Genomic DNA, 275,810 nt, shown 5'->3' with positions numbered 1-275,810 from the left:
CACTACAATCATCAAAACACCAAACGAAGGAATATCTTTTGGAAGAATGGTGTTCAATTCCTCCAGTAGAGTTCAAAAATCTGAAGGATTCTCAATCCTGCCTCTTAAAATTATTTTTGTCTACTTTGTCTACTATGTCACAACCAGGCTCAAGACGGAAGAAGTAACAAATCAAAATAGGTTTATATGACTTAACTAAAAGAAGAAATGAACTAAAGACAAACAAAATACAAAGAAACCAAAGAAGGGGACGCCAATGAAAAAATATCAGTTAACTGCCCCAAATTATACATAATCCAACCTTTTTTCTGAGTTCCGGCAGGGTCCTTTGTTAAGAATTTATTTATTTAATTCATTTCATCTTCTTTTGTTAGAAATGCCCCAATGGGCAGAATTTAACAGGATGTCTGTCTGCCTGTTACAATCCTGTTAGCTACAATATTACTATTTATTTATTATATTTATTTTATATATATTATTATATTTATTTTATAATATCTTTAAAAAACACACACATATATATATATATATATATATATATATATATATATATATTTCTTCACTTCAGCTGAAACCCTTTTTATGCTGAAGTCATTTTTAGCAACATTTACTTTTCTAATTCAGTTGAAAAGCCATTCAATTTTAGAACCATCTTGCCACATTGTCATAGGTAATGTGTCTCTTTCATGGCTGCTCCCACATCCATAGAGAGCAGCTTCCTGATCCGCTGCAGGTTAATCGCTGTCGAGTGGAAGAGCACCATCAAAATGATTCTCTCCATTACACCATCATTAACGATGTATGGAACTAGAATTACATGATGAACCTGTTTGTCCCAGTGCATAATATTAATCACTTCCCAATGCAAACATATGCACAATTATACACATTTTACACACACGCACACACACACACACACACACACACACACACACACACACACACACACACACACACACGTGCATAGACACATACTAGTATTTCTATCTTTGTGAGGACACTCATTGACACAATGCATTCTCTAACCCCTCACCCTAACCTTAACCCAAACCTGATTCTAACCTGAACCCTAAAACCATTCTTAACATTAATTCTTAATTTGACCAAAATGTCCTCACTTTCCCAAATCTTCCTCACTCCATAAGGCATATAACTGGTTTTCAAAAAGATAGACGTACAAGTGCACACACACACACACACACAGAGACACACACAGACACACACGCACATGCACACAAAGATACACGTTTTCATGTTGACTGTAATTTGTCTGTAGGTGTACATAACACACACACGCACACATACAAAGGGCAGCAATGACTCAGTATAATAGCCATTTGTGAGAACAACCTTAGGGGATGACGTGGCCACACATCAACCACACATGACCTCACAGTCTGACAAAGACTTGCATAGATGCCTCTATAAACCTAACAACAGCACAACAACACGTCAGCACTCAGCTCTACATTGGTGCTGTGTATGGAACAGAATCCTTCATGAGGTATTTTCTGTTTTAATTCTAATTTAATGATGAAAACTCTTAATTTTATACTCTAATTTATTTTAATTAAGTACTGAAATGCTGAAACAATTTGTTCATTAATCCTTGAATTGATCATTATTCATCATTTATTAACCATAAATGTCAAACACTCTGGCTGGAGTTTTTTTCAGTTTTATACAAGTGTACACTGAATATTTGAAGATGTCACCTTGGGCTCTTTGTTCTACATGTCTCCTTTCTTTCGATACATTTTCTGCTGAGTTATCCTCCTATGAAAAACCGAAAAATTTGGAACAATACTTAGCAGAATGCGAAACCGAGGCACAGCAGCTTGGGGATGACATTGAGAATTTGAGAAACGATTAAATCAGGCTATTTTTTCTTTCTTCTGTTGTCTGACAACAGGAAGAAAATTATGTAAATGAGATCAACTACTGTATATCATGAGGCTGGCTGTGTTAAAAACACATTATAGGGGACCAGAGAGGGCAGGAGGCAGGAGGGACAGAGCAGAATTAATAATGTTATTAATGGTTGAACATCATATCTCACCTACAGCAGCTCCACCTTCATTTGCATCTTAACAGAAAGCGGAACTACAGTAAAACGTAAAATGTCATATATTAAGTTTGCCTATGGCAGCTTATAATTCAAGTTCAGCATCACACATTGACTATATTTTCTACTAATTTGTGATCAAAATGAAACAGGATGATTGTGGCTTTTTACGGTTTGGAATGTTGAAATGATCAGTTTAATAAAGCAGCATGTGATCCACAAGTGTTCTGAACCAGAGTTAGAATTACGGAGGGGGGGGGCTGTTTTGGGGATTTGTTCCCCCAAAACAGCCCTCAACTCCCCAGGAAAAAAGAAAATTAAAAAAAAAAAAAAAAAGGTAAATAACCTTTAAGATCTACAATGCTGCAGAATTGCTGATTCTGTAGTGCACCTTGTGCCAGTGAATTCAGTTCAGCAGCGTCTCTGTCATCATTTCTGCCAAGCATTAAAGCCGGGTATGCCCTCCATCAGCACAGAGTGAAGACTGAGAAAAAGGGGGTTCTTGTTTTGCAGTGCTGGGTGACAAAAGACTGGCTACAGGTGTGAAGGCACGTCTCTTCTGGAGGTCGGATGCACACTGGCAGTTTCCCCAACAGTATCAAGTATTTCCCTGACATTTTAGTCAGATTACAGCTATGACACATATCTAGGACATTTAAAACTAAGCAATCATTTCATAGCCTTGACTTTGCATCAATCAGAGTAATGAAACAGCACAGTAGAGCGCTGACAGCACAGTCATATACAGTAATGCACACAATCAAAGCAACTGACTGTCAGTAAACATAAACAGGGTTTACTTTTTACATGTAGCCTGGAAATTGTATTGGCTTGTGGCTTTTCTTCTGTGGTAAACTGCTCATTGTATCACAACAGCCATCAAACTCTGCGTGACTGTGGGAAGGTTAGGTGGCCATGTGCACACATTGTAGAAAGAAAGAATTTTAAAAACACAGAATCATTTAATATCAACTGGGAACAAGATCAAGTGCCTGCTGTAGCAGCTGACAACACCACTGAAAAAATCCACTAATTTGACAGGAGCAGATTAGGCAGGATGAGATTAACTGGGTACAATTGCAAAGTAAATGAGGCTTCAGCCCTAAATAACATCTGGGATCTCAGACCAATGAAATCTACAAGTCTATAAGAATCCAAACTTGCAAGAATATAAGATCATTTTATGCCTTTGGGTTTTCTGTCATTAGTCTGCTTAAAGGAATATGCAGGTTAGAAAATTAGTGAATGAGTGAATAATGCTGCATTTTACAGGGACTGATATTACACATACTGTATAAATACTGTAGGTTTTGCTGTATGTTTTTTGTTTTGTTTTGTTTTGTTTTAAGTTTAGCAACCAGATCTTGTGAGTCACACTGAACATGTGTAGCATTTTGAAATGTGAAAAAGGTGTTTTTGAAATATTCAGAATAATTGTTAAAACTGTATCAGCTATCAGCAGTGTCCTCACAAAAGGATTTATATTAAAACACACCTTACAAAGCTCATTTAGTGAGTCCAAAAGCTAAAGAAAGAGTTTGAGGAAAATGAATGGTGGAATCAGCAGACTGTGTGTTTGTGTGTGTGTGTGTTTGTGTGTGTGTGTGTGTGTGTGTGTGTGTGTGTGTGTGTGTGTGTGTGTGTGTGTGTGTGTGTGTGTGTGTGTGTGTGTGTGTATGTTGTGAGAGTGTGAGATTCAAAATTTGCCTTCACACCATTACACATGAAAACACTCATAGCAGTATGAAAGAGCCTATGAGAACAAAACTGTGTTGAGCGAACAGACACTCTGGTTAAATTCCTTCTTAAACTATTTCAGGCAACGAAATCAGATTTCACAGGTTGTGTTCCTGGGGTTTTTCAACACTCCTGCCTGTTTTTGGTTGGGGATGAATCACTGTTCACAGACAGACGATGGAGGAAGCCTGTCACACACAATCAGCTCATAAACGGGCTGAGAATCAGATTTTGACTGCACTTTTTTAGAAGCCATGCACACACACACACACACACACACACACACACACACACACACACACACACACACACACACACACACATTCAGAAACTCATTTGTCTCACACTTTCTAAATGTATTTCCTAACCCTTTCCCTTAACTTTTGCAACTACATGCTGTGTTTCCCACAGGGTGCGAATTTACTAGTGGTGGTGGGAGGCGCGACCGATGTGCATGCAGAGACTCATGCAGTTTAGAGGGGGAGAGTGTAATTTTCTGTAGCTACAATTTACAGATGTCCCCTAACGTGTCACATGCAGGCTTTCAGTTGACGCTAGTTAGGCAGCTGCGCACAGAAGAGGCTTCTAGTCCCCCATCAGTTACTGCAGCTCACGCAGCTCAGACAGGTGTGTGGCTAAAAATGAGCTAGTTTGAAAAGAATGAAATAAGGCATTCTAATTTTAGATTTTCCTTTAGTGGAAACCAAGTGATTTCATCTACCTTAATCCACCTGGGCCGGCCGCCCAAGTAGAGCCTATCTATGGGAGAACATAGGCTCAGTACCTCTGGCTTTAATTGTAATTTGTCCACCATCTCTATCAGAAATATTTCACTCACAGACTTCATTGTTAAGACTGGGAATGTGATGACTCTCAGGGAGCTTCTTGCAGTGGAGTCCATTAGGTGATGCAATCAGACATGTCCCCACTTAGCCACATTTTTGTAGGAGAAGTGGAATTGAATTAAATTATTACCCAAACTGTCACAAAGCACCTGCTGATTAAAATGAAAAAAATAAATAAATAAAATTCAAAAGATGCTGAAGGTGTGTTGAGCTTATTTATTATTTATTTATTTTATTTTCAAACTAGTGTTTTAGGTATACTGTAGGCATACCTAAAGTCTGCTGTTGGGCTTTTTCTGCAGTTATAAAGCTGTGGTTAGCAGTGTCATCACCTCCAGAATTTAGAGAGTATACTATCATGGCTGATTTTCTGTAAAGGAAGGCCAAAACCACAAAAAATAAGAGATTTAATATTAAAGCAGTACTTCAGCAATTTAGATATTTAGTGCTGCATGTCAGCAAAGATGGAGGACTCAGAAGAGTTTTACTAGTTTGACATAAAAGTTCTGATTTTTCATTTTGTTAAAAAAATCCCATGAAAAACCAAATGTTTTATACTATCTCTTAATAGTTTCCCCCTCCCCGACTTTTATTTTTAAAGGAGTATTCCACTGGTTTAGTATCGAGACTGCCCTCCCCAGAAGAACCACAGCATTGGTTGTTTCAGGGATTTGTAACAGTTTTGGAAGGCAGAGACAAATAATGTCCTGTCAAAAAAACAGAAAAAAAAAAGAAAGTCAGAACTGAGGCACCAGAGGCTAAGATATCCTGACTTCCAGTTCCTAGTATGGGTCAAGCTCCAAAAATGCTGCAGTCTACACTTTCCATGATGTAGCTCCACAGAATCTCTTTATTACACCCTCCTGCCTTGCAATTGCCCAAGTCTTCAAACCACACACTCCCACTTTTTCTAGACTCCAAGCTGAAGCTAACTGGGTTTACAGATAACAGATAGCAGATAACTCTGATAATACTGTGAGCTAAGAAACATAAAACAGTGATTGCTAACTGAAACTTCATCTGAAAATTATGCAGTGCGTCTCAAATTTAGGTGATCAAAAAGTTAGTAATGAATTATTAAAACTTCTAAAGCTCCAAAGATTTCAGGTGTGGAAGGAAAACCTTATACTCTCAATCATAAAGCCAGTATAATGGCACACACACACACACACACACACACACACACACACACACACACACACACACACACACACACACACACACACACACACACACACACACACACACACACACACACACACACACGTGTCTGTTCCCTTTGTGAGGTGGACCTATTTCTATGCACCTCAGATCTACAGTGAATATTGTGAAGTATCTGTGTGTGTGTGTGTGAGCACAGACAGGAACAACACTAACCTCTTCGCTCAAGCACAGCAATGAGGACTCATTCAGGATATTACTGTAAGGCCAAAGACAAAAACCCAAACAAACAGGAGTCTGTGCAGTGGAGCTTTAGAAAAGAGCTCCATTGATCATCAAAGACGTGGTTGTGAGACTTAAGACACCCTGGCAAAGCCTGCTGCTGAGGCTCAAACCAGATCCTATACCACTGAAAAAACAAACTAAAGGAGCAAAGCTGGATAAAAAGGACTTTTTATTAAACTAGAAAAAACTGTGAAGCTTTACATGGGCAACACAAGTATGGTAACATATGGAAATACGCGTTAATGGAACGTTTAGCTTTTTTTCTTTGTGGCTGTCAATTTAGTTGGCAGCATTGTTTTCATTAGTAGTAGTAGTCTGGAAAACAAGCAATCTGCTGCACAAAGCCCTCAAAAAAAATGCCTTTATTGCTTCCAGTATGCATTGCACATGACACTCTCCTATACTTACACAGCATAACAATGTGGATATTGCTGCTCCAACTACAGTATGTTCACCATCTGCCCAGAACTACAAGTTACAGTGTAGGGGGAAAGATCTAAGTCAGCCTTTTCTGCACGCCAGATCAGAGAGATGCAACACTTTACATGTAAGATTTTGCAACATTGTTGTAAAAGGGAAGGCTGCACAGTGTTCTACGTGAACCTGAGGGTCACGATATGATGTTTTTCACCTGCTGTTCACATATGCAGCACATGGAGTCATGTGAAACCTGGAGGAATAAAAAGTTTATTGACTAAAAGCACATCAGTGCCACCTTATCCCTGGTCAACCCTACAATATTTTCACTGAGGCAGTCTGATTTTGCACAACGTAAAAATAACTAAACAATCAATAAGATTATTACATTGTTAATGCCAAAATCATGTCAGAAATAGCAACCGTGGCAAGAATTTCTGTTACTTCCTCCACAAAACTTTCTGGAACTACCACTTGATATTCAGAGTGTGCTGACCCTATTTCACATTCTGACCAACTGCCACCACTGGTGAATGGTTATTGTTACCTTTTGACGACGTGTGCAACAAACGCAGGCTAAGCAAGGTAGCCACCGTGTGCACACATACATACTAAAATCCAATTACGTTAGCATCCTGAGTGGCGTCCTCAATGATGAATGATGAACCGGTTGATTAAGGCTGCCTACCCATTATCAGCAGCTTGAGTCACTGCATAAGATAAGACAAGATAAGATAAGATAAGATAAGATCAGCCATTATTGACCTACAGTGTGTGACACTGCAAATATCCCAAGGATTTTAACTGAATGAGACTATTGTTTTACATAAAAGCTGTAGCCCACCAATTTTCAATTTTATTGTTATTTTTTGGAAATTTTCACCAATTTTGTGGGAATTCGGTAACAATGCACAATGGCGATGACTCAGATGAGTCAGTGAATTAAATATGGCTTAGTTAGGTTGAAAATCAATGCCAAACTTATGTTTTTACTTCACCCTCAATATCATAACGTTATTAAACTGTAACTGATTTTACTGATCAAATGCTCATTCTTCTGACAGGAAAAACAGCACGATTTCAAACGTTTGTTTTCCATCACACAAAGTTTAACTTTGGCCCGCAAGAATCCACAGAAACACAAGTGTCTAACTACCTGCTTGGTTTCATATGCAAGTGTTGTCGTATGTATTCATATGTTGGACTTACTGTCAGTGCAGCGCCCGTTGTCAAGGGGGCGCCTTGGGGTCCAATGGGCGCCCATGGTGCATCACATGCCCCCCATTACACACCACCCCTCCACCTCCCAAAATGAATTTCCAGGATAAAAAAAGTTATTAACATGAATGTGTCCACTGCATTATGGGATGCAATGTGTCAGATGTCATTGAGAGTAATGAGGAAAGACTTCACTGACCACTATTGACTGATGCATTGAGCTTGTAAAAAACGAGCCCATCGTCTGAGCAAGCAGCTTATTATGACCCATAGTTGTGTTTTATTGTTAGGCAACCAATATCTGCCATAGTTATTATGACAGCAGCAAAGGAGGAAGTCAGGTTATTTAGTATGTAGAGCCACAAAGTCCTTTTAGGAGGAGGGTTTGGAGATGGATGGATGGTTCCACAAAACACACGACTTTCTCAGAGGAGAACGCTTATCGTTTCCCATATGAAACTGATAATCAACTTTGTATCTTTTTACCTATGACCGTTTATTATTATTTTATCATTGTAACCATGACGACGAAGGTCCTCTAATTTCTTATTTTAATGCAAACCACAATCTTTCCCTCAACCTAACCAAACTGTGATTGTTCTACAAACTTTAAAATGTGTTTATTATCATTACCATGACTATGACACTTGAATGGGAAAGTATATATACACATAAACACACACACACACACACACACACACACACACACACACAAAAACACACACACACACACAAATATATATATATATATATATATTCTTCAAGCGAATATATATGTATATATGTACTGTATATATACACACCATTTGGCCAAAACCTTAAAACCACTAACTGGTTTTAATGTTGTGGTTGATCGGTGTATGGTTTTGTCATGAAGGCTCTGCTGCCAGCATAGTTACCTTGATTTCTTTTTAATTAGGGTGTCTTTATACTGTACTGTTTTGCTGACATAACATCATGTGGTGCTAACGAGATGTGACTGCAAATTGCTTTAGCAAGAAAATCACATCAAAAACTATTGTGAAGGGTCATGACACAGCAGCCTCTCACAAAATTTAAATAAAAAATTCATCAATTAATCCCTGAAATCCAACAACACTGTTGAAATAAAATATAAATATTAACAATGCTTCCATTATTTCCCAATATTGTTTTCAATGATTAATGAACAGAAAAAAAAAAAAATAGGGGAGGTTGGGTCGTCTCTCTATGGGACTGTGTATATTTCAGGTTCAAAATTATCTCTGAGTTGAAAATATTTCTTTCAATCAGGAGGTTTGATAAGGAGCTGCAATGGAGCCTGAGTCTGGGAATAAAGAGAGAAGCGAGAGAGGCAGTACAGTCCTGCACTGTCCTGTGTGCATCACTCAGCTGGTATGTATGTGTGTGACTGTGTGTGTGGATGTTTCCCAGGGTTGAAGGGCTCTATTGAGACAGGCTCTCCTCCTTTCCTCTCATTGCCATGCAAAGGGGACCAGCTGCCTACACTCGGCCATGACGGCTGAAATATTTACCACTCTGTTTACCAGGGACGTCCTGACTGACAGCCCCCTACCCCATCCCCCCGCCCCTCCGAGCGCCTCCTTCTCTTTCCCTAAAACTTCATCTCTCCCTTTCTCCTCCTCCCATCTTCCCTCCGTCTAAGGCTTCCCATCAGCGCTGGCTCTGAGCATCTTACACTGGTTTTGTTGATAATAGACGCTTTGAGTGACAGATTTTAATCCTGTCCCATTCTAATGATATTTGCTCTCCCCCAAGTGTGTCACCCACTATCAAAATGTCACAGGCAAATTTACAAGTGCTTGAGCTGCCAAACAAAGCTTATTTTAGTCTGGGGCTTTAGGGTGGGGGAAAAAAAATCCATATATACTACAAATCAATGTGGGGAAATTTATGGCCGGCACCTGTGGACTCAAGATTGCAAATGGCTCACATACGCACAAAAGAATAAATGACTTCGATGGATTTGATGTTGTGAGTGTGTGTGTGTGTGTGTGTGTGTGTGTGTGTGTGTGTGGTTGTACATTGTCCTCTTCATTCTATCTTTGTAAATTGTCATATGTACAAAAAAAAGAGGACCGGGATGTCATCTCACTGCTAAAGCCTGACAGTATCGTGATTAACTGGCATGAAAACTGAGTAGAGTAAAGAAAGTTCTCTCTCCGTATGGTCATGTAGCATCTTCAGTTGTGTTTTAATTTGAGCTGATAATTTATCTCAGTGCCATGTTATTGAAGGGTGTCTGCATCTTTTTTTTTTTTTTGACAAACTCAATGCAACCACACAGTGTGATTGCAGTTTATTTACATACATTTTAGATACAGTCCATAAGTTTAATACATTATTTTTAAAAAAGTACAAATAAAAATGTGGAATAAACTTCTAAATTATTATTGTACTAACAAATATATTTAGAAAATTGACTGTAAGCTTTATAATTCCATCTTGAAAGGATGAGGTTTGTGTTTGACAAATCCCATGAAAAGACCCAAATTGATAGAATGTATTCTATTAACAAATATTGAGCTCTATAGACGCAATGCCCCCGCTGGGGTAGATGCAGTTTTTATCTAATTTTCCTTACGTGCAAGTCTATTTTTTGGCTGCGTCTGCCCCATTTGCTAACTTCCAGGCATCAAATGAACATGTTTGCGCAGATGGGGGAGGAAAGGCGCTGCTGAGGCTGTGTTTATGCTGATTAGACAGCACAGTGCAGTTCTAGTGCTCTTTTTGGCACAAAATCGAATCTGAGTTAAAACCTGCTCAGACCTTTTATCACAGATGTTTTTGCGTTCTGTTTTTGTGGTTCTACTTGGCACGCACACAGACCTATGTCTTAAATTCAAGTCAAGTGTGGCCTCTTTCCGTTTGCTACGCTTTTTTTCGATCTATTGCAGGTTGGGAAATATCACCAACAATATCATCCACATGAGTGTAATCCGGTGACCCGGAGTTCTGCAGAAACGTCAATTCTGCTGGTCTATGTGATGCGTGAGCTGCCCACCACGACTTGTAGAAGGTCGGATCTTTCCTGTGTGAGCACCTGTATTCATCACACAGCAGCAGAAACGAGACTTGTGTTTCATCTACAGTCTCTGATTTGAGAGAGGGGCTGTGTGTAATTTTACACACAGATGGCACAGCAGCATGACTTCCTTGATGATTTAAATCTCTGGACAGGATCAGCCAGGATCCAACAGTAAATATTGTTCAGTGTTTTTCTTAACATCATACTGGAAAGCTTCTACAGACAGATTCCAAGTTTCACAGTAAAATCATCAGGACTAACGCAGTTGTCCTCAGGATGAGTCCTGAGCTCCATCACATCTGGCACGACATTTTAAAAAAAAGAAAAAGTCTGAATATTTTTTTTCTATCCTGTGAAAAGGATTATTACAGTGAGTTTTCCATTTTTCTACTTCCAGACATCTTTAAATTCTTGCAGCTGCATCTTATACATGTAGAAACATATAATCAGTAACACCTACTGTATACGCCTCAAACAAATAAAAGATGCAAGTTTTTATCTCTGGAGCAGAACCTTGCCTGGGTGCAGTTTTCAAACTAGAACCTGAACCAATCTGTTACCTGCAATTCATAATTCCAGACCCGACTCGACCCGTCAATGTAAGATCTGACCCATAATTAAATACGGGTGCAGAGTGGCTGCTGGACAGTGAAGTGGGGGTGCACAATGGCAGAAGGTAATACACCAATCAGCCACAACATTAAGACCAGCTACCGGCTTTAATGCTGTGGCTGAATGGTGTAAATAAAAAGGCACTGATAGTGAATGCGAAGCCAGAACCACTCACTGATTTCAGTGGATTATGTCGCTTGTTTTTCCTTCTGCTCAGATCCAGATCCAGCTCCATGGAACACAGGCACACTTAAACCTCTCCAAAATACTGCTCACTTTACACACTGCTGGCACAGCTTGGATACCTTCATTAATTATTCACGCCTTTTGAGACACAGGGAGTTAATGTAAAATGACCTTGTGCATTTTTTTTTTGTGCATCTCCAAACCCTATCATGTATTTGCTTGTTTAAAGGGCTAAGGGCTGTTTCTTTTTAATTTTTTGTTCCATTGGATAAATAAGGACTGATATTTTGCAGATACAATTTGCCTGTAACTTAATTAACCAGCATATTTGGGGTGATGTATATTCATTTTTGTGTTGTGTGTTTCTTTGGAACTTCAGGCCATTCATGTATATGAATTTTTTCTCTGTCTTTCTCCATTCCTTGCTGCTTCTAAAGGGCATGAGAGGAGCTCATGTGATTGATCGTTACTGAAGCTAACCCCGGGTCCACCTGCTGACTCTGTATCTGGCCCACTAATAAAGTACTCTATATGACAGTATCAACATTTTCATCAACCCAGAGCTCCCCACATCTGGATTATGACAGATTGACAGTCACTGCTCACAGATGTATTAGCAGTTAAACTGAGACTGCAAAGCTATAAAAGGGGCTAGCGTTTCGAAAAGCATGGGGGACATGTCACTCTGTCCTCTGGGGAAATGACACCCTCTGACTATGTTTCCACATTTCATAATGCCAAAAACCAGACATCAGCGCTTAAAAATTCCAACAAGTCCTACTTGTAATTGCCACTAGGAGGCTGAAGTGAAGGCTTCTTTTCAGTTTGCTGGTAACTTTCACTGTAAATCTGACATGACACATTATTCTCAAAATCTCTTTATTTTCTCTATTTGTTATTACTTTCTCTCATCCCTCTATCTATCTCCCCACAGTTGCAGTCTATTCTGTACTTATTTTAAACGCCTGTGGGGTGTTGGTCTGATTCCTCAGTGCGAAAGTGAAAAAAACATGAAATGCCTTTAGGGCACAATTACCCAATGCCAGCCACTATTACTATGGTTTTCTCTACAATCATTCCCTGAGGGAAGGGGCCGCAGAGCACACAGCACCTCGCTACCCCCTGAGTAATGGATTTATGATATCCCACTCTCCATATGGAGCCATCAGCCACATACACATAAACAACTCATACATACCCTGTGAGCATTTCACTTCACTAAAGCCATATGCTCATAAGTCTCTCCTACGTATTCAACCAAATCTGTCCTAGAGCATAAATGCATTTTTCTATATGCGGCCACGCACACAGTTTTTACAACTTAGCAAGTAAGGATTAAGACTGACAGAGAGAGTGTAAAAAATCATCTATACGGTGGCCTACCAAGAAAAAGTCCACCCTTAGTTTTCATGCATTCCAGGATTTATTTTGTGGTGTACCAATAGCGGCCACGTTTACCCCATTAACAGTTTCCTAAATTTCCCATATAGCATTTTTTTTTCTTCCATTCTCACAGAACTCCCCTGGCTCTTTTGACTCATTACACTGTAAACCTAAGTGTGAAAGTTCACTCATGACCTTTAAAATAGTAGTAAAAAATCTGGAGTTAGCTGAGTTGTCATGGAGATGGCTCAGTTGTCATCTACATTAGTTGATGACAACTAATGTTATGACAACTGAGCCAAGCGCTCTTATTTAGCGAGGCATCGTGAGCATGAGCTTGAACATGAGCGATAGTTACAGATTATTACATGAACACAGCTTTCCTTGTTCCTTTTACCAGAAAAAACAAAAAACTGTGAAATGATGGGACCTCAAGCTGCAACTAATGATCATTTACAAGTTGACCAATCTGTCAAGCCCATTAAAAGTTCAGAGAGGCTAAGATAAAATACAACATACATATAACTCAAAACAATTTAAAGACTTTGCTTTTGGTGTCTGGTCGAAATTTTCAGAGAATTTAGTGGCTGTGGAGGGGAGTTGGGGGTGGGACTTGGATCTCAGTATTTCTAAACCTCTGGCTGCAGCCCTGGTACCGTTGTGTGTGTTGGTTGATGATGGGGTGGTAATGACTGTGCACACTCATAAGCAACATAGACACTACAGTGCTGTATATCTTTAGTGAATTATTGGATCATGAGTGAGAAATGAAGGGGGCTTATGAGTGTTATTTTGAGAAATAGAATGAGTGTGTGTCCCCGGTGGCTGGCCACATTGTACATGGCTGATTACACACACTGACTGGCCTGCTTCCTCACTTCAAACTGCACCTATGTCAGCTACCTGCTCCCCTCCTGTAGTCACAAAAAAACGTTCAACACTTTCAGCATGTAAGATTCATATATATTGCCTCTCCCAAACTTTCTGTTTTGCACTTTAACAAAACAGATACTTTTGTCCACATTCTATTTCCACTGTGTAGCTCTACATTAAAGTAATGGACTGTGGCATTTTCATTTAAATTAATGTCTTTTGCTGCACTCATATTGATGGAAATAAAAGTTTAGCTAGTTCATAAAAGTTTAACATTTGGTGTTCTGAAAACAGTTCTTGTGAGGTCTTTACTAAGAAAAATCACTGGGTGCACAGCAAGTGAGGCATGTTGTGTTTCCCATTTCTTTGGCAGAAATAGAAGACTTGGGTAGTTAGCATGAGTAAGGGCTGAGCAGAAATTGAAAACAGTGCCAGCTGCAGAAATTCAAACTTCATCAACCTCAGAAAAATCTAATCTGTTCTACCAGCACAGACAGAGATAAAGCTTTCAGAGGTTCCAGGGAGGGCAGTGGTGCGGAGAGTGAACTGAAAGGCCAACAACAAAAATCACTTTCAACATGTTTAGCTTCTTCATTACCCCTCTTAAACCTACATAGAAAAAGAAACGCCTGAACATAGCTTTATATTTTAGCCAAGTCTGAGCTTATTCTATCTGTCAGTATCAACTGTTATATTTCATGATTCAGGGCAACCTACCCATTCTTTCTGGTGCAATTTTAAGTCACCATCATGTACTACCTTTGCGTGAGCATGCCATGTTTAACATAAAAAAGCCTTTCTGGTGCTCAGCAGGTAACATAGAGTGGAGTGTTTAGTGCTTTTTGAAGCAGAAAAGGAGTAAGAGGCATCCAAGGGGAACAAATGTCCAAACACAAAGTAACAATAACAGGCTCAAACAGCTTCTATCTGCAGTACCTGCAATAATAAGAATATGTGCGAGCATAGATTTAATTCTACGCTTTGTTCAGGAGGCTTACACACCAGGGATGGGGGAAGGTGGGACATGAGACACTTGATTTGGTATTTGCCTGTTGTCGGTTTTTGCCCACAGCTCTCTCTTTGACTCTGAGCCAGAGCAAAACAATCGCTCTGTATCAAACAGACTCCCGATTGGCGGCTTGATATTCTGCAGAGTATCTTAGACAGTCAAAGTATATAAACTTCTGTTTCTCTGCTGCCCGGGGAACCGACAGACCTGACGTTAGCTGAGGTTAACAGCTTGCTGACACTGTCTGTGTCAACATAACCTTCTAAACCTTTACAGTGCCGCTCAAAAGAGAAGGATTCTTTCAACAAACCCATTAGCAGTTTCCACCTGTAAACACAAAATGCCTGTTTATCTGGACACATAGAAATTGGCTATTGACACAGACTTATGAGCCATATAGTGGTCATGCCAACAAGACTGGCAATTTTACCACATTTGCTAATGGAAATCAGCAAATGTGGTAAAAACTCAGCAGGGCATGGTTTATGTTGACACTCATAATGAAAAACCCACAGGGAACTATTCTTGAAGTCTCCTTAATATCTGCTGAGCATTTGAGCTCATTGTTTTGGTTTTCTGGCACGCTCTCAGAAACCTTGTTTCTAGCCGCAGCAGGCAGCTGTTTTCAGAGAAAAGCCTAAATAACAAACCCACTGCCCACTACCTGTTCAGCACCAAGCACCAGACAGACAAAATTAGAGACTAGCTTTTAAACATAGTGGAGCATTTAGCAGCTAAAGAGCCCCTTCCCTCAGGGAATATTTCCCTCAGGAGTTGGAGGAGACTAAAAATATCTACAAGAGGACTGAACTTACATTCATCAGGTGGACACAAACACGACTCCCAATTATTGCCAATGATGCTCTGTGTCTGCAGGAAAGAAACACACAACTGTTTGCAAACACCTTTCCCATATGAACTTTACAAGGAGATAATATGTTAGTTTTGCGGTTACCCGTCTGCTGCCGCCAAGTCGCCAAAAAATCAAAAACAAAAAACAATGAAATTGTTTCTGTGACTTTCTGTGCCAAACTAAAGTTGATTTTAATCAATTCATATATATCTTCATCAAAATTAGAGCAAATCAGTTATCAATTATATTTTCAACAATTTTGTAGTACATTTAATCATTTTTCAGTGTCACCCCACTTACCCTGCTGGCTTGCAAACATCTAGCTTCACCCAAGCTAGAGGCAGGATGCTGAGGCAAAGTCAGTGTGACCTTTTCGCTCCATTACTAACAGTGACAGTACTTTGAAATTAGTCACATACTGTGGTTTACGTGCATTAAACCAACATCTGGATAAAAATACAAAATTAGACAGAAATTTCAAAAATTTCTTATGCTATCCTGAGGTGGAATAGTTAGTATACTGATAAAAGCAAAATGCAACAAAGTGTGATGACAACAGACTTAGTGAATAAATCATGACTTGAACGTGTACTGAAGCTTCCACTCCACTGAAGAGAAGACACACTCCAGCAAACGAAAACATCAGATCTGTTTGGAGGAGACTTTAATATTCCTTAAATTAATGCATGAAACAAACATAAGTAACATATTTCTGTCACGTGTTCAACATTTTTTTGCACCATTCAAGGTTTGACTGGAGCTCTTTTAATTACATCATCATCCTGTTCTTCTACAATGGTTTAATGGCACTAACCTGAGAATTAGCTCCACCAACTTTTTTTTAATTTGCTTTTCTTTTCTCGATTAACTTTTCAGAGTTTTTAATCCTGTCTCTTACACCTGTGCCATGTTCAAGCCTTTAAACTCATGGACATATTAATCAAACTGGATTTTCTCGATTGTATTTCACCCTCTCAACATTACCTGTATCAACACACCAAACCCAATACAAACTCCTTGCCCACATGGAGTAGTTCTTGTTTTTATATACATATATATATATATATATATATATATATATATATATATATATATATATATATATATACACACACACGAGAGAATAAGTGTAGTGAAAAAAGTATTATAGCAAGCAGCTTTTAAGAGTCCAGCTCCATAACCACTGGCTGTACCCTTCATCAGTATCAAGACTCCTGTTGTTTCTGGGTTGGAGAGAGCCAGTAACAAAACACTCTTCTCTCACTTCTCCTGCAAACCTGAGTCAATGACCTGAGAGGACTGCTAATAAAGTTGGGGAGGGGGAGAGAGATAACACTAACAGCCACAGACTCTGAACAGTGACAGAGGCTATCACTGTCAGAGGCTGCACACTGACCCACACCATCCATCACTTAGAGGACAAGAGAGGAGAGAAGAGGAGGAAACCGGAGAGGACAGGAGAGGAGAGGTTGGTTTTCGAAATCCCTTATTAAACCATAACGAGGAGAAACCTGATCATAGTCACATCATCACCCAAGGGCAAAAAGGGAAAAGCATTCGAAAAATATAACAACACCTGTCAACCAAAATGTGTTTCTCTGATCAGTTACAGAGCAAACCCCCCAACAGCCCCAGTAGAACCAGCACAAGCTTCATTGCTCTGAGCCTGGTTCCTGCGTGTCAGCCAGATGGCCAACTTGTCATAACCAGATAAAAAGTTCACCAATGTATATGCAGTCTTCTTCTAAGCACAATATTTAGCTTAATAAATAAACCAAAAGAAAAATCCTCACCAAGACCCTATAAGCACCTTTTTAAAAGCTCAAACAGTGCCAAGAGCCGAGGACAGTGAAGAAACACATGTACTAGGGTCACAGTCTGAGAACAGAAACTACACTTCTCCCCCAGCTCTGGGTCCAGGTGCGCTCTGTATCTACTTGTAGCTATTGACCCATGTACAACCCTCCACTGGAGGTCTGCTGTCCGTTTTTCAATGGGCAGCTTGTACAGGGACCACCAGCTGCCATTTAGGGAAACGTTAGGGACCATAAAATCAGTCCGCCTCAACTTCTTCACCCCTACCAAAGCAAATTCAGAACCTTAACACAGATTTGGTAGACTGATTTTATTCCTCACAGCCTGAAACTTGTACAGGTGGGGGGTTGCGAACGACAGCACCTGACCTGGTCACAGAGTACGGTTTTCTGCAAATGCTCTCAGGGATTGTGGCAGGGCAGCACAGACTTCCTTCACCACTCTGTTAATCAGCTTGATGTAGTTGAAGTTGCTCTTCCTTCCAAGGGCATCTACAGATGTTGCCATCACCTTCATCAGACGACCAAGTTTGGTGCAGCCAGCCTCTCTGAGAATGATTCGCAGACTGGCAGATTGCAGTGTTTATCTGCAGTACAGAGCTGTAAAAAGATGTTAGTCCAGTAAGGTCTACAGGCTCCAGGTGTAAAAAGAAAAGCCATTTATCATATCCCCATCGCCAAGGCCTTCTCAGCAGCAGCTGGTGTCAGAGCAGTGAGTCTGTGCCAAAGAGTCGAGGCGATCAAGTTACTGGCAACCAGAACTCTTCCCCTATATGACAACTGGGGTAGCAACCATTTCCATTTAGACAACCAAGCACACATTTCCTCCTTGGTCCCTTCCCAGCTCTTTCTTTGAAAGCCCTCAGTGCCCAAAGATACTCCCAGCATTTTTCAGCCCCTCCTTCCCCCACTCAAGTCCTCCGGGCAGACTGGCTGATTCCTCCACTGTCCCACCAACAAAGATTCACTCTTAACCCAGTTCATCCGTGCAGATGAGGCCTTTTCATACAGAGACAGGGTATCCTGCAAACACTGAACATCCCCCTGACTGGAGACAAACATTTATAAATGTCATCTGCATAAGCAGAAACATTGTTAAGATTATCAAAATCAGACCCAGGCAGTGGGAGACCACTGAGCCAACCTCTAAACCTGCACATCAAGGGCTCAAGCTAAGCTATATAGTTCACCTGAGATAGGACAACCCTATCTTATCCCTCGATGTACAGGGATTGGCCTACTCAGCCCTGTCCCCAACCTCACCATACATTGAGTACCGTTATACAATAAACCAACACAAGCCAGAAAAACATCACCAATATCAAAAGTCCTAAGTGCAGATAACAAATAACAGTGATCCAACCTGTCAAAAGCTTTTGTCCAAAGAGACGATACCAAAATTAACATTATAACTAGACACATTAATAACATTTTAAAATTAGGAAAATGTTATCCATGATTGTCCTGCAAGGTACACAATAAGTTTGATCTGTGTGTACAATTTTTTCCAGGATGTCCTTGTCTGTTTGATAAGGCTCTGGAAAGCACCTTATAGTCTGTACAGAGGAGGGCAACTGGCCTCCAGGTCTTCAGTAAGGCCAGGTCTCCTTTCTTGGGTAGCAGGGAAAGTACTGCTCGCTGACAGGAGACAAGAAGAGATCCTGTTCTGAAACACTCCAGCAAAACACCATGTAAACCCGGTCAAATGATATTCCAGAAATGCTTATAAAAGTCACTGGAGAGACTATCAATCCATGGTACCTGTTCTGATGCCATTTGGTTAGGAGCTGGTTAGCTCATAATCCAAAGCAGCTTTCTCTTCTTGGCTTAGCTGAGGAAGCCTTTCCAGGAGTTCCCCACAGCACTCCATGCTGCATTGTTCTGCACCAAAGAGGGCTAGAAATCTGTTGCGTGGTTCGTCATCTCGCCCGGACTGGTGGTCACTCTAACTCCTGGAAGCCTAAGGCACGTCACCTGCTTCACCTGTTCCACAGATTTCTCCAGATTGAAAAAGAAAGTGCCTGACAAGACAAACAAGACCAGACAAGAGCTCCCTTCACTCCCATCTGCAGGATGGAGCTCAACTCCAACCTCTTCTCCTGCAGCAGCTGACCCGTAGTGGGATCTGAGTCTCTATTCAACCTCTCTCCAGTGTTCCTAATATTGGCTTCAAGTTCCTGAACTGCTGCCTTAATCCTAGTACAGGAATGGGAGGTGTACTGCTGGCAAAAAAAATGAATATGTGCCTTACCAATCTCCCACCACGGCTTCAATGAACTTGAGGTTTTTAAATTTCCACTACTGCCAAAAGCACTCAAAGCACTGGCAGAGAGCACTGTCTTGCAGAAGATTATTGTTAAAAATCCAGTAGGATTTAACCCTTTCAAGTGGCGAAATGCTCAAGTCTGTGCTGACAAAGTGATGGTCAGTGAACTGGATTTATGTTACTGTAAACAAGTCTGGAACTACGACTTTGGGAAATGTAGATCCTGTCCAATCTGTCTGCACACACCCTGTTATTTCTGACTCTCAACCATGTGTATTGTCTGGATTTTGAACGTTTGACCATCCATGTGTCTAACAGATCCAGTTGTGTGATGATACTGTTTAGGCTCTGAGGTGACTGTGGGTGGGGTTCCTCACGTGTCCTGTCCACAGTAAAGTCTACACTGCAGTTGAAATCCCCATCAATGATGACTTGATCCTGATGGTAATTCCTTAGCTCATTTTTTAGCATGTGGAAAAAAGGCTAACACAATCATGTGAGACAGGACATGTTTTTAGCAGTTTAACTTTTTGCTTCTTTTCGCAGAGTAGTGATATGCTTTTTGAGGCGGAAACGTTTCCTTTCATCAAATTTGTCAGTGTCTCTGAGGTAATCAATCACTCTAATACTTTCCAAATATTTCATTAAGAAACTGATTTATTTCTTCTATAGAGCAGAGATTTGTGTTCCTGTTAGAATTTTTACCAATAGATACCGTATCTGATTCAGAGTCATACTCTGAGAAGTAATTTCTTCTCCTTCACATGATACCTGGCTATTTAACACACCCTGTCCTGCTGCTGACTATGATTGTACCTCAGTGCCTGCAGACTTAGAGCTGCTCAGGTTCTCTGCAGTCCCCGAAGCCTGTTCCTTCTCAGGCTGACTCTGAGTATGAATTAGTGGCACCTGCTGCCGCGTCCGCAGTGATCCATCACTGCACTCCCGGCCGCGGGCCCACCCGCCCCCTTTGGGGTGAGCGGACTAGTCCGCCACCGCCTCAGCGCGAGTGGTGCCGCCCGCCACATCCACCTGCTGTTTATTTGGATCTCCACACTCGAAACATTTCAAGTGTCCTGAGCTGGCATAAACTACATAATAGCCATCCCCATGCTTTACTTTGCAAGACACTTCCAGTGTTTGTGTAGGCGAGTCCAGGAACATGAACGCCTACCACCTCAGAGACTGTACATGCTTCAGTTTGAGATCCTTACATCCCAAACTCCCCGTTTTAAATCCACTGGAAAATTAACTGCACCTACAGAGCTCGTTCTTTAACAACTCGTAAGGTATAAACGGTGGAACACCAGATATGGTACTCAATAAAACTGTTAAAAAAGCTTACCTGATCATGCACATGGGACAGATGAAGAGTGCAGTGGAAAATCCAAAAACAGGGACAGAACACAATTCAAAACTCCGCTGCGTTGAACATGCAGGAAATGGGATGGGAGGAGAGGAGAGGAGAGGAGAGGAGAGGAGAGGAGAGGAGAGGATAGTTGGAAGATGATGAAAGGGGCAGGAGAGGATTGGAGAGTAGAGTTAAAACGGAGAGGAAAAGAGCACAAAAGATGAAATTTAAGCAGAGATCATGAGAAGATGAGGGGAGAGATGATGAAAGTGAGGGTTAGCTGGGTCGAGTAGAATAGATCTGAGAGGTAAGGAAGAAGGAGAGGGAATGATGGAGAAGACAGTAGAAGTGAGACAAAGGAAAATACAGATTTAAGATGACAGGAGAGGAGAGGAGAGGAGGGGAGGAGAGAGGAAGGAAGATGAGATATTTGTGAGGTGAGATTTAAAAAAGAGTGCGGAAGTCGATGTAGAAGAAAATATATGAGGAAAAAGTAGAATATCTGAAAGTAAATTACAAAAATGAAATATGAGTGGTCAGTATTTGGTAGAGGAGAGGAAAAATTAAGATCTTTCAAATCCCACTTGCTTGTTTTCTTAATGTTCTTTCTTTGTCCACAATTAGCTCCACATGAAAGAGCATAACAGCAAATTAACGAGTGCTCAAGCAGACAAAATATGCTGAGCTCTGTATCCAGCTGCAATGTCTTCTGAGTGGAGAAAACAACATTGTAGATGTAATGAGGCGGAACATGGAGGGGTCACAAATAAATGCTTCACTTCAGCAGAGCTGTTGTATGACACAGCTGAACACGGCAGATTGGAAAGTCAGCGTTTTAGGCCCACATGGTTTCTTTTTGGAGACACAAAAAGTTTACGAAGACGCTTATCTAATGGAAGACAAATTGCCAGCAGATGGGTTGTGGATTTATGGACCTCTGATAAGGAGAAATTCTGAGCTTTTTATGACACTGACAGTGAGAGCTAGGCTCTGGTGAACATCTGTTTTGGGAGAGACTGACTGCAAGAGAAGCACAATGAACATGGCCTACTTTAGATATTACAGTAGATCAGCACTACTGGTCATACTTCAAGCGTCACAAAGTTGTAATTTTATCACTCCACCATGTGTCTTGAGCTGTGATTCATATATTTCAACAGATGACATCTAGATGAAGCTTCACCAATATACAGCTATCGTATGGAGTTTTCTGAATTAGAGCTGTAGATTTGAGACTTGGACTCAAGTTGCAAAAATGAGGACCTAACATTTAAAGTGAAACACATTGAGAGGCTCCAAACTTGACTTTTAACATACTTAAGACTTAACTTCAAACTGAAACTTGATACTCTGATGAACTTGAGAATTGACTTGAATTTTTCTCTGACTTGAGACTTACATTAAGCTTTGACAGACTTAAGACCTGACTTCAGACAACCAACAGATCCGAGACCTTACTTTAACTTACCCTCACAGACTTGAGAATTGAATGGACCTCTCCCCCAAACCCAAATTGAGATGAGTTTTTGCCCTCCAAGCGATGTAAAAAAAAAAATGGCAGCAGCTTATTCTCTTCTCTGCTTTAGAACACATAAGGAGGGCCAGCAGCTCCTAAAGGCAGGGTGAGACAGGCTTTACTGCAGGTAAAATTACACCTTTATGTTTAATAAAATTCCAGTATCAGCTCCATGCATCAGCAAACAGATATATATCAATATAGTGTGCAAATCAACATGAAGAACAAAGAGGTGGTGAAGCCGAGCCCTCATCTGGAGTAGTGTTCCGTTCAGTGGGGAGAGTGGTAATAACCCTGATTAGTTCCAGTGTTGATGGCTGCTTATGGAGCTTCCAGGGGAGAGCTGAATAGAGATGGAAATCAGGGCTCAGCTACGGATGATTATCTAGCCACTCCAGATCAAAGATTTCCCTCGGTCTCATCACAGAGCATAAAGAAAAGATCATTTCAACCTGCACTATGAAACTACCAATGTCTGTTTAATGAGTTGTTCTGAAAAGAGCTACAGAGTTGTCTGAATTTAAACAAACAGGCATCATACAGAAGCAGCATGCATCTGCATATATGCAGAGTAATGCAAACACAGTTATCATTTCACATGTGGCTTGGCAAACTCAACTGCAGAGATGATTTATGAAACAAAATGCTTCTGAAATTTAAGTTAGACTATGCATGGAGCTATAATTATTTAATGAAATAACTAATCAAGTGCCAGCAGTTTAAAAAGTGCAAAAAAAAAAAAAAAAAAAAAAAAAAATTACAGCATGATGTGTTAATAAGAACTCATATTTTCAGCCAAAAGGAGGGTCATGACACCACTGAGAAAGCTGTGGAGGAAGCAGAGGGAACCATCTGTGATTTCTCAAGCAAGGTGTCTTTGTACAGTATGAGCGTGGGGGGGAAATGCCGTGAACATGCCTACGTGCATATGACTAATTTCTGTGGCATTTCTTCAACTCGCAGCATGTCAGAGCTGGTGTGGTTGTGGCGAAGTTGGGCTTCACTTAAGATTTTAGTCTTTGCCTTTGAACCCAGTATATCTCTCCTATTAAGAGAGGAAATCCTATAGATTTTGTTATTTTCAATTGCATGATCGAACTATTCTTTGTTTAGGGACTGAGCATGGTAAAGAACAAAAAAGGACACCAGACATTTAAAGACTAGTTGCATTTGAATCCAACACTAACTGTCAGGGGAAACTGGAGACATAACCAAGTTGAACTGACTTTTGTAAGTACAAATATCCAGAAAAAGAACAACAGAGACTGACATTTAAATAAAAGGCCCAAAATTTCAATTATTTGTACAATTTTCAGCGCTACAAGTCTGTGATTATTTTCAATCACTAGCAGTAAAGAGATGCTGCGTTGTGTAATTTGCCACAAATGCCACAATGCCAAGAAACACTGCATCTGCTGTAAACCACTACTGGTCTGACTTTCAGGGGCTGTTACGTTATGCTTCGAGGTTTTCTTTACCCTGAGCCAGTGGTTACAGGTTCATGCTACACCAGCCATTTACATGAAGCTTTTATTAGTTCATATTAAAGGAATATTTTACACATGTAAAAAATTTATGCACACATATATTTGTACACATCCACAAACCTCAATACATGTGTACAGACTGATATAATTTCAAAACTCATCACACGAATTTGCAAAGTAACACAGCTACAAAACTGGACCCAAACAAACAATACACAAGTCAGACATTCCTTTTTATTCCCTTATTTCCTTAAAAGATTGCATATTTCTTTATGTGGTGAAAAATGTTTTGACTCTGGGGGAACACAGGACCATAGAAAAGCCTTTTGTTACTAATTTGAAAGATTGAGATTTGAGATTTTGGACAGATTCTGTTTAATGTAATAATAACAAATACAGATGTTACTATAATGTCATAAGGACAGAGTCATCATAGTATGGAATAAGTGATCTGGAAGTAAAGCTCATCTTGTGAAAATTCATCTATGACATGCAATGACTTCAGCAGACAAATCTGTCACTGAAGGTGATTCTTTGATCTTTGCTCTGTCATATTTGGCATTATACTGGATGTATGTATGCATAAACAGACACCGTTCACGTGGTTTAATCCATTGGCTGCAGGGTCTTTTGTCATAAGAGGCTTCCAGAGGAGTAGAATGAGGTGTGATGGTGTTTCCACTGCTCCTCTCACACACTTGCAAACGTGAAGATAAAAATAGAGAACAGACAAGAGAATACTGCTAATTGAAGACTTGACTCATAGCAGCAATGCAGCTCAGATCCTAACATACTGCAACTAATCAAGGGTTCCACCAGTACGGGCTTCCAAAGCTAGGTACTTTTACACATATTTTTTCCATTAATAACAGCAGCATGAACATCATGTATTTTGGGCCAAAGACACTGAAAGTCAACTGAGGGCTCCACCTTTGCCTGAGAGTGACTTTATTTTCAGAACTAGTTAGATATTTAAAGAGTAAGGCTTAAAACCAAAAAAGATTCAACTCAGATTCCAAATCTCTTTTAGAGGTGAGACCTATCCTAGACAGCAACATGAGCAAGTAGGGCAGAACACTACAATACACAGCTTCACACAATAATTTTAAGCGAGATAAAATAAGATAGAGTTGAAAGTCTATTTTTCACATTCCAAACAGAGTGCTATCGTTGAATTTATCCTGAGTTATTCTGTTCTTTTTGTGTTTATTCCAGGCAGCAGCATACCTGGATGCTGTCAAATCTCAGTTCGAACGAAGAGACAGAAGAGTATTTGACCTCAAATCATAGTGATGCCCAGAGACTGGAGACATAAAGACTCATAAGTACGACAGAGGCAACCTTAGGATGGCCCCAAATAAATGTCAGCGGACTGTGAACTGAACTCTGCATATAAGGAGATGACCATCCAACCAAACCATACAAATCTCAGTGGTGTGTCCTAAATTTCATGTTTGAAATACTGAAGTATTTAACAAAGGAAGCAACCTCAACGGATTTGCCTTGAGATGTTACAATCTGCAAGTTATGCAGGAGCCTGTTCCCATTTCCTGAGATCAGCATTTACTTTCTTTTGTCAGAATTCAAGGACAGCTTAAGTTTACTCAGCTCAGACTGAACTCGTTCGAAATCTAACTGTAGCTGCCAGGCAGCTGCCTGTAATTACAGAGGCTGAGCAGTTCATGATGGTGTCATCTGAATCATGATCAATGGTATTAATATCCAAAATAAATTGAAGGAGGCAAGTACAGATCCCAGCGGTATACCTCCAGCACAGTATCCCTAGACATTACATCCATAACGATGATTCTGCACATCACAATTTACATCCAATTCTGACATCCAGTGCCAGTGTAACAAGTCTTTAAGCAGAGAGGTGGAAAGTAAGGACATTTGGAGGTCAAGACCTGCAATTAACATTCTCATTTTAATTAACCATAACATGATCCTTCCCTAACTTTAACCGAGCAGTTATTCTTTTCAACACGATGGCAAAGTTTTCCTGAACTTAAGAAAGCAGTTTTTAACCAACCAAACCAAACCCACAATCTTTCCCTTATCTTAAAGCAGCAATAAATTGATGTTTTTGGCCACTTGGAGGCAGCAGAACAAAGAAAAACATCAGTTGTTGTGGTGAACTTGCTAGAAAGCAGTTGCCTACTTATACTGTACATCCAGCAGACACAGAGCAACATTATCATTTGTTTGGACTTGTGTTTGTGTACCCTGATGAATTTAAGTCTAAAATTTACACTCTTTTAGCTCTTTTTTTGGTCTCTACTGACCCCTGTGTTTGGTGGGCAGGTAGTGTACAGAGGGTTTACAAAGCTTATTCTCTGAAACAGCTGCCTGAAGCTGCTGGAAAGAAGGTTGTTGAGAGCGTCAAGAGCGAACCAATCACTTGAGTTGCAGGCTGTAAAACATTTTAGCTAAAAGATGCTAAAACACTCAATAGAGCACTGGGTAACAGTAGGCAGTAATTTTCAGTTCATCACTTTGAGCAGCACATTGTCTTTCACAAAAAAATACTGATTAGTGCAGTTTTAAGAAATTATTGAAACTCAAACCACATTTCTGAAAATGTTTGTATGAATAATTTTTACAACAGCTATGTGTAATGACTCTGGTTGGCACTGATAACATTATCCTGCCATCAGCAGCATCAGGCGAAAAATTGCGGATGCGGGTCTTTTCTATCTGCAGTTAGAACTGACGTACTTTGTTGTTTATTTTTGAGGACTTGTTGACTAAAGTTGCGTTTATGCCTGGTCTCTTTATAAGAACTATGCATTCACTTTTACTAAACTGCTGACAAGAGAGTGACGGAAAACGTTTGGAGAGAGAGGGCAACCTTATGCAAGAAATGTCCTAAATGGACTGGAACCATGAAAGATGGGGACATTTACTATAGGGGAGCAGTGTAGACCATTTAAAGACCAAGACACCCCAGAAACCCCAGAAATAATTTTTCTCAGAAAATTGTGTGATTGGGCATAAATGTTGCTGTTGCAGCTGTCAAATTTGGTAATGTTATGGATAACAACAAGCACTGTCATGCAGAGTGATTGGATAGTTTGTTGCCAGGGTGAAAGTTGCCACTTTCCAGGACGTGAGAAAAAATGAATCCTAAAAAGTTCAAGTTATTAATTTTACCTCTGTTTATTTCTCTGCTCAGGCATAAATGAAATGGCAGCAGTCTTGTGAGAGCCAGCAGTGTGGAAGGACCTGTGTGATCACTTAATCATTCCAGTTGCTAAGCTATAAAGGCAAGGCAAGGTGCTACATGGTGCCGTTTGTCTGGAGACAACTCTAGAGAGAACAGCCAAGCATAAACTGTGCTTAATGCTACCTGGTTGACAATGGTATTTATAAGCATTAAAACACAAATTATGTGTAGATTGAATACTCTAGATCAGACTTACCATCTATCCACCAGCATCAAAAAAAAAATCCAAAACTATTATCTTTCACAAACACACAAGAATCGATTCACCTCCTGAGACAATGGAGGACCTATTACTAAACTCCTTGTACTGACCAAAATGTGGAGTCCCAGTGAGTTAGCTGATAGTGAGAAGGAAACAGCATAGTTCGGTTACCACAGATTTAATGTTGGTGAGTAGTATAATAATAAAACCATGTTATGTCATACCGGTTATATACTTATCTGAAGCATTTGATACTGTTGATCATTCTAAACCGAAAACGATTCAAAGTATTGGGTCAACTGAACAAGCAGCAAGACGTTTTGACTGCAACATTGCTGGTAGATCTCGACGTTGTCGAAACCGATTAAGGTAACCTGAAGGGTCAACCCTATTGTCAGACAAGACCATGAATATTGGACAATTCGGCATAACCCAGAATTTTTTCTTTTTGAATCTAATGTCAGTTTTTTTTTTTTTTTTTAATTTGTTTAAATTTTGCTTTCTACTAGATATACGCATTGCAAATAGGTTATGGTTAAGTTAAGGGAAAAATTTGTATTTTGGTAAATACACTATGATTAACGTTAGGCAGCTAAATTTGACGTTAAGAAATTATCATTTCCATGTTTAAAAGAATCCTAAATTGACTGTTGCTAGGAAACCCCAAACCAACAACTGTTTCCTGTGTCAGAATTGCACACTTTATTTACCCATCCACCTACACCAAACTTCCTCCTGAGAAAGTTTTGAGGTTATATACAGTACATCATGCTACTTGGCATTTGTCTTCACAGTCAAAAGTTAAACTGTACACAGCTGCTGAAGACATGACTAAATACAACAAAGTGAGAGAACATTCACATTTTAGAACGAAGGCAAAAAAAGAAAACAGATTGAAACTGGAAACTTTGTCAGGACTGGTTATTTGTTGGGGAAGTCATCACTGATTAATTAAACTTAAATTTATCTTTTAAAGTAGAAATGACCTCTGCTAGCTCGATGACTAGCCTAGCAATTTCGTGCTACATTTTGTCATAGGTACTTTGCTGTACCTATGACAAAATGTGCAACATCTTTGTCAGATCATATTGTTATCAGGTACAAGTTAGATCCTTGACATGAATAATCATTCAATACAATTCTGGCTGAAGAGTGAATCAAAACTGAGCACAAGGGCTGTGTTTGAATGTAGCCATTGAGACTCTTTGTGGTAAAGCTCTGTGGCTGTTACATGATTGTCAGCCTACGTTCCTGTCTAACTCCGCACATTGGCCAAGCCTCATTAAGCACCCTATCCAAGCTCCCCATTTAGTCGCTAATTAGGGGAGCCAACGGTTTTGCAGGATCTGGTCAACCTCCAAGGTACTCCAAGCATAGATATTTTCCTGACAGCACTGTTGAGAACCCATTAGGAACTTTCAGGACATTGGATATTGGCATGTTCATCTTTAAAGTGACTGTGTTTCAAAATTATTTGTGTGTGTGTATGTGTGTGAGACTAGCCTGTCTGTGCTGACTGATTGCTGTGTATTTACTCCAAAGCATGGTGGTTGTCACACATGAAGCGATCTGTGCAGCCCAGAGGCAGCAGAATAGCACTGTCTGTTTATGTCACACAACCCTATGTCTACAGTCCCTCTCTACCTCGCCTTTAATCCATTTTCTGTCGTACCGCTGACTGTCTCCTCGTTACCCATCTATTCATCACCCCTCTTTCAATGACTGCCTCTGTTTCAAACCCTCACTGTCTCCTCTTCATCCCTCTGATGTCACAAATTCAGATATGAGGTTCTCTGATAGCACACGGCCTTGGACACTGCAGCCTTGTTTGGAGGGGAGTGATCAGAGGATGAGAAGATGGAAGGAAGGGGAGTGAGTCAACGGTACGGGTATTTTCCGAAGCAGCGGGAGGATGTAAGATGCAGAAACAAAGAAGGACATCTAGGTTAAAAAAAACATGCATGAATGCCTCTGAAAAGGCCTGTGTTGTGTTGCTGGCTTGTCTCATCCCTGTGACTCTGAGCCAGCCGTGCCTGTCAGGGTACTACTGTTGAGTGTGTTTCTGACAGTTGACTGCTAATATCCTTACCTGGGGGTGAGTGGGGCTTCTGAGACCCTGAACCTGCCACTATCCCAGAAATGCATGTGCTGTCATAAATTGTGACAAGAATGTACTTTTCCTACAACAAAACACCATAAAAAATGATTTTTTTTGTGGTTTCATGTGTTTAGTATAATGCACAGGAGGTTGATGTGGGACTAATCATCTGCAGGGCCTCGATTTGAACATTTTACTATTTATGAGAGGTCAAAAATGAGTTCAAATCAGTTGACTACAACCGCGACTCTTTAGGGAAGGCAAACAATCTTTTTTTAACGGCAACACAAGCCTTAGTGACATGGGTCAAAGGGAGTCCAGCAGAGTTTTTATACGATGGATGTGTCGTCAAGAAAAAAGGTCACTGATGGAGAGGGAGTTAGATATCTCTACTTGGAAGATGTATCAGTAAAGGAGAGATAAGGGTTGAGTTTAACAGAACAATGCACAGAGTGACGATACGTATCAATGAGGAAAGGGTGCTTTGAATATATTTGACCTTTAAATGCCTAATGTAGCCCTTCTTCTGAATAAATATGCAGTGTTGGACTGCTTTAGAGAGCTGCTAGCCCAAAAAAATTGTATTAATCTCGGTTCCAGGAGAGTTTTATTGCTTTGTAATCATTTTTGTTTCTAGGGATTTTAAACCATTTTTACTTCAACTATTGATCTGAGTGTGGAAATATTGGAAATGTCCTTTAAAATTATATAACAGTCAAATCTGATATCTCAAGTTTGCTTCTCCTACATGGGCGGTAAACAGATAGGTGAACATTCCTATATTAAACTGTACATGCATAAAAACAGTACCGATGATACAAGCTTCAAGACTCTCAGATGTCAATCGTTTACTTTGCCTACAACAGTTTACTTTTTTAACAGATTTTCAATGACTAATCCTTACCTGTTGAGATTCATAATTTTTCATGAAAATATGCAGTATGACCCAGCATTTTTAGCTCCGTCCTCCAGGAGGAAAGCCAACAATTTATGATCAACACTGATCAGTTTAGCGCGGAAGCGAATGAACATTTAAATCTAACCCAAGGGATGGGGTTATGTGTTTTAATAGCGCCCCCACTAGTATGAACTGGGAACTTAAAAAAACGTCTGAGCTTGGAGGAAATTATTAGACAGTGGACAGCCAGACCATGGAAATACATTTCTCTCTAAGCCAAACTCTATACGGCTGGCGTTCCAATAAAAACAGTTTTGAAAGTTTTTCAAAAACAGCAGCCTACCTCGTCTGTCTCTTTTTCATCATTTGGTGTGTGCACATGCAGCACGCCACAGATTGAACATTACTGAGTCTTACTAGGACTAGGAGGCGAGCTGAGGGAGGCTCCATGCGCCAGAAGGGGACAGTGAACGACAACCCAGTTTGTGGCGGATAAGACTGTTGGCCATCAATGAGTGATAGCACGCTGACTGAAAGTGCGCCACAGCAATAGGCTCAGAGCGTTCATCTACCTACTCCACTGCAAAGGAATCAGCTATGTGACTCTGGTTTCTCCCTCAAGTGTCACTGGGCATCATTTCACCCTGCCTTTATCACCATGTATTACCAAGACATGACTTGAGCACATTCTTTGTGCATTTCAGCAGGTAAAAAATGCATGCAGAATTCCTTTTAAGATGATTAATCATTACATCAAGCTTTAAAGTTTGCATAAGGGTAACAATTAAAGGCTGTGGCATCAAAGCGGAGACAGTATTTTTTTTAACTTCATCTTTGTCTTTCTTCACACTTTAAAACCATTACCTCAGACTAAAATATTAATAAGTTTTTGAAAATTATCTAGACTTTAGTTCTTCAAGTTATGACATACTCCAATAGGTCATGCACCAGGTTTGCCCGGATACGCGCCGCTTTTTCTTGGATGTCGAGCCCACACACTCTACTGAAAATCGGGCATTTAATGTAGCCTGGCGTACTGGCAAAGCTATATACTGCCTTGAAAAAGCAATTCTACGAGTTGCTTATCAGCTGGAATTTTCTAAAACCGCACCAAAAATATAACATTTAGACTGAATTGACGGCTTCAGAAACGGGTGTGTAGAACCAATTAAAAAGTTAAAATGCATGAGCTATATTTACTGAAACAAATTCTGTTGGGTGTGTTTAATATATGCCGATTTAAAGAGTTGTGCTTACTCATTCTCAAAATGTCTTAAAAGATGTCCTAGTTGGCATTAAACCATTGCGAATTAGCAAAAACTCATTCAATTACAGGATTACTGAAGGAAGTTAGGCGACAGTGTATCCCCTGAGAAACGTGCCTCGTGCCATCCTCACTGGCCGACTCACTGGTGCAGGCGGCGACTGTCCACCAGCGGTGCAACTCCCCGAGCACAAATCAGCTGGGTGTGCGAGACTTGAAAACGCTACTCCCCACCCGGACTAAAAGCAGACCACTTTATTAATGAGGGACACAACGAGCAGAATGAATGTAGATCATGTCCTAACTGGATATTTTTTTGTTTAGGTTTTTTGTTTTTTGTTTTTTGTTTTTTAGGCGAACTGTGCCCCAAACCACCAAAAGCAGTGACAAAATCGACAGGTACAGAACAAGCTGTGTTGATGACATGTGTGCACAGTCAACTTTGAGGGTGAGCAGCGGTGTGAGGAAAGGGTAAATAAGAGCGACTATAATTCTTTTTTTTTTTTTAAAAATGACAATTTACCTTGAGTGAGTTACCAGTCCCTCTGGAGCATAGTGTCAGTGGTCAAAACTCGGTGCGTTCACAGGGGAATTCGCCAATTCCAGCAGCTTTGGGATTAGGCCCAGGATGAGCCCACGAAACGCATCATTATAAACGGAAACTTCGACTTTTATACTAAGCTAAATGCACGGCATGAAGAAGAAGGGAGAACTCAGAGAGGAGTTCGGAAGGTCCGTTAGTTCCGAGTGTGATTCCAGTGCGTAAAATAGGTTCAGAAAATCCCGAATGTGTTCACTGACTGTTTTCTTACAGTGCTCCAAAATGAAACGCTCTCAGCTCCTCTTTAATTTGAAAGAAAAAAAAAAATCCCTTTTAAAATGATTGTTGTTTGTTATTCCAGAAATGTTGTGTTATGTCTCAAAAAGTTCTTCTCCAAACCTAAAATCCCCCCCCCTCGTCTTCAGGCAACGCAGTCCTCCAGGTGACTGTGGAGGTTTAACGGAGCGCCAAATCAAAGACGGCTCGCGCGAGTCCCTGGGACCGTCGTCTCCGGCTCGCGGCTCTGGTGCGTCCTTGTCTGTCTCTGTGTCCGCGCGCAGCAACAGCCGGATTCCTTATTTGGAAGCCCGGGGCTCGTGCTACTGTCAAGAGAATCAAATTATACCAAAATGACTTCCAGCCATAACTTTCAAAATAAAAAACCCTAATTGGGGAGAGCGCTACAACGTTTATGTCAAGAACCTCTAGGTTAAAGCAGCACTGTAGAGAGATTTTAAATGAAGAATAAATTCCATTTCAGTGTAAATTAATCTCTGAAAATGTATAGTGTGGTGTGTATAAGTGAAGACAAAGATTGTTGCCAAAAATACATTTATATGTACGTATCTTTTTGCAGTAAACCTACCGCCAGTATCTATTTATAAGCACTAAAACATGCATAAGTTACACGTAGGCATACTGCAGCCAGGTCCTACTCTGAGCTACGGTGGGTTCAAATTCAAAAATGCCACATCTGCTCTTCAAATAAAATTTCAGTTAGCACTGTAGGAAATTTGCAAATAAAATTACTATCTTTGGTACAGCATTTGTTTCTGTGGTAACCTACATGACAGCAGTACTCAAAAAAAATATATATAACAACATGCAATACATAGAGGCTACCTCTCTGGGATGGATTTTATTTTGAAGGCTAAATCGTCTAATTTCCTGTCAGGTTTTGCCTTTGTGTTCAAAGCTGAGGGGTTTCCTCTGAAAGGAAACTCACCCATCAGCCCCCTCTTCTGGAGTCAAACAGTGTCAATTGGATGTTGTGTCGGTCCCTGTAAACACCTACATTTGCCACACAAAGAGTAAATGTTAAGAATAAATGGCTGCAGCAGAGGATACAGATTAAAAGGAAGCATTCAAGGCGTGTAGCTAATTCGGTGATGCAACAGTTTATGTGGGAGAGGGAATACCAGCCAGTTTCTCCAACATGTCAAATTCATAACTCATCCACAAGGACAGAAAGGGACGGGCAGGACCCTAGCTACCTGAGGTCATGTCCTCAGTACTGAGTCTGAGTATTAGGGGGTTATAAACACCCCCAAATTACATCAATTTACATCTGGCGGGTTTTGAATGCTCATTCTTAAACTTTTAGGCCAAATAAAATTCATGACCTCATTATCCCTAAAATCCTCGCTACGGCACCAGCAAAGGGGGCTCCTGGGCTAATGTAAGTCTGGGTGCCTATCGGCTCCCTGGTTCCTCCGACGTTCTGTGCATTCTGTATGCATCCAGTTGGCTTTAAGCGCCAAAAGCACCCAGCTGTTATATGGCAGTTTCTAAATATTTAGCCCATTAGTGAAATGACAGCTTCAGCAATGGATGTGTGGAACAAATTAAAAAAGTTAGAATGTATAACCGAGCAAAAGCTCATTAAGTTACTTGATTTTTGAATGAAGTTAATTGACAGTGTATCCCCTGAGAAATGTGTCTCCTTCCATCCTCGCGGGCTGACTCAGTAGTCCAGGCGGCGACTGTCCACCAGCAGGACGACTACCTGAGCAAAAACCAGCTGGGTGTGCGAGACTTGAAAATGCTACTCCCTACCCGGACTAAAAGTAGACCACTTTATTATGGGGAACACAACGAGCAAAATAGACCTCCAGATAATTCACTGACCTAAAATCACTCTCTTTATTGCTAATTGTGCGCCAAACCACCGAAAAACCATGACAAATTTGACAGGCACAAAACAAGCTGTGTTGAAAACTGCAATTTATCAAATTACCACAAAGTAATGGACCTCGGGCGCCCCTTTTGGTCTGGGGCCACAGGGCAGATGTCCACTTTGCGCAGTTGGTAATCCAGCTTTATGGAAATGTAAATATCAAAATATATATATATGTAAATATCAAACATAAATGCCATAATAATGACTTTCATTATTACTTTAGTATTACAATTACAAAAGTATCTTTGTTATATACGCTACCAAAGTAAGATTTACATAATGAGGGACATTAATCATGAATTCATATTTTGATATGTCGATATCGATACAATACGATAGCTATTCCCATAAGAGTTAGGGGTAGGGTCACCGGTGTATAAACTTAAGAGTAACTACGATAAAATCACAGAAAGAAAGAAATTGTCATTAAAACCACATGTAAACATGCAGCTCATTTCTGTTTTCCTTTAAATAATAGTGCATGCATCCATTGCTATACCCACTTAACCTATTCAGGGTATCAAAAAAGAAGTGAACAGACATCTTCAAATGTTTGCTTTGTTCATTCAGGCCCCCAGTAGAGGTGGCCTGACTCATTTTGAAAGTGTTTATTTTGGCTTGTGACAGCAGGAAAAATGCGGGTGTAATTGATAAAACTAAAAATGACTGCATTCCATTTTGGTGTCCTGGTGTTGTTCACTGTCAAGGCTCACTGGTACACATGATGGAACTGAACTGTCACTAAGGAAATATGTTTCATCTTTGCTTTCCCTGCTATTACAAGTCAAAATGTCTGCTGTGAAAAGGTTATTCATCAGACTTCACATGGAGAAACAAAGGTTCTATACAACTTTTTTGTTCACATATACCGGCCTATGCCCCAACATTTGCGAAAAGACTTTGAGGTCTTAAATCTGCGTACTTTCCCTTTAATACTCCCAGTCTTGGAGTTTTTACACGACACTCCACAATAGTTTAAAAGGAAATATTGTCTTAACAGTTATTTCCACAATTTTTACATTTACATTAGTACTCCATTGAAAAAATTGCTTGATTTCTCTCAAATTTGACTTTCTCCTTGAAAGTCTACTTAAAATATTGGCTTAATATTTTGTGAAATATTTATTTCAGATTTCTGTAATAGAAATTGATTTTTAATGTCCTCTTTTTTACAGTTTGTTTTTCTTTAAGGACATGCTTGCCATCTTATCTTTCTCCCCCTCTCACTTATTTGAACTTCTCTTGTTGATAAAAAATATTTGTGTAACAGTTTAACATTGCCCATCTAGGTTTTTCTGTTTTTATTTTTTTATTATCTTCTGTGTACCTCAAGATATACTGTTTGTCCCATTTTAGGGTTGTTCATTGATGGTGTAATTGTCTCAGGTTTTTGTGATTTGACTTTCTTTTCATTTGGTTGTTGCATCCTGTGGCTGTAGTTTAAAGATGTTGTTTCATTTGTGAATGTGATGCCTGAAAAATGTCCATGACTGAAATGTTGCATTTCTGAGAAACTCAGTGCTGACATTGTGCATGATGCGCATGGTTTCTACAGTGTACAACATTTAGTTTGAATATTGTCCTTTTAAAAGGATATAAATGTATGAATAAAATAAAGACCAAGACTTGTAATACTTCATGGTAATCCTTTTAGCAATGCAGACCTGTTTGCACTGACTTCTATCAGTAATAGCAACTTGCTCATGCCCATTTTCCCCGCTGGTGTGAAGTTTTTTTAATGTCTGGTTAGTGTCATTTGGCAACACACTGAAGCCATTACACCATATTTGAATAGACTGAGGATAAATAATGTGGAGAGATTTTCATCTCACCTTCACCAGAAGTGCAATTGCTGTCATAAGAGACAGTCATTAGTATTACATCATGCACTGCAAAGTGGCCAATAGGTGTAAATAGAAGTACCACATCCGTCTGCTGTGCTCTTTAGAGGAAAAAGTCTTGCTCACTGTACCCTAGGACACTTCGGCACAGGTGGTAAGATGAGTATATTCGGTGGTTCAAAGACATGTTTTGTTTTGTCAGAGTGAAGAAACAAAGATCATCGTTGCAAATCAGAAGCCATTTCCTTTAAGATCCCACTCACCGGGCATGGTCACACTGGTTCAGGTTACAGTTCAGGTTTAATGTCATTTCCACACAAATGCTTGGCATACATACAGGGAAATTAAATTTAATTCCTCATTGACCTCAGGTCAGTATAGACCAGACATCTTACAACCTGAGCATTCTTACTATAGCAGCAACAACTGGAAGATAACCAGGGACCAGTGAATTTTCTGCTCTTGCAGCAAACTTGACATATTGGTGGAATTTGAAATGATGAAACATGCATCATGGTGTGCTGTTTGTTGATAAGGCTATAAGGCTCTTACAGGTAGACTGCTACAACAACAACACCCATGGACTCTCTCAACAGGTAGTATGGCGACAATTGTAAACTCCACCAGTGGGGAACAGTCTTTTTGGACATGAACCACAGCATTTGTGCACTTTTCCTTGTGGATATAAACACACAGTCCCTCCCACCAGTCAGTGATGATTCCCTGTTGTTTCAGTAGAGTGTTAGCCCATCCAACTCAAAAGCCGTGTCCCGAATGTTGCTGTTTAGCCATGTTTCAATGAAAACAAAAATGCAGCAGTTCTTCATTTCATGTTGGATAGTCCATCGTACTCACTCTGAAATATTTGGTTCACAAGAGGCCATGCCAACCATGACTGGCTCTTCTACTAGACCTTTTTCACAGCAGACATTTTGACCTATAGCAGGAAAAGCACAGGTTGAACTACTTACATTAATGATGGCTCTGTTGTATTAAGTATCCCAGAAAGCCTGTCCAATGAGCCAGCATGTACAATATCAATCCCTGGGACTACCTCAACTAAATGCAAAACAACCTTCATTAATGCTATGAGACGACATGCTCTGACGTGTCAAAATGACTGCCGTGAAAAATATTTATTTAAATGGTTTGAATATGCTGCGGGGGACTTTCTGCTTCAGTTTGTATAGACTGCCGTGATTGAAAGGGAGCTATAAGTAATGAAGACAGCCAATCAAGATCAAGTCCCGGCAGATTTTTGAAAGTGCAATATTTTAAAATGATTTCCACAAGATCATTGTTTTACATGATATCAGCAGTACCATTGGTAATAGGTGGTGATTGCTGTTGTACTTTCAGCTGTCACGTAATCGACTCTTCTGGTCGCTTTGAATGTTTTAGTCCTAAACATTAAATTATGTGTAGTATACCCTAAGGGTTTAGAGTTACCTTCCATGATGCCACTGTTTTCATGTAATTTCACTCCATGTGAGTATCAATTTGAGGACCCAACTGCAGTTAAAGTCATGAGACTGCTGATACACTTGGCAGATTAAAGAAATAAAGACAAAAAGAAAGGAAACATACACTATAGCTAATCTAGCCCAAATGCCTCTCTACAGCGCCGAAAGCAACAACCAGCAACCAGGAAATACTAACGAAGTATACACATACACATATCCTAGGCAATGAGTGAAGTTAATGATTAGGCATGGCAAATGACTGGCTGGAACTTTCCGCCTGTGGTAACCATCCAACTGGTGTGGACAGGAGAGAACAGCCAGAACAGCCCCGAAATGGCAGACAACCACAGCATCAGGACCATGGATAGCTCCACAGTGTGCCGTCCTGAGTCATGGGATTTGCTTTGCTTTTCTCGTGCAATTTTCTCAACTCATCTAGCTCCTGTAAATGCCACACCAAGGACAATTTTCCAGAACATTTGTACAGAATCTTAAAACAGCACATATTGAAATAAGTAACTAAGTATATCCTTGAAGAAATTATGAGATTTACTACCAACCAAAAACATAAAGAAATACATTGTAGAGTAAGTAAAAATATCCACACAATTTCATTTTCATTCATTCAATCTTTGAACACTTCTTTCCCCCTATTTTTTAAAGTTATAATCTTTTAGGCCCAAATTTGAAATACATATAAAATAATAAACCAAAATGGGGATGTTATACATTATCAGAAGTCGCACTTTTCTGCTCCAATTTTCAACTGAATTAAGCATCATTAAGTCATTAAGTTGATTCTTGACCTTGGAAATAGTACTCTAACAAATCAGTCTCAGCTTCACTTACTAACCTTGCCCAGAGCTTTGAACCATATATCACTGTCTTCATCACCAGATGGAGTCTGCTTAGTTGTCATTGTATACAGTATATTGCCATTGTCTTATTGGTTGTCATTGTTTTGTCCAACTACTGTTTCCAAGATTAAGACTGAATATAAGTTTTCAGATAACAAGTGACACAATATCAGCCTGTTCTTATTTCTTTTTGCATGTCTACTTTTGTGCTTGTCCAACACTAACTCGCCTGTCTGTTCAAATACAGCCACTCCCATCTGTCCTGCAGTCCCCCCCGTGTTTCCACCATTCCTCACACTGACTCCTACACCCACCTGCACACCTGTTCCTCATTCTCTCTTCAGCCCAGCAAAATTTATACCTGCCCATTTCCCCTCATTCTCAGGTCCACATCATCTAGTGAGCATTAACAGCCATAATTTCTGAGTAGTTTTTCCCCCTGTATGCTCGTTTATGCCCATTATGGACCTCAGCTTGCTTATTAGACTTCTGCTCATCTGCCTGCCTTTGACCTCAGGCAAACTTCAACTTGTATCTGACTGCTCTCTGCCTGTGAGTCTTGCTTATGGGTCCACACCTTGTTTAGTGAGCCATAACAGCATAGACAAGAAATAAAACTCAGACGACAACTGTTCAAACTCCATCCAATGATAAAAACCATAGAAAGCACTTGAAAGCTCAAGAAAAGGCCAAAGTGCCAAATACCCTATGAATTTATGAATTTATTTTATTGTAAATCTTGTGATGAAATAGATTTTTCTTTTGTTGGAAAAAACTAAAAGACCTGCTTTAATTCCTTACTATTAAGATGATATTCTTAAGGCCTATCAAATCCATAGTATACCCACACAGGTATTTTCACTTATGGTACGTGATTAGACCTCTTCTCAGGACTGACTGGCTGTGTATATATTGATCTTGATTGACATTTCATAGCACCTGTTAGGACGGGACAAGTTATACCTTTAGCAAATGTAACTTGGTTACCTCACATAATTCCCACCGGGCTCCCACCCAACTTGAACCTGAGCGGAGGTATAATGAGACAGGATAAATGAAAACAGTGTGTGTGCAGGTCCTCAATTTTCCAAGGCAAGTGCCATTATTATTTATCAGTATCACATCGTTCCCTAAATAGTTTGGCGGCCAAAACTGTAAAACTATGGCTGAGTTTAGAACAACTTTGAATAGTAATATTATGGTTTATCAATATTATTCTAAATGTCAAGGTTCTGCAAGTTTTTTTTTTTAGAACATTTTAAAATGAACTGAGACCAGTGGTAGCCTGGAAGTTGTGAAATCAATAGCCCATTAAAAAATGTGATCAATTAACTAGGTGGTGTAACAACGTTTACCAACATTAGGGTGCATCCTGTGGGGAAACTGAATATCCACAGCTCATTTCATTAAATGTGGCCCTCGGTTTTAGTCATGTTAGAAGTGGGGCTATAGGGAAGCAATACTGGCTAGTCAGTTGTTTGGTCATTTGTAATTTTGGAAATTCATGTTCCCCTGAGAGGGAATTCTAATGACTTTGATCACGGGCAAAATTTCCACATGTCCCCTTCACTTTTCAAAATCCTATTCTAATCTGATTTTAATCCTATTCCTTCTAATCTCCTCTCAGGTTACACATAGGCTACCTTACCTTGAAAGTTGTTGAAAAAAATACCTGCAGATACTACTCAGGGCTGAAAAAAGGTATTGACAATGTTGTTTTTCTGCTAATATTTTTATTTGCAGTTTTCCTTAAACAAACACTTGAACTAAACATCAGTTGCATATAAGATAGTAAAGCACAGTGCTATTATATATGCAAATAAAACATTATCAGAAAGTAACAGAAACTGTAGGGTTAGTAAATTAACAATACAATCACCCACCTCTGAAACAAACACACATTCTTGAATTTTATCACTCCAAACAGCAGTACTACACAGTAACTATAGTTAGTCCTATAACAATGGAGAGATTGTCAGGAAATTTGATACAGAAATTCATGTTCCTCAGAGTATGAATTGTAGTCACTTTGCACACCAAATACCTGAAAAACCTGTAACATACCCGTCAGTCCCAGCCAACTTTGTGTTTAGTGCTAATTAGCAAATTTCAACATGCTGCCATTCTAAACTAAGATGGTGAAAATGAGAAACATCATACCTGTTAAACATCATCATGATAGCATTATCATTGTGAGCATGTTGGCTTGAAGATGATAGCATTAAGCCTCAATGTATCACTTTGCCAAAGTGTGCCCCCCCGGAGTCACTATCATGGCTGCAAAGGACAAACAGCAATGATATTCAGGATGCATCCGTCCTCAGTCTCACGCTCTCTCTCTTCAAGCTTCACATGATATATTCAGGCATTGCCCTTCATTTACACACACGCGCACTTACATACACACTTTTAGCTTTGCCATTTGGCACGGCCACGCAGCTGGGAAACCCTTCTGATGTGAAACCCAGAGAGATCTGAGAGGCTTCTAGAGGCAAGCGCACAAACAAATACATCTTTCCTCCTTCACTGTCATTGTCTCCACTTCAATCAAATCCAAAGAGGCATGTACAAGTACACACAAGGGGACACACACACCCACACCCACACCCACCCACACCCATATACAGAAGTCCATCTCAAGACCACTTAGCAAACAGTGTTGTCAGAGGTACATATGAGCAAGCTGTTTAACATATGAATATTTCATGTTGGAATACTGAAGCATTAATTTTTCCGAACCTTTTCTTTAGTATTGTGATGTCTGATTGTATTTGCAAACATATTTTAGGTAATCTTCTCTCCACGCTTCAGAATATATCACTGTGTATCCTGAAATGCTTGCCAACATCTCCTCTTTTTGCTGCACCCATGAAGCAATCAAATTCCTGGCACAATCAAAGTCTCATGCAGCCTCGTCATGAATTGCATTTACAGGAGGCTGAGAGTGCATTTTCTGAGGCCCTTTGTGTTGGAATTATGTTCAGCTAGAGTCGAAGAGCACAGGGAGAGCATGGGGATGAGTATGAGGGGAAAGCAGCTGTGTTAGCAGCTGAACTAATAAAAGAGCATTTAAAAAGAAACACTTGGTCTCCTATTGCCTGAAAATGACACGGAGGAATTAACGATTGCTACGTTTCCAGGAATTCATTCATGCATTGCATGAATGAATATGGCTATTCAACATCATTAATATAGTACAAAAGCCATTTTTTTTGCAGAGAATATCAAGCTGTAATTTTGGGCACAATGGCTGTAATGGCCGACATGCTTCATGTTGTGACATGATTTTATGACCTCATTGTGGTGATGTGATAATGTTTTTTTTACCTCTGTGCATAAATGTGGTCCCTATGTTCACACTTTTAAAGATGTCTCACTTTTTAATATGTTTTGTCCTGTGTTTTTGAATCCCTGTGAACAAGACTGAGTTACCACCCAGGCACCCCCAACTCCAGTGTCTCATAATATCCAGATTGTGTGTAATTGCAAATTACAAATCAAATTTCTTTTGCAATTTGGCCTACTTAAGTGCAATGTCGACTGAGATAAAACATAAAACCAATGGCTTGTGTTTGGGGGGAGGGTCAGTAGGAGAACAATTGTGCTGAGGCCCTATCTCAGGTTAGTCTGGCCATGCCTATGAGCAGCTGAAAGCTCTGTGAAGGTGCATCTTTTTTTACAAGTTCACATCATAACCTTATGATCAGAACTGAGCATAAAAAGCTGAAGTATAATTGTAAACAGAGAGTAGTGAATTCTGGCACATCTTCACCTGCTTCCCAGGTGCATGGAGAAGGGAAAAAAAAACACTACGCTTTTTGGCTTGTGGCTTGTGGCCTTCATCAGGGTCATCAGAAAGTACGTTACAAAGAACATTTAAATAAGACGAATCATAAATACAGTATAATAGTAAATCTCTATAGATCACAAGGGCTTAATGAATTGTTTGGATATGAAAATGATCATATGCTATCAAATTCACAGTCACCAAAGCTGTGATCAATGGACATTTTGGAGCGACATGTCAAACGGAGCTCTCTACCACCAACTCCTGAGATTTATTATGTTATATGTTGTTTGTTGCATATGTATAGAAATAGAAATTTAAAAAACTGGGACATTGTGGTTTTAGGATCAGTTTTGGTTGCACTTCCTACAAGCAGCATGTCAAAGCTCCAGTCTTGACAGCAACCATCACCAGACAGAACTTGTTGCACAATTCTTTATAGACCTTGGATACATTCAGTGACAACGCTTTTGAACATTCAGTGCCAGTGTTTTAAAAAATATTATTTTTACAATAACAAATACATCCTCAGTTTATGGATAGTGACATGCTTTCCTGTTGTACTGGTAATAAGACATTTATGGTCCTTTCAGACAGTCACAGTGTGGGTACCTGTGGTGTAGCTGTAGCCGCTTGAAGGCTGCATTTATTGTTCTGTGTTAAGGGTTCAGCAAAGCTGGTGCATGTAGCTGTCGCAGACGTGTAGTGTATTCAGTTGAATTGGGCTTCCCCAAAAATGTAACTACAGTCCTGGTTGAAATTATTGGCACTTCTGAATTTTAATTACAGAATTTAGAATATCTTCACAAATAAATGCAAATAAACCAATTTTGTATAATCAGATTATTTTAATAAAATGTCCAAAGTTACTGAACAACAAATACAAAAGTAAAATGTAAGCTTGACACAATTATTGGATCCCTTTTCATGAATTTAAATTAGTTCCTCAAACAAAATAAAAAACAAGTAAGACTCACCTGTGTTTAATTGTGTGGTCACGTGAACTGAATTAACCAAGGAATAATGGTTTAACTGCATAAAAAGGGGATGATTGTTTCCAGTTTCTTTTTCACTACGGCAAAGACAAGAGAGCTGTCTGAGAGCATCAGAAATGTTATTATCAAAAACATAACAATTCCAAAGACTACAAAGCAATCGCCAAAGACCTTGAAATCTCTGTTTCAACAGTTTGTAATGTTATCAAGAAGTTTCACAGTCTTCAAACTGTTCCACGCGTTCCAGGATGTATTGCTAAGAAGAAACTCAAAGAGAGAAGTCTGCAAATATTGCAAAAACTTTCATAGATAAGCCACAATCTTTCTGGGATAATATTCTATGGACAGATGAAATGTTGATTAATGTGCATTGTCCTTGTAAAAATAAATAAAGACATTATCAGTTATTGGGGTGAAGATAATTAAAGCATCACATCGCCTGTTCATGTATGATACAGGCAATAAATAAAAACGTACGCTATCTGCTGTACATGGACTCAAGTCTCCTGTATCAAAGTTGGAATTGGGACTGTATCCACACTAAAAGGAAATCCGTCGACTCTACCCGTAGAGCCAAAGGGAAGGACAACGTATGGCCTGCACTGATACTGAACATTTGAAATGTAAATTGTTCACTGTGGAATAGTCCAACATGAACATAAATACTAATGGCACTGCGCTGCTTGTTATGGGACAAAACTCTCTGATGGACTGATGACTATCTTTCTCGCTAACAAGATATCGTTATGTAACTAAGACAGCTTTTGAGTCATCTCGAAGCTGTTGTGCAGACTCCAACAGGCTAAATACATCCTGGAGCTATCTCTGTACTGGACGCACAGAGAAATTGATATTGATTTTCTTTTTTGACCAAGTTTTACAACAAACATCAAAGCCTATGTTGATCAGCCACAACATTAATACCCATAACTGGTTTTAATGTTGTGGCTGATTGGTGTATGTCCTTTAAATGCAGCTAAAATCACACCTCAGGCTTTAATGTTCAATTCTGCCCGTTTTCTATTACAGAAATGACCACACTGAACTTCTCTTTTCTATTTGCTAATGTGGACAAGCAGGTTGTGCTGCTGAGCTCTGGATACCGTAGAGCCCTGTCATCTGCACTGCACACCATTACCACACATGACTAATTCAGCACGTGGCCAAAAGACTCTAAATGTGTAATTAAATATTTAATAAGGCCACAGACCTCACACTAGCCATTTCTGTGCAGCATTTATGAGGAGAGGCATTGAAAGCTCGGGCCCTCTACCTTACCTGAACACACTGTAGCTCTCAGGACTTGCTCTTGTTATCTTTGAGATGTGCCCCTGGTCAAATCTGACAAGTGTATTCTTGGATTTAATTTATGCATGTGAACTTTATATAGAGAAATGCCACTATGTGAACCCTAGCGGCCCATCATCCTTTGTGTGCACATACATTCTTCTAGTTTTTTCTTTTGCTGTTTTGCTTAAATTGTTTATTTTGTGTGAACTGTAGTTACTATCTAATCTCTGGATGCAGCCCCATGTCATTTGGATTTGTACAGCTCATGCTGGATAACACTGTCAGGGATATTAAGCCCTAATTTGAGTGTGACCTTTTTAGCTGTTTTTATCTAAAAGACTCTGGGAAAAGCGGCCTCCCTCGTTGTGAGGATTTCTTCATGGGTCTGCTCAGTAGCTATTCATAAATTAGCTTTTGTCCCTGCCTAATATACACCAACTTGTCTAAACCTTACACACTCTTAATAACCTTTTAAATCTGGATGCAGCTACATACCCTGTGTCTTTAATCACACATCACACAGAGCTATTTTCAAAAAGTAGACTTTTGTGCAAGGCTTATTTTAAGTGATACATTGATCCTCTGTGCCTGGATACATTCAGGCCTTGTCGAGCCCAGCATGCTGAGCTGGGATATGGCCCCCGTCCAGTTCCACTGTGGCTGATGTGTTAACTGTGCGTGGGAGGCTGGGACCATCCAAGCCAGAGAAATCATTGCTGCTAACATCACATCGCCCAGCCATGTTTCTGCTGAGAGAGGAAGAGAGAGAAGTGCCAGATATGTGAATATGTGTCAGTTTATAGAGCATAGAGTGAATAATCTAATCGTAACAGTGTACTGTATGTGTGAGAAAAAACTGTCCTGAATGACGACGGGCCTATTCATAGATATAACTGCAAGGATTTGTTGGCTGCTCCCTATTCGTGCTAGCATTCCTTCAATGAACAGAAAGTGGGGTTTCATAGGTGACTTTAAAGGTTAATAATTCCATCAACATGATAGCATCAACCAAGATGAAAGCAGATATTTGCCATGTTATTTCAAAGTTTGTGTATGTGCTACTTCTAGACTAAATGTCCATGGTATATATTGCATTACCCAGTGTATTACAAAGCTAAAAGTCTAAAGCCCAAGTGGTTACTCTAGATGCTGCAATGTTCATTTTCATCCCAATGTCCTCATCAAATTTCATGGCGTTCTGCATGTTATAGTTAGTTATGACATATGAGTACAGCATTAAAGTTTCATCCTGAAAGTGGCACAAAATAAAAACAACCTCAGGGATCATGAAATTGTTTAGTGATCACTTATTTATTTAGTGACTAATATAAAATAGTAACAATAATAGATACACAGTAAGTGAATAAAAAATATAAAAATCCAAATATGAAAAAAGTAATGTGTAAGGTAGAATCACAGTTTGGACATGCAAAAATGGAAACATGCAAAGTAGATTAACAATCATTTAACAGTAAATTAACTCTGATGTGCAAAAGTAAACTGAATGAAAAGTCTAAAGTGGATCAACAGTAAATTAACAGTAGTTTAACAGCAGAGTACTGATGGACATGTGCAGAAAGAGGAGGAATGTGTTACTGGATTACCACAGGAAGGAAGGAACCCTTCTGTGGCGTTCAGTGGAGCACTTAGTCATTCTGAGTCTCTGGCTGAACGTACTCCTCTGGCTAACCAGAGCAGTGTGTAGAGGCTGGGAGACATTGTCCATGAGGGAGAGGAGTTTTGACAACATTGTCCTCTCCACAACTACATGCAGATGGTTTAGTTTGTTGAGTCTGGTGGTGTCAGCCACCCTCAGGCTTCTACCCCAGCAGACCACAGCATAGAAAATGCCGCTGGCCACCACAGACTCATAAAACATCCACAGCATGGTGCCACAGATGTTGAAGGGCCAGAGCCTTTGCAGGAAAAAGAGTTGACACTGGCCCTTCCTGTGGAGAGCCGCCGAGTTCCTGGTCCAGTCCAGTTTGCTGTCTAAGTGGACACCCAACGATTTTGTACTCCTGTACCATCTCCACCGTCTCTCCCCTAATGGAAAGAGGACTAGCAAGAGTCTTCGATCTTCTGAATGAGGTCAGCACTACCAGCCTGTAGCCGCTGGTGGCACTGATATGGGCCTTCTTTTGTACAGGAACCCGGCCGGATGTCTTCCATAACACAGGGACCTTCTCCATACGTAAATTGAGGATAAAAAGGTCCTGGAGTATGACACGCAGCTGGGAGGCGTGGACCTTGGGGGCCCTTGGGCTGATACTATCTGGACCAGCAGCCTGTGCCAGGCAGAGTCTACTCAGCACGCTCCTCAACTGGTCAGCACAGATGGTCAGAGGGATGGAGGTTTTGTTGTTGCTAGGTGTTTTATGATCAAAGTGGTCATGCAAGTCTGCATGTAGAATCTATTGGAGAAAGAGTTCAGCCTGTTGGCTCTGTCAATGTTCCTATCTACTGTTTGACTGCTGGTCTTGTAACTAGTGATGGTCCTCATGCCTTTCCAGACCTCAGTGGTGTCATTCTGCCACAGCCTCAGCTACAGCTGCCTCCTATATACCTCCTTTCCTTCTCTGATATTCACTGACAACTGCTTCTGGTCCCTCTTTCCTGCCTCCCTGTCCCCTGCCCTAAACACCATCTTCTTCTCTTCCAGTAGTGTTTTGATGTCCCTGGTAACCAAAGGCTTGTTGGGGGAACAGCGGACAGTTTTGACTGAAACAGAGGTGTCCACACAGATGTTGATGTACTAGGTCAAACAGTCTATCAGTCCATCTATGTCCTCACCATTTGGCATGAAAAAAAATATCCCAGTTGGTGCATTATAATGATTAGTGAAGGGTAAAATTTGTCCTAATAGTGGTGTTAGATGAAAGGTCATGGCTCACTTAAATCAATGGTAATGCTTGGAGACATGGTCTGCAAGGGGGGTTGTGGGGCAAAAAGTAGTTGCTAGGCCTCTATTAACCACCCATTACTCGCACTGTCTGTTAAATGTGTACAGAATTCCTATGTTGGAATATTCCTTGGCCTTGGGGTTTACCCTGTGGTAATTTTATTAAAAAAAATAATTTAAGGAATATGCTCCATATAAGGACAATATTAGTTAAAATAATGAATGTCTTGAATGTTTTGACACAGGACCCCTCTTTAAGGCAGGGCCTCAGGATTAGGTAATAAAGCATGCTTTAGGACAGGATTATGTTATTCCATATATTTTTTCTTAATTTTCTCACAGAAACACAACATTATATTAGTCCATATCTCAATATTATCTAATATTTTATGACTTCCCTACCCTATAAGTGGCAATTGGCCCCAAGCCCATTTGTTCTAATGAGGATGTAAATCTTAAAAGAAAACACCTCAAAAATATGTAGTTTAATTTTTTTTTTTTTAAAGTTTCAGTAATTTACAAAAATAGCTTGCCAATGTAGTTTTAAGCAACATTACTCAAACAGGAAGAACCTGTGCATTCTGGGGACTATTTTCAGCAGTGGATCAATAAACATTTGGCATTAGTATTTCCAGCAGCAGGACAGTGTAAGTGGGACTAAGCCAAAACAAAATACAGTGTTTGTGTTCATGATACTGAAGGGACAAGTCACCCAGTGCAACAGTGTGACTCAATGAGGAGTTTTTAATAGTTTTTGGACAACAATGGAGCTGTATGACACAGAGGAATAAGCTATATCAAGCTGTCGGTACACTCACAATACTTGTTAGTATTAAATTAAATTAAATTAAATTTTATTTATATAGCGCCAAATCATAACAGAGGTTATCACAGGGCACTTTTCATGTAGAGCAGGTCTAGACCGTACTCTTTATAGATATATTTACAGAGACTCAACGTTCATTGTTGGTTTGGGTCTGCACATTCAATTTTGTGACAATACGAAATTGATTATCACTAGCCTATGCTCCTATTTTTTCCAAAACAAAGTTACAGTTAATCAAGTTACCGCAAACCAGTTGCCTCAGAGTGAAGCTGGGACTTTTGGAGGCCCCTTCAAGATCTCGGGCCTAAAAAAAGGTTTTGAGAATAGAAATTCTCTAATGAGTACTATAATGTTGAAAAAAAGGAAAAAAGAAGATGTGTTGGCCTGCTTCAATATTGTAAATATAGCAAAGTCAGAATAAAAGGTAAGTAACCTAGAGTTGTACTTAAGTTGCTACAGTGATTGTTTTATGAAATCTGTACCTAAATACACACTGTATATCTCTGATACCTGTTTTCAATGCTGTCTTTTTGAACTGCTCTTGAGACCATCAAATCTCACCAAGGGGATAGATCTCGGCCAATTCCTGAACTCTGCTTTACATCGCAATGCCTGCTGGGTCACATTAGGGAGGCTGTTTATGTTCTTGACAGCTTTGCCTATTCTGATTATTACTGCTACATTTTTTTGATCAATGTCTGCTCCCAGTCTGGATACTGTAACGCCATTTTGAATAGATGATCCTTTTCCAAGGTGCTTTGAAGGTCTCCTGGGGTGGGGGAAATTCACTCTCATTTCAAGGATGCTTGCTCCATGGTCCTCTATGGTGCCTTGGTCCTGCTTGTGCATGTTTCTATTCAGCTCCTACATAATTAATTGCACACTTACTATGCATGTTACAGAAGGTTTATCGACACAAAACATAAAGACTGACAAATTAAAGACATGTTGGGATGCTCCTATTCACCTTTGATTTATGACGTGCAATGGGTCACTAAGAGTAATCTACTACCGACGTTAGGGCTGTTCAATTCTGGTCAAAATGAGAATCATGATTTTTTTTCCCACTCAGAACTGAGCTCACAGTGTTCTGCCACAATTCATAGGAAACCCACATTTTAATTAAAAAAAAAATGAATTAATTAATTGCAATCCATATTGTCTTCATATAGAAAGAATAAACAAGATGATTATTACTCAGAAGTCTGTATATTGTTGTAGATAAACAGCAACAGCTAATCAACTGCATTTACATGAAAGCTAAATTTAAGTCAATTGTCTCTCATTTAAAAAAAGTAATGAAATAGAGGAGAAATGCCCTGATATGATTACTCACATATTCAGTTTATATCTAAAAGTAAGGTAATCAGTACAATCAGTAGATAGACTGTATATATGATGTGTTTACGTAGCTAATATGTTGCAATCTAGACTCAATATGCTGTGGATGCGGGGCACATTACAAAAAGACAAAAATGTAGGCCACTTACGTGAGTTTAAGTGGCCTACATTAGCTTAACAAGCGGTCTCGTCTGTGATGTGTCAAACGTCACTAGGGCTGACCAAACCGTTGAACCAGCAGTTGGGTTACACAAAAACTTCTCAACTCAAAAGACATAACCCAGAACAATGGTCCATGTGTCATAACCCATTTTTTTTGTGTGTTACGTCAATGTTCTGCCCCCATCATCTTTCTTTGTACTGTTTGTCACGTACAATAACACACACTTGGTTTGATGCAATAGATCTCTCTACTAACGGAGCAGAATTGATGTCACAAAAAATGTCATATAAGGTATGAACCATGACCATGATTTCAATGCGATTAATTTTGCAGCCCCGATGGATACAATGCAGGTTCTTTCAGATTGTGAATATGTATTCATCATCATCATCATTTTTTATCAGAAATCTGAGCAGATCAATAAATCATAAATTAATTAAATAAATTAATCTGATTTTCCTCTCGGATTAAAATGAAAGGACCTTTTCATCAAGGGTTTTTGTCTCCTCACAAGAATGAAATTCTTAGAAAAAATTTGGCATGAAAAAGGGTCACCTTTTATAAGATATAGGCACGAAAAAAACATCCAAAACAGTCCAAAATATCAGCACTAGCATTAAACTAAAAAAAACAAAAAACAAAAAAAAAATCGTTGGTCCACCGTTAACTGCTCTTTTGGCTTAAAAAGTCAGAGCTAAAGTGAAAAAGGATTTCAGATTCTGAAGTACTTGCAAATACTTGCTAAAGCTTCAAGTACTTGCTGCTTTTCAGTGCTCAATTTCACTAGAAAGCAGCTGAAGGTCATGCCCAAAACCAGGATGCCAGGATGGTCAGGATGCCTGGAGGTAGGCTCACTCAGAGATAACATGCCAGAAAAATGACCCACATTCATGTGTAACTATCCTTTACCATAATCAGCACTCCCTTGGTTTCTTGAGTGGCCATAGGGGTAATCACTTCATTGGGGTCATCAGGTGGGCAGCCTCCTTCACTGGTGTTTCATTGATAAGCCCACAACAACTCCAGAGAGCTTAAGGGTGATATCTGGCATCCCAGGTGTGACCCCATCCACTTTTACCGCTTCCAATAGGTCAACTTATTGCCCAGGTCAGGTCCTTTCTCTTCAGCCTAAGCCTGTTGCTGCTACGTTCAGCGGTCTCGAACAGTGACCTGGTGGCTTGACATAGGGCCCGATCTCAAACTCCCAACTATTTCAGGAGCCCAGTGGTTGATTTGACCACAACACCTCTGCAACCCACTTCCAATGGTAGCATGTGTGCTTCCAGCCCAGTGCTCTGCTTCAGCTGCAAAGTGTGCACATTTCAGCCTTTTCCATTTGTATGCTTCACCCACTGTAGCCTCCCAAAGCACAGTTAGCTCCATTATGCATAGGGACCTCTGTGAGGTAGAACAAAAGACCAGGTCCAGTCTGAGATTCGTTGTCATGATCTCTGGCGGAATGATGAGCTTTTGGTCTAGATCCATTTGCATCTTCCCATCATGGGTTGTGCCCAGCAGGCTTTATTCCCTCCTTGTAGTTGGAAGCTTTGGGAGTTTTCCTGCTGGTACGAAGGCAGTGGTGTTAGAGAAGCCAATTGTTCGGGAGATAAAGCTTTGGCAACAGTTCTCCTTTGCTCCAGGATATTTGCCTGAACTTGATTGTGTCTCCAGGTATAGAAGCCTTGGGAAAGACTGGTTTTTCAGCCGGTAAGGATGTGCCTTGGAGTTGCTGATTGTTTGCAGAGCATACATGATGGATCTTCTCCACTCCACTGGTTTAAAGTTATTGGGAGTGGGAAGCACATCGTTGATGGCTTTGATTATGAAGCTAATTCTGCTTTCTTCCATCTCCCATAGATCCTTCCATGTGAGTTTGTGGTGCTCCAGGTTTTCCCATGTTGTCCATTGGCCTTGTTTGGCCTGTGAGACTCCCATTGCACTTCACATTGCTTCCTCTTGCTGGCGGACCTCAGCAACTACCAGCTTTCTCCACTGGGCTGATGTTGCTATGTGCAAAGTGGGAAGTATTTTCGCAAGACCAACAACACCTCTCCCATGCTGCACCTGATCTACAATGTCTCCGTGTCTGAGAGCAGCTTTTGCCTGTTCTACAGTCTCAGGCGGGGTCAACGTCTACCTGTTGTCAGCCTAGGAACAGTTGCTCATATGCTACCATCTTGAGACTCAGTCAGGGTCATGTCTAGCCTCACCTTGGTGTACTTGTATTCTTCAGTAAGGCTAGAAACAGGCAGTTCCATTGAAACATTCCCATGCAAGCTATTTGTTTACATACCGAGTGTCAACCTAATTCGTCAGTGCAAAGCCAGTTTAATAGGCTCCCCAGGATGTTTAAAACACACAATCATGATTTGGCACTAGATTCAAGCCACAAAAAAGGAAGAAAGATATCTGCGCATCTTATTCCTCGACCTAGCCAATGCTTTTGGATCCATCCCACACTCCCCTCTCTAAACAGCCTTTGATTTCTTCCTTGTGCCAAAGACCATGACGAAGACCGGTCAGAAACTACTTCCAAGATCTGCAGTTCTGTCCCACAACAGAGTAAACTACAGCATGGCAGCCTTTGGAAGTAGGAATAGTGGCTAGCTACACCATCTCCCCTCTTGCCTTCACCATATGGGTTGTAGGAGAAGAATGCCTGAAGTCTGGATGGCGACTACCTACCATTCATGCTCAAATGGAGGACTTGACCACCTTTACCCCAATTGTCGCATGTACAAAGTGACTGCTTGAAAAGCTTATGTCAAACATAAAGTGGGCACAAATGAAATTTAAACCCATCAAATCCAGGAGCATATCCAATGTTAAAGGGAAACTTACAGACCAGAGATTCCACATCATGAACACAGCCATTCCAAATGTGTCAGACTTGTCTGTCAAGAGCTCGGGGCGGGCGTACAATGCAAGCCTCAGAGACACAGACCAGTGTGTCCCAATTAGGCAAGAAACCATTAAATGTCTGGTCAGCATAGACAAAACGTTACTCCCTGGCAGGCTGAAACTTTGGACTGCTTCAACAGAGTCCCAACCGTAGGATCTGAGGTGAATGTTCTCTCCAGCTTCTCAACAGTGATGATGGATGATAAATATTTGCTGATAAATATTAGCTCTTGTACACACAAACGCACATGCACACACACACACACACACACACACACACACACACACACACACACACACATACACACACACACACGTACACACACACACATACACACACACAAACACACATTAACATCACAAATATGCATACCCAAACAGCATATGTGCTCTCTGACCGTTAGATACTGCTCCCCTTCAGCTACAGTATGTAGAAAACATTTGATTCCAGCTGTTATGTTACTGAGCACACAGTCTGATGTTTTGGTAAATGAACTTATTTGCCATCAGACCTTTATTAATAATATCAAGCTATTCAGTTAGCGAGCTGAAGTGACACTGTGATGGACTGAGATTACAAAACTGACTAAAAAAAGTGAATAACTTTTATACATTTATTACATTTTTCTAAGCATTAGATGAGACCGATACCACTTTCATTTCTATACAGTAACATGAGTAGGGAATTAGCTTAGCTTAGCAGGTTGGAAACAGAGGGGAAACAGCTAGCCTGGGTCTGTCCAAAGTTGTTAAAAAGTCTACTTACCAGCACCTCGAAATTTTACTTTGTTTTCAGTGTCTGTATTTCAGTATTTCAGTTTGTGTACAAATAAAATAAAACTTAACTTTAGACTTTGGAAACAGCAGCTGCAAAAACAGTCTCACCACAAGGTCCATTTAGAATCTGTTCTTTAGCTTCGCAATTCAGCAATTCAGCAATTGTAAGGTCAAGCATGAAATTGCAATCTCAGTTTTTAAGCCTACCTACCTAAAGATATGACAGAGCCTAGATAGTTGAATTATCTATACAGACTCCAGGGAGAAAGATTATGGTAGATATTAGCAGAAGAAGAAAAATTATACAATTAAGTCAATATGAGAAAACTGCTAAGGCATACATCTCCTGTTCAGCTAATCATGCTCATTTGAGAAGCTCTCAAACATCCACTTGTAGAAGGTGTTGCATCAAAGCTGCCTCCTCAGCCCCCCCCCCCCTGCACTTAGTCTCTTTGGCCTCTCCAGCTACCCATCAGCTCATGTTTCTCTTCTTCTGCTGCACCTCCTGGTGTGACAGTTTCTTCTGGCATGGCTGTGTCCATTACTATCATCTCATGGTCTACCTACCGGACTCACTAGTCAAACTGGACTAGCCATGATGGAGGCTCTCATTGGCCTTTACTCTCTGGGCTTCTGGTTCTCTCATTCTCCTCTGCTCTCTAATCCACATGTGCAGTGCTGGTGACCAGGAACTGCTGGGGGAGAATGGAGCTCTAAATAAACACAACTACTGTAGATTTTTTTTCTTAGTATAAGCCTTGACTGAACATTCAAAAAATACAAGACTTTGACACAGGAGACCGCTGTTTGTTTCCTGTTTCCTACTGACAGTTAGTTTTCTTTTAACCATGTCTATGATCGTTACCTGACTTTAATGAAATAGTCATTTTGACCCAAACCATCATTTTTCCCTTAACTGTAAGCAAGTGATCTTTTGCCTCAATCTAACTAAGCCTTAATCAAAGCATTGTCACATATAAAAGAGGTTTATTTCTCAAAGGTGATGTGTTACGGTTTTGGGCAGCACAGAAAAATCACGTCATCCTGCTCATAGTAGTTTCATATTCAGCATATACATGATTGTTTTAAGTTCAGTTTTAACTCTCTCATAGCTCTGTTTTTGTCTTTATTTGCTAAATGCTCCACTATTTTCACCAGCTACTCTCTAACTGTGTCTGTCTACTTTTTAATGCTGAGCAGGTAGTAGAAAATCGGTTTTTAGATCTTTTTCTCAGAAAATGATAAACAACGAGCTGAAACTCATTGTTTATCGGTCGTTTAAGCTCCATAAAGCGGAGGGGAGCTTCCCATTCAGGAGATAATTCTGTATAGATTTATCACTATGAGCGACCCCTTTCCCATTGCCTCATTGTTATGACATTGTCATTTGATAGATTGTTATCATAAAAATATCAGAGACTTTTAAGGAAATGTGTCAATGTCATGAGTAGGTCTGACATATGCTATGCAGTATCTTTAGAGGTTTGTGGAAACTTTACATCCATATGTAATTGTTAAACATCTCCTATCAAAACCATAGAAATTAATGTACTGATATAACAGCTTCCACTTTTCTGCTTTCAGGCTTTCCACCAGATGTTGAAGCTGGCTGTAGGGATTTGCTCTCATTCAGTCTCCAGAGCGGTAGTGAGGTCCAACAGTTATGATGGGTGATAAGGCCTGGCTTGCAGTTGTTGTTCCAGTTCTTCCAAGCCAGGTGACTTTGCAGACCAGTCACATTACTCCAGAGTCTAATGGTGTTGAGCTTACACAACTCCATCCAACGCCTGGCATTATGCATGGTGATCTTAGGTTTGTGTGCAACTGCTCGGCCTGGAAAACCCATATCACAAAATTCCAAATGAAGAGCTGTTGTGATGACCTTGCTTCCTGTGGCAGGCTGAAGCTTGCTAGTGAGTGCTGAAACTAAACTTTTTACACACTGCCCACTTTAGCACATGGCAGTCTTTTTCTGTGAGCTTATATGGGCTATTGCTTTAAAGCTGAATTGTTGTTCCTCGTGGACATTTTCACCTTAAAATAACAGCATTGCCATATTGGAAGTCACTGACCTCTTCAGTATGACCCATTCTGATTTTAATATTGATCAGTGGAGACTGTATGGCCATATGCTTGATTTTATTCACCTGTTAGAAATGAGTGTCTCTGATGCTGCATTCATGTAATATCAGAGTTATTTTATTACACTATTGTACACTATTTACAAGTTGTTTCTAACTTGTAGTAGTGTCCACATCAACATCCAAGTCAGGAAAAGACTGGGAAAGTCAGATTTTTCTGAGATCTTTAATATATCCAACCTGGCACTTCATAATATGTGCATAAGTGTCTGAAAACCGCGCAAAGATGGACGCCTCACGTCAGCCAGGTTGCCTTGTTCAATATAATTAACCCAGATTTAATAGACATAGTGTTACATTGTTAAATCACACTGTTTTAACTCTCATATGACCAACTCTACAGTCTACAGTCATGCAGCTGGTCTGAGTTGTCCTATGATGTGAGCACTCACGAGTCCTAACCGCAGGAATTTTTCCATTCCTTCCGCCTACATGTGAACATGGTGTGAGGCAGCTGAACCTACTCATTTGAAGGGGTGTCCAAATACCTGTGAATATGTACTGTAACCATACCAAGCTGACTTTTACTACTACACTGTACGTCTGACCAGAAGGACTCAGAATAACAGTGAAATGTTGCTGCAGAAATTATAAAACCAAAGCAGTAGATGTCTAATCCCATTGCATCTGTCTTGCCTGGAAATCCTGGCAGGGTGGAGAATTTCTTTTTCGGCTGGAGATCAGTGAGCACATTTGGACACTAATCGTTCAACCCTACCCTGCTTAGGTAAATACTCCTGACTGTTGGAACTGTCATGTTAATGTCTTTACTGTACCTGCTAGCTTTATTTGAACTAAGGTTCTAATCAGAGTAAGCATTAACCTGGTCCACTGTGCCACCAAGAGTCATGTAAACAGCTGAGTCAGATTTTCAGTTATTAAAACAGATTGTTTAGCAGTTGCTTCTGTTTGTTTCACTGTTATGTGGTCATTTATGCACATATTCTCACATTGCTGTCATAGCAGATAATGCTATGGCTGGATTAACAAGTACATTAAATGCCTTAGATCTCTGTCTTTGATTTCTAGTACAGTTTAGGGTGGTCTTCAGCTTAAAAAAACATCACAGAGTGCACACACAGTCAGGTGCGATGTGGCGGTATAATAAATGCAGGTTCATTGAAATAAGCGGAACTCTAACAAGTCCTCTCCTATATGTATTTTTTATTTTCATTGCCTTTCTCAGGGTCATCCATGATGTTGTTTCCGGTTTCAGTAAATAAAAAAGGGGAAACCTTGTCATTTGACTTCTCGTTGTTATATTTAATTCAACACTCAAGAAATTTAAACCCACACGTGCAAACCGACATTAATTACATGTGCATTGGCCGTTCACATGTATTTAATGAAAATGTTCACATGTATTTAAAGAAAATTGTGTTGGAATAATGTAATTTCTTGCATATTTTTGGACCTTGAGGAGAACATCCCTAACAAATTCAAATTCAGTATGGATGCAAGTAGTTCATGTTGTCATATTATCAATAGTATATATTTTTTTTATAAGGTACAGCAGTTCTATTGGAATAATTATAATCAGTTAGTAGAGATCAATTAATCTAATCAGTAAAATAAATAACAAGTGAAAACTAAAGGAAAAAATGAATGAGTGAAGAAACCAAACAAATACAAACTCTTCAATTGAGGTGGGGGCTTTTTCCAGGTGTTGCTTGGGTCCACATGTGACTTTGTATTGGTTTGTAGGAGCACTGCAAACCAATACAAAATTATTCCTGAGTGATCACCTTTATCCTATATTGATGGGAGTGGTTTTCTTCCAGGCTTACAAGACCCCATCCACAGGTCACAGGGCTCACTGAATGGTTTGATGAGTGTGTGAATCACAGTGTATGGCCCTTGCAATCACCAGATTCTAACCCAAATGAAAACCTACAGGGAAATTTGGTGTGTGTGTGTGTGTGTGTGTGTGTGTGTGTGTGTGCGTGTGTGTGTGTGTGTGTGTGTGTGTGATATTTTTTGGACCTTGGTATTTCTAAAACCCTGCGTACTCTATCTGTGTCACTACAAGGCTAATGGCCAAGAGCTTATTTAAAATCAACCATGTTGGTATCGGAGCTAAGGGTAGGTGGTTTTTGATGGTGCTAGAGAAGGTGTGGATGAGGGGCCCAATTTAAAAATCCCCCTGTCAATAATTCCTAATGGCTGGGCTGCAGCAAGATTGCATATTGCATATGCTAATATATTGCAAAAGCCCAGTGTCCCAGTGATTTTCATCGGTTCATATGTGGTGATGAGGGGTTTCATTTGACTGATAATTAAATTGACCTAATATATGATGTGATGGCCTTTGCATAGTTTGTACACTTAATATATATAAATTCATGTTTGTGGCCTTGTCCAGGATTTGGCACCTTTGCTCGTGGTGATGCAAAACCTTACTTAGACCCTTTATGTTGGGTTTTCCCTCAATTTGTTAAATGCTTACAAAAGCAGACTGAAGGAGGAGGCCAGTGCTGTTGGCTTGTGGGATTGTAGTGATACCAGGGTCTGTTAATTTTCACAAATGTGAACCTGTTTAAGTGCATTTGTACGATCCTCATGACTGAATAAAACATTATGTAATCAATACTTTTTAATAGTTACCGATATCAGATAAGTAGAGTATTGAGTGGTGTATCAAAGTATGGATTACTGAGGTATTGATCCGGGCCTGAAGAGATGCAGCTCTAACACAAGGAAAACCCTCTTCTCTCCTCTCTTGGGTTTTGAAGATCTCTCCTTTTTTCTGAACCAATGTGTTCTAAAGTGTTTTTCTTCCTTCTTCTGTTCCAGTCCTCTTCATTTTTATGCACTCCCACTAATCTACAGGATTCATTTATTCTGCATCTACCTGTATTCTTGGATTATTGGTGAAAGCCTGAGCGCAGAAAACTGCTTGGGATTATCTCTCAGTGGAGTGTTTGATGTTCCCCTCTTAATGAGGCTGGCAGCAGAGAGCCGACGCACTTAAAACATAACCCTTTTATGTTGATGTAATGTTGTAGCCATCTTAAAAGCAGTTATTAGAGAGCCATCGCATTCATTCAGGCATGTCCACCCATGTGTCAATTTAGGGTCACACCCAGGTCAAATGGTGTTTATGCTCAACATCATCGCAAATTGTTTTGATAGCTTAAGGCAGTGCTGAATATCAGGGAGGCATTTCAATACAAGATAACACATCCACACATACACTGCCACAGAACATATCAGAAATGCTTAGTGGATGTTACACGGAGCTTAGTTCATTGACTAGGAATATGTGTGTGTTGTGTGTGTTTAAAAGACAAAAATTACAATATCAAGGGACCCAACAACTACAGTATAAACCTTTCACTAATTTGTAATTTTTGTTGAGACATGAATAGTCCATTCTGGTAGAAGTTACAGTAAATCAGAAAGCCGCTGCCAAACCTGCCTGTCAGACTGTACATTTTGAAGTAGTTCAAATTGGAGTTTTATTTCTCGGAATCAGACAATCAACAATCAATGGGGAAATTAAGTTGTTTTTTCTTAAAAAAAATGAAACTGCAGGACACCTCCAGTGTTTCTCATTTATTGCAATGCAAACACAGCACAAGAATTTTCTGCAACAACATAACCCAAGGGATTTAGCCATTGGGACACTAGTTTCAAAGCCTGATAGGAGCTGTATTTCTTAGACGCTAAAAAGTCAATCTGTTTTTCCTTTTTTAAAATGACGTGTTCAGATTTGACCATGTAATAGCACTGTCTATTAGTGATTAATTGACAATCAAATTATTTCATGTTTTCCAGCTGTTGCCCACAACTTTATTGTCTCAGTGCTCTGGTTTACCGTGTTTCCAGAGCGGGCATCTGTTTTTAGCGGAAATACTCATCACTATATGCTACCTGTCCAACATCAAACAGCAGACAGGCAAGTCAGGAGCTGCTGAAAACCAAACCAGGAGAGAGATTAATGAATATAGGACCTACATTCGGTAGGAGGCCAGAAACACTACTCCAAATTAATGGTAATGTTGCTCTCGGTCTGCTGGATGTGGAAATGGAAAACTGTTTGTTGTGCAAGATAAGACATGATGGTTTGAATGAACTGAGTTAAAGAATAAAATGATGAATGCCACATTAATTAAAGGCTAAATCTGAGAATTATGCTGTGTCTCATATCTTGCACTTCTATCTTTTGTACTTCTTGTGCCTCCTTGTTAAAAAAATCTGGTAAAATAATCTAGGCATTGCTTTAGAAGAAGATACAAGGTAATGTAAAGTATATGCAAGACAATATATTTCTAATTTACCAGTAATAAAATCAAATAGGCTAATTTTAAAGTGTGAGGATGCATAAGATCTTGAAAGATTCCCCAAATGATCCTAGATGCAAAGAAGGAACATTTCTGGACCTATGTTAGCAGTTTGAAAATCCATGTCTGTATCTTCTAAATGCCATGCCTGATCTTGTAGAGATAAAAGCAATTGCAGGGTTCTGTCAGTGTACTGTACAGGTGGTGTTCTTCCTGCTTTACCATCTTTGCCTGCCACACCTTCGCTGGTGCACACTAGGTCAACTGCACGGTTGTCAACTGGAGCCACCTTTCACTGATGTTTCATCTGCTACACAATACATCTCCCAGTGGGGGGCCAGTGGACAGGTGGGGACATCTATCACCACCCCCTGCAGCTGCCCTTATCGGGGTACTGAGCCCCAGGAACTGTTCTCCTCCGTAGCCAAAACCAGTGGCTTGACTTCCCAGCCTCCTCTGCCAGTTCTATGATGGACCTGTGTAGGCTCGCCCTGGTCATACCATCAGCACGGAGAAGCTGGATTGCTGATTTGCCCAGAAAGCCCCTGCATCCGACTTCCACTGGGTGGATGGTAGCAGTCCAAGTCAGCCTCATTGCACTCTGATGCCAGTTCAGAGTAATTGAGCCACTTGAACTCATGCTGCTGGTGTCTCCTCCTCCCAAGGGATAGTAAGTTCAAGGAGGAGGACCTCCGTGGCAGCTGTGGACCACATCACGACTTCTGGTCTGAGAGTTGTTTGTGTGATCTCAGGTGGGAAAACTAGCTGCTTGCCCAAGTCAATTTTGATTGGTGATATAATGATACTAATTGTGATTAATTACTTTGAAGAGAAATGTATTTTGTTATCATGGAAGGAAAATGCTCCTGTAGCATTTAAATTATACCTCGATCAATTATTACAGTTTAGATCATTAGAGAAAATAAGTCTAGAGAGGCAAAATTGTGAGTTCATTTTTGTAGGATTTTAGGCCCCCTTTTTTTATATTTGGGACCTTAACTATGGATTTTTTTTCCCTTTATCTCTGATGATTGTTATTGTTACTATTGTTACTAATTTTAACTAATTCAATTGCCATGTCAACTTCATAATGTAATAATATGTCAGATGATGTGTTTACACCTGTTGTGCTTCCCCCAAGTTGCCAAATAAAGACCAAATGAGCATTTGTAAGATGTTATTTTTATTTTTTGAAATGATTCTTGAGAACACTTTACCCTGTAAGCCAGAGGCTATTTTTTGGAACTTGCACCTGAAAAAACATACCCAAATTCAATCAGTAATTGCTCCACAGCTGTAAGGCCAAAATCAACAACCGTGGGCTCTGTGGATGAAGGACACTTAATCTATTCAATAATACAAAATGAAATACAATAAGTCTTCCTATTCCTATCATCAGGCCAGGGTGAGAAATTTTTACTTCAACCCAAACAAACTTCTTAGTTAGAGAATGAATAACACCCTTATAACAAAGAGTCAGCTGAAACTGATGCTATTGAACCTGTTGTAAAAAATTCTAAAGTGCAACTCTACCAAATTTGATACAATAGAAATTAAGCACAACAATGCTACATCCATTTTAGTCAGAACAATACTAGGCGGCCTCGCCCTTTCAGCCATTTCGAGAGCCAAGTGGGCCAAATAGCTATTCTGCCTCCTGACATTTAAATCTAACTGTAAAATCTCTTCATTTACATCACTAATGGCTCTCTGCACACATTACACTAATCAGACATTCACCTTTTACCTCCAAATGGACTATTTTTATTGCATAACAGCCATGGAAACAGACAACATGACCACTACGCCAAAATCTTAAGCACTTGAGGTAAACAAGCAGCACAGACTTCTGCATTGCACATGCTGGTAAATCAGCAATGATTGGAGTTACTGCTCTTTAGAAACGGCTTTCCTGTGAGCTATCACAAGGTTTGAACTTAATTTGGGTAAGTACACTAGTATAACTAGCAGAGGGCACAAAACTCTGTGTGTTTTCACCATCAACTCACAAATGAATCTCCTCTCATCACTTGATGTGGATTTATGTATCTACGTGTATCTACGGGCTGGAGCAATATATAGAGAGGATTTACTATAACGAACACTTTTGATTACGTAGAAATCTGTTTTTGATGAAAAAGCACAGAAATTTAGATTTTTGTCTGTGTAGCTGTAAAACATGGAGTTTGATTTCTGATTTTACTGTGGGCTATAGCAGCTGTGTTTTGTCAGACCAGTTCATCATGTTGTGATTTTTTTTTGCATGGCTAGAAAGGCAAGGCAGTTAGTTTCATATGATACTTGGGTCTTTTGGCAATGGTGAAAAATTTTACAGTCACATTTCAAATGTGAATGCTCCTTACATTTAAAATTTAATATTTTAGGACACTAAAATTCAAACCACCGCTACTCAGGTATACTTTACAGTACACGTGTTTTGCTTACACATTCTGATGCACCAACTTCTGACCTTTTCAAAATGGCAGAACATGCTCAGTGACCTTATCAAAATGGCTGCTGGTTGTGTCTTTAACAGATATGCCCCAATCCTCGTACCCGGACCACTTGAGTGGAAAGGGTTAATAGACTGTACAATCTATAGATAATTAAAACTTAAAATGAAACAGCTAAGGAACAGTGGCAATGGATGTTACAAATACTAAGCTCTTTAATCCAAGCATTGCCCCCAGGTCCCCGACCAAGTACACAATAATTTTGATGAGAGTACAGCTTGCAGGCCAAAAAAGACGCTAAAATCCCCTGTCCTAGAGCTAGATGATCCTAGAGCTGTGAACAACTACAGAGAGGCAATCATCAAAGGTGATAATATTCTAAAGGGTTCACCACTATGAGCAACATTTTTCACATCAAACATAGTCATTTGAATCTTTGTTAAGTATTTTTTTTCTTTTTTCAAAAGAAATATTAAATTCTATTCTCACTAAAACCTTAATTTTAATTTTTTTGTTTTATCTTTTACTGTTTAATTTTTCTGTTCTGTGGTCACTGCCTAATGAGAGTCAATGAGGGGGGTGTGTAGGAAAAATTTACAGGGTATATTGATGAGAAAATGGTACCTTTAAATGATCTGTGATGATCATTACTGTAAATATGTTTTAAAATGATGTCGGTGGCAGAAAACTAGCAGCTCCAGATCATCAGAGCACCTGATCGCTTCCTCCACCCTGAAAAACCACTCCAAAGAAGCCCAGCTGCTCTGAAGGCACCAATAAGTCATGGTTCACTAACTGACCCTCCCAAGGACCAGTCATGCAAGGCTGAGTGTGCGAAATTAGTTGGCCGGAAGAATAGCGTACATGCAAGTGGAGATCAATCTCACGTTCTCGTCCTGCACAGTTTATGCTTCATTTCCCCCTCTGTTTTCTTTACACAAACATGAAATAAAGCTTGAATATGAAATATTGTTTTATGACTTAGAAAATGAAAAATTGTTCTGGTGGAACCATATTGATCCAGGGCAGCACTCTCTTTTTTATTCCATTCCAGAAACTTTTTTCTATAAATGCTTCTCTCATCAGATTCTAATGCCAAGTTAAGCACTTATGACTTTGATTACTTAAATGAGAATAAATTATGGCAGCAAGATTCTTCTAGTCGATTCATATGTCTGGAAGTGATACAGCTGGCTATCCTTGTAAAACAATTCCCCCAAAACAGTTGAAGACAAAACAAAAGAAGTAAACTGAAGGCAGAGCCCCCCTCATGGGCTATGTCTTATTGCGGAACTGTGATTGATTCTGTCATGTCTGTGTCGACAGCTGATAAAAGTGTCTGGCAATTTATCACCTTTGCGATGCTGAAAATCAAAACCCATGTTGTGAGAAGAAAAAAAAAGTGGCTCAGGCCTCTTCATAAAGCCCAGGAGCGACAGGAAATCAATTTCTGTCGCATGCAATTACCAGTATGCTGATTCGGGGAAAACACTCCTGTTTTATATTTCATCAAGGCCATAGAGGAGCTGAGATGGCGCTCAATACTGGCCTCCAGAAGAGCACACACACACACACACACACACACACACACACACACACACACACACACACACACACACACACACACACACACACATTATAGATAACTACTAAATGTACGGTCACATGTAGCTGTGCAAAGCTCAAAATTAGAACACTCATGTCTCCTATTTTTATAAAGGTGCCAACCAAAAACCACATATGAACAAAGCAATGCATGTCCTATAAATCTATCTAATCACAACCCCCCGATTCACACACACACACACACACACACACACACACACACACACACACACACACACACAAGCGTGCTGTCAATCAGAAGCTGAGAGCGCTCAGACCCTCTCCCTGCAATGAGCACAGAACTCCTCCAATCCCCCCACACAGTCCTAAACTTCTCCAGGTTAGCAGCCACTTCATAGTCAGACAACAGCCTCTTCATGCTTAGGACAACATCTGCCTACCGCTGCTCCAGCACATGACTCTGCTCCAAATAGCTAGTTTAGCAACTCCACAAATAAAAATTGATTAAAAGATGAACAGATCTTTTTCTGGCTTTAAATTTCAAAGATGAACCAAAGAACAGAGAACACCTCTCCCAAAACCTGGCACCCGCCCTGTACAACTCGTACAACCATCTCCTCTGACCTGATACAGTAACCAAATAAATAGCACAGACAGCCCTCCCTTTTGCTTGGATCCAAATGTACTCTGTGTCTGTTTTGTAGCTATCAACCCATACACAAACCTCAGCTGCAGGTCAGCCACTCATTTCTCATTGGGTAGCTTGTACAGAGACCGCCAGCTTCCTTTAGGAGAAAGGTCTGGACTACAAACCACAATCCACCTCCACTCGACTGTTTCTTTCCTGCGGAGCTGAAGTGGCCCAGCTCATGTGATCTAAAGGAAAGTAGATACTCCTCCTCCTGCTACCACCCCAGCAAGAGTGACATTCAGAGAGGAGAAAACATACTTACAGTCAACATCCCATAGGTCAGCCAGACCAAAATTCTCAGCAAACTCTCTCAGTGGTGTAGACAAGGACCCACAGACCTGGTCTACAAACCTGAACAGCAGCCTGGGGGATCTGATGTTGGTGATGTCTCCCTGCCTTTTGACTGGGGACCAGATACTGTAAGGGGATGGGATCTCCTGAAAACCCCGGTTTGATGTCAGGTGGTCGTGTGGGCTTCAGTCTGCCATGCCTGAATAACAGACTTATAGGAAGGTGTAATTCCAGTCAGGTCTGCTCCCTGCAAAGAGAAGAGAAGACAGGATGAGAAGAAAAGAGAAGTTAGGAAAAGAAACAAGAAGTGAATTGAAGAGAATGAAAGAGAAAAAATTATGAAAAATGCAAAGAGAAGATGTATAATTTGTCCTGTGCTTTTCAACAGACATTAATTTTTTTGTCTTTTTTTGTCTGTTTTTTATTATGGATCAGCCTCAGTGGTGGAATATGTGAATACTTTGGGTTTCACAGTCTTTTATGTATTTGAGGCCACCTGCTTTCTTCAATTTAGTGTGTGGGTCATGACATTTGATCTGTTCATGAGGAAAGTATATCTTTATTCACTGCTGGAATTGGAATAAGATCTTTCATCTGTTTTCATGTGTTTTCATGTGGATTGCTTTTTTCCTCTTAAATTAAATACTTATGTTTTTATGCTTTTATAATCAAGAGAAGCTGTTTCGTCATTGGCTTATGTTTGTTTGTTTTTGTGTTGGAAAAACCGCTGAAGCAGTTTGCATAAGCAAATGCCTGGCTATTTTCCTGAACAGTTTTATTTCCAAAAGGAATGCATGCTCTTGAAAAATAAGCTTGATGTTCAATTTTGTGCTTTAAAGGGCTCATTCCATGTGGTCCAATAGACTAACCAAGTTCAGTGCAAATGGTAACATTTTTGGACCAGTCCCACAAGCAGCTCTATCCAGTCAGACAGTCAATCAGTCGGTCACAATGCTATTTGATTAAACACAGCTTAATTTAGGAATACACACTATATAAACTAATATAAAGTCTTAAAAGCAGATCTTGGCACATTAGCCTCTCTAAAAGAAAGAGCCATAAGATTGTGCCCCCCCCCCCTTCCTGTACTTTACTGGTGCAAAATTTGCAATTACTTCAAGCAGCTAAAATGGATATATCTATGCATCTATAATAAAAACAAGGTATCAGATGAAATGGAAAGCTATGCAACATGAAAGGCTTGGCTTTTTCTGACAAACCTACACAGAATCATCTACTGAATCTGCAGCTCCATTTGGCTTTACAGAGCTTTATAGTGAGTTTCAGTTCATTGTTTGTTTGTCCACTACCAGCTGGCCCACAACTGTACTGTTCTGGTTCACTCTCAACGCCCTCATAGTGTTATGTTCAGCCACAGCAGACAGCTGTTCAATGGGAAAGAGCTCTAAAACCCCACTGTACACTACCTGTCCAGCACCGAACAGCAGATAGGCACAGTTAGAGCCATACTGGTGAACACTGGAGCATTTAGCAGTTAAAAAGCAAAAAGACCATTCCAGGAATGGTGGAGTCCCAAAACAGATCTAAACGGGAGTGAATATTGGGCAGAAACAAACTCGACACAAAATGAATGATGCTGTTGCTCTGTAAATGCTGGATGTGTAAATAAGCAAATATTTGCTCAAAAAATTCATCAAATTAACTTAAAAGATGACACTTTGTTATGCATGTCATGTTCACAGAGTGTTTTCACTGCTGCCAGGTGGCCAAAAAAAAAAAAAATTTAAAAAAAGTCAGTTTCTGCAGGTTTAAATGATCCACAACCATTTAGCATTACAGACTCCTGGGGCCCCCGGACAGTTATTCACTTTAACAAATTGGTAGTGCTACTAAAGAGCACACCCAGTAGCCAGTGTGTCATGTTACTCATGTAATATCAGGTTTATGAGTAGTATTTATTTACCATGTTGTCCATACAGTAATATAATGAGGATAGAGTGATAATTGGGTACATTCTGTTCAAATGTACAATCTACAATGTGTCGTTTCAGCATTATTATACATTAATATATATATATCAGTATATATCATCCATTTAACTTCAGTGAAAGTTGTATATGTTTACAAAAGCTTGATTAGCTTGTAAGAAATTACTGTTCTTTCATATGGATTTTTAATGATTGATTGACACAGTATGAATCTTTTGTGGTGCTGAAGTGTTGAGTTCTCCTGTACGCTCTCCTCCAAGCATTTGATCAGCATCCTATATTGCCTGTCTAACCTGCTAAAGTATTGTCAGATAGTATTAGAGCTCACTGTATGTGCCGGTTTGACAGTTATTTTGAGGTGAAACATTTTCCTCTGTTGTGTCATCCAACAACAGACTCCCCAGCTTCACAAATCACAGTTTTTAACCCGTGCAACCTGTGCTATTAGGAAATGACTCTCAGAGGGTGATATGGTTGCAGAAGCCATTAATTGGCAACTGTGTGACTGTAGCTCATCCATTCTAGCTCCAGGCTGCTTTGATGCATCTATCATCTTTAAGATAGAATCTCAAGATCTGGCTAGTGCATGAATTATAGTCTTTCAATACTAGTGACTTATAAGAGCATTATTTTTAGTCTTCATATCAGAATGAGCAACAGACTAGCCCGACTGCCATTCTTTTGTGGTAGCAATTTTCACCACATCTTGACAAAAAGTAAACAAGCCTAAGGCTAGGTTTTTTGCACACCAGGAGCATCTAAACTAAATTTCTGTGTTCTTTGAAGGAACTTGGAAGATGATAGAAACAGATTTTTCATTGCATTGTTATGTCTGAACAACATTCATGTTCAACAGACCTATAAATCACTGCAAAATGAGAGCAACAGTGGCTGGCTAAAAATAAGAGGCCTGCTAATTGATTTATGTCACTCGCATGTATGTGCAGTCTAGTATTAATTTCATTAACGAAAATTATGACTAAATATTTTTCTCATTTACCTTTTTTTCCATGACTACGATGAGACGATGACGAGATGGCACAGATGTCATCGAACGTCAACTGTATCTATATCAACATGCAATATCATTGATGAAAAAAGACGAGATTAGAATGTGGTATAAAAAAATAAAAACTTGACCGAAATCCCTCTATGTTTTCAATGACGAAAAAAGAGTAGACGAAATTACATAAGGTGTAATTTTCCAACAATGACATCATCTAAATGTCCTTCTTTGAACGGCTGCGCTGCACGTTTCTCTTCCTGCGCGCTCGAATCATGTTTGTGACGATTCTGCTCACCAGCAACTCAGCAGCGCTGGACCGAGCTACGATCAGATAAGACGCAGTGAAGGGAAAAGAACATGACGGCAACAAAACGGGTTGACATCTGGACCTATGTCAAACATAACGCCGCAGAGAGAAAGGAGTGAGTGTGTAGTTCTGTCAGGAGACAAAAATCACTGGGAAGAAAACCAAAAAACCTGAAGAGACACCTTCAGGAGCAACACGCAGAAATTGAGGTAACCTAAGGTTATGATGTGAAATAACGTTACTTTACTTAGAAAGCCATATGAAGACAACCACTAAGGCAGTGGTGTAACAGTATCTGCATCTCACAGTAACATTGCTCGCAGCCCAGTCAGGGATAACTTTCTTTGTTTTGGTGTTTTAAACATGTTATCCATGTTAAAGCACACACAGCATTTGAATGGGTCTGTGATAGTTAAATTAATATATTTGCAATATGTAATGGTAATTAGAATACACAGCATATAATGTAGAAGATTGATCCGGGCTTGAATAAAGTCTGTTGGGCAGCAGTTAGCTGTGTAACACTTAGCTTGCTTTGTGTTCAAATAGGTTCCAAATGTTTTCTTCACAAATTTGTTGAAATGGTTGTGTTCAACCTATTAAAAAACACTGACTGTATAACACAGTCTAGTGCAAAACTACCACCTAGGCCTAAAAAATTACCGGATAAAATCAACATCTTTCTGGCACAGTCCTGACAATACAGAAAATAATAAGGTTAGGTTATAGTGCAGGGCTGTTGTACAACGTTCTTTATGATTTCATAAAGTTTTCTTTTCCTGGTTTCTTTCTGATTGATTCAATTTGTAAGAGTTAGATTGCATTGGAATAGCTAATGTTGTTGCATCTTTCCATAATTAATTGTTAAAATAATTTGGATTAAATCTTATTTGTGAGCAGTTTGCTGAAGTTTGACTAAAATGCTCATTCTTGATCTTGACTAAAACTAGGATAAAATGTCAAGTGTTTCGTCGACTAAAAACTGAGTAACTTAATACGACTAAAACTAACATGGGCTTTGTTTAATCTGAGGACTAAGACGAAGACTAAATCTAAAAATAGCTGACAAAATTAACACCAGTGCAGCCAAGTATTGAACTGGAGCCAGGAGGTGATTAGCCTTGCTTAGTTTAGCATTAAGGTTGAAAGCAGGGGAAGCTAGCGTGGCTCTGTCCCAAGTTCAGAAATGCTTCTACCAGCCCATCTAACTCTCACCAGTCAACATGTTATACCTTGTTTGCTGTATCTGAACACAAAAAGAAATAATGTTTTGTTTTGCAGGGAGTCATGTCCTGGACAAAATTGGTGAACTGCACTCAGGTGCAGTGCATCTTCCATGCTTGAGACATTTCTACTCATTTTTCTGTCACTATCAATGTGGGCTGATTAAGTCTGCACTATATCCGAAATCACTCCCTATTTAATATATAGGGCAATACCTTTACTGTCTGCCATTTTATTTGAGTGCCCAAATTCTGAATGAGTAAGTCTATCTAATATGCAGTTCTCTAAAAATTCCTCGGTAGAACACAGTACTGCCCCTGGCATATACACTATTTATTGCTAACAGTTCCATAAGTCATAACGCAATGCTTCACATTTCAGGGATAAGAGAATCATCCATGTTTGACTGTACACCTGATCAATGATGAGGCAAAATGATAATCACTAGTAAGTGTTCAAAATTTCAATTAAGTATTTATTATATTCGGTGGAGTGAATGAGCCACTGACCCACAATACAATTGTAAGGCAGCACATGATACTGGCGTCTCACTGACAACAGACCTGCCTGGATTTGAGTCGAGAACAAAGTACTCAAACACAGTAATTATCTAACTGTAACAATAAATAAAGTCTGACAAACATTTGACACGTCATCGTAGTGGATGCACAAGAGTAGCTGAACATAATCTTACAAACGGCTGCATTCCATTCAGTTCCAGGGCCCTGGTATTGTGCATCCTGATGGCTGTCTCGGCCTGCTGGGACACTTGAATGGATGGCACTATTATTAATGTAATTAATAACACCTGTTCTTTCCTGCTATGACAGGCCAAAACGTCTTCTGTGAAAAAGGTTTATTGAAGCAGTATAGACCAACCTGTATTTGACATGAATTAGCCGCAGCTCTGTTTCCCTGTTTTGACATGATAAGGGTCTGTTGGAAGTACACTGAAGAGGAACTGTAGTGACACCATTTGTCAGTCAGTAAGCAGAGTTAGCATAGGTAATCAGGGTTCAGACAGACCAACAAGGTGAAACCATCAGGTGCCATCGACCACACTCAGCTACTTGTGATCTGTCATCTAGTGTAAATGCAGTTTGCTGTGTCCATGATTAAATTCAGTTTTATTTCAACAGTCAAATCATGGCCTGCGATTAATACAGAATATTGATTCCACCTCTCCCAAGCCAGTGGTGGAATCTGTAGGTCCATCATTTTGGTTTCGAAGTATCTCTATTTCTGGATGAATTTCCATGAAATTTGGTATAGACATACATGGTTACCAGATGATAAATCCTAATGATTTGATGCTCTCCTGCCACCTCACCACCATTTTTGGTTCAGATTGAAATGTCTCCACAGCTACTGGGTATATTACCATGAAATTTGTTCAGACATGCCCCCCTCCAGATCAATTGTAATAACTTTGGTTTGAATTTAATTTATTATCAATGAATCAATAATCAGCAAATGTTAGCATGCTAACACACTAAATTAAAGTGGTATTTGTGGTTATCTGCAAAACATCGGCATGTTACCGTTTTCATTTAGCGCATTGAAATACACGCGTGAGAGAGGACATAATGACATGACTTAACTAAGTTTCAGTAAAACCTCAACTATGGAAAACCATGAAAAAAACATGAAATAATTATAGCATCTACTGTATCTTTGTTTTATTTTACAGATGGTTTCAGTCTCCTTATCACTCCGTACAGATGTGATGTTTTCATCTTTTCAGTGAAACTTACGTGGACATTTAAGTCACATGCTTCATATACATGGTGATTTACTTGCTAAGTCTGATGCTCTTAGTCATATTTAGTTTTTATCGATACATTAAATCTTCCACCATTCCAATGTTTCCACTCAGGCTGATGGAAACACACTTATTGGGAGGATGTAGGCATAGTGACATCAACATTTAGCCCAAGGACAGCCAACAGAGGTGCTAGCATGGCTGTAGACTCTCAGAATTGGTAAACAACTAAACCTAACTCTGAAACTTAAACTTTCTTTGAGTTAGGGAAAGATATCTCTCATGTTAAATATTTTTGAAAAAAGCGCACCATTAATTATCCATCTGAGACATGACACGGAAACCAGTTTACACACTCTAGCAACCTCTCCACCTTTATTTTTTACATTCCATAAATGCAATCTCTTGCAGTGGAACTGAATGTTGGCAACTGAACATAAATTGTGTCCTGCAGGATCATCAGATTAACATATTCCTCAGGGAGACTGGGCTAGTAATTTCCAATTTTCCTAAATAAGGCTAACAACACAAAAAAAACTAGAAGGAAGAACATTAGATGACATTAATTAAAGAATTTCGACAACAGTGACATGGTGATTTACCTGAATGTACAGTTTAAGGGTTCCCTTGTGTATATGTTTGTGTGTGAAATAACCAACACTTAGGAGTCTGGCCATCCTGTTGAGATAGTTTGGAGCAGACAGAGCCAGGATAACAGTATTACTAGATAGGATTCTGTTCCTATAGGTGTCTGACAATAGATGAGGTCCAAGGAAAGGAGAAGATGGAATATCCTGCTAGAACACAGGGTTTCATGGGAAAACAAACAAATGAAACAAACAAACAAACAAACAAAACAACAAAAAAGTGTGTGTGTTCATGTATGTCTGTGTGTCATAGGCTACTTTTGGGGACAAATTTCAGACTAAAGATCAGTAAATTGGGGACAGCTTGGGGACAAAAGCCATGTCCCCAATTGGGAAAAAGCTGATTTTTGGGTCAGTGGTTATGGTTAGGGTCAGTCTCCAGGAAATGAATGCAAGTCTATGTCATTTCCCCAAAAGTGACCAAGGTCAACATGTGTGTTTGTGTGTTTGTGTGTGTGCACGTGTGTTGGGTGGGTAAAATATGCTTGTGGGAGATGTGTACATGCATGTGTGTATAACTGCATTTGTCCCTGTGTTTTACTTTGGAGTTGTGGTGCTTTGAATTGTTTTAAATAGGAAACTCTGCCTTAATTAATATTTAACAAGTTCCTTCTTTTCCAACTTTTGTTAAATGTACAAAAATAAAAACTTTATGAGCGTTTCACGCATGAAAGGTTGCTAATAATGAATAAGTTAAATGTGAACGTCATGTTGCCTGCTGTTTTACTGCTGTCTAACAGAAGAAACTTCGGAGTCAAACATTAAGATTCAAACATTAAGAGGATGAAGTAAGGCGGACTCTTGTCATTCTTTACCTCTTTTCTCTTTTAATGTGTTCCACAGTAATGACTCTGGGATTTTTTAAATGGTGTGGGCAAGGGGTGGTTTTAGGGGGGGAATGCATGAGGATGGAAACCATGGTTGGTTTACACATTGTTTTCAAATCTAAATTTAGTTTGTTTATTTATTGTTTCATTGTATGTGTTTGCTCCAGTCTTACTGTTCTCATCAAACTTTTTTTCAAACTTTATAAACCCACTGTCCACTACCTGCCCAGCACCAGAGAGCAAACAGACAAAGTTAGCGACTAACTGGTGAACACAGTGGAGCATTTAGCAGCTAAGGAGTCAGATATTTTTTCCTCAGGAGTTGGTAGAGACTGAAACAGAGCTGAAAGAGAATGAATATCAGACTTACATTCATCAGGTGGACACAAACATGCTCCAAAATGCTACTGTTGCGCTGTGGCTGTTGGATGTGTCCAAAGACAGCTGTTTGCAAAAACTTTATAAGATGATACCCTGTTAATGATACTGTTTACAGCTTGTTTTGCTGCCTCAAGTGGCCAAAAACACATCAATTAATAAGCTTTAAGGCTCTTTTCAATCTGAGCGGAGCAACTTTTAAAGCATTTTTTCAAATGCAGGGCAATACATGTTTTTTAAAACAAGACATTACCTACAATGCACTGGCATGTGTATGTTTGAAATTGTTTTTATTCATTTGAATCCATATGAATCCCAGTCCATTGTATTTACAGGGCTTGTATCACAGAAATAAAACTAGCCATTACTATTTCCTTGTGAAATTAATAGAGGCCAATATTTAACATAATGCTGTGTTGCTTAGATCAAATTTTTTACTTATGTGCACTACTCAATTCTCTGAAAAGAGATGTTGCTGTAGAAATATTTTAAATGTGATTTTGTAGTGCTGTGAGCACCAAAAACTGAATTCCATCCACCTTTATTGAACATATTTGATTACAGACATACACACTAACAAACACCCAAACCCACACACACACACACACATACACATTCACGATGGAGCCCATAATTAGGAAAGTGGAGCCAGCTTTGAGCAAAAATTTCTAATATGGCAGCATGAGCCCAGTATAATTCAAACAGCTGTATTTGACATGGTTTTTCACACAGATGATCTGCATGGCTCAGTTTAGTCCCTCAGCCTCACCATAACTCCAGAACCGCATGTAGGTCAAAGATGAAAACAAAGTGTAAGGCTTTCTTTTACAGAGCCCACTTTATCAATTTCAAGGAGACCACTGGAGGCTGTCCTATCAAGCAATCAACAGCTGTTTCAACAAACAGCCAAAACTGACTTGTGTTTACATTGCAGTCATGGATGTATTAAGAAGTGGATACTGCATGCAAAGATGGCACACATGTCAAAAAAGCCTCCGTGGGCTTCATCATGTTTCTACTTTTTATGCTGGTAGAACACATTTACTAGAGTCCTGCATGTGTGGCCAAGACTTCCACTGGATGAACTGCAGTCTGCAGTGGAGGTTGGGGTGGATGGATGGGTCTCTCTCACTCTCTCTCTCTCTCTGTTTCTATATATATATATATATATAGAATAATAAAAGCTAATAAACACAGAAGGTCAACATGGATTCTAGTGATTTTGAAATGGAATTTAAAATGTGTACTAATAGTGGTATTTCATTTTAAGTTGGATGTACAGAAACAATCTGTACATGGAAACTACCTGTTAAGCCTTTAAAGAAGTCTGCATTGTGCCAAATTTTAATTTATCCCTTTGCATTAACGGAAAAGGAATCTTCTACAAATGGCTGTTTTAACAAAGATGAAAAGAGTAGAATGTTTTCTGAATCTTTTCTACCTCTAATGAGTTCCATGGTGTTTTGCTCTTTGCTAATGGATTTCCTCCCACACTCCTATAGTACTTAACATTCCTTGTGGCTGTAATACAATTAGGAAACCTTTGAGATCAGTCTGTTGACAAGATTTTGAAAACAGAGGTAAGTGAAAAATGCTAGTACAAATATCAATATTTACTCAATTAATTACTGCTGTAGACCAGAATGTCTCCCATCAGATGGAGACACCTGGTGGGTTATCTTCAAGACAGAAATTTTGGCACATTCCAAACCCATCTAAAAAATGTATGCCGTTTTCTTAATATTTCCTTGTTTAGTTCAAAGTTTAGTTCAAAGCTGTCATTGCGTTGTAATAGTCATCCAGCAGAGACCGAGCACCTTCTCTCCTTCTCTGTTCTCCTGTTTAAATGCCACTTGCACATGCTTTGCAGGGTGACTTAAAATCCATTCCCCACTTCACGTCCTTGTTCGCAGTTCATTCGTCTTGCCAGGATTCCAGTGTTTTGTGTATCGATTTGCTACTGCCTGCTGTCATGCACCAGACCAGAAAAGACTGCGAGAGGAGGGGAGGCCAGTAATGGAGTGGTCTCCCTCTCGTTATCCCTGGTGTTGAAGCAGCCACAAATCTGACCAGAGGGAGCCACAAATCTGACCTTACCCTCCATCCCCAAAACAAGAGATGACAGGCCATGCGGTTGGCCCAGTGTATGGCAGGCATTTCAAAAAGTGGACATGTACCTTGCTCTCCGTGCATCTCTACCTGTCATTCTCTACTGACAACTGTGATAAAAGAAAATGTCATGAGAATAAAACGAAATGACCAAAATAATTCATTTTTCACGGCAGAATCATATTTTCATTTGATAATTCAGTCATGATATGAATATATGGAAGGATGGCAAAAGATAACAATGCATAGTCACCCAGACCTGATCTAAAGTAATTTAAGTGAGAAGTAACTGTGTCCTAAGAAGACTAGTTGATCCCTCCCTACCCGGGTAGAGAGCGTCTCTGCTATCTCGCAAAGAAATGGAATTTGTGTTACAAGACTCATAGACTCAAGTCTGACTCAAGTAATGAGTCTGATGACTATGGACATGACAACTTAAATTTTACTATACTTGGACTTGTGGCTTTTATCCTTCAAAAGAGAACTCAACTGATTTGGGACTGAACTCCTATAACACTGTCAACCTCATGATGGACTGTGTAAAAAATAATCAAAATTGAAGCAGAAGAAAGAAAGACACTATCTATTTTTATTCTTCTCATTCTTCTTCCTTGTCAAAACCTGGTGCCTACATTACTCACAATACAACTCAACCATCAAAACTCTGGTCAGAGATTTGGGCGTGTTATGTTTGTAGTGGCTAATGTAGCCTCAGGTCACTAGCCTCAATCAGAGAAGAGAAGCGAGCCACAGTCTGGTAAGCTCACTTCTTTTTATCTCAACAACCCCAGATTTTTTTTTAATTTTTAAACTTGCTGTTTTCTGCCCCAACAGACACTGACTCAAGTGACATCACTTGAGGACATTTATCAGACTTCACACAGCTCCCTCTGGAGACACAAAAGGTTTTATATAATTCTATCTACATACAGTTTTCAGTAGAAGCCCTACAATCTCTCATCTGGTTTATTTACTGAGAAAAGTTCAGTTTGACGACAATATTAAGTCAAGCTGTCACTTTTTCCGATAAGGTTTTAGAAACAAATTTTTAGTTTGGAAACAATGGAAACTGGGAGAAAAAGAAAGTAAACATTGGTTTTATTTTAATCATATTCAGAGAACAAGCAAAAATAGAGAGTGAGTGAAAATGGAGGAAGGAACTCCAGACTCTTTGCAAGTATTTTTATTTGTTTGCAGACCTTGAAACACACTTTGATGTACAAAATCAGTGGAGTTCCACTTGTATGATTTAATAGCCTTCCCAAGACCAGAGTTGAGAATGTTATGTTATAAAAATGTATGTAGCAAGTAAACTTTTAATTTTACATGTAATATATGTACTTTGATTTAATGATTCAATAAAATTTATAAATGGCGTTATATTTCTACAAGAGCACATAATGATTTATGATTCAAAATGAAAGGCATTGTCTTTGAACTTGACATGGGATTTCATAACTAAGACTTTGGGACTTACTGTACATATGACTTGCTAAACAACAACTGTGTCCCAGCCTGGCTATTGAGTTGCATTATGGGAGGAAGACTGTTTTTGGAGCTTTTCACATACCAGAGACTACAAATCTGTATCTTGGCCATTGCTATTTGGCTGTGATGCTTCATTGTTGACCATTTTCAATATCTGTGTGTTGTGAGTCCCCCAGCTTTAAGGAAGTGCAATACTAAATTGCTGGATTAACTGTCCTGTCTAAGAGGATAGATGTATTCTGTTAAGAGTCAATACAGATCGATTGACCACTTGCAAATGCAACTTTGCAAATGTTCCACAAAATATAAAGAATTAATTGTAGGGAAGACTAGCAATTCGTTCCATAGCTGTTGACATTACCGAACGTTTAGGAAATGTATTCAGTCTCTTTGCTCATTCATTCTTCATTCATTCAATATTTCCCATCCATTCAACCTATCCTGTTCCAATGTAATCCTCAGAGTTATCAATAATTTTGAGCTAAATGAGTGTTTGGTAGTCACCACTATGAAAGATTTTGTCACAGCAGAAAGGCCTCACACACCTCGCTGAACGAACAAGTTTCCAAGTGAACGTAGAAGTCATTGATGGGGCATGCATCAGCAGAGCAGGAGAACTCAGGCAGACAGCCTGGACAAACTGGCAGGTCCATTTGGGAGGAGGGCCTGAAGGCCGGGCAGACTGGTGGAGTCACTAGGGAAAATAGCCTGGAGGCCAGACAGACTAGCGGAACAGTTTGGTAGGCGCTTGCGAAGACTAGACCGCTCTGGTAGATGGTGGCAAATGCAATACTACTCTTGCAGGCAGAGGTGAAGGCAGGATCCCTCTTGAGGTCAAGTAGAAGGCCGACGGCAAAGATGGGATCCCTCTGAAGGCAGACCAGGAGGCAGCAGTGAAGGTAGGACCTCTCTGGAGGAAGAACAGGAGGTCGCTGGTGAGCAGAGCAGAAGGAGCAACTGGAGGTCTGTCTGTGTGTCAGCGGAGACTACCAACTGGAGTTATGGCTGTGGGTCAGCAGGGGCTCTTGCTGGAGATCAGGAGCAGGTGATAACTGGAGATCAGGAGCAGGTGTTGGCTGGGCTACTGACTGGGAACCTTGAGCAGATTGATATCGGCCAACTCAGGAACAGGGTTAACATTGGTCGACTTAGGCATAGCCTGGGGAACAGGCGGGACGTTGGCCAGGAGGGCCAACTCAGGAACAGCCTTGGGAACTGACGAGGTGTCGGCCAGGAAGGCAGACTCAGAAACGGGCTCAGGAACTGATGAGGCATTCGTCGGGACAGCCGACTCAGCAAAAAGACTCAGGAGCAAGCGACACATCGGCAGGGACAGCCAACTCAGGAACAGACAGGACGTTGGCCGAGACCCCTTACGCAGGGTCAGAATTAGGAACAGGGAGGATGTCGGCAGGTAAGCAGGCAGGCAGGCTGGCAGGCACACAGGCAAGTAATGATCTTGGAGCACGGGAAAGAGAGACAGCAATTAACTTGGTGCACAACACGAGGAAACAATTCATTAAAAAACTCCAGAACTCCTAGAGAGGCCTGAAGCGTTAACTACCACGGTAGCTGAAACAACAATCTGGTGAAGAATGGTTGGAGAGCTTGGGTAGATATACTGCGGGTTATGAACTGATGGAGGACAGGTGTGCGGGTGCTCAGGAGAGGGGAGCCATGGCCTAGCCAGCATACAGATACAGGGAGACAAACAGAGGTACACTGAAACACGGGGAAGTACTAAATGCTAGAAACACAGGGAAAGAGAAAAAACACAAGGATAAACAAAGAAACAACTGGAGGTATGGCCACAGCCTAACAGCCAGAGCCAGTGGTTTTTCAAGTGACACGTTATATAGTCTGTTCACTGTCGCACGGAGCAAGTTAGGACATCTTCATTGGGAAACACTGAAATAATCTGATGATCGCTTGCTCACTTGTCTGTATTGCGTCCAGTTAGGAATCACTCTGGAGCTTATACAGTTCAGTGATTTATTAACTGAAAGAGAGACAAAGGCTTACGGGATGGTGAGGCAGGCAAAGGGCAAAACCAGACTGTGTAATTTCAAAATATAACAGGAAGTACTATGCGGAATCCAAATTTTCTATAAAGCCTCCCTAAGTATGCCAGTTTGGTCAAATGATTCTCTACTTTACTTGAGGACAAAAAATGTTACATAATTGAGCAAGTAATAATGAAGTTATTATGTATTTATAGTAACTATTCAGTATAATGCACCCCTCTATTTTACACAGAAACACAAATGAGTAACTTATGATTTGTTATTTATTTTGTGCCATTTAGCAGCTGATCAAGAGTTAATCAGGAAGAGTTTACTCAGTAAGCACTCAGTATCCAAATTTACAGATATGTGAATCTATGTACTAGCTGTTCATTAATTAGCAGTTAGTTCTTGACAACCCACTGATCTGCCATGACTCCCAAAAAGTCAGCCTCCCCTGGCAAAAAAACAATCTGAGTGAAAAGTGAAGACCTAAGATGTTTAGACACTGCAGAAAGGCTATGACAGCATAGACAGAGGTGTTATCAAATAATAGATGGACAGACGGCTGCAGTGAGGAACTAACAAGGCTCTACACACAGTTTAGAGCCCAGGAGGCCCCTGAGACACATCTGAATTCCATCCACCTGCAGGGAGAAAGCGTCTACTTCCATTTATACACATTTTGTACAGTGAGACGAGTTACCTTTCAACTTGCCGTACGTATGCTGCACATTGGCAAGTTAGAGAGTGTCACCATAAGATGAAACATTGCATGTTGTCTGGCCTATCTCAGTGTGGAAGGATGTTGCCTGACAGCCAGAAAACTCAACATCTGTTACTCTTTTTTTTGTGTAAATTCCTGAATATACTGTATTTATACTAGCATTTTATATTCATAGTACTTATTGTAGTACTATTGGACAACCAAGGACAAATCATGTTAAAAAATATGTAATTGAATTTTCAACCAGTCCATTCTTGATTTTTGCCAATCTATGCAATACCAATCTTATTCTTCTAATGTTTGTAATAAAAATCTTAGGCATATGAGAGAAAACATGAAATGCTCTTGAAAACTGCTAAAAAGCTAGTAAGCGGACTTTGAGTTTCATCACACATCACACTTCCATGTTCAAATTTATTTATTTTTCTGGTTGTCTGTCCCTGAATGCCTGCTTTAATTTTGCTACAAATAAAAAGATTTGTCAAGATGTCAAGGTGTAGAACCCGGGTTACGTTCTATATGTAACAGATAATACTCGACAAGTTGTACATTCGATGACAGTAATGGATGACGTGGGGGATAAGAACCATCTGCAAAATAAATTACAATCCCGGAATATACAACCATAACCAGTTGCCAACAAAATGCCATATATTATATAATATTGTGTATATTAATATATATATATATATATATAGATAGATAGATAGAAAGATAGATAGATACATAGATAAACAGTCAATGGAATATTTTTGGTAAACCCTTTGAATTAAAGCTGTAAGTCTAAACTTCAATCACATCTGTATGGCTTACTTATAATTAATTGTATGTATATGTATATATATTACTAAAAATATCTCTTGCTGATTTACATAGACATGGAATTTTGATCTAGTTTTCCTATTAAAACATTAAATATAGTTCTGAGTCTCAAAATTTCTGTTGTTTGTGTTGCTATGCAACAGCCTGTTAAACAGGAAGGGGTCTGCAAAACTCAGCCAGGAGTTTTATAACGTTAATCTTAAATTTTAAAACCAGGAAAGAGTAATTTAATTGATGTATGTCAATCGCAAGAACATGGAATAGTGATGCATTCTGATACACAATATTATCTCATATCATGTTACACAGGCTGCCTATCGTTCCCCCTTATGTCACAGACACATTGCTCCCTTGCTGTCTCTCCCTCACCCCCCCACTCTTACCTATAACTTCACATCTCATCTCTATTTTCTGTGTAGTTTTGGTCATATATCCTCTCTGGTCTTCTCTGCTTTCCCCCTGCAGATGCCCCTCACAATCAAGCTACCAACTTCACCGTGACGAACGTTATTTAGCTCCTCTATTAAGTCCAATTTCCTCTCCCTAGCTTTAGCAGATTTGGACTTCTAGATTCATGCAAAGATGATGCACATTTAAAGTTAACTGTGTGGTTCTCACTGAGAAGCTGTTTATCCTTTCTTCCATTGTTGTTGTTGGTTACACAAATAACTCTAGCTCCAAGCTCTTTAGCTGAGGTTCAGTTGTTGCTATCTTTACCTACAGGTTAATACTGTTGCATTTATTTAAAACTGCACACAGGCACTTACAAGTTAAATTGTCCGATTCAGTTAATACACAAATTACAATCATCTTGGTATCTTGGTACTCATTTTCCCTGGAAAATTGACAGCATGGATACTACATACAGTCGACTTTTGAGTGACGAGCTGTTGATGTATACTACTTTCTCACAATGAAATGGAGGAGCTGCTCACAGCTAAAAAAAACAAAATAATAACCTGCCGATGTTGGCAAAACATCTCTAGGGAGATCTTGGGAAAAAAAAAAATTAAATCTTGAGGAAGATACTTTGCTTTCTGTTCTGAAGTTTTACTGGCAGCTACATTCCAAAGATTCGGTTTGATGGACGTCTGATGTTACACATGCTGCATAAGGTCCTGTTGGTATAAAGCTTAATACTTAAAGGTCAAGTTGTTTATGTTGATTCCTTGTATACTAACTGCTTAAACAGTATATGATGATTAGATGATTAGTATCTACAATAGTGTATACTGTATAGAATTATTATGTATTTTGCATTTTTCAAGTAGGTAGCAAATGTCTCATGGACTGCATAATCTATATGTCAACCCACAACAAATGTCTACATAGGACTAAAATGTAGTTATTATAAGATCTGTGACTCAACTGGAAAGCCTCTACCTGTTTCATTTAGCTGGAGACCTTCTGGGGTCTGTGGTCGTGCCTTGGGACACATGTTCACAGTGTAATCAGGGCACAGTTTATATTCCACTGTGTTAGGTCATACAGTCACACGTGTGGTGTTAAGTTGGGACTTCAGGTAGTTCCTCCGTACCAAGTTACTGGCAGAGAGCTACTCGCAGAAACACTGGGAGACAACCATATCGAGAAATGTTTCTTTTTTGAGGAGATACATTTTAGCTGAATTAAATATGAACCATACATGTGCTCACATAAGGAGACAGTCATTTTAATGATGGATACAGATTGACTGTGTCTGTATTCATATCAATTTTTTGTGCAGCACTGTATTGACAGCTATCATTAAATAGAGTAGAAAATGTGTTAGGTCCATCAAATAACATTTCTGTGGTTTGATGCAGTTCCATAACCAAAACTGGAACCTTTTTTATGTTATAGCCTCCCCTCTGTAGAGGGGGAGGGACGAGTGCACCCTTCATTCACAAGCTAATTTGGGTCTTTATTAGGCTGATTGAGTGGTTCACTTAGCACTTGGTTTACATTTCCCATCTTCGCTCTTGCTCTGGTTCTCCAGGTGTCTCCAGGATGATTACCGTGTGAGTGATTTCTCCACTTGCTACCATCTGGGTGGGAGGACCGGAGCACACAGCCATCTCACTGCCAGGCCGTCTGCAGCGTGCAGAATCATACAGCAAGCCATGCGTGAGCTGCTATAACACAGACATAAAAAACAGCTAAGAGCCACACACTCTAAATAACAAGGAGCATGTTAAATACAGAGGGTTGGCATGCTATCAGCCTTTACAAGACACAATCGTGGGTATTTATTCGGTTTTTCTGCTTTTTTCTTCAAAGCATGTCTACATTTTAGGACAGTCTGCAGGATGCATGTTACCTTAAATTCCCTTTTTTATTTCATATTGCATAACATTTAATTTTCAAATGGGGGAGAACAGGTTTAGTTGTAACATCTCAATTTGCTCTTCTTTTCTTAATTTTAAAGACCAAAGAGTGTGTTTTTGTGAATAGCTTTCTGTCTTTATCTGGCATTATGAAAATGATTTTTATTATGGCTGACACTGTGGAATCAATGTATGTTACCAACAACAGAAAAAGAAAAGAAAAGAAAAAAGGAAAAAAAGTTCAGTTCATTATCAGTTGTGTCCACCTAATAGAAGCCCTACGGGTTGGACCTGGGTCCTTTTACAGTCAGTCAGTGAAATTGTTGAATCATTAACCAGATTATGGGTTAGCTGTTTCTGTAATTTACCCTCATTGATATCAGTGGGGTCGGAGCCGAAGTGTTACCACAAGGTTTTAAGAGTCAGGGAATTTATCAAGATCTGGAATGGTTATTCCAAATGACAATTCTAGACCTGCCTTACAAGTCCTAATGAGTCTATTAAAGCCTAATGAGTTAATGAAGTTTTGATTCTGAGACTCTACGAGTAGATGGGCGTCCAAACTTTTGTACATTTTGTGTACATACAAGTTCATCAGGAAAAACAACAGTGCATTAATATTTGAAGAAAGGATTTTTTAATGTGTGTTTGCAGCAGGGGTTGTACTTACGTCCATTCACCTACAAAAAAACAAAAAAATATGTATTTACCCAGGGGTGCCCAAACTTTTGCAAAACAACTGTAGAATTGTTGGTTGTACCAGGTTGTACACACCAATTAGCCACAACATAAAAAACGAGTTACCAGTTTTAATATTGGGGCTTAGCGCTGTATATGTATAGATAACATTATCTACTACCCTTCTCGTGTGTATTCTGCTGTTGTTTTTATTCATTTCTTTTCTTTTGCATAGCCAACATTATACATTCATATAGGGATAGATTCATTCAATCAGCCCAGGAGATGAACCAGCAACCTTCAAGTGACAAAACTATCTCTCTTTCACTGGTAAAACAAAAAAAAGAATGCATGCAATATCGGCAAATGGCAGCTTTAAAATATCTGATTGGTAGCACAGAGCCATAGAAGTACAATCTACTGTATGTGCTTATTGAGGAATAACAGTCCTGCTGGGAATATAGATGCATGCTTTATGTTTGCTCTTAAGTCAGTGAAGCAGAGTGAAGTGAATGGCACAGCTAACCTGAGGGACTGTGGTCGTTATAGACTCATAGGGCTGATGAACTATGGATCTGCGTGGGTAAAGTGAGCTGTGTATGTATCTGTGTGTGTGTGTGTGTGTGTGTGTGTGGTGACACTGAGGAGGCCTGACAGACTTGTCGTCTGTCAGCAGATGGAGGCATGCATAATTCAATCTGGAGGCAGTTTCATGCTGTTTCTCTTCCTGTCTCATCCCTGTTCCCAAAGACAGACAAAGCAGGATTTGGCTACAGAGGATAAGCGAGGGCTACAAGTCGTACTCTTTCACTGGCCCAGCAGTTGTCTGGTACCCCAACCACCACCACCCCAAACCCCCCATCCCCCACACAAATGACACACACAGACACACACAGGAACACACACATAAAGAAAGGTCAAATTGATTGAGGTGTATGAGGTAGATACAATATTTTCACAGGCGTTACTATTTGTAATATCACATATTACAGTATTGAAATATGACAAACATATAACAACTACTGGCTGCTGAGCAGTTGTTGCAGGCAGCTGTCAAAGTCACCTTCTGCTTTTCATCACATTAATTTTGGCATATTGTTTGTCTTCGGGATTTTATTTGCTCAAGTACATTTTTTTTGCAATAAATGCACCGCTGTTCACCTGCCATCTTTCATATCTCATATTTCCGACCCCCACACCAGCACATGAATACATCATTAAATGGCCCTGTAGACTTTTCAGTGTAGTTTGCACTTTCAACAGCATTACAATTGAACTATGAGGGAAAAAAATCAAGATATTTTCACTGATGGTTTACCTAGTTTGTGTTTTCACACACATAATGAGAAATTGAAATTGAGACAAAAACTAAAACTTTCTTGTGCATGTGCAGCATCTCCCCTCCGCGACCCACGAACAATTTCAGACAAAATAAACATCTCTTGAAAGCACTGTTTACTAATGGGGAGTGCAATCAGCGGCTATAAAGGTGCTGCAGATGAGAGTATTCACAGTTCTTCCTTTGCTGAAACCATGGGTGCGGGTTGCAGTGCCCAAGCGGTGGTACATTTTTTCAGATGATCAGGAGGAACAAGAGAACAAGGATTTAGAGGAGGAGGAGGTATTTGAAGAAGAAAATGGGGAAGAATACAACTCAGAGCATGATGCATCATCTCCAGATGAAGAAGAAATCCCCCAAGCTGAAAGAAAGATGTTTTTGTCAAAGAGGAAATAACATGGTCTTTGTCATCATATGAGAATCAGGGCAGTATGGCAACACAAAATGTCATAAGGATGACCCCAGGGGCCACAAGACATGCAGTTGCCCATGCCCAGGACATCGGCTAAGCATTGCACATGTTCATCACAGCAATCATCGAGGAAATCATCCTGGAGATGACAAATTTGTAGGGTTTCCATAAATATGGAAACAACTAGAAAAGGAAGGATGAGGTTGACCTGTGTGCCTACATAGGGTGTCCGGGATGCAGAGAGTGGAAGGGCAATGTTTTGGTGCCACGATGCCACTGAGAGTCTTTCACATTTTCTCAAGAATGCTACAATTTGATAGCTGTGAGTCAGGTCCTGCAAGAGACAAACTGGTTGCCATAAGAGAGGTCTGGAAGAAGTGGGTGGAGTGTCTACCATACCTCTGCAACCCTGGGGCTGAAATGAATGAGCAAGTGTTTCCATTCAGAGGTACATTTTTATATTCTGTGATGTCGGTGATTTTCACTTTTAATTTTTGTTTTGTATATTGTGTAAGAGATTGTCTTCTGTGGCACTGATACTAATTACTGATAGTAATCTCTTTTGTCAAAAGGTTGCTGTCCTCTCTGGAAGCATATGCCCAGCAAGCCAGCAAAGTATGGCCTTAAGATATGGATGGCCTGTGACGCACAATCCAGCTATGCTTGCAAGCCGAGCAGTGGGGGACCTGGAGAAGAACCAGAGATGCGGGTTTTGCTTGATTTGACAGATGGACCGAGGGGGCACAATGACACATGTGACAATTTCTTCACCTCTTATGAACTCAGCCAGCAGCTCCTTATTGGTCCTGGTTGGCACAGTTAGAAACAACAAGCCTGAGCTCCCCACTGCACTACTCGCAACAAGGGGGAAAAAGGCCTTCTCATGCCTTCTCCCCCACCACCACTCTAGTTTCTTACCTCCTAAAGAGGAACAAAAATGTGGTCCTCATGAGCGCACAACACAAAACGACAGAGATCAAGTGGTCGTTTGGACAGGAAGCCAGACATCATCCTGGTCTTCAACCACAACAAAGGAGGCGTCGACAACCTGGACAAGGTGACTGGAGATCGCAGCTGCGGCAGGAAGACTGCCTACTTGTCCTTAACGTCATAACTTCCATAACATCATTGATGTGTTCTCATACAATGCCTTCATTATATGGAAGATATCAACCCTACCTGGATGCCCGATAAGCGGAACGAGAGGAAGGTGTTCCTGGAGCAACTGGGAGAGGTAATTGTAACCCCACACATTCAAAGAAGGAAGTGTCTCCCCTGCAAAGCAGCCTCTGCAGCGCTTGTAAAAGCTGTTCAGGGGGCTGGATCTCATCCTGATCCACCTGGGGCAGGCACAAGGAGGAAATGCCAATTCTGCCCCCCAAAGCAGGACTGAAAAAAAAAGTGTTTTGTGCTGCAAATGTGACAAATACATGATTGATTTTGTTTCATATCTATTATCTTATTTTATTCTTATTTACATATTTATTGTTTTATTTTATTTTATTCTTTATTGTCTACACCTTGTAGGTATATAAGAATATATTAATATGATTCCAAAAAAGTTAAAGAGTGTTGTTGTTTCCCTCCAAAAGTGCTTTCTAAACTGATTTTTTGCACATTTCTGCTTTAGGCTACTTTAGCAAAGAAAACAGTTATGAAAGGTGCATTGTAACAAAAAAAAAATGTTAAGGGTTTAGTGAAGGAGGGTAATTTTTAACACTTATGACAAGGGGAGTATACAGGTGTTAAGACTACACAAGGGTTGTGAGGATATAACTGGAAAACATGTTGGTCCAAAATATGCAAAACACTGGTTTAGTCTTTTCAGTAACAGGTTTGGATTTTTGGCCAGCAGCAGCAGCGAGGCTCGTGGGAAGTCTGTTGGTTGGTCTGTCAACAGATGTGGCCCATACTGAATTATTTCAATATATAATAAATGGGTCACGATGAAGTTTGTACAGACATTATGGTCCCAAGAGGATGAATCCTAATAACTTTAGCGATCCCCTGATTTTCTTGTAGCGCCACCATTTTTCTTTTTGGATTAACAGATATGAAATTTGGTACACACATTCATATTCCACATAGCATGAATTGCAATAATTGATATCGAGTACTACTATCAGGTAAACATTTCAAATTTTCAGTATATTTTTTATGACCAACTAACTGCAAAACTAATGACATTCCTCTCAGCATCAGCCAATACTTTGTGTTCAGTGGTAGGTAACAAATGTGAGCATATTAACAAGCTAAACTAAGATTCACCATCTTTGTTTAGAGGTTAGTTGTTGTGGAATGCTCCCAATAGCAGCACAAGTATTCTTGTTTCAAATCAATCATAAAAAAATATGCAGGTTTGAAGAGCTACTGTTTGCTATAATGAGGCAGTGGTTGTAAAAAACAGGCTAGTGACTGAAAGGTTGCCAGTTTGGTCGCCTCGAAGGCTGGATAAAACTGAGAAAGGAAAGTGAAATAGCAGCCTTTGCCCCTCCCTCATTCACCACTACTGAGGTGCCCTTGAGCAAGGCCCTTAACTCCAAATGCTTCAGTAGCAGTGCGTAGTGGTTGTACTGCGGTTGTACTGGGCAGCTTCTGGGTGTGAGTGTGAGTGTGGTCAGGGCATTCCAGCAAAAGAGAGCTGCACTCTCAGCGTAACTTCCCTGCATAAATAAAAGTTAGAAAAATAATAGAAAGTAATCAATGCCCCTGTCCATCCATGTCCCGATGAGTGTCTTCCAAAATTTACAGTCATTTTATTGCGAAGTTTTCTTTGTGTCTCCACAAACAGGCTCTACCAGAACATCCCTTTGCCACAAACAGTGTTTCCTTGTTCAGTTGTGGTAAAGGGATGTTCTGGTAGACCCATTGGGGTTTGTTGCTAGAACACAACATGAGCAGTCACCTACACACCACTACCAGGATGGAAATACACCCCTGATTTGACCAGTTCAGCCTGCTGAAGGCTCAGCTGAACTTTAAAATATATTTATGCAGCTAACATGGACTCTGGAAACTGATTTCTGTCTCCTACATTGTGGAAAGGGATCACTTCACAGCTAGTATGGAGAGAAAGAATTATTACTTTTGTTCTTTCAATCAACCCTGTCTCCGAAAAATGATGTTTATGAAAACCTAATTTGCAACAGCAAATATGTTTTGAAGGAAATGTAATGCTGACCAGATTTCTTTTTCTGTTAACATAGTGAGGAAATGTAAATTCATTTATTTGGCAAGTTCCAAAAACATCAGTAAATGTTAACTGACCATGTATTTTGTTTATTTTCTTCCAAAATATTGGATCTTTTAATACAATATCAATTTGTAGTGTCTACATTATTATTGGTGGCATTAACTGTTTGTGGTTCTGTTTAGACTCTCACAGCTCTTGGTTAAGGTTCAGCAAAGATCCTGCTCTGGTTTGACACAGAAAATGTTCACAGTGACTTCAGACACAACCTCACAACCTGTTTATTTACATTTAAGTGCTTTTGGTGACACAACCTAACCACCGATCGAACTTAGGATGCAAACCAGGATCTCTGGTGTCCCAGTCCTGAGTTTTGTACACCCACTATCCACCCCAGCCACCTATCAGCACCTTCAGTCATAAAAAAAAAGAAAAGGAAAAATAATGTTGCTATTAACATAAACAAGGAAGCCGTTACATTTGTATCCACAACGTAATTGGGAAAACAATTTAGTAATATATAAATGTAATTTCTAGGAGACAGGGTTCATTTCAATGTACATATCATATGGTATGTGAGTGTTGCATTAAGTCAGACTTGAAAAAAATCAAAACCTGTCCTTTGAAAACAAACAAAAAAGCAAGACAAAGATAATTTCCATTAGACTAAGTATTTTTCAAAGGTTTCCCAGTAGAAATATATTCAGAAAGGGAAATTACTTAAATAAAATACATTATTTGTGCTGTGCTGAATTTGTTTTTTAACTTGAGAACAGATTCAGTCCTCCTTGGAGCTCCTCAGGCGTCCTGTGCAGTGTTGAACTTAGGTAATGTCTGGAGCATCTGTCCTGTTAAATGTCCGTCTGTTCCTGTCTGTACTGCCACTCCCCAGCGCTGCTCCTCTCTGCTCATGCAATTTGCGTTTGGCATATGCTCCCATGATTCTCCACACTCTTTCCCTAGCCATGTTAAGTAACTGTGCAGTGTTTGTGAGTGATGCACCAGTTCTGTCATCTCTTTAGAATGACCTCACGCTGATCTCAATGTCAAATATAACATTTTGTCTGTCAGAGACTCTTTTCAGGCTGATTGAACTGTGTAAATGTCTTGTTTGTGATGTTGTTAGTTTAAGGTAAAAACATTTCCCATGGGAAATGCAACTACTTTGTTTAGATCCTGTAGAAACACACACATTTTATCTACAGTGGCATGAAAAGTTGATTTCCAAAAGGCATGAAGTTGCAGATGAAACATTTCTTTAACATTATAATCTAGATTACTTTTTTATTTCCATCTCTTACACTTTCGAAATAACAAAAAAGTAAAATGGCCCCAAACAAAAGTTTCAACACCATGCATGGTCAGTACCACCATGGGCAGTAACACCCCCTTTGGCAAGTATCACAGCTTGTAAATGCTTTTTCTAGCAGCTAAGAGTCTTTCAGTTCTTGTTTGAGGTATTTTTGCCCATTCTTCCTACAAAAGGCTTCTAGTTCTGTGAAATTCTTGGGCCGTCCTACATGCACTGCTGTTTTGAGGTCTATCCACAGATTTACAATGATGTTTAGGTCGGGGGACTGTGAGGGCCATGGCAAAGCCTTCAGCTTGCTCCTTTTGAGGTAGTCCACTGTGGATTTCGAGGTTTGTTTAGGATCATTATCCTGAACCATCCTCTTTTCATCTTCAGCTTTTTTACAGATGGTGTGATGCTCCCAGCTGGTCTTTAATTTAATCCATTCTTTCCTCATTCAGTGAAATGTTCCATGTGCCATTGGCTGCAACACAAGGCCAAAGCATTATTGATCCACCCCCGTGCTTAACAGTTGGAGAGGTGTTCTTTTGATGAAATTCTGCAGCCTTTTTAATCCAAACATACTTTTGCTCATTGTGGCCAAAAAGTTCTATTTTAACTTCATGTGCCCACAGGACTTTTTTCCGAAATGCAACAGGCTTGTTTAGATGTTCCTTTGCAAACTTCTGACACTGATGATAGTGAACAAGCCACAGCCCTAACGAGCTAATTAATGTCTGTGACCTTGGTAAAAGTTATGAGAGCTCAAATCTCTTAAGGTGCCCAAACAATTGTATGCTGCTCCTTTCCTTTTTCTGCTCTAACATTGTACCAAACAGAAATAATACACTAATCTTTCTTAAAATGTTGAAAAGTAGAAATATTTCATCTTTAACTTTCTGCCTTTTGAAGATCAGTTCATCTTCAATTCATTTAACTATTCACAGTAACAAAAATTTTGACCAGGGTGCCCAAACTTTTTCATGGCACTGTACTCCCCCCCTTTTTTTCTGTATTAGAGATGGGTATCAACCATTTTCATATGAAATATTTCTTCAGTAGAAAGAAGTTCCAGTGCAAAATGTTCACAATGTGTTCAGTGGATTATCTAGAGTAACACAGATATACTGTTGGCTTCGCACACTAGACATAACTAATACAACTACAGCCAGAATGACATTTTATTTGCTGAGCACATACATGCACTCATAGGTATAAATGTTGTTGACTTTAATGCCCTAAATAACTGAAAAAATCTCTACACACCTGAAGGTTGGACAGATACATTAGAGGACAACGCTTCAATAAAACTGAGCAACTGAAAGTGGAGAAAGAGGGGAAAAGATAAAAACGCAATGATGGCAGCATACAACAAACATCTTAGCTAGATATAGTATAAAGCTATAATGGTGCTTTTATATGGGAAGCATTGAAGCCAAATGAAGATTTAATGTATTGTGCCTATTTTGTATATCCAGTTTGACAAATTCCAGCTCACAAATGAAATACTATTTATCTCCAGGGAACATGAAAAATTCCTGCTGCTCTCTGTAGGCATCCAGCTGTGGAAAAGGGGTAAAGGACCCTAGACAAAAAAAGTTGGAAATCAAAAAGAAAAAGCCTCTGTCACTATGATTGAGTAAGGACAAGAGGATCCTCCATCATCACAGACATGGACAGCACTGACTGGCTGAGATCCAGAGATTTCATTAACAGCTTGATAATCAGAGATCAGTCCCACTGAGGACAGGACAGCTGGCCACAGTCTCTGTAGTTTTTCTCGCTATAAGCACCATAATGATCAGACAGTGGGAGGGTGTGAAGGTCACTTTGGTGTCAGTGAGGCAGATGTCTCTGTGGACATGATGCCCCTGGAGAGATCCCGGTTTGTGGTTAAAAGATGTGCAGCAGTCAGAGTAGAGCAGGGTTCAACTTCACAACCTGGTGCAGCGCAGAGTTGAGGGGAATTTCAATACCAGTTTTAAACCAGACAAAATCAAACATGAGGCTTCCGCTTCAACCTTTCCAAACAAAACGGACACGGGTTTGAGGAAACAAATGTAAGAGGAAATCTTTCATACTTAGAAAAAAATGTATTTTTTCTTTCTAAAATATCTACTACATTTACAGCCAAGCAGGCTTAAAAATAAGTTCAACATGCGTCCAAAGTCAAAAATTCTGATTTACTCTGAGTGTTGATGAAGTTATTCAGTTCTATATGGTTGTGCTCTGGATACGCCTCATTTTCAACTCTCATTTACAATCAGATCTGGAGTTTTTAAAGTTGAAGGGAATTATGTTGCTAATGAAAAATTTTACAGTCAGACTTCGGTCCACACCGCACTGAGTGGAAATATCTACATAAACAGAGCCAAAAGAGCTTAACTGACTTGCCCGTTTGTCTGTTTAAAAAGCTTTTCTCTGAAAAGTGTTTTGGCATGAATTAAACTTTCCTGAAGGAGTCTTGCTTTATTGGTTGTAATTATTTAAAAGCATGATCAGAGGTAATAGCTGTTGTATGTATGTTGAACAATGGCTTGTTGGCCATACTTCTCATGGTGCTTTCAGCTGCTGCCATCTACTATCCACAAAGTATAATTTATTCATGTAACTAAACAGGTTGAACGCTAGTTTCAAATGTGGGAAATTGCTGGAAGTATGACACATTAATACAGCAGTTTAGTCTATGGTATAGATTTCGTTATTATGACTGTAACAGAAACCATTTCAGAATCTGCCCATCTCGGCTGTCAAACAGGCATGGCTCCACAATGAAGATCCCCAGGAAGCAGAGAGGGAGTGGCTCAGATTTGGTGTGAGAATGGTCAGATTTGGCTCAGACCTGCTGTCCAACTGGGTCTGCTGTCAGTCTCAAGTTCCAGCATGAGTCTGTGCCCAGTGGTGAGACCTTAAGCCAAATTGGCCTGAGTGTCTTCTTTTCTGGGTTTACACCCAACATTTCTGTTACCTGCAATATGTGTTTAGGAAAAACACTGACACTCCACATTCCTAATGGCAGGCCTCTCCCACGGCCTAGTGCTTAAGTATTAAGTATAAAAGATCATAGTCATATTGTTATTATGTTAATGCTCTGCATGCAATTTTTTAAAAATATCTTAAAAATTTGACCATAGATCATATTAAACATGAATCCGTAGCTAGTGCTTAGAGTTAAGTGAATGCACACCTCTTACTTATTTCTCACTGATACTTTTTAACCAACACAAAGGATCTCTTCTGGAATGAAATTACAGCTCGGCAATCCCCTCAACTACAAATCCCAGAAATCCTTGCCAGGGCCTAATCTGGTCATATGACCAGGCAGCAGGAGCAGGTGGTTTGTGGTCATATGATGTTATTAGCCGAAGCTGAGGAGCAGCATCATCTGAGCTGAATCACAGCCCACATTTCTCCCTACGTTTAAAGGTAAAGCTCGGGGAACCCCTCTTTTTCACCCTTTGTTTTTCTGCCTTAGTGACAGATGTTGTAGTCTCACATTGAGACAGAGGGAGAGGAGGAGAGGGGAGGAGATGGGAGGCAGGGATGAGGGGGATGGGAGGCCATTAGGGATGCCTCTGCGTTGCTTTCTGTAGACAACAAGGAACCACAGATGTTTGCACTGTGTAAATCTATCTGCTGTAAACATATTAAGCCTGAGGTTGTGCATGAGGATTGTGTGTCTTTGGATGGATGCAATATTGTTGGAGATATGCAGAGACTTGATAGAGAGGAGGGGTGGATATATGAGTGTGTTACAAGTAGTTTCCCTCTTGTAATAGAAGAGCTATTGTGTTGTTCTTCTGGCAGGAGGCCAAACATGGATGGATGGATGATTCCTGTTTTCTATTTTCCTCCTATTATCCTTCTGTCCCACTCAAGACGTCGGAAATTAGGTTCATGTTTATGTATTTCTCGTGAAATTTAGCATCTTTTTAGTATCTTTTTTCTCATCCATTTGGGTTTAACAACTAAGGTGGGCCTTTTAATGCATTCAAACTAGTTAGTAATGTGAGGGCAGGGAGGGTTTTTACTGACAGCTCACATGTGCATGTGACTGAGACATGGCATAATAAATAAATGAAGAAAGGAAAATCTGGTATAAAAATGTTCAGCTCAGTGAACACAAGAAATTTAAAGTTGAGGAGAAAAGCAAGAGAAAAAAATATTACCAATATTATCTGAGCAGGAAAATCACGTATCCTATACACAAAGCCTTTTTTTCTTTCTAACTGCACTACAGATTTTGTTTTTGGCAAATTATTATAGCCATACCTGTTTATAGTAAAGCTTTTAATGAGGCTTACCTTAAAGGAACTCTCATGTCCCTATGGTAAATACGAAGCTACAGCTAGCAGCTGACGAGCCTAGTTTAGCATAAAGACTGGAAGCGGGAGGCAACAGCTAGCCTGGCTCTTTTCAGAGGAAAGAAGGCAAATAAATGTATTTCCTAGAATGTCAAACCGTTCCTGTACCGTTTTGGTCTACGTGTCATCAACTTACTTCTTTATAACTTGAAAATACTTTTTTTGGGGAAAATTTTCTGAAAGGACCAATAATAGTTGACAAAACAATCTGATCCTAAGATCCGCTTATCAGCTGATCCAATCGCATGATCTACAGTAGCACACAGAGTTTATCCAGTTGCATCATAGATGTTGAAATTTTCATTGCTTTTTAAATCAATTTAATGCTTGAAGGTTGCATTTCTCTTGACAACTGGTGTTTCCAAGGTCAAGAGTGAACTCCGAATGCCAAGTGGAAGTCAACGCAAGTGGAAATGTGTTCACAGTGAAATCTCAGTCAGCTGACTGACGTAGAATTGATAATTGATATGGAAATGCAGCTCAGTAGTACAGTTCATATTTGGCTGAAACCTCTGAAAAAATGAACAGAGGGAATTGAGTAAATTATTGTTTCTGAATATAGTTCTGAAACTGCTTTTTGGCAGGATGTAAGACAGTTGGTGTCAGCGGCAGCCGACACGTTCGTCACAACAACTTTATAAGGCGATAATACTGTATTTCAAAATTGTGTTTACAGTTTGTTCTGTTGCCCCAAATAGCCAAACATTTCATTACTGCTGCTTTAAAATGTTTTCCATGAGAAAGTTCGTTGTTAACTGTGTGTAATGCTAAAGTCACTGAAAAGACACGTAACGTAAGGGAGCAAATATTAAATCTGTTATTTAGTGAAACTAATTATATTTGCAGCTTGGAATAAACTGGCTGGTCAACTATGATTATATACAGTAACTAAAGCCTTTGAAGTATGAAGGTCTTGCTACAAACTGATAAAATGCAGATCTGGGCACCCTGGTGGCTGCCAATAATGTTTCCTTGAGTTTGAATATTTAGCATATATATAGGATTACATATAATGCAAATGTCTGTGTGAAGCGTGTCATAATGGCCACATATTGTGTGACTGTGTTTTAACTAGACTAGCAGAGCCAGTATATAGTCATAGCCATGCTGTTTGGTTAACATTGGTGTTCATCAGCCCTATAAGTCCAGAGAAGATCAGGATATAACAACATAGTTATTTGTGAGACGAAGTGTTAAGAGATAAATGTCCTGCTCAAGTCTGATGTCATCTTTCCACCAGCATATGGGAGGGCTTTTTAGCATCAATGTTAACATTACGAGAGTAGAAAATACTACTACTACTACTACTACTAATAATAATAATAATAATACTTTTTATTTATAGAGCGTTTTTAAAATACTTAGAATTTCAAAAGATACTAAACATTTAGGCTAATGACTTATTGGATGTGGTTGCTCTTTAACTGTCAATAACAGACAAAGGGGTTGTCAACCTTGTATGAACTCTGACCCTTTTTTAGGGTCCCCAAATCCTCCTAAACACAGCAATTATGGAGCATTTCTTGTTTTCATATCAATTTGAGTACAGGGCAATAGAGGTAAACTGAGGTGAGTGTTGATAGGGTTGGTCTGGTTTAAAGTAAGCAGTATTGAAATATCCATAGTGACACACCCAGACATGCAGCTGTGTCAGCACAACATGACATCCACAACCTCCATTCCATTTGTGAATAATGTTTAGGTACAGTATGGCTCCCCTTCAGAACTGCCATCTGTTGTGGTGTTTGTACAAAGAAATGATCTTCATTTGGCAGACAGTCACAGTCACACTGTGTTGATAATTTGCTTTTGCTCGGTATTGTGTGATTATTTCAGCAGTGATGACAATAAAAACATCTCTGACTCATGTCTCGAGTAGAAGCATCTCCATGACAACTATGCAAATTCCGTCCACAGACGAAGACTGACAGATGCAGTTTATAGCTCCAGAAAAGCTAGTAAGTGAACCTTGAGTTACGATTCTTTTGTCAACACTTTTCTTTGCTTTCCGGCGTTGGAAACTCAAGGATATCAGTTGCACTGATAGTCCACATCAAGATATCTTGACATGATCCTGTCAGATTACCTTTAAATTTCATTTGACTCTTCATGGCTCTGAGAGAATGACTCCCAGTGATTTTGGTGATCCACTGACCGTTCCTCTATAACTGTATACATAAAGGTGCATAGCAAAATAAGTATTGTGTAAATATATCAAAAATCAGCTCCTGCAGACTGTCAAAACTACAAACAAGTGAAGAGGCTCAGGTATCTTGAAACCCTTCTATTTGAATCAATACACAGGCCATTTAATGACTTGTGTTTCACTCTCGTTATATGCACGTAAATGTGACTGGATATGTATTTTTATGCTTTGAGTCTATTTTCTTCCATTTTACCCACATAACTACAGTGATTGTGTGTTGGGCTGTCTGCGCTACCAAAACGTAGGTGACCTACACTCAGTACTGTGTCTGAATGCATCCTGTGCTGACACAGGAGGATGACTGAAGTAGTAGCTCTCCTAACATGATACTTTCACTGAACAGCCTGTGTAAACATCATGTTTATTCACAAGATTAAGGTGGAATGCAAGATCGGCACTTGGATTGCTGCCACTCCAGCAATAATGGGAGCACTGCACCGGACCATGGTTCTGAAGATGGAGCTGAGCCTGGAGGGGAAGCTCTTAAATTTACTAGTCAATACATTAAAACCCTCACCTATGGTCGTGAGCTTTGGGGCGTGACCAGAAATATGAGATTAAAAGTGACTGAAATTAATTTCCTTTGTGCTGAAAGGACCTCTTGAGGTAGTGCAGGTGCCTGAAAACGATGCTTTTTGGACACTTCCCTTTAGAGAATTTCTAGTCACGTCCAAATGGAAGGAGAACCAAGACACACCGAAGGGATTACATATTCCTTCTGGCCTGGGAATGTCTTGAGATCTCTCAAGACGAACTGCAGGGTGTGGCTGGTGAGAGGGAGGTCTGGGCTACCGTGATTAACATGCTGCCACAACAAGGCTGACCTGGATAAGTGTTGGAAAATTGATAGATGGATATCCACATCCAAGTTTTCATTCATTTTACCCTACCCTTACCTTTTCAGCTTTGTGTTGTCTGAAATTCTCCTTTAACGTCATGATCTTATGTGTAAAATTTGAGCACACTGGTGTGTAATGTCTGTAGTGAATTTGCATACAACAGTGATGTTGTATACGTAAATTGCTGCACAGGCACAATTTAAAAATGTGTCTTTGTTGTCGTGACTGGTTTTATTCTGCTTACTGGTTCTGACTGGCCTGTCAAAGTAAATATAAGCTGTCCCCCTCATTAAAATCATCATGCATCAGATTTTGCCAAAAACAGATGCAAAGAATAAAAAAGATCCCTAAGGCTGAAGACGGAAACATGCTTCTGCAGATAGACAAAGGTGGGCCATTCTGAGATGTTGGCTGTGTCTTTTATATTTTTACTTTATAATGTACAACTTGTATAAATTTATTATATTTTTCTTATATTTTTTAACCTGCCTCCCGACAGGAGCTGGATCAACCAATCTTCTTACTTGACATGCGGGTCTGCAGAATGCGTCTAGTTGAAAATATGCATAAATGTTTTTGGGGGCATACACAGGAAAGGGTGCTATGGGTAACCGTAAGTCGCAAAGGCTTGCAGAGGAATCAACGTGCACACCTTCAAAATCTCAACACTGCATGGTGCGAAACTAATTTTAGCTGACTTTTATTAATCTTTTCTTATTAATTAAAAAAAAATTCGTCAATTTGACTCATGACATAATGGATGCAATTTTTTTGTTAATATGATGAGGAGGGTTCAATATTTCAGTGCAAAGTACACTAATACACTGATCATCCTCAGCTACCAGATTTATTGTTGTAGATGTGTGTGTATATATATATATATAATATATATATATATATATATATATATAATATATATATATATATATATATATACACACACATATATATACATATACATATATATATGTAGTGGGGTCCAAAAGTCTGATGACACTTTTCCATTCGCTTGAATATATCACTGTATACACCATTCAGCCACAACGTTAAAGCTGGTTTCCGGTTTTTTAATTTTATGGCAGAGGAACCGAGAGAGAGAGAGATATTTCTACTTCAAAATAACCAAAGAGAGATATTGTTTCATTTTACACAGGATCATAGAAATTAAACACATAGAAAGGTGTGTGGGGTAGAAACATATTTCCAGTGTGTGAGAGATTATTTTTGATGTTTTTACACAAGGATCATCAAAAATTAATGAATTGCCACAAAATTTACTGAGCACAGTTCATGCTTACTGGAGCATGAACCTATTTTGGACACTCCATGAGCTTTCTTCTAAGACCTCAGGCCAAAATATCTTCATTGCACACAAAGTATCTCAGCCGATTGCCACGAAAATTCCAGAGCAAATTCATCTTAGGTATAAGATAAACTCTTTTCATTATAATGATCCCATGGCCTTTCCTTTATTACCAGTTACTCGTCATTATGTTGTCTGTTATGTACAACACTGTAATATCATGGGGTTTAATAAACCTTGTAGCCCCTAGCAGGGCTTTACACCTTTAGTCTTGTTATGACAGAAATGATGCTATTGAGAATGCAAAAACATTTTCTTCCTGCCAGTTAGAAAATTATGTTAAAACAAGTATGGTAGCTCAACTAATAGCTTAAGGAAGTGACTAGAAGGCTTGATTGGAAACAAGTAAGGACAAGGAGGAAAGGGAAAGGAGCCTTTTTCTGGATTTAATTTGTGGATTCAGGGAGACAAGAGGCCTTGCTGTCAAAGATAACAAGGCCGGGTTTTGTGATGTGTGAATAATGGCTAGACAGAGGTTGAGACATCATTAGAATAATCAGTCCTGATGTGGACGAAGATGCACGACAATACAGTGGAGACCCACTGATGGCTGATTAGTACACTAATTAAGATGCTGCTGGTCTACTGTTCTCTTTTTTGACAATGCGGACATACTGTGATCTGTGAGCCAGCATCTTCCTGGGAGTTTGGTTTTGATATGCTTCTGCTCCTTGTTTCATCCTAATATGCCCATTACATTTCTTTCATCTTTACTTCTTTATTCATTAGACTTCCATTCTTCCTCTGTGGATTGTGCTCTGTTGTCGTGGAGTTCTGTCTGACAGTTTTGCTTGAGCAACTCTGTTAAAAAAAAAAAAAAAAAAAGACGAGATTTTAGTTTTTTTAAGGTCTCAGTTGTATATTTGTGTGTTCCCCATTTTGCTGATGCAAAAGAGTTTAGCTTTTGGGAACAGATCAGTGGCAGCTCATTGCCGCTGGGGAGCATTCAGCATGTTTGAGGTTTTATTGTATTCTGCTACTCATCTTCCTGTCTGCCGGATTGGAAACCCCATTGATCATATCAGATTGGTTAAGTAATTGATTGTTACTGGTTATTAACCTCCCAGAACTTTGGACCTGCTTGCCAGCCACGGAGAGCAGCCTGTAATCAGTCACAAATGGCAGCCGCTAATGAAATTAGTTCCTGGTTCTGCCTCACAACTTTGTTTGTTCCACAAAGTATTGGCAAGGGCATAGAGATGCCATGGTTTACTCTCCGCAGAGAATGGAGTGATAGAACAACAGAATGCTGATAATTAGCTGCTCTGTCTGCGTTGTCTTTTTGTAATTACTCAAGTGTTTGACCAAAATATAAATATAATGACATGAAAAGTTCTGCTTGCAGCAGTTTATTTAATGTCCACAGTAGCACTGGAGACTGTTGACACTAAATTTTGAGTTTGTGCTTCTCATTCTCCAGTTACTCAGGTTGCCTCATGTTGCTTAAAAAAACTTACATATGAAAGTGATCATTGTCACCACTGTTGCACAGCAGAATTTTGGGAAATATTGTGTCTAAACCAGAAAGAGTTGAGAAGGTGAATATTTTTTTAATCCCTTTACGTACGAGACATGTTTAGAATAGCTTAAAGCTGCATTAATCGGTGTACTGATATCGCTAAGCAAACTATTACCTGTTTACACAGCAAACAAAAACAAAGCTCCTAAGTTCTCCACTATGTTCCCCAGCTAATCTCCAACTTTTGTTGATTATCATCACATTCAGGCAATTTACATGCACTTAAGTAACCAGCTTACTGAGAAACCAGGTTACATGGGTTATCAGGTGTGTGTTTACATACACTATAGTAACCTGCTTACTATAATCTGTATCTGTGCACCAGGTTGGTAATCAGATTTTTCCCCTTCCTCCAACCTAATTTCAGATGCATGACTCGTATATTTTAACTGCAGCAGTGACAGAAGATGCGGTGTTGGTCCGAACTTTTTTTTTTTTTTTTTTTGCTGTGTGTGTCTGTGTTGGAGCAAACTGGAGGGCAGGCAGACAGACAGAGCAGAGCTTTCCCTCAGAGTGAATACAGCGTGTCTCAATTTAATAATCAGTCAAATGTTCAGCATTTGAAACATAGTTATTTTGACTCCGTCGGGCTACTTTGTGTTAGTTTCAGTTTCATACTGATTATTTTCAATACGAGGACGCCATCACTCTGTGTAATGGTTAAATGGTTATAGTGACCAGGTTTCTCGTTTACACAACATGTAAGAAATCAGTTAAGAAAGCAGATGGTCACCTGGTTTCTTAAGTGAATGTAAATGCACTGATTGAGATCAAACTAAGACAGAAAAAACAGTTTGTTAAAATTATGAACCTCTGCAGTGATCTAACAGTTGGCAGCATTCACATTATAGCCTATTGGTCTTCATAAAAGTCATTTCACTTGGTAATCAGAACAAATGATAATATCTTCTTAAACAACAACTGTAAAACATTTAGCTGTTTGCCAGTAAGAGAGCTCCCAGACTCCCACTCCCTCAACAGTGCTGCACTGAGCAAAACAGCAAATGTGGCATGAGACTCTGCTTTTGCCGCTGTAATGTGAATGCTGACAAAGGAAGAAAGAATGGAAAGAAAAAAAAGTTTAGAGGAGGTTATACCAATATTTACTGGACCCACAGATATAATCATAATATCATTGTTTTCATATGATCTAAATTTTCCAAAATACTGGACTGTTCCTTTGAAGCTTATAATCTACTAATTAGCATTCAACCTAATACTACCGGCTTGCATAGCTACCTTTGTAATTGTGATTTCTTTTCTTTAAAGCCCTCTTTCATGTGTGCTTTCCACCATTTTGTCCACCTGCCCGTGTACCTCATCTTCCACACTCTGCAGAGCAAATTTGATTGCAAAATAATCAATCGTGTTTGCTTTCAAGGTATTCCACAGATTACCCTGAGCTTATCAGTCAGCCAAAGCAGCCTGATTGTTTCCCAAAGCATGACCAGATGAGTGCTCCGCACTGTGTTTGGTAATGCCTCTTATTATCTATCTTGACATAACCAGAGAGTGAAATCCATTCACTCAAGAGTCAGCTTTTGTTGTAGCTTGACTGAGACTCATCTTATCATGTAGTTCCAACAATTTGGCTTTGTGACGTGAAATCTGAATATTAAGGGATATTAGGAGAAAGTGATGGCAGTTCCCAACTGTCCAGTATTACCAGTATTTGTTAAGTTGATAAAAGAATACCCGACAGTGGCTTTGGAATGCCTCTCATCTGGTGATTTAGGGCTTTGAGAGGGTTTCAATGCTTGTGTGTGTGTGCGTGCGTGTGTGTGTGTGTGAGTGTTTGTGTGTTTGTGCATGCTGAGGTCTGTTCACCACAATTGGGATTATGTAGCCATGGTGACGTCTGCGAGAAAGCAAACTCCAGGAAGTCATAGCCGCGGGGTGAAGCATATGTGGCATGAGGATGGCACCAGAAGGCCGCGTCATGGATGTCCAGTTGGCCATCTGTTGTAGTCCTGCGGCCAGGGCCAGGAAGCCCCCCAGAAACCACACAGGAAGAACGGCATATTCAAAATGCCAGGGCCCGGGACAGCACTCGCTTCCCCCGGGAGCTTCTCGGCACATCCCAGACACTGAGCTTCAGACGCTCTCAGTGGGAATTCCAGAAAATATCCTCAACTGGAGCGATGACTCCACGCAGTGCATTTGTTGGTTTGCAGAATGAGACCGCTAGAGTGGAAGCAGCCACAGCATGGCTCACTCATCGGCCAAAGATCATTACTCTTCCTTATCTCACGCCAAGTCCTCAGGCTGCTCCACTCCTCTCCAAACAGGGAGCCCATTACTAGACTGCGTCACTGTAGGCTTGTTCTCAAGGCCTGAGGAGACCCATTGGCATGCCATTGCTGGTGTGATGTTGTAGTAAGGACACATCTGTACCTCTGTTCTAAAATTCTGTAAATGAAATAAAACACTCAGTGTGCTGTTGGATGTCTTGTGACATGGAAGCACTGATGTGACAGAGACAGGCTGTGTTTCAGTTTGAAGGGATCGAAATGTTAGATATACAACAGGACACAGGATAGTAACAAAATGTGCAGGATGAGATAAACAATTTTAGTTTACCTTTGGGACAATAATTTTTTGTTGTTCATTTTGTTGCTCTTGTAAATGACTGTTTGATTACAACACTAACTATGGAAATTCGGATTTTTCAGCTTTAGTTTTCCTTGGTAAAAGGTGTCAGTGTGTAAGCTGCTGTTTATTCAAATATCATTAATTATTTTATGGTTTCACTAGACAGCACACCCTGATGTTAAAGAATGCTGTGGTTGTGGTTGACTGAATCACCACAATGCCACTTTTATCATATTTTCTTGATCATATTCTCTTTATAATTTGTAAACCAAGAAGATGAATTATACGGAGCCCCCCCTGGGGGCTGAAAAAAAAGAGCCATGTGTAAATCTGTACACTCGGTTTACAAATCTGTGCGCACAGTTTATGAACCATGCTCTTAGATTCGTAACTCATATGCCTGGATTACAAATCCGATTTGCAAATGGTGCACAGGGATTTGCAAACGAATTTTTCTTCAGAGAACAAGGAATGGTAAATAAAACTTAACACTATGAAAGCTACGAAATGTCTAATGCAAAACACGATACATGACATTAAATCTACCCTTAAACCTAGATAAATTGGACTTACTTGGCAGATGCGGTGGCAGTGGAACTGCTCCATTCCATGGCCCCCGAGGAAAAAAGTCATTTACTATCTCTGGGCTCGGATTGCGAATCCAAGATCCCAGTTTATAAACCGTGTATACAGATTTGTAAACCAAGAAATCAAATTTAAACATAGCTAATTTTTTTTTTTTTTTCAGCTGACCCTAGTCGGGCTCTTTAAAATTATGATATTGGCTATGTACAGGGATGGCAGTGTCAGGTGGTCGGTGGGTCTCTCTCTCCTGCGGTCGGTCAGTCCACCTCTTATATCCAGACTGAAGTATCTTAGCAACTGCGTGATGCATTGGCATGAAATTTAAACACATTCATAGAACTATCTAAATATCTACTTAATGGATTTCAACCAAATTTGGTACAGATATTCCACCATACATTCATCCAGTTGATAAATTGCAATAACTTTGGTGATCTTCTGACTTTCCCTCAGTTGCCACCATTAGGTCAAAATTTAAATTTGTTCGGTACTTTGATTCATGAAAAAATACCTGCAAAACTATGAGGTGTACTTTTTGCATTATAGTTAATTAGAAAATGTTAGCATTCTAACATGATAGACTAAGATGAAGAACGTTGTACCTGCTAGGCATCAGCATGTTAGTGTTATTTTTTCAACATCATTACACGTTTTAAAGTAATTTAATGCCTTACCTTACCTTTCTCGATAAATCCCTGCCTTTCTCTTTCATTTGTTAAAGAATAGTTTCACAATTTTCAAGTCCGTCGTAAAACAATTGTCAGGTGCCTTTATGAAGACTGAAATTAGTTATTGCTTGCTGCAGTCATTTCTCCTGTTCATGCTGGCCATTACGAGATCTCACAAATGTGTATTCCAAAGTTTATCTGAAGGTAATATGAAGCTTCAGCAGTCTGAATTAGTCAAATTGAGTGGATAACTTCCAAAGTTACTGTCTTTTTAGTGTGAAATTCCTACTTTATGTTATTATCACGCCACTGCAGCTCAACAAAGAAACACTGTCTGGGGAAACATAAAGGAATGATTTTATATTGAAAAGCCTGTAATTTCTGATGATATTCACTTGATTGAACAAACTCAGTCTGCTAAAGCCTCACATTAACTTCAGTTTCTAAGGTTGAGATTTTTATCAGAAAGCGTGCATTATAAACTGGGGCATGTTGGTTTGAAAGACATGGACATTTACCACGCAGGAAAGCGGTTAAGAGATACACTAAGAAGTTGCATTGTGGGAATTGAAGGATCCAGTTTTCGGAACTTGAACAACACCAGGGACTAAAACTCCAGATATCTCGTACTGTAAGTCCCCTGACTTTATCTAAGTGCAATCTGAAATCACTTGAATGTCCCTGTAAGTGAAATGGGTGTGGCTTTTCTTATGGCATCATCAAAGTGGAAACATTTCCCTCACATGTAAAAAAAGGCCCTTCTTTTATTTGAGACAATCGGTTTCCATGTTTTTTGTCAAAACCGGAGGAAGAGCAGACTTATCCAGCAGTAGTCGTTATAATATGGCTTGTCATCCTGTGTCTGATGCCTTTCTGCTTCTTCTGAAACAAAAATATGTCCATCTGACATATGAGTTGTGCTATTATGCTTTAGGCTTTAGTATAATCCAACATGCACCTTCTGGTTATTTCATTTTTCTCTTTCAAGGGCCACCATTATAATCCAACATGCACCTTCTGGTTATTTCATTTTTCTCTTTCAAGGGCCACCATTCTAACAGTACAATCAGCTGAGATAGTTGTTGAATAGCCTGACTTGAGATACTACTGTAGGTATGTGGGTGCACATTACGCAACCCTGAAGTAACCTAAAAGCCACTTTTTTTTCAAAGGTCAGATGAAATGGAGGCCAGATGAAGTCTCCTGCATGCTCGACTGTCCTTTAAAGAAAGGCCACAGCCAGGTCGGGAGTGAGAGGGAGAGAGACTGAAGAAAAAGAGAGCAGAACAGCTCTTAAGCACAGATTAGTGAGAGGAGTTTGTGGAATAATGAACAGTTTCCCCTTAGGACCATCACCTGCTCTGCGCCACATTCGTATGCACGCAAGGAAGCGAGGGCAGAAAACTCTCAACCTGCCACTGACAATCCAATCAAATAAGTGCAGAGAGGACAACCTTTTTGGTCCTTTCAAACAAATGAAAGCTGCATAGTGCTGTAGCCCTCTGACTCAAGGTCACCTTTCACTAAAGCATTCCTGTCTCGCTGTGGGACATGTAAGCTTCCCTTTGTGTAAAGTGTTACTGATAATCATCTGGCTGAACTGTGTGTGTTGTGTCTGGACAAATGCCTCACTAATAAAGATATAGCTGGTTCCTTTCAGAAACAACAAGCACTCACAAATCTTTCTAATGATCAGACCCTATTTTGCAAGGATAATTCTGGGTTATTACACCTTTTTTTTTTTGCAGTTTTAACCATTATCCCACTTGGTAATAATAATACTGTGCTCCCTGAAGTCAATGCTTCGATCTGGGAACATGGTGATATCACTAAAAAGAAGTCTGACAAGGCAATTAACACCAGCATTAGGATGATAAAACAGGTTTTAAATAAACCCTGATGTTAGCACAACTTTTTTGACAGAGAAAACAATGGAATATGGTTTAATTATTACTAAACTGTCTGTTGTAAACATCCATAACAGTTCACAGTCCCATTTCCTGATTCAACTTTAAAGTGCTGTACTTGCCTTAGTGCGCATACACAGTTTTATGTATGCAATGAGGGACTGTTAAGTAATTTTTGAAACTATCCTCATCAGAAAATGACAACATTGGTCAAACACATTCTTAAAAGTGACATCGTTAGGTGACACAAAAAAGACAGCTCTCTCCAAGAACCAAAGACGGAAATACTGTGATTTTACGGTAGTGCCTTAAAACCTCTTTAGGGTGAGGTCGAATGGTTGGGTGTACAAAGTACATGACTTTGACAGTGGAGACTACAGTTCACATCCTTTCTCCTTCAACAGTGAAGGCTGGCTTTTTTATACAACACCACAATCCTTCCCTAAACTCAACCAAAAGGTTTTAGCTGCCTAAACCTAATCAAACCTTAACCATAGGGGTAGCAAATGAGAAAACTGCCATATTAATTAATATTGAGATGTTTATTTCTGATAGCTGTGAAAGGCACCGGTAAGCCAGTCCTACTGCTGCAGGACACTTATATTTGATAATTAAACCTTCACGAAGTTAAATTAAACCTTCACTGGTTTTGTGGGTTTCAAGCTAGTCGAGGCTAAACATTGTGTCTGGGGCATGTGTAACAATGATACCGATCAAAGTAAGTCCGATCAGACGGGCACAAAAACCTGTGGAGCTAACATTAGCCAAGTATAGTATAGTCTAACTAGCACTTACGCTGCTACTGAGGGTATACTAAATGTATACACATGCTGCTTTTGCTTTTTAATGATTTATAACAATGAATACAGACCTACCCTGCTTTACAGGAACATAGTTACTCCTTAATTTCATAGTCTTCTATCGCAATTTCCAGTGATGCGGTTCACTTTTACATTCTGATCTGTAGGCTTTAGCTTCTATCTTTAACTTTTTAACATCCTGGAGAATATCCATCAAATGCATACTGTAGATCCCTCTGTCTGCTCCTCTCTGAAACTGCTTTTTGTGTAATATTTCTTCAGGGAGTGCAGTTAGTGACAGTTTGACGGACTAGCAGCGGCTAACACCAAAGGGTCGGGGCCTAGCGAGGGGTCAATTCTGCAAAACCCTGGATAAGGTTCAATGACAACTTGTTTTATGCAACAAAACAGACATTTACTGATTGTTTACTTTGAAAATCTTGGGGGCTGCTTCCGCCCTCTGATCCAGGCGTGTAAAATCGTAATAACTATGCCTGTCAATGTTTATTAAATGTAAATATGCTGATTACACATCAGAGATCAACGGGCACAATAATAACTTTAAATCTATCTTAAAAGTGGTCTTGGCATTCATTGACATGGAAACGCCAGGGACGTCATGTATTGTAGTATCCAGAGCCTTCCGCTATCCAGAACTGAATGAAAGAAAACAATTCCTCAAAAAATTCCTTAAAACCCTGATTGTCACTAGGGGAATCAAAATAGGTTGGTTTACACCCTTATCAAGCCATTGTTTGTTTGTTTGTTTTTTAATTCAGTTTGTGGTGTACCTGTGCAATTCTTCGTTGATCCTAGAGGTCAAGGCCTGTATTTATCAAACTTGTAAGAATTACACTTTGTTGTTGAATTACACAATGTTGTAAAGCTCCAATTTAAGAGTAAAAAAGTTCTTGGCTGAGTGTGAGCAAAAAGACTCATTTATCAATTCCCGTACTCATACTTACAGCCAAGTGGAAACAACTCTCAACTGATCACATGACTGATCACATGTAGGCTCAGAAATGGAATAGCCAGTCAGAGATATATGTATGTAAAACCAGTAAATAGTTTTAGCGCTGTGGCTGGTCGGTGTAAATAGGGAAGAAGTAATAGGAAAGTGACTGAAATGGGAGCTAAATTCTACTGTTGGTAGACGGGGTATGTCAGCGAAACCAATAAGGCGGATTTAGTGCCTCACTGAAGATTCATAGACATTGATTGTAAATAAATCCATTCCAGATTCATTCTTTGTTGTTTGTTTCCACCCCCGAAAATGCCAAGAAAAAAGAAAAAACAAAGTCAAACGTAAATAATACACTAAAATTACATTATTCTTAGTTATACTGCTTCAGCTAATGTATTATTATTGTTATTATTATTTTGTTCTCATCAGACAGAAAAACAGGTGTGCTCTGCTCGGTTTCTGTACTGAACTCATCTATGTTCTACTCTTAACCAATGTCTGCAGCTCACTTGCATCTGACACTTGACTTCACAGTTATAAAACAGTTTGATAAACAGTTTGTATTCGTAATGAATGTAAAAGGTTTTTACTTTTATCTTTCACTTGAGTCCGATGATGATAACTGGTTGAGAGTGACAGTAGAAAAGAAGCCTTCAAACAACCATCAGTTTTCTATGCAAATCATAACTTTGCTTTCCAAGACAAAATTAGTGTCTTAGTTTTTCTGTCTCTGACTCGATTGCCTTCCCCAGCCCCATCTAGACATGGTCAGTGGCAAAGATACAGTCATGCTATGCATATGGCATCCTTTTCCCAATCTCTTTATCTTCGTCTCATGTTTTCCTGAGATTAGTTATATTTCATTACTTTTCCAGTTACTGTGAGTGAAAGATTCAGACATTGCACCTCCATATGCAAGGAAAGAGAATGTCATCTTATATAAGCTGATAAAATTTGACTTTCTTTAATCTTTGACTTTTCTAACTTCGTGCCTCTGGGGCCCCTTGCAATCATAACATTGTCAGACAAATTGAATATTGTCTTTTTTCATCATCACCCTTTTTGAACAAGGGAAGATTTCCTCTTTTCTAAAAACAATTCTGGTTCCTTTTAGAACCAGATTCAAGGCAGTTTTTGAAGTTTTTTTTAAAAATCATGTCCCAATAGATGCATGTAGATTAGATACTGTCTAGGAATTTTGGGCTTTAGAAGTAGAAATAATTTTGTCAGTTGAGCTGCTGACATTTCGACTTTTAGTGAGAACAGCACAAATATAAATAATAACATTAAATATGAGTATGTTTAATCCAAGGGCATATATTATATATAAGCCATATATATATATTTATATATAAAAAAACTCAGAGCTTTCTGAAGGGGTTATTTTGGAGCCTGGGATTTGGATTCATAGCCCACTGTCTTTGTCTTTGCATGAATGTACTGAACCAAAATAAAATTTCATCATATTCCTTTTAAAAAACATCACCAAGCTGTATGGATATCTGCAATTACAAGTGCCGCGGTGGAGGAGAAATCTACGGAAGATGAGACGATTGTTATGGTTAAAAGTGGATCACAAGAGTGCTCAAGGCTTTGCAGCGATGATAAAATTAAATTAAAATTAAAATTAAATTATGTCCAGCTTTCACCTATGGTGGGGATAAAGGCTTATATTAACACATGTTAATACTTGAGCAGGGAATGTATTTCTCTTCTTTTACCACTGTTTGTGAGACAAGTGTTCAGAGACAGTGGTCTGCTTCCACCTTTCATCATAGCGCTCGTACTAAATGGCAGTGGTGGGAAGTAACTAAGTATATGTAATCAAGTCCTGTATTTAAGTACAATTTTGGAAATAATCATGTTTATTTCCATTTTATCTTACTATCTTACTTCTACTCCACTACATTTCAGACAAGACATTTATTTGGCAGCTTTAGTTAGTGGTAACTTTCCAAATCACTATGAAGAAAAACATGTTAAGCTTATAAAATACAATACATTTTTAAAGATTAAACCGCTGGCTCCAAACCCATTTCATTTTGGCTTGTAACCTCTTTCAAAAATGCTGTCTATATATATATATATATATATATATATATATATATATATATATATATATATATATATATATATATATATATATATATATACACACACTCACATATATATATACACACATATACATATATATATATATGTGTGTGTGTGTGTATTGTGGGGTCCAAAAGTCTGTGACCATTTTCAAGTGGTCTCAGACTTTTGGACCACACTGTAAAAATGGAATTGATTAACTAGTGTCACACAGAACCGAAGAATCCATCTCCCCACAGTACAAGATGTTTTCTGAAAAACTGTGGCTCTTTGCTTTTACAAGCAAAACTTTACTCAAGCCACAGTCAATCTGCTGTACTGATATATTTTGCTGTCCTTTCTTCAACCTTTTTTACTGACCAGCTGTCGCACAGGAATGTGTGAGAAGTTTTTTGGTAGTGATGGAACACTTTCGTTTCAATCATATCATATCAATTTAAGTTCTTTCTAGTGGCTGAGACATCTCAGTCACTGCAAACCCAAGGCTGCCTCAATCGTCATCATCTCTTCTGTTGAAGGTGTCCCCTTCAGCTCATCAGCTCCCAGACAGAGCGGCAGTCTCCATGGTTTCCAAACCCAATTAAAGAGGCTGTTCCAATTAGAGAGTGGAGAGAGCTTGGGTGTGATAGGTAAGAGCGCCAAGCTTCACCGAGTAGGCTAGCAACCCCATCCAGTCCCTTAACTGTCAGGGCGCTGTACTTTTTGTCTCTTGTCTCTTAATGTTTAATTCTAAATTCTAGACAGTCATATAAAAAGTAGACAGCTGTATGATCTTAACAGTGTTTTATCCTGCCCAAATGTTGGAGTAACTGCCAAAATCACATTCCAGAGATACAGACCGTGAATTTTTGATACATTTATTGTAGTTGTTTATGGGTATATTATTATTTTGGTGTTGATGCTATGATAATATACATGGATTAATGTACTAACACCTGGGCTGCAATCCATATGCAATCAATATAGCATCAATTTCACATCAGCATGTGTGAGCTAAAGAAAGCAGAGCAGTGTGTTCTGACTCCCTCCTTATACAGCGTTATGTATTGAGCCAGACTGCTGCTACTGTTTGCTTCCCTAAGGCAAAAGCTGTGACAGAGAACAAACGCAGATAACATATCCTTTGTGTTACATCAAAACCTCCCCTCTAACCGCTTACTTTATCCCTGCCAATCCACACATGCGACTGAAGAAGAAAAGGGGCTGCCGTAGATACACCAGATCTTGTTTGTTTATGACATGAAGTGCTCTGCAGGGTGAGGAAGATAAAGACAGTCAGGCTGCTAACTGCTCCACATATCACTGTATGTTACCATTAGCAAGCTTGCTTTGGAGCAACAGTGGTGTCATTATTTGTAATCACTAGGAAACATGCAGATGTACTCAGGATTCTCAGAGACATTAAGTAGTGACACAGCATAAGCTGCATATTTGTTAAAAACAGCAACGAATAAGAGGCATGATGTGATGTCAAAAATTTGACTTACTTTTCATAAGGGATCCTACAGTGGGGCAGTGTAGCATCATCATTCAGTACATTTCCGCTTTATGAAAAAAAATAAAATAAAATAAGCTCAGATTCTGCAGTTATAGTGCTGCTATATTGGATCACAAAAAAGTAGTTAACTTCCCAAGTTTTTTTGTTTCCGCTATTTTTTTTCTTGTTCAAGCCCCAGTAGCTTGTCAAATTTACTATACTATACCATATTTGTAGTCATTTGGGGAGACCTTAACTGTGATGATCAGCTTTTTCTAGTTTTTTAAAATTATTTTATGTAGTTTGGTGGAATAGAAAACAATGATGTTCTTCTGTTTCATGAGGGAGCCAAAACAAGTTTGATTGATTGTCTTGAGGCTGACACTCCTCCATGTCAGAGGACCTTTGCAAAAAGTAGAAAACTTCTCATATTTCCTACGTCCTGCTGTTGGGTACCCTAAGAGTCGCAGTGCCAGCATGATTTTTCAAAGTTTATTTCACAATGAATCACATCCTGTTATGCAGGGCCATTTCTGGACATTTTGGTGCCCTGGCCCAAAAATCTAGTGGTACCCCTAAGGGGACTGATCTTTTCATTTGAATACTTTATCACAATTATATTCATTTCATAATATTTTAATATTTTATATTTAATATTATTCAACTTGACTTCTGTTCTGTGTCATGTCATCAACATCTGTCAATTTGTGTTACACGCACACTAGTGAACGAGAGGGTCGCCTCTATATGGATATGTGTCGCTGACAGGTAGACTATGATTGTTGTTTTTGCTTATGCACTGAACAGCAGCTCAAAGTATCCAGCCTTCTTGGAGTCTCTGGGTGAGGTCCTGCAATGGGTATATCCTAGAGCCTCTATAATTCTGCTAGGAGACTTTAATGCTCACATGGGCAACGATGGAGAAACCTGGAGAGGGGGCCATTGGCCATAAGAAACACCATGTTTGAGCATAAGGTAATTACTTGGTACCCGAACACTCTAGGCCAAAGGTGAGCTGGGAACATGAGGCTTAGGCACCTTTCTGTTAGGTCTTTAACTCCCACCTCCAAAAGAATTTGTCATGCATCCCGAGAGAGGTTGGGGTTTTGGAATCCAAATGGGCCGTGTTCAAATCTTCCACTGTAAATGTGGCTGCTTGGATTTTTGGTCAGAAGGTCGTCAGTGCCTGTCATGGTGGCAACCTGAGAACCTGCTGCTGGATACTAGTGGTGCTGAAGAAGTGGCTGAAATGAGTTTTCTCTGTAGCGTGGCTGAGCTCACCCTTAGAGGTAGTTAAAGGAGTTCAGATATCCAGAGGGAGCTTGGAGTAGAGTTGTTCCTCCTTTCATTAAATGGAACCAGTTGAGGTGGTTCAAGAATCTGATCAGGATACCTCCTGGGCACCTTACATTGGACGCTTTCAGGAATGTCCAACCAGTAGGGGACCCCTAGGTAGACCCAGAACACATTGGAGAGATTATATACCTCAACTGGCCTGGGAAAGTCTCGGGATCACCCAGGAGGAGCTGGAAAACTGGGTTACTGGGAAGAGGGATGTTTGGACTAACTTGCTTAATCTGCTGCCACATTGTTCAGTGCTGCTAGCTAGGCATCTAATTAACTGAAACATTACATAATTTTATGGCTCAGTGGGTCACTCCCTCAAAACGCTGAGCCTCTAGGGTTTTAACAGGAGTGCAGTAGTGTATTTTTGACAGCTGTCCTTCCAGGAGCAAACATCTGGATTTGTAGCCGATACCTATCAATCACAACACCAAGATTTATTGGTTTATTGTAATCATTAGGCTATCTTTTGTTAAACTCTCTGACCACTACATTGTTGGAGTTGAAGCGCACATATTTATCCATACAAATCTATCCGTGGTTAAGAGTCTTATCCCAGTGGAACATAACTAAGCAAATGAACCATGACATCTCAAAACATTTGGCAGCCATCAGGTTATTGATATGTCCACCTGCAATAATGTCCCTCTAAGTCTGCCTGTAGTCTTCTCTCAGTATATGGTGTTAGGTGCAGAGTGAGCAGTGGGTTCTTTTTACCAATGTAATGCATGCATAGGACATCAGTGAAAGACTTTTGAAAGTAAACTGGGACCCTGAAATAAATTACAAAAAATTCTCTCTCTTCTTTGGCACCCTAGACAACCGGCTGGCTTACCTATGCTTAAAAAACAACCCTACTTGCATGTCTCCAAAGTCCCTCTGTGCTCATGGGTACTAGGCTGATTTTTAGTTGTGTAGTCAAATAGAAAGGTTCAAGACAACACATGCTACAACATGAAATAGGCTTGATTAAAAACATTTCCTAAATGGCATTTCGTTGGTGTAAGATTGTTCAGGATGTAAGAAAAAAATTATAGCGCATGGGGTAGTTAAGACAGAGCTTTGTTGTCATAAATTGCTACCACTTAACTAGAAACATCCTGACCCTGTTGGATAACCCTTTTAAACTGATAACCCTAATCAACCCTATCACAGGACAGGAACATTTGATTCAGCAAAATATAAAACATGGTTAAGGTATGGTTGGAGCAACTAAACCATTTTGTTGAGTTTAAAAAGATCGTGATCATAAACACTAATTTAAAGTGTGTGACAGGACATGATGCGCTACACGTTCATCCAGCACCCCAACATCCACAGCCTTACTTTCTGTCTTGGTACATAAGGGACATGCTACTTCCTGTTTTGGCACTGAATGTTGGAACTGGTTGTTAAATGTGAGGTGCGAAATTTTCAAATATGAATGTAATTCCTGGGTAACTTTGTGGGGACAATAAGTGGACAAAGGTCATTCAAGCTAACGTATTTGTAACATCAACTTTTGAGTTTTTCGAGTTTGCACTGGCAAGAACATTTTAAATTCCATGCACTTGCTCTTTCCTTAGAGGTCAGTATTGTCAAGATAGTTTACAATCAGTTGTGAAAACCGGTCTACATTGCCTCCCGAAGTGAATGATACTGTGGCCCCGAAAGCTCAATGTACTGGAAATTCAGGAAATACAGGCCAATAGATAAAAACACAAGCAAAAGAAGAAGATAGCTTCATTAATTTGACAACACATGTGTAGCATTAAGAAAAACATACTGCAAAGTGAGAAAACAACCAAATACAAAATGCACTGCAAATACAGAAGACAACCAAATAATGAAACACTGCCGGTCGCACAGAACAAAATGGAAATGAGTAACAATTTTGTTTAATTTGAGTGTTCTGTAAAACAAGTCCATAACTAATTTATGCAAGCAGCTACCTCTTATTGTTCGGCGACTTTTTAACGGCTGTAGGAATTATGACTGGAGCAAAAGGAAAGGATAGGGGATGTAATATGTAGAGCAACAAAGTCCACATTAGGTCGAAGTTGGGGTGGATGGATGGTTGACAAACACAAGACTTTCTCACAGGAGAGTGCTGTTCATTTCCTCTGAGAAACTGATAGTCAGCCTTGTTTCTTTCATGACTGTTCCACAAATTTAACCACTTGTAATTATAACCATGACGACAAAGGTCTGCTATGAGTGCCGCGGGTACGTTCCTACAGGTCATATCTGATAGTAGGGACAAGCAAACTATATGGCTGTGTAGGTTGGAGGACCTGTTGTTTAATTCACTTACAGGAAATTAGCTCATTTTTTCTTTTTTTTTGCTCTTTATCATCTTATAGCATGATTTTATGTTCCTTATCATTAGTTGGCTAGTAATCAGAGAAAAGGTGAATGTTATTACTATATCTGCAATAGTATCTGAATCATGCAATCAGGATGTTAAAACCAAAAAAAAAAATCTAATATATTTCCATTGTCTGTTTTGGAACTTTTCTGTATCTTGTTGTGTTTTCTGTATTTAGTGTGTTTTCTAAATTTGCAACACATTTCCATATTTGGTAGTGGTTTATTATTTTTCTCAATGCTGCACATACAGTATTTTGTCCGTTTGATGAAGGTGTTTTCTTCAGTTGTTTTGCTTTGTCTATTTGCATGTGTTTTCCGAAGTTGTGGGATATTGAGATTTTAGGGACATCATAGAATCCATGGCATGCAGCGATTCCATGGGAATCCGTGGCAGCTGAAATTAGGACTGTGCTCATGTGTACAGTTTCACAGTGACAATAATAAAAGACCTGTGCAAAAACAAAGTTTATAAGTCTGGAAAAAATGTTAATGCATATTTCTGGCTTTTTAGATATAAAAATGTTTTAGTGAGCATATTAGGAAGGCTGTTGTTACGCAACATTTATATAGTTATTCCTGCAGCATATTTTATTGTCTTGTTCTAAACAGTTTAAGCTTTGGGCCTTACCGATTCAATGAAAATTTTTCATGTAGATCACACTGTCAGACCAAAACAACCAGAGGCTGTATTGATTCCTCCTGGCAGACAAAGCTTCAGTCTGGAGAGTACATGTGATGGCTCAGCCTGGATGGCAGGTGCCACTGGAAGGTAAGCTGAGGCAGAGTTTAGTTATGGAATAGAATGGGGTGATTTATCTCAATAATGATGCCTTTTTGTGTGACAAGGCAATTTCACTGCCCAGAGGTGTTTTTTTTTTTTTTTTTTCTCTCCTCCTCCCTGGGCTGAAGGTTGTTTTCAAAGGGTGCAGTGCTGATGGAATGGCCTGAGATCAGACTGGGGACGAAAAAGGAAGCTTTAGTAAACACACATAAGCAATCCTTAAGTTTGGCTGTGTCAGCTGAAGAGGTGACAATAAAGAGAGGGGATGAAGGAGAACCAGGAGAAGGAGAGCGAGAGAGAGAGACTGGTTTTAAGTTAATCTTTCTTTTCTTTTCTGAAGAAGTTACTGTCCAGGGCTGAGCCTCAAAAACATACTGCCTTTTGATTTTCAGCCTTCCCTTTGATCCTGTCATACAAATCTGCCATGTGGCTGCATATCTGTAGTTCTGAGTATGCACATCAAAAAGCTTGCAATCAAACCAGCAATACCACTTTATGGATTCGGCAAAATAACCTTTCACTTTAATCTCAAATTACAAGCAGGCATGTGGCCTATAATATGTAGCTATAGGGTTTTGAAACCAACGTCCACAGTGAGCTGCATACAGGGTATTTCAGGACCTAATCTGCCATAGCTGTAAGTAACTGGTGTTGTTATATATCCATAGCAGATGCTAGTTTTGGGGTAATTTTCACAAACTTTTTTATTTGAGACTGAAAAATGTACAATGAGCAATCAAGTGAGGGGGTAAAATTATTGAACAATCAGAGAAAGAATGCAAATGATTAGCATGGAGTAGTATAAGAAGAGAAGTTGACATTAATAAACATAAAGAAAGAAAATATGAAGATGACTGAAATAACTGAATTGTGATGATGTTTTTATGCTGAATTTACCAGAAGACAATAACAATTAAGAACAAGTTCTAGACAGAATGTATGTTTGCCCATAATGATGGTGAAGTGAAGGGATTTTGTGATCAGCTTCCAGTATGAGAAAGGACTCTAATGGGAGTGTTATAAAAATAGTATGAAATAAATAAACCAAAAATAAACCATTTTTGATTTATAAATTCAATCCTTATATAAATAAGTGAGAAAATATATAAATAAAATTAAAAATAAGTGATACCTCTATCAAAGACAGCTTATTACCAAAGTGTACAAAGGCAATTTTTATAGCGAGCTTATAGGTTGAAAGTAGTGGATTTCTTGGTTAATGGTTAATAAACCATTTACTAACATTTTATAGCTCAGTTAGAAGCCATTAATCACAACAGGTTTTCGGTTAACAGGATGTGAAAATTGACTGATGTTTATCCTTTCTATTTGGTAATACTTAGTTATAAATGTAGGTAATTCTCATAGTTTTCTCACTGGCTAATAAGCCACGTAGTCTGCAGTTATAAATATTAGTAATTAAATAAAGAGTCATTACTCTGTCACTTTCTTTTAAGCAACCATGTCCGCATTTACAGCCTAAATGTAAGTTAAGTCATTTATAAAGGGGTGTGCATTATATGTCACGTCTCCAGTTGTACATGTTAATGAGGGTATTTATACAAGGTTTTTAATGAATCGAGTCTGTGTTTGTAAATATTAACAAGCTGTGCATGGATGGATTTTGGTCTACTTACTCTGCATATTGCAGCATTTGTCAAGAAGGTAAGTGGTCTAACGGTTCACTGGTCTACTTGATGAATTGAGGAAGGTAGCTAAAGCTAAGATAAAGCAATTGTCACACTGAAGAAGGGAAAGCACCAGCGAAAGGGATTTTTAGTTAAGTTGTTGTGGTTCATCTCGAGAGGGGAATGAATGTCTGAACCAAATTTCATGGAAATCCATCAAAGAATTTTAAGGTATTTTCACGCTGAACCAAAATTGTGACCCTCATAGTGGCGTTACAAGAAGTCAGAGGATCAGCAAAGTCATTATGATTCTTTGTCTGGAAACCATGAATATTGGTACAAAATGTTGTGCCAATCCATCGAATAAATGTTGTGATATTTCACTGGATAAGGGAAAACTTTGACACACTCATTGCGCTAGATGAACAATTAGTTGTTTGAATGAATGAAATATCTCAGCCACTACTGGATGGTTTACCACAATGTTTGGTAAATTCACGGTCACCAGAGGATGAATCTTGCTGATCTCTTGACTTTCAGTGTCGCACCATTAATTTTCCAGTAATTCAAGGCAACACTGACAACATGTCAGTATGTGCTGTACTTTATGTTTAGTGCTAATTAGCAAATATTTGATAATATTTGCTAGCATGATTACACCCTAAAATAAGATTCTGAACACGGTAAACATTACACCTGCAAACATTGTGTTTATGAGCATGTTCGTATGCTGAAAAATGCATTAAAGCGGTGCTGTTACTAAGTATAGCCTCACACAGCTGTTAATGTTTTGATCATGACCTGGCAACCCAACACTTGTTCTTATGACCGAAATATAAAGCATTAGTAAATGGTTTAGTAACCATTAATAAGTACATTAGTTACGCTTTAATATGCCCTTTTTAATAAGCCTTGTCTTCAAGTATTTGAACTTTCTTTTCCCTCTAACTCTCTGTGCTTTGCATGTTTCCTTGTAGCTGATCTCTCAATAGAGATTCATCATTTTATGTTGTCAGTCAAATGAATGACAGTAAAAAAATAATGAACGGTCTTAAAGTGCAGACCAGTATATTGTCCATGCAGGTTTCTTTGTCTTGTTTGAAGAGTTTGATATGTTTTTAGTGCCAGCCATGTTTTCCTCTGATTGGCGGTTTATGTTATTTGACATAAGATGTTAACTTCTTCGCTGTTTCTTTTTCTCCACACTACTGTTACAGAGTTGTCTGACTCGCCAGAGGCTACAGATAAACAGTAGGGTTAAATGAGAACCATTACTGCACACTGTGGAATATGGAATAATTCCAACAGACATTTCTGGGTTGGTAAATGAATCAGATCCAACACATTTATATATCCATTGTCCTAATAGAGTCACTTAATCGAATTGTGTGTGAGATAATTAGGCAGGGAGCTTCCATCAGAGCTTTGAATCAGGATGTCTTGGATGTCACAATGAGCAGATTGGTCAAAAGAGGACCAGCTGATTAGGGTCAGTCCTGTCTTGAATGTGGCAGTAATGTGGCGACAGTAAAATAAGCCTTTGATTACTTTCCTGTTTTTCGCTATGCAGTCGGTGTCTTTTGAATAAGTGGACAAGTACTTTAACTTATAAGGTGAAATGGATTGATACATATTAAACGTAGTGTATGGATGGGCTGCTATATGGGTCCACCATGGCCTTTATTAAATATCATATATTCACAGGTCAGTGTCCACTCTCATTTAAAAGCAGCAGTGTATCCTATAGTTTCCCCTGCTAAGAACATGTATGGTTCTTCACCCTGCCTTAATCTAAAAACCTAACTGGTGGTCTACATGTTTAAATTGATTTTATACCTTCCATGAAGCCAATAAGTTCAGTTCATTTAGATAGGGGTGAGCAATCAATCAAAATTTTAACAAAACAAACATTATGAATCTCTCACCATTCTTATTTAAGTCATGTCAACATGTTCTGTAAAATACAGGCAGGCTGTCTTCTGTAGCTTCTGTTAATCAAAGGGATTTTGATGCAGACAGCAACGAATTGCATATAGGCCAAAGTACAACCAATCACTGTCAGTCAGCTTGTGCTTGAGTTTTTTGTGTGGGTTTAGTTAGTACAGAAGTGGAGAAAATATTGGATACAGAGGCCTACTGAAATGTTGCTAGCAATTTGTTCCATCAGCTGAAACCCAAGTACAATGGCATGAAAAGGTTATGGCACCCTTGGTCAAAATTTCTGTTATTGTGAATAATAAAGCAAGTAGAAGATGAACTAATCTCCAAAAGACATAAAGTTAAAGATTAAACACACTTTTTAACTTTTTAAGCAGGATTAGTGTATTATTTTTGTTTTGAACAAGTTGAGAGTCAAAAAAGGAAAGGAGTACCATACAAAGGTTTGGGCACCTCAAGAGATTTGAGCTCTCAGAAAACGTTCTCAGACCTTAATTATCTTGTTGGGACTATCGCTTGACTGCAAAAGACCATCAGGAAGATTTAGCAAACTCTGGAGTGGTGGGGCACTGTTCTACTGTGTCTTGTGGACTGATGAAGTTAAAATAGAACTTTATGGCCACAATGAACAAAGGTATGTTTGGAGAAAAAAGGCTGCAGAATTTCATGAAAAGAACATCTCTCAAACTGTAAAGCACAGGTGTGGATCAATAATGCTTTGGGCTTGTGTTGCAGCCAGTGGCACAGAGGATATTTCATTGGTAGAGGGAAGAATGGATTAAATTAAATACCAGCTGGGAGCATCACACCATCTGTAAAAAAGCTGAAGATGAAAAGAGGATGGCTTCTACAACAGGATAATGATCCTAAACACACCTCATAATCCACAGTGGACTACCTCAAGAACACAAAAAAATCTGTGGATGATCAAAAATTTGTGGATAGACCTCAAAAGAGCAGCGCATGCAAGACTACCCAAGAATCTCACAGAACTAGAAGCCTTTTGCAGGAAGAATGGGCGGAAATACCTCAAACAAGAACTGAAAGACTCTTACCTGTTACAAAAAGCGTTTACAAGCTGTGATACTTGCCAAAGGGGGTGCTACTAAGCGCTGACCATGCAGGGTGTTGAAACTTTTGTTTCGGGCCCTTTTCCTTATTTGTTATTTTGGAACTGTATAAAAAAGAAATTAAAAAAAATAATTTTGCTTAAAATGTTAAAGAAATCGGTCACCTTTAACTGCATGCATTTTCAAAGTCAGGTCATCTTCTGCTCGCTTAACTGTTCAAAGTAACAGAATTTTTGATCGGGGTGCCCAAACTTTTTCATGCCACTGTATGTCATGAACAATCCAGCTGTAAAAAACTATGTTTATATACTACTTCTAATTTCCAAGATCATTTTTGTTAGAGAGAAATGTAATGAAGCCATAATTACATTTTTATTATCATAATGAGGCAACTTTTTTTAATCTGCAAAATTGCAAAATGTTCACACTGAATATATCTGCAACCATTGTCAGCATATTTGTTTTTTCCAACTATTTATTTTTTCAATTGAAGCATCATATGTGTTTCTTTGGTTCTGTTTAGGGACTCCATAGACCTTGTTAGGGAAAGATGCAATTCTTACATATGATAAGTCAAGTCAGTGCTGAGTTGACACATACTCTTTTGATATGTAACCAAAACCGTGATCCTGCAGCAATCTTTACCAAGTATGTTAACTGTATTTGTAGCCTAAATATACCCATGTGAACGCCAGCGTATCTCAGGTGTAAGCCCCCCAGCCACCCCAAAGCACCTCCCTATGACCTCATACTTATTGTACCTTATGTTTCCTTCATAGGGCGCAGTTGCAGCAGTGTGTCATACAAGTATTTGCTACTTTCACCACCTTTAAATCTAAAATGTCCCACAAATGGAAGTAGATCATGGAAAGCACAGATCTATTACCTGTCTATCTGCTTCATCTGGTAATGAAGATCATGTGATATGATCAAAAAGTCATAATATATGTCATACTATAAAAAATAACTTGAAGCAAAATGGAATGTCCATTAAATTGGTAATCCATCACATTGAACATAAATATTTATGGTACACCTTACATGTATTGCCTTATTGTAGCAGTAATATGTTTAAAACACAATTTCATTGATTTGAAATTTGTTGATGGATTGAAGGACTATTTTTGTTAGTGTTCTACAGTCCAGGTCCCCTAGTTTTCACATGATTCCCGATGATTTTGGGTTAGCAGTGGAGTTTCTGCAAAGAACCATGCAATTGTGTACTCATCATAGCAGAACTGATGAAAGATTTCCAAGAAAAAAGTCATCAGATTATATGGAAGTGGAAGAGGTCAGGTTAGTGACAGTAATAAGAAGCCGTTAATTTCTAAAACATTTCACTTGAGAGAACAGCAAATTTCTGAATTCATGATTGGATGAACTTGACACAACATGACCCCTTCCATTTTCCATGTGAGTATAATTCCAAGGCTTCCTTCAAAACTCAAATAAACCAGGAGTACTTATCAACTGTGCCAACTGTTTTTCACTGTAATTAAAATATAATTGCTCAGTCCTCTGAAGGATATCTCCTGTAAAATACCAAAATATTACTTCTTGTCTTGGAAATGATCAGGGGACTGATGCACCTACACATTGATTTTCGTAGAATAATGAAATGCATAGAAACCAGAGGCTGCCAGGACAATAGTAATCTAAATCCTACAGAACACTTTGGACAATTTAAAGCAATTGCGTAAAACATGCAATTCATAGGTAATTTATAGGACAAAAAAAATAAAAAAATAAAAACATATAACACCAGTATGGTTAAGTTGCTGAATTTAACTGGAGATTTTTGAAGACCCATGGTGATTTTTAGTCCAACTAATTTAAAATCTTTTTTTTCCCTTTCAAATGGGCTGAATGCATTGCAAAAGTGTTAATTTAGGATTTTATCGTGATGTAACTGCGAGAGGCGCTGCGTTTGTGGCCAATTTGCCAACAGTTTGTTGACAAGTCTGTAGTTCCTGTCATCAAGTTGGAGATACTGTTCAGAAATCCCTGAAATCTCAGACTTGGAATTAAAAGAGTTTCATTTCGTTGACGAATGTGTGTGGTCATAGCTTCGTCAACATTTTTTTTCCATGATTGAGACGAGAAGATGACGACACGACACCGACGTCATCAAACACTAACTGTGACTATGTCAACATGCGATGTCGCTGATGAAAAAAAGACAGGACTAGAATCTGGTTTAAAAAAATAAAAACTTGACCAAAATCCCTCTATGTTTTCAATGAGGAAAAAAGAGGAGACGAAATTACATAAGGCGTAATTTTGACATATGACATCATCTAAATGTCCTTCTTTGAACGGCTCCGCTGCACGTTTCTCTTCCTGCGCGCTCGAATCATGTTTGTGACGATTCTGCTCACCAGCAACTCAGCAGCGCTGGACCGAGCTACGATCAGATAAGACGCAGTGAAGGGAAAAGAACATGACGGCAACAAAACGGGTTGACATCTGGACCTATGTCAAACATAACGCCGCAGAGAGAAAGGAGTGAGTGTGTAGTTCTGTCAGGAGACAAAAATCATTGGGAAGAACACCAAAAAACCTGAAGAGACACCTTCAGGAGCAACACGCAGAAATGGAGGCAACCAAAGGTTATGATGTGAAAAACGTTACTTTACTTTGAAAGCCATATGAAGACGACCACTAAGGCAGTGGTGTAACATTATCTGCATCTCACAGTAACATTGCTCGCAAAAGGGATTTAGTCTAACCGAAAGTCAGTAGCCCAGTCAGGGATAACTTTCTTTGTTTTGGTGTTTTAAACATGTTATCCATGTTAAAGCACACACAGCAATTGAATGGGTCTGTGATAGTTAAATTAATATATTTGCGATATGTAATGGTAATTAGAATACAAAGCATATAATGTAGAAGATTGATCCGGGCTTGAATAAAGTCTGTTGGGCAGCAGTTAGCTGTGTAACACTTAGCTTGCCTTGTGTTCAAATAGGTTCCAAATGTTTTCTTCACAAATTTGTTGAAATGGTTTTGTACAACCTATTATAAACACTGACTGTATAACACGGTGTAGTGCAAAACTACCACCTAGGCCTAAAAAATTACTGGATAAAATCAACACCTTTCTGGCACAGTCCTGACAATACAGAAAATTATGAGGTTTCGTTATAGTGCAGGGCTGTTGTACAATGCCTAGAAATAGCTGAGAAAATTAACACCCATTTGCCTGCTCATAATTATTGTTTAAATTATATGATGTGAACGTTTTACCTTTTCCTCCTATTATGCTGACATTGCATGTATGGAACACAAGGTAACAGACAGCTTTAACTGCTATTGGTTGATAAGGCTATGTGGACACTCAGTAGCATATCGCAGAAGTTGACAGCACATCTCCCAGCAAGGCCAGCTATCAGCTGTCACTGAACCGATGGCTTGGGAAATTCCCACTCAGAGTCTTGAGGCTTATGAGTAACACACACGGTACATGTCTAAATACCAGCTCCCATTGTTTTCTATGTAAACCTACACACCAGAGTGTCCTGACAGACATTAGATCACAATTGTTTTCCGAGATGGCACAAGCCGGCTGAACGTTTACCATTTATTTTGTTAGCATACCGTGCCCCCTCTTAGCGCTATGGTCATCAAATGATGCAGTGTTACATGTTACAGCAAGCATTTTAAAAAATAGGGAAGATATGCACAATAGCTGTAGAATTTTTTTTATTTCCTTAAAAGCAAGAATTTAAATTTCGGTTTGACTTTAAGATGTTTTAGAGACTTTCGTACGCAATCAAGACTAAAGGAAACACCAAATACCTTGATTCATTTTGATGAGAAAATGGTTAGATATAAAAGTATTAAATAACAAGAATATTACTGGTCACGTCCCTCTTGAAATAATGATATTAGCCTTCAAAAAATTCATATCATTCGTATATCACACACACACACACACACACAAACACGCACATGCTCACGCACAACTGCCTCAGGTTGGGCCTTGCTTGTCTGTGATAAATGCAGCATTTGTGTCCAGGGTGCCGGCTTATTTCTGCTCATTTGCCTGCCCTGGCTAAGCTAAGCCTTGTGTTGCTGATAATGACAGCTGTGAAAGGAGTGGGGGATTGAATGAAAACCAGTGGGGAGGGGTTGGTGAATAACTGTGGATATAGTCACTCTGCTCTGCCAGGCCTGTATTTACCATTCTTCTGTATCCTGCAGTGTCACGCAGGGGTGCGCACCGCTCCACCTCACTAGTGACCAACTCCTACTCTGTTTACTAGCATAAGGGCCCATTTTTCTCTATAGGTGAGGACTGTCTTTATTTAAAAGTGGCATTTTATGTGCAAGAAAGATCTTTCACCACTCAGATTTTTTTTGTTTTTGCTGTAAGATTGCTTTAAAAAGACTTGTATAACTTTAAGGAAAAACATTTTTTCCAAGTAGCAGTTAACAGGAGATATGCTGGATATGCTGGGGTTGTGATTCTGACTATTAGCCCCTTGTCTTTTGTGAGGGATCTGTGTTCTTCTATAACCTATTACATTATCAGTAAAAAACCACTTATGTCTTACACAGGTAATATTAAGCTTTTAAGGTGCTGTTTTTTTTACATCCCTTTTATCTAATACTTTATGATATTAATATTATATTATAATGTAGACTGGTAACATATCCATTATTAGTACTATATTTCTTATGATGTGCATTCCTTGTAATGTTTCACCATTTAAAAAAACAATTTACATTAACTACGTTTTATAAGGTTTTCATACACATCAAAATGTCAGAAATAAGCAATACATGTCAAAATTACTCTAAAAACCCTGTTAATATGTAATTATGCCTTTGCTAATGAGATGACAGCTTACACTCGCCATAGTAACGAGGCACGCTTTGTGGCTTCTGAGGTTTCTCGGTGCACAGCAGACAGAAATAATTGCTGTCAGAGGAAGCAATTAATAAAGTGCAAAGAAGGGCTGATCCAGTGTGAGATGACTGAATCAGCAGGCCAAAAGACACTGACCTTATGAAGGGGTGCCTTGGTTTTAAAGGGTTTTGAAATCAATAGAGAACTTAACTCTAAAAAAGCCAAATTGTGGGTGTGTTATTTGAAAATTGTTAGGCTCCTTCCCTCCCATTACTTAAAAATAACAGTTGTGGGGACTTGCCAGTTATACAGGTGATTTTATTCAGTGTACATGAGTTGATAATGCGTTTTTTGTTTGAAAATTTGGTTTCTAATTTTCATGTGAAAATGTGATAACTTAGTTATTTGTATTTCTTTGTACCATGCTCATTTTCCATACAGTAGATCTTCTTTTTGACCCTATCTGAATTTTGCTTGACTATGCAGGAACCTTGTGGAATTTAATGGTGATAAGGGATGGATGCATTGATTAATTTGTTGGTGATGCAGTCTGTTTTGTGTTGATAAAATATGGCCTGTCCACAAATTAACAAGCCAAACTTTCCATCTGTCCACTGTAACATCAATAAGCGCATACAGTATATCATGTCTTTGAATATGAATACAGAACCTTCATAAAAGTACGAATAGCTGAAGAAGTAAGCCCACAGCAAAACAAGTCAGAAACAAGTAATTTAAAATAAAGACATCGGCCCTGGACTGCAAATAATATACTGGAGGCTGCCTTTGATCAAACTTTTTATTGTACCATTTCATATAGCCCTGGAGAATTTAAAGTGCTTTACAGATGACTGACATGCTGATAAAAAGCTGAGAGTAAAAACAGTACAAATAAAAACAATAAAGCAATTTAAGACTGATGCATTTGAGAAATATGAAAGATAAATGTGAAATAATAAAACCAATAAAACAGATAAAAGACAGTAAAACATTCTTAAAATAAAATGGCAGTAAAAAGAAAAAGAAAAAAGGATAGATTGATGGGTTTTTAAGTTTACTTAAAGATATCAACACTTCCAGCTGCTCTCAGAATGAAAAAACAGATGACAGATGAATTGGTTGCCTGTGCAATAGAGGACAGCCCAACTGTTGCGTAAGCACATAGATATTTTTAAATAATATCAGCACCTTATGTATAACATGACTTTAATGCCGTGAATTTAACTTTCATGTCATCTTGTGGCTCATCATTCATAGAATTATAAAGAATAATATCAGTACAGTGTATATTACATCAGTTTCCCTTGTACAAACCCCACTTCCAACCTCCTTCATTGGGAAAAAACTTTTTGTTTTAAAAAGAGCTAAACCTAAAAAGGTAAAATAATTACAATTTAATCGCTCAGTAATAGTGAAGAAAAGATTTTTATGTTTATTACCACCCCATTGCCGGTCTAAGTTTTTCCCATCTATCGGCATTTTTCTTGTATTTGTCATTGGTTTGTGCAAAATAATATTATTTTTTAAGGATTTTTTTCAAGGTGGAAGATCATGTTCATTACCATTGGGTTCATATATTTTAAACTGCTCATCTCCACATCCAGATCTGCTTTTATACCAACATTTTTTAACCCCAGTTGATCTTTGCTCCAGAGCATTGCTCTTGGAGGGCCGGAGGGCAGCACTTCAATATGTCAGATAATGATTCAATGTCATTGTTACAAAATCTGCACACTGGAAACTGTTGAAGACCACATATGTAGCAGTGGATTTGTGGCTAGAATTCTAAATTGAGATGCTCCTTATCATTTCATATATAGTTTATTATTGAAATCCGTGGCCGATATTGTTTGATAATTGTTTGAGTCAATTATCAAGCAACAATGTCAGCTTGTCTAATGCAAGAATAGGTTCGTTTTGATATTTTTTTCCATTCTAATATTTTGGACTATTGTCAGACAAAACAAGACATTTGAAGACATCATGTAATGAGTGTTTTTAACTAATTTCTGATGTTGTACATTCAGTTGAATAATCAGAAACCTGTTGATGATGAAAATATGCATCCGGTGCAACCCGAAAAGAAACAGCTGTCAGTGTGTCAAATTGTGTATGCACCAATTATGTTAGCATGTGCCATATTTTACTTCATTATTTATTATTCACAAATGCTCATGTAGAGAGGTGAATTACTTTGAACAGAAGACACAAAGGGCATTTTGGAAGTTCGTTTACATCACTAATCTGTAAAAATATGAATGAAAATACCTTTACATACAGGACAGAAGAAACAGGCAGTTTTTGTCAAATTTTTGTGCGTTTGCCCTCAGTTACAACTGTGGTGACTGTGCTTTTCTCAGCAAGCCTGTCTCTTTTATATATAACTAACGTACTGAAATGTAATCACTGACTGGATTATGTTCAAAGCCAACATTGTTATTTTTTTTTTTTAAATACATGAAGCGCTACATTCATTAACAGCAGCAGAGACAACTGGAGGTGGTTGGGTTGGATGTCCAGCCTACAATGCCCACGACTGTCACACCAGGGACCAGGGTTCACATCCAGAGTCCCGTCTGTTGTTTAGGCAACACAAGCAGTTAAGTGAAGGTTAGGGAAAGTTTGTGGGTTTTGTTCCATGTAAGTTTTGTGTCTGCAGTCACTGTTACCTTTTTCTGTATTAAACTACACCACAATCCTTTGATAGCCTAAACAGAACCAAAAAATAATAATGCTGGAGTCAGTACAGGTGGATCTTGTACTGCAAGGTCAGATATTTTGGTGGAAACCAAATACGTGGTCTGTGAACATTTAACTGATATGTTTAGTATCAACGCATTTGCCACTTTGCGACTAAATACGTAAATTAACAAATTATCCTCATTATGTTGATAGAAAACGTAATCCAGTCGCAATAATGTTTCCTACAAAATGCATTTTGTTGCATACAAAAGTCATTTCTAGGAGACAGGATTGTCCTCAGAAGGATAGAATATAGAGGACAGGGGAAGCTCAGACAACATCACTGAGGTTGATGTCATCATGTGCAAGTGTAATGGCACAGCAATATACCTATTTTTTTAAAACATTTTTTTAGTGTTTCATCACTTCTCTAATGATCTCAGTTTTCACTTGTATGAGCGACTAAGTGAACATGATAAGGGATTTATATTTCTACACAGTGGTGGAGGGTAAGATTATCCAAATGTGTGTGTGTGTGTGTGTGTGTGTGTGTGTGTGTGTGTGTGTGTGTGTGTGTGTGTGTGTGTGTGTGTGCAGACATGAATGTTCATCCATGAGTGTGCATCTCATATGCAGATAGAGGCAGCGTGTGGCCACACTTCAGAGAGATGTGAGGCGCAGTCACTGGGCTTGAAATCAAGCAGAGTGAAGATTGTTTATGGACTGCCAAAAGTAATTAATCTCCCCTCTCTATGAAAATTAATCGGATTAAAGGTTCTTTTGGCCCAGTGAATCTGTCTCCATGTAATGTGTGGACATTGGATCTCTGGCTGCTCCTCTGTCCCACTTTGTACCCATAATGCTAGTCCTATATGCTGGATTCACTGGCTTTCCCACAACAATGGGCAGCACAGTGGCTCTGTGTAATCACATTCTCCTGCTTGTCTGAATACTTGTCTTTCACGGTGGGGACATAGCATTGGCCACTTCAACAGTATCATATTCTGACTTTTGATAGAGATGCTGAGGCGCTGTGAGCGATTTGCTGATTTGAGTGTCATCTGTGTGTCTCTGGCCGCGGGTTAAACACATGTTCACATGATGAGTTGACCTTTTCAGCAGTACTCAGATGACTATTCTGTACCCCGCGTAGTCTCCACATATACTCCAAAATATTCACTGGATAGCTTAGTTGCTGCTTGCTCGATTCCTTAAACCATTCCAATTCCTTTCCTCTACTCATACATACCCACACACACAGTTTATAGCAGCGCTCTTGCTGGAATGCAAATACAGTGTATGTTAGATAGTAAGGCCCTGACATTACTAATATATTCGTCATGTCCGAGGCTGACTTAGTCATACTCAAACATTTAAAATTACTAAAGGTTTAGGCTCCTCTAGCAGCCGTTGGAGGCTTTAATGTTCATTACACCACAGTACAAAGAAACGGAGAACAGCATACTGATGATTTGGTTCGTCTTGGAGCCTTACCAGGTGTAGGACTTAAAGAAATGGTTCAATATTTCGGGAAACAAATGTATTTTCCTCTCTTTTCGAGAGTGAAATGAGAAGATCTATGTCAATTTCATGTCTGTACAATAAGCACAGAGCTGGATAAAAAAGGCATCTACCAACACCTCTAAAGCTCACTAATTAACATGTATCATGTCTTTAAATGTGAACACAGACAGAGATGTAAAAATTATGATATGTGAATGTAGAGAAAGTTACCTCTTGGATGTGTTACTTGGCAAAAAATACAGAGAGAGACACTACAGAGGAGTGTTGGGCATATGGATAAATAATTGTTTGCCAACAAATATTTACAGCACAGTACTTGCCTTAAAATCTGACCCTTCAACATAAAACACTTGCAAAGCTTATTGCTTGAACATTTTGAATTTTGCACTGGATACATCCATGTTTATGAACAGACTTCCTCTCTGTTGTTGGTGTTTTTATGTTTTTTGATACATTACGGCCACCTGTTGAAGCCATTGGCTGGAATGTGTATTGTGTCACCCGTTTGTGCGTACATGTGCGTCTTTGTGCACATGCATAAGACAAACAAAATGGGGACCCACTCATAGAAAACTGTTCCAAAGTGCTACTAGAGGTCAAAAACTCCACAGGGAACCTTTAAAAAACAGACATGAGATTAATATTAATCTTCTCATGTCACTCTCTGAAATAAGTTTATAAAGCATCTTTTATGTCTCTTTAGTTGCTGGGTGTTTTATTTTCTTTACCAGATAGTTGTTCCTTGATGTCTGCTGTTTGGTTGGTTTTAATTTAGTTTTAGTTTTAGTCTTTTGACAAAAAAAGGTATTAGTTTTAGTCAAATTTTAGTCTTTTGATTTTTGTTTTAGTCTAGTTTTAGTCAACAAAAACCTAAGACATTTTAGTCTCGTTTTCATCAGTGATGTTAGTCTCATTTTCACCATACATTTTTAATTTTAAGTGTTCAGTGCATTTTGAGGCTACAGGTGTCACCATCTTGGTGTCCAGTTACCATGGTTACAGTTGTCTCTTGCAAGGTGTCCTCTGCTCTGCCGTAGTACAGACTTACTCACCTCAGTAAATTCAGTTAGCATTTCCAAACTCTGTCTGTTTGAACAGAACCGCTCTCTCTCTAATCCAATCTAGTAACGCTGTTCCTGCTAACCCAGCATTACTGCAGCTGGCTGTGCTGTTCAGTGCAGAGCAGTGTGTCATCCAGAAGCTGGATTCACTCACTTGTTCACTAAAATACCGTTAATTTTCTGGATTTAGTTTGAGAGGAGACTCTATATTGTCAGATAACATCAATACTGTGATCTTTGTTTAGCAAACATTTAGAGGAGGATTTAGATCGAGCACCAACATCAATCCTGGAATTTACTCACTCCTCCTGACAGCAACACTACAGATAGCTGTCTGACATTAACGTTAATGTTATCTACACCCCCACAGTACTTAATAGTTACATTACCTTATCTTTTTATTAATGTTGTCCTACCACCTGCATGTTTTCATAGTTTGCCTTGGCTGTTTTGGTGCCGCCAAATGAATTTAGTACATAAATCTGTTTCTTCCAAGAACAGACAGAGACATAAGTTTGAAAGGCGTTTCTTACTAATAGTAGAGCAACAGGTGAAGCGGCTAAATCATCTTCTGTGCAAAAGATAGTTTGGGGAGCACAGGAAACTGTTTTACTTATCAGGAGCTACGGTTAGTGATTCCACAGACAAACATTTTGAGCAAGGAGGTCAGTTCGACCGACTTTCACATTATTTAGTTTTTATTCATTGACAAAAAATGTAATACATTTCATCATACGTCTCGTTTTCAAAGATTACCTTTTTGATTAGTTTGTCTTCTTTTCATTCTGAAAAACAGGTCAGCAAAAAATATTTTTCCTCACAGTTTTCATTGATGAAATAAGGACTGGTGCTAAGCAGATAGTTTACCTTAGATTTATCAGATCCAGAAAGGCCTTTGTCATCAACAAGGTGTTTCTGTCTGCAGAATGGGATGTTTCTTCTGCTTTCACATCATTCTGAGTAAACACTAAAACACTGTGTGTGAAAATCCCAGGAGATCAGCAAAATACTCAAACCAGCCCATCTGGCACCAACAATCATGCCACAGTCAAAGTCACTGAGATCATTTTTTCCTCATTCCAATGTTTGATGTGAACTTTAACTGAAGCTCCTGACCTGTATCTGCAGGATTTTATGCATTGCACTGCTGCCACATGATTGGATGATTGGATAACTGCATGAATAAACAGGTGTACATGTGTTCCTAATAAAGTAATTGGTAATTGTAAATTTTGGTCCATGATTTTTTGATTGACAACTGTTTCAGTCTCATGGTGGCTGCCCTTAATAAATAAATAAATAAATAGATAGATACAAATTATCAGATAGAAAATTGGTCTCCATTGACAAAATAAGGATTTTTTTGGCTCTGGTAACTCACAAACATGGCAGCTAGAAACTGAAGCTTCACACAAATTATGTCCCTTCAGAAGGCAGTGGGTGATGTTACAGATTCACGGACATGTGTTTCTACATGCTGGAATTGGAAAGAAGTAGGTTATTTGCTTGGGAGGAAACATTCCTTTAAGGAAAGCTTGCTCGGTAATAATCACACTGTTGATGCACATGGGATTAAAAATCACAGAGGCACTCTGCTAAAACCTCCATTACCAGCCCTCCTCTAGTAATGCCATCTCTACAGGGCATATGTCTACAAAAACATTATACAAATAATGTTTACTTTCTTCGCTCACTGTCAATACTGTGAGCGCATTCATTTTTAAATTGGTTGAGCAAGGTGAAAATAAATTGTGTTTTATTGTGGTTAATTCCCCTTCCCCAGGCACCTGCAGCTGACACGTCAACAACCATCAGGCAGAATGTCATATGGATCTATTGACGGAGGCTCCTTTGGCAGTCGCAACCCATTTGGAGGTCCTGTGAGGCAGGGCTACCAGCCAGTAGGTAAGGATAAGTATTGATTTCTTCATGGTCTCATTAAAATGTCATTTTGTGCTGCCCTTTGAGAAGTCCTACATGAAGCATTTTACAACAATTAAGGTTTATCATTTAAATTTGAGACACTGGTATAACTATCATACATTTATCACTTCATCTAAACTGATATTCATCAGTTTAGAAAAACACAAAAGATAAAGTGAGTTTCAAGAAGAGATTTAAAAGTGGATATTGAGTTTGCATGTCTTATATCCTCAGGCAGTGAGTGCCACAGCTGAAGGGCTTGGACAGCAAAGGCCTGGTCACCTTTTGTACTAAATCAAGATTTTTGAACCATTAGTAGGGCCATGGGCCATGGTGTAATTGTAATTACTTTTCATCTGAAGTCATTCAATGGCAAGAAATTATTGAACATCCAGTACTTAATTTCATCAAGGAAGGACCTAATAGATGACACATTGGTGGTACCAGGCTTTATTGGGACGTACAGTTACGTATTGTCCGCATAGAAACGAACATCAATATTGTGTCTTAGCATGGTTTGCCTCAAGGTTAGCATGTGCAGTATATGGAGTAATAAATAAAAGGGGAGCGGGAATAGACCCTCATGGGACCCCACAAAAGAGAGTAGCACATACACATGCGAAGATATATCATACTTCTTATTGCAGTGATAACTGGAGAGGGAAGGACCCAAAAAGGGCTTGTAGGTGGTGACCGTTGTTTTTTAATCTTGTGTCCTTGTATTTGTACTTTGTGTGTGTGTTTTTGTTGACAGTTATACAATCTCTTATGGCATCTTTGCAGTAAGCACCTTTTTTTGAATTTTGTGACGTTAACAGGTAGAAGGTATTGTTTCTTCTGAAAATTTGCTGTCAGGAATGAGGATTTGACCAATGAAATCTGTGTCCCATAAATTATAACTTGAGCGAGGCCAAGAGATTTGAATTTGCAGAGTTTATCGTTGCTCAGTCTACCAAGTCTACCAACTACATAGTCTATCTTAAATACTTATTACAAAAAAAGCCGACAGATAAATGTGAATGACAGCAACAGGAGAGAGTTCTCCTTTCGCTCATATACAGCAAAGATTTAGAGGCTCTGTAAACATATAAAAACATGATCCTCTCTCAAACATACTGCCAGTCAGTTTAACTCACCAACTTCTTGTCTCCTCACCAAGACTAAATGAACCCAATACTTTTTTCTTTTCATACAAAGCATGAAAGGCAAAATATCATAATTGCTAAAAGAGTTTTTAACTGTGCTGAGCAGATGCGTTTTTTGCCACTTAGGGCAGCAGAACATAAACTATAAACTAATATTGACATATTATCACCTCACCTTCATTTGGCGTTGTATCTTTGGCAAAATGATGAATTTAAGTCCATTATTCATTCAGCTCAGTTTCAGTTTCGGTTTTGTCTTCACTGACTCCTGAGGGAGATATATGGCTCTTTAGCTGCTAAATGCCCCACTATGTTCACCAGCTATTGGATAACCCTTTACGTCTGCTGTTTGGTGCCGAGAAGGTAGTGTACAGTGAGTTTAGAGCTTTTTCTCGGAAAACAGCTGCCTGACTGCTAAGGGGGAACTGAGTTTGTCACTATGAAAAAACACCTTTTACATAACTAATTGGAGCCCTCATTTATATAAGATTATTGATTAGTACAGCTTTGATGTTAGGGCAAGATGGTGACCTGAAAAAGTCATTACTGACTTGAAGCTGACTTGAGATGGAACAGGTTGACTTTTTCTTAACTTAATTGTGCCTTGTGAAGTTTTCACATGAAAAGACAACAGTTGTGTTTACTTTTAGAGTAACTAATAGGACTGTATTGAATGTAGACTTACCAGGCACAAAAATGCAATTATCCAATCAGCCAATCATATGATAGCAGTGCAATGCATAAAATCCTGCGGATACAAGTCAGAAGCTTCAGTTCATGTTCACATCAAACATCAGAATGATGAAAAAATGTGACCTCAGTGACTTTGACTGTGGTGTGATTGTTGGTGCCAGATGGACTGGTTTGAGTATTTATGAGAACTCTGAGGCTGCACTGGGCACAGGCTCACCAAAACTGGACAGCTGAAGACTGGAAAATGTAGCCTGGTCTGATGAATCTGGATTTCTGCTGAGGCACACAGATGGCAGGGTCAGAATTTGGTGTCAACAGCATGAATCCGTGGACCCAGCCTGCCTTATGTCAACAGTCCAGGGTGGTGGAGGTGGTGTAATGGAGTGGGGAATGTTTTCTCGGCACAACTCTGGCCCTTTTAACTAAAAACAAATTAATTATTCTTTTGTTGCTGTTTTGCAACTGATTAGTTTACATTATAGCTTCTTTACGCCAGATAATTTTTGTACCAAGATTGACAACATATGCAAGAAAGAGATAATAGAATCTCATCAACTGCAGAATAAAAACAGGAAATAACCAATAAAGATATTCTGTATTGAAGAAGCTTCATATCATCAACTTCTCCCAGGATGAACAGCAGCAGCACTCACTCCAAAGCATGTTATTGGTATCAACTGCATGTCAACATTGTGGCTTTATGAAAGTTTGCATGGATTTAAGTCACCCACTTTTCCTACTTATAAGCAAGTAATCAGAGTCAGGTGTCACAACACATTTATTATTCATACATAAATGAATAATTCAAGCAATCAACACTACATGTACATGAGTAAAATTATACATACAAATATGACAATTACATGCAAAAAAGTGCAAAAATAAGTGCTGCACAAACCAGTTTCCATGTGTTCATGTGAGTTTTTGTGTGAACTCTCCATTTCCTCCATTTCTATATATTTACCTATGTGTATCCAAAACTTGGTGTTAATATGCATGCTTGTGTGTGTGTGTGTTTGTGAGTCTCTGTGTGTGTGTTTGTGTGTGAGTGTGTGCGCGTGTGTGTGTGTGCGTGCGTGCGCGCATGTGTGTGTTTGTGTGTGTTCTTGCGCAGAGGTCACGGGTTTTCATAAGGGTTAAGCACTGTGAAAAGCGGTTTCATTGGATTTGATCCTCTCCTTGCTTTCATTAGCCCTGTTATAGGGTATGAGAAAGACAGAACCCCAGAGGTAAAACACGTTCCCGGCCCAACTGTAGGTGTGGGTATGCATGTGTGTGTGTTTTTAGAGGGAGGATGACAGACAGATGAAGAAAGACTCAGGGCAGTCATCAGAGAAGAATAGATGGCAAGGACAATGAACTAATGTGTCATGATATTTTGGCAGGACAAAGAGCATTTGTACAGCTCTGGAATATCCATGTACATTCATGAGAAACATAAATTCTGTTTGGTTTTGATTTGTTTTGTTCTTTTGTATTTTTGCATTAATAAAAATTGATAAAATCATCAGCTGAAATGACACACATGTGTCACTTCACCTCAAAATACACAAAGAAATTCACCAAATGCATTCCAGATCATTTCAAAGTGTGTCTACCGAACATTTAATAGTATTGTATCCCATTTAGCGCTCATTATTTAGAGCATAAGAATGAGAACCACACTTACTACTGTCCATATGCACTCACTGTGTACCAAACTTGCCTATGCAAGATGGCATATGAAAGCAAGGCCTTAAATGAAATTAATTTTTTTTACATACGCTGTGTTATCCGTTATCAAATTTGTGTTTGATATGTCTTTGTGTCTCTTGGGCATACAAGTGATAATATAGATTTTTCAACTGATTTAACACTGTACTGAAGAGATTTTTGAGACCTAGAGGGCTGAAAGATTCCAAAATGAACTAACAGAAACAAAGCCCTCACACGTCTTCAGCTAATCAAATGTGATAGCAAACAGTTGCCTTCTTACACAATATTGCAGTGGTGTCTCTGGTCACCTAATGAATGTTGATCTAATATTCACTGGCCTTTTAGCTCAAGTGTCCATACTCTTAACACGTGCATAGAGCTGCGGAGTCGAATGTCAATACTCAGTGGGGTTTGACCCTTCAAATGACCCTATTCATGCACTCTACTACACCAAAGTATTGGTGAAGGTGTGGTCAATCTCTTTGCAAGATCATGATCTGCTCTCATTTTTGAAATTCACACTGACTGGTATCCGATTTTGTGCAGGGTGAGTTGATCTGTGAGTTACAGCCTACAGTATTTGAGTTGCTTTCAAAACTACAGGTCTCAACCTTGTTTGGAAGACCTCTGCTCTCATGACTGGTAACATTGACCATCCGTCACAACCTCCAGTCAACACATGCCAAAAGATGACCTAATAACTGGTATACCCTGAGCTTCACTGGACATTTAGGGCTGATTAAATTTGTGGCTATGACTGTGTTCTGGCACTCACAAACACAAAGAGAGCTGCATCCCACCTACAGCACAGGTACCCATACAGGCCATTCATTAACAGGGACATAAATCTGCTTTTAGTGATGACCAAATCAAACTGTCAGCCTCCGTATCTAGCAGGGACTTGGCTGCTATTGGCTGGTTAGCTGATTACCTGCTCCACAAGTATTCAAGCCATTTGTTAGTGGTCAGTCAGTTCCCTCTTTTTCCATATCTCTGTTTCCATATCTCTGTCCATCAGTCAGTAAATAACCACGCAACCATGCATCACACAAACATTTCCCAAACCAACTACTGACAACTCATCTGTTGCATTTTTAGCTACGCTAGCTGCATTGTCCAATGGAGTTGTGAAGTGGAAGGGGCTGATGTTTTTTTTTTTTTTTTTTTTTTTTTGCTTGTTTGTTTGTTTTTTCAATTCTGTATTTATTTCAACTTAGGTTTTGAGAAATTTTGTGGAAACTTTTGCATGGCAAATCTAAATCATACAATACCCATGGGTCTTAGCTGTTTTTTGCACCTTGGGAGAAGTGATCCAACTGTGAGTCATGTAAAATTGTCTATGGGAAAAATGAATGGCACTTTGCAACTCTATAGATGGCAATGTCAATCAGTCGGTCCCCCACTTTTGTCCAGACTAAAATATCTAAAATCTATCTATCTCTTGTCCTGAAATTTGGCGCAGACATTCATGTTCCTCTCAGGATTAATCACTGTGATGATCCCTTAACTTTTCATGTAGAACCATCATCAGATGAAAATTTTCCCAAAACCTTAGTTTACGACCAAATACTTGCAAATCAATTGACATTCCCACCAGCCTCATCTGTACTCCATGTTTAATTAGCAAATGTTAGCATGCTAACTTGCTAAACTAAGATGGCGAACAGGGTTAACATTATGCTTGCTTAAGGTCAGCATCTTAGCATTGTTATTGTGTCATTTGATTATAGTTTCACAGATTTTAGTCATCTAAACCATGATTGTTACATCACATTTAGAATGGATGACTTTTCCTTGTTTAGGTGTTAGATGTTATTTCCAGCTACTCACACAGGCTGTGTAATGAGTGTGCCTTCTAACTATGTAAAACTTAATTGACATTTCGGTTTTTATAGTTGGACACTGAAGTAATTCCTGAGAACATGTATGCAGCAGTGTGGTTCAGGCAATCACAACCTCAGGCAATTTATGAAGAAACTGAAATTACTGAGCAGAAAATGTAGTGCAATTCATTTGGCATTTCAGCGCCAAACAAATTTGTCCTTATCTGTCTGCTTCCTACTGTGCATTTTCTAGCAACATATACAAATGCTTATTCGTACCAATCATGTTTAACACTCAAGGTGAGTAACTGGCACAAGTCATTAAGCTGCAGTTCAGATAAACTGTAAAGGAAAAAAGGGTGGGTGTGTCAGAGAAAAACAGAAGTGACATATGCTTTTTGTCTCTGGACTTCAGCATACTGTACTCATATGGGGGCTGTGAAATACTCCATTTCACTTAGTCTGTCAGTCAGCTTCTCTCTTCCAGTCGTCTCTATTGTGGGCAGACAGATTGGAGCCTCAGTCACCAGAAAGGGGGTCTTTGATCACAGTGAAGCCCGAGTACATCATGAGGGATATGATTGGTGGTGGTGGGATGGGGGGGGGTAAAGCTGAAGCCTGTCAGATTTACTGTTTGTTACTTGGGCTGATCTGAAGGGGAGCTCAGGAAGTGATCAAAGCCCAGGTTAAGTCTGTAATAGAGCTGTCGTTTAGCCTAATCTCTCTCCTCCCTCTCCCAGCAGAAGCTCTCAACCCCTCAACCCTGCTCTCTGAGAGGTGGCGTGTCAGCTCCAGCACAGCTGACTGTCTCATTCAGGATGATAGGACAACATGGTTTTAATATTGTCACATATTGACATGCCATTTGTTGTTTTTATTGAATGCTGTATTGAAAATGGAAAAGGTGAAATAGCTCACAATTTTATTCTTGACAGTTTACAGTCACAGCTGTCACAGTAGTGTTTTTTATAGTTTAAACATAGTGCATTTTTGAAGATACTCTCACTCTTTTTTTTCTCACCCAATTGATCTAATCCCACAATACCCTCCCAGCTGGAAAATGAATGAATGAAACCCAACTATACTGTATAGTGAACTGTATTGAGTTTAAAAACAGTGAGTCTTGGGGATATGTGTCTAAAATGTTGCATAGACAATAAGGACCAGACAGAGAAGACAGGAGACAAGACAAGAAAAGAAAAGAAAAAAATATAACCTCTCTAAGGAAGGGTAATATGTACCATATAAAATTACAAAGTTTTATGTATTTTGGTTAGAAATTGCTTGTTGACATTTTAGAGCATGACTTAACACCTGCCCTCTTTGGTTGAAATATTCAAACCTATTTTACCTCTGACCCCACCCAGTTTAATTGATGGCTGTGGTCAAAAGTGTCAAATCAAATTTTATCTATGTAGCCCAACATCACAAATCACAAATTTGCCCCAAGGAGGTATACAATTTGTACAGCATTACAACACCCTCTGTATTTAGACCCTCTAATTGGACAAGGAAAAACTCCCAAAAAATACCCTTCAAAAAAAATGGAAGAAACCTAAGGAAGAGCAACTGAGAAGAGATCCCTCTTCCAGGACAGACGGACATGCAATAGATGTTGTGTGTAAACTAGCCACGTAGTGGATTTACAGCTTCAACAATCAGGATGACAACATTATAGATTGTACACATATGTGAAGAATATGGTCCAGGAGGATATCAAGCAACCTCCAGGTGCAGCCAACAGATAGGACCCGAGCCACATGACCTTCTCTCTACCATGGAGACCTGGAATGAGGACAGACTAAAGAAATATGCAAAAGGCACACACAAGCACACCATTCACGTGTACAGGACAGAGGGAAACACACAGTGGGAGAGAGAGACCTGAATAACATGCACACAGGTAAGAGAGAGACAAGAGGAGAAACCGAATCTCCTGGAGGACAAAAGATCCAGACCCAAAACATCTGGAATGAGGCATCAGGGGAGAGAGAGAGGTCCCGGGACAGCCGATGGTCCAGCACAGAGAGCCTGTTCGAAAAGAGAGGATGGGGAGGAGAACATCAGGGGTTGGAAAGAGAGAAAGAGAGAGAGAGAGAGATGCACACAGCCTGGATGCTTGTGTACTTGAGGGATGAAACAAACAAAGGGTTAGAGAGATGCAGTGGTTATCAGAAAGTTTACAGTAATCTCATCTCGGCAGGGCAACAAGGACTGTACTGTACGTACTAGGTTTAATGGATTCATTGAGACTGAGACTGACCCGCTGGCAGGAGAATGGTAACAGGTACCAGGACTGAAGTAATCAAAGAATAAGCCACAAACTTAAAATTAAGGCATAAAGATGAGTTTTAAGTTTGGATTTAAAGGTCACAGAGTCAGACATTCTAATGTCAGCAGGGAGGTTGTTTCAGAGGCAGGGACTACATTAGGAAAAGGCCCTGAAGACTACAGACTTCTTTTTAACTCTAAGAGATGAGAGAAGAGGGCCAAGAACAGAGCTCTGGGGTCCTACTGATGTAGGAGTATTATAGGAAACACGCTGTGTTCTTTCAGATAAGTTAGACTTTAATCATGTGAGAGCCAGGCCAGAGACGCCGTAATGGTTTTCCCAATCACTCTAGGAGTATACAAAGATGTATGGTATCAAAAGGTATCCAAACTGAGATCGACTAAGAGAAGCACAGAGGTGGAGTCTGAATCCATGGTAAGCAGAAGATCATAGAAGTCTTCCACAAAACACTGAGGCTTATCACAAACTTTAAAGCCCTTACTCACCATTGCTTGTTGTATGCCTGGATTGTATGGTCTGCCTTGTCCACCCATAGACTTCACCACTGACATATTTTTATTTATATTGCTATTCTCGGTCTGCTTCCATGAAATCTACTGATCTAAAGAACATTCTTCAATGGGCAATAACTTCTATGGGAAGTTATTTTCTTTACTCCAAGGAACTTTACCCTACTGTTTGTTACTAAGGTCAGTACTGAGTTTGGAAAAAGGGCATTTAAGTATGCTGCACCCTCTGCCTGGAATCAGTTGCAAAATTACTTCAATCTCAAAGAGCTGATCTCACTGGATGCATTTCCATTAATCTTAAATGACTTGGGGGCAGGCACATCTGGCTGTAGATGTTTTGTTTGATTCATATAGCCCCCGTTTGATCCCTGATGTTGATGACTTGAGGAATAGTTGATGAATATTTTTGTTATTTTAAGTTTCGCTAATTTATTCTTCATTTTTATTGTAAATTTTTATATGTATGTCTGTAACCCTGTTTATTGTGCTGCTTCCTGTCTTGGCAAGGATGCCCTTGTAAAAGAGATTTTAAAATAAAGGTTAGAAAAAAAAAAAGTAGGTGAAGATTGAAGCAAAGTTTGAAGCAGATTGAAAAGGTTCAAAAAGATTACTGTTAGATATATATGGGCTGAAAGCTGAAAGCAAAACAACTCATTCTAGTACTTTTGAAAAGAATGGAAGGTTAGAGACTGGTCAATAATTATTAAGACCCTGGATCAAGGTGTGGTTTCTTAAGTAATATTCAGTAATATTCAGGTTTGTAGGTCCCAAAACTTGCCAGAGATCCTTGGAAAGTTTCACTGGTAGAGGATTGAGGAGGTAGGTAGTAGGTTTTGAGGCCAACAGAAGCTTATACAATAACTTCCGAGATATAGTTTCAATATAGTATTATTTATTGAAACAATCTGGGACTATCTGGGATTCAACATAATGCTCAACTAGAAATGAGGAATGTATCTAATCTCATCTACTTTTACTGTATAAAAAGCCTAAAAAATCATTAACGGCGAGCAGCCAAGATATGGTTGCTTTTGAGTAAGTTTGGTGTAGTGAAGACACCCCTCTTTTTCACCACAAATACCACTAGGAGACAAACGGTGGGTTTCAATTAAAGCTTTGCAGCCTTTCTGGACCCACCAAGTGACCTTCTCACCTTTTTATAATAAACTTTTCAGACATGCTCAGGACTTTTCAGAAGAACTTCTCACCTTACAATAATGGTGTCAAAAGTAACATACACTAGACCTGGCACTACCATCTTCAACCTGGAGGGACCGATGATTTTATCTGATAGCGAAACTAATGACAAGACACAAACTCTCTTTACAACCTTTTGGAGTCAACTTAGCAGTGGATTTCATGAGGAGGACAAGACAAGATAAAAATGTTTGTGGAACTGAAACAGAGACTTCATTAAACATTAGATTAAACTTTAAATTGGCAGAATTAAGAATATGATAATTAGCAGCCTTCCTCTCTCCCTCCCTCTCTCTTTAAATTTACATAGACCCCATACTTACACAAACACAACACTAAGAGCTGTCTCTAAGGAGATCCTCAACAGGCACATCATATATTGCCAATAACATACCCAATTGACATCTTACTGACTTTCTCTTTGTTTGAAGTACATGTCTGTATGTAGTCAGCACCGAACTACTGCGAAAGGGGCCAGCACCGACCTGACGCCACAGAGCAGGCTAAACTTTACTTTTACTGCCTTTGATAAGCACTGATATTGCATAGTGCTCTGAATGATTAACTTTTATGCCCCAAATAAATTATTAATTCCCCCTATTGTTATCTCTGATTATCCTAATTAGCACAATTTATGTCACTATCGCGAAACTAAGTGATCAATTCATTTTATCTTTCAAAGATCAATTTCATTCATCTGTTTGATTCTGACCTAATAACTTTGTTCATTGCTAATGCTCCCTTTATTCTGTTGCTTATAGACATTTAGTTACAATAAATATCCTAATTTTTCGTCAAGTCTTGTCTGGTATGTTCCTTTAAGGCCGAAACACAAGATCCCTAAATCTAAAGCGTGGCCTTTGTTCTGCTATAGTGGCCACAGTGTCAAAAACAAATCTAAGATTGTGTTTGTTTGATTGAGCGAGAGAAATATGCTGCTCTAGCAGCGGACAGAGCATACTTGTAATTCAGTACACACTTGTGCCACTGGAGGTGGAAGCCAGTTGCCCTCCAATCTCCTGCAGGCCTGCTCAAGAACACGTGATTCTTCAGTTTACCGTGGTGTAGACCTCTTTGGCTGTGTCGTTTTGGTAGTACAGTAAGAGGTGCAACTGAATCGAGGAGACTACCCAGAGCTGTTTTTAAGTCATCAGTCCAATTTTCAAAAGGACCTGTCACTACAGTGACAGTGCTCTTACCAAGAGCAGTTAATGTTAATGGACAAGTGTGTCGAGTGGTAAGTACATTTGCACCAATGTTAGGAGGACAGGCTAGTATCGCTTCACATGTGGTAAGAAGGTGATCTGACATAACAGATGTGATGGGGGAGACAGTGAGATCAGAAACCACTATCCTGCAAGATAGAGTCAAGTCAAGCGTGTTAACACTGCAGCAAGTAGTTTCAATAAGTTCGTACCTTATTCATGTGAATGTTGAAATCACCTATAATTAAAAAGTAATTAGAATGAGTAACAAGGTCTGACTTGTGAATAAGAGTCTGTAAAGTACCACAAGATAATTGGAATGGTTAAAGCCTGTTGTATAAATTAATTTATAACTGATAGCAATAATTTTATCACAAGATCTTCAAAAGAATTAAATGTAATATTAAGTTTGGAAGTTATTGAAAATACTCTTGTAGATTAATTCAGTGCCCCCACCCTGTTTTGTAGCCTGAGCAACATGGCCATTGGTATACTCAGATGGGGAAGATTCATTTAATAATAAGAAAACATTCGATTTAACGTTTGGTTTCAAATAAACCAATTATATCCAGATTATGCTGAAGAATTAAATCATTTATCAGCATGGTTTTAGTAGATAATGATCTGATATTTATAAAACAACATTTGAAGCTCTTGTTGAGGGTTGGAGCATTCAGTTGAATGCCAATCTGTGGAACTACATTTAGATGATATATTAAGAATTAGACATCCTGTATTTTAGTAGAAAGTTTTGGTGTCTTACGCATGTCGCGGTGTGAATTTTATTTGAGTGGATTTGTTTTGTGGTAAACTTAACCTGAGGTGGGGATGATAATTAGTTATTGGGGATTCACATATTCAGGGAACTTTTAAATAATAGAGCGAGGGAGGGAGACAATCTCAATGTTATAGACAGGGCTACCAGTCTGATAGTCTAGACTGATAGGATTTCCCTAACTGGACATATTAACTAAGATAGTGGACTCCAGAACTGCACAAGTTATGAACCTAGCAGGTTCTCTAATCACCTTCAACCTGCCGAGCACTAAGTCCCTAATATCACACCTGATTTAAACACTTATCTATACATAGGAAGCACCCATCCCGACATCAGATTTGGGGATTGTGTCCAAAGCTAGATATCCGAAAAACCTCTCTGTTTCACACCGGAAATGGCCAAGTGTGTAGAGGTGTTTTATTAGGCAGGTGTTTTATTTAAATGTCACTGTCAAACTATTTTTTACTTTTTTATTTTTCTGACAGCTACTTCTGTCAGTTATTTTTTGTACAACCAAGTACAACACAATCAATACCTTTGAGGACATACTGTTCTAAAGTGTGCACCATCATCCCTATCTTTTCCCTCTTCTATGACAGCAGGGTTTAGGCCCCACCTTTGAATGTGATCACTGGAACAGCTATAAACAACCTTCCCCTTGTACATGGTAAGGCAACTCTTCAAATGAACTGTCTTGTTTCAGGCACTTATGTCCTAGAAATCAGATAAAATTCAGCTCAACTTCTTCTACTTCACTCGTATATTTAAAAAAAAAATTGCTAAAATAAAATAGCCAAATTAAAATTTCTCCTTTATTACACTGACCATGTTCATGTATCTAAACAGAAAGGTAAATTTATTGGGTTAAATTTGAAGAAGTAAACACAATGTATTTGAATTTTCCACTATTTTAGCCATCCTGTTTGCATGGCTCTTAGGACAATGTAGGTTGGTTGATACACCATTTTTGTCCAGACCTAAAATATCTAAATATCTTTACATCTATAGCTTTACAGAGCTGCTTGCATGGCTGTAGAGTCTTGTTCCATGTAAATGCAGTTCTCCAAAAAGACACAGAGTTGTAGATGGTAACAAATGTATTGTATCAATAGATATCTATTTATGAAAGGTGGACAAGGATGATTTGTCGTTCATATTTTTTCCTCTGTACACCCAGTCTTAGCAATCAATGGACATTTATATTTTGGGAAAAATGAGAATGTTCTTTGACTTTTTTTTTTTAATTCCTTATTTTTTTGACTATTGAGCCAGAGTTATTGTTCTGCAGGACTTCCAACATAGATAGGTGTATGGAGAGGAGGGATCATATTATGGCATCTGCAAATAAATTTGTTTTTATCAATTATGGTTGGGTGTCTAAAATGTGAAAAAATTAGGGGAAACATGCCAATTTTATCTTCTTTGCAGACCCCAAGGTAACGTCTTAACATGTCTTATTTTTTATGACCAAAGGTATTCAGTTTACACTTAACAGTATATGACAAAGAGAAGCAGCAAATCCTACCATTTTATAACCTGGAACCTGAGACTTTCTGGCATTTTTATTCAGTATTTTGATAATTAATTAATTATCAAAATATTTACCAACTATCATACTGTTGAATAACTAGTCAGTTAATCGACTAATTGTTTCAGCTCTAGTTCCAGCATGAGTTGTCGTTTTGACACTCAGTTCCTTGTGAGGACAGTGAAGACATGATGACAACTGTAATTGTTGTCTTTGCTCGACAGCAGCCTCTCAACTCCCCCCCATATAAGTTTAAGGAGTCTCACCTAGTATTCTGTAGCAGACAGCAGAGTACTGGGTGTTAGACCTGACCCATGGATGTGTCCACATTGTTAGTTCCCAGTGATGAGCTCTGTGGAGACACAGCCCTGCTTATTAAGCTTGAATGAAACAAGAGGGTGGACTGGGTGTGACAGTGCTGTGATGAGCACTTGCTCCTCTAACTCCATGCACTGTTGATGGGCAGTAAGTGGCCAAAGTTGCCAATGTGTTTGACAGCCACACATGGATTAATAGACCAGCTGAGGCGCCATTGATCTCAAGTCCAGCCTTGGTAGACCCCTGCATCTTCATATAAGGACTTTTGTTGACTCTGGCTTCACTTTGCCCTATTCGCTGTCCATCTGAGTAGCTCTGAAGCTATTGATACCACTGGGTTGCAGAACAATCTGGTGCTTTGTGAACCTTTCTGGTAGACTGCATGATTTTTGACTCTGGAATTGTTATGTTATCTGCTGTAACAAAGACACCATAAATTGCAGGATTAAGACATTTTCTAAGTTAGTCTATATAAGCATAACATACTGACCAGATCTGCTGATCTTTGGTGATGTTTGGTAAAATGTTTTGTGAACAAGTTTTGACGTACAACAATTACTTGAGTTACAAGTGAGACATTAAAAGCCTTGTTCTCTATGTAAGTGTCTATGAGACGAGCACTGTGGTATGTATGTGTACTATACTGTATGTATATGTATGATGCAACACCTTTATAGAAAATACACTCACTAAGCACTTTATTAGGAACAAATGTACACCTGCTTATTCATGCAGTTATCCAATCAGCCAATCATGTGGCAGCAGAGCAATGCATAAAATGACTACCACAGCCCATCTGAGTATTGTGGCTGACCATGTGCATTTCTTCATGGTCTCAATTTACCATCTTCCAAGGGCTACTTCCAGCAGGATAAAGCACCATATCACAAAGCAAAAGTCGTCTCAAACTTGTTTCATAAACATCAGAATGAGTTCATTGAACCTCATCGACCGTCCCATTCAGCAGACCTGGATCCAGTAGAACACTTTTGGGACATGGTATAACAAGAGATCGACTGCATGAATGTGCAGCTGATAAAGCTGCAGAAATGATGTGATGCAGTCATGTTAACATGGAGCAGAATCTTGAAGGAATGTTTCCGACATCTTCTGGAATTTAAGCAAAGGGAGGCCGTACCCAGTGTTAGTATGGTGTTCCAAATAAAGTGGTTGGTGAGTGTACATCTTGTACCAACCAACCACTTTACTAGGAACACCATGTGTTCAGTATGAATGAATATGGTTTTGAAGGTCAGTGAACATAATGTGGATTTTTAAACCTTCTAAAACCTGTTCCAAGCATTTAATCTCCCCTTTGGATCTTAAATGTGTGTGGAAAAAAATGCATGACAAAAAAAAAAAAATTTAAAACACTGGACATTTAAATCCTGATTAAATGTCCATTGATTAAAACAAACACATTAATATAAGGAATCCGATTAACACCGCTCACCAGAATTAGTCCAGGACAGGTTCAGTGTATGCTATAGATACAGTATATTGATACAGGCTGCAAAGAGGATGTAACTGGTCAAAACACCTATTTTTGTTAATCAAATTGAGGGTGGACCACACAAGCACAATAACATGTTGCAAACACCAGAGAGGCTGTGTTTTCAACACTGGTGGTATGGTCAAACGTTGGCAACATTATTCATTCCATCCATCCAACATTTTCATTCAGAGCAAGATATCTGTATCTTGAAACCTACTAGTCATGGTCCCCAGATGATTACTAATAATTTTTATGAACTTCTGACCTTTCCTCTGCTGCCACTTTATGATGAAAACTTTCAGTTGTATACCAGAAATGTTCATATCTAATGGGCAGATTGGACATAAGTTTTCCGTGCACATTCATGCTCTCAAATTCTGTCTTTAGTGTTATCCTGAGAATAATGATATTTTAAGAATTTTGACTGTTTCATCAAGCGCTTTTATTTTGTGGGTGTGTTTAAATATTTTAAATATTTATACAGATTCACTTACAGCAGAAAAGCAAACAATAGTTTCATGTATGAACATTAAATCAGGGAAAAAATCAGGCTTGACAGATCTTCTTTCTGAGGAAAGTTAGTAAAAAAACGAGAAGAATAAGTCCAGTATAAATCCAGATTTTGCTCCAACTGTGGCTGCTTTTGCCTCACTGAGAGTTTTACTCTCATTAAACCTTCATAATAGCTTAATTTGTCATACAGCAATAATTGTAATGTAGAAAGGTCATGTTTTGTATACAAGTCTGCACTGAAAATGTTGTTATTTTTAAATACCTACAATAAGGATGAAGGATCAAGAAAGAAATTACACTGGCTTGACAGCATCATGACAATGTGGATGATCCATCAGGTTTCAACAGAAAACAAATATGCAAGAACTGAAATGTTCTACAATGTTAATTGTTTTCTTTTTCATCCTTAACAATAGTTTATAGTCTAAATTTGCTTTACATGGGAAGTCATGAGAAAAAATTTGTATCGACACCGACACACACTTAGATTTTACTGAGAAGGAATCACACTTTTGATGCCTTTTTTGAAATGTTTAAGCTAGATCAATTTGGTAGCTTGATGGTTTCTTTTTTAATCTTTGCAAAATCTTTTCTCACACTGTTTGCAAATGGTCTGTCTCCCATTGGGCAGAGGAATGAGGCAAAATTATGTAGAAGCTTTGATCAAAGAAACAAAAATATCTGCCAAATTGCATCATCTTAACAGCATGGTGTCAGTCAGAACACAACAAAGCTTTTCACTACAATGGTTTAATGTAGGTCTGCATTTTCTGCACGTTCTGGCCACAAGGGGCATGATAGCTCACTAAACAGAGCAGAACGCCTCCAGACGGCTTCATGTGGGGATGAGATGCTGTACAGTATGCGTGTGTGTGTGTGTGTGTGTGTGTGTGTGTGTGTGTGTGTATTTGGGGGGTGGGGATTATGTTCACCTCCTACCAGTGAAGTCAAGGTGAATCTTTTATGAATTCCTGTGGTTTGCTCGCTCCGCTTTCCTGGTTCCCCAAGCTTGATTCAGTCATCTGTTTAAAATAATCCTGTTTGCCCATGATGATGTTGCTCTACCGGTTTCCAGCATCACTAATTTAAGAACGCAGGAACTGGACGTATGTTCACATCTGAATTTGAGTTCAATATATAGCTTCATTTAAAGCACATCAACAATGTGGCAGCCTTGTTAAGCCTGTATTAGTGGTCTGACAAGTCTATGTGACCTTAATAAAATTTGAAACAAACTAAAATATGTACCTAAATAAGCCTTTGCCATCTCATTTGTGTTTAGTTTCTCCAATAATAAAGTAGGATATTCAACTGTTTTGAAGTCTTGGGCAGTAAAACACTTATCATAAGTACATACATAATGTACGTAATATTTGGATATTGGTACATGATTATGTGAATATCATATTATTACATAGGCTCACCTTGGTGGGTAGTCATTCAGTGTGAACTTCCAACGATTTTCTGTCTTTATGCTAGCAATTTCTTATTGATATAGTTGTGCTATTACAGGATTACAGGTTATTTCACAATACAATTGGTATGAGGAAGGACCTGCTGGTTCCCGATGTGTTTTCCCCTTTCTGTATTCCCATTTAACATCTTCCTGTTGATCATATCCTCAATGTTACTTAATATAGAAACAGAGGCCTTTCATTTACATTAGCAGCCTCTTAGCCTTGGTTTGTGTTTCAGACTACATTAAAACCTTGCTGGCTCCACCTGCAGTGCCAGCTGTTGGGAGCAGGCTGGGTTCACATTTTCTCCATCAGCTGCTCAGTGGCTACATGGAAGAATTTTGGAAAGAGTAAAATTTGTCCCTCCACCGTTAGGAGAGACAGCCACTGACCTCCGGCATAATGAGATGTGAGCTCTTGATTAAGTTCGTCTCTGATTTGAGAGTGTAATTGAACATGTTGCAGATAGCACATTACTGCTATCGACAAGCTATTCTGTAAGGGCATGGTGGTAATTCATCCCCTGGGTGCTCAACACTCTCACTCATTACAGAAGGAGAAATCAGGGCACTTTATATTGATTATTCAGCTCTTAAATAAAGAGAGAAAAAAGAAACAACAACAGCCAACTGATCGTCATCCATAATCAGTTCACTGGGGTTTGTCATTAGCAACTGGAAATATGCATAGTGAGACTCTGCCCTTCAGCTTTCTTTTTTAATTCCACTTCAGACACTTGCTCTTATTTTTACAGATCTACTGTTTGTAGAACAAATACGTGAAACTCAAAATGCTGGCAAGGACACATGAAGTCATGTAAATATTTTCTTCTGTGCTTTCACATGTTCAGGCTCCATGACAACTAGAGACTAAAAAGATTTGTAAAATGAACTGAAATTGTCATCGTCATCCTTTTTTGAAAATGTTACGTGATTTTCTATCAATTACATCATCTGTAATTAACCAAAAACCATATAAAAGAAAATCAAAACCATAATTAAGTCATTAAAATAAGAAAGCTTATTTCCCCCAATCAAATTATGAAATTTCAAAAGTGCCCAATATCAATAGTAGAGTAATATATAATCAGTCAAAGACATGACACATAACAGACAGTAAATCCAAACAGCAAAAATACAGCAAAATCAAGATGAAAATTAGAAATGGGCACAGAAAGGTGACAAGCAAAATTAGTGACAGAAATCGGTAAGGAATACTCTAAAATTATGTAGTGATTAAAAATTTAAATCAACCAACTGTGTCAACAAATTTTAGCTAAAATTACTTTGTTCAAACAAGCTTATTTAGTAAACATTTACAAGATGCTGGTGGTTATAAGGATTTAAATACGTGGTCACTTGAGGTGGTGACCATGGTCAACATTTTATCTGCTAAACATCAACATTGTCATTTTGAAGATGGTAGCATATTGGCATTAGCATTTAGCTCAAAGTCTCGCAATGTCTAGTAAGTACAGGCACCAAGAGCTGCTTTAGACTCATAATCTTGTTACCATTTTATCATATAATTCATATTTCTTACACCCCTCATAAGCATTTCCAAAATGCCTCTGCAGGGATGTAATATAACACAAAATTGAAGTTATGACTGTTATCAGAAACACTGCTCAAACCACAGGGAGACTAAATTAGTCAAGAGTGATTTTGTGAAGGCAATGCATATCAGTATAGCTTTGAAGTGCTCTGCCGATATGGGCATGTTAAAGTGTCGACATGTTAATGTGAGAGAACAGTTTTAAGTGTGAAAAGATAAAAAGCTGCAGAAATGATCCAAACCATTTACCAAATACTGATTGTGAAATAACCCTCTGTGGAGGCATCAACCTTCCAGGGAACAGTGGAGTTTGTGAAATGAGCATGAAATCATAAGGGCAGATTATGTGTTGTGGGTTCTAATGTGAAATTTACATCTCTTGCCCGTGAAAGGATTATGTGACAATAACATGAGCTGGGCACACAGTTCATTCATGTTTTCCCACCATACATTCTGTGCTCCATCTGCTCTGAAGCCCTGGCACAGGATGTGGTTGTTGACTATGTCGTCCTTTCTCCCTCTTCTCCTCCTTCTATGACTGCAATGACTTGTAACCCTAACCCTCACCACTGAGCCACATCCTACAGTAGACGGTTCCTGTCATCTGTCTGCAGATGGTGGCAGGTTTCCACTGCACATGAAGAGAGACAGGCAGAGGGACAGAAGTGATACTTCACCTAAAGTTAATGCTTTGACTATCAAATACTCATACCCAGTAGAATTGAAAGGTGGCCACTTTGCAAAGAGCGGTGACTGCTGTCAGTTTGGATTTACAGTGGTTACAAGGAATTGCAACCGCACCTCAGGCATTAGTACCATTGTGAAGTAGTCATTGTTCTGTGTTGTTTTTCATTGAAAATTAATTGACATCCTGCTGCTTCTTTCCCTTTTGTAGTCCTTTGTCTGATCGCACCATTAGACCGAAGTGTTGGTCAGTGGGAAATTTTGACCTGCTGCCAGCCAGCAAATGATTAAGAATCGTCTTCTGGGGACACTGAATATATAATACCTCATTTGATTACAATCTGGCCAGCAGTTGTCAAGATATTTTGTTGTGGATTATAGAATTGGGCCATCCTAAGGTATGTCCAATAGCGGAGCAAAATTGTTTAAATTAAACATGAACTTAAGTGGTAGATACCTAAACAATTTGGTTAAGGTCAAGATTAATTTTCATTAAGTATTATTAAATGAAAAATCCCTGACAATAATGAATGTAGTCTCTATGGAACCTTAAAGGTTTAATTAACACTCAGCAAACTGTTTTAGCTTTAAAAAATGCATCTGAACCCTAACACACATAGTGTCACATAGCATCATTTTTCATAGATTTTTGGAGGGTCTAGAGGAAAGAATTATTGGATTTTCTCTTGAAAATTGAAATTAACACTGCAGAATGGAACCGGGATCAATTAATACTAAAAAAGTAAATAAAGTAATAAAGTGACTGCACATGTAATTTACTATCTCAAAAACACTCGCTTAGAATCGCTGGAATATATTCCAATATATATAGAGATGCTATAGAAATAAAAGTTGTTGACACATGGTTAATATATTTTACTTCCATCAGTCCATACAGAGTGGAAACGTGGGTTCCTAGTCCTGAACACATACACAAAGATAAACTTTAGTCATACACCCATCATGCAAGCCCATCCAGTTATAGGCCAGTCCACCTCCACTGTAGCATGAACACTGGATATCCATCCATCACGGTGAATGAATAGTGTACAAAGCGTGTGTTAAAAATGTGTGTGCATGCTCAAATTACATGAAAAAAAGCACTAAAGGTCTTTCAGTTGAAAAATGACCCATTTCCAAATGTATCACAATCTTGTAATGCTGCTCAAGTGACTGCATGCAATCATGTTATTACCTGGACGATTTGTCAGTATAGCTTAGTGAGTAGAGTTAATGACTTGTGATGTACAGTGGAGTCCCCCTTTCCTCAAATACTGGTACTTTTGAGCATTTCACACCTCTACATTTTATCAGTAGCCTGTTCTCATGACCATGTAAGAATAAAAATGCATATAGCAGTCATTTCTTGGTGCAGGATTTGACAAAGGGTGGGTGAGGTGGCTTGTGTGTTCAGCTTATACAGGTCGTGATGTTGATCTCAGCCTGCTGTAATGGCTCCAGGCCATTAAACCTCCTTGTCATTTGCAATGACATGTGCTTTTGAACAAGGAAAATGGTACTGCCCACATACCTTATACAGCAGACTCACCACTCCAGCTGCCAGCCTGTGGTTTAGTGCCATTTTCCCCTTACAGTCTATCATCATCACTGCAGTTAGATCCAACATTAGAAGCTCCTGCAGCCTTTGATGTACCTTCAATTTCCACATTTATTCATTACAATAACAATTGACAGTCTTACAATATAATTAATGTAAATTTCCATTTTCCTACCATCTCCTATCACCAATTAATGTAACTTTGATGTGTCAGTTCTTTAAAGTCTTAACATTTATTCTTTAAAACTCCCTTTGCCAGCTTGGCTTGATTTGTTCAATATTTAATGATTGTTTGATTTTTTTTTTTTTTTTTTTTTTTAGGAGATTTAATCATGTAGAATTAGTAGCAATAGTCACCGCTAACAAGAAGCTAAATAAATGGTGCCATCCATGCTCAGGTTTTTTTTTACATGTAAAGTTTAAAGGCAGGAGGGTTACTTAAGTTAAACCTCCATTGCCACAAACTGCACAAACAGAAAATAATTCCCTTTAATTTTAAATGTGAACAAAACTTGCCTCTCAGTTTTGGTCTGTATATAGTCACCTGTCATGTATAAATATTACATCCAGTCCAACTTATGACCACGATGTCAAGCCAATTTTGTATGGCAGGACTTATTCTTAGGGCTGCTCTGTTGGTGTGAGGGAGCTGCAGGCATTCCCTCACTAAACAGGTGCACATTTCCTACATGCACAGCCACAACCATTATTAAGTTCCCTCATTTGTTTAGTGGTTCTTTTTAATGTGTTAATCTGCTAAGGATAGATCCTATTAAGTTGATTGATGTAGTAGTTGGATTGATTTTCAGGACATGTTTTTTTTTGTTTGCCATGCTTTCCAGGTTCTGATCACTCTATCTCTGAAGTGATTTACTGTGATCAGCACCATTATGAAAGCGCCCCCATGAGAGTGTTGTTGACAGTTGCCTGGTGTATTCAATCAGCCTTGTTGGGGCAAACCAAATGGACTGAGAGGACGGGGGGAGGTTGGAAAGGAGTCAGGTTATGTTTGGTTTATTGTTTGTTTGTTTTGGGTGTGGTAAAGTAGTCTGAGCAAAATGTAAATATTTATATGCTCTTCTGGGAGAACTGTGTGAAAGTAAAGATTAGCTATATATATATATATATATATATATATATATATATATATATATATATATATAATGTGTATACTTACTGAAGCCCTTGTTGTAGACACCACCCTTTTTAGTGTGGGCGATGGTTAATGTTATACACTGGGTGGGTGTAAGTTTTTTTTTTGTTTTTTTTTGTCCTGGTTGTGGGTAGAGGGGAACCTATGTCTCTCTCCAATGCAGTAAGTGTATCTGTTTGTAATGTAACAAGTTAGTAAAAGACAGAGCTCTGCCAAAAACCTTTGAACATCAAATCATAGTATATTTTCAGTTATATACTGTATTTAAAAGTTCATCTAAGTAACAGACATTGCTTCTTATAGGTAGACGAGGCAGATGAGGCCTCATGCATTAATCTGCTCAGGACCTGGCACATGTTTATGTTGTTTTTGTACTAATTAATTATTGCGGTGCTGTATTTATCTCCCTTTGCCCCAGGAAATCTCTTACACCATGTAGAAAAAGAAAAACCTTGGAAGTGCAGTGCAAAAACACCACAGCATGGATGACTTAGCACTTTAAAAAAAAAAAAAATTAAATAATGATTTAAGGCAGCTTAGAAATTTGACGGCCTCAGTTAGAAGCAGTGAGAGATAACCACAGACTATAGAAGAACATGGACATCGTATCTATAAGTTGTGTCAATTACCGGAACCTGATAGAACACAATTACGCAAATAGCGGAGAGCTGGGGTGGTTCTGATGAGGGATGAGCAGGTTGAACTCTTTAATAGCCTTCTAATGAACTAGTATTTTTTAATGGTCGGTAAGAAGTCAATAAGAAGTGTTAGCTTTAGCATTTTTACAGTGAAGATTAAAAAAAGAAAAAATTAAATGGACATCTGTGCTGCTGCTAGAGATTTTTAGTGGAAAGCAGCTAAGTGGCCAGTGACGGTAGTGCATCTTCTAATTGTATATTGACATCATCTTTTGGCCATGGTGGTAGCTGCATAGAGATAACTGAAATTTTCAATGACAGTGTAAAAATCAGTTGCATCAGCCGTAAATAACAAAGCTCGGTTGAGAAGAAGGTTACCATCCAGACTGACTCAGATGCTATAGAATGATCCTTCATGATTTCTGTTCATGCTGTATTGCAAATGTTTTATCAGTAATGCAGTTCTTTGGAAATTTGCTGTAATATTTTAGCACATCTCTGCAAGTAGCTTCATAATTGAAGGTTAAAATGGGTCTAAAGAGACACATAAACACAAAGTTCAAGCTGCATTAATTGAATATTTTAGCCACTTTTGGGGCAGCACAACCAGCTGAAAACCCAAAAATGAGGTTGATGAGCAGGAGCTTTAGGGCCAGAAAACAAAAACAATGAACTACAAAAGACTAAAAAACTTAGCATTGCTTGTCAGGTAAACTGCAAAGTTGCAGGTACATTTTTCTTGGTTTTTCACTTGGAGGGACACCTTTCACATTACACATAGTCATTTGATCTATTTTTAATAAAAAAATATTGAATAGTGCAGCTTTTAAGTATATTAAAATCATGTAATTACACTTTTTTGACAAAGTAATGAAGGGAGACAGAATGACAGAACAAACTACAACAACATACATATAGTTACTTTAAATTGGCCATCAGCCAACAACTACCCTTTTTGACCTTTGAGATATCAAGTGTAATAGACGAACGATAAAAATAAAAACAACCGGAAAGACAGACACTTATGAAACTGTTCAGATATGGACATGTATGTGTGTGTTTTTTTTTTTTTTGAATCACAGTAGTCACTACATGCTGCCACTGTGTGGTCAGATCTCTGCTGCAGTGTCATGCTCCACTGGCCTGAGAAGTGTTTGCTGATATCATGTTTTCTCCAAAGCCACACAGGTCAGCCCCTCAGAACTGCAAGATGTGTTTCAGGAGACCTCCTCCAGTATATTCCAGATCAACACCAACGGTAAAAGACCATTCATCAGTAAAACTGAGTGTGTATATACTGTATGTGTTTGTCCATGCATTTGTCCTTGTGCTCCTATATCCTAACATACTGTAACACAATTAGACCTTTGACCAAGGACATTTTGGCCAGTCCTCCTCTCTTCATGGATTGTAAGATTAAGACCTGGTTTAGGGATGTAAATACTGTAGGTCAGGGTTAAGGTAGTTTTAGGATTAAGGTTGGGATTTTGGTATAAAATTAGAAGTAGTGCTGGCATTAAATCAAGGTTTAGATTGCTTTAGGATTAAAATTTTGGTTTAGGGATTACATTAGAAGTAGTAATTGGTATACTTCACTGGTACTGCTTTATGTTTTGAGTTAATGGTTATGATCAAAATCCGTACTAGAGCTGGTTTAAAACTAGAGTGGACTAAGTTTAAATAAGGGTGCGGGGTTTAGTTTTGCGATTTAAGGTTGAGTTTAGGGGTCAGATTATCATTAGCAACAGGTTTAAGGTAAATTCCGCATTATGCCTTTGGTTTAGGTTTAAGATTAAACATCGTAAATGGTACTACAAAATAGGTTTATGATTAGTTTAGGATCAGATCTTGTATTTGTTTTTTCACAGTAGTGTTAGCACTAGTTTTAATTAGGGCTAAAGCTTAGTTTAAGATTTAAGGTTGAGGTTAGGGTTCAAATTATTGTTAGCAAGTAGGTTTACAAATAAATTAAAGTAAATTCAGCGTTACTGTTTACTTTAGATCGAAATTAAGATTAAACATGAATTGATTTAGGTGAGGCTGGAATTAAAGATACATTTTGGCATTCATTTTAGTGTTATACAGTGTTTAGGATACAGTTCTAGTTGTCGTAATAGTACTAGGTCTAAGGTTAGTTTAACATTTAAATTTGAGTTTAGGGTTTTAGTTTCTTGTTAGGCCTGGCTGTAAATTTGAGTTAAGGGAAATTTAACATTTTCTTGTGGGTGTAGTTTTAGGATTTAATTTAACACTGAATTTAAATTAGGGTTAAGGTTATCTGAGGATTAAAGCTTGATTTTGGGATTCATACTACTTTAAGTACTAGGTTTAAGCTTTGGATAAGGATAGTTCACCCTAAACCAAAGCAATATATATATATATTTAAGGTTTACAAGTAGTACCAGATTTGTGTTAGAGTTCCAGGATTAGGTTGATAGGAAATCTTCAGCAATTCTAAACCTTATTCCGGGCATTTTATATGTGCCGTTAATATTGTCATTTCTCTTAATCTCTCCTCACTAATTTCACAAAGGATAAGTATGGTAAAGAGGTACTTTAAAAAAAGAGTCAGATTGCTTTAGACTAGCCTTAAAACCATTTTGAATTAAGATTTGAGTCAGATTAAAAGTTGAATTCATTTCACAGTAAGATTGTGGAATGAATGGAAATTTTTTCTTAAGACTTAAGTGCGTGACTGTGTTTGTGAGTGTGTTCAGCACATACTCTTATTGTTTGTATTGTTCAATTGTTCCCCCAGTTGTCACTCTAGAGAAGAATCTTCAATCCCTGGGAACGTCTAGAGATACAGAAGAGCTACGACAGAGTCTGTAAGTAACACTCACACATGCAGTCTACATACTTGGTTGTCCAGCAAGTGCAAGGGTTACATTTATCTCTGCTTCCCAGAAAAGTGCTTATTTTCTCTTTGTTTCATGGCCCTCTTTCATATTGATTATTCTTTTTTAGTTGAGCTGCCAGCAATTACTAGATTCAACGCTGATGACAAAGTGGCCAATCTAAGATGATTGCATCTGTTTAAAATGCATTACAACCCACTGTGTTGGCTGGCATGTCATCAATTGTATCGAACATTTTTTTATGATCGCCTTGGAAACTTACTGACAATGCTTGGCTGCTTTTATTTTTAACTTCCCATTTCCCTTCAGCAGTATTGATGCTGGATGCAAACAACACATCCAGTGCCTCTGTCTGATGCAAATTACATCCAGTATGATGCTTTGTGTTATTCAGCAGCTCTCAGTGTTTTGAAAGATTGTTCCAGAAAACAGTCAGGGAGCTTACTGGTTCTTCAACAATTTAATAGTGACTTTTAGAACTTATTAGCTGGAGGCTTTTGTTTTGATCAGTAGGTTTTGTAATTCAATGATTTGTTGCCAGTGACTTTTAACATGAACTAACTCTTAATACACTTTTTTTTAATCACATTCAACACATATATCCAGAAATGACAATGATTAATCATAACATCCAAGGTTAAGGTGAATTGTTTAATTTTTCCAGGATGGTATATGCTGATTCAAAGATTTTTCTATCCCGACATGAATAACATTTTAGGGGCAAAAACATACAATGACTTCTTTTTAGCAATAAAATGGTACTCAAAAAAATAAGTCTCTTGTAGCATCAACGTGTTTTGATGACAAGAAGAAAGCACCATGCACATTGAAAGAGCCAACTTCAAGCTTTGCTGATGAGGGTCTATTGACTGAACTGTCATTTTCTATGTGAATGTCTATTGACTAAGCTCTTGTTTTCCTTGGGAGTGTCAATTGTCTGAAATGTTGTTTGAATAAAGTTAGTACCTGTACGGTTAGCATGAATGTGGTCAGTTTTAAAGAAAATTTGCACAAAATGGGTGACTAAACTGTTTATTAGCAACTTCAGTTACACAATACTGATGTAGTGAGGAGATGCTGGTTCTGGAAGTATTTTTTCCTTCATAATGATTTCTTCAGTCAAACCAGTAGGTCCATCTAGCAGTTGCTTTCTATCTTACTACATGATCTTCATCAGCAGATAGAGTTTGCCCAGTTGTCATGGAATTGCTGATTTCCAATTACATTTTACAAAAGCACTACATCTGCTAATGAAGATCATGTGACATGGTCAAAAGCTCCGTGGGGACGAGTGGGGAGTGAGAGAGAGAGAAAGAGAAAAAAAGAGAGAGAGAGAGCGAGTGTGTGTGTTTGTGTGTGTGTGTGTGTGTGTGTGTGTGTAGGGCTGGGGGTAAGGATAATGCATTGGGTTTTGTGTGAGACCTCAAGATAACAATATGGACGTTGGCTGCTAGTCAAGTTCTACAAACTTTTTTTTCTCACCTTGGACAAACTCTGAAATAATGAACTTCAATACAACACGCAACATGCTGCCATTAACACTGTTATGTTAGTGTTGTCTGAGTAATACAATGTCTCGGTGCTCACCTCAAACCTGCATCTATCAGTCCGCTTTCTATCTGCCTCTTTTGCTTCCATTCTCTCTTTTTTCCGGAAGGTGTGTGTACATATACACAAATGCGCGTGCAGAGTATCTTCTTCTTTTGTGGTACGCAACTATGTTTAGTACAATGAATGCTGCCTCCACCTGATCAAGTGTACTAATTAAACACAGAATAAAAAATGAGCTTGAACCTTTATCGATGGATGACAGTTTTTGGGGGGTCAAATTTCCCTCTTTCATACATTGGGAGGGGGCCTGTCTCACAGTCCCCGTGGTAATTATGCACATGACCTTATCCTGTTGTGAAAGTTAAGCCCATTAAGGAAGCGCTGATTTATAAGATTTCTACCCTCCACCAAGAGTGTGGGTTAGGTTTGGTTTCAGAAGTAAATGAGACAGTTGGTTGGTGTCAGAAACATTTTATTTCCCGCATTTCTATAAACATATTTAACAACCTTGCAGCTAACAATACACTGTCCTGCAATTTCCCTGTAGGATTATTAAAGTACTCTATCTATCTGATCATACTCCCCTTATAGTATTAGCTTAACATAAGAAATGCTGTGTTATACCGTACACGAATGCAACAAAGATATATCGTGGCACGAAAAAAGTGTATGAACCCTTTGGGATGACCTGGTTTTCTGCATTAATTGCTCATAAAATGTTATTTGATCTTGATGTAAGCCGTAAGTATAGAGAGACGTAATGTGCTTCAGCTAATAACACACACACAATTATAATCTTCTCTGTCTTTATGGAATTCACCCATTAAACATTCAGTGCTGGTGGAAGAAGTAAGTTACCACTTGGATTTTATAACTGATCCAACCTCCTGTGGCAGTAATAACCTTAAACAAGCTCTTTCAGTACCTATGGATCAGAACTGTACAACATTCAGAAGGAATTTTGGACTATTCTTTCTTACAGAACTGCTTCATCTCAGCTGTATTCTTAGGATGTCTGGTGTGAGCAGCTCTCGTAAGTTAATTCCACAGCATCTCTATTGGGTTACGGTCTGAGCACTTACTGGGCCACTCCAAAAGGTGTATTTTCTTAAATTTGAAGTCATTTTGTAGTAGATTTACTTCAAGCTGGCTGGTGGACAGCCATCCTGTTATTATCCGTTAAGATACCTCGATAAATTTTGGAATTAATTTTACCCCGATGGCAAGCTGTCCGGCCCCAGAGGCAGCAAAGCAGCCCCAAATCATGATGCTGTCTCTACTGTACTTCACCAGTGGGACGATGTTTTCATGTTGGTATGCAGTGCCCATTTGATGGCAGATGTAGTGCTAGCTGTTCTTACTGAACAATTCAACCAGTATCTCAGTTTTTCAGTAGAGTTGTGGGTCGTCAAGGTACTCTGTGGCACACAGTAATGTTTTTTTTTTGTTTTGTTTTGTTTTGGAGAGCAGAAGGTTCCTCCGCAGTGTCCTGCAATGGACATCAGGTTCCACGCAACCATGTACCATGTTTTGGATATGGTACACACATGAACAAAGATGTTAACCAGCTCCAATAATTCCTTTAAGCTTTTAGCTGTTACTTGTCATTCTACGTTGTGCCTTTGGAGTAATCTTAGTTGGTCTTCCACTTTGAGGGAGAGTAGCCAGAGAACCAAATCATATAGACAGTTTGTCTGTCTGTGGACTTATGAATATCTAAATTCTTTGAGATGACTTTGTAACCCTTTCCAGCTTTAAATCAACAATCCTTGACCGTAATTCCTCTGAGATCTTTTTTCTGAGGCATGGTTCACATCAGCAGATGCTTCCTGTAAATGGCAAGCTCAGAGTCTTTGAGTGTTTTTTTAAAAGTCAATCTATATCTAACCCACAGCTTAAGTTTCATTGATTTGACTCCAGGTTTGCTTAGTCCTGGCTCCAGTTAGCTTTTGTTGATATCATTAGCTGAGGGGTTCACATTGATACTTCCTTCAACCTAAGCGACTATATAGGTTGCTTGTCCCTATAATCAGATATGAGCCATAGGAGCATACCAGCGCCAGGTGTACCGGACCTTCATCATTATGTTAACAATAATAGACATGGTTAAGGTTGTCGAACGGTCATGGATAAAAGAAAAAACGCTGAACATGGGTGCCACAAGGGAAACAATAGCTGCCTCCTGTGTGAAAGTCTGGAACCATCTCTCCTCCTAACACTGACTTTGTTGCTCTATGTACTGTCACCTATGTTCCTCTGCTCCTGTCATAATTACTAGATGCTAGAGGTCGCCTAACAATAAAACGCAACTATTGCTAGTAATAAGATACTTGCACAGATGATCTATGAACTTGTTTTTCACACAACAGTCTTGATCATTCTTTTTCCAACCTGCAATGTAAATATTTGAATGATGTATTCAATATGAACCAGAATAATACAATGGTTTGTATGTTGTTAGTCAAAATACAATTTGTTCATTAATGTAACTCAGATCTGAAGATTTGACCACATTTAAAGACAAATTTACATAAATTCAGATAATTTCCTTACTTATTCTTACCACTGTTAACAACAAGGTTAGGATTACAACCCTGGTTGTGGATAAAGTCTGAACATTCTTGTGAAGGAGGCTGGATCTACAGTATATGCCGCCATAGAGGAAGTGCTGCCTGATACACTCATCTTGGGGTGATATTTTCCCTAGTGCACTTACCGCTGGGTTTTTACTTGAGCCCATTATAACATTTTTTATTGACGAACCTCATATCAGTGACTGCAGATATGAATCAAGACAGATAATTCTCTCACAAGAATGATGATGGCCAAGCAGCAACAGACGACTGCAGGAATTCACCGAAATGGTAACTCTTCAGGGGACAGTGGTTGGGGATTTGAAACAATTTTGGAAACAGAGAATGTCATATCACCGAGTGGAAATCACACTGTTGACCCCCAAAACATCCAAACACCCACTGACACCCTCCTACACTCTCTGCTTCCATCTCCCTGTGCGTTGTCCCCTTCATCATTAACTGCAGTACCATATGGAGGACCACAGCTATCTGATCTCCATCCAGTCATACTGAAAAAGGCCGCATACTTAACATTTATATTCTGTGCTACTCTGACACACAGCGGATCATCATACACGTGTTCCTCTGCAAGAAGAAACACTCTTGAGTTTTGTGAAATAAAAGCAAGTCTTGTTTGTGCCTGTGGTTAGAATGATATCCCGCCATCTGCATGCCTGTCTTCAGGCAAAAAATTCAAATCTCACGGTTAATAGAATTTGACCCACCCCTGTAATCGTGGAAATGCACACAGCAAAAAGTCTAAGTGGATTAATGGCCAGCACCCTCTAAGTGTCATTGTCTTTGTTAGCGCATTAGACATTCACTGGTGTTCTGGCCGTAACATGCCAGAGGACATAGGGCTGTGTTTGGAGGAGAGCGCCCCCTACTGACTGACAGTCTCTCTGCAGACACATTATGCTACAGTACATCATAATGCCAGAGAGACTCTACCCCAAGAAGGAACGAGCTGCAGTTTTAGAAGAGAAAGAGAAACATAAATGCTGTGGCAAACAGTAGTGTCAGAAAAGGAAAGAGAAACATTACAGGATCTTTTATTTTCAAATCTATACATACTATATTACCAGTGGTGGAAAGTAACTAAGTAGATGTACTCAAGTACTGTACTTAAGTACACTTTTGAGGTAGTTGTACTTTAGTGAGTATTTACATTTTTGCTACTTTCTACTTCCACTCTACTACATATCCGAGAAAAATTTTGCTTTTTTTACTCCACTTGATTAACTGATTGCTGAAGTTACTTTTTACAGTGATACATTGAATACTGCATACACAGCAAAAATCTTCATCTTACCAAGTTTTTTGTATTGAGTCCTTGATGTCTTATTTTTCAGAAACAAGTGAAGAAATCAGTAATTTTATTGCTATAATGTCAACCTGATAAATAGGGGTCAACTGATTCTTGATTCAAAAGCAACGGTCGCTTATTCTGTCTTTTTCTCAAGATTTTCACAATTATTTAAATTTCTTGAACAAGATGATTTTTGAAAGAAAAAAAAGGATACAAATATTTAACTAGACTGGCAGATTCCCCCAATTATTTAAGGAAAAAAAATAAGTAATGAATAATTTTAGTAAGATGGAGATTTTTTATTATATTATATGCTGCTTACAAGTTAATTAATAGGTCACAATAGTCTAATAATATATGATATATGAAAACACTTTAGTTAAACTTTCTACGCAGAACTTTTACTGGTAATTGAATATTTTTACGTTGTGGTATTGATACTTTTACTTGAAGGATCTGAATGCTTATTCTGCATGTTTCCACCAATTTATAAACATATACTAAGTGATAAAAATGTAAATAGGTGGTTTTAGATATGTAGACAGCTTTGTGGTGAAACCATATGAAAACTTCTAAAAAACACAAATGGCCTTATTACTAAATTTTGACATATTTATATCTGACATTCATGCATTATTAATTACTGCTGGGGTATTAAGTTGATCTTTACCTTTTCTTATTAGGATGGAACTTAGTAGATATTTAGGGAACTGGTCATAGAAAAACAATACAAATAAAAAAATGTATAAAAGACCAAGGTAGAATCATACCTAAATAACAAACAATCCCTCTGAACAATCACCAGCCCAGACATCAAAAGGAGAGATTTTTCAGATTTTCTTCACTGAGATAGAAGGTAAGTTTTGTTTTGCTTCAAAATTCTATTTAAATTTGGAAATAAACAACTACTTATATATTAAACTTAAATAAACTCTGCCAGATGTTCTCTCCAGGAATTATCACTGTAACGTTATCAGGAACCTAAATGTACTAAAATTGAGTCTAGAAATACATGATTTTTTATGTTATCGCCAATTCTTATGTATCTGTCAATTTTTTAAAATGATTCAGAGGGACAAGTTATTGTATTATTTGTCAGTACTTATGTTCATGTCATATCAGAGTTGTTCTGTATTGTGTTGTATATTTGTAAATTGTGTTAATGGCAAATATGTGTGGGGGAAGGGTGTGTTAAATTATGAAGAGGACCCTATAATGTTAGACTGACAGATATGCTAAAACTCTCTCAAAGTCAGACTACTTTTCTCTTCTTTCATTCCAGGTTGCATTTTGACAAAGCTCTATTGATCTGTAAAATCTGGATTGCATTATTATGTCAGTGATGAATTCCAGTCTTAATTATCAATGTGTAGCCCATTGTATATTATTTATTTCACTCTGTGTTTCGTTTGATGAGGAACAAAATGTTGTGTCATCAGACAGATGACAGTGCCAGTAAACAAACTTAGAATATGATTACTTTGTCGTGTGTGCTGCCAGAAATATCAGCTAATTCACATCCATATTAAAAAACACAACGTTGATGAGGGCTGAAGTTTACTATTCATAAAACCAACGTGCTAAATAAGCCAGTGTTTATTTCAGAAAAAATCGTACCATGGAGTAAAACTATTAACACAATAGAGAGAGGCTATGAAAAAAAAAAGAAGTGTCAGAATAATGTAGCTTAATTAAGAACTGATAGCAATTAGTTATCCAGGAGCGATGGGATGCTGCAGTACACATTTTAATTTTTGCGTGTTGTCTTTGTGTATAGGTTAAACAAAAGGAGATACATCATACTAATTTGTGAGCTCTAGAAGTGTTGGTAGGTGTAATTTTAAACTTTGGACAGAGCCAGGTGGTCAGCAGCACAGGAGCACTGCAGGGGACTGTCATCTCACCTTCCCTCTTCACCCTGTACAACTCTGACTTTCAGTACAACACTGAGTCCTGTCATCTGCAGAGGTTTTCAGATGGCTCTGCAGTTGTGGGGTGTGTAGGTGCTGGACTGGAGGCAGAGTACAGAGACCTGGTAGGATACTTTGTGGTATGTTGTGGGAACAACCACCTGCTCTTCAATGTGACCAAGACCAAGGACACAGTTGTGGACTTCAGGGTGACCAGGATTGTGCTAAACACCTTTTCCATTCTTGGAAAGGAGGTGGAGGTAGTGGAGGGACACAGATACCTTGGAGTCCACCTCGACAACAGACTAGACTGGAAATGCAACACAGATGCTGTCTACAGGAAGGGACAGAGCAGAGTCTACTTCTTGAGGAAGCTTTGGTCCTTTAATGTGTACAGCAAGATGTTGCAGAACTCTTACCAGTCTGTCGTAGCCAGTGTAATAATCTTTGCTGCTGTCTGTTGGAGTAGCAGCATCAGAGCCAGTGACACCAACAAACTGAACAAAGTGATCAGGAAGGCTTTCACAGCAGAGAGCTGGAGAGGCACCAGGGATGACGTGTCACTCACCTTGGCTTTCTTAGTCTTCGTTTGTTATGTGTTTGTTTCAACACATGGCTGCTATCTGGGTCCCTGAGTGTACTTACCAAGAGACAGCTGGCCCCCGAATCTGGCTTTCACAGAGAAACATGGAGAGAGTGATAAATAGTGCTGTGATTCCAAGTTGTTATTGGATTAATCAGTGGGGACATACACAGCCTGAGTATAATAAAAATCTTTATTTTTTTTCATGTGATCACAACTTTTCATGTACAGATTTTAATGTACAACGGTACAGTGATTTAGTTGTAGATTTAAACACAGTTTGCTTATCTATGTACAGTGGCTCCTACTGTATTGTATTAATTCTACACCAGTGTGGCATTGTTTTATTGGATTGTTTTGTATTAATCAGTGAGGGAGTGCACAGCGTGACCCAGTTCTGTCAGGAAAAAAAGGTAGCAATTCATAAAATTTAAATTATTTTTACTTGAGTATTGTACCCCCCCGGTATTGTTGGAAACTAAATGTCAGCCTTTTAAAAAGTTAATAGGGGTTATAAATACCTGTTATCTTTAGAGAAAATAAGTTTAATAAGTTTCTTTTTAATCAAATAGAGGGTGTGTATGGATTATTATGAATCAGAAGTGTTAATTAAATGTATTACATTCACAGTAACTAGGCAAATGATTTATTAAAACAGAGTAAACATGATTAGCTCTAACTCATTAAGACATTTTGAAATTGTCTCGTGAGGGAACTGTAGGTTATCAGTTAACATTCTAATGTTTTGATTAGAGGAACGTCTTCTGAACACATGAAACATGCCTTCACTTAAAATATGAAATCTGAGTTTTCCGAGTGTTGGCACAGTGGCCATGCTTTCAGAATTTTTATTGCAGTTTTTGGTGCCATCAAATATAGGTGTTTTATATCGATACAAAACTACCAGAGCTAAGATTTATACTGATCCCAGTTCACTACAAAGATGTATACAGCTGTGTGTATCAGTTGCGTCAGGAATGACGGGAGGTTCAATTCTAAAATAAAATTTAAAAAAATCAAGAGTATGACAGTATCACTTATTGTACATATGACATATGACTTAATTAGTGCATAAATGATGAATCTAATGTGACATGCAGTATTTGGTGTCATTTAAAACTTTGACCACCCACAACAGGGATTTGTAAAAAAAAATGATAAAGTGATGAGTATGAAAATGAATGTGAAACCATGGGAAACAGGGAAGTTTGCCTTGTGTTTGGCACCTTCCTGTTGATCCAGCACAGTGCAGGGAAGATGACAAAGTCAGAAAATGCTTACAACACTTGAATCTGCTGTATGATTTATGATACATTTAATAAATTGTAATCTACATGTAAGAGTTGCTTTCTAAAATGCTAATCAAGCTCCATTTAGAAGGTACTGAAGTTGCCTGAATTCTCTTGAAAGTAAATACGTGGTAAGGCCCAGAAAGGGGTAAGCAGGTTTGAAATAAGGCTGTTTTGTCCAGGTTCTTCATAGAGGAACCCCAGTATTGCCAGCTTTAGCCCTCTGTCAGGGAATCTTACCACGATGAATCTTGAAGAACCATTTGTTGGTCACCTCATAGCCAACCTGACATACAGAAAACGTCTTTCACCTGAAAGAGTAATCATGTACAAATGCAGCAACTACTCCCATTCAGTGATACTGCATTCATGAGAGATAACAACATACAGGATTTAACAAAACACATCCCAGTCTTAGAAAAAAAAAAAAAAAAACACATTAAGCCTGCAAAGGAAAGTAGTTACTGTGAGCCACAGTAGTGCTTAGCCTATTAACACTAAAGGAAAAAAATGTGAATGAGAATTTTAACAATAAAGAGAAGATACTGCTTTTATTTGTTTTTGATTAAGACAGAGGTTATGACAAAAACAAGTTGAAGAATTAATACATTTTTACATTGACTGTACATAGATAAAGGAACTCTTCTAATCATCCAGCATATTAAAAGACAGTGTTTAAATCTACAACTAAACCACGGTACTGTTGTAATCACATGAAAAAAGTTGAGTTTTTTATTATAATTATACTCAGGACTCAAAGTGCCTCTGATTTTCCTTTTTTCAACCTTTAACTTCTTACAGAAGAATTTCTGCAGGCTGTGTATGATTAATTGAAATTCTACAATAATTCATCATCAAACTTTTAATAACAACTTGGAATAGAAAGTCACAGCACTGTTTATCTCTTAGTCATTTGAGCCATGTTTCTCCGTGAAAGCCAGATTCGGGGGCCAGCTGTCTCTTGGTAAGTACATTCAGGGACCCAGATAGCAGCCATGTGTTGAAACCCCCAAAAAGGCATCAGATGTACAACAACAACTCTCCATCCACATCAGTCATCCCTGGTGCCTCTCCAGCTCTCTGCTGTGGTCCCCTGGAGTGAAATACATTTTTTGTATGGTTTAAAACAAATGTCTAGGTAAGATAGTAACTTCAGTGTGAATTTGTTTTTACTTTTAGCACACACGCACGCGCACACACACACACACACACACACACACACACACACACACACACACACACACACACACACACACACAGAGTGCTGCTACATCTTACCAGTCCGGGGGAAGTTGAACAAGGTCTCGGGGAACTGTGTGTGGTGGTGAAACATATTATCCACTCTAACAGAGCTTCATATGAAATGCCAACTCTTCATCAGCAAATGTTTTATAAGGGAAATGTAAAAATATTTTGATAGTTACACTTTGTGTTGTGATAACTGCTCTGAGCTTTGGTACATTGGCTGTGAAATGAAACCATGACTGTGTGGTTAAACTTTCCTCTGCATCCACAGATGAACAGTGTAGGACCTATAGCTTTAGTTTTTAGTAGTACCTATAGCTCTCCATTTTTAGTGGACCAAACATAAGTTGATCAGTTACGATAATCTTTCGTCATTATATCTAATATTTGGCGTCAAATCCTTTCATTCTGGGAGTGTCTGAAGTCCATGATCCATAGACATCCGAAGATATATGGTATCCCCCCTGGTGATGCTCTGCCAGTCCTCATCTGCAAACTGAGCTTTTACCTCTGTCTGATTTTCAGTGAGTGACACCCCTGCTCAGCTGGACTGAGGTCAGGTACCTGACTTTGCCAGTCAAGAACATCCCACTGCTGGGCCATAATACACTCTCAGGCTGCATTGGCTATATGTTTAAGATCGTCATCTTCTTTACTGTCCTAAAATTGGCAGAATATGTAAAGGAAGCTGCAGTTTCATCACTGCTCTCCCAGTATGATTGTGAATACAAACAGACAGTGCTTTAATTTCGGTCTGGGTTTAATTTGAAAATCAAATAAGCTAGACCGCAGAGCCTAAACAACTAAGCCGTGTCACTGTCTCCAAGCTATCCAGTTACTGTCATTGGTGGCCTCAGAAGTCTATGTTGTCAATGATGACCATCAGGTTGGCTGAATTTATGCATCAGCTTAACCATTGAGGACCCACACCTATCAAACAGTGGCACAGGATGTTTATTAAATTAATCAGAACATTTCTTTAGTTTGGTTAGACAGCATCCTCACACACAATACTAGTATTATACACAAACACCACACTAGAGCTTAAAAAAAATACATGTCACAATGAACCCAGCTAGTACAGTGTGGTTTTAATGAGTAGGCTAACTAGCGTCTCACATAAAGTTAGCCTTACATTAGGGAAAACCCTCTGAAATGTAGAGCAGTTTACAATAATAATCAAGTAATGATATCATGCAGCTGTTTGTTTGCCAACCATAGCAGTTGGTAGGCTGGTTTTCCTGGCAACCAAATAAGTTAGTGAGCCTTTAACCAAATACCAGCCATCAAGGGTGTAGCTAGCTAACACTCGGCTCCACTTTTGGGCACAGGAAAACTGTTCAAACGCTCTTTGGCTGGGCAGGCAAACTCTATAAAGTCATACACACAACAAGACCACAAACACACACACACAGCTAGCTAAAAGTTTAACTATCTTGAATGACTTTCTGAATAGCCGAGCTCTGTGGGACTCGGTAAGCACAGTGCGTTTACTTAGAAGTTTCCACCTCCTCTGCTTCCTTTTACGTAGTTTCATCTCCAAAGTGTCTAAAAGAAAAACAAGTGAAACGTCATCCCACAAGTTTCAATGTACCACCTAATAGAATGTAGACAGCATATTTATGCATTTACAGTAATGTGAATGTGTATTGATCCAAGAAAAAGCACCCACTGGAGCACAAAAGTCACACTATCCAATATACAGGATGAACCATCTCAGATAAATTACACATTGTACATTGACCTGGCTGCCACCTGATTCCCTGCAGATTATGCATCGAAAACACAGGACAGCACCTGTGCCTTGATGGCGTCAGGTTGCATTGAATATTCTCGAGATTTCATTCAACATATTCAGTTATAGTAAATGCTGTAATTACATCTCTCCTGTTTAGGCAATCCCTAGAAAGCTGTGAAATCGACATCCATCACAAACTCAGCCTGGAACACGCAGGCAACAGGTAGAAATGTCACAGCCATCTTTTCGGACTCAGATCATGACTGTGTGGATGCGCCTCTCCACTAGGTCCTCCTCCATTCTTACACAACAAGCAAGCATCGCTCTGCCTCTCAAACCCACGTTAATGCACCGCTCTCATACAATCATATGTTTGAACCAACAGTAGGTGTATGTTCTGACGCACATTTAAATGTCAGATGGATTGCGAAACTGCAGCTCTGTGTGTGTGTTCATATTGATGTAATTTTACAGTGTTGGCGAAGGGAGCATTGAACTCTCTGCTGTTGCTCTCACTGGAACTCTCTTTAGATAAGCACCTGAAATACATCTCTATAAATGTAAATGTAAAATGTCAAGAGTGTTTTGGGAACAGGCACTGCATGCACGTGTAGTCACATTGTCTGGCATTTTGAAACTTTTTTCTAAAAAAGGAGTACTGTGAAAGGAACCCTGTGGAGTTTTATTGTAAACAAGCACAGTTATGTTAACAGTGTTTCTCACCCAAAGGCACAGAGGCCTAACAAAAAGGTTGAGTGCATTTCCTTCCTCATAAAACATTTGCAGAGCAGATTCTTTGAGTCTTTGCATGGATGTTCATTCTTAGTATTTGGGAACAATAGTGTATGTGAAGAGAATCTAAGCTTGAAGACTTATCCATGGTTCAGTTTTCAGCTGCACCACATAGTCGTTATGCAGTGAAGCATGGAACGTCAGTCTTATGACAGCATGTTCAGTATAACAGGGGAGATGTTAACCCATGTCTCCGTGTAAAGATGATTCCTGTCGTCACATTTGAATGTCCTCCTTGATCTTTCTCAAACCATCCACAGACTCCTGGTCAATGACCTTTAACCCATTCCCAGGTTTTGGTCTAGTGTTTACAGACAACTGATGTTGTCTGTTTCTGGTGATCATTCGGTATCTTGACCAGGGCCCTCTATTTTTTACAGATGTGGTGTTCCCCAGAGCTGTTGAAAAAGACCATCCTTGAAACGAGACAAGGGCTATGATCTCCCCACACTTGGACACTTGTTATCATGTTATCATCAAAACACACCAAAACATTAGGAGGTGGACTTTTGAGCATAGATTGTTAGATTCAATGCTTGCTGGCACATGTCTTCAAGTAATGGCCATTAACTGTTCTTCAGACAAATAGCATGAATATGAGGAACACCATTTAAGTCAAATTTCCATCCAAACTTGAATTCAAATCTTAAAAAAAATTCCAGAAAATTGACAAACCCGAATGTTAACTGACGTGCTTTTCCCACTGTTATGTGAACATTATGAGTTGGCACATTGAGATTAACAGTTGGTAGCACTTCTCCAGTTTGGTTAAGCCATTATTGATGAAGAGGGCATAACGAGATGATGTAATTAAAAGAGCACAAGTCATATCTCAAATAGTGGGAAAGGAAGTGTTGAAAACATGATGGAGATAGAAGATCTCTGTTTGTTTCATGTATCGATTTGAAGATGATTAAGTCTCCTCATCCCTCTACACAGATTTGATATTTTTGTTTGTGGCTTTTTTTTCATCTCTCTGGTGGAGTGGAAGTGTCAGCGGACATTCAGGTGACATGTTTCACATATGTCGTGATTTATTCTCTAAGTCTGTTCCATTGCATTTCATCACATTATGCCTTTGTCGATACAGCAGCTTTCCCACCTCAGTAAAGCGTAAACATCTTTTTGAGATATTTCCAAATTTTTTTCCAAATTTCCAGCATTTCCACTTAGGATATTTAATGTGCAAATTGAAAATTTAAAGAGGTGGATGGCTTATATTAAGGGTAAATGCTATTTTCATGTATCCCTACATAACAAGCACTCAGTAATTTAAGTGAGACTGAAAGGAGACATAAATCATCATTTTGCATCATCACTGACAGGGGTAGTGTTGCATATCTTATACATCTATCAGAGGCAAATCATTGGACTGTGGTATTTTCAGCAAATACTTTTTTCACTGCATGGTAGGAATTTTGGTACTATAGAGCTTACATTTCTCACTGTGAATGTATACCCTCAAATAAAACTTGCGTCTTGTTTCACCTGTTCATCTTCCTCTTTTCACAGTTACTGAGCAGTGAGCCATCATTACATATTCAAATGTAGTCTGTATAATTATTCATTGAAATAAAAGATTTTTTATAACTTAATGACATTTATTTATAACTAAAGTACAAATTGCTTTTTGCCACAACCCTTCACCAAAGTCATGGGTGGAGGGTCGTAACTTTCTTGTGAGTTACAATGAGGTTTTTAATAGGTGTTGATGAGAATTCATGGTTAATTTGGAGATTGTGGTTCTGTTGAACTATATTATGTTATATTGAAAGATGTTTTGTCTATTTTAATATTCCTCAAACTGAAATCACACAACTGGTACAATTCAGCGAACATCATAGCCTACATTGCCCAAAGCTGAAGAGTTGCCACATAGCACATTGATAGGTCCATACAGCACATTGACCATACAGTACTGTATTGAGAATATAAAGTGGAATGCTGCTCTGAAATCAATAGTTCTTGGTTAGTTATTTTATGTTATTTCTCACATGAAGAGCCAGTCTCCCCAACCCTTCTCTGACCCCAAGAATAACTCTCTCCTCATCCACTGGAACAGCTACAAGACCACAGACAAGACAGGAAGTCAAGGTTCTGTGTGTCCCCTCAACCACATGGATCTTGTCACAGCTGCCTTGACACTCAGGTTGTCAACACGACTGGTGTTTTATGCTGGGATCACACTACACAATGTTAGTATCATTTTAAGTGGTCTTGCCAAGCTATGATTGGTCAAATCTCAACTCATTCATGGTCATATACTTGTGTAGGTCGACTTTTTGGTAGATGGTTGAGTGAGCAGCATACATATGTATGCAGAGGCTGACAGTACATCCAAATATTCTTTTCTCACTTTGCCGTGTTTATAGTTGAGTATGGAAGAGTGCTCTATACTCCAATAGGTCGATGTTACAGTACACATCGAAGAAGTTGGGTGAGAGAAAATAAGTTGAGAGATGGCCAGGAAAGACATGCTCATCTCTTTGATGGCACAGCGAGGGGTGTCCCAGATGCCTCGTCGACTGCCGCTGCATGGAATATAAAGAGCCATCATTCCAAATGATCCTCTTTGTTTCAAACTGGCCTGTAGCTCAGGAATCTCGTGCTTCCCCACCCATACCCAACCACCTATGACGTGTATCACCCTCCACCAGACAAAATGAATTCTATATTGTTCAAAAAGTAAAAAATTTTTGTATTTTGCACTTGTGTTTACATTTGAAATTATAAAGATAAAATCTGTTCTGGTGCATGATTTAATTGTGATTTAGCATGACTGCAAGATTAAGGTTGACCTGCAAGGTTAATTGTTGAGCACGCCGCACATAGAACATTGGGAGCTAACATTAGTTAGCAGCAATATTGGATGATGGATGGTGGATATAAGAAAGTGGCTTAATATTAAAAGAAATTCAGTAGACAAAAATAGAAGAAGGCCAAGCTAACATTAACATTAGCCCTGCAGCTTGAGCCCTGCCACTGTCATTGGTTCACAGGGGGTTGGGTGTGAGTGGACCACAACTTCAGCCTCCAGATGAGCTTGGAAACAAGAGACCTAATCAAGTAGCTCTACAGCAATACCCTGGCCTTCTGTTTCACAGCAAGACTTGCTCTTTTGTTTCATTGTACCAGACTTGAAAATGGCTGGAATGCAGTGCGAAGGCAGATGCAGCATTCTGCTATTCCTGTAGGATGTTCAATAGTGCTCATACCTCATTTGACTCAACTTTCACAATGAGAGGCTACCGGGATTGGAAACATGCTGCTGAAAAAGACAGGGGGTTTTACAAACAATTGACTTCAAAGGGACATTTAACTTGTGTGTTGAGCTGGATGGAGCATCAATTATTGCAGGATTTCTGCACTCCTCAATGGTGACCAGCTAAAGAGAATGTGTCTACTCTAATTGATGTTGTGGGATTTCTCACAGAGAATAAGTTATATATCAGAGGGAGCCTTGATAAATATTGAGGATATGACAGATGGGCATAGCGGGTTCTTTCTCTCGCTTTTAAATAATATAATCAAAACAGAACATGAGCTAGCCGAAATTATAAAGCATATCGCACGTAATTCAAGCTTTACCGCTGAGTAATGTTGTGAAGGATGCCATTGTGGAAGAAAGAGGCAAATTGGGGTATGCCATCAAGGTGGATGGTATGAGGATGTGACTGGATGTGAAAATGTTACATTTGTCATTCGCTTTGTATCCGCATCGAATGAAGCAACAGTGTCTACTCACCATAGCCACAGCTGACGTTGGAGATGGAAACAAACTGACCGACCTAATAATTGCAGACCTGACAAAAACTGGACATGCCACTTCAAAATTATTATGTCAGGTATATGACAGGGCTTCAGTGATGGCTGGGAGGCATGGTGGTGTGCAAACATTATTGCAAGAGAAACTGGAAAGAGAAATACCCTATGTATGTTGCTTAAATTACCAACTGCATCTGGTGGTTATCCACACACTGGCAGCGAGAAAGCAGTCACAAATTTTTTTGCCGTACGTGGACGCATATACGAATTCTAGAGAAAGCCAGCTTTCACTGTAAAGTATAAAGGTGGGCGTTTAATACATCTGCTTGATCAAAAGTTTTATTTTGCCACAGTGTCTGTGATCAAACAATATTTTATGGATATCGCATCCTTTATGTTGGAGATGCATGCAGAGCATGGCAACGGTGCAGAGATGAGAATGCAGGCCATTGGGCTTTGCGGAAAGTTTCATAGCCTGTCTTCATGTTTTTTTTGCTTTCCTTGTGCAAAAGCTGCTGACGTTGTTAGATGCCCCTAACAGACTCTTGCACGCAGTGGACATGGACCTGTTAATGGGCTTGGAACTGGTGGCGATTGCCAATTAATTGAAAAGGAAATTATATTTATTAATTACTTAGTAGCAAAAGCATTTAACAACTCATTACATTACTCAGCACACCTCTTTTAAAGGTGCCTGTAACCAGCTCTAGGATATCTGGTGGCGTAATGGTTCAGACACATAACTGTTAGATTCCCAGGTGGAGGACCTTGTTGCAAGTCATACTCCTCTCTCTTTCTGCTCTTGTTTCCTGACTGTTAACTGTAAAATAATCAAATAAAGACAAATGTCAAAAAAGTAAATAAAGTAAATAAATAAAAAATAACCAAAAAAAAAAAAAATCCAAGCCCCATCACCCACATGTCTCATATACCAGTTCGTAGCTGGCAACTAACAGCTTGTTTTCAACTAACAGCATGAGAATAAAGCAACTGTGTACTCCTCAGGAGGAACATTTTTCCTCCTTTGGTAAAGGGTTTAAGCTGATAGTATGCTTCATCTGCCTGTTGAACATTTGAATAGCTTTGGAAACCCCCCATTCCCACACCTTCACAATGTCAGATTTGAGGGGGCTGTGTCTGATGATTTTTGCAACCTTCCGAAGCTGGCAATTTAACATTCACACCCACTTCATAATAGGAGCTGTGTAGAGTTGAGAAAGAAACCATGGTTTGTACTTATCTATCTTGCTCTTTTTTCTTTCTCAACAAGATTTTTTTGGCACTTTTCATGTGAACAACTGAGTGCAACACTATGATTGGTTTCCAGTAGAGAGTGTCTAAAACAAATGCGCCATCATCCTCATATTTAAACAATATCAGATCACTACTCTCTATATGGCATCCAGCTTTCCACTTCGCCTTCCTGTGTGACCATTGGAAACCAGTTCTTTTCTAGAATAACCCAGCCCTAACCCCGTCCCCACACCTCCAGACTTTGAGCCAAATTAACACATTCTGGACCAGTCTGTCTACGAAATGCACAGAGATGAAACAATATTAACTGTCAGTAATAATCTAACAGTGGTAACTTCAATGATTAACATCACTGCAGTTGAGGAGGACTGAGGCAGTTGATGTGCTGTATTCAGTACCTGGTCAATGTAGACAAGGAGTCATCACTTAATACAGGTGTTCTGCATTGTCATCTGAGCCAGTGAGAAGTCAGTAGTACGTATGAAGCAACTCCACTTTGGTGTTTTAATCCTTATCAGAGTCTACTATATGCACTGCTTTATCTTGTAAAATCCTGAAACTCTGATTGCAGTCAGAGAATCGCCCACCTCCCCACCAACCACCACCTCCAATGTGTCTTCCCCACACCGTACCCCCTCCATCCTTCACACCTCCCCCTGCAGCCAGCTGCACCCAGACTCCTCAGTTCTCCTTCACCAGGTCCAGGAGAAACACACAACAGAGGCGACTGATTGAAATTCACAGTTTGAGCAATTCCAATCTTTTGCATGCTGTTTCTGCCTGCCTGTCTCTCGAGGTTGTTGTGGGAGAAGAGTGTGACTAGCAGATGTATCACTGTGCAATGATACTGTAGAGGTCCTCTCAGGGGTCCTCAGTAGTGGGCGAGCGCTGTTTGTTTGGTAACAGCATGTCAGTGGTGGGCGGGGCTTCCACTGACTCATCGATGATCCATCAGAGTTCATCACCACTGAAACACAGCTCAGATTGTATTTTTAGCCGATGGGCTGCAAGTTTTATAGGATTCCCTTTGTTTCTGTCTACTTCTACCTGTCAAATATATACAACTATCCATCTGTTTATAAAAAGTTGCTGTTGATTTACTCACTCACTGAAATTCCTCCAGTTTGTCCTCAAGTGACAACGGTTCATTTTCAGCTGAAATTTCCAACATAAAGGAAGAGCAATGATTGTTGGTCCATTGGACAGTCTTTCGTACTTTGGTGCACGATATCTCAGAAACAACATGCTAGATTGCCACACAATTTGGTATGCCATTCACTAACACTATAGTCTATAATAAGGTATATTGAAAGCAAGTTATTGGCTTCATTATGTTCCTCACAGGTAACTCCTTGTCTGTTGGTGTAGCACACCATTAACCCAAATTGAAACCATAATTACACTGAGCAGTTTAAGACAACAATGAATGAGTTGCAAGGACCAGCGATAGACTGGCCACAGTCAAAATTAAGGTCACATGACATTCGCCAACTTGAAAGACTTTTTTTTCCCAATTCAGAATCATTTCAAAAGAGACATATAGAGATATAAAACAATGCAAACATTTTTCTGGGCATCGAAACACTTGACGGAACATTTTATCATAAGCAATTAAAGCCAATAAAAAGTGTTAAGTTATTTATGTGCCATTCATGCATGTGGTCATGTAAGGAGTCGCTCATGCTCTACAGGCCAAAAAATTAAACACAGTATCCTGAATTCTTACAATGAGAAAGTGCAGCCCGTCATATTTTCAAATGAAGTCAGTCCAGCGACACAGCTCTGGTGAAAAAATGTTGTGCTGTCCTGCAAAATAGATGCATCTGACTTTTTGCAGGATACAATACAATGTCATCCAGCAAGATGTTTCAGTGGCCAATCAAATCCATTCCTGGTAAATTAATTTGTAACTTTTACACTGCATTTCTACTGTTTACTTTCCGGTCATTGTGGCATGACATGTTTCCAGAGTTATAAGATCCCCTATAAGATCCCCATGAATGGCTTTTCAGAGGGCTCGGTCAGACAGGAATATATCTGAGAGTGGAAAGAGAAGTAACAGTGGGCCTACTGCTTTTATAAAAAACATATGGTACTACCCATGTCAAATTATTGTAAAAGTATGTTTCTGCAGCTCAGACTTTGAACTGTTAGCTGGGGCTACGTTCATACTACAATTCCAGGGAGTTTTCACACGCCATTTTGGTTGTTGTTTCCATTCCCCCCTCCGGTAACCCAGCAGCCGCGTATGACGTTACCAAGAGACTCCAGACTCTGCTCCCAGTGCTTTCTTCATGAGCTCTGGGGACTTCAATCAGGTGACACTGATGAAGACTCCCCACTTTTACTCAGTTCTTGGACTGCACTACTAGAGAAGACAAGACCCTGGGCCTGCTGTATGCTAATGTTAAAGAAGCCTACAGCGCATCACTCTCCCCCCACCTTCAGCCTAAGTACAAACCACTGGTCAGCCCTCATCAAGATTGCGAGGAGGTGGTCTGACAAAAAATACACCACTCTGAAAGACTGCTTTCAATGCACTGACTGGGATGTTTTTCTCATGGCAAATGGTGAGGACATGATGGACTGACATACTGTGTGACTGCATACGTCAACTTCTGTGTGGACACCTCTGTTCTGGTCAAAACTGCCTGCTGTTCTCCAAACAAGCCCTTGGTTACTAGGTACATCAAAACATTCCTGAAAGAGAAGAAGATGGTGGTTAGATCAGGGGACAGTGGGGCAGGAAAGAGGGACCTGAAGCAGCTGTCAGTGAATATCAGAGAAGGAAAGGAGGTATACAGGAGGAAGCTGTAGCAGAGGCTGTGGCAGAATGATACCTGGGCTGTCTGGAGAGCAATGAGGACCATCACTGGTTAAATGCCCAGCAGTCAAATGGTAGATTGGAACATTGACAGAGCCAACAAGCTGAACTTCTTCAATAGATTCGACATGCAGCCTCACACTGACCACTTTGATCATAAACAACCCAGCAACAACGACATCTGCATCCCACTGACCATCTCTACTGACCAGATAAGGAGCGTGCTGGGTAAACTCTGCCCGGCAAAGGCTGCTGGTCCAGATGGCATCAGCCCAAGGGTGCCCAAGGACTCAAAATGACTAAGTGCTCCACTGAACACCACAAAAGGGTTCCTTCCTTCCTGTGGCCATCCAGTTATACAATTTCTTCCATATACAGCTCTCAATCTTATGGATAAAGCACACTGGGAGGGTACTATTCCACTATTACTTGGTTTTACTTTGAGGCAGTAAAGCATCAAGAAACCTACAAATACGCTAAAAATGAGGGAAAACGAATAAGACAGCAAGCTAGCAAACTTGGATGTAAATATTAACGCAGGGTATAAAGAATCAGTTTAGGAAGTGGTTTATGAGAAAGGAACTGCACTAAACACATTTGTTAGACTAACACACAGGGTGTTTGGGTGAGAAATACTGAATGTGAACGTAACCGTTTACAAGAAAACCACAGGGTACCTCTAAGTTGCTAACCTGAAATAACGGGGCTAATTAAGTTCATAAAAATCCTAGCTGCTCATGGCTTCCATAAAATTGTTCGTCTTACCAGAATTGAAAATACAGTGTTTGTCCTAAAGTGATACGCCACTGATTTTATATGTCAAAGTTATTGTAGTAGTCATGGGGAGTATTCCTTAGCCTGTGAAAACAAGTGTAAAAGGTCTTTTGTGGCTCTGTAAGAACTTTGTCAAGTCAGAAAAAAATAACCCTCATGATATCATAGTGATGTGAAAATCACCACTTTATTTGTAACACATTCATTATTGACGGGTGATTGATATTCTGTCACCGGTGAGGGCAGCTCTTGTCTTGCTGTAGATTGTTTGATCCATTAAAAGTGTTTCTAAAATTAAACTCTCCACGTTTCCCATGGTGCATCACATCTCTATATTCATACTGAGGTTTATTTGTCATTCCTCCACACCCCTAATACAGGGTGCCAGCCATACAGTCTGTACTCTGCTGTGTAATTTTGGTGGGTGACATGATAGAGTATTAGCTGGCTGTGATTTCAAAATAATCCTTCACGTCTGTTGATGCTTTACAGCTAAACGATGACGCATCAGGCTCCGGTTTAGCACTTGTTAATCTTTCTGTTGTGGGTATGTTTATTTGTATGTGCATTTGCACCCAAATTCTGGCTGAGACTGATGTGTCTGTGAGCAGAATGCATTCTTAATCATGAAGCATATATATTGCAATGGCTGATCAGCAGTGTATCATGTACAGTACTTAGCCACAAACGAGTTAGCCATGCAGGTAAAATGGAACTTTTTCTTTTTTATATTTATTATTCACTACTGCTATACAATATACTATCCTTTGGAATATTCAATCTATATTATCATCCTAACTGAGCTCAAGCATATACTGATTTACTATCTTATTACAGCTGCATTACAAGACAGCATTCTGGCTATTTAAAGCCGTAAATCCTGAGTAGATAAGTGTAAAACTTTTTCAAATAGAAGAGGCTATTTCTGTCTGTTATGACTTTGGTCAGGACCTAAAAACTGGCTGTCGTCCAATTTATTTTTTTCCCCTTATGGTTAAACTTTTATTTCTACCAGCAAAATAAACTTCTACCCTGTCTACTTCCCTGACTCTTCAACCCTCTTTGACCCTGCTCAGCACAGATATGACGGCTGGTGCTTTTCAGGTATCTCCCCACTATGACACTTTGGATTTTCTCGCAACAGATACAGAATTCTACTGACATGATCCTTCTCCCAAATGCACTATGGTCCATCTGCTCTCCTGCCACAAATTACATGTAGATCAATATCTTAATACGGTATGCAGCAGTAGATGTTTGTTTATGTAGCCGTCTATCGCTGTGGGGCCGCCCATTATGGTGTCAAGTCTAGAGGAAGGGAGTTGTCCCCTGGCGGTAGTGAGGCAGGCTGAAGGGGTACTGTAAGCCCCGGATGACCTGACAGCATTGATACTTGAAAACTATCTTAACCCACACTTCTAGCAGATGTGCTGTAGAGTTATGAATAAGGCTGCACCTTTAACCTTTCAGCCCAGTGGAGCTTCCCAGGAAAAACATGAAGGAACAGAGAAGATGTGTTTATGTTACACTGTTCATTTTTACCAGACAGCTGTTAATTCTCAGTTATTCTGCTTGTCAAATATGATTTCAACCATACATACCTGAAAGCAGCTGGGCTCTGCAGCAGCTGCAGGGTTATTTTTTGGGGAAAAACAGCTTTTCCTCTGTTTTTCATTTCCTATGCTTCCTAGAATGGCCATCAATAAACCAAGAGGTGTAAATGGATTTTTAAAAAAAGTTGGTGCTGAAAGTATATCCAGCTAGCTAATGCCATAACGAACTATAAATGTTGTATAACATGTTGCTGTGGCTACATTACAATTTGATCTATTAAAGGAAACATAGAGTTTTATTACAACTTTGGTTTTATTTTTGTTGTATTTCAAATGACTGTGATACTGAAAGATGTTGACTTCACAGGCACTCAGACAATCAGGTTGTAAACAAGCCGGCAATTTAGCTTGATTAGCTTTGTCTTTATTTGGGAGTAAAACTGAAGTTAGTGCACCTGTAACGTAGTAACAGGTGCACTCGAGTGTGCACAGTAACGAATGTGCACAACTACAGCAAATACAGACGGTCAAAGTTGAAGCACAAAGTTGATCTGTGACGGATGTTAACAACAATTTTAATAGTAAATTTATAGTTCACCTTTGTTTTCTTTTCCAAATAAGTTTGGCTAACAATGGGCTTTTGTCTACGAATTGTCTGATCATCCCACTGCCTTTATTTCTGCTCCATCTGGCCTGTTTTTTGGGGAAGAAAAGATTTATGTTGACCACATAGTTTGTTGTACCTACACTCTTACACAACCCATAGAGGCATCTCTTGAAATACCGCCCCTACGGTGGTGGCAAACTGGACTTTGTCATGGTTACATTAACAGAAAATGGGTTAAGCTGATGGAACGGTCAAGGTTTTGTTAGGTATAGGCACAAAAACTATTTAGTTAGGTTTAGGGAAAGATCATGGTTTGGGTTAAAATTAGTACTTCATTAAGTTTAGAGGACCTTCGTCGTCATGGTTTCAATAAAAAACATTTGAGGTTCTCTAACAGTGTTTTTTTTATACACAACTTTTCGACAAGGATCTTTTTTTTTTCTTTTTGATCAAGGTAGTAAGCAGAACTTTGTACAGTTTTAAAATGAACTTTAAACTATTAATTTTAAATAATTCCTCAAACATACATTTGACATCTCTCTAGTGCAATTTCTCATTAATTATGGGCCAACATACTGTACACACTTATACAGTGAATCTGCAATGAGCTAGTACTGGCCAATACATACACTTACACTCCCCTTAAAATGACATATTTCTATTTTTACATTTTTGCTTGTTTATGAATGAAACAAACTAGATACACTGTATAAAATATCATTAATGTATTGATTGAATATATATGCTCTCTGGTACTTTTGTATAAAAAAGAAATTGCATACAAAGTCCTATTTCATTTGAATTCTCATGATTCAGTAAATACACTCTCTCTCTTTCTTTCTCTTCCAATCTTTTTTTTCCAGACACTCCACACAGCAGCAAACGAACAAAGTCATCACCAGCACAAGCCAACTCATCAAACAGCTCTCTGATATAATCAGTGGCTCTTCACGGGTATTTTATGCTCCCATTCCTCCCTCATTCGTTGTCATTTTGAAGAATAAACAGTGGATTCAGCAACATTTGAGCTAATTAAAGCTGATCTTGTTCTGTTGCACAGCAAGACCGTCTACGCCTGACCAGACTAAAGACTGAACTCTCAGAGTCTGTGCAGCGCTATGGGGATCTGCAGAAGGTACAGTATATAATATACTCAGTTACATTCATAAATTCATTGCTATTGTTACTGAATTTTTACTAATAAATCTAACCACTTTAAAAGGAATCTTCTTGACCCTGTCTCTTAATTTCTTCCTCTTTCAGAAAATTGCAGAACGCTCAAGGGCCTTGCTGCCTCCAGCACAGAAAGACAAGAAGAAGGTGAGCTGATATGGAGGTTGAAAATCGACCCTTTGTTTCACTGTAATTCATAAAATAGCAGAATGGTGAGATAGCATTTCTCCATGCAATTGAATCCTCGAAAGGGCTCCTTTGAAGCTCTGTCTACTCTCTTTCACTCTGTTACATTACAATGGATTCGATTCATCACATCTGACTCTTATGCACTGCTGAAATTTCTTTCTTTTTGTATCTGCATCTAAATCAGTTACTAGCGAGAGTTTATTTTCACTGTGTAGCCCAGTGAGAACTCAGCGATAGAGGCTAGTAATGAGTAACTGTGTTTACCACATGAAAGTAAATCCTTATTACAGACAGACTGGATGGAAATGAATAAACTTTGGAGGGAATTTTTGATTGCTAAAACAAGGAAATAAAAAATCAAACTTGTTGATCTGTGTTTGTATATGAGGTGATGGCAGCATCAGAAGTAATAAAATACAGTAGGGAACAATGCAACAAATATGTATATGAAGTTAGAATACACTATAAAAAAACTGAAATATCAAAATATGAATATTAATTTGGAATAATAATGATATTAGCAAAGTGCCAGAGGTTATATACAGTGATATTAGGGAAAGAATGCATGATGTTTAGTGTAGAAATGATCAAAAACATATCCAGTGGTTAAAGTAAAATGCATTTTTTTTTCTGTTCTGCACCACAAATTGACCATAATGGTAAGTACCTGTAGAAGTAATAGTGTTAATAAGTGAAACAGTGAAAATCCATTCAAGGAGAATTCAAGACCAATTGAAATCCATGGAAATCACACTAAAATTAGCCGTTGTTCTCCCTGTCACATTTCAAATGACACGAAGACGTGGATCCAGTGATTTCTGCACATACGATTACACAGAAGAACGAACATGCTGTTTTAGTATCTATACAGTATTATCTCTGATCAGCCTGACAACTGAGTGATCTGTGCGACTGAGAGCACTGACCTGTATGGCTGAGAAAGCGGCGTGAGTGAGAGCCTTTGAGGAAGATACTATTTTCATCTTGCTCGTAGGGCACAAATATGATGCATACTTGTTTTTGTGGTAATTTTACAGTGTTTGGTAGTTTCTAAACTGTTATTGTTGTAACTAAACTGCTAAAGTTCAAACCACAAGTAGATAAATAAAACATTTCCAAAATTTAATAGCACATGCAGAGTATTTGGAAAAATATGCTGCAAAGAAACACAAAAAGGTAATACACAAATTCAGACAAAACAACCAGAGAACATTTGTATTTTCTGATCTTTAATTCTGTGTTTTCTGTTTTCTTTTTTTATTCTGGATTGTTTCCCAGCAACCAATTGGGACTAACCTAGGGATAGTTTGGACTATTAGTGTAAAGAAATGAGAGTGATTTCAATCTTTTCATCTAAGTGGATTTCAAAAATGTAACAGAACAGTGCCTCTGTATCCCACTCAACAATACTTCAGCCAGGTGGAGGTTTGAACCCCTTTGATTTAAGGTCACCATCGTGAACACCACCTTGCTGCCGAACTGAATAGAAAATCATTTACAGCTCCATCTGGCTGGACAGTAACAATTCTGTGAAGAGCCAGTATGCTCAGAAAGAGCCTCAAAAAAAATCCATTTTTTTTTTTTTTTTTACTGAGGGGAGAGTCATATGTATAAAGATTTTATGTCCCTCCGTACGCAAACTATCAAGGTATTTCATACTCCTAGTGTTAAAGGTAAAGGGCTTTGGGGGCAGTGAGCTGAAGGGTACATCATAAAACTCTGACTACCCTCAATGCATAGTAGCAAGTCCACTAATCCGTGAATACATTGTAGAAAAACTCAGTGTTGAATATAGAATAAGCAGTAGCAGTAGGAAAGGTCTGTATTTTTTTTTTTTTTTTTTTTTTTTGCTATAGATTAAGTGACTTTCAGTTCAGCTTTTTCAGTTTCATAAATAGCAAATGAGAGAGGCAGCCTGACATTTGGAATGTCACACATATGCATTTAGACACGCGTTTAGATCATTGCAGATGTTATTGATTGTTTCCCACCCACATGGTTAAATTCACTTCATAATAGCCGACTGGAATCGACATCAGAATGACTGTCTTGAGAGACGTTCCCGTCTGCGTTATGTACTAATGTATTCCGGAACATTTGCGCTGGGCATGTATGTGGAGGAGTGAGCACGATGTTGCGGCGCTTGCTGGAGAGTGGTGAGTCAGATCGTGGCCAGTAGACAGAAAGCTGTGACTCAACTTGGGTTGGTCCCTGTGCTCTGACCCGCACTAGCCCCTCTGCCATGAATTAGCTGTGCAGTCAGCCGCACAAAGGTGGAACACATTAGCAATGCAAAAAAGTCAACCAGGCCTCTCTCTGACTATATGTCTCTTCTTTTTCCTCTGCTTTTGTTTGCACATGTAACAAAGTGTGTGCATGTGTAGACTGTACAGGTTTTCATGAATTAACAGCCTCAGTCTCAGCCAACCCAACATTTCTCCATACTAAGGTACCATGCACTGTCCAAATATCAGTAAGTGGCTACACCAAACGGACAATCAACTTCATCGAAATTGCCATTTTTTGATTCCAAAATAAACATGGTTTAGTGTGATTTTCCCGTTGTTTTAAACAGAAGCTCAGCATTGAAATATAGTGGAAAATGCAAAGTCTTTATCTCATTGCTGTGGTGGCTACAGCTATGTCCCACTTTGACAAGAAGTGGATGAAGAAATGGTACACTTGTAGAAGAACTTTTAATAACAAAAATGGGTGTTGTTGTGTTCCACTGTTGCACTGTAGATTTTTCTCCGTGGATGTGAAGTAGCAATACCACAATATAAGATACTCCATTACATGTAAAAGTCCTGTCATTAAAATCCAACTTAAATGAAAGCAGCAGGGTATTATCAACAAAATATCCCTAAACCTGCAATAACTGATTTGGTGGCCTCTTGGCAGTGGAAACAAGTTGTGAACACAACACTAACAGTTGATATGGCGAACTTGTTAAGCAAGTAGTTGCTTATTTACATATCCAGCAGTTGCAGAGCAAAATTGTCATTCGTTTGGAACTGTGTTTCTGGCCACCTGATATTCACTCTATTTTAACTCTACTAACTCCTGAGGGAAATGTCTGGTTCCTTAGCTGCTAAATGCTCCACTATGCTCAAACGTCCCTAACTGTGCCAGTCTGCTATTTAGTGCTAAGGAGGTAGTGGACAGTGTGTTTTTTTTAGAGCCTTTTCTCAGAAAAGAGCTGCCTGCTGCCAGGTACCGAATGCCTACACCTGTAAAATAAATGTATTGGAGAGAAAAAAATATCCTCCTGAAATGCAGTGGAGTAGAAGTAGAAAATAGCAGAAAAGTACATTTGTGCTCAGGTACAGTACTTGAGTAAATGCACTTAGTTACATTCCACCACTGGGACATTGACAGTTTGACTGAACCTGAATGATTGTACATCTCACATTACACGTGGCAAAATGAGATTGTAAAATTCAATCTATGTGGAAGTAAAAACTGCAAATGACCAGTCAGATAGCCACTAGAATTTCATTGTCGATATATTTCAATAGTGTTGTAATATATGTACCTAGCAAGGCCAGGTGTAAATCACTGTATACTGTAATTGTTAATGTTATTGCTGTAACTGCTAGCATTGCAGCTATTAATCTAATATAATCAAATGTGTTTGTATGTGTGTGTTCCAACAGAATGTAAATACCCCATCCAGTCAGCAGATGGAAGAGGGTCCACTATTTGGAGAAGGAGCAGGCTCAGAGGGAAGAGCTCAGGCTTTCTTGTCTGAGATCAGTGAGGAGGACGTGGAGGTGCTTCGCCAAAGAGAGGAGGCCCTGCTACAGATCGAAGTAAGAACATTGCCCCCCCCCATGTACTTAAACTGTCATCCATCAATACAGGTTCAAGCTCATACTTTTCCGTGTATAATTAGTACACTCATTCGTATTCATTGTACTAAGCGTAGTGGCATACCACGAAAGAAGCAAAAGAAGAAGATACTTCAGGTGTGCATGTATGTCTATTTGTGCACACACCTTCCGGAAAAAAGACGTAATGGAGGCAAAAAAGGCAGGCAGAAAGCGGACTGATAGATGCAGGTTTGAGGTGAGCACTGAGACACTGTATTACTCAGACAGCACTCACATAACAGTATTAATGGCAGCATGTTGCATGTTGTATTGAAGTTCATTATTTCAGTTTGTCGAAGGTGAGAAAAAACAGTTTGTAGAACTTGAATAGCAGCCAACGTCCACATTGCTAGCTGTTGTGTTGAGGTCTATGTCTGTCTTTGGGTTACTTGCGTCACTAAAACAAACATTGGTGATCCTGGATAACTGGTATCATGAAGCTGGTTATCACCTGTCACTGTTAACACTGGGGTTTCCAGCTACGAGCGAAAGAGGCGGATGGTCAACCGTTCCATTACAAGCCACATAATCAGAACAATTAACAAAGTATTGAGACGAAATAAAACAGTCTCTCTCTCTCTCAATCCCTCTCTCTCTCCCTCTATCGCTTTCTCTCTCTCTCTCTACTCTCTCTCTCACTCACTCCCCACTTGGTAGCCCACCAAATTCTGAGTGAGGATTTCACCCTGGCTGGCAGATCAGTTCACTTTATACATGCTTCTTTATACATATCACATAATTTCAACAACTTAATACATCATTCGCAGAGATTACACAGTTCTCCGCTACAATCACTGACTAGAACAACTCCAGTGTACTGTCGGTAGGCAATGAGTGTTTCCACAGGAGCAGCTGGAGATTAGAAACCTTGCTTAAGGGCATCTTGTCTATAATTGCACCACACAAAAAAATGCAAAATAACAAAAAATGAAACTGTGTAAAGGCCTTAAGAGTTGCCACAGTCAGTACAGGTTGTGCTTGATTTATGTTACAATGATCATGGATGCAGAACAATGGACCCCGGGGCACAGACGTAATACCTTCCATAATTCATCTTTTTCAGCAACATCTTGCAGGCTGACTGTAACTGCTGTTGGTGGAAAAGTGAACTTAAACTCTTTATTTTGTTAATGCAGAGGATAAAGAGAGATCTATCTTCATTTACAACTAAAAATCAATGCCACTGCAGATGTAGGCTTACTGTAGCCTTAGGATGTAATGTGCAGACATATTATGTGGGAGAAAAAAATTAACAAAAATAAATATCAGGTCAAACTAAATATGGGCAAATATTCAGTATGAAAGGACTTGAATCATGATCAAGAGAAAATAGTGTGGTTAGGATATCACTTTTGACTGAGCCCTCTGGCTTTCCAACAAGACAGGATAAAGGGTAAGTGTGGTATTATTCAATATTGTCCTTACTGTCAAAAAAATCCCATGAAAAGTCCAAAACTAGCCATGTCTAACTAGCTAATGCTGATACATCTTATTCCTCTTTGCCATAGGGCTCCATGGTTGTCCAAAAACTATATTAAAAAAAAACACATCAATGAGCCACACTGTTGTACTTGTTGACATGTTCCTTCTTTACAAGGAACACATACACGGTAGTTTATTTTGACTCAATCCCACATATTCAACCCTGCTGCCCCAAATACTCAGTAGAGCACCAAATGTGAATTAGTCTGCTGCCAAAAATAGTCTCCAACAAATACACAGGACTCCTTTTGGAGTAATGTTTGTTAAAATCTAGTGACCTGCTCTTTTGTGAAATTGCTTTTGTAAAAATAGAACTTTACTGTATATCTTTTGGTTGTCATGGCAGCACGTGCAGACACAGCGGCCTCTCACAGGTCAAATATTTCAGTGCTTTTGTCATTTTACATGCCTTTAGCTGTACAAAACAGAGCACCTTTTATGCAGTGAAACTTAGCCCCAGTCGCCAGGATCTTCTGGAGATTGGCTGAGTGAGTACAATGACTATTCAGCATGAAATGATGAACTGCTGCGTCTTTGTTTTCATTGAAACATGGCTAAACAGCAACATTCAGGACAAGGCTATTGAGCTGGACGGGCTAACACTCAACTCACACTGAAACAACAGGGAATACCGCCTGTCTCATGGTACAAGTGGCAGCGGACCATGTGTTTATATCTACAAGGAAAGGTGTAGGAATGCTGTGGTTGTGTCCAAAGACTGTTTTCTGCTGGTGGAGTGCTGGCCATACTATCTGCGGTGGGAGTTCACCGCTGTTGTTATTTAGGCAGTCTACCTGCAAGAGCTGTACAGTGTTGTAGCAGATACTACACGTGAATTTCAGTCTGCACTTTTTGAAACTTTGGGCAATCAGCCTTATAACCAGAAGTAGTAAACTCTCAATAAAGGGATCTCTGTCTCACTTTGAACGAATATATAAGACCATGACTTGGTGATAAATGAGGATTTATTTATAGCTAAATGTTATAGATCCATTAATAATGAATGTATAACAAAAACAAAATGAACGAACATCAATGACAAAATGTACTGATCACTTAGTTTGTCAATAGTGAAGTGAGGGTGACGTTAACAGAGAACAATGGAATGCTAGAGGACAATCTACTTCTCTAGTACTAGTAAAAAAAAGAATTCACTCTTATCACCGACAGCAGAAGGAAAATTTACCCTACTTTTGCAGCATCACCTTGGTGCGGAAGCCCTTTCAGTTGGATCCTAAGTTATCCGCCAGTCTCCCAGCAAGGTAATGCTCCTCGGGATGCGGTTCATTGGTGCATAGTTGTTGTAGTCAGATAGAACTCTATTTTCACTTTCCCTAACTAGATTTGTTTAATAGTCTTGAAAGTAATCTTTTTGGCTGGACGACAAAACTTCCAAAAACTATCAAAGCAACACTTACTGAAGTAAAAAAAAATATATAATAAAAATTAGACTCATTCATTTTGGTATTGAGTTACATCTGAGGCTTATTTAAGCTACAGATCAAAATGCACATGGCTTAACAAAGGGAAAAAAATGTTGCAGGAACACCAATGTAGATGAGGTGAAATAAGACAGGAGAAGAGGCTTGGTGAGCAGTTACAAGAAAATTCTGAAGGACAAAAAGCAAAAAGGAAAAAACAAAGAAGAGCCAAAAGTAAAGTAAAAAGTAAAAGAATAACTGCAAAAAGGAAGAGTTCAAGTGCCAGAAATGCATAAGGAACAAAAGGCAGTCAGCTTCTTTTTTTTTCAACCAGCAGGTCTATGTGTGCATTACGGGCAGAGAACCGGCCTTTTGCATCCAAACTGTAATTCGCCTCCAACAAGTGTCCACTGCTTTGTTTTGGGGAATTGGGGGGAGGGATTGATTTGGCGCTTTCCTTTCACCAGGGAGATTATATTGAGGTTTTACTTGCAAAGATCACATACTTCAGTTCTGTATTGCCCTGAGGTCCATGAGGAGTGACGTGAATGAAATGAAATAAAAACCTGTATTGTCACGTGCATAAATCTCTCTCACAGTCTTATACACAACAAATAAAAAGCCCTGGACATTTACCATTTAAAGTCAGGTATCTGAGATAGAAAACACACTCTCCAAAAAATAAATAATAATAATAAAAAAAAAAAGGTATTTCTTTTCTTCAAATATTGCCTCCCAGGTGGCCAACACATGCCAAGTTAGTAACTAGAAACTCAGACAGGCTCCATCTCTCTTCTGCCACCTCCAAAAGCTTATTAGTATTTTGTCACAGAACCCCCATGCTGCTGCAGGATATTGAATGCTACCCAATTACTAAAGTGCTTATATAGACTTGTTTGTTCCTTTAGCTGGGCAAACTATGTTGGTAATCATAATGTTTTCAGACTTAACTTTTGAAGCTGGCGTGAAAGAGATCATCACGTCAAATACTGCAAAATCATTTCAAAAATATCTTTCTGACTATGTCAACCTGTTATATGACCAGACTGAGCCGCTTCCAACATAAATCGCTGATTTTTTAAAAGTCTTTCAAAGTCTTACAAAGGCAATTTTTTGACAAAGTCTGTCACTTTCATGAAACTGGTCATTGCAATACTTTTACTAATCATTCATTTGAAGTTGTGTTTCTGTCCACATAATCCAATATTCACTCTCTTTTAGCTCTGTTTTTGTCTCTGCCAACACTGGAGAAAAACATCTGGCTCTTCAACGGCTAGTTGTTTCACTTTGGTCGCCAGTTAGGTGTCTAACTGTGTCTGTCTGCTGTTTGGTGCTCGGCAGGTAGTGTACAGTGGATCATTTTTGGTAAATCACCTAAAAGTTTATATACTGTAGATTTTTGATCTTTCCTATAAAATTATTTAGATGTGGATTTTCCCTCTATTTTTCTTTCGATTCCTTCCAAATATTTTGATTCAACCAAGGTCATGGGATTGGTTGAATACAATAATAATAATAAGTGTTTTTTTTTGCCTAAACCTAACCACACCAAGACTCTGGATGTTAACTCTGATTTGTGGTGTCAAAGTGCTCAACATTGTACGCCCACCATCCATCCAGGATCATTTCCCTGTGACTCGCAGGCGGCACATACAGTAATTATAGCATTACCTAGACCAGAAAAACCTGGCATCTAGGCAATTGTGTTCACTAAAAAATTTAATTGGGAAACAAATTAGTTTTAGTGAATGTAATTTCAACAAGACAGGGTATGTGAAATCATTGTTAGAATGGATCACAGGTGCAGTGAAGGAGCCAGATGAGGCTGTCTAAAGTGTGACCCAAAACTGAAGCTTGTACTTAAAGTAGTAACTTGTCATTGTGTGATTGTTTGACCCTGAGAAAGATCAATCTTTTAAACTTTTGTATGTAATGAAATAGTGTGTACTTGATGTTTTGGGCAATCCATCCCTTTGCTTTTTGTGTAGAAAAGAAAGGGGATGGATTGGTTTATTGAACATACCATTTGCTTGTGCAAAATCTGCTGATGAAACTTTTGAAGACATATTGTATAACTTCATCAGCCGTCTCAGAAGCATGTGGTTGAATCAAAACAGATAGAAGTGTGACACATGGTACTGCAGTCTGCTTTTAAAATGACAAGCATGTATCTGATGGTCCAGCTTTGGACTGCAGTTTGCCATCCAGCAGTTTGAAGACTAATAATAATGTTTTAGGAGTACTTTGCAGCATAATGAAGATGTATCTCTGTGCCCGATTGGAGCAGTCTGAACTTCATCAGTGTTTCAAATCAGTTGACCCCATCACAGCAGCCGTGCTGGATAGGAGCAAAAAAAGGAAGAGCATCAATCTCTCCCTGCAGACTGACACACACAGAAAGAGCCACAGCATGAAATACAGCTTCATTTCAGCGCAGGCGCCGAGGTGGGCCAGTCAGATGATAGGTGTTCAGACAGGGTCATCTGGCCTATGCTTTAGTCATAGCAGCATAGATAAATGTCATAGTCAGTACTTGGGCAGGTGATGAGGGGCTTGACGTTGTTCCTTCTGGGAGAGTGATAGTATCTGACAATGTGCTTCTTCACCTCCTCGCCTCCGTTCTTGCCATCCAAACACCCCCCTCATTCAACTGTACCACTAAATCAACAGTGTTTGCTGTGAATCCCAACACACCACACTTTTTTCTTCACTGCTTTCCTCCCGGAGGACCAAGAGAGCCTTCTGTCTGTCATCATTATCAGCCCCTCTCTCACTGGAATAGGCTTGGTGGTTGTGAGGTTAATTCTGCCTTCCTCAGAGACTGGATGCACTGTATGCGTGAACTCTGCCGAGGCTTTCTGGCTGCAGCTGAGTTGGCAAGTCATAGTGCACTGACCTAAAGCAATGTTAGTCTCTGTGGGGATTAGTTTACAAAGCCTTTTTCCCTCTCATGCCTTCACCACTGTCATATTTTCCTAGAGTCCTCTCCAAGACCAGTCCGGGGCCCTGTTCTTCATACTTGGATGTGTAGTTTATTTGATGGTGTTGATGATGTGAAGAGGATGAAGGAGACTCCGCTGACACTGTCTTGATTGCATATAAAGGTTTATTACAAAGAAGAACAGCGTCAAGTCAAGCATCTGCAGATCTGCTTGTGAGAGGGTGTGAAGTCGATGAACCACTCTGAAATTCAGCCTTGGTCACCGACTCTTAAATAGGACAGTTGTTTTCCTAAAAACTGTCACTCACATATGGCATTACCTTACATAAGCATTACCTTCCTTTTCAAACTGCAAGACCCCTTCTGAGGACCTTTGACCTATGGCCTCTGAGCCATACCTCTATTTTCACACATGGTTTATATTCTACATATATGACCATACACCTCAGATGCAACCCTGTCTCCTTGAAATTACGTGTATATACAACTAAACTGCCACAGCAAATATGTTTTGTAGGAAACGTAATCGCCAAGTGGAATATGCTCAGAGGCAATGTTGTTTTGTTTTGTTTTTTTTTAATGAATGATGCATTACATTTATTATGGTAGCAGGATATGGTTGGGGAGGATGGTAGGTGTACAAAGTGAATGACTGTCACATCAGAGACCAGGGTTCACATCCAGAGCCCCGTCTGTAGTTTAGTCAACAAAAGGACTTTGATTAAGGTTAGAGAAAGATGGCGGTTTTTCCTTAAATGTAAATAAACACTTTGTGTCACTGTGAAATGTGATACATTTTCTGTATCAAACCAGACCAGGATCTTTCCTGAACATTAACCAAGTGCTGTGAAAGTCTAGACAGAACCATAGACAGTTTAATAATGCTGGAGTCACTACAAGTGGATATTGAACTGCAAGATTAGATATTTTGGTGGAAAACAAATACATTATCTGGGAACAGTTAGTTATATATTCAGTGTCAACATATTTGCTACTTGCCAAATTCATAAATTAACAACTTTTCCTCATTACGTTAATAGATAACGTATTCCACTTGCAATTAAATTTCCTCATGTTGCAGTTTAGGTGTGTATATATACACACAATAAATAGTTAAATAGCTAAACATGATTAAAATAGGTCATACAATAAAATAAAATCAGTCCACACTCAGATGTGAACGACCTCTGATGTCTTCCCAGTGGATGATGAGAGTGGTTTTGGTCTGATGTTCACAGAAAGCTGACGTTGTCTATTTCTGTTCATTCAGGCTCTTGTCCTGAGTTCTTGATGTTCCACTGAGACTGCTACGGTTAAGAACAGGAGATAAATTCACCTAAAAACTTCCAAATACCAGACCACTGGAACTGTTGACAGACCTCACTGCTGTACCTGTGTAAATAATAATAGTTGCTAAGTCACTTTTTTCTTCTGACCTTAACACCCACTGTATAGGAAAGTATTCAGATAACCTTCTCCATTGCCACAAACTGGAGTTTTACATTTGTTTAAAGTGACTTATATTTGGATTTAATTAGACCAATTATACCCCAGAGACGTATAACTCCCTGTAAGATCCCTTACGCTGTTACAAAACTCAACTAATGTAAATCCTTAGATTTACGTTATATGTTTTATATATATATATATATATATATATATATATATATATATATATATATATATAATTATTGTGTCTGATCACTGTATAGATAATATGAAAATATATTGTATTTAAACATGTTTTACGGTGCCCAAACAGAAGTAAAACGTAATTTTCTTTATTGGATGTCGTCAGTTCAAAATCAATGACATTTCCTAATTTTATGAGAATTAGGAAACAATTAGGAAACAAAATATCAGGATTTATTATGACATTTTGATAGGGATTTGTCACTCAAGCATTAAAATTAATGAAATATACTTGTTTCATGAAAATAAATAGTATACACTTAGACTGTAACAGTCAATTAATTTTCATTGAATTTCAGTCAGTTTTATGAATAAATGCTAATAACTTACAAAAAATGAGTAATTTACTGAAGCAAAATGTATCATGAGACAAATTGGCAGGATATATTGGATTGCGTGGCATTCCAAAACCGTGTATCTCTCCAGTTTTAATGAGCTATGAGTCTGTTTTCAGCTGTGTGCTATTTTACAGATAATCAAATGGTTTTTCAAATAGGTTGTTTAGCCCAAGAAGAAAGAGAATTTTTTAAAACCATAAAGGAATGTTTAATCCTTAATCCAAAATCTTGAGATACATGTTTTTATAACTGGACATCAATAATAATTATAACATGTTTATGGAGGTTCCTCAGCTTTAAATGAACTACTCTTTAGCTGTGGTAAAAATGTGCTATGTGCAGCCATAGGGTCTTGCCAGCATGAGTACAATCATATAATCAGCACTCTGGTTGGGTATCTTTGTTGCATTCATTTCTAAATAAGCGTTCAATATTATTCAAGATAACTTCATCAAAGATGAAAAAATCTATCCTTCAAGTGTTTTTGAAGAACTAAGTTATTTGAATTAGGTTTAAAGGACCAGTGTGTAGGATTTAGGCTGATCTATTGGCAGAAATGGAATATATAATATATATATATGATATCATTCTTTAGTCTATAATCACATACCCATACCTGAAACTATAAGAATCATGTTTTAGTTAGCTTAGCATGAGCCCTTCATGCCTACATAGGGAGCAGGTCCTCCTCCACAGAGCTCACCATGTTTCTACAGTAGCCCAGAACAGACAAACCAAATACTGGCGCTACAGAGGGCCTTTTCCATTTTTATGTTATTAAAGGCCACCGTAGGTTCTTCTTCACACTTGGAATGGGTGTGGTGAGGGGAGGGATATTCAGTTGGCTGGAATCAGCAACCTCACTGCTAGATGCCATTAAATCCTACACACTGGTGCTTTAAGAAGATACTGTAATTTTATCTGGCTAACATCATGTTAGGCTGTATTAGTTAAACTGTGTTTAAAGACTGAGGCCATGGACAGCCTTGAGCTCCCCTAGAGACAGGTAATTTAATTTTTGGACATATCGTCCTTGAGTATTGTCATATCATTCCACATGTTTTGACAAGCGATAAAAGTCAGAATACTAGTATCGAGCCTCTGCAGCATTTCGGCACATCCCAGTCCCCCTGTCACCTCCCAGCTGCACTTTATATGCTTTGGCACAGGAGATCATTTCATCAAAAATGAATTCTTAAAAAAAAATCAGGGCATAACAGAGGACAGATTTCAAGGAGAATCTGAATACAACACCTGGCCCAGTAGAAAAAGAGAGAAAAAAAGCCCACAGCAAAGCGTGTCTGTCCTACCAATGTATTCTCAGGACAATGTATTCATACAGTTTACCCTTCAGTGAAGACAGGTATACCGGGAAACATCACAAGATAAATCATTCCAGTAGACATACAATAAGACTTTTAAACCCTCAGTAGAAAATATCTCAGAGAAAGTGGTTTATTAGCAAAAGCATTTGTTATTAACCCTGGCAATCAAAAGAGTATTGATTTTCCTTTCTTTACACACTGAAACTAATAGTATGATGGCACATCACGTACTGCAGGCTGGCTCCCTCAAGGCAGTGAGAATATCAGCCTTCCATCCAAACTTGATTATTTACTAAAGCTTTCTAATAAAGGCTTCAGGTTCCTGCTAATGAGCAACACTGTTCACAAGGTAAATTATCTCTTACATTTTATCATTACTCCAAAAGTAAGACACAGACAAGAAAAGAATCAGCAAGTAAATTAAAGTGTTTCTAATGTACAGTGCAGACAGGTGCAGACAGTATTAAAATTTTCTGCTAATGAGCTCTGACAATTTGCTGAAATTTAATTGAAGTAGAGGCAAAAGTAGTGTTTAAATAAAAGAGAATTCAGAGTTACAGTTTTTGATTCAACAACATGTTTCTGCCTTGCTGTCACTGCTAAATACAATAAAAGTGGCAACTTCACATTTGTCCAGTTTCTCTTCTGTTTGATGCTTAAAGTGAAATTCTGCAGTTTAGATTCTCTTATAGGTGCAGTCTTTAATCAGTCTACAGCAATACTAACGGCAGTGTGATGCTGCACTTACGCACAGCAATGCTAAATCAGCTAAGTGCTAAATTAGCTAATTGCTAATGTTAGCATGGCAAAATTCAGGCATAGTGTTTACCATGTTCAACATATTTAGCGTTTAGCATTTTAACATGCTATATGTTGATAATTAATACTAAAAGCAAAGTAGCTGAGACTGAGATGGGAGTGTCATTAGTTATGCAGGTATTTGGTCATAATCCAAACTATTGCACAAATTTTGACCTGATGATTGTTTGAGAGGGTCAGAGGATCAACAAAGTACAATTAACTCCAAAGGAAACACGAATGTATGACCTAAATTTCATAGCAATCCAGCCAATAGTGTAAAGACGTCACTAAAAAAACAAATGTTAACCCCATGGTGGCATTGGATAAGAAGTCAGGGGCTCACCAAAGTTTGTAAGATTTAGCTTCTGGGGACCATGGATGTCTGAGCATAATTTAATGGCAGATCATCTAGTAGTTATTGGAATATTTCAGTTTGGACCAAAGCGGTGGACTGACCAACTGACTGATGGACCAGTTTTGCCATCCAAATAGCCATCCTGCTACCATGGCTAAAAAGTATTAGAAGTTTTGGAAAACGTCTTATTTTCTCTCTGCTTTATTTCCACACCAGAAATTGGCATTAGCATCATACAATTGCAGTTTGATTGACATCTATCAGCTTCATCTGTTTCCCTATAGCAACAGTAAAATAACCTCATTTTGTGCAGTTATTGACAAAATTATATAGTATAAGACTTGATGGCATTTAGTTTTTTTTTTCATCAGAGGCTGAATGTACTTGTTGTAGGATGCTTTGGACAGAGGCATGTGCTGAATAAATCGAGTATAATGAGATGGGACACAACTCAAGAGATCTCCTGTGTGAAAGTTTTATCCTAAATGTGTTGCTTAAATGCCCAAGGGTCCCTGAAATTGTTAGTAATCATCCCCTGGGAACCATGGATATCAACAGTTAATATTATAGCATTCATTGCCAAAACTCCAAAGACACCGCGGTTTGTTTCCCATTTCCAACCAACAGTCAGCATTACCCCGCATTAAGCATTACCACAATCGTTCCAAAACCTTAACCATATCTTTATTATTCTTACTATAACGACCAAGGTCTCCTCACTTTAATGAATTAGTAGTTTTAACACAAACCAAAATGTGTCCCTAACCTAAAAGGTGTTAAATATAAGTTGTAGTTATACCTACATAGCCAACATTAGCATTAACAGCTGTTTATTTACCAAGAGCTTCAGCAGTTGTTGCATTTACAAGACAAGACAGCTCTTGGTGAGTAAAGGAATAAAGTTTGATGCTGAACTTGCAACGTTTCTTCGAGACTGGTAAGTAAATAGTCGTTATTGGAATTAGCTATGTAGAGACAGAAAAACATCAATATAGTAGCCCCTTTAATAAACCAAACCATGATCTTTCCCTAAACATAACCAAGTTCTTTTTCCGTGCCTAAACCTAACCAAACCTTGACCATATTGTAAAACATTTATTTTTTCAACAGTGATTTTGTAACAGTTTTGGAATGAAGATAAATGATGTCATCCTGCTGATAGTGGCGTCCAATCAGAAAACACTTCAGTGTAACAATTTTAAGGGCATGGACCATCAACATATATTGTTCTTTAATTTGGGTACTTGTTGGAACTTTTTTATTTTACTGTTTTGGCACTCATAGCACGTGGTTAAGGTCAGGGAGAGATAGGGCTCTTGGTTTAATACTGAAAATGTTAACAGTGACTTGAAGCACAAGACAGGTCGTGTTTACTTTATTAACATTTAACAAAAACTATGATCCTTCCCTAACCTTATCCAAAGTGGTTTTCTTGCCCGAAACAATCCACAAGTGGGAGTCAGGACATGAACCCCAGATTCTAGTGTTAAAGTACTGTGCAAACTTGGTGTTGTACAAAAACATGTCACTTTCTTCACTCAACAAAATGTTTCCTATGAAAATTTATGTCACTTATATCCTTTCAAAAAAATTGTTGGGAATACAAACTAGTATGTGTTTAATAATTTCTGGGAGACAGGTTGTTTTAATGCTAACCTGCTACTATTTGTTCTTTGTCTGAGCTGATTGGACAGGGGTCACTAGAACAGTTAAGAATCATCCTCTGCGGATCAAGGATTTGAACAGCAAATTCCAAAGCAACCTGGTCAGCAGTTGGCATGATACTGTATCTTGGTACACTTAACAGGAGTGACTGTCATTTATTGCCTCCATGCTTGCTATTTTGAAATAATAGAAGAGGAAGCAGGTTGAGCCTAAGAAACTGTAACGTCTGTGTCTAATATTTTCAGCTGGGTGTCCTCGCTGGCCTTCAGTCCCTGCTGCTGGCATCGTGTTATCATATTCAGGGGTGTTAGGTCCTTTGGCTACCGCCAGAGAGGAAACCAGATTTTACATTTATAAACCATTTATTCAGTGAGGGCAAAAAAGATGTCTCTCATGCAGTCGGTGCGGGAAAAATGTCATCGTCATTTTCTTTTTTTTCTCACCCCTTTTCTCACCAGTAAGCATGCAAGTAAATCTGCTTAACAGTTTTTCTGCTGTGGCAGTGACAGTGTGTCCTGTTGCCTGATGCCTTTGGGCTTGGGTGGGAGATGTGGGGAGAATTTCATATCAGCATTAAGCACACTTATCAAATGGAGTGAGAACAGGGAATGGGGAGGGGGATGACTGAGCATCAGAGAGAACAGAAGATAAACTTATTTGCCCTTTGTCCAAGCCGCTTTGATCATCCTTGATCATAACTTTACATAACCATGTTTCTATAATCTGTATCAAGATTAAAAGCTATTATTGTTTCGCTTTATGTAAGCTTCAACATGAACTCCTCCTATACCTGTTTGGACTAACATGCCACTCACTGGAATGTCATTGATCTGGAAACTGTGTATTCAGTTTCAATTTTCTTAAATGCCTTTAACCCTATCCAATAAATCACATTTGAATCACTTTAAAGTGAAAGTAAAGTAAATGGTGCATTTACAAAATTATGATTAATCTGTTTAATTTATAATGAAAAAAAATATATATTTCAAGATAGTTGATTACTTGATAGTTGCTTTGAGTAACCAGACATCATCCAAACAATCCTCATTGTGTGCTGATTGGTCTTACTTTCAGCTTCTGGGCTTTATTGATTCTCAGTTCATGTTTCTCAGACTAAACCCTAAGAAGAATGTGAAATAGCACAAAATATAACAAATTTAACAGACACACTACAGAAAATGTTGACCAAAAAGAAAAAAGAAAATGATTGCAGAATTACATATAGACGCGTTCTCATTCCCAACTCATCACATCCAGACACGTGGTCAGGACCCCTTGGCGTTACTTTTAACACAATGGGTACACCTTAAGCGTCATTTGTCAACTTGCAGGGTACACTACAGCATGAAAGAAGCGCTACATTCATTAACGGCAGCGGTGTCGCAGGGAGGTGTTTGTTTTTTTTGGTTTAGGTAACAAAGCACTTTGGTTAAGGTTAGGGAAAGATAGTGGTCTTGGTTAAATATAGTACAGTAAATAAATATGTTGTGTCTGAAGTCACTGTGAACTTTATTTCTGTATTAAACCAGGCCACCATCTTTCCCTAACCTTAACCAAATCCTATGAGTGCCTAAACATAACCATAACTAGAATGGCACTCAGTAGAGCGTACACCTCCACCAAGGCCAAATATTGACGAAAATGTGGAAAAATGCCCTATCTCTCAATGTTCGGGAAAATGATAAAAACCTTTTCTGGATCTGCCCCTACAACCGGATCCGCACCAAAATTGGAGGCGTTCTCCCCTGGAAGATGCCCCATTCCTCCACCAGGCTTGGTGCAGATTAGTTCAGTATTTTTTGCTTAATCCTGCTGACAAATAAACAAACCAACGAATAAACCAACAAATAAACAAACCAACAAACCGACGGGTGAAAACATAAACTCCTTGGTGGAGGAAATTAACTCCAGCTCTTTTTCCTCCAAAAATGTTAAAATAAGCAAATAATAGCAATGACAGTAACACAAACAATAATTTAAGAGAAAATTAATTAATGATGAAATGAGTATGAAATAATAATGATCGACAAGGTCAGGTATTTGGGACTGAAGTAAAGAATATCATCCGACTGGGCCTCAGATCATGTCTCTGACAGTTGAGTAGGGGGCATTTAGAAAATGGATGATGTAAGAATTTTGCTTAATAGAATTTTAATAAACTGATGTCTTGATAACCTAACAGCATAGTAACCTCCCTATAATGTAAAAAAAACCAAAAACTTTTTGTGTATAATGTTTTGTTATTACATTTTGTGATGGTAGTTACGTTATATTTTTGGTGGTACTTTGCAATGTATTGAGGTAGCAGCAGAAATCTTAGAGGTACATGTCTCAAAATCTGAGAAAATAAAACCAAAACTATCTGCATGGCAAAATACCACTAAAGGCATATGAAAAAAAAAGTTTAAATAGATTCAAGTCCTTCTCTAAAACTTTGTGCTCTTTGTGGCACTTGTGTCAGATCGAACATGCAGCACTTTTCTACTTAATTCGAATGCCACTTTGGCCAAAAGGAGTGTCTTCATCATGTAACTTCCACATAGGATGGCCTTGTGTATCCTCCGGGGCCCTTGGGTTGGGAATACCACTGTGTCAAGTCATTTAGATCCCCTCCGCAACCAGTTGGAGTTCATAGTATTAAAAAAACAAAAACAAAAAGAACTTTATCATTCACTGAACTGCCAACAGTGCGAGTTATATTGCTGACAAGGCCTTGCCAAGCAAGAGGGCCATCTGAACTAAAGCCAGGTCCCCAAAGTGCTGGGCGACAGGGACAATACTATGCTCTTAAGACCAATTTGGTCTTAAGTATACATGTATGTGAAGTCTTTAAATCAGCTATAATCCATATATTTTTTGTCAAAAATGTCTCCACGAACAATTGAAAACAGTGTGACAATGTGAAAGGGGTCATTTACCTTCATTAGGTGATGGGAAACACGACTCCAAATGAATGATAATGTTGCTCCGCAACTGCTTGATGTTTAAATAGGCAACTGTTTGCCAAAGGAGTTTTCCATATCAACTTAAAAGGTGATGGTATGTCAATGTTGTGTTAACAACTTTTCTACTTGGGGCCAAAAGATGGTTACTGTCAAATTAAATTTTATATTTGAACATGAAGCCACAATTATAAGAAGAGCAGAGAAGAGGATAAGAAGATTTTAATTCTGACTTCTATTTCTATGCTGGTTTATTTTTTGTTTATATGTTATGATTAATATTCTAAAATTAAGACGGTTGTCTTGTTTTGAAAAGCATCCATTTGGTAGATATCTGTAGCCTTGTCACACTTTTTAATGCAAGATATTCTCACCATGCTTGTTGATAGGGTGTTTAGAGCCAAAGTCTGTGCCTCTGTGGTATTTGTTAGGTGAACTTCATGGAATGATAGAGTTCAAATTCATTCAGATAGAAGAAAACATCTGTAATATGATAAAGTATGCAGAACACTACCAGACATAGAAGAGGCTAGAGATCTGCCCATGTCTCAGTATGCAGAGCGATAACCCTGCACCTGCGGTATCGAAGGTTTCCTCCCATTTGTTTTGAAGTGCCTTATTCAATAAAACAGCAAGCCAGTGGGTCGCTGTCTTCTCAGTGATGCACATAGGGAACTATAACGAAATGCTCAAGAGGCAGGTGAGTTGAGGTAACTTTTATATGTAATATTCTGGAGGGGTTTCATAACACCGCCTATATGCCAGGAAATCATACGCTTAATCTCAGGCCTACATGTTTGTGGGGGTGGAGGTGCTGAAGAGTGCTCACTGCTGTGGTTAAGGAGAAGGTGAGCCTTTTGTTTCGAATCACCACCTCTCTATGTTGAGAGGATGTCCTGTTAGTAATCATCTGAATACAAGTATGCTGTGATCATATGTATCTACATCTAAATGAGTGTATCTGGAACACTTGCCCTACAGTGTGATATAAACTGATAAATTGTCTGGCTTTGTATATAAAAATGTTGCTTTGTTCAAATTGAGTTCATCTAAGGCTGCAGACTATCTACATCCAGGATTGATTGGGAGCACAGAGTCTCCCTTAGCTGCTTGGCTCATAGTAAAGAAATCCTTACCCCCCTTGCGGGCTATGGATTGGCCAGACTACAGCGGAAACAGACGGGACTGGAAATGACAAGCGGTGACAGCGGTGACTAAAGTGCCTGTGGAGAGTGGATACGTCACTGAACACTGCAAAATCACAACTGTCAGGGCAGGGTCAGTTAATGTGCTTCCTAAACCAGACTCCACCTGAGATACACAACAACTTGCCCCGCACAATACAATACAGCATATGTTCCACAGTTCTCAGTTATTTGCTCAGCACCGGCATGACAGCCTTTTCTGCAGCTTCACACAGTTTCACCACATCAGTATGGAGCAAAATAATTTCATAAAGAAGGTTACGGTAATGCTTTCTACAGCTTGTTAAAAAATAATTTATAATGGGGCTAACAGAGTAATACAATGACATTTAAAGAAGTAATACACAGATAATATCTGGTTAACTTCTCTATTTCAGCAAATATGTGTATGAAAAGAAAAGTAATAATACGGTAACAAGCTAATAACAAAGGGTAATACTGTTATGTTTTCACTATTCAAGGAGTAAAATCAGAACTACTGAAATCCCTCTTCCCTCACTCAGGAAAATTCAACATCACCGGTTTCTATTTATTTATTTAATTTTTAATATTGCTTTAAACAAAATACCAAAGCCACAGTGTCATTAGTTGGAAACAGACATAATTGAAATAATCACACATTACTGAGAAAAAAAACCCCTGATATATGAATTTAAAACAAAAAGGAAAAACTGAAAGTGAAAGTTGCCATAACTTGCACTAAATCTGAAGTATTTTTTCTCAAAAGTCTTTTCAGCTAGCACACAAAGGTGGCAAATTACATTAAAGCTTATTAATTTTAGTCTAGAATCAATAGTGGCTATAACAATTAAATTGTTATTCATGCTGTAGCTGCTCATCAGTAACTGCTGGGGTCTCCAAGTTAAAACAGTACTCCAACAATTAAGTATTGCATTTTCATAAAGTCGGATTTTAGTCAACAGTATGATCGGAGATCCAAAACACTGGGTCCTACATTTCCTATAATACAAAAAATAGCATTATCAGGGTTATTTTCTCAGACTTGACAAAGTTTTCAGAGGCTGAGTAGTACTCCTAATGAATAAACTTACCATTATGGGAAAAATCCGAGGTATGTCCCTTTAAAATTCCACCTCATTCCTAATTTAGGGATATTCAGCTTTTATATTTGAATATACTCTCCTCTCACGACAAATTTTCCATTTCTTAAAGTTGAAATCCATCACGTCATATGGAGAAAATTTATGCTAGTGGTGTTAGTATTTGTTAATTAATTTGAATAAAATGTTACCATCAATTTGCATAACTGGTATTACTACACCTGACTCATGCAAACTGTTATGTGCTTATCAACCTCCATTGCACTGAATATGGCAGTTGACATGATGAAATGCAAATCACAGCACATACAATTTTGTGGTGATTTAAGAGTCCAAAGACACACTCTAAGAAAAGAGAAAAAAAAGCCCTCGTTCTAAACACAGTTACAGGCCAGCAGTGGTTGAGAAACCCTGTTATAAATTTCGCCTTTGTCACATAGCTCACATCACTCTTATTTTACATGAATGAACATAATCGCATGAACAAACTTGGCGTAGTTTGATCAGTCAGATCGTGTTCACAATCCAGAGGAGTCGTCAGTTTGGTTTGCGGATGTAGTGAGAGACTTCTCTCTCAGTGAGGTCTGTGCTGTGCACTCATTTGGCCAAAAGAAGCAAACTAAGTGGGAGAGAGCACTTCAGAGTTCCAAATAACTTCTCAGTGCAAACGAGGTGTGAAAACACCTGAACTCGCCCAGATGCCTCTTCGGGGGTCTTGCTGTCTATCAGTGGTTTACCTCCTCGTAGCTGACTTGCATATTTAATCATCTCTTATTACTGAAGCTGGTTCACCTTAAAGAGGTTGACAGGACTGCTCTACTGTGCCACACTTCCCTCTGCAGGCACAAGAGGAAACATCCATGCTGGGCTGTTTTGTCTCATCACGGCTCTGCAGTCTAAGACTGAATGACATATAAGCATGTGTGCTGCTGGCCTCTGTAAACTGCATTCGTTGCATGAAACCCCTGCTGAGAGATTCATGTGCTGTCTCTAATCCCTGCTGCTTGCTGTCATATGTTGGAAGGTAAATCATCTTCACTGTGCTGTTACATTGTAAGTTATCAAACTGTGCCGTGTAAATTTTACTGTTAATAAAGAAAGTATGATTTTCAAGACACAACCAGAATAAAGTAATCACACAGGGGACGTTCACTGAATCTGAAACTGACTTCTATGTAGATGAATAAAACAGTCTTTGGATAATACAAGCATGAAAATAACAGGAAAGAGGAATCATTTTTTTTCCTTTTTTGCTCATCCTCTATCAAACAATCTTCAGGTTGCAAAGCTTTGGATCGAGCTGCAATCTCTCCCACTAGAGTTCCTATCCGCTAGTATCAGACAGATCCTTGTGACTGGAGAAATGTGAGGCATGCAGCGCTAGTGACTGAGGTGTCAATCAGATTTTCTCGGCAGGCTTGATTTTTTTTTATTTACTTTTTATTTATCTTGGCCTCAAGTTTAATTGTGTTTTTGCTGTCCCCGCAGTTTTAGTTTTATGACATTTTATTGATCCCTATAAAGGAAGTCCATTTTTTGCGTGTGTGCCTCACAGGGAGGTGAGGTGAGGGTCAACTGTAGAGCGTGCCCCTTGAGTGATCCACGGTGAATCACTCAAAAATAATGTTCTTTTAATTTTTTATATTGCCAATTTCCCCTTGACTTTAATGATAAACATGTTGTGTTAAAGGAAACATATGAAAGAGAATTTCTAACAGTCCTAAGAAAATTACACTCAACTTGCACTAAACTTGCATTCACGTCATGTTGCCAAAATTGGAACAACAGGATAACCTCCTGATAGTCTCAATTGGGAGGATTCATGCATGATTCCAAAATGCTTTCCTTTGTTGCTAGCCTTGAAAATAAATCCTAAATTAGCTGTTTTTGTTGTTGTTTTTTTTATATCATGTTACATATTTGTTACAATTTGTTAACAAATCAAAGCAGACATAAAAACTTTGTACAGCTCTTTTTTTTAATTCACTGAGTTGATTGTATTAGAGTTAAGAGCGAATTTTGTTTAGATCTAATTGTCAGTGATGGTGGTTTTATGGCCATTCTGCAATTGGTTTATTGACACTTTTGTAAATCTGTAGTTCATTTCACCAAGTGGGTGTTATTGTAGCTGTCAAATATTCCATTTCATAAGGATTTTATTTATTAGGATCACCTGTGCGCCTGCTTATTCACAAAATTATCCAGTCATATGGCAGAAGTGCAATAAAATCATGCAGTTACAGGGCAGAAGCTTCAGTTACTGTTCACATCAAACATCAGAATGAGGAAAAATGTGATCTCAGTGACTTTGACCGTAGCATTATTGTTGGTGCCAGATGGGCTGGTTGGAGTATTTCTGAAACTGCTGATCTCCTGAGATTTCAATGCACAGTAATCTCTAGAGTTTATTCAGTGATGTGAAAAACAAAAAAAACATCCAGTGAGTGGCAGTTCTGTGGAAGGAAACACATGATGAGACATGTCAGAGGATAAAGGCCAGACTGGTTGGAGCTGGCAGAAAGGCCACAGTAACTCAGATAACCAGTCTTTACAATTGTGGTGAGCAGAAAAGGATCTCAGAATGAACAACACATCCAACCTTGAGGCAGATGGGCTACAACAGCAGAAGACCACGTCTGGTTCCACTCCTGTCAGCCAAGAACAGAAATCTGAGGCTTCAGACACACTTGAGACACACAGATGCTAGGGTCAGAATTTGTTATTAAAAGAATGAATCGATGGACCTGACGTGCTTTGTGTCAACAGTCCAGCCTGGTGGTGGTTTAATGGTGTTGGGAATGTTCTCTTGGCATACTTTGGGCCCCTTGATACTGATCAATCATGGTTTGAATGACACAGCCTATCTGAGTATTGTTGCATCCATTTATGGCCACAGTTTACCATCTTCTAATGGCTACTTCCAGCATATTAATGTTACTGGTTTCATGAACCTGACAATGAGTTCAGTGTACTTCAGTGGCTTCCACAGAACCAGATATAAATCCAGTCGACTACCTTTGGGATGTGGTAATTATTTGACTAAATCATGTCAACATGGACCAGAATCTCAAAGGAATGTTTCCATCATCTTGCGAAATTTATGCAAAGGGAGGCAAAGCCTAGTACAAGTATGATGTTCCTAATAAAGTGCTCAGTGAGTGTATATCGGTAGTATTTCACAAAAGTCTAAGTGTAAATGAATCCAAGAAGTTTCAAGTTAGACTGATATTTGATTACTCAATCCACTTCTGGTTTGAGATGCATTCTAGCCAGATGTTGAAAAGGTGTTAATGCATGTATCTCTTTGAGATGCATATGTAATCTTTCCTCTTCCCATAATGTAACTGTCAATAAGCAGTACGTGGGAATATCCACTCAATGTCTGATTTTAAGTCATCCATGGTCTGTCGCCTCTGTTCTTCTGATATTGGCAGCTAAAGTTACACTAAAATCAAACTGATATTAGCCATTGTTCTCTGTCTCATTATAGCAACAAGGAAAAACTACTCCAGTCATTTCAATGATCTTAATACAAGGAGCAGTGAGCCAAAATTTTTGTCTCACCTGCAGTTCATAAATACGCCAATCAGCCACAACATTAAAACCAGTTACCGGATGATACAATACCGGCAACATGAGATGTCAATTGTGAGTAGCTCATCCATTTCCTTTTTTTAATTGCATTGTGGGTCAATAGTATACATCAACGGCATACTCAGAAATCAACCATATTTAGTATGCATATTGTCTGGTTTCACTACATAACATTTTGCCACTCTGTCAGTGTAAACATGACCAAAAACCTGCTTAGAATTAGTATCTAGCATGGATTTGTGACATGCCATGTGTGAAGACCAAAAAGACTGAACTGAAAAACAACTAATGTCTAATCTTTTTCTTTAGTCCAGACCAAGTGAACCAAGCTGAAGGTGTCAGGTACATCACATAGACTTTGCCTACTTTTCCTGCACCTGATCAGGTCCACACAGGAACTGAAGGAGTAACTACTGTATCTCCAAGCAGTGCTGACATACTTGACCTGGGTGACAAGGAAATTTCCTCTAGTAAACCTGTTGAAAAATCTCCAGTCCTGGTTCCCAGCCCAGTGCCAGTATCCAGTGGCTGCTATATTGGCCATGAGCAGAATTTAAAGCCCATGAAATATGGAAAAGGGCACAGTGTTGGCCCAAAGCCTGGCCACCCACTCAGCCTTCAGGCAGGGGTCCCAACCCATCACATCTCTGCCTTCTCCCTGTGTGTGTCTCTCTCTATTTGCCCATTCATATTCACGTCCACACATTATTTGCTAAATTAGTTACACACTGTTCTGTCATTATGATGAAATGAGCCCTGATTGCCCAATGCTTTGCCAGGTAAAATAAATTTGTTATTCTATTACAGCATGATAGACAGGGTTGCCCAGAGATAAATGCAAAAAAGTCTTTAGCATCACGAGGTTTGCCAGGGGCCATTTTGGCCCCATTCAAATGGTTTTTGCCAAGTGGCAGGATGGCTGCCAGTTTCCACAGCAATCTCCGCCACCTGTGATGGATGGCCCAATGGTTTAGGCTACACAAACGCAGCTGTGATTGCACAGTGCCATAATGGAGGAAAGGGGGGGACCTGTGAAGAGGAGATAGACAGAGGTTTTATAAGCTTTCATATTGCTTTGAGTTAGAACATTGAGAGCAGATTCAAAGCTGGCAGACTGTAGAGAATTAGCTGCGGTCAACCATAGCTGCTCTAGTTTGCTCTGTAACCTGACAGAGAAGTTATTGAACAAAAAATTTGGACCGCCTTTTGTTTAACTATTAACCTACCCTAGTACCCAACATTTAGGATTAAACACAAATTGACTGAATTTTATTTTTTTTTCTACACAAATCCATATATAGTTTAACATGTGATACACTGCGCAGCATCTCTATAACAATAACTGTGGATAAGAATGAGGTTTTTTAAAATTAGGACTTGAATTGATGAAGACACTTAGAAATGTCCAGGCAGAACAAAATGTAATCCATACTTTGGTATTTTATTTGTACGTCTTTACTTAAGATTTAATTTATTTAAACTCTTTTAACAAATCAAACCAAAACAGTGGCAAAGAAGGAGATCTTTGGTAGATAATAACGACAAATAGGAAAAACAATTAAAATCAGTGATTAATTGATTAATCAACAAATCAAAAAAAAAAAAAATCATCAGTAGCAGTTTCAATAATCAGTTACTTTTTGATTTTGAAGCAAAAATGGCAACAATTCGCTGGCTTCAGTTTCTCAAATGCTTTTTTAAATTTTTTTTCTTTGTCTTGTTTGTTTAATAGTAAACTGAATCTAAAATGAAAACAGGGGGTTTGGACTTTCAAGATATTGCCATGTGTCTGTTCTTTTTAGTATCTGTTTACATTTTATAGACAAACAAATAAGACCTAAAGGTGCTGATTCTCATTTGCATCTTTTCACACACAGCAAAACGAAGCAATCCTATGTTCAGCGAACCAGATGGTCAGCACCTTGACATACGCAGCCCATAAATACAAATTTACTTTCTAATTTTTACCTTGAGTTATTTGTCTAAATGTGAACACTAGACTGTTTGTGCAATCTGTGTTTAATCACCCCAAATTGCCAGTATACTGACTGTACAGAAGTTAGTTGTATGCTAGCCATCAATGTACACACCAACAGTGTGTTCCTGTGTGTGTATGTGTGAAAGCTCAAAGTCTAACTGATGGCAGAGTACAGATTTTTGGCACTTTTTACCTTCTCCAAGCACCTTAAAAGTAGCTGATTTTTTTTCCAGAAATCCATATTCTGCTGCTGATTCTAACTGATCTGGGAACTCACCCGGAAGCCCAGTTCCTTCTATTATTTCCCTCTTGTCTCTCTTGTTCTCGTCTCCGAAAGTTACACTAGGTAATGCAAGTTTCCCAAAGCTGTGACATAAGCTAACATTTTTTGCTCAAATTTAAACCTCCTCAACTCGATGGAGGAATCTTCATCTTAAGGCAGAGACACATATTTTCACTGTTGAGCCACTTATGAATATGATTTGGGTGTGACGACTGATGGACCGGGTCTTTTCCAGTCTGGGTCAGTTGTTGTTGACAATCTGAGCTTAATATCGCCGGATCTGCAGGGTCGTCTAACCCCAGAACTCCAGTGGTTACTCAGCAGTGGTTAAACGTGCTGTCTAATGAGATCATTCAAAAGACTAAAAAATCTGTGCAGATTGTTGAAAACAATTTTTATGTGTGGATTGTTCAGTCTCTGTAGGTTTCAGCTAGTCTTCAGTTTTGTCCGAAGCTTAAATTTGGGCTGCCCTGGGAAAATTTTTGTGTCTATTTACATTCACTTGTACTCGTCCTTTGACTTTGTATGCTTCTGTGACACACCAACAATTTGCTTTGTGTTCTGTCAGTGATGCATCCAAGATGACATACAGAGAAGATCAGCATTCCATATTTGGATATGTGAAGAAACACTTTGCAAATTTTCTTTAAAACCCAGAATCTGAACCAGAAAATAAAAATAAAAATAATAAAATGAAATAAAATAAAACATGGTAGCAATTAATAGGTATTGATGATATTTCCATTAAATTATTAAATGGAAAGACTGCTAACATAATTGATACCTGTTTAGTTTCAAAGTCATCAATCTGTGTTTTCTGTACCTTTCACGTGTTCTCAGCTATTCTCCAGCCAGTGACTGATCTCAGACACTGAGTTGAAACATTAATATATACTCTGTGTTTTCTCCATAGAGAGACATGCTGGACGTTAGTCAAATCATGAAGGATCTGGCCAGTATGGTCCATGAACAAGGAGACGCCATAGGTAAGAAGATTTTGTTTGCATGTTTAGTGTGTATGTGTACTGTGAAATGCTGTGAGTTTATACAGACAGTGGCCAGATATAACAAATCCATTTAGACAACCTGATTAATGTATATGTCTGCAGTGATTCAGATTTGGCAAAAAGAACAAAACTTAATACGCAGATATAGAGGCTTTGCTGCTGAGTCTCAAATCTGCCTTCAGCTATGTCTAGCTCCATTATGAATATTTACTGTAGAATTGGCTTTTATTTAATAATGTCAAACAACAACATAGACAAATAGACATACTTGAATAATAATATTGTGATGGATTTGTAGATCAATTCTGAGAATAACTGAAAGGTGTAACTAGGCAGATGACTTGATGACTTTTCAAATTTGAAACTTAAGCTGTAGTCTCTGCTACAAAAAACTCCCAGCAATGGCTGGAGGAGAGTCAGTTCATCTACAGCTTGTTTTGTGGCTTACTTAGCCAAATAAATAACTGGGAGGCTAATTTGACCCTTTAACCTTTAGTGCTCCCAATGACTCATTTAAAGGATAAACTTGGTGTTATTCTTTAGATTTCTTATTGTAGACAAATCCCATGAAAAACAAAAACCAAACAAAACGAGTCTGCCTCTTAGTATTTTCTGACCTCCTTACCCTGTCTATGGTACTCAGCCCCAAGCCAACTGTTTCCCATTGAAGATGTAAATCTTTAAAATTAACCTGACAAATGTATCATTTCATTTTTTTTTAACTAAAGCTCAGTAAATTCCTGAAACATTTGGATTCTTCCGTTTTTAATAGTTTTTAAAAGTTACTCAAACAGGAGGAGATTTTCACCAGCAGAATCCTTTTTTTTTTATTCAGCTTCTACTCACTAGCTAATGGCCTTGAGATGCAAATGAAAACCCTGGAAAAGCTGGAAAGAGGACAATGAAATAAGTCATTTTTCTCATGCTACTATTTCCAAGGTTAACAATGGTCTTTCACACTACAATGCCCATGTTCATCATTATAAAGGAACATGTCACTGAGTGCACCTTGGACCATTGAGACCTTTGTGTTTATGTTTTTTGTTTTCATGACTGCATCTTTAAATATGAAGCGGTTTCTCTGCATAATTTTGTATACATTCTCTGTAAGTCTACACTTTTTTTTTACTTACTTACTGTTACTTTATGACCTTTAAAACAGTTCCGCAGGTCGGAGCAATGCTGACATTCAACATGTCTTTGTAAAAACCCAAAAGTAGGACACTGGAGTTGAAGAGGTTAGCAGAACTACTGTGTTAACATGTAATAACTAGCAATTACTGTGCTAATTCTGATTACCATACTAGCTTTGATAAGATGTGTTTTTTTACATCAAGTCCTCGGCCATGTTGAACACACAAGTCTCATTTTAAGTATTATGCTGTTAAAATGTTTTTTTTTTTAAGTTAATGTTGTCCGTTTCCATAAGGAAATATAAATGAAGATTATTCATATACCTTTGTGTGTTATCATTTCAAAGATTGTTAATGGCGAAGGTTAGGGCACAAAACATGAAAACAATAGCAAAGAACTAAATGCTTTATGCACAATTCAGCTTTTTGGTGAAAACTGGTGTGAAGAGTAAGTCTAGACGTGTGTGTGTGTGTGTGTGTGTGTGTGTGTGTGTGTGTGTGTGTGTGTGTGTGTGTGTGTGTCTGTGTGTATGTGTGTGTGTGTGTGTGTGTGTGTGTGTGTGTGTGTGTTGTCATTTTCTGGAAAGAATGGGGAGAAATAACTTGTGCTAATTGCTGCCTTTTTGTTGTAGAGTCTCCTTTTGTCTGCTGCCTTCAGTCAGGCTAATGTAGATGCCCTTTAAATACCCTTTAAAGTCAGCCTGACTCAGACCGTTCTCAAACTTTCAAGCATGTTCTGCCTCTAGCCACACCCCAATCAATGACGTCATACTAAAGAAGGTGTTTTCCAACAACCGTTAAAGATAAAACATCTGCTGAGACCACCTAACACCTATATGAGAATTGCATCATGCTTAAATGTTTTACCCATAGTGAGCAGTACGCAACTGTTCACCTAATGTTAAAATAAATTCAAGGAGGTCAAAACATACAATTGTGCAAAATAATTTAGTAATGGAAATTCCTGGAAAAAAGGGATGGTACTGGGTATGGCATTGATTTTTTGTTGTACTGACAGAATTAGTACTGTGAAATGAATACTGCACTGAATTTATCAAGATGGAGGAACAGCTGCTGTTGCATTAGCAGCAAGTAAAGAAAGGAACTGATCAACAACAGGATTAGAATTTACAATATGCATGTAAAGGTTTTAAAATGAACCATACTTATATTGAACTTCACCCAAGTTCAACAACTTACAGTAATAAACTGAGTCTATGTATCTCGAACATACCTTCCCTTGTAGCTCGTAGCTTAACATACAGAATCAAGGGAGCCCTTAATCAAAGATCCAGGTAACTGCTACTACTACTTGCAAGAGGACTCTTAATTCATGAATTAAAGTTAAAATTGAGCTTTCAGGAATCCAGCTGAATCTCATGCTTGTTCAAGATTATTCGACATGTATGAACTACACTGAGTTTTTCAGCCATTTTGTCATTTGTATGTGAAACATTTGATATGGCATTTTGGACATGGAAAGTTGAGGTACGTAGTGTACTCCCACCCAAATGGAGGAATGGAGAGATAGAAGAAAAGAGTGGAAGATTGCAGAGTTCACAGCATTATACCACAGCAGAAGTCAAGTCTGATCATTACAGAGCCATGCAATAATAGACCTCTCCCCATTAAAAAGGGATGGACTGAAATTGCCTTTGGCCTTTTTTGAACAAGGCTTTCTTGGTCTAGTGGAAGATATGAAAAATATGTGATTGTGCTGTGGAGGCGTTTGTGGCAAAAGCAGCAGGTGATACAAAGAAATGAATAGGCTCAAGAAGTAAGGATTAGTGCTTTTATGGTTTATTCATGCTGGCTGAGGACACACTACATTAAAGCCTGTGAGTGGAGATACACAATCATAAAGTCATTAAGGTTGGTTTAGCAGGCAAACACAAACTCTGGCAGACACAACACAAAAGAGGTGTTAAAAACACACACACACACACATATATATATATATATATATATATATATATATATATATATATATATATATATGTGTGTGTGTATGGGTATGTATGTATGTCTCTGTGTGTGTGTATAATATATAGTATACATTCTCTTGGTGTATACTGTATTTGTACACATCAAAAGAGGACGCTCTTTTGTTTTTCAGGATGATTAAAATCTTGATTGGACATGCTGGGGGCTTGTTTCTCTTGGGTATTATCATCCACAATAGATCTGTGTTTATTTGGTATTTGGAACGTAGGAATGAATTTGTCCAGAAGGTGGCAGTGGAAATCTCAATGGGTCCTTAAAAGCATTTATCCCTTTTGGAGCTTGAATGAATCAAACTGTGACAGGTTGAAGGTGGTGCTAGATTAGACCTCATGGAGTGAAACAGTTCATCCTCTTGAGAGCAAGAATGTTTTCTGTTTGGTGGAAATCTGTGTATTAGATTTAGATATTTTTGTGTGCAAATGCAAGTTTGTCCTGATGGTTGAGATATAAAGTCAGGGTGTCATCACATTAGGAATCATCCACTGGGGACCGTGAGTATCCATTGAAAATATAAAACCCAGTTTGTCATTAAAAAAGCATAATGGATCAATGGATACTATCTTTAAAGGATCCCTGTGGAGTTTTTGACCTCTAGTAGCACTTTGGAGCAGTTTTTTATGAGTGTGTCCCTGATTTTGTTTGATGACAAAAACAGCAAATCTGCAGATGACTTGATACATGTTCCTGCCAATCTTTTCACTGACCTACAGGTGGCTGTAATACACCAAGAAACGTTACAAGCTAGTAAACATGGCTGTAATGCAGGTTTCAAAATGTTAAAGTAGTCAGCTTTACAAATGTTGTATGAGGATGGAAATTCATTAAACTCATTTGTTAGAACCCAAGGATATACACAGTGTGTTCTGGTGTGTAACACACAAGGTAAACTCCACAGGTCATCTTTTAATATTTGTTCTTAAGAAACTACAACAACACTTGCAGTTTTATTAGGCTGTGCTTAGGCTTAATGCTGCTTTTAGATGCTAATGTCATCAGGCTAACGTTCATAATGACAATGTTAACATGCACATGGTTAGCAAGTGTTATTTAAACATTTTCTCTCTGCATGTTAAGCATGCTTACATTTACTAATTAGCACTGATCAAAGATTTTGAAAAATAAATGTCTGTTAAGGTATTCGGTCCTAAACCAAAGGGTTGGACTAATTAAACTTTTGACTGGATGATGGTACTAGATGAAAAGTAAGTGGATAACCAGTGTCAGTAGAATTTATCCTTTGGGGCCCATGAATGTCTGCACACAGTTTAATGACAATTCATTCAATAGTTATTGAGATATTTACATCAGGGCCAAAGTGGTGGACCAACAACCAACCAACATTGCCATCCCAAGAGCCACGCCGCTAGTGTGACAAGAAAACATTTCTTTCCTCATTGACTTGCATTGACTCATGATGCTTTTTATACAAACCTTTAGCACAATGGGTCCTCCTAATGCTGTGAATGGACAGATGTCTAGGAGCACAGTACATAAACAAAGCTATGTGTGTTGCATTGACAGCAGATTTGTTCAGATGTTCATAACAGACATAAAGATGCATTATCTGTAGCATGAATTTCATGGAAAATCTAATCTGAGATTTCTGTTTTCTTGAGACTTAATTCAAACATGGAAATATTTATTGATTTCATTGGTTTCTGTGCTGTAATTTTAATGTGCATAATGTTCACTATAGAAACGGGACTAGAGTTTTAAGAGAAACTTAACACAGTGCAGATGTAATATCTCTGCCACTGCGACTGGCAGTTGCATGCTCACAATCTTGACATATGGGTGTGGGGTGCTTGGGAAGTGGGAGGTGAACACTCGCCTCGTAGTTTTAGGGGCTGTCAAGTGAACAGAATTTCAAATATTTCTGGAAAAAGGAAAATAACTTCTGTTGCAAAAAACACTATAAAATGGGACCATGGTCATTAGATATTCTTAAATTACTGTTTAAAGAGCAATATCAATTAATTAATCATGAAAAAAGAACATAGACAGAAAAAGACTGAATAATTAACCTTACTTCAATAACTGGTAATTTAAAATATGTATTCCTGTCTTTTTTAACTCACCGAAAGGAGTAAATGCATTTAGGCCATCAGCACAATTCAATCACCCAATCTCTACCTTCTTGGTAAATTCAAAGGTTAATTCTCTGCAAGCTCAAACAGTGCAGTATTTTAGGCCATCACAGTATTACAGTGAGAAGTCTTTCCCCACACCTCTGAACTGGTTACAGCCTTTTCACTCTTTCAACACCAAAACAATCAATAGCCCACTCAGTGATATCGGCCAGTTGTAAATATGTGTATAATTATGTGGTGATACCAAATATTTTGGAACATCAAGTTCATTAAACCCATTCTGTCTCATCCCATTAACTTCTGTGTATTGAAAATCTTTAAAGGAAGCCTTGCTGTTTGAACGGTGTACGGTAAACGCTGTTTGAACTATTAGACTAGTAATCCTTGGTAACACAGTGGTGGGTTGGTGAGCTGTCACGTAATGTTTTGTCAAGACTGTGTGTGAAAAGTAACAGTATGAACAAAAGTCAGTCCTTGCATTAAACTCTGGATGATTCAGCAATTTGGGATACAAAACTATAATTAAGAGTACGTTTAGTGTTCTCTTTCTCAGGGTCAGGATTATTTCATGGTTGCTCCAAATTTCCAATGTGGTTTTTTGGGGGGGGGATTTTAAGTGATGGTAAGAGTTGTTTCTCAGATAACAGAAATGTCTGACTTTTGCGATCACCCTATGATGGGGTCAGACCAAAAAATACGTAGCAAGTATTAATAATAAACCAAAAAGAATATAAGCTAAACCATTTTAAATCAATATTAGCTAGCTATTAATACTACAACATTACTATTTGAATATGCATTAAATGTTTACTGTTTTGAAGTTTATTCCAATAACTCGAAAATTCTAGACAAACAAGGCCAGGCTGCATCTTGCAAGCTCAATTTTGTCTACATGGTTCACTGCAAGACACAAATCAATCTCATGTCTGCATGTTAAGTATGGAGCTGTTGTCAGGAAGTGGTTAAACTAGATTAGCATAAAGACTGGAAGCTGGGGGAAACAACTAGCCTGGCTCTGTCCAAAGTTTAACAAGCATGCCTACCAACCTATAGTGTAGACAGGAATGATATTACAGGCATTTACATTAAAGGCACCAGCATGATTAGATTGAAACAAAATCATAACTTAATGCAGGGCAACGCAATATAGCCTGCCACTTGAATGATAACCGTGCATGCACATGCACAACCACTTGCAGTTGGCAGACGAAACCAGAGCAGCCTCAAATGGTAAATTGTTGGAAAAATTCTTACCCTTTATGCTCATGACTGTGTAATCACCTTGTATTGACCTTGTATTATTACTTGTGTGAGAGTCTGTGCAACTATCTCATGAAGACAGAGGCTTCGCCCAGGGGAGGAAGTGAACACCAGAGAGGAAAAGGGCATTCTTGTTCCTCTCCTCAAGGCCATATCACTTGTCTATTCCTGTATGATAAGCAAAGAACTATCTTCACCATGTGTGTGATATATGTCAGCGAGAATGCAAGCCTCTACCCATCTGGCATTATAAAAGTCTCATGTGAACTCTGTATTTTTGAACATTTGCACTGCAGACTCTCAGTGTGTAACTTGTTCTCTTGCCGCAAGAATAAACAACCAACTCTTGTGAATTTCAGACAGTTTTCCTGAGTTTGTCTTAGAATTTTCTTATCATAAATGGTAACTGGACTGCACTTATATAGTGCTTTTCTAATCTTATTGACCACTCCACATTCACTCATTCACACACGCATTCACAGAGCGCTTTTCTATACATACACACACACACTCACACATCAATGATACATAGGGGGCAATTTTGGTTTCAGTATCTTGCCCAAGCACACCTCGACATGCGGACTGGAGGAGCCGAGGATTGAATCATGAACCTTCCGGTTAGTGGACGACCAGCTCTACCTCCTGAGCCCGTCAGTGTTAAACTACTGTATTTGAGATAGGCCAATATCAGCCGATACGATCGGCTGACCAATATATCGGTCCAAGGCTAATGGATGGGATTGGATATATCAGCTATTATACAGTTGTGAATTTGGCCCGTTGGGAATGCTCCGTGAAATAGTAATTTGTTTTACCGTTTGCTACTGGAATAAGTGAAATTATTACTGTCACGCATTACCAGTCAACACTGGTCTCCATATTGTTTATCGTGACAAATCCTCTCAATTGTGTGTGTAATTCATCAGCAATCATAACAGCAAATTTTATACTGCCACAACATCCATCCAATGACATTGTTGCCATTATGACTTACTGTGTATCCATTCATTACTCTAGCAATGTTAGGCCTACGCTGACAACACACTGAATAAGTAATGATTTATTTTACTGCAAACTGCATGCAGATTGACAGAAGAGGAGAAATTCCACAGATATATATGCAGTTGTCTTTTTTTTTTAAGTAAGCAAGGCCACTAGTTCAAAGGCTTCCATTCTCAAAAAACAAAGCCTAGTTTCAAAATAAAAGCCACATAAAAATACAATACTGTAAAGCCATATGGAGTAGATTTGTGGTGCCCCTTATTGGCCAATTTTAAGATAATTTTACAACCTTAGTTCAACATTAATATCTACCATGTTTTGTGATGATTAGACCAGCTCATTGATTTTTGGCACAATTTATACCAGGCTCATGCACGTTTGGAACTGGTGGCACCTCCTATTGAACAATTTCAAAATAGTTTTACACGTGGTTCACTGCTGTTATGAAACATATCCTGTGAGTTTTGTAATGATTGGGCAAACATTTTTCTGATGTATGGTCTGATTTGTGTTAAGTATCCCCTAGTGGTAGAGTTGAATGAAACTTTCAGGATATGTTGCAGGTACTGCAAGTTTTGTAATGATTGGCCCGACATTTGTTGACTTTGGTTAAATTATGTGCTAAGCTATGCCCTTTTGAAGTTCATCTTGAAAACCAAATAAGATATCATAAAGCTTTATTAAACTTTTGATAAGCTGGGTCTAATAATAACACAGACAGTTTGGTAGCAAGCAAACCTATGGTTTAAGAGGTGATGTAAAAAATGTGTTTTTCAAAAGCTTCAAAATGGCAGAAAATCCATCATAGTGGATTTTTATAGTCCAAGAGGCTTTTTGTAGAGCAATTTGAGCTCAGCCTGCTTGTCAAATTTGAAGTCAGTAGGACTTATGGTGTAAGGGGCACGGGCCTTTTGCATTTTTAGGAATTAATTACAGCACCACCATCTGGCCGATTTGGCTCATATTTCTCGGGAAGCACTTGCACATCATCTCCAGTTATTGGGCCAAGTAACATGTTTTGTAGCTCATTCAGGCTCATAGCAATTTGAGCCGATGGCACAGGATGACAAAATGACAAAAAATAAATTAACAATAATAATAATAATAATAATAATGAACCAACACAAACACAATAGGATTTTGTCCCTTCGCGGTTTGTAAATATCTTAATTTCAGTAATCAATTAATCTAGAGAATATGTAAAAACCCTTTGTTCTTGAGGCCCTGTGATTGGGTGGGCCTGAGCGCAAAGTGGGTTGGCACAGATCCACCTTGGCTCACCTGATGCTATGCGTATTCTACCAACACCACTAAATTTAATTGATTAACACATTGTATCTCAGTTGTTGAACCTGTACACAAACATTCATATAAAAATGACAGTTTTGGAGGGAGTTATGTTCTGGCATGATTTCTCAGCAATCAAAAGCTGGCTTCAGTGACTGGAAGGTTGCCAGGATTGGTGCCTGGACAAAGACCTATACAACCTGTACTCACCTAGTGGTGCAGGGCAAATGGTTTTTAAGAGATGGTTACAGCAGGTATCTTAGCCTGGAGTTGGAGACTACAAATTTATAACAGAAAGTCTGCATTACTAACTGATAGCATAGAGTTTGAAAAATGTCAGTGCTTAACAGGCAGAGAATGTGCATTGAAAGACACAATCAAGTTCATTATGCGAAGATTAGGTTGTGGTTTCGGAGCTTGACCCAAACTAGTGACTCAAAGTCAAGATATGTCGAGCTCTGCTTCTTTAAATTGACCATTCTTTAAACATCTCATGAATCCCCCAACTTAAAGGAACGGAATATTTTTATTTTCTGTTTTCTTTTTTCTTCTACCAACATTTTAATACAACATTGTTATATATTGCTAGAATGAAAGAGACCCATTAACACGTTTGCGCCTTCTTTTCTCAGACAGCATTGAAGATTATATCCAGACTGCATCGTCCAATGTGGAATCAGCCAATCAGGAGCTTGCGAAGGTCAACCAATACCAGGTACACTGGACCTTCCCATGTGTGTGGTTTGCATAAATTTTGTTCCTGTTTTAATTTTGTGCACTAAACTGAGCTTTTGCATTGTAACACACTCACAAGAACACACTCACACTCCATGCAAACAAGGATTTTGCTAACTAGATTACACAGCTTTATCACATCCCCCACTAGCATAATAACAGAGATGATGTAATTTCATGTCATACTTTACTACCTCTTGCTTTAGTTAAATTAAATGTATTTAGAAAAAACATAAAGTGTTTGGCTGGAGACTTATAAATACACAAAACCATTCATATAATTCCCATTCCAGGGGTAAGTGTTATTTTTTTACAGAGATAATCCTACTAATAAATGGAGAAATCTCTGTCTCTCTTTCTTTCTTTCTTTCTGCCTTTGTGTCTGTCCTTTGATTTTCTCCAAAAGTGCTCATCCAATCAACTTCAAACTTGGCAGGTGTATTGCTGAGGACCCAAGGAAGTACTGTTAAGTTGTTTGGAGGAGTCCCTAACTCTAACCCTACAAAAATAATGATGTCACACCGCTCATCAGTGACATCACAGAGTGTTGCTCTTTGAGTTTGTAAATAGAACCCATTACTCCCATCAGGCTACCAACAGGCACATTTTGAACAGGCACTGCCCTACAGTTAAACTAGTGGATATAAAATTTGCAATTTTATCCTACAGGTGTATTGACTTAGAGAGGAAAATGCATTAAAAGACAACAAGTGCAGCCAGAAATGATCTAAGCTAGGTCTTTGTTTTGTTTTTCTGTGGTTTTCGGGGTGGCTAGAATTTCCACTTTACAGCACATATTGGAGAAACTTTTTTCATAAATGCCCAAGGATCTGTTTTTGCTGTTTCTTTTCAAGGAAATATATGTTTCTCCTGCTTTTCTGTCAGGGACTATCTCAGTAGACCAGAACTCGGTGTGGCCCCTGGCTATGGTAAATAATATATTGACTTAAGTGTCACTGGGTTAATAAAGGATATACCTTTTTACATGGGTTATATAGCTTTGAAGCTGCATCGAACTCTCTACTTGCAATGCCCCGATGGCTGTGGAAAAGATATGTTTTTTTGATTTTTGACATTTAGACCATTAGTGATATCTGTCTATTAAATCAACTGCCAGTAAAAGGAAGAATGTGAGATTTAAGTTCTGGAAATTATATAACGAAATTATTTATTTTTTTAATCATGGACTCAACTTTAATTTTTTCTATATTTACATGGATTTTCAACATCATATCAGCAGCTATTCAATGTGAAAACTATTGCTGGGCAGTTTCCAGAGTCTGTCATGGCTGCAGCGATTTCTGTCTGTCCCCACATACTGCTGCACTACTAGTGAGTGAACAAATGAGTGAATGGCAACAGCTTTCCCATTAATTGTCATTTCGTTATCTCAAGGAGAGCTGAGCCGTGACCGAGCTCACACTGAGCAATTTAGCTCTCCGCCAATCCAGACAGCCGTTGTCGTTGCAGAGGCAGAGCAGTTGAATCGAATAAAAAAAACAAAGGAGACAGACAGGCAGGCACAAAGTCAGACAAACACAGGAGCAACGATGGATGTGGAGAGAGGCAAGTCCAGATTCTACACAGCTCCATGTTAACATATAAACCTGATCACTCAGTTAAAGATCACACTGTAAAAGTTACAGACTTTATAGTTTGTAGATACAGTACATGTATTGAACTACTGATACGAAAATGGACCATAAGACTTCTGAAGGCGTCTTGTGGTGTCTGGCACCAAGATGTTAGTAGCAGATCCCTAAGTCCTGTGAGGTGGAGCCACTACGGATCAGACTTGTTCCAGCACATCCCCCAATGCCCTGTCACCTGCTGACAGTGGTCTGTCCCTCCTCAGACCACTGTCAGCAGGTGCTCACCACTGCTCACCAGGAGTCTTGCCGTTTCAAAGATGTTCTGACTCAGTCCTTTAACCATAATGATTTAGCCCTTCTCAAAGGAAAAAAAAAAGTTACCTGATAATAATAATGATGTCATTTGATAGAGCTATTAAATTAATGAACACCTTTGGGCTACAAAATGAAGTGCATTAAAATATCAATTTATATTGTAGAAGAACATCATCACACCATTCCCGGTTGAAAATCACACAGAGCCCTATGTCTAAACCAACAATAAATTCCTTCTCTATAGAAAGGCACTTTAAAGCCTATGCAGACGACTGATTATCAATTATAAATATACAGTAGCCCTCCTCTGAATAGCTTTATTACAATTTTTCAGAAAAGAAAGAAAGAAAAAAAAAACATGTTGTGTGTCCGTAGACTTTATGTAGCAACATTAAGCTTCAAAATCCAAACAGCCTTCCACTCTTTATAGAATCAACATCAGAATGAAACAAGACTAAGGAAGACAAAGCAGAGCTGTATAAACCATATAAACTCCACAGCTGCTGCAGCCCACAAACACGCATATTACAGCAAAAAAGGCGACTTGAAATGTAGTACACAAAAAAATGAGTAAATGTGATCCATTACTTCTACCCCAACACTTATGAATCTGCTTTCACCTGTTATTTATCAACTGCTTGTATCTTTTGCTTTTCATCCTTTTTAACAGTTTAACTGTTTTCAGTACTTGCACTTATATTTCATATATTATATCTCTGATATTTTCACCTATTTGCAGCATTTGCACATCAACAAACAGCTCAGTAGATTTTTACTTTTCAAATGACAACTCAACTACCTTCAACCTTTACACTTCAGTTGACATTTCTGTTTCTGTCAGTGCTTACATACTGTCTTTATCACTCCCACTTCAACTGAAATTTCATGTGCTTTCATCACTTCAATAAAAACTGCTTTTATCCATTACATGTCATTTTTTTAATCCCCTTAATTTATTTTCAACTTTGAAATGAAAGCTCATTTCATTTGCTTTCACTGCTTGTGCACCAACTGAGACTGAGTTAACTGAATTTTAATGTTCAGTAGACAATTCAACTACTTTTAGCTCTAATGTTTCAACTGACATTTCTGATGCTGTCAGTGCTTACATAGCAAAGTGACAATTCACTCCTGAAAATGCACTCCAGTACTTCTGGAACTGCCTTTAGTGCTCCCACTTCAACTGTACTTTCAGCTTATTTTAGCACTAACATGTCAAGTGACAGTTCCAATACTTTCAACTTTCATGATATGAGAGTTCATCTTCTTTTAGGGATTACACTTCAACTGACACTTCAGCTCCTTACTGTAAATGCTTCATCTTCAATTACAACTCTCGTGTAACAATCATAAGCAACAATTGTTTACAACTGCAATTTTTCAGCAATAGTAAACTCACATAACTTTTCTGCACATTTTTATTTCATTGATTTTCTTCCCCAAACTTCAGCCTGGCATATTTGTTACCACCACTGGTATTTAAATTAAAATTCACGTGTTTTTAAAAAATGTTTATAAAACGGCTCTAATGAAATAAAAAATCTCTAGATCATGATGAAGCCAGAATCCATTCTGTATTAATTGTGTTTTGAATGGCCGACTAGAGATGCAAACTTTTTGTGACAATGTCATGTCAAAAATGATAAAAACCTGAGGGCCATACTGATTTTAAGTCAAAGTCAATCTCAAAGTCTGAAGTGTAGACCCACAATCTTGTTCAGCTTCTGTCTGGTGTCAGTTTTTGGGTTCTCAATCTGCCCTAAGACCTCTAAATCTCCTTTAATTTCCACTAGGGGCTACCAGTCAGTAACTTGTATTTACCCAATATAAAGGGAATTTAGTGTGTAGTTAATGGCACTAATGTGATCACATAAAAATTAAACAGAACCGAGAGGGAGAAGGGGGGAGGAAAAGCTTGAAAGAAATAGATTGAACATTTTGCAGTCTTAGCACTGATGTAGCCTTGAACATTGGTCTGCATGCACCACTGCATCACTACCAATGGTCAATTAAAAGCGGATGTCATCTTCTTTTCGTGCCCGGCCTTGTCTACTCACTTTACATTGAAAATAAATTGAATCCATAATCCATTATCTCGAGGCAGATTACTCTCCCCACTGCAAGTTTCTCTAGTTGGCGTGATGTTTTATCACTTCATCGGTGTTCAGTGGACCACCATGAACTCTGATTGTTGATTGCTGCACAAGATAGTTTATAATTATCGATAAAACGGAGATGTTCTAGCAATTTAGTGAGGAAAAACCGTAGCCTTTTCACGCGTAGAAAAAAACTACGAAATAACTGAATTCATTATCAATTTCATGGGGGATGGTGGTAGAGGGGTTCCATGTTGATGTTATTGTTAAGACTTAAAAGTCCATCCATCTTCAGAACTAAAAATTGATCTCATAGTGAGCGACTACATCCTTCTGAGTCATGAAAAAATCAATTTAACACAGTTCTTCTCTTACTAAATTGAGAATAATTTGGAGCGTCAGCTTTGTTCCTTGTGGAAGGAACAAAGGAAGGGGGAAAAAAGAAGAAAAAAAGGAAGATGGCTTGTAAATGAATAGGTAGAGGGAAGAATGGACCCATCCACATACAGACACATACAAATTGTTGCTCTTTTGACAAATAAGATAATGAAAGAGAATAACCTAATCACAGTGGTAAAGCTCTGAATGATCACTGCACTCAGACTGGGGGGATGGGCTAACACTGACAGATTGCAGGGAAACTGGCTTTCTGTTCAATTACTCTTCCCCAAGTCCCTCTGGACTCTTTATACTACTTTGAAGGATATGGAGTGGAAATAACAATGTTTGAAGTTACCCAGGTTGATGTCAGTGACACTCCTCTGGCTCTGCCCCCTTCAGCCACAGCTGAGCTGAGCTTTTTGAAGAGGAGAGAGGGAACCTGACTTCGAATAAAACATGGATACATTTCTAAGATTTTACTTAATACAACTTTTTAGTTGGATTAAAAACAATATTAAATTTCAAAAGGCAGGTGTTCAATAGAACCAATTATGCAAAAGCATCAGATGGAATGATCAATATAAAAACTATAGGGGACAAAAAAATGTACACCAATCAGCCAAAATATGAAAACCAGTTACCGGTTTTCATGTTGTGGCTGATTAATAAAATGTCAATAAAATTTGACATTGTCATACAGGTAAATGTCAACCTTCTGTCAGCGATTACTGTACAACAGAAATGAAAATGTAGGAAGGTCATCAGAGCTTTTCCTTTTGTTGTTTTTAAACATCTGATAGGCATGCAAAGCCCCTCCACCTGACACAAAGTAATGTGCCTTTTTTTCCAGTTTGGAATTTGGAATAGAACAAAAATTCGGTATTTACAGTGAGTACTGCTGACAAAGTGCCACCTACAAAAACCTGATTAGCAGAAAATCCCAAATCACAAACCCAAGAAAAAAGGAACTAGTCGTGTTGTTTGATTGACAAGTAATCTGTGGAAATTGCAGCACAACAACAGAAATCAGGTATAAGCAATAAAGTTTGAGGACAAAATGAAAAGAACACCACATCAATGACTGCATGGTAGTAAAGAAAACGTACCAATTTATGTGAAAGATTGTGGTTGGCTCTCTTTATGAAGTACACATGCTGTACAGCACTTTTTTATGTTGGTATCGATTCATCTGTTGTTTTTTATTGCATGTACCGTATTTCTCTCTCTTGCATTGCAGTATGTGTATCAAATCACACGTTGCCTCCCCAAAAATTAATTTCTACCTCAAATCCTGACTTTGCTATTCAGAAAGAAGAAAATGTCTGGAAGAAAATGTCTTCCAGCTTGAAAGCCACAGCAGAGTGACTCTGTGAAACACCACAGTGCGAGTGCTTCACTCTGTGACTGACTGACGCACACACTCAGACACATACAGAGACATGATGTGAAAGGTGCTTTAAAGTAAGGCTTCCCCTATTGAATCCAGCATGATTGGACACAACACACCTTGCTTCAAGGTCAGTTCACCTTTCTTGCAGAACGTTAACCCTCAGTAGCAGCGATGAAGATGCCTGTGTGAGTCGTCAAAGCCTTAATCTGTCTTTATTGTTATATGTAACAGCTTGGATGAATGAGTCACATCACTATAAATGGTCCTGTTGTCTCTTTAAACAATGAAATCTGAAGCAGCTGGTCATAGGTCAGGCAGCTATATGTGCGAATCTACAACCTTATTTGTTCTTGTAAAAGCTTGTTTTCTTTAGGGTAGTAGGTTGATTTAACAAGGAAACATTCACACCTATGGGCAATTTGCTCCACACAAACTCTGAACCCAGAACCTTCTTACTGCTTGTGTGCTAATTCCACAACATCTATCTACTCTTCTTTCCAGAGCTGTCCACTGTGTCTCACGGTCTTCATCTGCAAATGTTGTTGGCATAGTTATCATCTCGTGACCCATCCCACCCAGTGAAGTATAGAGCTTTAGTTACATGACAATATGGAGTTGTACTTTATGTAGGCCATGGTGGATGATGATAAAGACTGTGTGATACAGCTGAAATTTTGAGGAAAAAATCATTGTGCTTACAATGTGAACAGGTTGAGCCATTTCTTGAAACAATTCTCTTCATGCTCTTTTTCGTCCTAAAGCACTTCAAATACTTAGATCAGAGCGCTCATTTTATTCAGTCTGATCTCGCAGTTTTAGGTCATTATGATGCTGAGGCCAGACAGGAGTGTCCACTACTTCAGAGTTAGACTACATGACTGACTGATGAGCTATTTAAAACAAAAGGACAATATATCTTTAAGGCAAAATATGCTGATGCTGGTCAGTATTTTTGTACCGTTACTGACAATGGTCGTCACAGGGCTTCTTCCCAGGATGCCAGGATCATCTGTGAAGTCTGTTTTTATTTGCTGCTTCTCTTAAATATCATAATCAGGGTGACTGCATGGGACTCTGAGTTTTATGTAAATTGCATATAAGCCGATTACAAGTGAGGCAGTTCCGCTGTAAACATTATTTATTTTATGGACTTCCAATTTTCCCGACCAGATGCGATAAAGGGAGAATAATATTATGGCCATTATCATTGCATTGCATTATTGTTGTATTATGGGGATATTTCTCATGTCACACAAGGTAAGTAGTTTTTCTCCCAGAGACACACTAAGTTTTTCTTCCATGTAAGGGAAGCGAAGATGAGGCAGATAGTTGTTTTGTGACAATGCTATCATCTTTAATGGTTATAATGCAGTTTTGTCTCCCCTGGAGAAAAAGGTGTTTTAGAAATGGTTTACAGTTTTGGAAAGTCTGAGGAAGCCTCAGAAATATTGAAAAATGGAAAGGTGGACAAGCCATTTATGCTATCTCTGCTCTGTGTCATCTTTTCTTTAACTCATCTCTCTGTCTTGCTCTTGACCTGCACTGCTGACCTTCAGATGCATGAGTGGGATATCTACACAAGTTTTCAAAGTCTTAAAGCTCTTAAATGCAAGATTTCAATGTAAAAAACAGATATTTCACCAGAGGAGACCATGCTATCCTTCTAAACTAGGATGCCTGTATTCACCCTATTTGCCCAAATGGTTTGGTATGGTCATTATGAGGAGTTCATCTCCAAGGAAATAATAACTTAAGACTGACCCTCAAGTGTCTGAACAACATCAACAAAGCTCATTTCCAGAGGGTTTTTCTTACTTCATTGGCATGCTTCCATATAGGTAGCAAACTGGATGGGGAATTGGTCATTTTTTTTAACATGACCTTATAAGATATCAGGGTACTGAAGTTCTCAATATTCAAAACAGTTACCTCTTGGTACTGCACAGTCCTGCTAACAATGGTAGCACTAGTTGCTTAGTGCAGGTTTAAAATATTGATGCTAAGAGATTAAAATGCATAAGAGGTTAGAGTCCAAATGAAAAAATAACACAAATTACTTTGTATGAGGCAGATTGTAAAAGGTAGTGATAGATGAATCAGGGGAGTCCTTTACTTTCTCCCTGACAGTCACTGATGTAGTTAAAAAGCTTGACAGAGGCAAGGTGGATGAGTGTCTCTGAGCTGCTAAAGGTTCTGACTTTTGTCTGTCTGTTTTGGCTGTGTGACAGTATTTCTTCCATATCTTTTGGAAGTCAGGTGGAGGTCAGGTCCCCATGAACAAATAGAAGGTTGTAGGTCTAGATCTAGGATTGTCTAGATCTGCCAAATCTCAGGTTCAGTTGGTGCATTGCAGAATCTTTCCTGATTATGGAACAGTGGACTTACTCTTTGCCTTCTCTCAAATACTGAAAGGCTCATGGGTGTTTTGTGGTCTTGGGGAAAGCTTATGACTGTGTCTCTGGAGATCTTCTGTGGGGGATGCTTCAGTTGTAAAGTGATAGGCCTGTTGCAAACAAGCAATTCTTTCTAATTCATTCTCAGACTTTGCCCAGGTTGCCCTTTGTTACATTTTCTATTTGTGATTTTAATGGACAGAATTTGGAGGTGCAGCAAAGGACTGGAGCATCTACTTTGATGACCTCAAGCTTGCAGCTCAGCTTTTGCTGATGATGTGGTTCTGCAGGCTTTGTCAGCCTGTGTCGTCCTCCACTGTGCACTGACTTCGGTTGGCAGCCAAGTGTGAAACGGTCAGGATGAGGGATAAAAACCTCCAAGTCTGAGACCAGGATTCTCTGCCAGAAAAAGATGAATTGCTCCATAGAGGATGAAAGGGAGCTACTGCACCTATAGAAGGATTTTAAGTATCTCAGGGTTTTTCTCACAAAATTGAAGAATGGAGATTTATGCATCAACTGTAGTTATGTAGTACCTTTGTCTTGGTCTGTCGTTGTATGAAGCTGGAGCTGAGCCCAATTAATATTTCTTTGAGTACTGACTGAAAGGATAAGATCACTGCTACAAGCAGGCAAATACTGTTTTTTTCACATGATGTCTGGGCTCACTCTTAAGGGTGATCTCCAGTAGCCATCCCAGACTCAGCTACTCCTTGCTTAAAGCAGCCATTTGAGGTGATTCCGACCAGGATGTTTCCCTGGACACCTTCCATTCAACTGGGAGACAGACGTGATGCAGACCCAGCACACGCTGGAGGGATTTTATACACTATAAAAGAAATGTTTTGGCTCAACAAAGAAAATTCACACAACAGTTTGTGTTAAGCTTTTTGTGTTATAACAATTTCTGGCAAATTATGTTTAACCAATTCAGAAGTATTATTGATTACCATGTACGGCAGCAAAATTGGCAGCATAAACACAGGACGTCAATAAAACATAAAAATTAAGTTGTATTTGATATTTAAAATGAAGTTAAGTGCTATGTGCTTAGTTACTATGACCTCACTGCAAGTCCTTTCAAGCTGGTTCAACTTAAAAACATAAGTTCCCCTGCCGCCTCACAATTATGATTTAAGTTAGCTTGCATCTTTAATCATTACACACAGTAACTAAAATACCATCAGGAATAGTTAATTCAAACTAAAATACAGAGTGTTGGGAAATCTGCTAATATGCTGATGTTGTTTCTTTAGAAACTTAATGTAATGAGTTGAGTGAACACTCAGTAGTTCATTCATTCAACTCAGTGTATCAGCACAATTTTTTTAAGTTGACCTCATTTAAAAAGAGTTGAGACATTAGTTTTATCAGTTGTTTTACTTGCATTTGGAATTCCATTGTTGCAATCTTTTCTCACCGTTATTCAGTAAGTTAATCTTTACAAATGAAGTGAAGGAAAACCAAATGTTAGGCATTTAACCTCATCGCAAACATACCACAAGACTACAAATGTCATGAAATACAAGCATATACAGCTGTCCACGATCTTAACAAAAACCTGCAACTTTTTCTGTACTGTTTTATTTGTTCATTTCATATTTACACTTTAGATCTCCATATTTTAACAAATCTGATGATGCTGAATCTTCATAAAATACTGTACATGAGAGTCAGTGTTTTTTTTTTTTTTTACTTGCTTCCACCAAATTGCAGGAATACCCTTTAAAATATTTCAAAAGTACATATAAGTACATTTTGGTATGTTGGGGTAGCTTGGATTTAGAGTATACAAATTATGCACTATAGCAAAAACACAACAACTTGTAACTTTGATTCTCTTCAGGACTTTAGTTCACTCAACCTAGATCTTTGCACTCTTGGAGTCAATGATGGCACTCTTTATCTCTTTCCTAACAAGGGTTCCCTCAAACTCTTTCATTGCCTTGTAGAACAAATTCAAAATAAGTTTAAGCCTTAATACATAGACAAACAAGTTCCATAAATACATGAGACAAAATAATTGTCATTTCACAAAATATAATTCAAGTTGATTATCATACCTCAAGAAGTAAGTTCATAACATGCCACATTGAATTGTAGGAGATGCACCCTGAAATGAACCGTTTCACCAAAAATGTTATTTTAGTTTGACTTTACAGCTTCAGAGCACACTTTCACATTTAACGGAGAATGAGTAAACGGAATTCAAATTGATAACAAATTATTAAATCTTTGGAATATGCAATGTTGTTTCTGTGAGTAATGTTAACTGCAAAAGTTTCCATATATTTTAGATGATGTAGCTTAGTATCTCTACAAAAGTCACAGGGACACCATGAACAAAAATGTATATCTGGAAATAAAAAATAGTTTGAAAATTAAATGACACTTACCTTGCATGTTAACTGGGAGGGAACATTGAGTCATCAAACAAATTTCATTCAGTTACGACAGCTTGAATTTCTTTTTTTTTTAATCAATGAACAAATACATTGGACTTGAAATTAGTTACAACTGTATAAATTTTATTTTGTCAGCACAAGTCATTAGAATTATGTTTGCAATTCAAAACGTTTAACTAAATTGCATTTTAGAGTGGATTCAGGCTGTCTGGGAATGCCCCTGGATCCCCTAGGATGAGCTGAAAGATGTGACTGGGGAAACAGATGTCTGCTTACCCTTCTCCCACTGTGACGTGAGCCTGGATAAGAAGCTGGGTTCGTAGATTCCAAATAGTTCCTTAGAGCAAAGGGGTACAAGCGTTGACTTCAAGAAGGGTTTAACTGCTATTAGTTTTCTGCTTTAGTCAAATTTTAAATGTTGAATATTTGAGAAATCAGAATCAGAAAAAACCTAATATCGATCCCCGCAAGGACATTGTTGATTATGTACAGTATATTTTTTCCTACGCTGAATGTCTACAGAATTAACTTAAGAAGATGATGCAATTAAAAGAGCAGCAGTCAAACTTCAAAGAAAATGAAAACTGTGGAAAATGAGATGGAAATATGACATTTCATCATGATTTATTTGGAAAGTCTATTACACTTAGTTGCATTTTGTTTTTATCAGTACACCAACTTTTCCACTTCAGCCAAGTGTAAAAACCTCTCTATGATATTTTGACTTTTTGTCGAATTGCTGGTGTTCCCACTCAGGTTTTTTATTTGCAAAATGAAAATGCATTTAAATACAGGTGGGTGGAACCCTTGTTTGATTTCAGTCAAAAGTAAGACCTAGTCAGAGTTTGCAATACAATATGTACCACTGTGCTTCAGAGGATTTTCCACACTGACGTGAAGAAGATTCTCAATGAAACTTACATTTTAACCTACAACATCATGCTTTAAGATAATCATTACAGTATAGCTTTTGGAAGCCTAATTTATAAAAAATCTGCGTGGATATCAAACTTTAAAAACCTATATTGATTATACCCAATCTTAAATTAAACTATTCCCCTCATATTACACATTAAAAGTGAATAAAAATGGTGTGAGGGAGACGCTGTCTTCTCCCTGAGGACTTCCAGCACTCATTGGCCTTCAAGTGCTGGCACTAAGGACACATTCTCTGGCAGATTAAGTCACTGTTGATAAGGGCATCCCTTCTCTATCCTGCTCTGCCTCTCCCTCTGCGAGTCCCTCCGTCCCTCCTCTCAGCCTGCCCTGCAATCTGGAAAATTCTGGTTTAAAAATACTGCAACACTCCCTTTGTTGTACTAAGCCCTTTTTTGTTCCCCCTCTACCTTATTTATTTTCTTGTTCTCCCCAAATAACAGGAGTGCTGGGATGAGCGAGCAGGAGAAATAGAGAAAGAAGAGACGATGGATGAGAGAGGGAGGGAGGGAATACAGTATATAGAGAGAGGGATCGACTCTGCACTGTCAGAGCGAGCAGAGAGACGGAGAGGATGGCAGAGAAAGTTTATAAGGCGTAGTTTAGGAGGAAATGCGTGAGAGAAGCTGGGGAATCTGTGGTGGCCAGCTGCAAGAGGGGAGATAGCGGAGAAAGGCTTTTAATTCTCAATCCCCACAGAGCCTTTGAAAATTACCAATCTTCTTATCACAGACGCAGGGCTGCTTATGCAAATTGTTGTGGAGTGGAACGTTTAAACGGAAAATTACTCGACAGCATTTTTTCTCCCTCTCTCCCTCTCTCTTGCACACAGAAAGCCTGTTTTGAGTCTCAGATAAGAAGATGAATTGCTCTCTCCGTGCTTTGAAGCGCGTCAGGATTTAAAGACTCCAGCCTCGGCTCTGGTCTAACGCTGCTGCTCTCGCTGCCTTTGTAGCAGAAAACAGGCTGGAAAAAAACAGGAGAAAAAGCATTTCAGAACAACATAGATTCTGTGCTCCAACACATCGTCACTGCCTGAGGAGACGAGGAAATATATAAATATTCCCTAACCCCTGCTCTTCACTCTATTTACTTTAATATTTTTGCTTAGCACAGTCTACAGTTTTTCCGTTTAAAAAAAAGCATGGCAAGTAATTGACATGAATGAATAAAACCCACGTGCTGTGTGGAAGAATGTTTGAAGCATTTATCTAAATTACACAACAGGCAATATTAGAAACTAATCAGAAAATTGTTCTGAAAACCATTCAAGAACTATAAGCATTTAAAATGAAAATAGCGGACTGAATAAAAGTGATTATGAAATTGTGAGGTTTTACATGTTTTTGAGTTTTGTGTCCTGTGATCAAGCAGTCTTTGATGTTTGCCTCATTCCTCTGTACAGATTGACTGAGTAGCCTACCTCTAGCCTGGCACCTTCCTAACACAAGGTAATAGGTATAGGTAACATGAGTTCTAAACACTAACATAAAATAAAAAAAGGCTTGCAAAGCAACAATTGTTTATGAAGAATTTGTGTAGAAGTATTTTCAATACTTGAAGATGATCAAAAGCTTTGCAAAAAGGCGATAAACCTGCAGAAGTCACCATTTCACCTCATCTTTTCTTTGTTTTAAAGTTAAGCAATGGTACGGGCACTAAAGAATTTAATGAACTATAAGCCCTACATGGGCTGAATGAATGAGTTCAGGGGAAGAATAAGATTTGGGTGCCTTACGTCTGCCAGTCTGTTACTTCCATCCTCCACTTCCTCCTCTTAGTGATGTATTGGTGACATAACACAGGCAAGATTAATGTGCAGCAGAGCCATCACAGTGCTGACTGCACAGCACGTCGATGGAAGGAAGTGTAGGCAACCACTGGACTTTTTTTTTTTTTTGTATTTGTTTCAAGATGCCTTTTTTGTTTCTTGTTGTTTGTGCAAATCGAGTGCATGCAAACGTGTGCTGTGGGGTTGCATTGAATTATTTCAATGGGCTGTTGTGGCTAAGTGGTTATTAAACCGGAGCTTGACATTCACAGGGCTGCTAATGCACTATGGCAGTGGCTTTCGCGTATGCACACGTGGGGGGTTGGAGCTGAATATTCTAGCTTTCTGAGGAATCAATGGTTAAATCACTGCTGTCGAATGTAAACCACCAACAGAGAGAGGAAACACAGACAACTAAGATTATTTAATAGCCAACCAGTTATGCAAAGATTTAAAGCACCATCATCATTATTGTCTTCTCACCCAGATGTAGGTTTGCTTTTGAAGGACACAGCAGGCGGTGTAAAGAGTCCTATAGGGAACAGTCTAATGCTTGAACTCCACCCACGTACTGAATCCTTTCTCCCCACAGAGGCAGCTGAGGAAGAGAAAGTGCTACCTCCTGGTGGCTGGAGCCATCGTCCTCACCATCCTCATCATCATCATTGCTGTTTCAGCAAGAAAATAAGACTGGCTACTGTGGTAAGATGCATTATCCACAATACAGTACTGCAACCCCTGTCCCAGACATCTGACTTTGTCAGTTCCACACTGTTCCATAAAACTAGTGCTTGGATTAGGCAAATTGCCTTTTGTTAAAGCTAGGATATCAACCAGACAGTGTCATCAACCTGTGATGTCATCACATACAGTAGGGGTAAGTGAAAGCTACGTTTTTCCTTCTTACAAAATCTAGTGCGGACTTAGACTTTAAAGGCAGTTTAGCGCCATGGAAAGCAGCCTTAAACCAGCAGTAAAGTGCATTCACATTATGTACCAAAAGTATGGAAATAATTTGTGCTATATGAGTGTGAATACAACTATGGCACCGAAGTAGGGAGCAGATGATTCCCCCACACTCCAAACTATCCTGTTGTAGAAACAATCTTGTCAGTGAGTATTTTGTAAAGAAAAAAGCTGGAGGAGCTGCTGTACAAATCAGCCGTCCATTGCATATTCCAAGAATTAAACAATGAAATGTGTTTTTAGCATACAAAGTGAGCACTACATACTTACAGGACATACCATTAATACATACCATAACTTTGTTTTTGTGAGTGTAATGGTTACCCAATGGTACACTAATTTAAGGCTGCCTACATTTAAGGTTTCCTACATTCATAAAAGGTAACCGGCCACCATTTACAAATCTTTATAGCAATCTTGTGTTGATTTTAAGATAAAGAGGATTTAAATTCAATGTAATTCCAATGTAAGTTTAACAACACCTCTCTCTCTTGCTCTCACAGTGCCATTTTGTTTCCCAAGCCTTGAAACAGGGCTAGGCGATAAAACGATCTTGATAATTACTAAAAAAAATTCCCATAGAAGTGATGATAACCTGATGAGTACTTTGCAATAAATGTTTCTGCTCTGCATTTGGGTCAACCCTCTGCCCACTCACCCTATCAGGCTACAGCAGTTGGACTATGTAGCCGACATGTGTGGGACCAGCAGAAAGAAAAACAGACAGGCAGACATTGGAACTATAAAAATGAGCAACTGAGGAGAGTCACACGGCTGCACAAGACAATGAAATTGTCACATGCACAAAGAAGAGGTCACACAACATTGATTTTTAAAGCTCGACAAACAGCGGAGCGATATTTGTGCAAGATATGCAGGTGACCCCTGCCGACAAGGACGGAAAACACAACAAACCATTTCCTCTATTAGAAGAGCTTATGTTATCATCCCACCATCCCAGTATGCAGAAAGAAAAAGTCTGCACTCCCATGCTACTGGCACTAGCCCCCAAGTTCACAAACAAGTCTCCTGTGGGGATGTTAGAACAGTGGGAAAACCGGGGTTCACAAGCTGATGAAACCAGCTGAGTCCGGGTATAAAGCTCCAGGATGGATACTGTATGTCAAAAATGACTGATGTCAGGCAATATGAAAAACAGACAGAATCTTTATGTACAGTCATTTATGAATGCCTGATGATTCTTCTCCCGTTGACTCTCTGCTGTCTAATTAAGACTGAAGCATTCCTTTCTGCCCTCTGTCATATTGGTAGAGGTTTGAAAACATCGCTTCCCAGCATCATGTAGATTTAGAAGAAAAAAAAACGTGAATAAAAGAAGAATTTTAAACATATGATTTCACCATATAAGACAATCAACTGTACTGCCATACTGGTTCCACCGTCACAGCATTGTTTGTGCACTTTAGGATGGCAGTGTCCATTTTTTAAAGCGTTAACAGTGAACTAAATGGCAGCTCTCCTGTATGACTGACCTTTGGTAAAATATTTAAAAAAAAATATTTGTGCCTTCTGTAAAAGCATTATTCCATTTGATTAGTGTTACATTTTAATTTAGTTTTCATCAGTGACATTTTTGTCATGCATTCAAAATTTTAATATAATGTAAGCATTTTGAGGCTACAGCTGTCGCCATCTTTGTTATACTCAGTTACCATGGCTACAGGTGTCGTTCTTGTCTATTGTGAGTTCTGTAGTAAAGGTCCTGCTTAGTTGTTCACACACACAGTAGCTATTTGACACTGCTCTGCAGTTATACAGAGTGATTCTCCTCAGTAAATCCAGTTATCATTATAAACTGGCTGTTTGAACAGAAGCTCTCTCTCTCTGTTGTTCCAGCTCACCTAGCATCACCACAGCTACCTGTTCTCTCCACTGCAGAGCAGTGAATCGATCAGAAGCAGATTTTACTCACCTGTTCACTAAAATACTTTACATTGTCTGAGTTTATCTTGAGAGGAGAATCTAAAATGTTTTTCTTGAGCAAACATCTCGAGACAGATTTAGATCGTTGACTCGTTCATTTCAGTAGCAACACCAAAGACAGCTAAGTGAAAGTAACATTAACATTAATGCACAGCACTTGATAGTGTTATATAAGCCTACATTTTTATGCCACCACAGTTACAGCTGTGGCCAGCGGCATTATGTTTTCAGGTTGTCCGTCCGCCTGCCCGTCCTTCATTACGTCCGTCTTATTCTTGTAAACCCAATATCTCAGGAACACCTTGAGGGAATTTCTTCAAATTTGATGCAAACATTCACTTGGACTGAAGGATGAACTAATTAGAATTTGGTGGTCAAAGGTCAAGCTCACTGTGACTTCACAAAACACATTTTTGGCCATAACAAAAGAATTCAAATGCTAATTATGATAAAATACACTTAATATCATCCATCCATCAGATATATCGCTTATCCTGTGAGGGTCGTGGGGGGAGCTCTGGAACCAGTCCCAGCTGACATTGGGTGAAAAGCGAGGTACAACCTGGACAGGCTGCCAGTTTATTATTAAATTCTTCACTACACTACATATATTATATGAATCTGGACAAACTGCAACTTGAGCGATTTGCAGAGGCATACAACCACAAGGTGGTAATTCTAGTTATAAATGTCAGCGTGCTACCTAAGTCTTTTTGTGGTTTGTTGCAGCTTCCTATCTAATTCTCAATGGACTGTAGATACATTTAATCCATAAATCAGTTTCTTCCAAGAACATCAGATTCCTTACCTCGGAGAGACATAACATTACTGAATGCAAGGTGTTTCTTGTTAACAATAGTGCAATAGGACAAGCAGCTAACTCATATACTTCTAAACAAGAAAAGGGTGGCAAAATATGCTGTTTTCCTAATCTGGAGCCAAAATGTGTGATTCTGCAGATACACAGGTTATTGCATAAGACTTTGCATTACAACAGTAATTCGTTCATTTGTCTATTCTTCCATCTTTCATACCATTTTTTATTTATTAATTTTTTAAATATAAATTTCCTCATAATTCTTGTTGTCAACAATTACTTTTTCTCAAGTTTCAGTCTCATTTTAGTCACGAAAAATAGGTCGTCTATGTTTTGTTACAGTTTTCGTTGAAAAAATTACCACTGCTTCCTTGTATAAATAACACAGCACTCCAAAATAACACTGGCCAAAGTCACGTGTCAAACACAATGCTGAGTTGTCAATCCAGCACAGATGCGCTGAGCTACAGGTCGACTGGATACGAGCTCAGACTGTTATTGTGTGCTTTGGTGCCAGCTCTTAGAATATAGCTCCGATTAAGCAAAGGCATTTAGCGTCACGTTTGCTTTATTAACGGGTGCTTCAGGCTATCAGAGTTAGCTAGTTGGTAGCCATTTTATCATACCACCTCAGTTACTCTCAGCCACCAACTTCATAATTTAGATTTTGTTAGTCCACTAACTGACAAAGATGGCAGCTATGAGTGACATCATAGATGCTAAAGCCATGTTTTTTTTTTCTCCAGTGTATAAACAGAATACATTTTTTTGCCTTATATAGTTAGAATCTTTATGTCTGTTGGTCACATATGAAACTGTCTGGTAACCTGGTGGATTTCTTGTTTTTAATTACAATCAGTAAAGAAGATAAATTAAGAGATGGGCAATCCCAGGGCTGGAGTTTTTGATCAGATGTTTGAAATTCATCCTAAGAAGTGTTGAATTTATTTCTTACAGGAGAATCTGCAGAAAATTTATTTTAGTTTATTTTAAATTAGTTGGATTTACCCTCCTCTACACTGCTGAAAGTTTTAACAAAGCTGCCATATGACACTGAATAGCATATAACACATTTTAGCCTGGTATTTCTAATGGCTGAAAAAGCTCTCTTGACAAATGTTTTTTTTTTTTCTTGATGTTTACTTGATGTTCAATACAAGATGTCTCTGCTTGCATAAAGTATTGATCGTCACTTATTTTTCCTCTGTGGGGAGGAAATCCTGTGGAACAAAGTATTCTCTTCATAAAACAGCAGGCTGAATCAATGCTCCTGTGGCAACTGGCCCATGTTGAGGCTCAGCAGTTAGTGGTCCACACTCGAGTGGCTAGACACTACCAGTTACCACAGCAAGATAGTCTCCAAGCTAAAAAAAGAAACGGGCCATTGTGTAGACCATTAATGACTATTGTAGTGTTTGCACATGTTTAAAGAACACTTTATTGACGTTCACCTGTTTTGTCAAAAAGCAGCACCAAAGTGCAGACAAACTAATGACTACAGATATCTGTCCAAATTACTGTGAAATGTATTTTTGCTTTTGTGTTTAGTGCATGCAGGAAGTATTCAGACCCCTTCAGTTTTTTCACATTTTGTTATGTTGCAGCCTTATGCCAAACTCATTTAAATTCATTTTTTTCCCCCTCAGTCTACACTCAATACCTCATAATGACAAAGCGAAAATGTTTGCAAATTTATTAAACATTGAAATACTAAAACCAGTTATTGCTTTTAATATATAATACACACACACACACACATATATGTGTTTGTGTGTGTATGTATATGTATATATGTATGTAGGCTGTGCTCCAGCTCCAACACAGTTCTGTCATGGTTTCAATGTCCATAGGAAACAATTAAGCAAGAGATAATCTGTCCTTCAGCAGCCACATTTATATATACATTTTCCATGTTTTACAAGCTTAATGTTTGCAGCTCATGCAGATGTGATAATAGATCATTTTCGGGTGTGCTTGAATACGACAACCCTTTTTTTCTTCTCACTTTCTATTTGATACATTTTAGACGTCAATATAGCCGATACCACATCACGGTTAGTGTCAGTAACACAAAGTTTAATTTTGTTTGTTTTGGCAGACAATGTCGTGATCATAAAGTAACAATTTGATCTGCAGCTCACTATCTTGGTCATAACTGTTGGTCAACATAGTATTTACTGTATGAGCCATGATCAGATCTCTTACTGTTAATGTTGTCTGAAAACAGGAACAGAAAGAGACGTGAGCTGGTCAGGCAAAAATAAATTCAGCACTTAAAGATAGTGGAGTGGCGAAAAGAGCTGAGCGTGAGACAATCCTGAAACAGACACACGCACTGGCTACAGTGGCAGATATTTGTCTGGCAGATGCCACCAGCAGGTTGATAGTTTTTGGTTCAGAGTAAGATGTCTTTGCATGGATTACCATAAAATTTGTTACAGACATTCATGTTCCCCTCAGGATAAATTTTAGTCACTTTGGTGTTCCAACTGTCATCCAGCCTCAGATTTACTTTGTGTTTACTGCTAATTAGCAAATGATACTATGCTTAAACTGTAAAGTAAGATCTTGAAGCTCTGTCATTGTGAGCATGTTGATGTTAGTATTTCACTTAAAACACCACTTGTTCGTAATGAAGCATATGACTGTATAAAATTTAAAAAAACAAACAAAAAAAACCCCCATAATATTTAAACTTTGACGATGGTGATATCTTTGTTCTAGATTTCTTTCACACACATAACTTTCCATCAGAAGCTTCCCTCTACTTTATTTACTCAGATGTTAGATTAGTAGCTCTTCATGTTTATGGAAATAGACCGAAATCTTTGTTTTAGAAGATGAGGCGGGATTACTAACCACCGTGTGTGTGCATGTGTGTAAGTGTGTGTGCGTGGGCTTATTTTACTATATCCATGGGGTCCGAAACCCGGTAGCCCACTATACCTGTGGGTCTGACAGCTTTGTGGGAACCAACATGCTGGACTCCACAAGTTAAAATAGCCGTTTGAGGGTTAGGACTGAGGTGAGGTTTTGGGTTAGAATTAAGTTAAGTTTAGGGGTAGGGATAGGGTAAGGATGTTTGTGTGAGAGTGTGTGTGTGTGTGTGTGTGTGTGTGTGTGTGTGTGTGTGTGTGTGTGTGTGTGTGTGTGTGTGTGTGTGTGTGTGTGTTTGTGTTTGTGTGTGTACTTGCAGGTGTGTGTTCATTCCCATTGTAGGGAGATAATATTATAACCCACTATTTGAGTTTAGCAGAAGAGACCGGGTTTATTGCCACAGCAGAGCAGTCATAAGCCTGGCAAAGTCAACAAGTTCTTATACTAAAGATCCAGATGAACACAATTAGGTTCAGCTCCATCAAACATTTTAGTGGCAGAAACAACTAAATTTTATTGCAATTACTGGCCAAACATTTCATTATTCTTTACATTATTTTAGCAATCTTATATTGATACACAGATAAACATTTTAATGTCTAAAGTATCTTATAGCGTTTGCCCAAAATAATTTCTGAAACAGCTGCAAGCAAAACAGTAAAAAGCTGCCTCTGTCAATATTAAGTCAATTTTCTCAACGACAGGGCGTCACCATCCAGAGCACCAAAACAACATGGAAAGATGGAGACAAAAAATATGATGAGTCACTTAAATCAGGCAGTAAGCAAACACATGACTTTTTATTTAATTGTAATAAAGAGAGATCATTTGGAGGTGTAACAGCAAAAGATTTAACTGCAGTCTAGACACCAGGGGGCGGACTAAGGCCAACAGGTGGCTAATGCTCAGAAGGTGATGTGTGTATATGTGTGTGTGTATATATATATATATATATATATATATATATATATATATATATATACATTACATAGCATGTTTATTTATTTGTGTATTTTTGTAGTAACGATGTCTTCATTCTGCTGAGCAGGTCTAGATAGCCAACTGTAAAAACTTCCTTTTTAGTGGCTGCTGGTGAGAATGATGCTCTCTCTCCTATTTATTACTAAGGTGATGGATGTCATCATGACATCCATAACCCCAGCAGAGAATCTGCTACAATGAGTGACTGACCACTTCAACTCACTTCAACCAAAAGAAGTTTAACAACCGGTGTGCTTCAGAAGATGGAGAATAAAAACAGAGTTACAGAAAATCGAAGAGAATGAAAAGAGAGAGAGAATACACAACCTGTGAGGTAAACACAGGCACTGCAAGATTTAGGAGGGATCACTCACAAACAAAAACCTTGGAGAAAAAAATATATCAGAGAGAGCTGGAGATTTAATGGGATGGTAAATGGACTGCACTTATATAGCACTTTTCTAGTCTTATCGACCACTCAAAATGCTTTACACTGCTGCCACATTCACCCATTCATTCATGCAACTCTCTTTTCTATACATACTGCATTTCTACATACACACACACAAACACACACACACAGACACTCACACACACACAAACACCCATACACACACACCCACACACACACACATGGACACAAAAATTATACATCGGGGGCAGTTTAGGGTTCAGTATCTTGCCCAAGGACGCTTCCGACATGTGGACTGGAGGAGCCAGGGATCGAGCTACCGACCGTCCTGTTAGTGGACAACCCGCTCTACCCAGCCGCCCAATAGAAGAGTAGAGCCTTTTACAAAAGGGCTTGGTCACGTAGGAGATCAAATATGACCACAACTGAAGGACATTCAGTATATCTAGAGGTCATATTAAGTAACAATTTCTAAATCAATGGCAGAATTTTGAATATAAGTGAAACATTAACTAAAAGGAATCCTTATGGATATACTATAATATGCTCCCTTTATTTAGTGCCAGTCAATAAAAGTCAATGTCAATATGTCGTCTGAACAGGCAGATTCGAATGATGATGAATATAAAGAACAAAAAAACACATTTTATTCAACACAACTTATCATTTATGTTCTAATAGAACTGGTGCTGTAGAGTTAAGGAAAATGCATTTTCTTTTAACAGGCTTTTTAAATTTTATATAGATAAGTGACAACAAGTTAATTTAGTTTATTAGCACCTTATTATTAGCAGAACATAAAACAGTTGATTGAAGAAGGGTCTGTCTAACTCTTGGTTGTAGACTCTTGTAGTCTTGTTATTTCACACCTTGTTAACAGTAAGATTTTCAATAGTAGAGGAGACCACATACTGTAGGCTACTGTAGGTCTGAACTAGCATGAAAGGGATGCCAAGAATTCTGAAAGATGTTGAGATAACATTCACCAATGTACCAAACACACACAGTTCAAAAAGCTGTTAATGGCAACAAGTGTGTTTCATATATATATATATTTTTTGAGTGTATAAAGAAAGTGAGTGAAAGAGTGTTGGAGAACAGAAGCAGAAGAAGCAGAAAGGAGAAAAGCAAGTGCCATACATCAGTTTAATGAGGGTGACGATGACAGAAATAACTGGGGAGCTGCTTCTGCTCTCAAATCAATAGCCTGGCTCTTTATGGCACTCTAAATAATGCAATAAGGGCACCCTGACACTTATTCCTATACGAATTATGTTACTGGCACTGCCCTCACATCTTGTTTACAGAGTCATTTGGGGATTTCTCTATATGCACGTCAGTGGCATGTGCTAAATCTACACTCGTGAATTGTGTTAGGGTTGCTGGAAGTAAGGTTTCCTGCTTGCTATAAGCCACAGCAGATAAAAGAAGAACAACACTTTCCCCTGTGTAAGGGTTAAAATGATCAGCCATGACATTTTATGAGAAGTACTTGCTATTGGCTTTTGCTATTTTTCATTCACTTAAGGTAGAAATTTCATCCTAGTCACAACCCCAGCTATTATAGACATGACTGGGCCAGAGTAGAATCATAAAAGCCTATTATTATATATACAGTGTATATTAAGGCTTAACTGGCCAGGGAATCAAAGGTCTGGAAATTGCTGCAATTAATCAAAATAGAATTTAGCTGTTGAGGCATTTCGGAGGAAACACTGAACTCTGACTAAAACATAAATAGAGGCTTTAGAGCAGCAGCAACAGCAGTGTCAGCGACAATTACAGGACACTCATGCATTTAATTCTGTTGATATCTAAGCGGTGAAGGGTACCGTTTGTAACAGGAGGGAAACACTATTGAAAAGGGAACAGACTTCGACATAAGACCGGGACAGAGAGGAGACATCATCAACTGAGTTGAAAAGACTTTTTGTTCAACCGTTGTGACATCTCATCTCATGCATATGGCTGATCTGATTACCATGACTGAAAACGTCTTTACCCCAAGGAGTTGTGCGCTAAAATGAGGTTGCCAACAGCTAGCATTACTCATCAACAGCCCACTGACTTACCCACAGCAAAGGTCTGGCCTCGGTAGAAGTGACATCTCAAGTCATGTTAACAGGCAGTTAGAGAGTTACCCAACGTGTCAATAAATCCAACTAATATTACGATCCAGATTAACTTCACACACCACGGAAAATACCAAAGAGCTGATGAATAAATGCAAGGAACCGGAATGCATTTGGCAATATGTGCAGTTAGTATTAGTTGTACCATTATGAACCAGTATAATAATGTGTGACATGTTCCGTTGTTTAATACCATAAGCAGTTAGAAGCAACAGTTCTGTTCTCCAAAGTAACAGAGACATTGTTTCTGTAAAGACTTGTTGCTTTTTCAAATGTCATTTTTAATTGCCTTAACCACCACACTATCCAAACTATCTGCATGACTGCACACTGCAAGGAATAATTGGGAAAATATGGTTGTTTTTCTGTAATTTAGGTGATATGAGCCTTTAATCTCTAGCCAGATTTCAAAGATGTCTTCTCTTAGAAAGATACATCGCATGAAAAAGGTGCTTGTAAACACCAAACAATGGAAAATAGTATATTGAGGTGAACGTCTTTCATTTAACTCAAGTGTGCCCAAAAAAACCCCACTATATTTTCAGAACAGAGAAAGGAATTGCAAAAACCGTTTATAATAGAAATTGGTGTTGTATTATAAAACCTTCTTGTCAAGCAAACACGAAACTTTCTCCCTTCCACTTTCTATTATGAAATGACCTTAAATCCTCTACAAGTGTTCTGGACTAGTTACAAATACCAAGGATTTAAGTTCCACTGATGATGGTGGGGACATGCATTGTGGCTGCACAGGGTATTGCAACTTCTGCGTTCATCACTTGATGCACACTGGCCTAAAAAGTGTTGTTTTCCCATACACAAATAGTGATAGAACTTTTTGGAGCATTGCAAATATAAATTAAACTAATTCATTCATGTGTGCAGGGAGCCAACATGAAGTCTCAGATATGCATGCTCTTAATATATATTTTTATTAGATCACGTCTCTGTTAAACATGATTTAATTAGGGTTAGTACATCAAAAATAGAGAGATTATTTTTAACTTCATTGTGCACGGTATTACCAGATGAAGAACAAAGTCGTTAGCATGGGAAGAGATAGCCATGATGGCTGACAAAGAAACTAAAGACAACAACTAACCAAACTGCAAACAGGATTGTTGTTCTTTCTGTGGAGACCTCATTAGAAAAATTACAGCATAAAATCTTAGATAGACTTGGATAACATTCAGACAACCTGTTGTTTCTCTGACCAGACAATCATTAGAGATTAACAGAATATAAAAAATCTCTTCTGAGAAGTAATGCCTTTTCATCAGTTACAGAGTTCAATTAAAGACTGAAATCAGGGGGTTCTGTCTATTTAAGAGGGCCAGAGATCTGAACAGTTATAGACCTGCCATCACACAAGAATTAAATTATATGTATATATATACATACATACATATATATATATGTGTGTGTGTGTGCGTGTGCGTGTGCGTGTGTGTGTGTGTGTGTGTGTGTGTGTGTGTGTGTGTGTGTGTGTGTGTGTGTGGTGTGTGTGTACAGTTAGGTCCATAAGTATTTCTACGCAATTTTCATACACCACAATGGATTTCAAATAAAGCCATCAAGAAGTGAAGTGTAGACAAACAGCGTATGATTTGGGTCATTACCCATCTGTACTGTGAAGCTTCGTCCTATCAGTTTGTTAGCATTTGGCTGAATCTGAGCAGATAGTATAGCCTTATACACTTCAGAATTCATCCTGCCACTTCTATCAGCAGTCACATCATCAATAAACACCAGTGACCCGGTACCACTGGCAGACATGCAGGCCCATGCAATAACTCTGCCTCCACCGTGTTTGACAGATGATGTGGTGGCTTTGGATCATGAGCCGTTCCTTTCCTTCTCCATACTTTTCTATTTCTATCATTCTGGTACAAGTTAATCTGGTTTCATCTGTCCAAAGAATCTCGTGCCAGAACTGGGCAGGCTTTTTAGAGGTTTTTCTGGCAAAATCGAATCTGACCTTTTCTGTTCTTGACTGTTACCAGTGGTTTGCACCTTGTGGTAAACCCTCCGTATTCACATTCATAAAGGCATCTCTTGATTTTAGACTTTGACAACGATATACCTGCTGCCTCGAAAATGTTCCTGTCATGGCTAGATGTTGTGAAGGGGTTTTTCTTCACCATGGAAACAAGTCTAGTTAGGGAAAGGGAACATAGAAGAGTTCAAACAACAACCACAACGGACCGGGTAGCCAGCATCAGCTGGACAGCTCACAAACTTCTGTCTTCTTGAAAAAATCCTCATCAGCGTTAAAAATCTGCTCGATCAACCCTGGATTGAGATCATCGGATCAGCTGAGCATCCCTGCCGTCTGACCCTTGTTGCTTGGAAACCGCTGTGTCCTGGGTAGCATTACTCCGCTGACAACATGGCAAGTGAAACCAGCACTGAAGCAGTCACTTTGGATCCTACTAAGAGAGGTTCAGCTCCGAGACGATGCCGCAAAAGTAGGCAATACTTCCCTTCTGCTGTATGTGATAAGGGTTGATGTCAGATAGTGCTTCGCATTCTTAATTTTACGTACTGGAGAATTAGATTGACCCACTGTTCTCTGGTAACCCCTAAACCACATGCTTAATTTCACTATTGCCAATCTAAGTGATCAGTTCATGATTAACATTATTCCTCTGTTTGATTCTGACCTCTTTGTTATGTGTTCATTATTAATGTCTCATTTATTTAGTTACTTATAGACATTTAGGCATAAATAGATCCTCATATATCGCCAAGTTGTGGTCCTGTGTATTCCTTCAAAGCAGAGACAGAGATCCCTGAATAGAGAGTTTACTACTTCTCATTATAAGACTGATTCATTTGGTTTGTCTATTTTCCTTTAATTGAAGGTGATGCCCCACTTTTCAGAGTGCAAATTTAAATTTAAGTGTAGTAGTCACTACGTAGCCACTGAGTTTTGTCCCAAATGCACACTACATTTCTAAACTAGTCTTGAGTAGGTAGTGTGTCTGCACTTTATAATATCCTCAATGCAGAGAGAATGCAAACTAAATGAAGTAGATTTTTGAGTGTTGATTCACATTTTTTTTCCCAAAATGCAATGCACAAAGGAAATAGACGAGCTACTCACAACTAGAAAAGAATAAAATCAATTGTGTGTATCTTTAAAAACAAGCAAAAAATTTTAAAGGTATTAAGGAAATGAAATACATTTTAATGTCTCTTTGTGAAAATTAATCAGCAATAACTTTCCGAAGCTGCCGTTTGATTGTCATTCGACGTCACATCCGTCACATCCGTCACATCCAACATCACCTGTTGTATAATTTCCTGTTAAAGTATGTTGATTTTTTTTTTTTTTGTATACTAACTGCTAAAACAGTATACTATGACAAATGGCATGCTGTGCATACTATATAGATTTTGTATGGAGTTGGGACACAGTTACTGTAAAGTTTATAACTGAAACCATGGCCCTTTTCTAACCCTAACCAAGTAGGTTTTGTTTCTAAACCTTAACCATAGCGATGACAGATCAGAAAATGGTTGTGTTAATAACTTTATAAAGTTCATTCTTACCGATTCTTGAAGGCACTGACAAACAATGTGGTCCTGCTGACAGAAGTGTCTGATCAGAAAATGCTCATTTGAGTTGTTTGAAAGGCAGTGACAGTTTGGATAATTTGTTCATTCTTATCACCAAGTTACCAGTGAATTATTGTATTAACCGATCAGTATGCCTGTGTCAGCCGCTTACCGTGTCAACCCTCCCACTGGACACCTATGATACAATCTGTTGACTGGGGCTCCACTTAGACACAGACCTCTGGGAATTTTGGGTGAATGCACTAGGTAGATAGGTGTTTCATATCTCAGAGCAGGTGTGACAAGGGGGCAATAGCATCTCACTCACCTGTTGGTCTTCAAAAGCCATCACCTCTCTTTGTCACCTCCAGTCCTGAGTGACCCTGAATAGAAATGAGTGAGTATAGAAACTGAATAAATGGCTCAGTAGAAACGAACCGAATGTGTCCATTTACCCTCTAAAACCTGTATTTGCTCTGTTTGTCATTTTTCTCCATGATACAGTTTGTTTACAATGAGAATGTTTTACACATTCCTAAGACACCACTTTAAAGGAATAAATGGCATCATAACAGCCTGTTATGAGCAGCTATAATACAAATGAGAGTGAATGCTTAGATTGCTATTGTAATTCACTCTGGACTGGTAACAAAATTTGGGCAGTGGTAGAAAAATTATAGTTTTTCCGAGGGATATTATTATTATCAATATTATTATTATTATTATGCTATCCTTGAGGCGCTTTCTGAGTTTGTGTGTTTGTGTCAGAAGTTGAGCAGAACTTGTGTATTTTTTGCTGTTTCCCTACTGAATTTTAAACACGGATATAAGCCACATTTTGAGCACCTTTTCCCACTGATAAATATTAAAGAATTAATGCAGTGGATACATGTTATATTTAGCCTCCAAAGCTGCTTTAGTGACTATGAAACACAGCAGACAAGCTCGCACTGAAAGAGGCTTATTCAAATGATGTCAAAATCTAAGTTGACAACACAGAGCTGGAATTCACTGCAGTGCAATGATATGACAAAAAATAAATATTTAAAGAGAAATTGATATTTAGGAAATGGGAAGGGAAGTTTTGGGGAATCATTTCAAACAAGAGTGCAAAAACAGCCCTCATATTTGGCTTTCTCCTCACCTTAATAGCTTAAAAAAGCAGGGTATACTTGAGGACATGATTTTGACGGATGTTCAACAATCCAGCACTGGACAAGTATTTGTATGTATTAACCAAATGAGATATTTTGCCAAGTATGTTGCAGACTGTCTGAATCTCTGTCCCTCTAAAACAGAGATCTGAGCCAGCGAAGGGGAATTGTGAGTTTCTGCCACAGTTAGTGGAGTTCTTTGGGCCTAGTATCGTTAATCCATGTCTATGAACAAGTGTGACAATAAGCTCTCTGTCTCAACAGCAATCCTCTTAGGCGAAGCTTTGTGGGTAAACTCGCCTCATGCAAATTCTAAACCCCATTAGCTTTGAGGGACTAGTCAGCTGCATTGAGATTAATGGCCAAGTGACTACTTGATTTAATAGGGTTATTTCACATCTTCCGGGGGAAAATAAACAACAAAGTTAATGCAAGACATTTGTCACTGATGTCCTCAATCTCTCTTCTCTAAGTGGGAGAAGTTTCTTGTGTGTTCAAATGTGATACTTATTCAGCCTGGCATTGGCAAAACAGTGGGGAAGCTTTGCAGATGTTAAATGTGTGTATGCTCAGTCTAGAAGTAAAAAATAATTAACTTTTAAATAAGTTTCACTTGTTTAGGCTCTTAAAAACCCAAAGTGGAACGTTTTTGTGCATTGTGGTAAATTACAGCATGGTCATATCTGAAACTGTATTAGAGATAAATGCAGCGAGGAAAGAAAGTGCTATGCAATTTTTCATTACAGGGTGAAAAGTGAAAATCCTTATTTATCTTTTTCCATGCCGTCAGCTTACTCGAAACTTTGCTGCAGGGGATTACTGGCTGGGTGGGTAAGGCTCTGTCACCGCAAAGTGGGAGACAACACAGTGTGACAACGGTGATCTGAGAGTGCTGCCGACTACTCCAGCTCACAGCTGAGGAGGAATGATTAGCCCAAAGTTGAGCAGGAGAATTTAAATATTTCCTCATGACCTTTAATCCCCAATCAAATCAAAGTTCCACCCTTCCCTCTACTGCAGAACACAAGCAAACACTCCAAAGCCTACGTGCCTGCTAAGTCCCTAGCATGCACTGCTAACAGCTTTCAAGGAGATCTGAGATTACCAAAAACTGACTGACTACGTTAACAGGTGAAATGAATTTCATCCTCCAGTGCAGGGCTTAATGCTGGATCACATCATATGAGAACTGTCATGGTAGTGCGACAGCTTAGAGTGATATAATGAAGGTGTTAAGTTGTTTGAAACAGTTTGAATTTGCTTTTTACTGTTTATACACTGAGTGACTTGGCAAAAAATAAGATGACACAAGTCAAAGTAGTCAACAACAACAGTTAATAGTACACACCACATGAGAAAAACTACCACAGACTTACTCTTGAATTTTGTCATTTGTCGTTGTCACTGGCCCAGCAAACTGATGAAACTGAACTAAACTCAAGGTTGAGTTTGGGCATAGGAGTTTATAATAATATGTCAGTGTTCAAAGGTTAGTGCATGGCAGGTAAAACTACCACAATTATCATCTTAGTGATAGAATGTTAGCATCCTAATATTTGCCAATTAGTGCTGAACACAAAGTGCAGCTGAAGATGATGGAAATGTTGTTTGTTTTGCAAGTGTTTGGTCATAATTATAGGATTAGAAATTTTGACCTGATGATGGCGCCAGTTTAAAAGTCAGGGAATCAATGAATTTATCACAATTCATCTTGAGAGGAACATGAATGTATGTACCAAATTTCATGTCAATCCATCAAATAGTTGTTGAGACATTACACTCACACCCAAAAAAACCTCAGGGCAAGGAAGTTTGCAAAACATGAACGTCACTACCAAATCAGAAATCACCAGTCATTATCATTAGACCCTGTGGACCATGACTGTACAGAATTTCAGCCAGCCATGATTTGCCAAGACATTTTGGTCTTGACCAATATGGTGGACTAACCACCTAACTAATGTTCTCACCCTCTGTATTTTTAGCCATGTTAGCTGTGTACCATGGTACCAAATACCATAAACTCACTTTTGGCCACGACTCTACCATAAATTCCTATATAAAAGCCAGTATTCAAATAGTGACGATGCCTCAAATAATACCCAGGGCTAAGAACCACCAGAGTCGAAGCAGAAGGTGATTACATACCCCCTGGCTGTTATTTGAGACTTCGCCACTATCCAGAGGGTCGGACTTATGCTTCCCTCTTAGTTTACGCATAATATCATCCACCGCTCTCAATACCAGCAGAATTTACCATGTCTCAACCCAAGCATGAAGTAGAACTTCATCAGATTGTGTAAATGAGCCATATTCCTCGGCTCATCTGATCTCTGCACACTGTTTCCTCATTCAGTCATGGGTTTTACATTATAACAGTAGGCTAAGTTATCACATTATAACATGAAACGATTCACGTTATAACAAGATTAATAGTATATTGTAATAACAAGAAAAGTTTCTTGTTATAACGTGATAAGTTTGTATGTAATAAATAGTAAATTGTTATAACATGAAAATATCTTGTTATAATCCGAAAAAAATCTTGTTATAACAATCAATTTTTCACTTTATATTGTGATACTAATCCATTTTTCTTTTTCTGGAGTGGCAGCAATAAGCTGCTGTATTTTCTATGCAGTTTTGGTCATATATCCTCTCCGGTCTTCTCTCCTTTCCCCCTGCAGATGCCCCTCACAATTAAGCTACCAACTTCACCATGACGAACGTTATTTAGCTCCTTTATGAAGTCCAATTTCCTCTCCCTAGCTTTAGCAGATTTGGACTTCTAGATTCATACAAATATGATGCACATTTAAAGTTAAATGTGTGGTTCTCACTGAGAAGCTGTTTATCCTTTCTTCCATTGTTGTTGTTGGTTACACAAATTACTCTAGCTCCAAGGTCAGACAGATGTTGCTGTCTTTACCTACAGTTGAGGACTGCCGCATTAATTTAGAACAGCAAACAAACACCTATGTAAATCCAGTTAATCTTTCCAGTAACTAAAACCTTCCAACGAATCAGAATCCAGAATTTTCAGTGGTCATGGTATATAAACAAAGAAAAGGCCAGTTGCTAATAAAGGCAAGCTAAAGAACAATTGCTGAGGGAATTAACTGTAAATTACTATAACAGTTCATATGGTAAATTTAGTATTGTGTACTTTCCCACAGCACCAATTCCTCAGTACAACAACAGATCCATGCCTTATTCACCACTTTGCCTCTCTGAGTTTCTCTCTTTAAACAGAAATAATGCTTTCATATTCATATGTAGTCATTTCTTTTTTGAAGTACTTCTGATCGATGTTAAGATACCATCAACAAAACTCAACACTTCCTAATATTTTTTTAATTTTAATTTTAATTTTTTAAAATTTTATTTTTTTTTTACATTTAAGCCTACTTATAACGGGAAGCTGCAAGACTTTTAATATGAAGATTCTGAAAGATCTGTTGAGTTTTATTCATTGTAACTTAACATCGTTCAGAGGAAGTGGAACACGTGATGTGACTCTTGTTGTACTGATGGAATTTGTGCTGTTGAAATTATACTGAATTTATTAAGACAACAGGTAAACATGGAGAAGTGCAGAGTTTGCATTAACTCAGGGGAACAGGGGAAATTAGAAATAAAGGCCTATCCCTAATATAAGCATGTCCAAAATAAGAGCCTGGTTGTCTCTAAAGCCTCAGGCCACTATTTAAGGTTTGTTTCAATAGGTGAAGATGTGATAAGAAAAATTATACCAAAAATAAATAAAGCCCCTATGTATATATTGATTACTGAGTGAAAACATTAAATAATAATAATATAAAAAAATAATAATAATAAAATAATGACCCAAGGTTTAGGCAGAAACCTGACCCAACATACTGGCACAACTAAACTGAACTAAAGGTTTGGACATAAGTTTATCACAGCTGCCTATAGTCACACAAATTTCAGCATGGCAACACGTTCATAGTGACAGTGTTAGCATGTTGATGTTTAGCAGGTAATCTACCACAATAACCATCTTAGTTTATCATGCCAGCATCCTATCATTTGCTAATTTGCAGTAAACACAAAGTACAGTTGAAGCTGATGGGAATGTCATTAATTTTGCAGGTATTTGGCCATTGCCAAAGTTATTACAGTTCATCCTGTGGGGATGTGAATGTCTGAACAAAGTTTCATTGCAGTCCATCCAACCATTAGATACTGTATTTCATATTGGACCAAAGTGATGGACTAACTGAGCGACAGAACAACCAACCAATAATGATGTTAAGGTATAAGCCTTGAGATGGTTAACTTTAGCTTTGCCATTGAAAATGTACAGATAGTTGGGGTCAGGTTTGGTGTGGTTAATGTAAAGAATGTGATACTGAAGTGCATGCTATATCAAAAATATGGTTTGGTTAAACGTTAATTAAAGGTTTAGGTCACTATGTGCAAGCATATGCTTTTTAAAATTATTTAACTGGCCTGCTTCACAATCACAAAGTAACACTAACTTGGTTTCCATCCAAATGTCGTGCACATTTTAACAGAGTATGAGTCAAATGTCAAACAGTTAAAAAGAATCTAGAAAACATAATGAAAATATCACATTTATATTTGTTTTGTATAATAATTTAGGAAGATTTCAGTCTCCTCATCTCTCCACACAGATCTGATGTTTCGGTCTGTGGCTAGACATTTTATTAATTTTCCTCCAGTGTCCGAATGTTTATTTTCTACTTCAGTTGAAAAAATTGGATCATTTAAATACTTCATGTTTATGTTAAAATGACCTGACACGAACAATATGCAGCCCTTAGTTCCAAAGAAAGAAGAAGTGATATAATTTCTACTGTTGTTTAAATGTTTTATACCAGTATTTGGCATTTTTTTCAGTTAGTTTCACTTACAGTCTTTTTATGTAAAAAAAGATAATCATGTTGCAGGCCCAGCTTAGTTAAAAACCTTTCTTTTTCTTCCATTTAAGTAGCACTATCCTTTTCTTTAGATATCAAAGCAGGTCACAGATGAATTACAAAAACTGACGAAGACAAAAGAATACAAAATGAGACCAGACATTATTAATACAGAAACAAGAAAAACAGCAGACAGAGACATGATGGCTAAGATGGGACATGTGGGTGGTGGGTGGTAAAAATGATGACAGTCAGTAATTACAGTTAAGATCTTCAATCTGTAACTGTTTATATGTGTGTTTCAAACAACAAAGAGAAATAATTGCTGTGATATGACAGGATATCTCATTCCAAATATTTTTTGGAAATGTAGAAAAAGAATATTTGACCATATTTTTTTTGAAAGCTGCTGCAGGGTTATATGCTTGTGAGTTCACTCTAATAAATATCTCTATCTTTGAGACTAGACTAAGAGACTAAACATTTAAGGAGGAAGAGATTGTTTTGGAGCTGGTGGTCGTTTGCCATTATAAATCTTACACTTGTAAAGACAAAAAGATACATGTATTACTGGACACTATTGGTTCAATGATTTCCAAGACCAACTTGGGAAAAAAGTAGGACGTTGTAGTATATGAATGCCTGATTATGGGTTCAATAGTTAAATGAGGGTCAGAACTTATAACAAGATTTGTAATTTATGTTTAGCTTGACTGCAAAACATAACTTGACCGAGCTCTATTTCTTTATTTAGGGAATGGAATGATGCATTTTTTACATTACGGGTTTGGTGAGACATACAAAGACTGGGAATTAGAGGAAAGTTTAGAGTTATTTACATCAACATCTGGAAAATTAATTTAGAAAAGAAAGGAAAAACATCATCAGCATAGAAGGAAACATTTGCATACAGAAAGCATGTCATTAATTTAGTGCGTAAAAAGTGACGCCACAACATAAATTTGCACTACACTTTCATGTACATAAATCTGTCCCCTTGTTCAAATGATCGCTGGTGTGCTACGACTAGACCTGGCTAGAATGTTTAGTACTGACAGCACTTAAAAGCACTTAAGCTTTCATTATCCTCACTTACTAACAACAGCTTGGAAATATAAAACATAAATGTAAGAAATAACATGAGGTAAATGTTACTATGTCAAAATAGTATTAAAAAAGTAATAATTAATCCACAGCAAGTACTGAACCCAACTATATACTTAATGGTCAAAATCATATAAAGTAGCGAAATGCTTCAGAGATATTACATAAACCTGCCTTTAGCACCATTTTAGATACTAACATTAACCCTCCTCTTGTGTTAGCTTTCTGTTACCATCTCTTATGTTAACGGGTCGTTTTGGCCCGTGTCTTAAATCAGCTGTAAAATACACTAAAAACAATTAGCTATCATCCAATTTATTTTTCATCTCTTGGTTACCTTGTTAGGCTTCCTTATCCATGAAAATATTGGTTTTAATATTTTTATTGTGGGCCTCTGGGCCTTTTTTTGTCAGTATACCCCTCGATTTCAATTTTAAAAAATGGTAAAATGAACCTCAAGAGAATCATATAAATGAATAAAAGGTTGTTGTGTTACCTGACTATTACTGAGGGGTATTAGAACACATTTCTTAAATAAATTTGTTTTATTTATTTTTTCATTTTAATATTATTAACTATAATAGCATCTATGGTGTTACGGGTCAATTTCGACCAATATATATTTACTTCAAGAAAAAGGAAAAAAAGACTTTTTTTCAGCAATAGAACTTTAATATAAACACAAAATGAAAAGCAGAAAAGCAGAACACAAAATATAGATTTGCAATTTCAAACATACAACCAATCAAGCAAATCAATTACTAGTTCCAAAACTAATAAAAAACAAAATCAGAGTAAAAGTCTCTGTGTACAAGAACATGCATGTGTATGTATGTGTGTTTAGATGCATGTGTGGCAAAAAGTGACACTTTTAGTGTGTTCTTTGCAGAGATATTTCTTGCAGTTGAAGCACAATACATTTGTCTTTCTGTCCTTACTGCTTGGGCAGACCTGACACCTCTTTCTTTTAGAATCAGGTGGCCTGAGTGGGGTTGTGGCTGTGGCTGTTCTAGTTGGTGTTGAGGCAGGGCTGGCTGAGGAAGATGCTGGTGCGGATGCTCTTTGTGTTGCTGATGCCGTGGACGGAGTGCTAGGTGAGCTCTGCAGCTGTCTGACCAAGGCTACAGTCTTTGTGTGGCTTGACAATGTGTGGCTTGACAAGGGGAATTTCCCTGCTCCTCAAGAAACATTCTCCACTTGGTTTTTTTGGTTGAGTTGCACCCTTGGTGGATGTGGGTCCACAACACAAATGCATTACATGCAGACACATCAAGGGTGTTGTAAAACACAATCATTGGCCATCTCCTGGTCATTCGCTGGCAAGTGTAGGTGGCAGTCTGCTTGTCTAGGTTGTCCACTCCTCCTTTGTTTTTGTTATAGTCAAGGATTGTTTTTTCTTAGGGATGCCACTCACAGCTTTGCCTGTGTAAATCTGTAGATTCCAGGCATAGCTGGTTTTTGCCTTGCAGGCTGCCCAGATTTTTATGCCGTACTTCCCTGGCTTATTGGGTCTGTATTGCCGGAAGGGGCATTTTCCTCGGAAAGGGACAAGACGTTCATCCTCTGTCACCTCTGGCCCTGGTTTTGAACATCAGTGGAAGGAGCTGCGGCCATATCTCCCAGACAGCCCTGATTGGGGCAAGCTTGTCAGATCTTGCTCTGGTATCTCTGTTGTCAAATCTGAGGAGTCTTGATATCATTTGTAAGGTCTGAAGTGACATTGTTGCCCGGAAAATATTTCTGCCTGTCGATGCGTCCCAGAGACTATCAGTGGCCTCATTGCAGGATCTGTACACTCCAGCAAGAAGAAGTACACCAATATAAGCATCCAGGTATTCCTCATCAATGTCTTTCCACATGTCACCATGGACTTTTTTTCCTTCAAGGTTTGTGATAACAATGATGACTCTCTATAGTAAAAATGGCATAAATAGCTCAAAACATGCTATGCTGCTCTGTGTCCTCTTCGTCATTTTCACCAAAAATATTATCCAGAACTTGGCTCACTGTAAATCTTCTTCTCACTCTGCAAGTCAAATGACCACTCAAATGAGTGATTTGAACTCAAAACAAACAAAGACATGCCTGTCTTTGTTTGTTTTGTTTTTGTGCAGGTATACTGGAAAACAACGCAAAATGAGAATCCCCTGAAGCTCAAATGCTTGGGAGAGGAACTGGTTGTCAGTGTGTTGGCTGACAGTGCACTTATGATTTCAGTTTTGGCTCTAATTATTACTTTATAATCTTATTTTTATAACTGGGTCGAAACCCACCCTAACAACACAAAGGTCATAATTTCAACCAGAGCATTTTATAATTTAGTGAAAACATTTTTTTTTTGTTTTATTTTGTTGAAATAGAGGTTCCTGACAAAGTCAAAAAGTCTTGATGCAATAAAAAAATGTATGTGGTTCTTTTATGCATTTAAAACCTCAAAACGGGTCGGTGCCGACTCTAACACAAGAGGAAGGTTAAATTAACATTAAATTAATGAATCACTAACATCAAATGACTGAAACATGAAAGTGACTGTGTGTAGTGTCAAACCAAGAATTAACACCTAACTTTGCAGCACTACGGATCTTTGAGTCTCTTTTAGTTAATTTTTTTGTTTTGGTTCTCTGGCTAGCATATAAAGTACATACTTGATTTTTATGTGTTTATCCAACAACAGAGCTGCAAAAACAGAATGACTATAGTACTTAATTTTTTCATGTTTCCAGTATGTGCTATAGGTGTGGATATAGAAAGTTTTTTTTGTTTGTTTGTTTTTTTGTTTTTTATTTTATAGGTATTAGGTCTTGTTTTTCATGACTTTGTTTTGGAATCTTCCATCCCCCTCGTGACCAATTGCTCAATTTAACCTTAAAGGGTGATACTGTAAATAGGAACAGTATGAGACCTCAATTCAACCAATAAAGATTAAGCCTGAGAGGGAAGGCAATAAAAACTTTTCAAACCAATCACATCACTAGTTGTAATGGAACTATTATAAATACAAATAATTGGTTTACCCACCTCAAGTAAGCTTCAAGTTTCTGTAATGAAGTGTAAATGATATATACTATAGTGTAGCCTGTGACTTGTGCCATTGTAACCACTATTTTGTGTCTGTGATTTTAATGTTGTCTGTGTTGTTTTTTTTACACCCTCCAGGGTGATTGATTGAGGATATACTGTACGTTTAGTAATAAAGTTCTGATTCTCATGAGGACCCCTAGACATTTCACTCCACACATAGACCCTGTTGGCTTGGTCTCCAGACCATTACAGAGATGCCATTCATCCAGCTGCTGACTGACAATCAATGGCGGTGCCATGAGACCGCTTTTGGCTGGGATTGATACGACCTATTAGCTTCCTGCATCTGGACACTGTATTTTTTAAATGGGGAAGGACAACGCCAACCCATCCAATTTGTCTGTATTGATCTAGACTAGACTGAAACCTTTAAATCTCTTAACCTTCTGGATAAACCAGTGTAACTACCTCACTCAGGTATAGATCAAAAGGTTGTTTAGTCTTGGACTCTTTGATGTTTGTTTGATGTAGTCTATTCTAATTCTTGATAGCTCATTTGAACTCACTGAAATAAGGCCAGTGTATATGTAGGTATGTATGTTTTGCAAATGTGTGGCCTATTTTTGCAACCTTGTCTCCAAAAAATACTTTCAAATACAGCTAATTTATATTAGCGAAAACATTTTGAAGGAATCATTATTTTGTAAGAAACAATGGGCTTTATGCAAGAACCACTCATACAAACAGTTTTGCTTTTCAATACCTCTTACAATTGAGAAGAAGAGGAGAAATTTTATTAATTTATTAATTTATTATTGCCTGCCAATTTACTTGTTTATGGACTTTTGCAGGGCAGCTTACAGTATAGGCTACAGTTCAGTAGTTGGGGAAATTCTCTCACTTCATTTCAGTCATTGTGCTCTGCTTTGATACCATGTTATTGACAGCTGTGTTAATATTCTCTGATAGTTTTGGGTCCTGTAATGTTTTTTGTTTGCTGACAGAAAGCAGAACTGGAAGATGTGCAGAGTACAATTCTTTCGGTAAGACTACATAATGAATCAGTACATATAAAATACTTACCGGTTCCTACTGGTACTTAAGTGTAGGTACAGCGGAACGAGGGAGTGATGATTGGGAATTTAAGAGAAAAGGAGAAATAAATTGTACTGTAAGTATTTTTTAAGTATTAGGCATATACAGGGTACAGAACTGTTAAGCATTGACAACAATGACATCCTGCGGTACCTCTTAAGTCATTATGGTGTACCGTATTTCTCAGCTGAAATAGATGAAGAACAATTTTTTAAAAATGCTTTTGCCCTTTTCTCGTGGCAGTTGGGACAATCAGTTTTTTTAACAGGTGTGCCTTTGGCAGGCAAGCTACACAAACACTCCAGGGATTTATTATGCATATGTCTTCTGCTTCATGGTATGATTTGGCACAAAAACAAGTCAGGATTTTTTAGTTTCTCTTTATAGAACATGATGAACATACAGATGTTCAGCTTGTGGACATGGAAAGGTCATTCTTATACAGTTCAAGATTCCGATGTGAGAAAATATTCCAGCCGTAATTTTAGCCAGTTTGTGTTGTTATATTGTCTCTTTTATCCAATACGTAATGCTCTGTAAGTGTTACGACAGTACTACTTCACAACCCCTTTACGACGGATCAGTTTGCCGCAAGCTCAGATGGTTGTAGCTGTGGCAGGGTAAGCGTGTGAGAGCCAGTTACCCACTCTCTGCACTCAGAAGTCTCAAATTGCCTCCTTGTGTGATATTTTCCTGCTTGGTGAGCATTCATATTTAATATGTGTAACATTGCCTGTCTTATGGCAATGTATTGCTTGTTTCATATTAAAGTTTTAATCACTAAATGAATGTTTATTAGCATGCTAATTGCGAGTTAAGCTAATCGCGAATTAGCTGCCATACTTGGCACCCCTTGGTAAGATGTTTGTACAAGTTAACTCTGTTCTAAATGTAATTTCCCATGGTTTATGATGTTTTAAACTAAATGCCAAAGGAATAGTTAAGAATAGTTTTACTCCTTGTTTTAGGGACTAATGTATGTTTTGCATTTACTATATAGTAAGTTATAGTTTGTATTGTGGATTAGACCCAAATGCACAGTAGGCTCCTGCTTATTATTGAGCTAAAAAAGGCTGAGATGGTGGTTGCAGAGTAAGCCTATGAGAACCAGTTGCCCACATTCTGCACACGCTAGTTTCAAATCGCCTGCTCGAGTGATATTCACCGGCAAGCTTACAAGTACTATACCCCATAGGTACCCAGTACTTACAAAATACTTACGGTATAATTTATTTATTTTTTCCTCTAATATTCCTAATTGTTAGTACCTTGCTCTGCTGCACCAACATTTAAGTACCAGTAGGAACCGGTAAGATTTTTTATTTACTGATTCATAAGATGAAATAATGCTGTAAATTCAGAGGAATTACGTGGCAAATGTCGGGAAATTACACTTTAAACCGATGGTTGTCTTATGTAGTGTTGCCTTTCTTTTTACTCGCTGATAACATTTTTGTGAATGAAAATTGTGCACAAACAGAGTGAAGCAGGTACCCTTATATAGCCGTTTATGGGCATAGAATATGCTAATGATCAATGTCATACAATTTACAACAAGTTATGGAAGTTTGGTAATCTTATTTGGAGAAGTTTAGGATTAGAATATGAAAATTCTGGCAAGAGGCCCATTTATTCAACAAAATTCACTGTCATCATATTTAATCTCTTTTCCTACAATTTTCACTCCTGATAACTAAAACATGATTAATGTTTTTTTACCAGGTTGAGTTAAGGAAACTCAACTTGGTTAGAGTTAGGGAAAGGTCTTGGTTAGATAATAAAGCGATGAACATCGACTTGAACCAATGCATTCACTTGTTCAATATTTACCCCTAACTACGATCTTTCACTAACCTTAACCAAGTGTTTGAGTATCCTAAACCAAAAAAAAAGCCCGCCCTTTGGTGTCAAAGAGATGATCGCTGATTGTTTTTTCCCTTCTGATATTAAGGAACAGTGATAATGACCACAAGTTACTCTGCACCTTAATTTAAAGCAACCGTTTGTGATCCCTTTTCCTTCTGCCAATCCTGTACAAAACACAGGTTAATTACAGCAGCTGTAAGATTATGACATTTAAAATGAGGCATTTAAAAGGTACTGATAAAATTCAGTGTGACTTTTATCAATACCTTCTTTATACAATTACAATTACCCAGTTTGTATTTGTGTAGATTTGTGGGATGTCACACACCTGTAACTGGCAGGCGATCATTACTATTCAACAAAAGATAAGGGAAAGTTATAAAAATCAACTTGTCAATCTTTAAAACACTTTCATTTTGATCATAAATCACTTTATGTGAGTCAAATCACAAGTTACATCTGAAGTCTACATCACTAACTCTAGTACCCAAAGGACCATGCAGTGTATTACAATTGAAGCTTTATTAATGTAGATTTTGTGGATTTTCCTGTCACTTTACTCAGTGAGGTCATTGGTGAGATCAGGTAATGTGGTGACATTGCAAAAGAAGTGAGCTGGGGCAAAAAAAACGATTATCACATAATCAAACAGGTGGTAAGGAAATACGGATGTTAGTCAGACTTAATTCAAACAGAGAACCAAAATTAGTGTTAAACTATTACCTTAAGTGTCGGTAACATCCATAACATCTTACAGACTAATGTCTTGCTTCAACATGAAAGTGTCCTTGAAAAATTTAAAAAACTGCTGCATTTCTTTATTCTGTCACCTCTGTTTAATTTTGACATAGCAGTAGCCTACATTATCACTGTGATTGGAATGTTACAATGCAAACATTTTCAAATTAGAAAGGAACTCAGTAGAGCGCATACCTCTACCAAGGTCCAACAATCCTACACGTCTGTGTTGCTCCACCAAATCCAGATTGTTATCTCAATTTGCATCAAATTGTACAAACTAACCCCTGAATTTTAAGTACAGAATTTAGAATATTTTTAGAAATAAATGCAAATTAAAAGATTCTGTACTATCAAAATATTTTAGTAAAATCAAAAGTTACTGTAAAAAATATAATTAAAAAAATAACACTTGCATTATAGTGAAATAATACCAACACAAAATGTTCCCTAGACACGATTATTAGGAACCCGTGACTTGGTTGCAGAACCTTTGTGAAAAATGACAGCCTCTAAACATTTCTTGTAGCCATCTAGAAGCTTCTTGCACCTGTCTGCTGGTAGCTTCTACCACTATTCCATTACTATATCTTCAAGCTCCTTTAAGTTCGCAGGAGACCTTTTTGAAATGGCAGATTTTCAGCTCTCTCCAAAGGTTTTAAATCTGATTTAGGTCAGAACTCATTGCTTGCCATTTCAAAACAGTCCATCTTTTCCTTGTCAACCATTTATTTTGTGCTGCTGGATGACCTTTACCTCAAACCTAGTTCTCTGACACTGGGTAACACATTTTGCTCTTCAATGCCTTGGTAATCTTCTGATTTCATCTTTCCTTTGGTACATTCAATGCTTTCAGTACCAGAGTCAGCAAAGCAGCCCCACAGCATGATTTAACCATGTTTTACTGTACGTAGGGTGTTCTTTTCCTTATGGACTTCTTTGTGTGGCCTATAAACAAACTGATGCACTGCATTCCCAAAGAGCTCTACTTTGGTTTCATCTGTCCAAGGAACATTATCCCAGAAAGACTTTGGCTTATCTATGAACGTTTTTGCAAACATTAGTCTTGCCTTTTTATCCCTTTGTCCTCCTGGGCCTTTGCCCATGGAGCCCTACTTGGTTTAGTGTGTAGGTTATGGTACGGGCTGAAACCACTACTCCAGATTGCTCTAGTTCAGCCTTAAGCTCTTTAGATTTCTTGTGTGGTGTTTTTTCCACAATGTCAATGAGTTTCTTCATAGCAACACATCCCTGAAGGGTCTTAGCGGTTTTATGACTGTGAAACTTCTTGATAACATTACAAATTGTTGAAACAGGGATTTCAAGATCTTTGGTGTTTGCTTTGTAGCTTTTGGCAATGTTGTGTTCTTAGCATTTCCGATGCTCTCAGACAGCTCTCTTGTCTTTGCCATTGTGAAACAGAAACTGGGAACAATCAGCCCCTTTTGTATGCACTGAAACCATCATTCATTGGTTAATTCAGGTCATGTGAACACAAAAATTAAGCACCGGTGAGTATGATTTGTTTTTTATTTTGTTTGAGGAGCTAATTTAAATTCATCAAAGGGGTGCCAATAATTGTGTCGGGCGTAGATTTTATGTCTGTATTTTTTATTTCACTATATGAAAGCATTTTTTTTGTTGTTGTCGTTCAATTAACTTTGCACATTTTATTGAATATTTTAATTATACAAAATTGGTTGAATTGCATTCATTTCTGTAGATATGCTAATTTCTCTACTTAAAATTCAGGGATGCCAATAATGTCAACCAGGACCGTAGATTTGAACACCATAAATAAGTCTAACTTTTTTACATCAAGATCTATACGTTATTTCCTGAGAAATTGAGTTCTTCCCTTCCCCATCCCTCCATCATGATTGGTGGAAATTGGTTCAGTAGCTTTTGTATAGTCCTGCTGACAAATGTGTATTGTGATTTTTGTCAAATTCATTAAAAATTACTTGAAAATATACTTAGTAACAGTTTTCACAGCCAGTAGTGGTCAGCTGGCAAAAAAAAATGTATATGAGAGGAGATTAGCCAGCTAGTGGTAGTGCTAGTACAGCTACCCTTGTTGGTAGTGGAACACTTGTGAGAGTTTCACCTCCACATAGAGTTTTTTAGATAGTCTTGACATTTGGCCTGTTTACAGCCTGTCTGATCATCTGACTGCTCGGGTTTCTTCCACAGATTTTAGCATTTGCTTTGGTGAGTATCATAACTGATAGATATGATGTCCAAAATCTTAAAAATAAGATGTGATTAACCAAAATGATCCTTACGGGTGAAGGTTAAGACAAAGAGCAGCTAGTGGTAAAGGTTGACGGCAGCATTATGGACTTAAGGAATGCACGTGTGTGTGTGTGTGCGTGTACTTGTATGACCATACATCGTGAGGACCAGCTTGAATTTTAAACCATTCGAGTGAGGACATTTTGGGAATGTGAGGACATTTTGGCTGGTCCTCACTTTCTGAGGGTTCAGTCTTGGATTTAGGGTTAGGGTTAGGATTAGGGTAAGGATTTAGTAATAATGGTTAAGGTTAGGATAAGGGGCTAGGGTAATGTATTATGTCAATGAGTGTCCTCACAAAAATAGTACAAGTGTATGAGTGTGTGACTGTGTGTGAGTGTGTATTTGTGTGTGTGTCTTCCGGAAGCAGAGGGGGGTACTTTTGGTGGTGGCAGGCAGGCAGTGCTTTGATGTGGTTGTGACTGGCAACACTCTCTGACTGTGCAAGCCAAGCAGACACACCCCTTGGAATCTGATCTCTACAAAGAACTATCTTTACATCTCTCTCTCTCTCTCTCTCTCTCTCTCTCTCTCTCTGTACACACAACCTCTAAACACACCACACACCCACCCACCAACACACACACAGATCTACCTTGACATAAATCTGCTTTATCCACCTCCTCTCCTCCTAAACTGGCATCCTTCCAGCTGGTCAGGATTGGAACATTGTGCAGATGTGCACAAAATCACCAATTTGACGTACGCCTCAGGTCTTTTCATGGACCAGCACTGCAGTGTAGTCATGTTCGTTCTCCTGTCAAACTTCATCGTCCTCTCATCACTCTTCCTTTCCCTATCATTCTCTCTATTTTCTCCCTCTCGCTTCATTCTCTCCTCCTCATTCTTGCCTTTCCTGCTTCACTCTCAGTGATCCCCTCTCACATTGACAGTGAGTTTTCTTTTTCTAAATTTCCTTATCCATCTCTGTCAATGATGACTACTGATGGAGTGAATGAAAGGCATATGTCTGGCATTTGAGAGATTTTTTTTATATGATCTGCCTGTTTGTTGGTTCGTCTCGTAGCATTATTAGCATATCTCTCCTTGTTTGGGGTCTACAGGGGCATTTTTCAGCAGTATCTGTCAAGCTTGACATTCAAATTTGTTGCTTTTTGTTCATGATTTTGGCAAAAATATGTGAAATTAGCCACAATGTGAACTGTCTGCTCTGTGAAATCTCTGCTCACCGAATACAATTTAATCTTTTTGTCATCAGCAAGGGTTTAGGAGCCCTTCAGTCCATAAAAAACTTTAGGAAACACAAATTCATTTTCCTCCTCACTTAGTTCGAATCAGTTTAATCTTCTGTAAGAGTATTGCCATAGTATCTAAATAAAATTCTATAAAAATGAAAATAACTGCTACAGAAAAAATAGATTATGTGGAAAAAAATCAAATCTGTTGCTCTAGCAGGGATCATCTGTGTGTCACTGTCTCTCTCTGTTGAGTTTCTGTGTGTGTGTGTGTGTGTGTGTGTGTGTGTGTGTGTGTGTGTGTGTGTGTGTGTGTGTGTGTGTGTGTGTGTGCACGTTAGGGCAGTCTCTCAGTTACAGCTCTCAGCAGCAGTAATAAAAGATGAGACATTGCAGCATGCAGCTCATTCAGTGATTATCTTGAAGTGTCTGACTGGAGGTTATATCACATTGACATGAGTATTCAGACCTTTTGCTATGACAGTTTAGCTCAGGTGTCTCTGATTTCTCTTGATCATCTTTGAAGATGTTTCCACACCTTGACTGGAATCCACCTGTGGTAAATTGATTTGATTGAACATGATTTAGAAATGCGGACACCTTTTTATATGTCTCCCAGTTGACAATGCATATCAAAGCACAAACCGAGCCATGAGGTCAAAGGAACTGCCTGCAGAGCTCAGAGACAGGATTGTGTGGAGGCACAGATCTTTGGGAAGGCTACAAAAAAATTCTGCTGCATTGAAGTTTTCCAAGAGCACAGTGGTTTCCATAACTCTTAAATGGAAGAAGTTTGGAACAACCAGGACTCTTCCAGAGCTGGCTACCGACTTTCCCCATCCAAACTGACAGAGCTTTAGAGGATCTGCAGAGAATGGCAGAAAATCCCCAAATCCAGGTGTGCAAAGTTTGTTGTGTCATACCCAAGAAGACCCGAGGCTGTAATCAGCAAAGGTGCTTAAACTGTGAGGCTTGTTCATTTGAGGGTTCCTTGTCAGATTCACCAAACTCTCTTAACAGGATGAAATTCAATGTACTGGACAACACATTCCTGACTTTATCAGTGGCATATTCAATACCCCTAAAATTGTAGTATTAGGCTCCCTATTCCACTCTGTTTGTGGGCCGGTTTCAGTCACAGAAATGTTACCAAAGATTAAAAGAAGACTTTCGCATGACAGAACCACTAGTGTTGCTGTTGGAAATTATTGGCAAAAAGATGACAAGTTTGACAATGTCAGTAGTAGTATTAGAGGACCGAAAACAATTACAAAATATTAATAGTACAACTGTCAAAAATGTGTCATCAGAGCAGCATGGCACTGTGACAGAAATGAAGAGTGAATGGTTTTACATAAGGTTAAATGCTAAAAACTTCTGAAAGCAAGGTGGTCCATTACAAATATTAGAGATGGTCAAGGGGATGTGGCAATCATGGAGGTATTAGACAAGAGAACATTATAGCTCACAGTAGGCGATGTTGAAATACTGGATAATACAGGACAGAGATCTGTATTACCTGTATTATAAAAACTCTGAGGCAGCTGTCAGAGAGATCATTTTCATGCAACTGAACTTTAGAAGCTGCTCTGCCAAAATATGCTAGTAAAAATCATAAAATCTTAAAAACCTCTCAATAAATTGACAAGCCAAGGATGATGATATCAGTTTTGCATTAAGTCTGTTCAAGTAATATATTTTATTTTAGTTAATTTTAGTACCATATTTGGTATCATATTTAAACTACATTCATCATTCAGATTAAGTTCTTACATGAGGCCTATTGTGGCCATTGTATTCCCACATTTCATAATTATTACGAGCCCCCAGCTGAGCGCCGCTGTGTTGGAGTTCTCCCCAGATAACGAGAGGGTCATCTCTATGCGACTGCAACTTGCTGAGACGCAAGGCTATTATTGTTGTTTGTGCTTATGCAACAAACATCAGTTCAGAGTATCCAGCCTCCTTGGAGACTCTGGATGGGGTCATGGGGACTCAACGCTCAATGCTTACATGGGCACCGATTGAGAAACGTGGAGGGGGGTGATTGGAAGGAATGGCCTGCCTGATCTGAACCTGAGTGGTGCTTTACTGGTCTTCTGAGCTTGTTATGAATTGGCTATAATGAACACCAAGTTCAAGCATAGGGTGTTTTATAAGAACACCAGAACATGCTTGGCGCAAGATGCTATGAACACTCGGGTGAAGAGCTGAGCAGAGTTGTCAGCTGATGGTGAGTTGTATCAGATGGCGAGGGAGCCTGCTGGTCAGACCTGGTACGCCAAAAAGTTTAGCGAGAGTGAGCTAGGAACACCCGGCTGAGGTCCCTGTCAACAAGGTCTTCGACTTCCACCTCCAGAAGAACTTGTCATACATCCCGGGGACGTTAGGGACATGGAACTGACACGGTTGCAGATGCAAAAAATCTGAGAGTGGGAGGATTTAAGGGAAGCTATAGAGAAGGTCTTTCTTTGGGCTAAAGAAGTTGTGGCAAACCATTAAATTACTCAAGAAGGGAAAGCAGGGCTTTGCCCCAGCTGTGGAAATAAAACTTTGAGGAACTCATTAACCAAATCAACATGTCCTCTGAGGAGGAGGCAGAGTTTGAAGACTTGAGGGATGCCTAACTCATATCTCTGGCAGAGGTCACTGATTTAGTCAAAAAGCTCCTCAGAAGCAAGGCGCCAGATGTAGATGAGATTTGATCTGAGACGCTGAAGGCTCTGGACATTGTTGGGCTGTCTTGGCTGACGTCTCTTCAATGTTGCATGGAGGTCTGGGACAGTGCCTGTGTACTGGTAGACTAAGCAGGTTGTTCCAATATTTAAAAAAAGGGGACCGGATGGTGTGCTCCAATTATCAAGGTATCACACTGCTCAGCCTCCCTCGGAAAGTTTATGACAGGGTTTTGGAAAGGAGGCTGCAACTGATTGTCGAACCTTGGATCCTGAAGGAGCAATGCGGATTCTGACCTGAGCATGGAACAATGGACCAACTCTTTACCCTTGCAAGGTTACTGGAGAGGTCATGGGTGTCCATCCAGTTTACATGTGTTTTTTGAACTTGGAGAAGGCTTACTACCATGTCCCTCAGGGTGTCCACTTTGGGGACCTCAGAATTACTCTCTGCTTTTTGCGGACAATGTGGTTTTTTTGGCTTCATCAGACCTGTGGCATGAAATGGGGCTGTTTGCAGCTGAATGTGAAGCAGCTGGGAATAGTCAGCAACTCCAAGTCTGAGGCCATGGTTCTCTGCCAGAAAATGGTGAATTGCTCCACTCCAGTTGAGAGTGAGCTGCTGCCTCAAGTGAAGGTGTTTAAGTATCTTGGGGTCTTGTTCACTATTGAGGGTAAAATAGAGTGTGAGATTGACAGGCGGATTGGTGCAGCATCAGCAGTAATGTGGGAATTGTACTGGACCTTTATGGTGAAGAGGGAGCTGAGTCAGAAGGCAAAGCTTTGGGTTTACCAGGTCAAGCCTCACCTATAGTCATGAGCTTTGGTTAGTGACCGAAAGAATGAGATTACGAATACAAGCGGAGAGAGAGAAGAAGTCAAGTTAATAATGAGCTTTGATGCAATATGAATGCGTACAGATGGAGAGGAAGAGGAGGAGAGAGGAGCACGGTGCATAAATGGAAGTCACCTGGCAGTCTAGGCCTATAGCAGCATAACTAAAGGTTGGTTCAAGCCTAGCCTGAGCCAGCCCTAACTGTAAGCTTTATCAAAAAGGAAGAATTTAAGACTACTCTTAAATGTGGAGAGGGTGTCTGCCTCCCGGACCCAAACTGCTAGATGGTTCCACAGTAATCTTTTTGAGACAGGATGTGCCTGATTTTTGCATTGTTACATAGGTGAGAAAAGACAGTCCTTGAAGTTTGTTTTATGTGGGAGTCAAATAACATATCCTGATCAAAGATAACTCTGAGATTCCTAGCAGTGGCGCTAGAGCCAGGACTGCCATCTAGAGTAACTATATCATTAGATAATGTGTTTCTGAAGTGTTTAGGGGAAAGCACAATCATTTCAGTTTTTCTTGAGTTTAACAACAGAAAGTTGCTGGTCATCCAGGTCTTTATGTCCTTAAACCATGCTTGAAGTTTAGCTAACTAATTTGTTTCATCGGGCTTCACTGACAAGTACAATTGGATATCATCTGCATAACAATGGAAGTTTATGGAGTGTTTCCGAATAATATTGCCCAAAGGAAGCATATATAAGGTGAAAAGAACTGGTCCAAGCACAGAATTTCGTGATTAACTTTAGAGTATATGGAGGATTTATTGTTAACATGCACAAACTGAAATCGATCTGATAAATGGGATTTAAACCAGCTTAGAGCGGTTCCTCTAATGCCAATTAAATGTTCCAGTCTCTGTAATAGGATATGATGGTCAATGGTATCAGATGCAGCACTAAGATCAAACAAGACAAGCACAGAGACAAGTCATTTGTCCGATGCAATCAGAAGGTCATTTGTAACTTTCACCAGTGCTGTCTCTGTGCTATAATGCACTCTAAATCCTTACTGAAAATCCTCAAATAAACTATTATCATGCAAAAAGTCACACAACTGGTTGGCGACAGCTTTCTCAAGGATGTAAGAGAGAAAGGGAAGGTTAGAAATGGGTCTGAAGTTGGCTAAAATATCTGGATCAAGAGTATGCTTATTAAAAAGAGGTTTAATTACAGCTGTTTTAAAAGATTGCGGTACATAGTCTGTTAAGACATATTGAGTATATCTAATAAAGAGATGCTAACTAAGGGTAAACTTCTTTAAGCAGCCTAGTTCGGATGGGGTCTAGGAGACAAGTTGATGGTTTAGATGAAGACATTGTTGAAGTTAGTTGGTGAAGGTCGATGGGAGAAAAACTGTTGAATTATTTTTTTTTTTGGCATATCATGGGTTGAAAATGGCTCAACACGCCATCTACTGTTTAAATCATCCTGAACCCTGCAAGGCCAATGATGACATAATCATTATAAATATGTAAGTCATGAGATTTAAATTTTAAAAAAAGCACTTGCTCTGAGGTGGACGGACCAACTCCCCAGCACCCGTCCTTGAGTGGGAAACCCCACTCATTTTCAAACATATATTGATCGAGACATATCCTTCACAGGAATTTGTGCTAACCCTCTATTACCCTATATTATTTTTCCGTTTTGGCAAAATGTTTGTGCTTTTGGCAGCTGTAGAAGCACCACCGCACTGCATTCTCTCCCATCAGGTTCTCATATGGTTCAGTAATGGTTGCAGATGGCAGCAGGTCCCTCGATAGCAACACACTGCTATGTACATTTGCAATGGCCTGGGGATGTCACTGAACAACTCCTCACACATCCACAGGTGTAGTTTTCACATAAAACTACCATACAAACTGCATAATTAAAAAGTACTTACAACTGTGCTTTAGAAATGGTACAAGTTTTCCTTCTCTGACTTTTGACACGATGCTAGTGACCCCTCAGCATATTGTGAAGTCTTCTAACTCCATAGCTAAGTTGTTAAATTGGAAAATTATCTCTCAGGTGCCAAATATTCCTTTCAAACACTTTCTATACAAGTATCAGTTCTTTTCTTCATTAATTTCTGCTGGGTAACAATTATTTCTGTTCAACTATTGACAGAACAGTAATGCTTGTCACGTGGAACTGACTGACTCCATCCATCAATCCGCTGACTTGAAAACTGACCGAAAACTTTTCAAATAAAGCAAATTTTTCATCTTTTGAAGTTTCATTGTGAGAAGGATTGGCTCAATAAACCAGTGCCGATATAAACCTTTGATTTGAAAGTAGACATCAATCAGGGTCACACACCTCTGTTTGCTGATTATATTAATTAATACACAAACTGGGAAACGCCTGAATTGATTCTAAATCCATAATTGATCAGATTCAAATTATTTCTGTTCATCAAAAACTAACATGATCCTCAGAATCTTCTCTCCTTGCAGGGCTTAATTCACTTACATCTTTCCTGTTGGCCGACTCTTAACTGTAATTCAGATAAAAGTGATGCACTTTGGCCTTTCATGTACCGGACCAGTCTGCTAGTTGGTGATTAATGAACCACTTCTCTCTCCAGCACCATGAACTCTGGCCTGGACTTAATTAAAACTCAGCTGTTGACCACCAATCCTAAAGTTCTTCCCACAACCTTTGACACTTTTAGAATAAAAAGAACAAATTGGTTTCTCGCCGATTAATAATTTACAAATGAAAAGGAAGTAACAAGCCCATGGCAGGGATCTGCATCCTCCTCGTGCTTTGAGAAGGCTGCCACCGCCATCCCTGAGCATGAGGCAGTGGTGTCTGCTGGGTGATTGATGCCTATTGTCTACTCTGTTTTTGTTTTTCAGGTAGCTACTGTCATTACAGTGTCACCTCGGTGCTCCTGCCCAGTCTGATCCCTAACCTGAGCAGCTGGTTTCCAGTAGGAGGGAGCTGCCCTGCAACAAAATCTCTACTCCATCATCTCTGGCTCTGTTTACATGTGCTTAAGTCTGGGGATGGAGGCCTTTCTCAGCATACCAATTTGTCAAGAGGTAGCCCCAGTCTGAGCCTCTTGTGTAATAATCATTGTGCTTATTTATTTTTTATGCTGTGGCTGTTTCCTGTGACTCGGATGTTATCATCATTGCTGAAGTCACAAATGTGACCTTAGTCATTACACCAGGGGCACAAGCTGGGGGGTTTCCTGTCTTGAATGTGATGGGTTGCTATTGTATATCACACACCTGCAGCTCCTATCTGTGGTGTTTTATCATAAAACCGGATGAAAATGGATCAGAAGCTTCAGGGTGAGACAAGGCAGCTTGAGCTCTACTGTCTTCACTGGTGTACCGTATGCTCCGTTTTCTTTATGTATTTTTATTGAAATGAACTTCATATGTATCAGCTTGTAGTGTAAATGAATTAGTATTATATTGTACCGTTTCTTGATATTGTTAAATATTGTTTGGTCATATACATATATGTATACAAATATCTTCCACAATAAAAGTCTGAATTCAACAGCAAAAGGAAGTTCTGGCTGTTTTGTGTTTGACCTAAATGGTAGGGAATATTATAAGACTCGCTATTTCTATGTGCGTTTATTTATGTCAGCTATAATGAGACTGTCATCCCATAAAAAATGACCCCAAGCTTGGTGGTCCAAGCAGCTTATGACGACCCATAGATGCAGTACATTTTATTGTTAAGTGACCTTGAGCAATCCTGTGATACAGCATCACTCATTTCGGCAAATGCCCGAAAAGACCGTATATTTATGTTTTTTTTCAAGTGACAAAGCCTTCTAGTGGTTGTAGTACATATGACAGGAGCAAAGTCAGGTGAAATTGTCTGCCTGGGGAGGCGGTTGGTTTGGATGAATGGGTGGATGAAACAATTGCCTTTAACACAGGAGCCTGCTGTTCGTTTCCGGACAGCAATGTCGTTTCAAACCTATACTACTATGTTTGGAATCTTCTCAACTTCTTTGTTAGTGTGGGCATTTCTTCCTTTATGTGATGGGACTGTTTACCTTGGCTACTGCAAACAACGAGTGTTCACATTGCTTATTACCTCTGCCAAGGAGGTTATGTAATCACCCATGTGTGTTGGTTTGTGTGTTTGTTTGTTGGTTTGTTTGTTTTTGTTTGTCAGCAGGATTACACAAAAAGTACTGAACCAATTTTCACTGAACCTGGTGGAGGGATTGGTCATGGGCCAGGGAAGAACACATTACATTCTGGGGCAGATCGGGATCATTTACTCTGAATGTGTTCTGTGTTTTTTCCTCTGAAGTCTGGTGTATGTTGTTTGACATTGGCCTTGGCAAAGGCAAAGGCAAAGGTCTGTGCCCTACTGAGCACATTTTCTAATTCTCACTTTGCTTATTTTTATCCCCATGGCATGGTGACTGTATATGTGACCCTTATGTATTTTTGTACCAGGGTCAAATGTTGCCATAGTCTTTGCTTGAATGTGGGCTAACAGTCAATACCCTATTAGAAACTTTAAACAGCAGTCCAACATTTTGAGAAATATGCTCAGTGGTGTCATAGATAGAGTCAGATGAGAAGATCAATATCCATTTAATTTTTTGTGTGCCCACTATAGAGAGAGGTCTGATATGTATTAACCTCAAGAGTCATGTGGCTGTGGGTAGGTCAACAAACAACTGTAACTTCGTACTAGGATCATTTCTGTATCTGGACAGTACATAAACTAGAAAATGCAGTCAGCAGAGCGTAGATCTCCACCAAGGCCAATGTCAAACAACATACACCAGACTTCAGAGGAGAGAAATTCCAATTCATAGTAATTGATCCAGATCTGCTCCAAATTTACTAGGTTTGTCCCTGGGTCGTGCCCCATCACTCCACCCCATTTGGTGCAAATCGGTTAAGAAGTTTTTGCGTTATCCTGTTGACAAACAAATAAACCAACAAATGGACACAGGGGATCACATAACCTCCTTGGCAGAGGTAATACTGAAAACTAGGAATCCCGCAGGGACTTAGGGCAGATTTATAGTTGGGTATTAAAGGGTTACTGTGTAGCTAGAGAGCCTACACATGAAGCCTCAACTATACTGTAACTGTGTTCCTCCTCAAAAATGTAATGATATGCTGGGGTTACAGTAGCTATAGAAACAGAATGTGGAGACCCCAAGAACTGTGATTGGTCAGCTTGGAATGCGTGTGTTTTCTCTTGCAAGGTTTTGATGTATGTGGAGATTGTTAAGAGACGACATCAGCAGAGCCATCTCCACTCCAAACCTTCATATCACCCAAATTTTCACACTCTATCACAGTGAACTAAAAAAAAAAACGTTACCATGTGATTGAACAGCATAAGTCTTCTATTCAGTGCAGTATAACTTAATCATGGACAATACATCAATCTAGTGTTGTGGTGATATCACCGAGTTAAATCCTACGGTGATCTATTAATATTATAATCTATATATTACAATTCATACCCAGTGCTGTAGGTGTGTATGCCAGGACTGCCATTACACCCTTCTATCAAAAATAAATCCAGCTTCACAGTTTACACTCAGTTCTTCATTTGCCACAGAGACCCTTTGTGGGAAAGGAGCAGGTGTGGCTGCTTCTGTTGGAGTCGCTTTGAAGTGGAACTCGTACAAAGACAACATGAGACTGCTCCCTGTGAGCTTGTTAAGTATATGGGCTAAGGGTCTGACATGGATACTAACCTTCATCATGGTTAGCATTTGTTTTATTATTATCAGAAGAAACAACTGTGATTGAACATGTGTTAAAAGACACACAAGTTTCCATTATGCATTTTTCTCTCCAAACTACATGAAAGATGCATCTGTGGACAGTTTTAACCCTAAATACGTGTCTGCTAATAGGCATTCGCTCAAATCAATGATTCAAATCACAAGATTTCAGTCAAAAGAACACTGAAATTGGCCTAAAAATGGAAACTCGAAATTTTAAGTTGAATGACCTTAAACGTCATTTACTATTATAAGATAACAATAAAAGATTACTTAACTTCGACTAAATTTCTGTGTTTTACAGTGTAGAAACTCTACTGGAGGGATGAAAATCATTCCACCAAAACATATTCCCTCAGTGGCTGTTTTGATGATGGTGGTAGAGAGAACTGTCTGCCTTGTATCCCGCGGATGGGGGCACTGTCATATTGCGGACCAGGGGCCTATTTCATGAAGCAAGTTCAACCTAGCCTGGCTCTCTTGGGGTTTTCTGGCTTCACTGAGCCTAACATTGGCCGTCATGGATAACCTCTGCCATTAAGCTGGTAATCAGCTGGCTCGGTTTACTCTGGGTTTTAGCTATGAGCATGTTATGTAAAAGAGGCAGAGTTGTTAATTATAAGCAGTGTCATCAGAACCACAAATGAAGTTATAATATGAAATGAGATGAAACAGTGATATGACATGATGATATGATATGTAGGAAAATTCTATTTTTATTTTCAAAGAACTTAATAAAAAAAAATTTCAAGTATACAGCAAGTAAAACATCTTGCATATACGATTTGTGCATATAAATATGGCCATATATGATGAAAGAAAAGAGAAAATATTCCATCCTAGCTAGATGGGCTTAAATAAAACTTTTAAAACTTAAAACTTTTTTGTTTTGTTTTGTTTTGTTTTTTGTTCTTATGTGGAGTTTGTGCTGGAGTCTGTGTTTTGCTGGGAACTGGTCGTTTCTACGTTAGCTAGTGTTGCACAGTGTTGCCACTGTAGGGGAGCGGACGAGAGGTCTGAGGCAAGGTACTCAGAGGTAAGAATAAATATCACATCCTTAGGATCCTTAGGAAGTTCTTCACGTAGAAATTAGTCCACAGACTGTTATAGGCAACTGAGAGAGTCAGGGAAGGTCTAATTTTTTAAGCTACGTTACAATCCGTTCACACTTTGGCAATAAAAAAAAAGCAATTACTACGTGTGAACTCCACATTCTTACATATACCTTTAATTTTCTGTATATTGGTTGGATAAAACCTTTGAAGGAGATCTCATTCACTTTGTTAGTCAAGAAAAACTTACAGGCAATAGCCAAACTCTGTCCCAACTAATATCTCAATTAAAACTGGAGCAGTATGATAAGGCAGAAGGTGTACTTGTAATCTCTTGCTGAAAAAGTTGATAGATTGCCTTATTGTTGTTCTTAATATGCCCCGAAAAACGAGTTTTCCCAACAGCTGTTTCAGCTGCATCTAACAACAGACTATTTATCTTAAAACATTTGAAAAGTGAAAGGGGACAGCATCAAACATGATTGAGAATTCCTTTGGAGAAACAAGGATCCCATAGTGCTGAATAAATTCATCATAACTGTAGATTAAACAATCTTGGAAAAGGTGGCTAAACACTAAAATATTATTACTAAATCACTGTTGAAAGAAGAAAAAAATAACTCAGAAAAGTCATTAAACTTTTAACATACAGTATTTCCCCACACTATGCAAACAATCTACAGTTTGTATTGACAAATGCATAAAAAGGCAACAAAACACACATGGGAATTCTGAATCAGATATCACCTGTTTATTGAAACACCCTTCCTTGCAGTGCTTATCTAACACACATGTACTGTGTTTACAATTGTAGCGTAAACTGTGTTGCCAATGAGCTGTTAAATTCCTTTCTGCCCAGAGTACCTGAACTTGAATTTAGCACCACCTCCTGTGCAGAGCCAACATTTACAGTGGGGTCCAAAAGTCTGAGACCACTTTCCCTTTGACTTGAATGGGAAAGAGGTCTCAGAGATTTGGAACATGCCCCCCAAAGTAGGGCAAGAACAGTGGAAACAAATGCAGTACCCACAACAATGACTACCCCTTATGATACAGATTGTTACATTCTTGTAGTGGAACATTATCACATGTCTACATAAATGCACACACATACTGTACATTCACACTCACCAAAGTAGGGAGCATGTGACCCATATGTCACAGGTTTTCGGTGGCCTGAAGCATAAGTTAATCACACAGCAGACGATTTTCCTCTGGACTTTGTTGCTTCAAATTTCTAGCTGGCAGTCTTATTTAGAGATAGTAATAGGCTAAAATTGATCTGTAAGTGGGGTGATTATGTTGCTGTGTGTTGTCTCCTAAGGCTGCACAGAGATAAGTATGATGTCATGCTGTGCAGCTCCAGGGTCAAGTCCCACAGTCCATCATGTTTTACTTTC

At 38.7% G+C, this 275,810-nt stretch overlaps 1 protein-coding gene across 2 annotated transcripts; it reads left to right on the top strand.

Moving 5' to 3' along the window:
* The first annotated feature begins 92,874 nt into the window (after window positions 1–92,874).
* Window positions 92,875–271,120, top strand: tsnare1 (T-SNARE Domain Containing 1). 2 transcript variants are annotated; one of them, XM_040118151.1, is made up of 13 exons: window positions 92,904–92,973; window positions 115,273–115,387; window positions 131,938–132,059; window positions 155,494–155,571; window positions 157,072–157,141; window positions 181,805–181,895; window positions 182,002–182,076; window positions 182,205–182,261; window positions 185,960–186,115; window positions 210,172–210,244; window positions 219,674–219,756; window positions 233,648–233,757; window positions 270,483–271,120. In XM_040118151.1, the coding sequence occupies exons 2-12, from the start codon at window positions 115,368–115,370 to the stop codon at window positions 233,741–233,743; spliced, it is 921 nt and encodes a 306-aa protein (XP_039974085.1). In that variant the 5' UTR covers window positions 92,904–92,973; window positions 115,273–115,367; the 3' UTR covers window positions 233,744–233,757; window positions 270,483–271,120. The 2 variants fall into 2 exon arrangements, with proteins under 2 accessions (XP_039974086.1, XP_039974085.1); XM_040118152.1 differs by lacking the exon at window positions 115,273–115,387 and having other exon boundaries at window positions 92,875–92,973.
* The last annotated feature ends 4,690 nt before the right edge of the window (window positions 271,121–275,810 follow it).

The sequence above is a fragment of the Xiphias gladius genome, chromosome 22 (assembly GCF_016859285.1).
Source record: "Xiphias gladius isolate SHS-SW01 ecotype Sanya breed wild chromosome 22, ASM1685928v1, whole genome shotgun sequence".
In the NCBI taxonomy this organism is placed as follows: domain Eukaryota; kingdom Metazoa; phylum Chordata; class Actinopteri; order Istiophoriformes; family Xiphiidae; genus Xiphias; species Xiphias gladius.
Note: the sequence above shows the minus strand (reverse complement) of the source record. Positions and strands in the feature narration are given on the sequence as shown.

Coding starts and splice junctions, on each gene's coding strand:
- tsnare1 (XM_040118151.1), top strand. CDS start 115,368: ATGGCAGGTGCCACTGGAAG. Junction 186,116..210,171: donor AGGCCCTGCTACAGATCGAA/GTAAGAACATTG, acceptor TTTTCTCCATAG/AGAGACATGCTGGACGTTAG. Junction 210,245..219,673: donor TGAACAAGGAGACGCCATAG/GTAAGAAGATTT, acceptor TTCTTTTCTCAG/ACAGCATTGAAGATTATATC.